General features: G+C 37.7%; 2 protein-coding genes, 1 long non-coding RNA gene and 1 other non-coding gene across 12 annotated transcripts in view; all 4 read left to right on the top strand.

Annotated features, from left to right (window-relative positions):
• The first annotated feature begins 5,703 nt into the window (after positions 1-5,703).
• Positions 5,704-194,737, top strand: MAP4K3 (mitogen-activated protein kinase kinase kinase kinase 3). 9 transcript variants are annotated; one of them, XR_004733656.3, is made up of 34 exons: positions 5,704-6,102; positions 60,809-60,866; positions 88,517-88,607; positions 102,682-102,746; positions 106,394-106,449; positions 107,006-107,053; positions 110,294-110,336; positions 112,200-112,272; positions 118,163-118,294; positions 118,480-118,542; positions 118,630-118,711; positions 118,811-118,921; positions 128,909-128,987; positions 132,405-132,463; positions 133,924-133,986; positions 141,429-141,487; positions 148,239-148,277; positions 148,828-148,881; positions 151,176-151,218; positions 153,212-153,371; positions 154,641-154,750; positions 159,816-159,857; positions 164,301-164,385; positions 166,177-166,256; positions 171,561-171,621; positions 171,703-171,820; positions 177,064-177,122; positions 178,873-178,976; positions 183,354-183,525; positions 185,786-185,854; positions 185,933-186,025; positions 189,655-189,750; positions 192,598-192,653; positions 193,309-194,737. XR_004733656.3 is itself a non-coding variant. In XM_002757828.6 (34 exons), the coding sequence occupies exons 1-34, from the start codon at positions 6,007-6,009 to the stop codon at positions 193,394-193,396; spliced, it is 2,682 nt and encodes an 893-aa protein (XP_002757874.1). In that variant the 5' UTR covers positions 5,704-6,006; the 3' UTR covers positions 193,397-194,737. The 9 variants fall into 9 exon arrangements, 6 of the variants coding, with proteins under 6 accessions (XP_002757874.1, XP_002757875.1, XP_035128616.1 ...); XM_002757828.6 differs by having other exon boundaries at positions 189,680-189,750; XR_013526644.1 differs by lacking the exon at positions 133,924-133,986.
• LOC118147579 (U6 spliceosomal RNA) lies at positions 45,598-45,702 on the top strand. The gene has a single exon (XR_004734023.1). It is a non-coding gene; the product is annotated as a U6 spliceosomal RNA (small nuclear RNA).
• A 7,050-nt stretch (positions 194,738-201,787) lies between the features above and the next one.
• The window catches only part of CDKL4 (cyclin dependent kinase like 4), a 138,314-nt gene continuing 51,743 nt past the window's right edge, over positions 201,788-288,358 (top strand). The window contains 5 exon segments of the mRNA XM_078348371.1: positions 201,788-201,921; positions 215,731-215,957; positions 219,117-219,238; positions 233,171-233,243; positions 240,886-240,976. Coding sequence (XP_078204497.1) covers positions 215,790-215,957; positions 219,117-219,238; positions 233,171-233,243; positions 240,886-240,976 — 454 coding nt within the window. The 5' untranslated portion in view covers positions 201,788-201,921; positions 215,731-215,789.
• On the top strand, positions 280,068-281,621 carry LOC144579316 (uncharacterized). The gene is made up of 2 exons (XR_013526646.1): positions 280,068-280,195; positions 281,493-281,621. It is a non-coding gene; the product is annotated as an uncharacterized LOC144579316 (long non-coding RNA).

The following is a 288,358-nucleotide window of genomic DNA, read 5'->3' on the forward strand; positions in this document are numbered from 1 at the left end:
TGCAGTGAGCTGAAATCCTGCCATTGCACTCCAGTCTGGGTAACAACAGCGAAACTCTGCCTCAAAAAAAAAAAATTTTATAAAGGAGAGAGACTTAATTGACTCACAGTTCTATATGGCTGGGGAGGCCTCAGGAAACTTACAATCATGGCAGAAAGGGAAGCAAACATATCCTTCTGCATATAGCAGCGGGACAGAGAAGAATGAGAGTGGAGTGAAGAAAGAAGCCCCTTATAAAACCATGAGATCTTGTGAGAACTTACTATCATGAGAATAGCATGGGAGAAACTGCCCCCATGATTTAATTGCCTCCTACCAGGTCACTCCCACCACAGGTGAGAATTACAGAAACGATAGTTCAAGATGAGATTTGGGTGGGAGCACAGCCAAACCATATCAATACTCAATAAATTCTTCTGAATTAAAACTCCCCATATTTAAATATTAGCCCTGAGATTGTTTCTAAATTTCAGATCTACATTTTTATCACTAATTTTACATTTCCAGTTGAGCACTTCAAAATTAGCTATAAAACAGACCATCTACTTTAAGCCAGTACAAAAACCCTTCCCCAAATTATACCAGTTCCCTTTATTATGGCAAATGCTATCATGACCCTCCCAATTGTCTAAGCCACAAGCCTGCAAGTCACTAATGTCTCCACCTGCTTCCTTACTTCCCCAAGCCTGTGAATTCTATCTCCCAGTTATCTCCTGAGTTATTTCTCTTTTATCCACTCTCAGCACTCCAGACCCTAATTCAGAGTCTCTTATATATGTTATTGCAATTACTTCCTAAATCATATCTTCACCTCCATCTCCATGGCTGTCATCTTTAGAACTGACATCGTAAGACTGGCATCTTTAGAATGTCTTTAGAACACTCAAAATAATAGTAATTAATATTCTGTGGGGTTACTGTAGTGCCAAGCACTACTTTTCCATGTATTTTCTTTTTGATTAATCAAAATAGCCATAATTTTAAGTACCTTCTCAAGGTTTTTCAGTAAGGGAACAGAGAGAAAAGATTTAAACCTAGGTAGCCTGGTTCAGAGGCTAGGTTGGCTGTATACCTTTTGGAGCTCTCTGCAGCTTAAACACACGATAACCCACCTGAACACCAGCTCTTCACAAGCCAGCTTCTGACTTTTTTAAAAAAGTATAAATTTTTCTTAAGTATGTTTGAATTTTGTAAGTAAATTCTTCCAGGTGATCTGTGGTAATGATTTCAAAACATACCCATGTATCAAAACATTACATTGTACACTGTAAATACATTCAATTTTTGTCAGTTATGCCTCAATAAAGCTGGGGAGAACTGAAATACATAAATAAATATTTTTTTGAGACAGAGTCTCACTGTGTCACTGAGGCTGGAGTGCAGTGGTGCAATCTCAGCTTACTGCAACCTCTGCCTCCCAGGTTCAAGTGATTCTCATGCCTCAGCTTCCCGAATAGTTACAGGCACTCACTATCACTCCTGGCTAATTTCTGCATTTTTTAAGTAGAGGTGGGGTTTCACTATGTTGGCCAGGCTGGTCTCGAACTCCTGATATCAGGTGATCCGCCTGTCTTGGCCTCCCAAAATTCTGGGATTACAGACATGAGCCACCACACCTGGCCATAAATAAAAATTTTTTAATTAAAAAAAAGAAATCTGACTTTTTTGGCCCCATTGCCCCCATCTCCCTCTGTCTTTAGAATTTAGGCACAGTTGTCTGTTGTATGTGCTATATTATTTCACATACATGTCTCTGTGTGATTTTCCTCCATTCTAAGAATCCTCAGTTTTGCTAGAAGTAACACTAATGATATACTTTCCTAGCATCAGAAAGAGCTTCCCTCTTCTACGATTAGAAGCATTCTTAGAAGTCATCTAATCTTCTGGTGGATGTCCTGCTTGTAGTGTTTTTTTGAGCTTAGGCTTGCTCAGTATCTTGTTTCCAGAGCAGCTGATGTACTGAAAATGTGAGTGGTGGTTATGTTAAATAAGGAGTGCTGAGGTTAATCGGCCAAAGAAGGGACTCCAGTGAGTTGTCAGACAAGAAGTCCTGAGGGTGAAATTGGGAGTCTGTGCAGGAAATCAAGAAGTTCCTAAGTCAGAAACCCATGGGGGATGGGCCAACAGAAGGATGGCCTGGATATGCTGGCAGGTGGGGACTGCTGCCCATCGTGGCCTTTTTGTGTTCCTTGCTGTATGACACTTAAATGGGTAGGTGCTTTAAGGCACTGAGTGGTCAGCCTGGTATGTACCACTTTCCATCGTCTGTCTGGCTAACTCCTATGCATTCTTCAAGGTTCAGCTTTAGGGTCACTCCTAAATCTTCCTCTGTCTACCCCCTCTCTGTACTTTTCACACTATTTTATGAGACTGCAAAATCCTTAAGGGCAGGCATTGTGACTTCTTGTCTGCATTCAATACCACCAGAATCTAATAATCATTGCCCTAAATACATTACAGGGAGGCAGATTTTGGCTTACCATCAGTTTTTGTTTGTTTGTTTTTTGAGACAGTCTCGCTCTGGCGCCAGGCGCCAGGCTGGAGTGCAGTGGTGCGATCTTGGCTCCCTGCAACCTCCGCCTCACAGGTTCAAGCAATTCTCCTGACTCAGCCTCCTGAGTAGCTGGGACTACAGGCGCACGCCACCATGCCCAGCTAATTTTTTTTTTTTTAAATAGAGACAGGGTTTCACCATGTTGGCCAGGATGGTCTTGATCTCTAGACCTCATGATCTACCCACCTCAGCCTCCCAAAGTGCTGGGATTACAGGCATGAGCCACCACGCCTGGCCACCATAAGAGAAGTTTTTAAAAAGTATATTGTACATAAGCAGAGTATAGACTAGTGGCTAAGAGTCTGGCCTTGGTGTCATACTGCCTTTGTTCAAATTTGAGCCTTCAGTGTTACCTTGAGCAGCTTAATCTGTCTGTGCCCCATAGAGTGGAGATAATATTACCTGTGCCATCAGGTTGTTGTGTGAATTAAATGAAATATACATGAAAAATACTTGGCTCCATTCCTGGCATATTGTAAGCACTTAGCAATGTTAGAAATTACTACTTTTCTCTTAGTTATTATGATCATTCACTAGCAGTGTATCACAACGAGGTGGGTTGTTTTGGGAAGCAATGAGTCACCTTTTATTGAAAGTATTCAAGCAGCAGTAAATCCAGCAGAGATGCTGTAGAAGCAGTTCCTGAGTTAAAAAGATTAGATGACTTCTAAGAATGCTTCTAATCATAGAAGAGGGAACTCATTCTCTGATTCTAGGAAAGTGCGATCATTAGTGTTACTTCTAGCAAAATTGAGGATTGTTAGTATAGGGGGAAAAGGCACTGGAATTGGCCACATGCCTATATTACAAAGAAGAAAATATTTTCTTTGTGAGCAGTTAATTGCAAAAGCCTTTCTACTTATGTGGTAACCCACGTGGCAGATCAGGCTCTTACATGACGATTCATCTCTTCTCAAAAGAACTAGTGTGGTCCTGCCAAAATGGAACAGACAAAACTTTAAAGACTGTTCCAGACCTACTGAAATGTCTTTTCCTTTTGAAAGAAGTCTATTAGTGATGCAAATGCAAAGTTATTTGCACAGATGATAATCTCAGCAAACAAAACACTGAAACCATTAGAACCTTCTTGTACAGCATTCAGTCCTAAGCATTAAAAAGGCAGAGAGGCCAGGTGCGGTGGCTCATGCCTGTAATCCCAGCGCTTTAGGAGGCCAGGGAGGGCGGACTATCTGAGGTCGGAGGTTCGAGACTCCCTGACCAACATGGAGAAAGCCTGTCTCTACTAAAAATACAAAAATTAGCTGAGCATGGTGGCACAAGCCTGTAATCCCAGGAGGCTGAGGCAGGAGAATCACTTGAACCTGGGAGGCGGAGGTTGTGGTGAGCCAAGATCACACCATTGCACTCCAGTCTGGGTGACAAAAGCAAAACTCCATCTCAAAAAAAAAAAAAAAAAAAAGGCAGAGAAAAAGAGCAGAATTGGTTCCCATTTGGGTCAGCTTGTCAGATCTGCTTATCTGAATCCTATTTGGCCTAAAGATACCAAACACTTCTCCAAATGTGGACAAACAGAAGGAAGGCCTGCAGTCTGGGTCCTGGGCTAGTACCTTAAACAGGCAAAAGCAAGATCCTTAGCTATGGAATACCATTTATAGTCAGGAGTTTCTCAAGATACCAAAGTCTGAAGGTAGATCCATCTAGAAGATATTCAATGATAGGTACTCCTAAGGCAATAATTTAAGTGATATTTTCATATTACTGGCGCTTTATTTAATAATTAAAAATTACAGAACTGAAAGGCTACTTGTATAGTTGAAGAGATAACCATTTTCAAACATCAATTCAGTCAACAGATACTCAAAGTAAACAATTTGAGAATTTAGTAAATACGAAGTTTTGCTATAAGGAAAAGGACTGAAAAGATTTTTTTTTAAGTATAAAGCAGTTAACTCTAAGTAGTTTGCTCTACTATTATTTGATTATACTTATCCTTAACAGGTTTGATGAGACCTAGTTTCTCAGGAGCCACGAGGTATTAGGGAATATTAGTGGTTAGAAGGTGTGGTGCCTAAGGGGATTAGGAAAGCTTTTCTGAAGCAAAAATCCAATGTGGTATTGCCAAAGTGGCCATCCCCTAATTGATTAAAGCTCTAAAAAATGTCTATTGGGAATAGAAAGATAACCTTCCATTACCCTCAATCTTTCTTGGGCAAGTATTAACAATCAGAGCTGGAGTCCAGAGTTTAGAGATAAGACACACAATCTGGGTCTTAAGCAGGGTGGAGCTTTGGGTAGGTAAGGTCACCGTCAAAGAGCTTCCGGATCGTCACGTGTTTATATTTTAGGTGCGGTAATGGATCTAGTCCACCCTTCTCACCCTCCACCCCTTCTTTGCAGGGTTGTTTGACAGCCGGTGCAGTCCCAGCCCATCTTTGATTATCCAACCCTCTTCAAAGAGGGAGGTCAGTCACTGCTTTAGTTCTGTGCTCTGCCTGCCTCCCACGCGGGATGGTGGGCAGCTGTTCCGCGTGTTTTCCCCTAGAGCTTCCACGCGCTGCCTACTACACACGCCTCCCTGGCTGCCCTCCTGGCCTGCCCTCCTTTGCACCCTGGCAGGCCAACTCCAAGGGTCCGAGTGTCGGGGACAGGAGCAAGCACAGCTCACTTCTCCTGGGGGCTTTCCTCACGGTGTGTTTAGTGACCCCCTCCCTGCAACCCCAGAAAAGCTGTAGCACTCGGTGGTATTCTATGTTTTGCTGCTTCCGAAATAATAATAAAGTTCGGGACACTGGCTGTCTCGTAAATGACCACTATGCTATCTGCTTGGAACTGGGACCAGATAGAGCAAGATCCAACTTTGTCGTTAGGGGAATCAGAAAAGAAAAGAAGCCACTTTCTGCCGGTCCCAACCACGGTCCCTGGGCCAGGCAAACCTTCTCAAGAGTCTGGCGGCAGCGGCTGGGCACGGGGCCGCAGGAAAGCCGAGGCTTTTCGTGTCCCAAGCTGCTCCGCCGCCGGCCGGGCCAGGCAGGCGCGCGGAGCCGGAACGCGAACCGCTCGGGTGCGCGCCAGGCCTGGAGCGCTACCTCCGGGATCGCGGCTGCGCAGTCGGGCGGGAGTCGGGAAAAGTGGGAGGAGGTTGGACGAGCCGGAGTAAGGGGAGGGGGAGGGGGAGGAGCGGCGAAAGCGGAAGCCATGTTGGAGTTTCACCCCGAGCGAGGGGCTGCAAGGGTTCTCTTCTCCTTGTGGGTGTGACCGAGTTCGGCGCGGCGGCGGGCAGCGAGGGGCGGGGACGGTTGGACCGTTCGCAGTTGTCCGCAGCGGTGTGAGGAGAGCGGCGGCGGCGGCGGCGGCCGCAGCAGCGTGGAGTCGGGCGATTGTGACCGCCTGGAGAGCCGGGGGCCGGCCGCGGCGCCCTCTCTCCGTGTGGCCCCTGAGTGCGCCCTCCCTCCCCTGCCCGGGAGGGAGGCTGGGGGGACCTGGGGCCCGCCATGAACCCCGGCTTCGATCTGTCCCGCCGGAACCCGCAGGAGGACTTCGAGCTGATTCAGCGCATCGGCAGCGGCACCTACGGCGACGTCTACAAGGTAAAGGCAGGGGCCGCGCACCGCCGAGGCCGTGGGGTCCCGACCCGCCGCCAAGCCTGGACGCCCGAGCCCGCGCCGCCTGTCCTCGGGAGACGCTGGCGCCTGGGAGCAGTGGGGGAGGAGGAGCCGCGGCCGCCGAGGGCTCTGCTGCCTTGGTGAACAAAGGGCCAAATGTGTTACCCCGAGACCTCCCCACCCCTTACCTGAGCCCTCCGGTGGACGTGGTTTTTGCCACCTCCTCTCTTGCGCGCATTTCCAGGGAAGGGCAGAACGAGAGCGGGCCACTCTGCTCATCACAGTGCAGAGAGGGTCTGGGGCGTTTGTTGCATTGGCAGGGTCAGCGCGACGAACCGGACATCGGGGGTCTGGCGTTGTCAAACCTGCCTGCTCCTGGGATTGTCGGCTCTAGGTTGGGAGCTGCTGCTCACCAGGCCTTGGTGGTAGTTATTATACTATGCTGGGCGACCTCCATCTTCCATCGACTGCTCTCAGCCTTTAGCGTCTTATCATCCCCCTATCATTTTCTTCTAATTTTCTAAGTAATGACTTTTTGTGTGTGTAAAAGCTTGCCTTCTTTTCTTTTCTTTCTTTCTTTTTTTTTTTTTTGAAAAAGCAACTTTGTTTAATTCGATGCCATTTAAAGTTGTTTTTTAAAAAAGTGACTGAATACTTAGGTAAGGTACTGATTTGACAAGGTTAGAATTCAAAGTCCATTAGCATTACAGCATTCCTGTTGTAGAGGGACCACTTCTAAATGTGGGAGGATAAATCACTCTTCCCTGGCCAACTCAACTCTTGGCCTCGCAGTTACTGCCAAGAAGAGAGGAGGTTGGTGCCAAATGTGGCAGCAGTCTTGATTTAGTTGTGTATCTTCTTACTGGTAACTGAAGTTGAACTCCTCCTGTTTCACATAACACCTGAGGATGCACAAAGAAACTTAATTTTGCATTGGCAAGTTTAGTCTTAACTTTATTTTGCCCATGTTTAAGCAGTAGGTTTTTACTCTTCAGTGTAATGCCTATGTTAACTTACATATTTAATCCAGTGCAGCTAATGTTCTGCTTTAGTCTTGTTTTGTGGATGATTTGCTTTTCCCTATCATGGATCTCATCACTTTTTCGACTAGGCAGGTATATTGAGCACACCTACAATGTATGAGATACTGGGCAAGTAAGCACTTTGGTTTTAGCAGTAAACGATAGACTTGGTTCCAAATCTTACTAGGGGTTTCTGTTTTTTTGGACAAGGACAGTATTAAACAGCCATTTACATAATTATCTTATTGCAGTTTCATTTTGTGCTACAGAGAAGAGTGTAAGGATCAGAGTTATGAAAGCATGTAATAACCAGGACCTGATTCTGTTTGGGGTGTCAGAGGCTCATCCCTTTTAGCTGAGATCCGAGGTGTACTGGGGAGAGAGAATTATGCCAGATAGGGGAGCATGATATGTGAAGGCTCTGAGGCCTGGTTTGAAAGAAGGCCTGTGTAGTCTGAGTATCCAGAGAGGAAGGATGGCCCTAGATCTTGCAGGCCTGTCAGTTCTCATTAGGAGATTGGACTTCTTTAGGACAGTCGGGTACCACTGCAGGTTTTTAACCAGGGGAGTGAAATTAGATTTAGGTTTTTAAAAGATCTCCCTTCTACAGCCTGAAGAGTGGAATGGAGGGGAAGAGCAGTTGGGAGGCCATTGTGATAGTCAAGGTAAGAATAATGGTGTTAAGGCATATGGTGATGACTGTGAAGCAGAAGTGGCTGGATGCAAGCTGCTTATGGCTGGTTGGGCAAGTTCACTTATATTCTGATGAAAAGTTAACTAAAACTTGATGAATGTATAAGTTTTAGGTGGCAGGGTATACAGTAAATTTTTTGCAGGAATAATTGGCTGTGTACTTACTATATTTTAAAAAAGTAGTTAAGTCACATGATTAAAAAATAAAAAAATTAGGGCCTGTAATTTCCTCCATGATAGAAGTATAGTAAGTTGGTGAATCTTTTCATTCATTTACAATAATGGTAATACTAGCTGTTGTTTATGGAATGCTTATTACTTACCAGGCTCTGTAAGATTTTTCTAAACAGCAAAACTGTGAGATAGGTACTGTTGTTAACTACATTTTGTAGTTGAACAAACTGAGGCACAAGGAGATTAACTTGCCAGAGTTGGTAGGTGGTAAAGCCAAAATTTGAACCAGTTAGAGACTGTATTCTTAACCAATAGACAGTACTGCCTCTCTAAAGACAAGAGATGGGCAGATAATGTATTACATTTTCAGTGGAAAAACTGAGGCACACAGTTTAGCATTTGAGTTGTAGCCACATTTGAGTTAGTGTAGCTCTTTAAGTACTCTAACTCCTGCTGTGCCGCCAGGCCTCACTGCTTTTGTCCATTGTCAAGTGGACATCAGATAAAAAGATGCTTGGGCCCTGCCTGCCATACTCTTCCAATACCAGTGACCAAAGCAGAGAAATTTCATGTAGTTTTTGGCATCAGATCCCCCTTTTATTTGTATTTTTGTCTATGATCAAGTTTATGCTATAAAGTTACATATTTTTATTTGTTTTGCTGTTTTAGAGTTTTCTTATACAAATTAACCGCATTAGAGAAGTACATTGGTTTTCAAAAGCCTATCTATCTATCTATCTATCTATCTATCTATCTATATTCCTTAATTTGTCAGCATTTAGGTGGTAAAAATGGAATGATTGGATTAAATAAATAAGAGACCTGATTACAGTCATTCTTGGAAGGTTGGTGGAGATTTTTATTTTGAAAACGGTTTCCTATTCAGTGTAATGTACTTAAGGTGGCATGGTATAGTTAAAAGGCACTGAATGGGGATGTGGACAATCTGGGATTTATTAGCTCTGTGATCTTGAAGAATCAGCCTCTCAGAGCTGTTTTGTTGTGGAGGTAGTATTACCATCATAGGCCCTTCTGCTTTTGGTCTTGGATAAATGACTCAAATTTTACTCAGTAATTAAGTTATTTTTATTTTTTTCAGGCCAATGCATATATACATCTTATCTGCACTGTCTGAAAAAAGTCATATCTTGTAAGTGTCCTGTAACTGCAGGCTTTATCTGTCATGAAGTGTCTGCAGCTTGGGTTACTTAGGGACCTAGGAGCTGACAACTAGAGCTCTTTGGTTGGGCCTCAGGAGGCCCATAAAGTGCTCTGAAGTTAATAGGCTTAATGTTATATGTATTTGTGTTTTTCTGTGGAGATGGCTTATGGTATTCATTGCATTCTTAAGAACTTCATGATCCAAAAAAAATGAAAAGAAAAAATCCACAGGGTTTGCTGTTTGAAAAAGTTTTCTTGGGGAAATTAGATAGTTCTGTTATAATAGATCACATGATCAACATATAATATGATTTTCACATGCATTGTGCCATCTTTTCTCAGGCAGTTTTCCAACTTAATTTTTATTATTACCCCCCTTTAAGTCTTTATGTCCTTATGTTTATCTAGATACATTGCTAGAAAGATGCAGGAGATAGTAAAGCTGGAGTTAGGATAAGGCAAAAGAGCAATTATTTTGAAGGAATAATTTTTTTTTGTTTTTTTTTTTGAGACAGAGTCTCACTCTGTCACCAGGCTCCAGGCTGGAGTGCAGTGGCACAATCTCGGCTCACTGCAACTTCCACCTCCCGGTTCAAGCAATTCTCTTGCCTCAGCCTCCCCAGTAGCAGGGACTACAGGCGCACACCACCAAGCCCAGCTAATTTTTTTTGTATTTTTAGTAGAGACGGGGTTTCACCACGTTGGCCAGGATGGTCTTGATCTCTTGACCTCATGATCTGCCCGCCTTGGCCTCCCAAATTGCTGGGATTACAGCCTTGAGCCACGGTGCCCTGCCGAAGGAATAGTTTTAATATGTATCTAAGGAAATATCTTATCTGGTCTTAAGGTTTTAGTCTGGTCCCTGTGAACGATTCCTAGCCTGTCCCAACACTACAAACACAAAGACTCTAGGCTTTAAGCCTTAGAGTCATCTTTAGTGACTTCTGGACTGGACTTTTTAGGCATTAGCCAAATTCTGTACACAGGCATTTTTCCAAAGTAGTTGGGGTGCTTCAGGAAAAGCCATACGATGATTAGGTTAAAGACTGAGAAGTCCTATGGTAAAGAAACCTGATAAACTTTGCTTTAATAATAAGAGACCTGATTATAGTCATTCTTGGAAGGTTGGTGGAGATTTTTATTTTGAAAATGGTTTCCTACTCAGCGTAATAACATATTTATTGTACTTAAGGTGGCATGGTGTAGTTAAAAGGCACTGAATGAGGATGTGGACAATCGGATTTATTAGCTCTGTGACCTTGTGGAATCCACCTGTCAGAGCTGTTTTGTTGTGGAGGTGGTATTACCATCATAGGCCCTTGATGAGAAAAACTATGAGATTCTTTTTCTCTTTAATACATATTGCTTGTCCTTAGTCTTAGTGTCTTGAAGAACATGTTTTGAAAGGTTGATACTGATTCGTTTTATCTATGTGTGTTTGGAAGCCATTCACTCTGAAGCACAGGCTGCAGTGTTGCTAAGCTTCCAGGTAGCATTCAAATGATAGTCTATGTAAATAGATTTAAGTGTCTGTGAAGGCTGGCAGGAAAAAAGGTGAGGATTGGGCAGTAAAATCAGGAAACCAATTTGTATGCATTTAGAGAATTATGTGTTAGTTTATTTGTAATTAGGCGTTTTTCAAGGTGTTCTACTTAATATTATCAAAGGCTAATTCTTCCATTATAATCAGCATTTGTGAGAACCTTTCTGAAAAACTCAATTCTTAAACCTGACTGATGAAGACCTTAAGCATTTAGAAAAGAACATTTGAAAGAAGCTCAAACATTGTTATTTGGAGTTACGCTCACTTTTATTTACTTCCATTTAGGATAGAGTCTAGAGAGACCAGAAGAAATGGCCCTAAACTTCAGAAAGATCATTTAAAGTTGATTAAAGTAGAATTTCCTATCATCAGTAGCTGTTTGAGATGAAAAGTGACAATGGAACAGATAGCAGATAATTTTGCTAGAATGTTTGAAAAGCAAACAAACAGGTTATCTGACTTTGATACAGATCTGATTTCTTAAAGGTGGTACTTACCTCCAACCTTTGATCTGTGTATGTATTTATTTGTGAAACATATCTAATGCATCATTTTGTATTGAGAATGAATATTAAGTTCTCTCATGAGAGTACATTGAACAGCCACCATACATTGAGGTGTGTAGTATGAGAGGAAATGTGTTAGGGACTGTGAGTAGAATAGCAGAAATGACAAGACTTGATACTTGATATTTACGGGGAACATAAAATGTGTACCTGCTGTTAGCCATCATAGTTTGAGATCAAAATCTTGTTGGTTTTCTCATTTATATCATAGTAAATCTCTCGATGGCTGAGAGATTTTCTAGATACCCCATAATTGCACAACTGGCCTCTCTGTAGAACAGCATAGTGATTTGAGAACAGGGTTCTGGAGCCAGGCTGCCTAGTTTCACCACCCACTAGTTCTTTGTCCTTGGGCCAATTACTTAATTCCTCTCTGTCTGTCTCAGTTTCCTCAGTTGTAAAATGGAGTTGCTTGGAAAAGTGCTTGGGACAGTACCTGACACATAATAGTGTAGTCATTGTTAATTGCTGTTAGTGCCTAGTAGTATTTGTTATTATATATTTCTTCTGCTGCTGTCCTTCTAACCTACTCTGTACCTCATGCTCTGCCTCGGGGTTTTTAGCTTGCTGTCTCTGCCTAAAATCTACTCTTCCCCGCAAAGTATCTGTTTAGTTTGCTTCTTCCTTTTAAGTCTCAGTTCAAATGCCACCTTATAAGGAGGCTGTTCCTTACCACCCTACAAAAAACAGCACTTTTCCCACCACTTTCAAGGATACAAATCAGGGATGGATCCAGGTTTTATGGGACCTGAAGTTTATGCAGTTTTGAGGACCCTCATTAAAAAAACAAACCAGAATTTTTTTAAAAAGGGTATGAAAGTGAAGCTTTAGAATGAGAAAAGATATCCCAACAAAATACTGTAACCTTAGGCCCCTTTCTTTTGAGATTTCTTTAGGCATTTAATCAGATATGCTCACAAAAAAACGCCTTCTGATAACTACCTGGCTCCCTGGCTCCACCTGGAATACTCTACATGTCCCAGCAACTCTCAGCACTCACAGAGGGCCATGCAAGTGAAGGGGCCTGAACTTTAAGTTTTGTTAGCTTCACAAAAAATTCACTTTGGCTCTTAACTTTTCATTATGGCATGTATCACCATGTGTTTATTTGTTTATTGCCTGTCTCTCCCCACTAGAGTGTACATCCAGGAAACTGGTGATTTGGCTTTGTTCATTGCTGTATCCCCAGTAGCTGACCCATATTAGATTCTTAATGCATGTTTGTGAAATGAATAAATGAACCAACATGAGAGAAACAAACCATAACTGTGTGAATTTAGAGAAAGGAGATGGTTGTTTCTGACTGGGAGAAATCAGAGCAGGCCTTGCAGAGGAGGTGGCATTGGGCTTGACTTAGAGTTCTGGCAATAGTGGATACTGAATGAGTTAAATGTAATGGATTATTATTAGGTCTTAAATCTAAAATCTGTAGGCTTAATGTATCTTTGGCATATTAAGTAATGTTCATAACTTACATGCATGTGAAGATACTCTGTCATTTTGAACTAAAGACCCCTAGTGACTGACTAGTGAATATATCAGAAGGCTATCATATATGACTTTTATTTTGTTTTTGTTTTAATACAAAGCCCTTTTAGGAAGAGGACTTTCTTCACCAATACAAAAAAGGCATTCGATTCAAGAGATGAAATCATGTTTTATTTTTATTTATTTTTTCATACCACCTTTTTATGTACAGAAATTGTGTTTCTTTTCTGCTTTAGTTTTTTTTTTTTTTTTTTTTTTTTTAACAGTCTTTTTATTCTGGAAGATGCCACGTTTCTGAGTTCCAACTGCCTTGACCTGATTATAGGTTTGGTTTCCTGATGTAGTAATGTACTGCCTACCTTAGCCCTTAAACTCTGTAGAAGATTTTTAAATTTGACCATAAATTTAGATATGTTCAAATAAGACATTAATTTTGTTTAAGCTCTTAGAAAGTTGAGATTATAAAAGTTCTTTGTGTATAAATCATCTACCTTCCCTTGCTCAAAGAATCTTCTCTTCTTTTGCCTGTATGCTAACATACACCATGATTGGAAGGCCTCCCCAGCCAGTGGGATTGAGAGTCAATTAAACCTCTTTCCATTATGTTACCCAGTCTTGTGTATGTCTTTATTAGTAGCATGAGAACAGATTAATACATGCTGCTTCCCAGCCAGTCATAAATACCACCCACCCACAATTACTGTTCCCATTTCTGTCACCATGAAAGCTCTATTAGAGCTTTGTATAAATGAATCATGAATGAATTGCCTCAGCACTCTTGATGGAAATCACTTGACAGTACACATGTGAGTATATTCTGGACTCTTGTTCTTTTGAGCTGCATATCTGTACTTTCACCAATACCTCATTGTCTTGTTTACTGTTTCATAAAAAGTCTTGAAATGAGGCAGAGTGAGTCCTTCGATTCTGTTCTACCTTTTCAAAATGGTTTTAGTTATTTTAGGTCCTTTGCTTTTCCATACCAATTTTTGAATCAGCTTTTCAAGTTAAATATAAAAGCCTACTGGGATTTTAAGTTTTGAGATAAGTAATTGTAAATTCATTGCAGAAAGAGTAAAAGAAGTCTCACATACCCAACACCCAGCTTACCCCAATGGTGATATCTTTATATACCTACAGTACATTATCAAAATGGGGAAATTAATTGGCACAATACAATTAACTAAGCCTTAGTCAGATTTCATCAGTTTTTGCATGTATTCATTTTTTTATATCTTTGTATATAATTTTGTGATATATTATCATATACACAGTCTGCTGGGATTATGTGGGATCTGTCACTCAGTGGAGAATTGAGATCTTAAATGCACTGAATCTTCTGATCTATGAAGATGGTATATCTTTGCATTTATTTAGATGATCTTTATTTCATCAATATGTTGCTTTATTTTAATTCATAAATGTTTTCCCTGGCTTTCCCAACTAATATTGTGGTGAAATATAATTATGGAAAACTCCAAGGTTCCATAGTAATTATAAAATTAGCCATATTTTCAGTTTTTATGAAAATTCTCACTAAACTAGTGGTTTCTGACTTCCTTTGGCTTAATCTTATTCATTTTAAATTCTGAGCATATGTCCTTTTATTTATTTAATTTTTTTCCAGTCTTGCACTGTTGCCCAGGCTGGAGTGCAGTGATGCAGTCTTGGCACATTGCAACCTCCACCTCCCAGATACAAGCAATTGTCCTGTCTCAGCCTCCCGAGTAGCTGGGATTTCAGGCATGTGCCACCACACCTGGCTAATTTTTGTATTCTTAGTAGAGACAGGGTTTCACCATTTTGGCCAGGTTGGTCTTGAAGTCTTGAAGTCTTGACCTTGTGATCCACCTGCCTTGGCCACCCAAAGTTCTGGGATTATAGGCATGAGCCACTGTGCCTGGCTGTGGACTACTTTTAATAAAATTTGGCAAAAATGAAAGGAAGACAGTGAAAATGACTATTTAAAAAGACATCCACTTTTTCCGTGTATCCAAAGATTATAACAAAGACCTTATAAACTTGGTTTACTTTTATATGTGAGAGGTATGTATTTATGTGTATTTTGCAAAACTCCTATCTTTTGAACTTATTAAAGGAAAATACTACACTTAAGGTTTACTTCATCCTTAAGTGAAAAATAAACAACACTGCTAGATTGCTTAGGAGATTCTAAAAAAATTATTATCTTGAGGAACTGAAGCTCTGATATAAGGAAACAAAATCTACATGAATAGAACATCTAAGGAACACATCTGAGGCACTATTTTAACAATTAGAAAAAACAGTAAAACTATAAATACTATAGAAATTTTAATTTAAGGGAAAGATGAGTTGACTTCCTAGAAGAGCAAATCTTGACTTGGGACTTGAAGAAAAATTGGATTTGCAGTTGTAGAGAACTGTGAAGTCATTCCAAAAGAGTAGATATGGGTTAAAAATACTGCTGTGGGACCTAAGTGGGCAAAGATATAATAAGACAACTATTCTAAGGAGACAAATTGGGAAATGTGGTGGATAATGTTTCAACTACACAAGATATGGATAAATGAATGCCAATTGAAGAATTTAAAACTCATTTGACCTACAATGTAGTATTTTTCAAATTCATTTCAAATTTCTTTTCTCTCTAACCTGCTTGGGCAGCTATTTAAATGGTATTCAGTAAGATTTATTTCTTCTCTTTCATCTCTATTGATTTAAAAGTTACAGATTTTACTTTTACACTTTTGGTGGTTACTGTTAAAATTTCATGTGTAATTAGTCTAAAGTTAACTGATCTTTATGTGTTCTCTTTCTGGTCAGTGTGTGGATTTTAGAAGGCATAATTTCATTCACCACCTTCCTATTCTGTGTTGTCTCTTTGGTTCTGCTGTCCTTAAATGTCCCAGTTTAGTTTTTATCATTTTATACAGACAGTGCTTTTACCTGGAGGAGTTTTCAACTTCTTTGCTCACTGTTTCTTCTTGGCATTACATTCCTTCATTCTGGGTTCAGTTTTCTTTACTCTTGAAGCAGTATTTGGTAGGATTTTTTTCTTTCTTATTTTTCTTTTTAAGTGAGGAACTGTATAAGGTAAACTCTGTCTTCCTCCCCCCCTTTCCAATTATCTTTATTTTGTCTGTACTTTTAAATTGTAGTGTAGTGGAATATACAACTCTATCTAGGTTGATGGTTGTTTTTTCTCAGCACTTAGAAGATATTTTGTTGTCTTCTGTTTACCTGTTGTGCTGCTGAGAAGTCTGTTGTCAATATAATTATTGTTCCTTGTAGCTAATCTTACTTTTTCCTCCCTATTTAACTTTTAAGACTTTTTTTCTTTGATTCTGATATGTACAGTTTCACAATGTTATGTGTGGATTTTAATAAAAATATTTATTTTGCTTTAATCTGAAGAGTAGCATATTTCCTCAGTCCTGGAAAATTGTGAAGTGCAATATCTTTGATATCTTTTCTTCTGCTATCTCTGTTTCTCTTTAGAGCTCCTATTGTATTCTTTAACTTTGTTATAGTTCTCCATGTCTTCTTATGATTTTTCTCTTTTTAATTATTATTTTTAAAATTTATTTATTTAACTTAAGGTGCATACAATATCTGGTATTTCTCCCCATGTTATCCCTCCCCACCCTCCCCTCCCTCCCCACCCCCCCGCTGTCTCAATTTTTCTTACTCTTTATTGTGTCTTGTATTATGGTTCATATCTTTATTATCTTTAATTGTGTCTGTCTAATCTGCTGTTTGAAACTTCCATTTAAAAAAAAAGTTTACTTTTTAAAAAATAATTGAATTCACACTATAATTGCAAAGAATGAGAGAATAATAAAAATAAAATAACTGTCATACACCCGTTCCAAGATTCATCAGTGGCTAATACTTCACTATATTTATCACTTTTTCTCTCTATATATAATATTTATTTTTCCTGAACCATTTGAGGTAAGTTGCAGACATCAAACTCCTTTACCCTTAAACACTCTCATGTGTATTCTCAAAATCAAAGACATGTATTTAAACTGGAATAAATTATCAAAATCAGGAAATTTTAATATTAATGCAATACTGTTATTTGATCTACAGACTTCATTGAAATTTCAGTGGTCCCAGTAATGTCTATTATAGCATTTTCCAAGAAATTAATCAATCCAGGAGAATCATATGCTGTTTTTAGTTTATAAGACTCTTTCGTCTCTTAATCTAGAAGAGTTTTTCAGCCTTTCTTTGTGTTTTTAGACACCTGCGTTTTTGAGTAGCATACATCATTTATGTTGCAGAATGCCCCCGTTTGGTGTACGTTTGGTGTTTTCCTTTTGCTTAAATTCACGTTACACATTTTTTGGCAGAAATTTATAGTGACGTGTGTCCTCAGTGAATCATATCAGGAAGAACATGATGTTGATTAGTCCCCTTGTTAATGTTGACTTTGATTATTTGGTTAACATGGGTGTGCCAAGTTTCTTCATTATCAGGTTATTATTTCTTCCTTTTAAATTAATAAGTAAATTATGGGGAGATACTTTGAGACTATATAATATTTTCTTCCTCACCATGAATTTTAACATCTGTTATGATTTGTACTTGAATTATTAGTATAAGGGTTGCCAAATAATGATTTCCTTACTCCATTTATTTATTCTACATGTATTGGTTGACATATCTAGTCTGCCACCACCTTGAGAAGATGGATTACATTCTGTTCATCCTCTGTGCCAGCCATGGTACACAGCTCTGGAGGCTAGAAATCTGAGATCAAGGTTGCAGTATATTGAGTTGATTTTTCTGAGGCCTCTCTCTTTGACTTATAGTTGGCTGTTTTCTCCTGGTGTCTATACATGGTCTTCTCTCTGTTTCCAAACACAAAGAGTTTCGAGTTTGGGGTTGTAATTTGGAGTTAGATATTTAGCAGAGAAGTCAGAGAAGTAGGGGAGATAAGGACTGGGAGGAGGCTATTGAGTCTAGTTAGGAGGGTATAATTGCTGTTCAGAAAGAGTAGTTGGCAAAACATCCTAATTACAAATGATTGAGAAGGTAGGAGGAAATGGTGACATTGTCTGTGGTCTGTTGTCAAGGAGTTTGATCATGCTACTTTCTTCCAGTACTATATCATTTCTATCTTTCTGTTAGTGTTTTTCTCAGGAGTATTTATTGAGCACCCATGCTGAGCTGCATACCTTGGCTAGCACAGAGGATGAACAGAATGTAATCTGTCTTAAGGTGGTGGCAGACTAGATAAGGGACAGTACTGAGTAATTATAGCGTTATATACTATGGTGTATTTTGTGATTATTATGTGATTCCCAATAAAAGTTTTAAAAGATCAGAAAAATTGCAGCTCATGGCCAAATAAAGACTTTTTAGAAGAGATAGAGTGAAAGTTTGGGCTGTTTGGGTTTAAATAGATAAAGTGGAAGGGCATTGTAGTTGAGGTGAATATTGAAGAATGAAGACCTGATAGGAGGAGGAGTAAGGAAGAAGAGATCATGCAGGAATTAGGCCAAACTACATCAAATGATTTTTATCGGAGAACAATGGGGAATATTAGATATTAATAACAATAGTTACAGCAGATGCCATTTATAGGGTACATACTATGTATTAGGCCTCATTTTATGTAAGCACTTTATAGGTATTCTCATTTTAATCCTCTTCACAGCCTTACAAGGTAGATATTGTTTTTATTTCCATTTTACAGATACAGGAACTGAGACATAAAAAGAAAGGTCAAGAATAGGCCCAGGTCAGGTGCAGTGGCTCACTCCTGTAATACCAACACTTTGGGTGGCCCAGATGAGTGGATTGCTTGAGCCCAGGAATTCAAGACCAGGGTGGGCTATGTGGCAAAACCCTGTCTCTACACCCCCCAAAAAAGCCCAAGTCAGTAAATCTAGTAAGTAGTGAAACCAGGATTGAATTTAGGCAGTCTTGCCTCTAGATCCCATGCCTTGTAGTCACTGTGTTTTGTTGTAGAAAGGTAGGTGAGACCAGAATATGTCTTGAGAAACTGTCTCCAGGTCATAAATTAAATGCGATAGAAATAAGGGAATCAGTTGAGGTGTTTGATGAACAGAAGAGTAGATAGTGAGCTACTTGACAACAGGGACAACTTCTTAGTCCTGTGAGGGATGGATGTGGTGGAGAGTGTACCGTTAGTCCTTCATTTGATATTTCAGATTATGTGGAAGATGGTATACCAGTTAGCAGTGAATGGTAATGATGTGGATTAGATTAATGACAGGGGAAATTGGGGGCATAGATGACCTGGAGAGATGGGAATGTTGAATGAAGCAAGATGTGGAGTTAGATTTTGGACAGATTGATTGAGGTGTAACGTCTTCAAGAAGGAAGTTGTTTTCTCCTCTTTCTGCTTCCACCCACTTCTGTGGAGTTATAGATTAGCAGATTTGAAAGAACCAGTAAGGAAATAGTATCAAGAAGGTTAGTAGACACCTGAGAATAAGAGTTCTTCAGTGATGGGAGTGTCAAGGAAAGAAACATCTTTTGCCTGAGTTTTCAAAGGAATAATAGCTGTTCTCTAACTTCTTCCTCACTTTTAATATTTGAGAAATTCATGGTGGCCGGTCATGATAGCTCATGCTTGTAATTCCAGCACTTCAGGATGCTGAGGTCCGAGGATTGCTTGAGACCAGGAGTTCAAGACCAGCCTGGGCAACATAGCTAGACTCCCGTCTCTTAAAAAAAAAAAAGAGAGAGAGAGCCGGGCCTGGTGACACATGCTTGTAGTCTCAGCTACATGGGTGGCTGAGGCAGGAGGATTGCTGAGTCCAGGAGTTCAAGGCAAGCTATGATTGCAGCACTGCACTCCAGCTTAGGCAATACAGTGAGACTCTGTCGTTAAACAAACAAACAAAAAAAAAGAATTCATGATTTATGGTTTCAGTTTTTCTTTTGAATAGTTTTATTTGAGCAAATAAATGAGATAAAATATAAAACACCTATGCTGTAAGTGCACATGTATATGGAAATTATGGTCTTTAGTTTTGGTGTTATAAGTTGCTGAATATTTCCCAGTTAAAACTGGCTAAGAATAATGGAGTAGATAAGAGTAGTGAGAGATTGATTACCCATGATTGTTTAGAGTTTCCTTTCAACACCTGTGTATCCTTAAGAGCCCTTTTTGGATTCCTGTATTTTTTTCAGTGCCTCAGAGGTATAAGTGACTTAAAATCTCTCTTTGACCCTAGGCCAGGGGCTTCATACTCCTTTTCCTCCATTTCATTCTCAGGAGGTGACACGGTGGAAAGAAGAAAGCATTGAAAGTGCAAAGTGTTAGGAAACTCAGATGGGATATGTCATTACTAAAACTTTTTCAGCTTTCTCTTTTCCATGCCTGTCCCTGTCCTATGCTCCACTATCTCTCCTGTAAATAAAACCACAAACTCCAAACCTTCAAAAAACATTGAGCAGAGAATATAAAGCCTTTGGCAGAAACAGGCCACACACAGTTACGTTTACTTTTTCAATGCCATTCAGCTTGAACAAGAATAAATTTGTCATTTTTATTTTATAATCATTGTGTTGGGATTTTTCTTTTGGGGTCTCTTATTTCTGGTTAGTGCTGTAATGTTAATTCACTAGTACTACTAGGGTCTGCTAATCATAGAAGATGTTTTGATTTGGAATGTTGAGATTTTATTTCCTCCAGTAAACTGTTCACATGAGGTTTGACAAACTTTATTTTCTTTGAAAAACCAAAATTGAAGGTTTCTGTTAATTACCGGGCAGAGTTGCTATTTTTATAGGAGGTTTGTATTGTTTGTATTGAGATTCTTTAGCTGTTTCTATCATGCTATGATGCAATATATGAATTAAAATGTAGAGAATATTTCTATAATGTAACATTGCTTTTATAGAAAATAATGTAAAATGAAATTTAAATAAACGATTTTATAAGATTTTAGACAATGTATTTTTAAACTAAAATTTAACTTATTTTGGTCTACTTTAGAAGAAAAGTCTGTAACCTAATCTTACTTTATATGGCAGTAAAGGGATCTAGTTTTTTTTTTTTTAACACCATTTTTTGTAGAACGTATTCACTTATTAATACATGATAAGATTAGTTGTTTTGGATGAGAAATACCTTTTTGTTTAAGCTTATCTTTTTAAAGTCATGCTACTTAAAACATCATTTAAAATGTTTGACTTACTATATACTTTTTTTAAAAAATAATCTTTATTTAGAATACTGTTGAATTTATAAAAGTCACAAAGACTCATAACCCAGTTTCCTTTTTTTTTTTTTTTAACATGTTACCATGGTGGATTTGGCACAACTGAGGACCAGTATCAGAACATGTCTGTTAACTAAGCTCCACTGTCTGTTTGGATTTCACTAGTTTTTCTCTAATGCCTCTTTCTGTCTCAGGATTCCATCCAGGATACCATCTTCTATTTAGTCACTATGTCCCCTTAAGCAGAATTTTCTGGTGTATGACAGCTTCTTAGACTTTTGGGTTTTTGATAACTTTGATAGTTTTAAAGACTGCTTGTCAGGTATTTTGTAGAGTGTTTCTAAATTTACGGTTTTTTGATGTTTTTTTCTCATGGTTAAATTGGGCTTATAGATTCTAGAGAGAATGAAGTATGCATGCTGTTGACATGATTGATCACTGGCAATGTTAACTTTGATACCTGGCTGTTGTAGTTGACCAGGTTTCTGCACTGTAAAGCTACTTTTCCCTACGTTTCTCTTTCTGTACTCTTTGGAAGCAAGTCACTAAACACAGCCCCACACTCAAAAGCTAAGAAGTTAAACTTCACCTCATTGAGGAAGTGAGTAGCTTTATAAATTACCTGAAATTTTTCCATAGAGATTTATGTCTTTGCCCTCATGTATTTATTTATTCAGTTATTTTATATTAGTATGGATTTGTGGATATTTATTTTATACTTTTGTTATGATCCAGTACTGCATGATTTATTTTGCTGCCCATATTGCTCCAGCTTAGCCATTGAGAGCTCTTTTAGGCTCTTTTCGGTGTCCCTTTGATACGTCCCCATCATTTTGTTTTTAACACTTACTTTCTGGTACTGCAAGATGCTTTAGGCTCATCTTGTATGTTCTCTGCCCTAGTCATTTTTCCAAGGAACCCTGGTTCCTTTTATTAGAGAATGGTATTAGATACCCAGTTCTGGGTCTGAGTATGTTTGCTGTTGGCATGCCATTGCTTCTAGGATCTCCCTCAGTAGATGAAGCTAGTAAATACATGTATATACTACTAAACCATGTATACATACATATCTATAATTGTTTTAGTGTCTCTCCATCTTTATCCATTTTAAGGTAAACCTGAGTTTATACTGATGTCTCTTTATCTAATCGAGCATCGCATGGTTTGTTCTAGCCTTCCCCCATTGCTTATCTATAGCTTCCTAATCCAGTAGTACGAAATCCAGCTTTCACTGTCTGGTATCCATTTACATCCAAAATTTGCTCAATTTCAGTATATCTGTATAGCTTTTTAGAAATTTTCACAACTCTTGTGTTACAAGTTGACAAGCCAAACTCTTCTTGTATTTTAAAGTTACTCATTAACTCTTTGAAATAATAGTAATTGACTGGCCGCTGTGTTTTACACCTATAATCCCAGCACTTTGGGAGGCCGAGGCAGGTGGATCACCTGAGGTCAGGAGTTCAAGACCAGCCTGATCAACATGGTGAAACCTCTCTCTACTAAATATACAAAAATTAGGTGGGTGTGGCGGCAGGCACTGCAATCTCAGCTACTTGGGAAGCTGAGGCAGGAGAATCCCTTGAACCCAGGAGGGGAAGATTGCAGTGAGCTAAGATCTTGCCATTGCCCTCCAGCCTGGGCAACAGAGAGAAACTCCATCTCAAAATATGCTCCATCTCAAAATGCACATAGCACTTTCTATGTGCTAAGCATTATTCTGTGAACTTTTAAATGTAACAACCAATCTTAGTTCTAATCCATGCTATGATATAGGAACTTTACTTATCTCTATTTTACAAATGAGAAGAGAAGGGCCCAGAGAGCTTATGTGGTTTTTTCCCAAGGGTCTAGCAGTTGAACCCAATCTGCCTCCAGAGTCTGTACGTTCGGCTCTACTGCCAAAAATAGGTGTGTGAAAACATGGTAGTGTTGGTTATCATGTTTAAAAATACTATTTTTTATGCTAAGGAAGGAGAGGGTTCAGTGATCTCAGAAAAATCCCCGAAGTGTACCCCTCTGCATATGAGAGGGGACAGTGGTTAGAAAAGAGTAAATTTCTTTAAAAAGACAAACTTGCAGAAATGGAACTGTATCTTCACTAAAGGAAAAGAATGCTTGCTTTCTTCTGGTTGAAGAGACTGTGCCTATGAGGAAAGTAGTTCATGCTTTTAAAAAATCTTCTGGAATCTTTTTTTTTTCTGCCCTCCTTAAACTATTCCATGAAGATTGCCAGATTAATTTTTCCTTCTGGTAGAAGCATGTGGTTGTCACCCTCTTCACATATGTCTCTTGTACAGAGGGGAAAGGAGTGGGTCAGAATTGCAGTTAGCAAAGGCGTTTTGTTGGCTGCCGATCAAGTCAAGAACCAAATTAGTTGAAGGAATTTCTTTATTAACATGCCAGAAACATCTTATCTATTCTGTTTTACCAGAGCCTGCTTAGCATTTGGTTTCATTGGTAAGCTCATGTAGAAGGTTAGTTTTTCTGAAGTTTTGTTTTCAAACAGGACAGCTCCCCCAACTCCACCCTCCCCAGCATCTGACTTAAATTTTTTGACAGTTTTATTGAGATATAATTGGTATACCATACAATTTACCATATAATTCAATGAGTTACACAGACAGTATGACTCATATTTGAGTATTTGCGTCTATAATCAGAAACAAGATAGTGATAGAGGGAATTTATTCTTCCAAATGTTATTGATTTATAATCCCCCCCCACTCCCTGAGACAGAGTCTCACTGTGTCACCTAGGCTGGAATACAATGGTGTAATCTCAGTACACTGCCATTTCTGCCTCCCATGTTCAAGCAGTTCTCCCTGCCTCAGCCTCCTGAGTAGCTGGGATTATAGGTACATGCCACCATGCCTGGCTAATTGTTTTTTTTTTTTAAATAGAGACAGGGTTTCACCATATTGGCCAGGCTGGTGATCTGCCCACTTCAGCCTCCCAAAGTTCTGGGATTACAGGTGTGTGAGCCACCATGCCTGATCTTTTTTTTTTTTTTTTTGAGACAGAGTCTTGCTCTGTCGCACAGGCCGGAGTGTGATGGCGCAATCTTGGCTCACTGCAACCTCCACCTTCTAGGTTCAATGATTCTCCTTCCTCAGCCTCCCCAGTAGCTGGGATTACGGGTGCCAGCAACCACATCTACCTAGTTTTTGCATTTTTAATAGAGACAGGTTTCATGTTTCTACTTTGACATGAAAAAGCTGGTCTTGAACTCCTGACTTCAGGTGATCCACCTGCCTCGGCTTTCCAAAGTGCTGGAATTACAGACATGAACCACCATGCCTGGCCTATAATTATTTTTATATTAAGTACTATTAATGAGCACCAAAAGTGATTGTTATTGCCTGAGATTAATTTATAAGGATTGGAGAGAGATAAAAACCACAGGAACTTGATAAAGTGGCTTACTTTGATTGATCCTCATTGAAGTAATATGTATGGTTATCTTTTCACCATAATTTCACTTTCCTTTCTTTTAATTGACTGTCTCCTTTTTCCCACTCAAATTTAACGGCATTTAATCCCATAAGTCTGTTTCTAAGTAATAATTAAGTTGAAACTAGATTGTACTTACTTCTTGTTCACCAATGAGTGCAAAAGGATTTTGCATTGAGAATTCTCTTTTTTTTTTTTAGTGAAGAACATGTCAAATTTCTCTTGTTGCTGAAACAAAAACAAAGTCATATCAGTAAGCATAAAAAATCTGAAGGAAATTTTAATGCTCCTGATGCTTGTTCAGTTATAGTACATACTTGTAAAATGAAGCCCATTCACTTGGAGCTGTTTGAGGGCTGTAACATTTAAATAGCATCTAGGAGAAATTTGGGCTTTTATAAGTATAGACTGTCATTTCACAGAAAAGAAAATCCAGTTGTGAACCATACCCAACTTAATGGGGCTTTGTGTCTGGCTCATGGAATTACTTATAACTTCTTGAACTTCTCAATTCTCCAAAAAATTATTGGTGACAGTATTTAAGGTTCTCTATGAAGTTGGGTGGTTTAATTTTGGATAAATGAATTTCCATTTTTTACATAATACTTGGCTTTCACACAAGGTTCAAAGTATTAGATTGGTGCATACTCTTAAGAGAATTGAGGCATAGTAGGCAGACAGAGTAGAAAATAGAGATCTGTAAGCAGGTGGCAGTGGGGGTGGAATGTGGGGGCCATTTGTTAAAAACATTACTGAAGCATTTTCTGAAGAAAATGTATTCTTTTGAAAAATTTGCCTAACATTATTTTGTAAGCTGTTTTGGAATTGCTACTCACCTCTTAATTCCCCCACAGTAGTTTCTGAAAACTATTTAATAGACGATTTTAACGTAAACTCCAAAATTCCACCTACTAACAGGATTTAGTAGTAAGATATAATTTTAAGGTTAAGAGCAGGATTTTTTTCCTGCATCTGGGGTTCAGTGATCTTCAGAGAATTGGTGCCTCTCTTTGCTTCTCATTTTGGCTTTTGATGAAGAGGTTGATGAGTGTTTCTGTTTTCTAGACTTGGCTATTTCTGTAGAGGTTAGGAACATGTTGCTTATTGTAAAGTATTAAGACAGAGAAGAACAAAATCAAGTTTAACTGTGACAGTGCTTTAAAGCTGCCTGAGAATCCTGTTCTCTGGCAGATACTCCTTGAACTACTCTTCTCTTGTGGTCACCTTGGAAGGTTGTAATAGGGATTTGTAAGTAACTGTTTATGTTTTTACTTAAAGATGTAGATATTGATATGAGGAGGAAAGAATAATGTACTTTGGGAAAATATCTGAATCTTGTATATTTTCTGTTAAGAAACAAGAAATTAAAAGCCCCTCTTGAGTAACAAAGTGATCCAAAGTGGAGTTTTACTTAAGAGCTTCTTAGTACCTACAAGATGGAGCTGGGGCATCTTGTATGCCAAGAACTCTGCAGGTAGTTCTGAGAAGACAGTTGTTAGCGGACTCCCTTGTCTGCTGATGCAGGAGCCTACCTCTTCTCTGGTCTTTTTCTTACTACTTCTGATTTTGTTCACTTTCTATTTAGTCGGTATTGCTGGAATCTGTACCTCCACATTGTTACTTTGCATGTACAGTCAATGGATTCTCACAATTAATTCCAGTCATTGTAGTGACCGACCGTGACCCATTTTTGGCTCTTTGGTTTCACATGTTTTGCGATCGTGCTTGTTTTTCTCAGCAATTACCAGTATCTGACCACTGACTCTGTACCCAATCCATTCTCTCTGCTGCACTGGAATTTCCAGATGTCTGCCTTGATTGCCCCCCATTATCATAATGGTGGAGAGACATTAAGGGGAATGTTGGTCTGTTCCTAGCTCCCTCATTAATTAGGTAAATGACTGTGATTCAGTTACTTAACCACTTAGGACTATAGTTTTCTTATACCTTTGCCTAAATCCTTTTCAGTTTCTGTGTTATTAATAGAACTTTGTTACTTATGTGTTTTTCTCTTTCTGATACAAGAAATTTAGCCTGGGTCTTTAACTTTTACTATATGAAAGCTTTGATGAATTTCTTTATACTCTAGGTAAAATGGAACATCCAGATGTACTTTATGCTCTTTTCTAAGAAAAAAAACTTAACATTTTATAAACCTTTGTTGGATCTCGCCTCACTGGTCACTTCAGCTAGACAAGTTAGTTGCATGTAATAGACAATTAGAAAATGCAAGAAATCTTTAAAAATATTAAAATTGCAAATAGATACTATTTGGTCAGATGACTAGGAATTTAAGAATTTAGCCTCTTAATTGTCAGATTGTCAGATTAAAATTTTAGCTGTACTAGTTTTTATGCTTTTTTAATCTTGGACATGTAATTTAACTTCTTTATGCCTCAATTTAACCACTTGTAAGATGAGAATGGATAATGGTGTTTAAATTATGAAGTTTAAATAATAAAGAATTTAAATCTTAGTACATAACCTTCACATAGTAAGGTTCATAAATGTTAACTGTCACCGCAATAGTATTTGCTCCTTTTCTTCATTGTCATGTAAGTTTGGGGCTATTTCCATGATGCTGTTTAGGAAAGCCCTTCTAAGTGTTTCTAGGATTTTATTTATTTGCTTGTTTTTATTTTAATAGCTTAATCATGTTCTGTTATATCATCTAGGTATTTTTGTTTTCCCTCCTGCCTAGCACTAATCAATCTGATATTTTTTTGTGTTTATTTCCCATAACTGGAATGTAAGCTTCGTGGGATCAGGGCCTTCTTTGTCTTATTCCTTGTTGTATCTCCAGCTTCTGGTGTAATACATGGACTGCGGAAGAACTCAGTAAATATTTTGGAGGAAGACATTGCTACCATGAGACCATGAGCTCTTCGGTATATAGCTGAAAAGAGATGATAGTGACTGCAGCTAGGTGTGGCACTATTTCCTTTATGTCCATATTGTGGTCTTTTTCCAGGTCTGACCTGCTAGCTGTCATTGATTTTTGCCTCTGGAAGTATGTTCACTGACTTAATTATTTTGGTCTTGTTTGACGAATCAGTGCAGTTTTCCAAAGTGTGTTTTCTGGAACATTAGATCCTTGAAGTGATCTTTAATTAGATTAAAATATTTTACAGTCAGATGGATTCAGGAAATGCTGCTATTCCCTTTCTCCTTTTGGAGATTCACATTATATATTAGCATATTGAAGAATGAGAAGTCCTGCCATAGACGTACTTTTTAACTTTGACTGATTATTTTCCTAAATTCTTTAATTAAAACCTAAACAAGGGGTCCAAAGTGGCTCCCGCCAGAGGTCATGGCGCTCGCGAAGGCGAGGTCATCAGTTCAAGGCTAACCTGAGCAACCTCATAAGCTCAAACTGATTGGCAAAAAAAAAAAAAAAAACCTAAACAAATTTTTGGGTTTTTTACCTAATGACTGTAATATCCCAATTCCACAGAACACACTTTGGGAAATGCAGAGCTAGTGTACTACTGAAGCCTGGCTTACCCTGGCCCATTTTTTCCTTGTAAAATGGTGATATGGTAAGCAAAGTTAAAGTGGAATAATATATGTGACATACTTTTGTGAACTCTCTAGAGTTCCATAAAGCCTGTTGTAAAGTTAAGTCTTCTTTTATTAGTCACCATGTAGATGTATAGCCAGAGTTGTTTTGTTTAATTCTGATATACTTCTGTACTCATGAAAGTACTTGACAGATACTTGGCATACCTAGAACTGAATGAATGATAAAGCCCTTGCCAGATAAAAGCTCACTGGTAGCTGGGCATGGTGGCTTACGCCTGTAATCCCAGCGCTTTGGGAGGCCAAGATGGCTGGACCACCTGGGGTCAGGAGTTCGAGACCAGCCTGACCAACATGGTGAAACCCTGTCTCTAACAAAAAATAAAAATAGTAATAAATAAATAAGAGCTCACTGATTCCATCCACTTTCTCACCAGTGGTCATCAAGAGAAATCGATTTTCAGAATTGTAACTCCATGGTTCTATCATATAGCAAAGGCATAAGCACAAACCATATCTTTGTGTCCCTGTACGTAGCACTATACCTGGCATGTAATTAGTTCTCAGTAAATATTTAATAACTAAAGTAGACACTGAATCCCTACACTGTTCTTTCCTCATCCTCACATCATGAAATGGAGTGACTGTTTAGAGAGGGAATACAAATCGGTACACTCAATCTGGAATATGCACCACAACTTTATAGTATAATTTAAGTAGGGAAAACTTCTGCCTTCACGTCAGAAGTGAGTTTGTCAAACTTATTGGCTTTCTGTCTGTACTCTGCTTTAAAATTGGATTTTAAATAATAGCTTTAACTAAAAATAGACACCAAGAAGACATTCTCTGATATAGATGTCCATTTCCTTGTCCTCACAGGAAATTCACTTAAATTTAAGGCATAAAATTATATGGAGTACACCTTACTTTTAAAAATTACTGTTGAATTACTGTCCTGTATTTAAAAAGACATTGGATTCTGTTTGTTTATCTCCTGCTTAAGTAAAAAAAAAAAAAAAAAACGGCATAATGATACCAAAATATTTTGTTCTTCTAAACACAGTTTCTTAAAGGTATACTTAATGCTAATGTAGATTATATGGTGTAGATATGTTAATTTGAGTGAAAAGATAACATACAAAAACAATTCTAGGATATTGGTAGCAATGCCTATGACACATGTGCCTTTGATGTCATTAAACCGTGTAGCCTTTTGTGTAGTTAAAATGGCTATTCTATGCATTTTGGTTTAATTGCTATAGTGAGAGTTATAGTGAAAAGCTTTTCTAGCTTTTCAAAACTTAGAAATGTTATCCTTCATGTTATTAAAAGTACTAGTTTTGGTCTTCAACCACTCAAAGACCTTTTTAATAATAATCTTTTAAATATTTTTATGATAAGTAATTTACCGTTTGTCAGTGGAAGAGAAATACTGCTTTTTTTTACACACCTGTGTATGTGTTCCAAAATTGTATAGTAAGATTTTTGGCTGTTAGAATGACATGGGATTATAATGGTTTTCAGTAGAGTTTGTTATTATAATGTATGAGCAAAGAACCAAAATTTATATAGATAGATGGGTTTATAAGAAACGCTAGGATCTTCATAATATTACCAGTTGCTTTGTTACATTGTATTACTCTAATTTTCTAATGGGTGCAGGATGTTGCATGAATACAGGGAACTCCAATTCTCGATTGTGGCTATTCGTGGTATGTCCTGCCAATCTACAAAGGGTTGTAGATGATGTAGTGGCCTGTTCCTGAACTAGAAATCAGCTGTCACTTTAAATGACACTTTAGCAGCTCCCTCCTCCACAATCCCAAACTACCATACCCAGACCTAGCTGTAAGTATAAACTAAAAAGAGTTTTTCTGATGTAGTCAGAAAAACTTAAAGGATGTTGAAAAAGCAAATGTTGGGCATAAGTATATGCAGCATTTTATGTTTCAGTTTGTGGTAAGAAGTTTTTCAAAGCATGTCTTTTTCTTTTGAGATGGAGTCTGGCTCTGTCACTAGGCTGGAGTGCAGTGGCACGTGATCTGGGCTCACTGCAACCTCCGCATCTGCCTCCCAGGTTCAAGCATTTCTTCTGCCTCAGCCTCCTGAGTAGCTGGGATTACAGGTGCACACCACCATGCCCAGCTAATTTTTGTGCTTTTAGTAGAGACAGAGTTTCACTGTGTTGGCCAGGATGGTCTTGATCTCATGACATCGTGAACCACCCACCTCGGCCTCCCAAAATGCTGGGATTACAGGTGTGAGCCACCATGGCTGGCTTTCAAAGTACTTTTTTTTTTTTTTTTTTTTGAGACAGAGTCTTGCACTGTCACCCAGGCTGTAGTGCAGTGGCACGATCTCAGCTCACTGTAATCTCTGCCTCCTGGGTTCAAGCAATTCTCCTGCCTCAGCCTCCCGAGTAGTTGGGACTACAGGCATGCACTGCCATGCCCAGCTAATTCTTTTGTATTTTTAGTAGAGATAGGGTTTCACCATGTTGTCTAGGATGGTCTCGATCTTCTGACCTCTTGATCCGCCCGCCTCAGCCTCCCAAAGCACTGGGATTACAGGCGTAAGCCACCATGCCTGGCCCACAGTACTTTTAACAATGGAAATACCTTTCTGCTTTTTTCATTCCATCATTGGAATTAGCATTTAGAAACTATCCACTGAAGTGCTATTGAGTGTCTTCAGTTATTTCTTCACTTAACCACATTGTCTTTTATCTCAGTGCTTGTGAATTAGACGTCTGTCTTTACATTTATTATAGTACTAGGCAAATAAGGCATTTATACAGACTGAAATATAAACACATACCATGTAGAATATGGATAATAATTTTCAGTCTATTTCTGTTCACACTGTTAAATTACCTTGTTTTTGTTTATTTTCAACTCTGAGTATATCTCAGTATCTACTATGCTTTATTTTTCTTTTCTGATTTCTGTTTTCTGCATACTAAATATTTTCTGGAGAAATTTACAAACTGGCTGAAACACCTAACTTAGCTTTAAGTGGTTTGTTATTGTTTTGTTTTCAAATGTTGCCCAGGCTGGATTCAAACTTTTGGGCTCAAATGATTCTCCCACTTCAGCCTCTCGAGTAGCTGGGACTATAAGGTGGTGCCACTGCAGCCAGCTTCCAGGTGGATCTTTATTGAAGTTCAGCCGTATTAGAGTGGACCCTTGAACAACGGAGAGGTTAGGGGAGCCAGCCCCCCATGTAGTTGAAAATCCATGTTTAACTTTTTACTCCCCCAAAACGTATCTACTAATAGCCTGCTGTTGACCAGAAGTCTTACTGATAATATAAACAGTTGATTAACATATATTTCTTATGTTATATGTATTGTGTATTGTATTCTTGCAATATAGTAAGCTAAAGAAAAGGAAATGTTAAGAAATCATAAGGAAGACAAAATATATTTACTATCCTTAAATAGAAGTGGATCATCATAAGCGTCTTTATCCTTAAGAGGAAGAGGAAGGGTTGGTTTTGCTGTCTCAGGGTGGCAGAAGTGAAAGGCAAGATAGACGAGATAGGCACAGTATAACTTTACAGAAATACATTGTAGTTTCTGTCTGGCTTTTTTTGCTTTTTCACTTCTCTAAAAATGTTTCTATATGGTACCAGTCCTCCCAGTCCTCCCACTGTTAGTTTCAGTGCCTGTATCATGGGAGGATTCATGTCATAAAAGAAGTCAAAGCAGTCTTGGATAATCACACCCTTTTGCCAGATTGCCTAATGCCAGTTTGTTTTCTGGTACTGCTGCTTCTATGTCTTCTTCCTCATGGTCTGGCACTGCTTTGGAAGCACTCATCTCCATCAAGTTGCTTCTGTTAATTTCCTCTATTGTGGTATCTGTAAGCTCTTAAATTTCTCTAAGATCCATATCTTGAAACCCATCACCCACCTTTTTTTTTTCCTTCCATATCTACAATCTCTTTCATGATTTCCTTGACTGACTCTCGTAAATCCTGTGAAGTCATGTGCAACATCTGGGCACAGTTTTCTCTAGCAGGAATTTTTTGTTTCAGGCTGGATGACTTTCAAGGTTTTTTTCTGTAACAGCAGTAATATCTTCAGTGATGAAATCCTTCCAGACATTCATGACATTCTCTCTATTGGTGTTCTCTTCCATTGAGCTGACTGTCCTTTCCCTAGAATATCATGTGTAATAACCTTAAAGGCCCTTGTGACCGCTGATCTAGAATTAGAGAATGTTGTGTTTGGGTCTGAATTAGAGATGTTATGTTTGGGTCAAATAGACCATTTTGACATCTTCAGTGTTGAACTCCTGGGATCTGGGTGGCCAGGGGCATTGTCTAATATCAAAGGAACTTTAAAACGCAGTTCCTTACTGAGAAGGAACTTCCTGACTTCACAGGCAAAGCATGGAAGGAACCAATCCAGAAAAAGAGTTTTTGTTATCTAAGTTGTTTTTCTTTTCTTTTTGTTTTGTACAACCAAAAGACTGGCAGCTGGTGTTTGTTTTTCCCTTTAAGGCTCAAAGATTAACAGCTTTATAGATAAGAGCAGTCTTGATCATAAACTTGACTGCATCTGCACAAAACAGTGGAGTTAGCCTATCCTTTCCTGCCATAAATCCTGGTGCTTGCTTCTCTTCTTTACTAACGTCTTTTGGCATTTTTTTTTCCAAAATAGGGCACTTTGATCTGCATTAAAAAACCCATTCAGGGCAAGACACAGTGGCTCACATCTGTAATCCCAGCACTTTGGAGGCCAAGGTGGGAGGATCACTTGAGCCCAGGAATTTGAGACCAGCCTGGGCAACAGAGTGAGACCCCATCTCTACAAAATATAAAATAATTAACCATATGTGGTAGCATGCGCCTATAGTCTCAGCTCCCATCTCAGCCGTAACAGGAGGCTGAGATGGGATGATCACTTGAGCCCAGGAGGTTGAGGCTACAGTGATCCAAGGTCATGCCACAGCACTTCAGCCTGGGCAACAGAGTGAAATCCTGTCTGTCTCTACATATAAACAAAAACAAAAACAAACCTGTTTAGGCAGATAACCTCTCTCCCAAACAATTTTCTTAATGGTGTCTGGGAACTCACCTGCTGCTCCTTGGTTGGCAGTGGCTGCTGCTTCCATTTTCTTGATGTTTTAAAGTCAAACCACTTTTTTAAATGATCAGACCATTCTTTGCTGGCATTCTTCAACTTTAAATCCTTTGCTTTCCTATCCTTTCTTTTCTCTCTCTCTCTTTTTTTTTTTTTTTTTGCTTTAAGTTGTTAATAGAAGTGATAAGAGCAGACATTTCCCTTGTTCCTGGTCTTAAGAAGATATACTATTTAGGCTGTCACTATTTCCTTTGATGTTAGCTGTGGATCTTTTATATATGCCATTTACTAGATTGGCACAGTTCTCTTTATTTCCTCTTTGCTGAGTTTGTATCAGGAATGGCTTTTAGATTTTATTTATTTACTTTTTTATTCTGTGGAGATGACCAGTTTTTGTTCATTTTTGCTATGTTAGCATGGTGAATTATATGATTATATTATATCTAATACTAAACCTTGTATTCTTAGGATAAATCCCACTTAATCATGATGTATTATCCTAACATATTGTATTTGATTTACTAAAATTTCAAGATTTTTTTTAAGTTCATCAGGTATATTTGTTTATCGTTTTCTTGTTACATCTGTTTCTTGTTATTAGAATAATACTAGCCTCAATTAAGATGTATTCTTTTCTTTTAGTTTTCCTACTTAAGGGTAGTTTATGTAACACAATTAGTGTTGTAATAGTCTGTTTTTCTGTGTACTATTATCAGTGAGTTTTATATCTTCAGATGATTTCTTATTGTTCATTAACATCCTTTTTTTTCCTGATTGAAGTCCTCCCTTTAGCATTTCTTGTATGACAGGTCTGGTGTTAGTGAAATCTCTCAGTTTTTGTTTGTCTGGGAAAGTCTTGGTTTCTACTTCGTGTTTGAGGGATATTTTTGCTGAATATACTATTCTAGGGCAAAAGTTTGTTATTTCTTTCCCCCCTTTGAATGTCATGCCTCTCTCTCCTGGCCTGTAAGGCTCCCACTGAAAAGTCTGCTGTCCAGTGTATTAGATCCCCAGTGTATGCTTTCTCTTGCTGCTTAAAGGGTTGTTTCTTTATCCTTGATCTTTGGGAGTTTGAGTATTTAATGCCTTGAGGTAGTCTTCTTTGGGTTAAATCCGCTTGGTGTTCTGTAACCTTCTTGTACTTGGATATTGATATCTTTCTCTAGGTTTAGGAAGTTCTCTGATTATGCCTTTGAATAAACTTTCTATCCCTGTCTCTTTATCTGCCTCCTCTTTAAGGCCAATAAAGATTTGTACTTTTGAGGCTTTTTCCTAGATCTTACAGATGTGCTTTTTTTTTAATTCTTTTTTTGTCTCCTCTGTTTTCAAATAGCATGTCTTTAAGCTCACTAATTCTTCTGCTTGATCAGTTCTGCTATTAAGAGACTCCTATATGGTCTTCATTATGTCTATTGCATTTTTCAACTGCAGAATTTCTGCTTGATTCTATTTAATTATTCAATGTCTTTGTTAAATTTATCTGTTAAGATTATGAACTCTTTCTCTGAGTTATCTTGAATTTTTTTGAGTTTCCTCAAAACAGCTATTTTGAATTCTCTTTCTAAAAGGTCACATTTCTTGGTTTCTCCAGGATTGCCCCCAGATATATTTTTAATTTAATTTTGTTTTATTTTTTGAGACAAGGTCTCACTCTGTCACCCAGGCTGGAGTGCAGTGGCATGATCTTGGCTCATTGCAACCTCTACCTCCTAGGCTCAAGTGAATCTCCCACCTCAGCCTCCCAAGTAGGTGGGACCACAGGTGCACACGACCGCAGCTGGCTAATTTTTGTAGATATGGGTTTCAACATGTTGCCCAGGCTGGTCTTGAACTCCTGGGCTCAAGTAGTCTGCCTGCCTCCGCCTCCCAAAGTGTTAGGATTACTGTGTGAGCACTGTGCCTGGCCTTGGTGTCTTATTTAGTTTCTTTGGTGAAGTCATGTTTTCTTGAATTTTCTTGATGCTTATGGATGTTTGTTCGTGTCTGGGCATTGAAGAGTTAGATATTTCTTGTAGTCTTTCCAGTCTGGGCTTGTTTGCACCTGTTTTTCTTGGGAAGTTCTTACAGATATTCGAAAGGCCTTAGATTTTGTAATCTAAGCCATAACTGCAGTAAGGGGCAACTCAAGCCTGGTAACACTGTAGTTCTTGCAGACTTGTAGAGGTACCTCCTTAGTGGTCTTCAATAAGATCCAAAAGAATTCCCTGGATTACAGGCAGTCTTTTATTCTCTTCCTTTACTTTTTTCTAAACAAATGGCATTTCTCTCTGTTCTGAGCTTCCTGGAGCTGGGGGTGGGGTAACACAAGGCCCTCTGTGGCCACCATTACCAGGACCATACTGGGTCAGACCACAAGCCAGCACAGCACTGGCTTTTGCCCAAGGCCTGCTGTGACCCCTGCCTGACTACTGCCTATGTTTGCTCAAGACCCTAGGGCTCTGAAATCAGCAGCTGGTGAAGCCAGCCAGGCTTGTGTCCTTTCCTTCAGGTTGAGGAGTTCCTCTAGGCCACAGGTGGGTTCACAGATACCATCTGGGAGCCAGGGACTGGAGTTAGAACCCTTAGAAATCTTCCTGGTGTTTTGTGCTACTGGGGCTGAGCTGATACTCAAATCATGAAACACAGTCCTTCCCACTCTTCCCTTCTCTTTCCACCTATTGAGCACCACCACTACAGGCCCATGAGGAGTCCCGTCAGGCTACCACTATGTTCACTTAAGACCCAAGGATTCTTCAGATAGTGTGTGGTGAATGTTGCCAGACCTGGGACTCACCATTCAGAGCAGTGGGCTCCCTTCTGGCCTAGCACAGGTCCAGAAATCCTGTACAAGAGCCAAGGCCTTGGGACTCCCAAGAGCCCACTTGGTGCTCTACCCCACTGTGGCTGAGCTGGTACCTAAAGTGAAAGACAAAGTCCTCATTACCCTTCCCTCTCCTTTTCTCAAGCAGAAGGAGCCTTTCACTGTAGCTACCTCAACTGGGCATGTACTGGTTTTCAGTTGAAGCTAGCACATGTCAGAGTCTCACCCAGGACCCACAGCATACTACCTGGGTTTTGCTACTGGTTATTCAGGGCCCAAGGGCTCTTTAGTCAGCAGTTATTGGATCCTGCCTGAACTGACTTCTTGCCTTCAAGGTAGCTGGTTCCCTTCTGGCCGAGGGTGTCTAGAAATCTTATGTGGGAGCTAGGGCCTTGAATGGGTGCATCATGATCCTAACTGGTCCCCTATCCTAGTGTGGCTGAGCTGATATCCAAGATGCAAGTCAGAGCCCTCTTTTCCTTCCCCTCTCCTCAAACAGAAGGAAGGAATCTTTTTTTGGAGCTGTTAGAGGGGTGGTGCAAGCCTACCTTAGCTGCCCTGGCTGGTGTTATGATAGGTTGCATGTCCCCCAAGTCCAGTGGCTCCAAGCCCCACTCAGCCCTAGGACTTTGCCTAGGAGTTGCAGTCCTTGTGGCCTAGACTACCTTTCAGGTTTACTGAGGGCTCCAGAGTACTTCAGCCCATGGTGGCAAGGCTTGCCAAAACTCAAGTTCTGACTGTTAGGACAGGCACTTCCCTTCTGACTAGGGCTGATGTAAATGCTCCCTCCATGGGCAAGTGTTGGCTGAGTTCAATGCAAAGTCTCACAGTCACTGTGCTTTCCCTCCGCCAAGAACGCACATTCTCTGTGCCACACTGCAGCTGTGGGTATATGGGGGACGGTTGCCATTGGCAATTCAAGACTGCCTTCCTACCGTCTTCAGTGCCTCTTTCAGTGATACAAAGTTAAAACCAGGTACTTTGAGTGCACACCTGAGTTTTGGTTCTTATAAAGGTGCTTTTATGTGTGTGGATAGTTGCTAAATTTGGTGTTCCTTCTGGATGTTCGGGGATGTGGAATCTTCCGTTCTGCCCTCTTGCTCTGCACCTTTCTTAAGAGGTATTCTTTTCATTTTTCAAAAGAGTTAGTGTAGAAATTGGTATTATTTGCTTCCTTCTGATTTTGGTAGAATTTATCAGTGAAGCCAGCTGGGTCTGGAGGCTTTATTATTGAATATTTTAAACTACACATTGAGTTTCTTTTAGAAATGTAAGGCTATTTAGTTTATTTCTTTAAGGAGTTTCAGTAGTTTGTGTGTTACAAAGAATTTATCCATTTCATCCAAGTTGAAATTTAATGGCATAAAGTTATTTATAATATTTTATCATTAACCTTTTAATAGCTGTACAATCTGTATATCTCCTTCCCAACATTGGTAAATTTGTGTTTTCTTTCTTTTTTCTTTTTGGACTGTCTTTTTTTCCTGATTAGTTTAGCTAGAAGTTTATCTTAGAGATAACAGAGGCTTAATTTTATTGATTCTTCTCAAAGACCCAAAATTTAATGGATTTTTCTTTATTGTTTTTCTGCTCTATTTAATTGATTTACATGCTGATCTGATCTTCTATTTACTTGAGGTTTCACTGGCCATTTGCTTTACTTTAGTTTCTTAAGGTGGAGACTAAAGTCACTGATTTCCTGTTTCCTTTCTTTTTTTTCTTATACAAACATTTGTTGCTCTGTTTCCTTCTAAGTACTATTTTAGCTGCATATCACAAATTTTGCTACGTTCTGATTTAATTTTCACTCATTAAAAATATCTAAAATCCATTCATGGACAATTGAATTTCTAATGTAATTCCCTTGTGGTAAGAAAACACACTTTTTATGGTTTTGAATCTTTTCAGATTTATTGAGACTTGTTTTATGATTGAGAGTATGGCATATATTGGTAAATATTCTCTGTGCCCTGGAAAAGAATGTGTATTCTGCTGTTACTGAGTGAAATGCTCTGTAATTGTCAGGTCAGATTGAGACTATTGAGTCTTCATTATCTTTACAGATTTTATTTCTACTGTCAATTATTAAGAGAGGGTTAGGGTTTCCACACATTAATATTAAGAAAAGGTTAGGGTCTCTGTGAACTTGCCTATTCTTGCTGTTAAGCTAAGTTTTGCTTCATGTTTTTTGAAGCTCTGTTCTTCACTGCATAAATAAATGTTTAGGCTGTTATGCCCTGTAAATGAATTCAAACTTTTATCATTATGAAATGACAGCTTTTGTCCCTAGTTATATTCTTTGTTTTGAATGTAACCACTATAGCTTTCTTTTGATTAGCAAGCATGGTGTATCTTTTTTCCTTCCTTTTATTTTTTGACCTGCTTGTGTCTTTAATATGTGCTTTGTGTAGGCAACGTATAGTTGAAGTTCACTACTTCATTTTCTTTTTCTTTAATTCATTCAGACATTATCTGCCCTTCAAATGGGAGTACTGCTTCCACTAAACGTTATTGATACAGTTGAATCCAATTGTGTCATTTTACTACTTGTTTTCTATTCATTCCATCTGTTCTTTGTTTCCCCCTTTTTCTACCCTTTTTTTAAAAAAATTGGGTGTTCTTTTTTTAGTGTTACTTTATCTCATTTATTAGTTTAATAGCCATACCTCAGTTTTAATACTTGTAGTGGCTGCTTTAGGATTTATAGTAAATGTCTTTAATTTTATCATTGTCAGTCTTTGAGTAATTTTAGGTCATTTCACGTGGCATAAAAACATAACAATTGTATATTTCCATTTACCCTCTTCTGCCCTTTGTGCTGTTATTGCCATACATTTTACTTGGCTATATATTACGTTCCCACAATATACTGTTACTGTTCTTGTTTTAATCAGTTATTTATCTTTTAAAGATATTTGAAAAATAAGAAATGTTTACCATTTCTAATGCTGTTTAGTCTTTGGTGGTGATACATATTTTTGTCACTTACCATTTTACTTCGATTTAAATACTTTCCTTTAGTATTTCTTTGCTTGTTTGTTTTTCTTTTCTTTTTCTTTAATTCATTCTGACATTATCTGCTCCACCCAAGGAGCAGAGTAAACTCATAAACACTGGAAATGTAAATAATAAGAAGGGCAGAAACTTAATGGTGGAAAGAGAGAGAGAGAGAGAGAGAGAGAGAGAGAGAATGGCATTGAGGGGTCTGTAAAACCTAAAGCTCAACATTTGAAGAGATATGTCAAAAAGAAAAACCTGGTAAGAACACCCAAGAAATAAAAGAGAAGGCATAAATATTATTTGTTAATTATTATTGCAAATATAAAAAGAGCATACCTACTAATTTAGCAGTACTTTAAAAGGTAATATTATGAGCAGTTTACGCTAATAAATGTGAAGACTTTCAATGCGTGGATTGTAGAGTCAAGTCTGGAGACTGTAGTATTCCAGAGAAGAGATTATGGTGGCCTGAACTCTAGGGCACTAGTAATAGAAACAGAGAAGTTAAAAACATGCAGCAGACATTTGTAAGTCTTTGACTGGAGGAATGGGGAGGGTTAAGGCATTGGGTTATAGCGTTCTCCCTTGGGAAGTTGCAAGTTGTTGGGTGGTTTCACTACACCTAAGGAATAGCAGGGTTTTTGTGGAGGATTAATTTGAGGTACATGGGTGTCAGTGGCATTGTCTAGTTGGTTATATGGGTTTGAGCTTACTGAAGTTTGGGTAAATTGTCTTATAAACTTACCAGATTGTTTTTCTTTTTGTAAGCATATCTCTACATGTTTCCAGAAATATAAAATACCTTTTTTTTAAAACCACAGTAAACCCTCCCCATATAAATATTATGTACCCAGCTAGACCTTAATTAGATATGAGAACAAAGATCCTACTTACAGCAGTCTCTTGTAATAAACACTAAAATGTATGCTTGTAACAGGAGCCCTTAACTTTTTGGCGTAGTTTCTCTGTTAGTACTCAGATTTCTCTGAGTGATATGCCTGCGACTTAGTTTCTGATTCTCTAAAAGTCATTGCCAGGATTGTCTGACCCTGCTGCTAGGTAGCTAGGCAGGTTTCACTAAAATACAGCCTCAATTCCTTTCATTTAACTACCTAAGTTCCTAAAATACTTGCAAATGAGCTGCACTCATTTGTTACCTGTAGACTTTTGTCTTCCTCTTGGCTTAAACAAAATTCCAAGTCAATTCAAAGATGGAAATGAGATGGTTCCCATGTGTTTTTATTTTATTAAAGAGACAATGTGATGTGTATTGGAAATGGCCTTTCCTCTTATGCTTTCATTCTTTGGATTGGAGGCTGCTGCATACTACCTCAAGCCTGCCAGTTTTAGCATAATCCTAGCCTGACCTGCACTGAACTGGCTATTATTAAAACCTTTCTCTGTGTTGTCTAAAGCATTTACTGCCTGTCACAAGTGGACTCTTCTTGCTGACTTCTTAGTGACATGTAAAATACAATAGCTTGAACAAGGTAAACAACGTGGCTTTTTGTTACATACTACAGCATGAGTTTTCAAAGAGTATTACATTCTTTGGTTTTAATTGATTGGAAATTTAGTATGAGCATGTAGAGAACTGTGATTGCATTTGTGATGTTTATGTTTCACACAATTCTTCTTCTTCCTTTTCTTTTTTTTTTTCAAATGAGACAAGAGCCTTGCTTTGTCTCCCAGGCTGGAGTACAGTGACATGATCTCAGCTCACTGCAACCTCTACCTCCTGGCTTCAAGCTGTGTTCTCCTGCCTCAACCTCCGGAGTAGCTGGGACTATCAGTGTGCATCACTTGGCTAATTTTCGTATTTTTTGGTAGAGACAGGGTTTCGCCATGTTGGCCTCTCTTGACCTCAAGAGATCCATCTGCCTTGGTCTCCCAAAGTGCTGGGATTACAGGCATGAGCTACCATGCCCAGCCAATTATTATTACTATTATAATTTTAATTATTCCTGAAACCATCAAAGGAGAGGCTTACACCATGTTTTAGTAAATTTTTGGGGCGAAATGTTAACTATGGCACCAATTTCTTATCTTTTTATTTCAAATTTAATTTATAATTTTAATAAAGAATGCATTTATTTACATGGTTCAAAATTCAAAGTGCTGTTTTTAAAAAGTATCATCTGGGAAATCTTGCTCCCACCCATCCCCATCTGTCCCTTCTCCTTAGTTCATTATATGTATTATTAACGATATTTTAATTAATTTTTATTAATTTCTGTTTATTCCTTTAGACTTTATGCAAAAGGCTAATTCAAATACACATTCTTGTTTCCAACTTCTTTTACTCAAGGTAACATACTAATATTTTTCACCTTGGTTTCTTTATTTTTATTTATTTATTTATTTATTTAACTGCATTCTATTCATTTCTTGGTATATGCCGTAGGTTATTCAACAAGTTCTTTTGCACTTGAATTTGTTCAGTCTTTTGCTTTTACAGGCAGTTTCATAGTGAATAACATTGTATGTGTATTTTGTATGTATGTAAGTGTCCTGATGGTTTTTTTCCTAGAAAGGTGTTTGCTAGATGAAAGGGTACATGCTTCTGTAATTTTGATTGATATTCTGTTTGTATACATTTTGCATTCCAGCAGCAATATATCAGTGTCCTTGGAATGCATGCCCCCCTTTCCCTACAGCTTGACAAGAGAGTGGTTGGAGTAAATCAGATTTTGCCAACTTGATAAGAAACACTATCTCACTGTATATTTTTTGTTTGTGTTTCCATTTTCAGCTTGTCATATGTTCAAAGGCCATTTGTATTTCTTTTCTTTTTCACATACTTGTCCATTTTTCCTTCGGATTATCTCCTCTAAGAATTCTTTATATGGGTGTATTTCTGGACTTTCTATTTTGTCTTATTGGTCTATTCATTTGTCACTCATACACTTTTAATTCTTGAGGTAATATAAAGTTATACTGTTAGAGCTGTTTTCTCATTGCTCTTCATTTTCAGAGTTTTCCTGGCAATTACTGCTTGTTTATTTTTCAATAAGATCTTTAGAATCTGCTTTTCTAGTTCCTAGAGGGAAAAAGTTGATAACTTTTATTGGGTTTATATAAATTATAATAACTTAAGAAGAATTGATAGTTTTATGATGTTTAGTGTGTCTCAGAGTATAATTATAACATTCTCTTCATTCATTTCTACTTACATTTCTTTAAAGGTTTTTAAAGTTTTCTTCATAAGTTTGCACATTTCTGGTTAAGTGAAAGTATACAAATAGTCGCTACTGGAAGTGAAGTCTTTATATCTTCTGCTGTTATTTGTATAATATGTTGTATATATGAAAACTTGATTTTTGTATATTCTTTTTGTAGGTTACCATCTTACTGAATTCTCTTATATTTGTAGTCACTAATTCTTAATGTTGTTTTAAAGCACATTTCATAGAGTTGGTGAGTACTATGTAGGATTTTTCTTTTTTTAGTACCAAAGTCTTGGTTGAGAAATTTATTACACTGTCCATTTTTACTGGTGTAAATATGTGGCATGATGAACCTCAGCAAGTTGAAAAAGAATCATTTCTTTATTTTGACTTGAAATTTCAAGGTTTTTAATTGATGAAAAGTTGTCATTTTTTGTGGTGAGGGTGATGTGAAATCCAACCATTTATTGGTATGTGTTACAGCTTAGCTAAGTCTAATAATAGTATATACTACTAAGTCATTCAAAAGCAAGTAGTCTTTTAGATCAAGTAATAGCTCTGTTAAATAGAGGTATATTTACCTTAGATAGTAAGAATGACTCTTTGATCTCTTATAGGAAGTGAAGAGAGATGTTGTTTCTGGGCTAATATTTTTGCTAAAATTGTTTTATGAAAAGTACTGTCATATGTTAAAAATTTGGGGCTTGAAGTTAAAGCACATTGTTTTGAGTAAAAAATATTGGCAGAATTTCAGAAATGTAAACTGAATTGTCTTTTATTTTATCTTAGTGGACTGTGGAATATTAAGCTATTGGTTTACAAATACTTGTAGGCTGGGTGTGGTGGCTCACACTCTAAACCCAACACTTTGGGAGGCTCAGGTGGGAGGATCACTTGAGGCCAGGAGTTTGAGACCAGCCTGGGCAACATGGTGAGACCCAATTCTACATTAAAAAAACTTAAACGTTAGCCAGGTATGGTGGTGCATGCCTGTAGTTCCAGCTACTCAGGAGGCTGAGGCAGGAAGATTGTTTGAGCTCAGGAGTTAAGAGGCTGCAGTGAGCTATAATTGTGCCACTACACTCCAGTTGGTGCAACAAAGTAAGATCTTGCATCAAAACAAACAGACAAACAAAACCCCAAACCAAACTTGTATTTTCCTTCCCCTTTTCCTGATATTTTAATATTTAAGTATCATGTATTCTACGTAATGAACACTGTGTCTATCATCCTGAACTTTTTAACAGCTCTAGTCTTTTGTATACTAAAGCTTGCCGGCTTTAAAAAAGGCATATATATCACAAAATATTTTGAAGAGTAATTGAAATCTCAGTCTCCCCCGCCCCCTTTTAACTAAACAGATGGAAAGAATTATTTGGTAGTGTTTTCCAGAGCCCTTTATAATGTAGCATATTTGAGCTTCTGATTCTTTGAATAATGAGTGTGAGAAAATTGAAATTGGAGTATAGTGCGCCACAATAGGTTTTAGTAAACAAAGCTTTGTTATGTCACAGTAAATAATAATGGATAAATAGGATAATAGGAGTGTCTTATATTTGGGAAATTACATTCATCCAAAAGAACAAAGGCAGTAAGCAGGAAGACAAATTAGCCAACCCTGATAGTGAGAAAGGAGCTGATAGTTAGCCTCATCAGGTCAAATTATGTAATTTCTCTATTGTATAAGCGTTTCAGAAGATTCCATTTTTTTTTTTTCAGATGCAAAAAAAATCCAGCATCATCAGATAGTGGAAAAACCTATTAATACTTGCTCTGTAGCCTGAATAAAACCATTATTAGGTAAAAGTACATGTGTGTGCATGTGCATGTAGGTTGTTTGGTAAAATCTACTTTTTATATCTTGTTTAGATTTGTCAGCAGCAAGCTGTGTTGCTTAATTCCTTTGGTAATTTTTATACATTGCAGGTGGGTTTATTGCACATTACAATATTAGTACTTCATTATGAGTTGGTGTTATTTCTTGAATGGAAACAATGGCATCCATCTCTCCCTTTTTTATTCAACTGAATATTAGAATGCTGGAAGTGTATATCTCAACTAGTATTTTATCTGATCTTAACAATAATTGATATCATAGTGGAATCATTCTTTTATTCCATTTCTGTTTCAGATGTTAAGAGTTACATTGTGAGTTTCCTATTTCTGGAAGAATAATTAGAGAGTTTCATAGATTCAAATTCCTTCTGATGCACAGGAAAGCCCCTTTTCAGGCCAGTCTCAAGAAACTTTGGGAGGAGGATATAGCACTGACAATGGGTGATAGAAACTTTGTCCAACTTCCTTACTTCAGCCCTCAAAGATCTGTGTGGGATTAGCATGGAAAAGACAAGCTATCGCACCGGTATGTGGACCTGAAAATAATATTTGTCAGCACCAATGAGATTAAGTCAAGTTATTGTCAAAGCCAGTTGTTGCCAGGCCTTTTTCTGTTTATTCTTATCCTTGGCATCATGACCACATTCTGCCTATCTTATTCCCTGAAGTGGGCCTCTTCCTTTTTCATGATCTGGTCTTACATTTTTTCCCTGTCCATCTGGCCAAGCTGTTTTATAACTTATTTGTGAATATACTGTTTTGATATGTGGCTGGCTGAGCGAGCTCAGGTCTGGCTCTGTGGAGAGGAATGGACTTCCTCCACTATCACCCCTTCATTTGAGGACTGTTCTAGATACCTCTGGATTAAAAGCACAACAGAAAAGATAGCTATTTATTCTTGGAAATAATTACTTAGGCAAAAATAATGTGGCTCTTGTTAATTTTTGTTCTGGAGAACCACAATCTGGAAAACCTGGGATAAAGTAGAATTTTTAACCATTTCTCTTCATTCCCATTAAATGACCTTAGTTCAAGCTGTCTTCATTTCAGGCTTACCCTTGTGCAGTGTATCCTTAGAAGTTGTTCTGCCTTTCCCTGGCTTCTCCATTTTTCTCCCAAGGTTACTATAATGTTACTGAAGTAAAAGTCCAGCAGTAACAGAAGCAAATGAGATGTTGTTGAAGGGTGTTGGGAGCAGAAGAAATGTGAAAATAGTGATATTCATATTGGTCATTCTTTTGTAGGTAAATTTTTAGTGAATGGAGTAATGGTAGAAAAATTTTTATAAAGCGTAACAAAAAAAAGTTTCTAATACTGCTAGGAGTGCTTTGTAAGAGTCATGTTCAAAGCCTTGATGAAGCTTAGTTATAAATATATTTGATTTACTTTGAAATTTTGTGTCATGAAAAAGCATGTGTATGTCTTTCTCATTTCACTTTTAATGAAAGATATACGATTGACCCTTGAACAGCATATCCTTGAACTTGAACTACATGTGTCCGCATACGCGGATTTTTTTCAACCAAACTCAGTATTTGTGTAATGTGAAACCCACATAAATATGGCTGACTTTTTGTATACACAGGTTCTGCAGGGCTTGCTGTGGGATTTGAGCAGGTGTGGATTTTAGTATGCTCAGGGGTCCCAGAACCAGTCTCCTGCATATACCAAAGGACAAGTGCATATCCAGCCCTCAAATAATAGACACAAATTTTAGAAATTGGTTCACTCACCCCAGATTTAAACATAAGTGATCCTAAATTAAAAAATGAAGTTTGATGCTCACTTTGGCAGCACACATACTAAAATTGGAGTGATACAGAGATTAGCATGGCCCCCTGCACAAAAATTATTTTTAAAAATTAAAATTTTAAAAAGTGAAGTTTCTATACATAGCTTTTTTAAAAAAAATGGATAGATTCTAATGACTGCAGGTAAAAATGAGATTCTGAAATGGATAGGTTCTAAGTTTTATGACACATTTGAAAAGTATGTTCTCTTGTAAGATGGACATTATCTTAAAAGGCCTGTAAGGAGACAGATTTTATTGGGTAGAATATGTCGTGTTTCCATAATATACTCAATCTGGACTACCAACAGTTGTGTAAACATTTCATTTATTTTATACATTTGCCACCAGTTTGTACATTTTTTGTTGTTATTCACTATATTCATAGGTGAAGCCCTCAGTGATTTAATGAAAATATTTTCTAACAAGCTCACCTATCAGTTTCTCCAACCCAAAACAAATTGGAGATGGCGATGCTGTAAGCATCACACTGTCAGTTAAAAGTAACCACTGACAGCCTGATGAGAGAGAGGGAGAAAGCCAAAATGCCTCAAATTAAGCAGAACAGTCCAGATTTACTTAAGAGAAGTGATTCTTAACCTTATGGATACCTGTCTTAGTCCATTTTATGCTGTTATAATGGAATACCTGAGACTGAGCAATTTACAAGAACAAAGATTTATTTGGCTCACAGTTTTGGAGGCTGGAAAGTCCAAGAGAATGGCAGTGGCATCTAGTTAGAGCCTTTGTACTGTGTCATCCAATGGCAGGAGGTGGAAGGGTAAGAAAGTGGAAGATCGACCGGGCGCGGTGGGTCGTGCCTATAATCCCAGCACTTTGGGAGGCCAAGGTGGGTGGGTCACGAGGTCAAGAGATCAAGACCATCCTGGTCAACAAGGTGAAACCCTGTCTCAACTAAAAATACAAAAATTAGCTGGGATTGGTGGTGCGCACCTGTAGTCCCAGCTACTCGGGAGGCTGAGGCAGGTTCTGCTTGAACCCAGAAGGCGGAGGTTGCGGTGAGCCGAGATCGTGCCATTGCACTCTAGTCTGGGTAACAAGAGCGAAACTCCGTCTCAAAAAAAAAAAAGAAAAAGTGAAAGGTCGGGAGAGCAAGAGGGACCCTAACTCACTTTTATAAACAACTCAGTCTCAAGATAAACAACCTGCTTCCTCAATCATGACCTCTGGCTTTATGACCTAATCACCCCACCTGCCAGTGCTGTTGCATTGGGGATTAAGTTTCCAACACATGAGCTTTGAGGGACTCATTCAGACCATAGTGACACCTGATGGAGTTTGTAGACATTTTTCTCAGAAAGAAGTGTGAACATTTATCAGTTTGTGTTCAGTGTCAGGGATTCTTGGGCTCAGTGAAGCCCAGCCTTGGGACCCAGCTAGAAACGTGATTTAGTATAGGGGCAAATAGCTTTTATGTATCTTATTTAAGAGTGTCACTTTGAAATGCTTTATAGATAATTGATATAATAGGCAATATTGAGTTAACAGAAAATGTTAAATTTTGTACCACACACTCAATAAGCATACAATGTTTCTTTTTTGAATTAAAAAGTTTGCATTTTTTCACTTAACGTTTATACCATTACCTGGAAAACTTGGTCTTCATTCCCCAGGATACTGGCTAGGGAAGTAAAAATTCGGCATTTGCATTGAATAAGCTTCACTTTAACATTTTAATTGGTGATGTCCAGGAGCCTTTTTTTTATTAATGAGATTATAAGCATCTCTTCCCAACTCCAGGTGCAGAAATGCCAGGTTGGTAGGTTGTGATCTGTCTTGGTGGGAGTGTTTACACCACTAAAACGCTACAAATCAGTGCTCACTCTGTCTTCATTCCCCTAAGCTGTTTTTTTAAACATTTACCAGCATACAACTGATTTTAATTACTCATTCCACATATTTTGAGCATTGGTTGTCTTCCAGGCACTGTTCAAGGTGCCAAGGATATAGCAGTGAATAGACAGTGTTTACTTAAGTGAATGTATTTTTATAAATCCTAAATTTTCTAGCAAGTCGGGGGACTTTTGGGTGTCTTTAGTCAAATAATGGTGGGAGATGAAGAGTCAAACAAAAGTAAATGGTTTTCTTTCCCGCAGAACTTTCAGGATCTTTTAATGTGCACAGTTGATCTCTAGGAGAATATAATATATATTATTTCTAATACTTAACCAAGAACTCTTTTTTTTTTTTACCAGAATATATTTAACACGTTTCAGAAATACTTTTCTGCTACTCCAGGACAGACATATCCTAGATGTTAGAAATTGGTGAATAAGGTCATTACTCAAGAGATGGATGTAGGTCAGAGTATGGGCAGGATTTCTGAAGACAGACTTTCCCATTGTGTTTATAGGGTAACTCATTTTTAGGTTGTGGATTGAATTATTTCATTGATGTTTTTCTAAACTATTCTGTTGTATTTTCACTTCCAGCATTTTTTAAAGGCATTTTATGTAAAGCACTGCTCTACTATATTATTATTAATCTTTAAAAAGTGCTTTTTCTTCTGATCTCCAATTTCTGCTTTGGGCATACTTAATGATAAATGCACGTGAATTTCTGTCACCACCTACTCCCTGTTGCTAGATTTCTTCTCAACCCTGGGCATCCCTTCCTCCAGTGCCTCCTGCTGAAATGGGAGTCTCTTAAACCCCATTCATCTAACATTTCATCCTTATTAGACTACAGTGTTTCTCAAAGTGTGATTGATAGGCTATAATTGATTGAAACAGAGGCACTGGAGTGGTATTAAAACCATAGGTTCCTGGGGCTCACCTCAGATCTGCTGATTAAGAATCTGTGGTGTGGAAGCCAAGACTCTGATTTAAAGCAGATCTGCAAGTGATTTTTATTGAGTTGTTTAATTTCCATGCTGAGTTGTTTAAATTTCATTTTTTGGTAGGTGTATACAGTATTTCTCAATATAGGTGCTATTGTTATTTTTGCCAGGATTGTCATGTGGCACTCTGAAGGCACAGTAGTACTTTTCAAATCATTGGCTCCTACCTACCAAATACTATTATCATCCCCAGTTATTGGGACAACCCCAAATGCCCCTCCACATTTCCAAACACCTCCTTTCCATTTTTATGTGGGTAGTATCCTCAATTAAGAATCGCTGTTATATACTACTTTCATTATTCTAGTTGTTGCTATTAATAATTTAATAAACATAGTGAACCTGAGACCCCAAATTACTAACTCTGTCCACTTTCCAAATGGTTTGAAGTCTTCAGAGCAATTTAATTGTACTTCCATCTTCCCATTTCCATGATATTTTGCTCCATATTTGAGTTCTAGCTTTTAAAAAATTGCATAGACATTATTATTGTTGTTTTTACAGTCCTCAAACATTATCTCTACCAAAGATTGCTAGTTTACTTGATACTCCTTGCATTTTAAACTTTCCATCTGAGTCTCTTTTGATCCTAAAATACATCCTTTAGAAGAATGTGTTATTGGACATCTTTTGGCAGTGAATCCTTGGTGTTTGTTAGAAAATGTCTTTATTTTGCCCTATTTATTGAATGATGTTTTACTTGAGAATATAATTCTAGGTTGACTTAATTTTTTTAGCACAATATTATTCTGCAGTCTTTCTGGCTTTTTTTTTCTCTGAAAAGTCTAATTGTTGTTCCTTTGTAGATAAATAGTCTGACTCCTTATCTGTGAGTGCTTTTAAAGATCATTTATTTGTCTTTAGTGTTTTGCAGTTTCATGTAATGTGTCTAGATGTGGATTTCTTGGTTTTTTTTTATTTTTTATTTTTTATTTATTTATTTTTCTTAAGCCTAAGGCTCCCGGTAATCCAGAGTACTAACCAGGCCCGACCCTGCTTTGCTTCCAGACCTGACGAGATCTGGCGTGTTCAGGGTGGTATGGCCGTAGATGGATTTCTTGCTTATTTACTCTCCTTGTGACTGTGTCTCCTGAATCTGAGGTTTTATGTCTTCTACCCATTCTGGAAAAATTTCAGCCACTATCTGTTTAAATACTGGTTCTTTCTTCCTTCCTTGTTTAATTAGATAATTTCTTATTCTATTCTTCATCACCCTTCCTTGTTTAATTAGATATATATCTTATTCTATGCCTCATGTCGCTCTTATTTTCTGTCTCTTGCTCTCTTTGCTGCTTCAGAGCTGCCATTTTGTTTACTAATTTTATGTCTTTGTATACCAGTTAGGTTTTTAATTTCATTTTTTATTTCCAGAAATTCTGTTTTGTTCTTTTTATCCTATCTGCCAATTCATTTTTGTTAGCCTCTTGTTTCTGACCCATGTGTTTATTTATTTCTAGGGTTAACTTTAAAAAAAATCTGACCAGTATATTTAATACCTTCTTTTATTTCTGTAAACTTTTAAAGCATACTTGATTGTAATGTTATGTATCTGTTAATTCCTAAAATTTAACTTCTGTGCATTTAATTTGGTTTTTCCTAGCTTTTACTGCTCTGGGGGTTTGTTTCCTTTTATGCCTGATAATTTTGTTCTAAGCTCATATCTGCCTAATAATATTATGTAGTAATTTCCTGGATTATGGGTTGAAGATGTGTTTATCTACAGAGAATTTGCTGCTTCTCCGTCTGCCAGGTACCTTGTGTTACCACCAACGCAGAAACAAATTCATTTCTTAACTTGAGGCTCCTGGCCCTCAAAATTAGTGTAAATATTAACCCTGTACCCAGCTGGGGACAGGCTTATGATTCTGGATTTCCAGGGAAGATACTTCTCCCATTCTAGTTGAAGGCCTGATTTGAACAAGTTGCGTTTTGTGGACAGAGCCCTTTTCCCTGACCTACCTATGGAGTGTGACTCTTAAAGGGCATTGCTGGTTTTATGCAGTGGTTCCAATTTCAGCTTTTACCATGTCTCATAAAAATCAAAACTGAAGTCCCTAGATTCCAAGTTTAAGCTGAGGTCATGTGAGCTTTTGTTTACAGCTCTGATTTTATTCAGTAAAACAGATTTTTTTAAAGCTATTTATACTATATCTCTTTGTGCCACCTGTGAATTTCTTTGCTTGTGAGTTCAGCAGTGCATGTAAAAGAGTGTTTGTTGTATCTTGTCTACTATTTCTAGGTATTTGTAATGGAAGCATATTTTATATCAAATCTAACATATTTTCAAAAGTGAAATCTTGGAAGATATTTATGCACATTGGGGTCTGAGCACCACTGGGCTAGAGATGCTGCTGGTATTGCTTCTATAGTGTAAAGTTAGAATTTGGTTACCTGATTTCTTATCCTTTCCTAAACTCAGTGCTACTGTTATTATTAGTGTGGTCTGCCAGTTACCATTTAAAAGTGTTATTGATGTGGGTGGAACAGGTCCATTTTTGAATTCTAAAGTTCAGAATTAAACTTTGAAATACAAATTACTGGTATGTTGGAACTGTCTGTACTCTTTTATCATTCACAGATTATTTTCCATGTCTGTATCAAATTATTATCTGCTAAATGCATGTTTTAAAAGTTAATGATAGCCTCAATCCTTTTTTTTTCTTTTTTGAAATTAGGACTATGTAGTCCTAGAAATGTAGATCTTTAATTATCTGGTTTTAAGAAACAAAGAGCCATTCAGGTTAAGAAAAGAGAGGCTATTGTAAAGATACGTGATATATGGAACTGGAAAGTTGTCAGGCACTCAAGGCAGCTTGGAGACCTGTTCTTTTCTCAAGGTCTCTTTTCTCTGTCCATCTGTTGTGTTCTTTGCTCTTTATTCATTTTTCTCTTCATTGCATCTTTTCTCTTTCTTCAAAACTTCACTTCATGCCCAAAGTCCTGCATGCTATGACACTGGCTTTTAGCATGGTTTCGCAGTGAGTTACATTGTATGGTGGTGCTATTTCTCAGTATTTCCAGTTTCAAATATTTTAGAGTTGTGCTGTTTAATACAGTTATCACTAGCCACATGTGGCTTTTAAAATCAAAATTAAAATTATGTATAGACTCTGTATGTTCATAACTACAAAGCATTGAGGAAAGATATCAAAATCTAAATAAACAGAGACACTTGCCAATGGTGTTCATGGATTGGAAGACTCCATATAGTAAATACGTCAGTTCTCTCGAAATTCGTCTATAGAGTTAATGTGCTTTCAAATAAAAGTCCCAACGGCAGATTTTTTTTTAGACAAGTTGACTCATATGGAAAGGCAAAGGACCTTGTTGCCAAAGAACTTTGAAGAAGAAAAAGTTCAAGGAATCACAAAATTATTGTGATTATAAATATAAAATTTACTATAGAACTGTAGCAATCAGCTGGACGTGGTGGCTTACACCTGTAATCCCAGCACTTTGGGAGGCCAAGGTGGGTGGATCACCTGAGGTCAGGAGTTGGAGACCACCCTGGCCAACATGAAGAAACCCTGTCTCTACTAAAAATAAAAAAATTAGCTAGGCATGGTGGTGCATGCCTGTAGTCCCAGCTACTCAAGAGGCTGAAGCAGGAGAATCACTTGCACCCGGAAGACACAGGTTGCAGTGAAGCAAGATCACACCATTGCACTCCAGCCTGGGCGATGGAATGAGACTCCATCTCAGAAAAACAACAATAATAAATTATACTAATCAAGACTGTATAGTGTAGGTAAGAGATAAACACAAGTCAGTATGGGTCAACATGGGGTCCAGAAATAGATCCACACAAATATAGCCAATTGATTTTTGACAAAAGTGAAAATCAATTCAGTAGAAGGAAGATTGACTTTTCAACAAATGATAAGAAAGAGTTGGACATATACATGCAAAAAAAATGTACCTCAACCTAAACTCTACACCTTACGCAAAAATTATCTCAAAATGTATCCTAAAACTAAATGTAAAACCATATAACTTTTAGGAGAAAATATTTGTAACCTGAAGTTAAGTGAAAAGATCTTGGGTGGCTTCAGCAGTAGAAATTTGTTTTCTCATAGTTCTGGAGGCTGGAAGTCCAAGGTTAAGGTGCCAGCAGGGTTGGTTTCTCCTGAAGCTTCTCTCCTTGGCTTGCAGATGGCTCCCTTCTTAGTGTGTCTTCACACGGCCTTTTCACTGTATGTGTGTGTATATCTCTGGTATTTCTTCCTTTTCTTAAAGGTACATCAGTCTTGTTGGATTAGGACCCACCCATACAACTTATTTAACCTTAATTACCTCTTCAAATGCCCTTCCTTTGAATACAGTCACATTCTAAGGTACTGGGGGTAAGGACTTCAATATATGAATTTGGTAGGGAGCACAGTTCAGTCCATAAATTCTGCAACAAAAGACACTGTTAACAAAAAGAAAGAGTAAGTTACAGACTGGAAGAAAATATTTAGCTGGATGTGGTGGCTCACACCTGTAATCTCAGCACTTTGGGAGGCTGAGGCAGGTGGATCACCTGAGGTTGGGAGTTTGAGACCAGCCTGACCAACATGGTGAAACCCTATCTCTACTAGAAATACAAAAAAATTGGCTGGATGTGGTGGCAGGTGCCTGTAATCCTAGCTACTTGGGAGGCTGAGGCCAGAGAATCACCTGAACCCAGGAAGCAGAGATTTCAGTAAGCCAAGAGCATGCCATTGCAATATTGGCAAAGCATATATCTGACAAGGGACTTGTGTGTGTGTGTGTGTGTGTGTGTGTGTGTGTGTGTGTGTATGTGTAGAACTCTCATAATTCATCAGTAAGAAAATAAATATCCCAATTAAAGCATGGACAAAAGACAGGAAAGCACTTTATCAAAGGAAGACAGGTAATCACATGAATAGACTAAACATCATTGGTCATCAGGGAAATGCAAACTAAAACCATCATGAAATAGCATTTACACACCTGTTAGGGTGGTGGAAATAAAAAATACAATGGCAGGCTGGGCGCAGTGGCTCAAACCTGTAATCCCAGCACTTTGGGAGGCTGAGGTGGGTGGATCATGAGGTCAAGAGATCGAGACCATCCTGGTCAAGATGGTGAAACCCCATCTCTACTAAAAATACAAAAAATTAGCTGGGCATGGTGGCGTGTACCTGTAATCCCAGCTACTCAGGAGGCTGAGGCAGGAGAATTGCCTGAACCCAGGAGGTGGAGGTTGCAGTGAGCCGAGATCATGCCATTGCACTCCAGCTGGGGTAACAAGAGCGAAACTCTGTCTCCAAAAAAAAAAAAAAAAAAAAATACAATGCCAACTCTTGGCAAGGATGTGAAGCAACTGGAACCACATCATGCATTGCTTCTGGGAATTAAAAATGGTACAGTCACTCTAGAAAGTTGGACAGTTTCTTATAAAATTGAACGTATACCTACAATATGATATGACCTAGTCCCACTCCTGGATATTTATGTAACCTGTATACAAATGTTTATAGCAGCTCTTTCCATATTTGCCAAAAACTAAAAACAACCCAGATATCCTTCAACTGGTATATGGATGAACTGTGGTAAATCCATACAGTGGAATACTACTCAGCAATAAAAAGGAATAAAATAATGATACATGCAGCATCTTGGTGAAAGAAGAGTCTCAAGACGTTATATAACGAATGAATTTATATGGCATTCTAAGAAAGAAAAACTGTAATCATAGAGAGAATGATAGTATATCCAGGGCTTAGGGAGGATTATGACTCCCAGTAGAGTTTTTGCAGTGATGGAACTTTTCTATTTCCTCATGGTGGTGGTTACACAATCTAATATATGTGTTAAAATTACTAGAACTATATCTTTAAAAATCCGTTTTATTGTCTGGTAGTTAAAAACATTAAAAACTCCAAATTTTAAATATTTCATTGTGTACACATGTATAATTAAAAAAAATTTAGTTTTTCACTTGCACTGGCCACATTTTAAGTCATCAGTGGGTACGTATGGTATGGGGTTAATGTATTGGATAGTGCAGATACAGAGCATTTCCATCAATGCAGAAAGTTCTACTGGACGGTGCTGTTTTAAACCAAGGATCAGCAAACTTTGTTGATAAAGCATCAGATAGTAATACTTCAGGCTTTGTGAGCCATATGGCCTCTGTCTCGGCTACTCAACTCTACCACTGAATTTTTTTTTCTTTTTCTTTTTTTGAGACTGGTCTCACTTTGTTGCCCAGACTTGAGTACAATGGTGTGATCATAGCTCACTGCAGCCTTGATCTCAATTGGGCTCAATGGATCCTTCTCCCACCTCAGCCTTCCAGGTAGCTGGGACTACAGGCACATGCCACCAAGACCAAGCCCAGCTAATTTTTGTATTTTTTTGTAGACACAGGGTTTTACCATGTTACCCAGGCTGGTCTCGAACTCCTGGGCTCAAGCAGTCTGCCCACTTTGGCCTTCCAAAGTGCTGACTGGCTGTGTACCAGTAAAACTTTATTTATAAAAATAGACATGTTTGCTGACCCTTATTTTAGAGAATTTGCCCTGTTTTCTTTTTCATGTTAGTTCAGGGTTTATTGGTAGAGTAATCTTTAGTTTACCATCCAAATTTAATAAAGCTTTTTTTTGAGATGTTGTTTTGCTTTTGTCACCCAGGTTGGAGTGCAGTGGCACAATCTCGGCTCACTGCAATCTCTGCCTCCTAGGTTCAAGCAATTCTCCTGCCTCAGCCTGCTGAGTAGCTGGGATTACAGACACACGCCACCATACCCGGCTAATTTTTAATCTTAAAAATAGAGACAGGGTTTCTCCATGTTGGTCAGGCTGCTCTTGAACTCCTGACTTCAGGTGATCCACCTCATCCTCACAACTGCTGAGATTACAGGTGTGAACCATGGAGCCTGGCCAAATTTAATAATTTTTTAATTGTTTAAGACTATACATAGACACCATTAGTAATTCTACTGGTGCAGTAGGCATAGGAGTACCCTGGGCAAAGCAGGGATGTATGTCACTTTTTCAGTTTTCCTATGAATTGGTTGCCCTTGTAGTGGGCACATACCTAGTAACATGGTTTGGCTGTTTACCTACCCAAATTTCATCTTGAATTGTAAGTTCCCGTAATCCCCACATTGTAGAGGGGACCTGGTGAAAAGTAATTGAATCATGGTGGTGATTGCCCTCATGCTATTCTTAAGACACTGAGTTCTCATGAGATCTGATGGTTTTATAAGGTGCTTTCCCCGCTTTTGCTCGACACTTGTCCTTCCTACTGCCATGTGAAGAAGGATGTGTTTGCTTCCCCTTTTGCCATGCCTGTAATTTTCCTGAGGCCTCCCAACCCTGTGGAACTGTGAGTCAATTAAACCTTTTTCCTTTATAAATTACCCAGTCTCAGTCAGTTCCTTATAGCAACATGAGAACTAATACACCTAGTCTAATCAACTATGGAAAAGCAAACATGAAGCCATCCCTTCAGCAGTGAGTATGGGTTATCCATTTTCTTCTGAAAGGGAGTGGTTATATGGGAGGTACCCTGAGGTTTGGCTGGCCTGGTACACTCAAAATAGTCTGTGTTTTCTGTCCCCAAGCCTTTGCTCATGCTTTTCTATCTACGCCCTTTTCCCTTCCCTTTTCTGTTTTTTGTATTTCAGGCCATCTTTTCAAACCGCTGCACAAATGGAATCACCTGCATGCAGTCATTCCTGTAACTCCTTTTCAGACTTACAAGTTGGTAGTTTAATTTTATAAAAGTCAGTAACACAGTGCTTTAAACTGGATCCCCAAACCCGGCTGTGTATCAGCAGTACTTCAGTAGCTTAAAATACAGACCCCTGGGTCCCATTCTTAATCACTTGACCTAGAATTCTAAATTTGTAGCAATATTTTGTTATTGTTTCATATTTAAACTCTTTATGTGCTTTTTATATAACCATCCAGCTGGTTCAGTATTTGGAATCTGTTGATTTACACTGAAATTATTTGATATAAACATTGACTTTTAGAATTAGAAGGAACCTTAGAAATAGAATATGTTTGCTTTCATGTTTTTAATTTGTGGGCAGAGGGATTAGGAAGAAGACACACAAGGAATTACTTGCTCGGATCTCATTGCTGGTTACTGGCAGAGCCAGGACTAAACGTCGCATTTGTTTCCTATCATTCAGAACTTTCATTCATATTCACATTGAACATCCCCTTCTATATAGTGAGGTTTGAATACTCCAAGGGGCTTAATACATAGTAGATGATGGTCAGATGTTTTACTGATAATGACTGTTTCTAACCCACTTTATATAGTACCTAGCACATTTTTCGACTCTTAATGGTTGCTGCTTGAATATGTTGTTAACCCTCAGTTCACACTCAAAGAATGCCTTTCTGATAGTTGGAGATTACTTTAGCGATCAGCATGAAATCCTCTCAGAAAAGTTCTTTCCAAAACTAGTTCCAATCTGAATGGTCTCTAAATGATTTAACTGAACCAAACTGAATTCTGGTATGGCTTTGAAAGTTACTTTCCAAGAGCCCCTCTAAGCCAAGATCAATTTAGGCCTGTAGGGTTTTCCTCAGTAGTCCACTTCCATTTGAGAAAGGTTACCCAGAATCTACGAGATTGTGTGGTCGGGGAGGCGTATACCTAAATAAGGTGTGGGACCAGGGTCAGGAAAAGGCTTGTGGGAAGTTATGGTAGCCTAAGCTGAGCTTCAAAGGATGTTGTAGGCCAGGGGAGGGAGTTGGAACAAAAGCATGGATAGCTTTGAGGAATGGCAAGTTTAGTTTGGCCAGAGGATAAATTACAAGTTAGGGAGTGACTAGAAATGTAAATGGGGGCCAGGTTAAAATGCAGTATTTCACAATTTCATATCCACATGCAAAAGAATGAAACTGAAGCCCTATCCGACACATAAAATTCACTCAAAAGTAGATTATAGGCTTAAATTTAAGAAAACTATAGAACTCTTAGGAAAAAAAAAATCACAGGAATGAAATACTTGTGACCTTGGATTAGGCAAACAGTTTCTTAGCTGTAATGCTTAAAATACAAGAAACAAAAATCAGTTAAGTTGGACATCATCAAAATGAAAAAATTTTGTGTTTCAAAGGATACCCATAAGAAAATGAAAAGACAGCCCGCAAAATGGGAGAAAATATTTGCAAATCATGTGACTGGTAAGGGATTTATATCCAAAATATATATAAATATAAACAATTTAAAATAAACAGAGAATTAGATAATTCTCCAAAGAAGATATTCAAATGGAAAATTGAAAACAGGTCCACACAAAAATGTGTACACTGATGTTTATAGCACCATTATTCATAATAGCCATGAAGTGGAAACAACCCAAATATAGTGTTCCATAGAATGGAGTACTATTTGGCAGTAACACGTAAGTGAGTTTGAGACATAGATGAATCTGAAAACATTGCACCAAGTCAAAGAAACCAGTCAGAAAGGACCATGTATTATTTGATACCATTTACATGAAATGTCTGCAATAGTCAAATCCGTAGAGATAGAAAGTAGATTAGTAGGTTGCCAGGGATTGAGAAGCAGAGGAATAGGGAGTGACTGCTAATGGGTCTGGGGTTTCTTTTTGAGGTGATGAAAATGTTTTAAAATTAGATGGTATAGTTACATAACTCTGAATATACTAAACACCACCGAATCATACACCATGAAAGGGTGAACTTCATGGTATGTGGATTCTATTCCAATAAAGCTGTTATGAAAAGTGCTGTGTTTAGTGAAAACTTTAAATACTCTGACAGGGAATTTGGATTTTTGTCTTTAAAGCAATGGTGTGTACTCCTGTAATCTCGACTCTTGTAAGTCAAGAACAGCATGATGAGAACATCACTGTGGGAGCATTTAAAGAATGGTGGTCAGATCAGTGATGCAGCAGACTAGATGTAGCTGCTTAGAATATTTTATCCTGTTTTCTGCCCTTAACAAGTATGAACATTTTATGTTACGAATTCTGAATTCAAAATTTTTAACTTTACACATGCTAATATTTTATCATTTCTATCTTGCTCTCATTTTTTAAAAATGAACTGCTCAAGGTGATTGAAAAAAGAATAGCAGTTACAGAATGATATAATACTGATTTTTAAATTTACCTTTGTGTGTAACGTTGACTACTGTCAGTTTAGAGATAGCAAAATATGACTTACTTTAGCCGGAAGACCAAGATTCTTGGTGAATCATAATGCTTTAAAGACTATTTATTAATAAACATGGATTTGGGTAAGGAAAGCCTTAGAAGTGAAGTTTCTTAAGGGCTTTTAATTACCTCTTTCCCCTCCTTTTTGTGAAATATCTAAAAACTGCCAAATAAATTACATATTTGAAGATATTTCTAACGTCATATAAGGCAGAGAACAGTAATCATTTTAGCTCTATGTTTAATTAACCCTAAAGAACTGTAATTTAAAAACTCTTAGCCTTTAGGAAATTGTAGACTGATTACCTTTTGAAATAATTGTATTCATAGGTCAACCCTGTAGTAAATATTGACTTTGGTAAACTACTTATCAGTAGTTAGTGTCATATTTTTTCTGTTAAATATATGCTGGTGTTAACTATTAGTAAATCTATTTTTAGAAGAGTACATTGTGTACAGCAACCATTTTGGACAGATACTGTGACTTGTAAATAGAGAGTGTGCCCTCCTGTGGTCATTAGGAACAAAATCTCAGCTATAATCAACCTAGCTTTCTGAGTTTAACATTGTCTGCCCTTCTGTAGTAGAATCACCCATACTCTGAATTTCTTCTCGATAAGTAAAAAACCATAGCATGGTGGCAGTTGTCTTATTTGGTGGAGATGCTAAAAAATAAAAGGACAGTGGGTAAAGGAAAAGCCTACTAGAGAAAAGATATCAGTGTGAGGAGAGGCAAGTAGTTGTTATAGTGCTTGAGAAGCTTTATGAGACTAATACCTGAATATTGTTCAGGTACACCCTGCCTCTTTTACAGAATGCTCCCAGAATGATATTCTGGTTTTTTTTCTATTTGATCATTTATGTATCTTTTCATCCTAGAGAAAGGAACAAGTATCCAGCACTACTTGGATAAATGGAAACATCTATCCCATTTTATGGAAATTAAGTTTTAATTTGAAATAAGTGTTCAAATGTTTTGTACTGCCTTGAGTGTTTATTAGTTATGGGGATTTTGTTTGAAGGAACAATTTTTAAATGAATTTTCCCTGCAAATTTTATTTTATTTTGTTAATTTATATGAGATCTTTTAATATCTTTGTTAGAGTTAAATGGTTAAATTTTATGTTTTCAGCAGTGGCTGTGTCTCATATATTAAGATCCTTGGCTGGCATTTTTAGTGCCCTAGTATTCTTAGAAGAATTCCACTATTAACGATGTTATCACCTCTTGCCAGGTCTTCACCAGCCCATTAATAAGGGAGTGTTGCAACTAGGAATAATCCTGGTCATATGAATGGATCTTTCTGTGATCAGGGAATGGCATGTATTGTTTTTCATTGGTAATATGAAATTTAATTTATTGTTTCAGTTAACAGTTTAAAATACCAAGTTGAAAGTTCTGATCCGTTTATAAAGCATTTTGAATTGACAAACAGTTGCTGCCATTTTAATATAGTTTCTGTCTGTTTAGATACATAATTACACAGTTGTAAATGCCAGGAACCCAATATTATGATTTGATTTTTTTAAGTGATTTTTAATATATGGCTTACAAAAATAGATTTGTTTTGCATTTAACTACATGTATTTGACTGTATCATCAGGTGTGTTTAAAAGGATGCAGGGGGCCTGTTTTTATAATTATATACATAATCTTGTTAGCCTTTCATATCCTAGAGCTTTTAAATGAAAACTTTAAGGCTAATTAGCTCAATTAGTCTTTGAATGAATAGCAATACAGTGTAATGCTTAAGGCTCAGACTATGGAGTTAGACTGAATCCCAGCACTTTCAGCTTACTGGCATAGACCTTGTTAAGTTCTTTTGAGTTCTGTGTCATTTAGTTTCTTCACTTGCAAAATGAGAATAATATCAGTACCTACTTTATAAGATTGTTGTGAGGATTAAGTGAATTAATATTAAAATATTTAGAGCAGTGCCTGTCATATCCATACTAAGATCTATGTGTATATTAGCTATTAATATTATCATTGCCAATATTAAATTTATACATTAAAGTTGAAATTTATTATGAAGGATAAACTATTTGTTTTGTAAAAATAAATTATATTTGCATTTCTTTAAAAATATTTTTATATAACTGAAAACAGCTAAAATGCAGTTTTATTTGCTTTTTGTGAAAGCTTTCTTCACAATAATCCTTTTTTCCTTTTTTTTCCTTTTAGGCACGGAATGTTAACACTGGTGAATTAGCAGCAATTAAAGTAATAAAATTGGAACCAGGTAAATGATTTGAAATTTGTATTTTCTTATTGCTAGAAAGCCATTGGATAACCTAAGGCTTATTTTAATGATGTTTTGTCAACATTCTCTTGTTTTCCTCAACATCTTCTGGGATAAATAGAACTGGTTGTGTACTCTTTTCTCCACTTCTTCAAGTTCTGCATACACCTTGCTCAGTTCTTCCCTGAAAAATAACTTATAACTGAGAGAGAAGGGGAACTCCTGAAAAGACTGTGTTCTTTCTGAACTCAGTTGAGCTAACTTGTGACAGGCTGATAGTGGTTTATTTCCAGGCTAACTTCTTGTGGTGTCACTGTGATATAGTGGAAAAAACAGAACTGAATTTGGGTAGTTGTAGTTCAGTTTGTCTCCCACTCTCTTGCTCTGTGAACTTGGACAAATAGCTTCATGTCTGAGTCTCAGTTTTCTTGGTATATCTAGCTTCCACATTCTGTATTTTATTTATATATCAACAGTTACCTACCAAATTGAGCAGCTTAAAGCCCCTTAAAACTACGTATTTTTTGTCTGCTTCAACTATGTTCTTTGAATTCCCCCTGCTTCTCTCAAAACCCGCATTTTTAAAAGCTAACTACTCACTCTTGTTTATTCTCTCTTAGAAACCTCTTCCTAGACTTTCTTCTTCTCACCATAAGCAAGTCTATAATTGTGCTAGTGTGTAAACTGAGTTCCATAACAATTAATTAGTGCCTTTCTGATGACTTCTTACTTTACAAGCTGATAATAAGAGTTTATTGGTAAAACATGATTTAGCTCCAGTATGAACAGAAATCCATTCAGAGACTTTTCAAGAGTGGAAAAACTTCTTCTGTTTGAAAAAAAAAAAGAAAAGGCTAAATAGCCAATACTTTAGTCTTTGAAGGCCGTGTATGGTCTCTATATACAGTTCTCCCTATTTCCCTATGGTTTGCTCACTCCTTATTTAGGGCATCAATAAACTTTTTAGAAGTGCTATTAAAACGAAAATTAAGGATGTACTGACTGTGATCCAACCACACAGAAATATAATGAATTTTAAAAAATTTCCAGCTGTACACATTTGCAGATTTTATATAGTTATTATATTCTAAACATCACAAGAAAAGATGTTTTTCTTTTTTCTGAATCTCCTATTCAGTTTATAAGAAATTTAAGAAGGATATTTGAAGTTGTTGAAATGTTAACTACAAAAGGAGAGATTTGGCATTTAAAGCAGGGCCTTCATTTTTAATCTTTAAGAAGTGACTCTGTTACTTAATGAATTGGTTCTAATGAGAAATATTTTGTATATATACATAATTCCCTCAAATCACCGAATTACTTTCTCTTTCAGGAAGCCTTCCCTGACCCCGGGTCTGATTAAGATGACTCCTGACTGTATAGCTCTGCTGTAGCACTGACCATAGCTGTATTGTCATTCTGGACTTGCCTTTCTTTCTAAGTTTTAATCAAATTTGTGACCCCAGTACTGAGCTTAGGGCCTGGCACATAGAACTAATCCTGTACATCTTAAAATTTCCTTAGAAAATTAACAATTTGAAAAAGCTTACTGTTCAAGTCAATTGTTTTCTGTTCAAGAAATGTTCAAGTTGTTACACTGTTAGTCTTGAACACTGCCATGAATATATTGATCAATGTATTAAAAGTAAAATATACACCTGTACAAAAGGAAGAAAATAAAAATCGTTTGTATTCTACCACCCAGAGAAAACAAGGGTTTTCACCATAAATATGTTTCATCTGTTATGGCTACCCATTTCCTCCCCTGCCCCACCACCAGTTATTTTAATCCCTCAATCATATAATTTCAGCCCATAGTACTTCTGTATATATGCCTGAAGTATAAGTATGCGAAATATAATCACAAACAGGAACCCTAATGCACAGGTGGTGAAAATGTAAAGTGGTGCAACCACTTTGGAAAACAGTTTCTCACTTCCTTAAAATGTTAAACATAAATTTGCCATAATGACCCACAAATTCTACTCTTATGTATCCACTGACACAATGATTTCCATGCACAAATATTTATTGTAGCATTATTCACAATATGTCTCAAAATTGGAAACAACCCAACTGCCCATTTACTGGTGAATGAGTATGTTGTATCAATACAATTGAATACTATTGAACAATAAAAACAAGTTGCTGATATATGCTATAGCATAGGTGACCAAAACGTGCTAAGTGAAGGGAGCTAGACACAAGAAACTTAATACTGCATGATTCTGTTTATGTGAAAGTTTCAGAAAAGGCAAATCTGTGGTGTCAGAAAGTTAATCTGGTGAGCTGGGGACAGAGGGGTGGACTAACAATTATTGGATGTGAAGGTTCTTATGGGAATAATCTAGTGATGGTTCTACAACTTGGTAAACTTACTAAAAACACCATTGAATTATACACTTGAAATTGTTGAACTATCTGATTTTAAAGTATGCCTTAATAAAATTATTAAAGATTCATAACTAAAACGATTAACAACATTACAGTTTCTTATTAATAAGACCTACACTTAGGAAGTAGTTGCTGTGTTATATCTATAGATTCCTCCTTAATTTCTTTTTATCTTTTTTCCTTGTAACTTTCTGTTGAAGTAACTTGATCATTTATCGTATAAAGTTCCTCTCAGTCCAAATTTTGCTGATTGCCTTCCTGTAGCATCATGTTATATATTCTTTGGTGATGTGGTAGATAGCTCTAGAGCACTGAGTAGACTGCTTTTATTTGGAGTATGGAGGAGGGAACTACTTCATGAATGGTGTTATGCTCACATGTTTCGAAGTTAGAGGGTGTGTGTGTGTATGTATAAGAGACACAGTCCACTGTAGCCCAGGCTGGAGTTTCGAAGTTAGAGGGTGTGTATGTGTGTGTGTGTGTGTGTGTGTGTGTGTGTGTGTGTGTGTGTATGTGTGTATGTATGTTTAAGAGACACAGTCTCACTGTAGCCCAGGCTGGAGTGCAGTGGTACAATTATGGCTCACTGCAGCCTTGAACTCCTGGGTTCATGCTATTCTTCCACCTCAGCCTCCTGAGTAGCTAGGACTGCAGGTGTGTGCCACCACACCCAGCCAACTTTTATTTCTTGTAGAAACGGGGTCTCACTGTGTTGCCCAGGCTGCTCTTGAATACCTCGTTTCAAGCGATCTCTCACCTTAGCCTTCTAAACTGCTAGGATTACAAATATGAGCTACTGTGCCTAGCCTAAATTAGAGTTTTGATGGCCAGTCTTCTACTTTTTGTAAACAAAAATTAAGTCTGAAATTGTCTAGTGCAACATGTTGGATTTTAAGAATTTCTGTCTTGAGTTTGTTACTTTTTCTTTCTTTTCTTTTTTTTATACAACTGATAATCAGTTTGAACATGAAGCAAAATAAAACCTTATTTAGATATTTTGCCCAAATTGTTTAAATGTTAAGTTATCCCAAGGTGTCTGACCATTGCTTCTTATCTTATTCATGTAGATTGATTGATTCATTGATTGATTGAGATGGAGCCTTGCCCTGTTGCCCAGGCTGGAGTGCAGTGGCATGATCTCAGCTCACTGCAGCCTCCACTTTCCGGGTTCGAGTAATTCTCCTGCCTCAGCCTCTTGAGTAGCTGGGATTACAGGGGCATGCCACCATGCCTGGGTAATTTTGGTATCTTTAGTAGAGATGGAGTTTCTCCATGTTGGCCAGGCTGGTCTCGAATTCCTGACCTCAGGTGATCCACCTGCTTCTGCCTCCCAAAGTGTTGGAATTACAAGCCACCGCACCTGGCCTAATTTAATTTTATTTTTTAAATTTTTTATTCTTTTGAGACAGAGTTTTGCTCTGTCACCGAGGCAGGAGTACAGTGGCATGATCTTGGCTCACTATAATCTCCACTTCCCAGGTTCAGGTGATTTTCATGAATAGCTGGGACTACAGGCATGCACCACCACTCCTGGCTACTTTTTATAGTTTTAGTAAAGACAGAGTTTCATCATGTTGGCCAGGATGGCCTTGAACTCCTGGCATCAAGTGATCCATCTGCCTGGGCCTCTGAAAGTGCCGGGATTACAGATGTGAGCCACTGACCTGGCTGTTTTTTATTTTTGTGGGTACATAGTAGGTGTATATATTTCTGGGTTACAGGAGATATTTTGATGCAGGCATGCAATGCATGATAATCACATCAGGATAGATGGGATATCCATCACCTCAAGTATTTATCCTTTGTGTTTCAAACAGACCAATTGTACTCTTCTATTTCTTTTTAAATATATGATTTGATTTTTTTTTAAAAACTATAGTCACCCTGATGTGCTAGCAAATACTAGGGCTTATTCATTCTTTCTAATTTTTTGTACCAATTAGCCATCTCCACATCCCTCCCACCCCTCAGCCCTGTAAACTTCTCAGCCTATGGTAACCATCCTCTACTCTCTATCTCCGTAATTACTTCTACTCTCTATCTCCGTAAAAACAATTCAGTTATTTTGAGTTTTAGCTCCTGCAGATAAATGAGAACATGTGATGTTTGTCTTTCTATGCCTGGCTTATTTCATTTAACATAATAACTTCCAGTTCCATCCATATTGTTGCAAATGACAGGATCTCATTCCTTTTTATGGCTGAATAGTACTCCATTGTGTATATGTATCACATTGCTTTATTCATTCATCTGTTGATGGACACTTAGGTTGCTTCCAAACCTTGGTTATTGTGAATAGTGCTGCAGTAAACATGGGAATGTATATACCCAAAAGAAAGGAAATGAGTACATCTCTGATAAACTCATTTGAAGTATATGAGTGGAATTACAGGATTGTATGTTAGTTCTATTTTTAATTTTTGGAAGAATTTTTAAACTGTTTAAACTGTTCTCCATATTAGTTATACTAATTTACATTTCTACTAACGGCATATGAGGGTTCCCTTTTTTCCACATTCTTACCAGCATTTATTGCCTGTCTTTTGGATAAAAGGCATTTTGAATAAGGTGAGATAATATCTCATGGTATAGTTTTGATTTGTAGGGTTTTTTCCCCTAAATTTCTGCCATTCTTGGGGTTGTCTCTTCTCTTTGTTGATTGTTTTGCTATGCAGAAGCTTTTTAATTTGATGTGATCCCATTTGTCCATTTTTGCTTGGCTGCCAGTGCTTGTAGGGTATTGCTGAAGAAATCTTTGCCCACACCAGTGTCATGGAGATTTTCCCCAATGTTTTCTTGTAATAGTTTCAGGTCTTAAATTTACGACTTTATTTTAATTTGATGTTTGTATATGGTAAGAGTTAGGGGGTCTAGTTTCAGTCTTCTGCATACAGATATCCATTTTTCTCAGCACCATCTATTGAAGAGACTGTTCTTTCCCCGGTGTATGTTCTTCTTGTACCTTTGTTGAAAATTCATTCACTGTACATGTCTGGATTTATTTCTGGGTTCTCCATTCTAGTCACTGATCTATGTATCTGTTTTTTCCAGTAGCATGCTGTTTTGACTACTATAGCTCTGTAGTATAATTTGAAGTCAGGTAATGTGATTCCTACAGTTTCATTTTTTTTCCTTAGGATACCTTTGGCTATTTTGGTTCTTTTGTGGTTCTACAAAAACTTTAGGATAGTTTTTTTTTTTCTGTGTGTGTGAAGAATGTCATTTGTATTTTGATAGGAATTGCATTAAATCTTTAGATTGCTTTGGATAGTATGGACATTTTAACAATACTGATTCTCCCAGTCTATGAACATTGAATATCTTTCCATTTTTTGGTATGACTTCTTCAATTTCTTACATTAATGCTTTATGTTTTCATTGTAGAGATCTTTTATTTCTTTGGTTAATTCCTAGGTATTTTATTTTATTTGTAGCTATTGTAAATGGAATTTCTTTCTTGATTTCTTTTTTAGATTGTTCACTTTCAGCATACAAACATGCTACTAATTTTTATATATTTATTTTGTATCCTGCAGCTTTACTGAAGTTATCAGTTCTAATAGTTTTTTGGTGACGTCTTTAGATTTTTCCAGATATAAGAACATATAATCTACAAACAAGGACAATTTGACTGCTTCCTTTCTAATTCAGGTGCTTCTTTATTTCTTTTTCTTGTCTGAATGCCCTACAAATATTTAATATATAAATATATGTAATATATATTATATTATAAAGGGGTCAGTTCAGCAAGCAGATATATACAGATTTTGTGTGTGTGTGTGTGTGTGTGTGTGTAGGGTATGCATATATATGGAGAGAGAGGATATTTATATAGGTATATAGTGACCTTCTTAGCTCTTCTTACAGTTTTTGTTTTGAAATCTATTTTTTTCTGATATAAATATAGCTATTCCTGTTTTTTTTTTTTTTTGTTTCAATTGGCATGGAATATTTTTTTCCATCCCTTTATTTTCAGTCTGTGAATTGTTATAGGTTAAGTGTGTTTCCTGTAGGCAACAGATTATTGGGCCATATTTTCTTCTCCATTCAGCCACTCTGTTTTTTGATTGCGGAATTTAGTTCATTTGCATTCAGTGTTACTATTGATAAGTAAGGACTTATTCCTGCCATTTTGTTATTTGTCTTGTGGTCTCCTCTTCTTTCTTTCTTCCTATCTTCCCTTTAGTGAAGGTGATTTTCTCTTGTGGTATGATTTAATCTCTTGCCTTTTATTTCTTGTGTATCCATTGTAGGTTTTTTTGGTTTGGGATTGCCAGGAGGCTTGCAAATACTATTTTACAACCCATTATTTTAAGTTGGTAACAGCTTAACACTATTTGCATAAACAAGGACAAAGAAAATCTAATTAAAACTCTATACTCTAACTCAGTTCCCTTGCTTTTTTTTTGGAGACAGAGTCTTGCTCCGTTGTCAGGCACCAGGCTGGAGTGCAGTGGCACAACCTTGGCTCACTGTAGCCTCCGCCTCCTGGGTTCAGGTAATTCTTCTGCCTCAGCCTCCCGAGTAGCTGGGATTACAGGCATGCGCCACCACACCCAGCTAATTTTTGTATTTTTAGTTTAGACGAGGTTTCACTATGTTGGCCAGGATGGTCTCAATCTCTTGACCTCGTGATCCCTGCCTCGGCCTCCCAAAGTGCTGGGATTACAGGCGTGAGCCACCGTGCCCAGCCTAGTTCCCCTGCTTTTTAACGTGGATATCCAGTTAAAACACCGCATACAGAAATTAATTCAAAATTGACTGTACTACATGTGGGAACTAAAACTATAAAACTCTTAGAAATAAACATAGGACTAAATCTTTGCAAGCTTGGGTTGGGCAGTGGTTTTTTTTTTTTTTTTTTTAGATATTGCTCCAAAAGCATCTTGACTTAAAAAAATGAGAAAAGTAGAATTACATCAAAATTAAGAACTTTTGCCCTGGAAAATGACACTACCAAAAATGTGAAAAAATGGTACAGAATGGGAGAAAATATTTGTAAATTATGTATCTGTTAAGAAACTGCATCCAGAATATATAAAGAACTCTTTAAATTGAATTAAGAAAAGAGAGAGACAAATAACCCAGTTTTAAAATGGGCAACGGATTTGAATAGAGACTCCTTGAAACAATACAAATGGCCAATAAGCACATGAAAAGATGTGCAACATCATTACTTATTAAAGAAATGCATATCAAAATCACAGATGCCAATTTATACCTGCTAGGATGGCTATAGTAAATACAGACAGTAACAAGTGTTGATATGATCATGAAGTAATTAGGACCCTTATTGCTGGAGGTAAAGTGATACAGCCACTTTGTGTTGTGTTGTGTTGTGTTGTGTTGTGTTTTGAGACAGAGTCTTGCCCTGTCACCCAGGCTGGAGAGCAGTGCTGTGATCTTGGCTCATTGCAACCTCTGCCTCCCATGTTCAAGCACTTTATGTGCCTCAGCCTCCCAAGTAGCTGGGATTACATGCACCACCACACCTGACTAATTTGTATATTTTTAGTAGAGACGAGGATTCACCATGTTGGCCAGGATGATCTCGAACTCCTGTCCTCAAGCAAGCACCCCCACCTCAGCCTCCCAAAGTGCTGGGATTATAGGTGTGAGCCACTGCTCCCGGCCCACTTTGGAAAATAGTTTGACAGTTCCCCCAAATTGTTAACCAGTGAGTTGCCACTTGACTCAGAATTGTCACTGAAGAATAATGAAAGTATATATTTACACAAACACTCAATTCATGAATGTTCATAGCAGCATTACTCATTATAACCAAAAAGTAAGAACAACCAACATATCCACAAATTGATGAATGGATTAATAAATTGTGGTTTGTCCATGCAATGGAATATTATTGAACATTAAAAAGGAATAAATATGTGTATAACATGGATGAACCTTGAGCTAGATGAAAGAAGCTGGTCATTAAGGACCACAAATGGTATGATTTTATTTATATGTGAAATGTGCAGAATAGGCAAATCTGTAGATACAAAATGTAGATTAGTTGTTGTCTGGGGCTTGGAGGGGGAGTGGTAGGAGTAGTGAGTGACTGCTAATAAGGTTGAAAATGTTTTAAAATTGATTGTGGCAATGGTTGTACAATCCTGTGAATATTTTAGAAACCACTGAAAAATATGCTTAAGTTGGGTGAATTATGTCTTATTAAATTTTCAAAAGACAATTCTTACTGCAGTATTAATGCTTAAGACAAATTTTAAACAACTAAAAGTGTGTACTCCCACTGCATCATTTGACTAGCCTTAAAAAAAAAAAAACAAAAAACTAAAAGTAGAGTTGAGCTCTCACTGATTATAGGTTTGTAACTATTACCAACGTTAGGACTCCTAGGAAAACGAATTCTTTTACTTAGCAGAAAGAAAGGAACAAGAATTTTCTTCATGGTAACTAGGAAAAGGTTGAAGAAAATGCAAGAGTGAAAAGGGGATTAAATATGATGTTTGGAACTGAGGAGAAAGACATTTCCTTAAGGAGTTGTGAATGACAAAATATAGGTGAAGGGTGGAGCAGTGTATGAGTTGAGAGCAAGGGAAGGGTGAGGAAAAAAAGTAATTAAAAGTGCTATCCTTTGGGAAATCTCCTGAACCTGAATCTCATAACCAATTTGGAGACCAAACAGAGAAGCTGAGGATGGATTTCAGAAGTGGGATTGGTATTGGGCAACTGGCCTTGTGGATGTTCTTTGTAGTTTGTATGTGCAGAACTTGTGAAGTTATGAAATTTTGGTTATTTGTTGTGTGATTACATGTTGTTATATTTACCTTATTTTTGAACACCATTACCTGTAAATTGGTGACTGACTTTATCTGATTTTGCACAGAATTTAGTACTGAAAGTGCCACATCCCAGGAAATACTTAATTACTGGGCAAACAGAGAAGGTTGGTCACCGTAGTTGTAAATTATGCTGTTGGTTTAATACTAGTGTTTTTGCTCTGTGTGTGTGTGTGGGTAGAGGCAAGCAGGGAGAAATATACATTAAATGTATCAGTAGTAAAGTTCAATGTGGAATAATATAAAATGCTGAACCAAGAATTAGGAGCATTTCACAGATACTTATTGAGTATTAATTATGTTGTTAAGAACCCTCCTAGTTAAGCATTAGAGCTAGCAGCAGCAAAACATGATCCTTGTTCCAAAAGAGATCACTGTCTATTAATAGTGATTTTTTTTTTGAGATGGAGTCTCATTCTGTCACCAGGCTAGAGTGCAGTGGTGCGATCTCGGCTCACTGCAATCTCTGCCTCCCAGTTCAAGCGATTCTCCTGCCTCAGCTTCTCAAGTAGCTGGGACTACAAGCGCATGCCACCACCCCTGACTAATTTTTGTATTTTTAGTAGAGACTGGGTTTCACTGTGTTGGACAGGATGATCTCGATCTCTTGACCTCATGATCTGCCTGCCTCTGCCTTCCAAAGTGTTGGGATTACAGGCGTGAGCCACTGCACCCGGTCAATAATGATTTTTTGAGAAGCTTGGCTTCTTTTCTTCATAACATAGGCATGTTTTTAGCATTAGAAAAAAATGGAAATAATTGTTAGTAAGAATGTGATGGTACTAAAGTCTTCATTAGACTGTCATTTCTTTGAGGATAAACTTTATATCCATTTTTTTTTACCATAAGATTCCTAGTGCCGTCTCTACTGTCTGGCACCCAGTAGACACTCAGTATTTACTGGATTAATCAAACTAATGGGGAATCTAGGGAGACTAAGATAGAAAATTTAGCTTAGCTGAGTACAGTGGCTCACGCCTGTAATCCCAGCACTTTGGGAGGCTGAGGTAGATGAATCATCTGAGGTCAGGAGTTCTAGACCAGCCTGGCCAACATAGCAAAACCTCATCTCTACTAAAAATACAAAAATTAGCCAGGCGTGGTGGCGCATACCTGTATTCCCAGCTACTCAGGAGGCGGAGGTTGCAGTGAGCCAAGATCATACCAGTATACTCCAGCCTGGGTGACAGACTGACTCTGTCTCAAAAAAAAAAGAGAAAGAAAAGACAGCTTAAAATGGGTTAGTTTAAACCATGACATTGCTAATAAATAGCTAACATTTATTCAAACTTAATTTATAGCAAGCACTGTTCTAAGTGCTTTACATGTGTTGACTTATTTTATCCTTATGTTATTATCCCTATTTTTTGCAGATAAACTGAATTACTGAAAGTTTGAGTACTTTGCCCTAATTTGCCCTAGTTAGGAGCTGGGATTTAAACTGTCAGTCTGACTCTAGAGCCTATGCTCTTCCACCAGGGATGGTGGTAATGTGGAAACTATTAGGTTCAGTGTGGTGGGACGGCTTTCATTCAGTTGTGTGTGTTTGTGTGTGTTTCTGCTAAGTGATTTTTATGCACATTAAATGAGTAAATGAAGTTGATTGGGGCTGAGATATAAATATTTCTTCAAAACTGGTGTATATGCCTGAATTGGACATCTTGGGAGAAATTGGTGTGTAATAAACCAAAAGATAAACCAGCAAATAAACTCCTTTCTGAAGATTAGAATGAATCAGTATATGTTCTTCACACTCTGATACAAAATGTAAAAGGAATCTTAAGTTACAGTAATCTCAAGTGACTAGCTGAAAAAGTCAAAATATGCCTGGCCATTTATCAGATTGGAATAACAGATACAGATAAAGCCCCACACTTAGAAGAAAACTATTTCTCCCAAGAATGATGCATCTGTAAAGTGTTGTAGCAAATCCTATCTTTCAGTGACTACAGCCTGCTTACTTAAAAACCATATTCTTGAAAATCATAGACTATTAGAAAGTTGTATAATTATACAGGTTCAGTATATCTTACCTGAAATGCTTGGGATCAGAAGTATTTTGGATTTTGGATTTTTTTTTTCAGATTTTAGAATTATACTGACTTATTGGTATACCAGTCAATATAATGCAAAATTGGACATTAGATACTAAATGTACAGTTTTGCATCATGCTGACTAGTTATGCATCTCTAATCTCAAAATCTGAAATCTGAAAAGCTCCAGTGAGCATTTCCTTTGAGCATGATGTCAGTGCTCAAAAAATTTTGGATTTTGGAGCATTGTGTATATCAGATTTTTGAATTAGGAAAATTCAACCTGTATCAGCAAGAGTAAAACATTCCACTCTTTCCTGGAGAATCTAAGTCACTTTGACATAGAGAAACATTCTTGATATACACCCCAGATAGCAGAGCTTCAGCTAAGAGACATAGTGTTGACATCCATTATAACTTTGTTGCTTATAAGGAAAAAGAACCTTGGGTTTGCTTTGCAATCCAATACTGAAGTCTGCCCCTTTACATACAGCTCTCCTTTGCTCTAAGCCTACCAAAACACCACTGTGTTTAAATCTCACCTCAATTCCATTTTATTCAAAATACTGCAAAAGCTGTCTTTTCTTTTGGTGAGTTGCCCCAAGATTTATCTGGTGTGTGATTTTTCTCATTGCAGTGGGTCAGTAATCCTAAATTTGTCAGATTACAGGTTTGTTCCTGTGGCCTGTGGCTGATCAGGCTAGAACACTGCCAACTCTTGAGATGTTACTTGGGGCAAAAAATTAAAAATGGATAAAGATGAGCACTGCGGCAGAGCTTGCTAATAGAATAGAACTTATACTTTGGGGCTTTATTTTTAAGTTCTGATAAGGTGTTATAAATATGTTATAGTTCTGTAATCTTTTTTATTTTTGTGATTTAAAGTCAAAATTCAAAAGTTAAACTCATTTGTGATATTATTTGCAGCACTAGTTATTACAGTATGACAAATGCAGATAGATAACAGTGATTCATTAGGTAGCAACTCATAGGAAAAACTATTCTAAATGGGGAACTCATTCCTTTTCCAGCACAATGAAAACTACTGAGATTATAAATAGAGAAACTTGTAGTGAGAAAATAGGGTAATATGCTTTGTTTCCGTGAGAGCAACATACATTAAATAGTATAGCCAAATTTAAAAAGTGCGAAAAAGTACCAGTAAGACCTTATTCCACTATTTTTTCTTGAACTTCCAAAGTTAAATGTTATGGAATCTCCTCTTCTGTCAGCCTTTGCTTTGTTCTTTCTTTCCTGAGAGGGAGTAGAGATGCTTTCTGCCTCCTTTTCTTTCATCATAGAGTGGCGAAACATAGGGGATATTGTGTATCTGGTACCTTTTCCCATCTCCCTTGAGTGCTTTTGTGGATCCTTTGCCACTGTGTGCTTATCCAATACTGCCTTGTGTTTATTGCCATCACGAACAGAGCAGTTGTTACATCATTCATGATAATATTCTTCAAAGGTTAATCATGGATTGCTTAGCTGCTCTTAAATATGTTAGAATCATATTATGACTTGAGGCTGACTGGGCAGATTGGATATTTACATGTTGAAAGGTAATAGTGCTCCAAAATAAAAAAGCAACTGACAAAGGACTTTTTATTCTGTTTATCTGCAATGTATTTCTTATTCTCAGCCCTCTGTATATGACCAGTGATTTGGCTTGAAGGATGTTTATTTAGCACTTAATTTAGTTAGATGGAAGATACAGAGATATGGTTCCTGTCTTCAAGGAACTTGTTATCCAGTACGAAAACTGGAGTGTTTATGTAAGTAGCAGTCTAACTACGGAGAATCACCCATTGAGCAGAGTGTGTGTGCATATGTGGGTGGTTGTGCTGGTAATAAGGTGATGGCTATGACTAGAAAGACTTAATTCATGGGTCACTTTGACTGTTTACCCTGAAATACTCTGGGCTGGTAATATCTAAGTAGGATGCTATGTGAAAGGACACAAACAGTGTAGAGTGGCTGATATATCCTAACTTACTTGGTGGGTTCCATAGAAGCTGTGAGTTCGATTTCACTTGGGATGGTTAAGGAAGTAAAACTTCAGATGAGCCTTTAAGACTGGCTAGGATTTTGCTAGTAGAATAAGAGAATGGAGGGTATTCCACATGTGGATACTATAAAAGCAAAGGTAGCATCAAAGTACTAGTCCTGTTTGGGAAATCGTAGTTCCATTTGTCTAGAGCAAGCAGTATGCTCTTTGTGGGCACAGTGGGAAATAAGAAGTGATAAACTCATGATAGTTTATGGAAAGCCTGAAATACTAGCCCAAAGCAACCGGACAAAGCGGCCTGTAATCCCAGCACTTTGGGAGGTGAGGCAGGCAGATCAGCTGAGGTCAGGAGTTCAAGACCAGCCTAGCCAACATGGTGAAATCTCATCTCTACTAAAAAATACAAAAAATAGATTAGCTGGACATGGTGGCATGGGCCTGTATTCTCAGCTACTTGAGAGACTGAGGCAGGAGAATCACTTTAACATGGGAGACAGAGGTTGCAGTGAGCCAAGATCACACTGCTGCACTCCAGGCTGGGCAACAGAGTGAAACTCCATCTCAAGAATATATATATAGCCCAAAGGTTTAGAATTTACCCCATAGAGAGTAGGATTTTGTTGTTTTTGTTAGTTTGTTTTTACAGGTTAGTAGCATGGTCTAACTATAGGAAGATTCACTATACACAGGCAGATGGGAGAGAGACCCTACTGGTAAGAAGACCTATTACTGTTGTGACAGCCATATTTGAGCTACATGCAAAGGGAAGGAATGGCTGACTACATGAGGTTTTAGGTGGAGGATAGGACTTAAAACATGATTGATAGGTTACAAGGGATAAGGGAGAGGTATAATATATGTCAAAATTGAATTTACCTTAAGAATGGTTTTTGTCATACTGTTTTGATTTTAGGGACTCATTTTCATGAGTTTTTTACAGCTACAGTTTATGCCTATGTAACCTCAAGAATAGATCAGGAGCTACTAAAACATTTTATCTTTAAATCAGATCTGATGAGAGAACAGAAAGTTGAGAGAGCTAAAAGGGTCTCAAATTAGAACTATTTTATTTAACTTTTTTTCTTTTTTGGGGTTTTTATTTTTTTATTTTTCTTTTAGAGACAGGATCTCTCACTCTGTTGCCCAGGCTGGGAGTGTAGTGATGCGATCATAGCTCACGGTAGCCCCAACTCCTGGGCTCAAGTGATACTCCTGCCTCAGCCAGACTAGCTGGGATTAACAGGTATGCACCACCACAACCAGCTAATTTTTCAGTTTTTTTTTGTTTGTTTGTTTTTTTTTTGTATAGACTGGGTCTCACTATGTTGCCCAGGCTGGTCGCAAACTCCTGGCCTCAAGTGATCATCATTCCTTGGCCTCCCAAAGTGCTAGGATTACAAATACTAACCACAGTGCCCAGCTAGAACTATTTTAAACAATATGTCATTGTTCTTGTTGGAGGACATGATAAAAACAGAAAGAAAAGTGCCCATTGTATTCTTTACTTTCCTTAAAATCTACACCATGCTCTATTTTTCCTAGTTCTGTCCTTACTCCAGAAACATTTTTCGAGTCAACTATAATACTTACTTTACATATAGGAACTGAAGGGATGCTGCCATAATTTTTAGTAGAGTGAGGGGATATACTCCAAAGAATTTTCACTAGAAATTCACTCCTCGGTTATAGATACCTTCCTTGTTTTGGGTCTTCCATCAGAACCACTTGCGTAAACCTGCCTCTCAAAAGAGCTGGATCCAGTTAAGCAAAGGAGACCCAGCAGGTTTATAGGTCAGCAAGCTCAAGTTAAGCCCTTCTTCCCTAACTACCTGGACACAATCCATTTGCACTAGAGAATGTTTTTCAAATATTCCTTTAAAATAAGAAAGGACTAGTTCTTTGGGATGAAAATAATCTAAATTCTTTTTATATATAAAGCACAGATATATATGTATATATGCATAATGCATAAACATATGCAGAATATCTATGGTATTAAAATTTCATGGAGAGAGGGATTAGGAAAACAAGGTTGGGAGACACAGCATTAGGTCGGAAGTTTTTTCTTTTTGTCTTAAAGAAGAAGTCTCACTGTTGCCCAGGTTGGATCAAACTCTCACCTCAGTCTCCCAAATAGCTGGGACTACAGGCTTCTAACACCATTCCCAGCTCTAGAGTAGGACTTTTTTTAGGCAGTCAGGGCCATGGTTTCTTTCTCTCTCTCTCTCTTTTTTTTTTTTAAGACAGAGTCTCATTCTGTCACCCAGGCTGGAGTGCAGTGGCACAGCCACAGCTCACTGCAGCCTCAACTGCCCAGGCTCAGTCAGCCCTCCAATTTAAGGCTCCCAAGTAGCTGGAATTACAGGCTCACACCACCATACTTGACTTATTTTTAAATATTTTCTACAGATGAGGTCTCACTGTGTTGCCCAGGCTAGTCTGAAACTCCTGGGCTGAAGCAGCCCACCTGCCTCAGCCTCCCAAAGTGTTGAAACTACAGGTGTAAGCCACTGTGCCTGGCCTCTTTTTTTGTTTAGACAGTTTGAGCAACGAAATGTCTTCTTGACTTTGTGGAACCCAAATTCAAAGTTCATTCAGTAACAGTGTATGTAAATGTAAGTAGTATTTATCTTAAGCATTAGTCAAGAACACTTACTAAAACATAGCCAAACAACTAAGTAGGCTGTAAGTTATTTTTATCAGAATTTGAAGGGTTGTTTTCTTCATTCTTACTTCTGAAAACAATATGAATATTGCTATTATAATCATGTTTTTATTTCTATATTCCTATATTCAGTATTCCTAGATATTGAAATATCTAGGAATCAATGTGTGCGACCCCCTTGTAGACCCCTGCCCGGTACCCGACCCCAAATAACAGCTCGAGAGTTGGAAGCCGAGTTCAGGTTTATTGGGACCAGCGGGCAGGCCAGGAAAGGAAGGAGATCAGGGCTGGCTGCGACTGCGCAGCTGGGGTAGGAGGGTTTTATAGGGGGGGTGGACGGGGCGTGGACACAGGGCTGGCGGAGTGTCGTAGGAGCTTAAGATAGGCTGTCTGTCTCTGGGCAGACTGCTGAGGTGGCTCAGAGGGTTACGTGTCGGTTCAGGATAGGCCGAGGCTTGGCGGGCTTTCCTGCTGCGATGATTGGCTGCTTGTTGTTGCTGGGCAGAACAGAGCAGGCTTGGCGGGCTTTTCTCAGGGCAGCAGGAAGCCTGGGGGGAGGGTGGGGGCAAGAAACCTGGGGGAAAGATGGCGGGACTTTCTACCAAACACAATGCACTTATTAGATACTTTGTATTTCTGTGTTATTGATCAGGGCTTTCATATTTCTCCAAAAATTCAAAGTTGGGTGCTGCTTCTGTGGTTTTAGGAAAGTTTTTTCTAATTTTATATTGTAATTACGTAAACCAATTTCTTACCTTTTTAAAGATTACGCAGTGGGTTTCATGATACCCTGATAGTTTAATGTAGTATTTCAGAGTATTTCCTGGTACTCCAGTAGTTTGAGACAATAATTGGCAACTTACAAAAAGCCATAATTACTGTATAAATCAAAAAGTAAAGTTCCAAGGCCTCCTAGCCATCTGAGTGAACCCCTCCACAGGGCCAAAGTCATTCCAAAGTTACCCTGAAAAACTCCCGTTATTGAAGTGGAGGTCGAACATGCCTCATTATATCCTCTTCCCATTTGAAATTCAGGGAAAGCTGACTGGTATTAACATCAATGCAGATCTTAAGCCGGATAAGAAACATTTACAACCTATTCTTTCTGAAGCCAGCTACCTGGAGGCTTCATCTGCATAATAAAACCTTGGTCTCCTCACCCCCTTATCAGAACCCAGACATTCCTTTCTATTGATAATAACTCTTTAAACCAATTGCCAATCAGAAAATTTAAAAACTCTACCTCTGACCTGGAAGCCACCCCCCAACACCCACCTCACTACCCTGCTTCCAGCTTTCTCACCCTTCTAGATCAAACTTAAATGTATTTTATTGATGCCTTAGGTCTCTCTAAAAAATGTATAAAACTAGGCTGTACCCAACCACCTTGTGGCCAACAAACATGTGCCCAACCACCTTGGACACATGTTCTCAGGTGGACTGTGTCATGGGCCATTGGTCACTCATATTTGGCTCAGAATAAATATCTTCAGCTATTTTATAGAGTTTGACTCCTTTCATGAAAAACTGAAGTACCATTGACTTCATTTATTTTTTCCACACTATAAAATAGAGTTTAGAAATTATGAATTTTGAATGATACTACACATGAAATTAAAAGTTAATTTGAAATTGACTTTAAAATACTTTTATGTGTAACGTAAATGTATGTTTTAAGTAGAATGGAAATGGGAATGGCATGAGAAATCTTGTTTATTTTTCAGTCTAAGCTTAAATTTTTCTCTTGGCTATAAAACATTTTAAAAATTATTATGGTGTGACCCAAAAATAAAATTCTGAGCTCCCCAACCGTTGGACCCATCCCTCAGCCAAGGGAATTCCAAAGTTAACATGAAAAACTAGTTCAGGCCATGCTGTTCCCATCTTCATGAGGCTTCGACATGCCTCATTATACCTTCCTCCTCTTCTAATTCAGGCTCAGCTGACCAGCATTAACATTAAAACAGAGATCTTAAGACAGATGAGCAGACTTTTAATAGCAATAAGACACCAAGTCCAGGCACAGTGGCTCACACCTGTAATCCCTACACTTTGGGAGGCTGAAGCGGACAGATCACAAGGACAGGATTTGGAGACCAGCCTGAACAATATGGTGAAACCCCATCTCTACTAAAAATAGAAAAATTAGCCAGGTGTGGTGTACGCACCTGTAGTCCCAGCTATTCAGGAGGCAGAGGTAGGAGAATCACTTGAACTGGGGAGGTGGAGGTTGCAGCGAGCTGAGATTGCACCACCACACCCGAGCCTGGGTGACGGAGTGAGACTATCTCAAAAAAAAAAAAAAAAAAGAAAGGCTCCAAATTCCAGCCTGACTCTAGTGTAACATCGCTTGACAGATAACAGGCCCTAGAAGAAATTGAAGTATGTCTTTCCATTTATTTTCTAATTGAATGTTTTGTCATTTTCGGAGTACAAGTCTTTCTCCTCCTTGGTTACGTTTATTACTAGGTATTCTTTTTGATGCTGTAGTAATTGGGATTATTTTCATAATTTTGTTTGCAGATTTCTGTTAGTATTTATAATGCAGTTGATTTTTGTATCCTGTAACTTTGCTGAATGTATTAGTTCTAACAGGTTTTTTGATGGAATCTTTAGAACTATCTATATGGAATATAATGTAATCTTCCAACAAATATAATTTTACTTCTTCCTTTTCAATTTGGATGTCTCTTATCTATTTTTCTTATTTCTAGCCATATGGCATTTATCATCATGATCCAGGATAAAGAATCAAAAAGATGAGAATTAATTCCAGACGTATAAATTCTAACTAAGACCTACTTATTTCAAAGTAATATCTGTTAGAAAACTGTTCCTTCATGTTTATTTTTTCAGATGAATTTATAATTTTTTCTTGTCAAAAAAGAATTCAATTGGCATTTTGATTGGAATTGCATTAAATCAGGCATTAACTGATAAGGCCCTTACCATATACAGAAGGGAAATATCTTTTATTTCAAGTCTTTTAGCTCTTGGAATACTTTCTTATTTTTTTTCAGTCTTCTTTATTTCTCTCTTCTACATGTTTAACATCTTTGTGACTCTAAAAAGTTAACTGGTTTTCCAGAAGCATCTTGACAAATGTCATTATAATGAAATAATTCTTTGCAGTATCAAACAGCTATTTAATATGAAAACTAAAAACCAAATAGATTCTATTTAAAATGATGATTTAATAATATTAAGTTAAATATTTAATATTTAAATAAAATATAGTTTAAGTAATGTTGAAATAATTTAATGATTATTATTTTTAAAGATCTAAAAAGCAGGTTTAAACTTTATATATGGAGCCTATGCATTTTAAAGCTTATTCTTAGGTACACAGTTTAACTTGACATATTATTAAAGGATTAAAAAATTGTTTCTGCCTGTTTTTCAGGTGTTTGTTTTCTAGGAGCACAGTCATATATAGTAAATAATGAAAATTATGTATTTCTACTGTTTATACCACCTTTTTTTTCTGGGTTTCAATTGATTTTTACCTTTAGAATAATTCATTAATTCATTTATATTGAAAGACTCTAATGTGCTAGGGAGACACACATAAGTAATGGGGAAAAATAGAGTAAGGGGACATAGAATTTTGACTATGGATAATTGCTATAATATATATATACAATCACATTATAACATAAAACATGATATAATTGCTTTAATATAGAGACGAAAGGGTGTGTATGGGGGGAGGGAGAGAGAGAGAGAGAGAGAGAGAGAAACAGAAGAGAAACAGGAGACGGAGACAGACAAATTTGCCTGAGATGATACAACTAGTAAGTTGTGAAGCCAAGTTTCACAGTTAGGTTTTCTGATTTCAAAGTGCCTATCCTTAACCGTGACACTGTGCTAGATATGTAGACAAGGCCAGCAGCAAAGTATGAACTTAATGTGACAGAAATAAGGGACCTATTCAGGGTTCATCTTTAAGCTATTCTTGTTTTGATTGTTGATATAGTTTAGCTGTGTTCCCACCCAAATCTCATCTTGAATTGTTACCATAATCCCCACGTGTCATGGGAGGGACCTCCTAGGAGGTAACTGAATCATGGGGAAAATTACCCCTGCTGCTATTTTTATGATAATGAGTTCTCATGAGATCCGATGGTTTTTTGTGGCTTTTCCCCCATTTGCTCATACCTTTCCTTTCTGCCACCAAGTGAAGAAGGATGTGTTTGCTTTCCCTTCTGCCATGATTATAAGTTTCCTGAGGCCTCCCCAGCCATGCCAAACTGTGAGTCAGTTAAACCCTTTTCCTTTATAAATTACCCATTCTTGAGTATGTCTTTATTAGCAGCGTGAGAATGGACTAATGCAGTAAATTGGTACCTGGACTGGGGTGCTGCTGTAAAGATACCCAAAAATGTAGAAGCAACTTTAGAACTGGGTAACAGGCAGAGGCTGGAACAGTTTGCAGGATTCAGAAGACAAGAAAATGTAGGAAAGTTTGGAAGTTCCTAGAGACTTGGAGGGCTCAGAAGACTCAGATATGGGAACATTTGGAACTTTCTAGAGACTTGCTCAATGGCTTTGGCCAAAAAGTTGATAGTGATATGGACAATAAAATCCAGGCTCAGGTGGTCTCAGATAGAGATGAAGAACCTGTTGGAAACTAGAGCAGAGGTGACTCTCGTTAGGCTTTAGCAAAGAGAGTGGCGGTATTTTGCTCCTGCTCTAGAGATCTGTGGAACTTTGGAACTTGAGAGAGATGATTTAAGGTATCTGGTGGAAGAAATTTCTAAGCAGCAAAGTGTTGAAGAGGAAACATAGCATAAAAGTTTGGAAAATTTGCAGGCTGACAATGTGATAGAAAAGAAATACATATTTCCTCAGGAGAAATTCAAAGCTGCTACAGAAATTTATCTAAGTAACAAGGAGCCAAATGTTAATCAGCAAGACAATGGGAAAAATGTCTTCAGGGCATTTCAGAGACTTTTGCAGCAGCCCTTCCCATCACAGGCCTGGAGGCCTAGGAGGAATAAATGGTATTGTGGGCTGGGCCCAGGGCTCCCCCTACTTTGTGTAGCTTAGGGGTGTGGTGCTCTGCATCCTAGCCATTCCAGCTCTGGCTAAAAGGGTCCAATGTACAGCTGAGGCCATTGCTTCAGAGGCTGCAAGCACCAAGTCTTGGCAGTTTCCACATGGTATTGAGCCTACAGGTGCACAGAAGCCAAGAATAGAGGTTTGAGAACCTCTGGTAGATTTCAGAGGATGTATGGAAATGCCTGGATATCCAGACAGAAGTTTGCTGCAAGGAGCCCTCATGGTTCTGCTGGGGCAGTGCAGAAGGGAAACATGGCCTAGTGGGGCTGTGAGAAGATGGCCACTGTCCTTCAGACCTCAGAATGATAGATCCACTGACAGCTTGCACTGTGCACCTGGAAAAGCTGCAGACGCTCAATACCATCCTGTGAAAGCAGCCAGGAAGGGAGCTGTACCCTACAAAGCTACAGGGGTGGAGCTGCTCAGGATCATGGGAGCCCACCTCTTGTTATCAGCATGACTTGGATGTGAGACATGGAGTCATAGGAGATCATTTTGGGACTTTAAGAATTAATGACAACCCTATTGGTTTTCAGACTTGCATGGGGCCTGTAACCCCTTTGTTTTGGCCTGTTTCTCTCTTTGGAACAGCTGCATTTACTCAATGCCTGTACCCGCACTGTATCTAGAGAGTAACTAATTTGCTTCCGATTTTACAAGCTTATAGGTAGAAGGGTCTTGCCTTGTCTCAGATAAGACTTTGGACTTGGACTTTTGGGTTAATGCTGGAATGAGCTAAGACTTTGGGGGGGCTATTAGAAAGGCATGGTTGTGTTTTGAAATGTGAGGACATGAGATTTCAGAGGGGCCAGGAGTGGAATGATGTCGTTTGGCTGTGTCCCCACCCATATATCATCTTGAATTGTAGTTCTCATAGTCCCCATGTATTGTGGGGGGACCCAGTGGGACGTAATTGAATCATGGGGGTGATAACCCCCTGCTGCTGGTCTTGTGATAGTGAGTTCTCATGAGATCTGATGTTTATAAGTGGCTTTTGCTCATACTTCTTCCTTCCATGTGAAGAAGGACGAATTTGCTCCTGCTTATGCCCTGATTGTAAGTTTCCTGAGGCCTCCCTAGCCATATTGAACTATGAGTCAATTACATCTCTTTCCTTTATAAATTAAAACTAATACAGTTGTATACATTTTATGTTCCTTGCACATTTTTTAAAGTCCTGTTCATTTCTGACACTCATAGTTCCTAGTATCTAATTCTCTTACATCATAATTAGATGCTCAGTGTATGATGGTTGTCAAATGTTTTCTCAAGAGAGAATATTTTAAGAATAACTGTTATCTTTATCCAAATTAAAGCATTAGATGTTTTACAAATCAATACAAGTGTACACTCACATATCTATCTACAAAGTTATAACCTACAAGATGAATTCGATCCATTGGTAGTGGCCATGTTAAATAGCTGTTTTATATTGCAAAGAATTATTTCATTGTAATGACATTTGTCAAGATACTTCTGGAAAACCACATCAGCTTATTAAGGGTATGAAGACATTAAACATGTAGAAGAGAGAAATAAAGATCACTAAAGAAAATAAGAGTGGATAATGAAAGGTGACTTGTAGTTCAAGTTTACTTCATAGGGGACAGATGTAACAGAACACATAGTTTACAAATAGGCCAAGACTTGGTTCCCTGTAGAGATGGATATACTGGTCTGTTAGTTCACATCCCAGTACAGATATTCTTGCTTTCCGTGTTTGATTTTTATATAACCCCTACTTCTATTCAGTGTGATACATGTCAACTACCTTCATGCAATGAGTTGAAATTAGATGCATAAGCTATGTTAAATACACAAAAATGGCAGTGCCACCTCCCCACCAATAGTTTGATGTTAGCAGCTTTACCATCTCTGTCTTCACAACAGTAGTTTTGTAATAATTTTCTTACTTTCATTTTTGGCTTACTGTTTTATAAAAAATTACTGGCTAGTTTATTCAAAATATATATGCTAATAAGAGTAGGTCTTACAAACTTAATACAGTGGACACCAGTGTAAATGATTAGGCATACCAAAAAGGGTCAATTTTAACTTTAGTAGCCATTTAGTGTAATATTATGTATTACTTTGTCAAGGAAAGAATGAGGAAAAAGTAAAGAATTGTATGAAATCTTGGAAATACTTTGATTTCTCAATTTGTTTCTAGGGCCGGGCGTGGTGGCTCAAGCCTGTAATCCCAGCACTTTGGGAGGCTGAGGCGGGTGGATCACGAGGTCAAGAGATCGAGACCATACTGGTCAACATGGTGAAACCCCATCTCTACTAAAAATGGAAAAAAAAATTAGCTGGGCATGGTGGTGCATGCCTGTAATCTCAGCTACTCAGGAGGCTGAGGCAGGAGAATTGCCTGAACCCAGGAGGCGGAGGTTGCGGTGAGCCGAGATCGCGCCGTTGCACTCCAGACTGGGTAACGAGCGAAACTCCGTCTAAAAAAAAAAAATGTATATAAAAGGCGAAAAGACATTAGGGGTTCTGCATTCTATTTTTGTTTTCAGGGGAAAACCTACCTTCATAACATTCATGTCTCCTCTTCTACTTTCATACATTTGACATAATACACCTGTTTATAGGAAAGTATTGTGTACTGAATAGAGAAAAGTGCCTATAATCTTGTTCATTTTGTCTATTCTGTTAGTAATCCATGTAAACATTTGTGAAGCACCTACTACATTTTGGACAATCTTTTCCATAAATGGATGGTAATAATTCTATCACCTTAGGATAATGTTAACTATTGTAATAACTGAACTGAACATATCTGTGGCTTAACATAATAAAATTTTATTTATTTGTTTACTTGTTTATTTTTGAGACATGGTCTCGCTGTCTCTCCTGGGCTGGAGTGCAGTGGCATGATGACTCACTGCAGGCTTAACCTCCTCGGCTCAAGCCTCTCGAGTAGCTGGACTACAGGTGTGCCCAGCCATGCCCAGCTAATTTTTTCATTTTTTGTAGATACAGGGTCTCACTATGTTGCCCAAGCTAGTGTCAAACTTCTGGGCTCAAGCAATCCTCCCACCTTGGCCTCCTGAAGTGTTGGGATTACCGGGATAAGCCATGGCACTCAGCCTTAATTTAAGTTTATATAATAGTTCAGTGCAAGTGTTCAAGGTTTAGGATAACTTACTTTCTTTTAGTGACTCAGGGACCCCGACTTCTTCCATTTCCTGAGGACTTGGTGTCATATAGACTGCTAATGGAGGTAAAAATAATGGGAAAAGGAAACATTAATTTGTTCATGTTCTATTGGCAAAAACTAGTCTTTTGGGCACATCAGTATGTACGTTGATTGGGAAATGTTGTCTTTGAGTGAGCGAGTAACTGTCATCCACTAATAACTATGTCATTTGTGGATGGCTAGTCAGCTCTACCACAATAATAATAATGTTGATTATAATGACATATTTGTATCCTATGACCACTGTAACAGATTATCACAAACTTGGTGATTTGAAACAACACAGATTTAGTCTCTTAAAGTTCTGGAGTTCAGAAGTTTAAAATGAGTTTCACTGGGTCACAATCAATGTGTCAGTAGGGCCATACTCCCTGGGTAGGCGCTAAGGGAGAATCTGTTTTCCTGCCTTTTCCAGTTTCTAGAGCTGCCCTTCATAACTCTTGGCCCCTTCCTCCATCTTCAGAGTCCACAGTTTAGCATCTTGCTTCAGTTATCACATTGCCTTCTCTTTGTCGAGCCTTGCTCAGCATCCCTCTTAGAAACACACTTGTGACCACATTTAAGGTCCACCTAGATAATTCAAGTTAACCACCCCCTAATTTAATCTTATCTATAGCTTTCTTTTGCCATATAAAATTAACATACATCATTCACAGGTATCAGGGATTAGGGCCTCTCTACTTTTGGGGGCCACTATTCAGCCTACTACAAATAGTTAACATTTATTGAACACATTATATGTGCCATGTACTGAGAACTTCAGATGTATTAGTTTGTGTTTTTCTGCTTTTATTCATTATGTGTTCTATTTATGGGCTTACCTGTTTTTTTCAGGTTTTTTTTTTTTTTTTTTTGGCGGGGAGCAGTACATCTTCTGGAAGAGTAATTCTTCACTTTAATTTAGTCTAAAACTTTTATAAAAAATTTTAGACTTAGAATTGTAAATAATTTTTAGATATTATCTAGTCTAACCTCCTGCTTGATGGTGTCTTAAGTACAGTAGAATATTTTTCTTGGGTCTATTAATATAGGCCCATCTTTATAATGTATTTCTCATGAGCCTTGCACAAAGTTCGTTAACTCAACAGTTCAGCTCCTTTAAATTATTAATAAGGTAAACTCTACCTTTTTTTTTTTTTTTACCCAAATCTACATTTTTAAATTTATCTTTAAAAATTGAGCATGTGGAATTTTTCTTTGGATTTTTTCCCACAAAAATGTTTAATTTAATTTGACCATTCTCACAATCACATTAGAGTTGACTTAATGTTACAAAATGATACACTTTGGATTAATAGTATTTCATGGGAAAGCTACAGTTGAAAACCTAAAGCCACTAATAGGTTTTATTAGAAATAAAAGGAATAGTATATAGGCAATTAATTATATAAAACATGCTAACTATTGGATGAAATTAAAACAAAAACTGTTAACTCTGGATTTACAGTCATCATAGAAAGGAATTACGAAGTGGTGTAGATTCATTCAGTCCACAGTTCTTTATTGATCACATCTTAGGTACTAAGAGTACAAAGGTGATGAAGACATAATCTATCCTAGATGACTTTATATTCTAATGAGGGCATAGACATGCCAATGTCAATGTAGTATAAGTAAAGGCGCTCCATACAAAGATCACTGTAGAAGTTGTGATGCTTACAGTTATCAGTAACAGAAACCCCAGCTGAAGTAGCTTAAACAATACACAGAGTTTTTAGTCATATACAGGTATCTCTGAGAATTACAAAGGCAGGTGAGCCTTGCTATAATAGCTCAACATGCTTCCTTTTACCTGTTTCTCTTCAGTGCTTTCTACAAATTAACTTTATCCTAAGGGTGACTGCCTTTGAGGTTGTATCACAACTTCTGAAAACTCACAGGGATACCCCCCAGAAAGAGCTTTTGTCCTCTGACCTAGAAGCTAAAGTTCTAGGTTCACACTGACTAGATCAACTTTCATTGTATGCGACTCTTTCACTAGATTGAAGAAAAGTATATTTTTAGGTTGGGTGAGAAACTAAAAATCCAGAACTTACAAAGTACATAGTGTATCTATAAAAATTGGTGTTAGTCCTATTTTGGCTTTATTATTTCTAACTTTGATTTCTTCTAATATACGAAAAATCAGGAATCCTTAATAGTGGGAAGTAAAGTGATAAGAAGATCATAGTTCAGTAAACTTCTAAATTTTTGAAAGCCTAAAAAATTATGTCTTTGGAGATCTGTAATTTTGTGCTCACATCAATGTAGAACTTAACCTGACATAAAAACCATCTCTTCTCCATTATTTCTTTCCTTGTAACTGGGACAATAAGGTGGATTTTGATATTGGGTTCAGATGATTCATGGTTGGGCTGTTTGAAGTCTCAATTACATTTGCAGTAGAAAAATGCCAAGGCCAGAAATGTTAGGGCTTACCACAATGACCTCATACTTACGATTTGAGCAGGAACTGGGAAGGCCTTGTTTTTTACTTTGCTACTAACTTACATTTAATCGGGCTATTTATAGTATGTAATACTTTAAAAACTAAATTAGTAATACAAAGCTACTTTTATTTAAGAGTAAGCACTTCCATTTGTTCTCTTTCTGCATAGTCTCTGGTTCACCACATTTGCATTCACTGCAGTTCTTTTTCTCTCCATGACAAGTGTTCATTCAGGAGCCACAGCATGTGACACTGCTATAGAATTGCCAGATCTTATTTTAGAGAATTTGGACAGGGAGGGAGTAGGAGAGAGGTTATTTGCTAATAGTCTGACCAGGCTAAAATACAGTCCCATGCTGCATCCTAACACAGTTGGAACAAGGCACTCAAATACAGGATAAGCCTGTGAATGTGGGCCATCTGGTAATCCAGTACTGCTCCAGTGTAGGCCTCTCAGCTCTACAAATAGCCTGTGGAGACAAATTTGACACACTTGGTGTATAATGGTTCCTGCCCTAACTTAAAGAATTACTTCTTTGTGCTAAAATTATATTAAATGTTATTTAGAAATAAAGGGAAAAAATTACATTTCCTGTTGATGGATTATACCGATGATTATGTTCAAGACATAATAATAATAATAATAATGATAATAGTAACAGTAAATACTTACATAAAGCATACTCTATGCCAGGCACCGTTCTAAGCATTTTACATGTATTGGTTCATTTAACCCTCACAACATCCCTATGAGATACGCTATTATTATTTTACTGAGAATGGAATTGGCACAGAGAAGTCGAATAATTTACCCAAGCTCACACAGCCTAGTAAGGAACAGAGTTAGGATTTTATTCCAGAAAGTCTGGGACCAGAGTTTATACATTTAATCACTGTTCTATATTTTCTCTCAAGTCAGGACTGAAATTGGCTGTGTTTTATTTATAACTCGTTAATTATGTTATACTTATTAATAGGTATAATTATTTTATTGTGTTTTGAAATAAATGAGCATTTTGAAACTTACCTCTATTCAACATGCTTGTTTTTTATTCTAGGAGAAGACTTTGCAGTTGTGCAGCAAGAAATTATTATGATGAAAGACTGTAAACACCCAAATATTGTTGCTTATTTTGGAAGCTATCTCAGGTACATTGTTTCCCTTTTGAAAAACAATAATGATTTCATCACCTAATACATTAAACAAAATAAAGTTAGTTTTAATACCATGTTTTATAGGTTTTCTTCATGATTTGAAGATAGGATATTTTCATATGAATGGAATTTTTACTTAGGACCTATGTTAATTCTTTAATATTGCAGTCATATGACTTGGAAATTCTAGATGTGCTTTTAGTGAAGATGCTGGCAAGTAAAAACTGAGTTTTATGGTTAGTCTTCCAGTGGGGGACTAGTGATCTAAATATGCTATTCTCCTGCCCCCTTCTTTTAGACTTAGGTGAATTTAGAGTCAGGAGCATCTCTTCTAGTTATATTTTTATCAGAAACTCTTTTGTTTATTTTGTGCTTCTGGTCTAAGAGTACTGTATTACCTTATCTCTTTCTTTCATTTTGTCCAAAGAACTAGGAACTGTAATCATCTCTGTAACTTATTTTTTCAGATCCGAAAGTGAACTTAGGACTGTGAAGTTTCTTCTACTTACTTTGTTTTGGTAGCCAGAACCAAGCCAGGTTCCTAAGTTATATTCCATAGGGGATTACCTTTGGGTTAAATCTTGTTTTCCATTCACTTCTATATGCAGCTGTGAGCTGATCAGTGGTGACCTGGTTGTTTTTAAGCTTTCTCCAAAGGGAAGATTAGAGAATATTTTACTATTTTTTTTTCTTTTCTTCTTTTTGTTTTGGAGACAGGGTTTCACTCTGTCACCCAGGCTGGAGTGCTATGGTGTGATCATGGCTCACTGCAGCCTTGAACTCCATAGGCTCAGGTGATCTTCCAACCTTAGCCCCATGAATAGCTGGGACCAAGGTATGTACCACCATGCCCAGCTAATTTTTATATTTTTTATAGAGATGGGGGTCTCACTATGTTGGCCAGACTGGTGTCGAATTCCTGGGCTCAATGAATCCATCTTCCTTCCTCAGCCTCCCAAAGTGCTGAAATTACAGGTGTGAGCCACCCCACTTGGCATTCCCTATGTATTAAAAAAACTCGTCAGTTTTTCTTCAGTATACTTTAGTAGCATCCGTAATACTGTAACTTATTACAGGTTCCCATTTTCATATGATCCAGGTACAAAACACTTTTCTTTTTTTGGGCACAACAGATAGAAAAGACTGGTCATCTTTCCAGCTTTTGAAAAGCCACCTGGACCTGCTCTTCATGGTTGTAACCACTCTTGTACAGCTTTGATTGCCCTACCCTGAGTAAGGTGGAGGTGTGGGTTTTAGGGAGACTTAAGGGAATTAACTAACCCTTTTCACATAGGGATAGGTACTACCCCCAGGTCAGTGACTGTTACACATTTTAAATGGGTTCTTTAACAGCCAATTTATAACCACTTATATGGTGAGTGATTCAAACAGCAACCTAACACAGACAGTTTCTCCATCAATTTGTATGTTAGGAAGCCCACTGAGCATAGGCAGTTTACTGTATAGGTTCAAAGAAATACTCTCTTAAAACCATTGAAATTCATGATACAAATAATTTATTCCTACTAATAGAGTTAAAAGCACCACTTCAAAACCATTTCTTTTACTGCTATAGGTCCTAACAAAATGACCTACCCACTAGGCTCAACTAGAAGTATTACAACGTTTTTTTTTCCCCCGTCAAGGGCAAGCTGGTCTTTAAAAGAGCATTTTTTCACCAGGAACACTGATCTCAGAGTATCTCTCAAACATGGTCTGAATCTTCCAGAACTATGGAACCATCCAAAAGCTAACCTCTTATTCCAGGATAACACCACCCATTTATATGGCACCCTTGGTATGGTGAAATGAGCACAGTCTTTTTGCCAGAGAGAAATTGCATCTTTGGTAGTTAAGAGGTTAAGTTCTGGAGACAGATTGTCTGGGTTGAGACCTGGTTCCATCACTTATTAAACAATTATTTAATCAGTTTGTACCACTGTTTCCTCATCTATAAAATGGAGATAATAATAATATCAGCATGACAGGATAACTATGAGTACTTCCTGGGTAAGTACATGTGAAATACTAAGAAGAGTGCTTAGAATATAATAAATTCTCAATAAATATTTGCTGCTACTACTACTACTACTGCTACTATTCCTGCTGCTTCTACTACTACTATTTCTTAACTTTTAAAAAGTATTATTATTGTAGTGCCTCATTTGATGTTTCAGCAACCTGGATAGCAGTATAACTCTGTGGTAGATGTTATTTCCATTTTACAAATGAGATTATTGAGAGAATTTAACATCTGGGTTTTTTATTTTACGATTTTGCTTTATTGCAAATATAAAGAATACAAAGAGCAGAATTACCCAGAAACCAAAGTAAAACAGACAAAAATAGGATTTTTTTCACTAAAACTGTTCTTTTAGTGTTCTATAATCTAATATTAAGAAACACTGATTTAAATATTTTATTCTATAACTGGTATAGCTAATCAAAGTGTTATGAAGGTAAATAGTAGTATAACATAGAACAGCAATTAATCCTATTTCTGTCTTGCTGTTTTCTTCTCTAGAGATCCTTCCCATATTCCCTAATGGAAGTTGAGGCTCAGCCAAGTTTGGAGTAGGGAATCCTAATGATTAGACTTGTAGGATATTAGAACTGTAAGGGACTAAGAGATGTTGTCATACAGTCCACTCCCGTTTATAGAAAAATGGAGTGGTGGATAAATGACTTATTTAGGTTATCCAACTAATCATTAGTGGCACTGGGATTTAAACCTGGCTTTGCAGGTCGCTATTGCTTAACCCGGAAAGGCCAGATTTAGTCTCAGAGAAAACATGATTTCTTGAATTCTCTGTCATTACCGAATGACTTTACAAAGGGGGATCTTATTTAAACTGTTCATTGCAATGTTCTTCCTTCTATGTTGTTGCTATACAACCAGTATAACAAATTTAGACAAAAAGTTGAGGAAACTGAGAAGATGTGGTTTGACCATTGATAAATATCCCCCTCGGAGAATCAGACTTATCCTACTAATTTTCTTAGTAGATGACTAGCATGTAATTAAGTTTCAAAAGCCCATTTTATATCAGGGTAGCTGTGCTCACTTCTGAAGAGTTACTGAAACTGAGCTCCTTTAAAGCAGAATACCTGGCGTTCTTAACAAGGCCTTTTCTACTCCACTGTTCCATATCATTAATACACTATACAACAAGAAGTAGATGGACAAAGCTTTAACATTTAAAAAATTTAAATAGTCTTGGTTTGGTATGTATTTATATCTGAATATTTATGTTTGTGTGTTTATAAAACAATTGAGTTAAATCATCATAGACTTCTTCTTTACAATTCTTTTAAAGCTAACTATTACTTCTTTTAAGCTAAAGATGAGTTTACATTAATTTCAGGTTGCTTATAAGCATTCCTTAGCCAAGCATATCATTTAAGAATAGGTTAAGAAAATGGAGGCATTGCTCTCAAACGTGAACTCAGTAAAGCTTGGGGAAAAATAACAAATGCTCCTTAAATAATAAGCAAATAGAAGATTTGATCCATACAGCAAAAACTATTTAGAGTAGATATTTTAAACCTTTGGGCCGGATATGGTGGCTCATGCCTGTAATCCCAGTGCTTTCAGGGGCCAAGGCAGATTTATCATCTGGGGTCAGGAGTTCGAGACCAGCCTGGCCAACAAGGCAAAACCCTGTCTCTACTAAAAATACAAAAAATTAGCCAGGCATGGTGGCACATGCCCGTAGCCCCAGCTATACTCGGGAAGCTGAAGCAGGAGAATTGCTTGAACCCAGGAGGTAGAGATTGCAGTGAGCCAAGAATGCTCCACTGCACGCTAGCCTGGGTGACAGAGCAAGACTCTGTCTAAAAAAATAAAGTAATAAAATAAAATAAACCTTTGAAGTACAGAGTACTAGTTTAGATGAGCATACTCTACCTCATAATAACAAATATGTAAATCACCATGATTTACAAAGTGTTTTTACATTATTTCTTAGCGTGTACAGTACAGTATTGATTTCCACAGATATAAAGGTATCTAAAACCTAATCCTTGACTTTAAGGAGCTTATAATCTAATAGGAGAAGTAGACATGAGAAATAATCATAACATAATATGCCAGATACAGTAATAATATAGAAGTAAGACACAGAAGTGCTAAGGATGACAGAATGTCTGATTTTTGTCAAAGTGGGGGAATCAGAGAAAGTCATATATATATGAATGATGTAATTCCCAAATATTGGTTGTTAAAAGATTGGTAGACAATTGTATGTATAGAAAATTGGAATTTTTGGCAAAGGGAACACATGCATGAAAAATCATGAAGGATTCAGGAGATAGCTACTGGTCTCACATTAGAGCCTGGGAGGGAAAAGGGGATACATACTTATTTCTCAGTATGTGTAAGGATTGGTTTCAGGACCCCAGAGGATACCAGAACCCATGAATGCGCAAGTCCCTTATATCAAGTGGCATAGTATTTGCATATAACCTATGTACATCCTCCAAAATTATCTCTAGGTGACATATGATGTCTAACAGTGTAAATGCTATGTAAATAGTTATAACACTTTATTAATTTATGTTTTTTTAATTGTTGTATTATTTTTATTTTTTCCCCTCTGAAAATTTTCAGTCACTGGTTAGTTGAACCTCACAGGTGCTGGACCTGTGGCCTCCAGAGGGCTAAGTGTAATTGGAGTACATGAGATTGTGGAGATTCAGGCAAAAAGGAATCTTTTGTGCTTTAATTAGGACTTATACAGGGACTGAGCATACTTGCTGAAAGATTTTAACAGAGTTAGTATATTCTGTGGAGGATGGACCTAGGGTGGAGGGGATTAAGACAGACAATTTAGTTAAAGTAATTGCAGTGGAGCGATTCAAGATGGCTGATCGCTAACATCTCGGGATTGCAGCTCCCTGTGAAAGCACAGAGAAGGAGAGGATGCCACACTTTCAGACAAATTTTGGTCGCTCTCGGAGCAGAAGATCCCAAGTGGAGGAGCCTCACGGGTCGCCAGCGCGACTCTTGTGGCCGGCGCAGTGGTTTTGCCAGCATCTCGGCGCGGCAGCTCTTGGTGCAGAGTAAACAGGACTGGTTCCCCTTCTGACCGAGGTTTGGAGGAGCCGCACGGGTCGCCAGTGCGACTCTTGTGGCTGGCGCAGCAGCTTTGCCGGCACATCAGCGCGGCAGCTCTTGGTGCAGAGTAAACGGGACTGGTTCCCCTTCTGACCGAGGTTTGGAGCTCCAGGAAGGCAGAGTCGCCTATTATGGACTCAAGAAGGAAGCCAGACTGGAGATTCCCGGGCAGAAAAGCACCATCAGTCTTAATGCCACTGTTTTGGCCGGCGCAGTGGGTTGCTCATATTTCGGCCCTGGGAATTAACAACTTGGACGTCCACCCAGAGACCTATTCTGAAAGTTGGTAATTACAAAGATGACAGGTGGATAAATTTACAATGATGGGAAGAAACCAGCGTAAAAAGGCTGAGAATACTCAAAATCAGAATGCCTCTCCCTCTAAAGAGGATCACCGTTCCTCATCAACAAGGGAACAAGGCTTGATGGAGAACGAGCGCATCCCATTAACAGAATCAGGCTTCAGAAGATGGATAATAAGAGACTTCTGTGAGTTAAAAGAACATGTTGTAGCCCAATGTAAAGAAACTAAGAACTTTGAAAAAAGGTTTGACGAAATCCTAATGAGAATAGACAACTTAGAGAGGAATATAAGTGAATAAATAGAACTGAAGAATACAATACAGGAACTCCGAGAAGTATGCACAGGTTTAAACACTCGAATTGTTCAAGCAGAAGAAAGGATATCAGAGGTCGAAGTCCAACTTAATGAAATAAAACGAGAAGACAAGATTAGAGAAAAAAGGATAAAAAGGAATGAGCAAAGTCTACAAGAAATGTGGGACTATGTGAAAAGACCAACTTTACATTTGATAGGTGTACCTGAATGCGATGGAGAGAATGAATCCAAGCTGGAAAATATTCTTCAGGATATTATTCAGGAAAATTTTCCTAACCTAGCAAAGCAGGTCAATATTCAACCCCAGGTAATACAGAGAACACCACAAAGATATTCCTCAAGAAGAGCAACTCCAAGGCACATAATCGTTAGATTCACCAGGGTTGAAACGAAGGAGAAAATACTAAGGGCAGCCAGAGAGAAAGGTCAGATTACCCACAAAGGGAAACCTATCAGACTTACAGCAGATATCTCAGCAGAAACTCTACAAGCCAGAAGAGAGTGGGGGCCAATATTCAACATCCTTAAAGAACAGAACTTTCAGCCCAGAATTTCATATCCAGCCAAATTAAGCTTCACAACTGAAGGAAAAATAAAATCTTCTATGAACAAGCAAGTACTCAGAGAGTTTGTCACCATCAGACCTGCTTTACAAGAGCTTCTGTAAGAAGCACTACACACAGAAAGAAACAACCAGTATTAGCCTTTCTAAAAATATACCAAAAAGTAAAGAGCATCAACATAAAGAAGAATTTACATCAACGAATGGATAAAACAGCCAGTTAACATCAAATGGCAGTAATCCTAAATTTAAATCAACTGAATCCCCCAATCAAAAGAAATAGCCAAAACCCAACGGTATGCTGCATCCAGACCCATTTCACATGCAAGGATACACAAAGACTCAAAACAAAGGGATGGAGAAAGATTGACCAACCAAATGGAGAGCAAAAATAAATAAATAAAAAGCAGGAGTTGCAATTCTCGTATTGGATAAAATAGATTTTAAAGCAACAAAGATATAGTGGTAAAAGGATCAATGCAACAAGAGCAAACGACCCTAACACCCAGATACATAGAGACTTAGACTCAATGAGACAGAAAATTAATAAGGATATTAAGGACTCGAACTCAGATACGGAACAAGTAAACTAAATAAATATTTATAGAGCTCTCCACTTTAAATACACAAAATATACATTCTTGTCAATACCACATCACACCTACTCATAGGTTTAAATGAAATGTTGATTGGCCATTATTAATACCTATTTTTTTTTTAGAATAAAGCAACATTTCTGTTCTCTCTCCCTCTTCTTCTTCCTCTTTCGTCCTCTCCTTCACTCCTTTTTTTTCTTTCCTTCTCTCAAAAAAAGAAGAAAAGAAATCAACTTGTATACCTCTAGATCCAGGTCGGCAATGTTTCTCTCAGTGCCTGATTTCCTTCCTTCTCTTCTCTCCCTCTTTTCCTCCCTCCCTCCATTCCTCCCTTCCTGCCTTCCTCCCTTCCTTCCTTCCTACAAAAAAAAAAAAAAAAAAAAAGTAATTGCGGTGTATTCATTACAGTAATCTGGGAAAGAGATGTTGGTCTGTTGAGTTATATAAAACTGGGGGAAAAAATTTCTAGAGCCAGAGACAGTGCTAGGAAGGGAAACAATAGGATCTTAATTCGAAATATGAAATATATTTATGAATGTCTTTTTGAATACTTAGAATATGAGAATAAAGATTACAGTTAAGTCACCTTATATCCAGCTACTCTTGCTTTTAAAAAGGGGAACTTTCTAATTGGGAATATTTTACATTTACAAGAATTTGCAGAATGGTACAGAGTTCTCTGTATTTTCTTCACTCAGCTTTCTCTGATGTTTACATTTTACACAACCATGGCACTTTTTCACAACTATGATATTAACATTGATGCGATACTATTAGCTAAACTGAGACACCTTATTCGGATTTTATCAGTTTTCTGTTAATGTCCTTTTCTGTTTTTGAGAGGAATTAGGACTGTATCTTAAAGTTGATGTTACTTTGTTGTTTGTTTAAGCCAGGGTTTCTCACCTTCGGCACTATCAGCGCTTGAGGCCAGATACTTTTTTGTTGTGAGGAGTTGTCCTGTGCATTGTGGGATAGTTATTAATATTAGTACTCTGTCCTCTGTTAGTTGCCAGCTCTTGGTATGCCAGCTTCTAGCACCCCCTTCCCAAGTTGTGACAACCAAAAATGTATCCGGGCTTTGCCAAATATTCCTTGGGGGACATAATCACTCCCAGTTAAGAACCACTGCTCTAAGCAAAAAAACTTTGGTGGAGTTACAGATACCTTCCTCTACTAGTTCCAATTTTAGTATATGTGCTGCCGAAGCGAGCACTCCTTCCTCTACTAGTATTGCTAGGATGTTTTCTACAAATCATTAGTTCTGAGGGGTGCAAATATGTGTTTTGTTAAAAAAAAATGGGTAAATTGAAAAAATAATTTGGGTAAATAGTGAACTAAACAGAATCAGAAGTTTTATTTTTTTTTTCTTTCTCCTCCATTTCTTCCCCTTCTCAGCTTTCCCCGTCCCCCTCTGCTCTTTCTTCCTGTCCTCCTCCTCTTCCCACTTCACATACCCTTCCTCCTTCCATTTTGTTACCCCTCCCTTCTCTTCTGTTCTCCCTCCTCTCTCTCACCAACCTCCTACTCGCTACAGGAATTCTCAGAGCCTTTAATATACCAATGACCTTGCTAATTTCCAGGAAAAGGCTATGTGATATTTCTAAAAACTGATTTAACTATACAGTGGTTTCTCTCTGGAGCATATTTCACTTATGATTGTTGTTCAGTGACCCACACTTTGGAAATACTATGCTGAACTGTGAGGTTCTCTATAATTAAGTATAATTATAGAGAAATAGATCACCTTGTGTCCCCTAGGTATACCTTCCTTACCCCTCATTATTAAAAGGAAAGCAGATGGTATAGGTTACCTGTAAATTTGGAATGCAGTAATTTTTGCTTATTAGTAATTTTTTAATGAACCAAAAGAGTTTAAGTTTTGTTCACATTAAATAAGTTATTCTATACTAAATCATCTAGTGGTTACTAAACTTTCTATTTTCACATTGTTGATTAAGGTTGAATTATTTTGCTGAGGATAGCGGAATAGCCATTGCTTTGGTTAGTAAGACAACAGCTCACATTACAGTACAGGAATCGGGACAGCAGCGTGGAGGATAGATAACCCATCCTGTCCCAGGGAGGATGACTTGGTATGCCAGCTTCTAGCAGACATTAGAGAGTTGCTGATTCTCAGTGGCCTTGGTCACATTTTATTTTACTTTTTAAATTATGCTATATTTGAAAAAAATATATAAATATACTTAGTTTGGTTGATCACTTTTAAGTCTGTGATGTGTTACAAAATGTGGAAAGATGAAAAAGTGTGTTTTAGGAATTACAAGATTTTCAGAACCATAAAATAGCTGTTAGAATTTTGGTCCCTTTATGCTCTGGTAGACATCAAAATAGTTAACTTTTTTCCCTCTACTTATTTTTCTATTTCTTGTAAGATAAATAATTTACAAAATGAGAAAAAAGAATTCTAAGGATTTGTTGAGTCAGGACATTAATACTGATACATTGAACATTGACCTCAGTGGTTAATTTTATTTCAATTCAGACACCTAGGGACAAAGATTTTATAATTGGCCTGCATAAAATTGGCTGATTGACTCAAGACCTTTTCTATTAGGCATATGGCTTGGTGACTAACCAAAAGCAAATACAGATTTATCATTGTAAGAGAGAGATTCATGCAACAGATGAAAGTCATCTCTATTAGTCTATGACTACTCAAGCTCTTTTGATAATACCAGACTTTAAATAGAATATTATAAAAGTACAGTGTTTTAGACATCTTAAAAAGTAAAGTATTAATATATACAGTCCTGATTTTCACCTATAAGCTGGATAGTCATTTTACATAGGATGAATAGAAAATTATATGTTTAAGCAGAGGGAGAAAAGAGAATAGACCAACTTCAAGTAGAAGGTAGTGTCATACTGAAATATGTAAAAAGCGAGAACTCATTTCCTGCAAGGAAAATTGTTTTCAAACTGGAAGGGGTAGGAAAAACAATATTAAGATGGAATTGAAACACAAGATGATGAGTAGATAATTATAGAGCAGCTAGATACCTTAAATTTTTAGACATTCTTAGATTTATATAAAGTATATGTCATATTGAAAATTTAGCAAATGTGATGGTAGTCCATTATCAGGAAGTATCTTGACAAACAGAAGAGGTGTCAGAGATTAGGAATCATCAATGACCAGTTTATAAATGAACAGAAAAGGTGGTTTCTAGAAAATAAAGACTATTAAAGTTGGTATCACTCATCAGTCACTAGCAAAGCTGTGGGAGAAATTATTAATCAGGTAATTAGTGACCACTTAAAGAAGTTGTGAGTAACATGACTTTAGTAAGAAGTCATGCCAGATCAATCTTCTCTCTTAATTTTTTTCCTTAAAAAGAGAAAAAAATGTATGTGTTTATACTTTCACCAAGTTCCAGGAGCAATTTAAGATGACTTAAGTAAGTACACTACAAGATAAATTATAACAAAAGGAGTAGAAAACAGCTTACATTTATTGTGCTATATTCCAGGTCTTTTTTACTAAGCAGTTTACATATTACTCTATTAATCCTAAGCAGACCCCAAAACAGTCATTCAACCTGTTTTTGTAAGCCATGTGACATCCCAGTTGCCTGCAACTTAAGCACTCTGGGCTGGCATTTAGCATGAAAGATTCACTTGTGGCAGATGCGAAGGTATTTTAGAGCTGTGGTTCTCAAACGTTTTGGGCATAGAACCCCTGACTACCTCCAGAGAGCTTTTGTTTCATATGAATTTTATCTATTGCTATTTACCATACTAGAAATGAAAGCTGAGACATTTTTAAAACTCAGGAATACAACTGGTAGCTGTCAGGGATGACAACGTTATCACACTTCACGTAGTCTCTGGGAAACTCTACTGTACTTTCATGAGAGAAAGAGAATGTAAAGATCAAATAATTACTTTGTGTTATAAAAATGGTTTTGACCTTGCTGGTCCCCTGAAAATGTCTCAGGCCCTCTCAAGGTACCCCCAGACCACACTTTGAGAACCACTGTTCTGGAGGAAGGATTCAAGTAACCTGGAGAGATCAGGCTATGGAATCCTGCGTTCTAGATATATCCAAATTGGAGCCTAATTATCTTTCAAAATATTGTTGACTAATGGACTTTCCAGACTCTTTGGACCTCAGGCAGAGGTAGAGAAATGCCAAATGATAATTCTAAGTAATCTACATAGAGTGCCATTCATGTTTTAAAATATTTATAATATTACTTAAGCTCATTAGTAAACCCACTAGTACAGATTAAAGTAGTTTATAAGCCAAGTTGCTACCTCTGGAGGGTAGGGTCCTGATTTAGGTTCTTTCAGATGCTAACCAGCTGTTTCTGGAGTGGGAGTTGGGAGCAGGAGTGGAAAGGTGTATTTCCAATTAGGATACTTAAAGATGTTAGCTCCCTGCTCCAAAGATGCAAATGTGTGTTATGCTTTCTTTGCTGAATCATTTTAAAGTGATATGCTGGGAAAGCTAATAAGACACCTGTCAGAAATAAAGGGATGTGAATCAAAACTCCTTTTTTTTTTTAAGTATAAGATTTAACAAATAAGAAAAAAGTTTAATGCTTAGTTTCGACAAGCCAGATAGACAAATCTGAAGCTGGAGAGAGAACTGGTCTGCCTTCTGTTTTAAAAAGATCCAGAGGTTTTTGTTAACTACAAACTGTAAACTAGCAGTTTAATATAGTTGCTGAGAAGTTAAAGATAGCTTTCAGCTAAGTTAATAGAAATACGGTGATCAAATAAAGGAGAAAATTGTTAAGAGTTTCTGGGGGATTTATGCTTCTCCCTATGTAGCAAGGACTAGTCATAAGTACCTTCCTTGTTTTTAATAAGACCATACATCTATCAGTCCTACATGTCCATTCTGAAAGTTCTTTACACCAGGCCACTGGGCAGCTGGCATATATTTATGTAAGTTGTATCTATTGGTATTTGCCATATTAGAAATTAAAATAAATTTTTATATTAGCTGTATCCTTCAATTTTATTTATATGTGGACCCCCTGTGAATTGTAGATCCTGGGTGGCTTCAGATTTATTTGGGTCTTTACTCTCTTTAGCATTACCTTCTAGAACCATGATGCCTTGCTACTTCATATGCTTAAGTTGATTGACCTTTGCACTCTGATAGCTTATGCTCTCTTTTTGTATGTTGCATTGTCCATTGCAGCCAAGCTCACCTCTTTGGTCTAGCAAATCCCACTACCACCAACAATATGTGACCTATGACTCATAAAAGCATCTGTACTTTTTTTTTTTAAGAGTCAGGATCTCGCTCTGTCGCCCAGGCTAGAATGCAGTGGCACTATCATAGCTCACTATAACCTTGAACTCCTGGGCTCAAGTAATACTCCCCCCACCCCAGCCTTGGCCTCCTGAGTAGGAAGGACTACAGGTATGCACCACTTCTCCTGGCTAAGTTTTTCTGTTTTTTAAGAGATGAGAGTCACTAAGTTGCCCAGGCTGATCTCAAACTGTTGGCCCCAAGCAATCCTTTTGCCTCAGCCTCCCGAGTCACTGGGATTAGAGGTGTGAGCCACTGGGCCCGGCTCGGCATCTCCACTTTTTAATGTATTGTTCATATAACACTAAGAATAGTACTTGATTTTGGATACCACATTTTAAGAAAGACAAGGACCATCCAGAGATTATCTACAGAAAGGTCGCTAAACTGAGGAGTCTGTAAACAAAGGATTGTTTCAGTGTGACCCCAGCCTATTCTAGGTTTATTTCCTGCTACTGTCTCTTCGGGAGTCTTTCTTCAACTCACATTAAATCACCCACAGACTCCCACATGTGCATTTCTTTCAAGTCTCCATTCTTTTGCACAGGTTGCTTTCCTGTCTCTGGTAAATTTCTACTTTAATTTCAAGACTCAATTCAAATGTTTTCTCCTCCCTAAAGTTTTCCATTCATTTTCCTAGGTATTTTCATCTCCGGGTTCTCAGAGTACTTTATATATGCCTAGACTATGCATTAATCAAATTATGATCTAACCCAAGTCAGCAAACTTTTTCTATAAAGGGATATATAGTAAATATTTTAGGCTTTGTGGGCTACATGGTCTCTGTAATAACTACTCAGCTATTCTGTTCTAGCACAAAAGCAGCTGTAGACAGTATAGAAATAAATGAGTATGACTGTTCATATAAAACTTTATCAGCACTAAAATTTGAATTTCATATGTCATGTGTCAAATATTATTGTTTGTATTATTTTCTCAATCGTTTTATTAATTTTAGTTACAAGTGACAGAACCATTCCCAACCATTTTAAAATAGGAAAATGATTCATAGTTGCAGAGGTGTGCAAAATCAGGCAGCAGGCTAGGTTTGTCCTGCTGGCCATATTTTCCTGACCTCAGTCTAATTTGATGTATTTATTATTTTAGTCATTCATGTATTTATTCATTTATGGAACAAGTATTTATTTGCTGGCTATTCTTCTAGACATTGAGAAGGCAGTGGTAAGAGAGACTGACATATATTAAGGTAGAATCTTTATTCTGTATTAGACGGAGCTCGCTGAGTTCAGAGATTTTCTGTCCCATCTTTGTACCAAGAATAGTACATTTCCTGGTACATTTTAAGAGATTAAATGTTCCTTTGACTGAACAAAGGAATAAGCTATATAATCACTGCTGATTATTTCTCCTATGACTGTATGATTACAACAGCTTATAATTTGAGTGTCAGAGAAGTGCTATCTAAAAAGAAGTGAGTGATAAATTTTAACAGTATTTTTGGAAAATCATTGTCGAATCTAGATATGAAGCTAACATTTACATTTTGCCTGTTTTGTTAATGAGAGTGCTATCAAAGTAGTATGCTTTGAGATTTATTGCCATTTGTCTGTGAAGAATCTGGATAGATGTATAAACTGTTGGGGAGGGGAAGTTTTTAACTAAAGGAAAATATTTTCATTATCTGGATGTGCCTGATGACAGCTTTATATCCAACAAATGGTGTATTATAAGTTTAAAACCTCAAGTTGGGTTGTAGTAACACATATTAAGTAACTCATTTACTCATAAAGATTAATTATTTTAAAGATAACACATTGCATTTGTTGTTTTTCAGTGTTATAGCATCCACCCTTAAAATATTTGTTACCTCACATAGACAGTTTTAAACATGAAAATATGATACATGCTTGTTTTCTCTTTATAGACGAGATAAGCTTTGGATTTGCATGGAGTTTTGTGGAGGTGGTTCTTTACAGGATATTTATCACGGTAAGACCAAAGTTATATTTTTATAGGGATTAGGTTGAATTTCTTAAAATACAGCTATTTACTATATTAAAATATCAACATCATCTTAAGGAAAGCAGACTATGTTTTATCATTATATTGTTTGGATATATAAAGGTATTTCAGATATATATGGAAGAAAGGAAGAGTCTTTGCTTTGTAAGTTGGAAAATTAAATGCAGTTGAATGATTCGCTAATTCTGAAGAGGCATATTGTAGTTAGTTCAAAAATTTAAGCCCAGATCTGTAAAAATGCAAGGGCTTTGCGGGCTAAAGCTAAGCTGGTACAATATCCAGTGGATGCATGAGTAGTGATAATACAAAGATAATTGATTTTGCTCTCATGTATTCAATAAACATCAATTAAATGTTTATTCTCTTAGATATTGCCGGATTCTGAGGAATTCAAAAATGATTACAACATTTTTTACTGGTATTTCAAGGAGTGTGTAAGAGAGATTTGTAAGGTTAAACAGCCTTTGTCTTTTCTGTTTCTATTAGTGGATTATTGTCACAAACTGCAGAGTAGCCTTTTGATTAGTGTAAAATAAAATAATGTCTATTTAATGTATACTTTCTGAGAAAATATTTTGGACCTTTTTTCTCATTTTCTCATAGAATTTGAGCTCCTATTTTCTAGTGTGGGGCCACTTAGATAATTTGAGAGGCAAATTACACTAAAGCAGAGGCATAAGACTGTTTGGACCAGAATTTTATTGTTTCTATTTTACTTCATTTCACTTTATCTTCTTGGCATAGGTTTTACTTAACGTAAAGATTGACATAATAGTATTTTGCTGGGCTACTAACTACAGTTGAAATAGGAAAAATGATGGATTTTTCTAGAATTATTTTAGAAAGCTTAATAAGGAAAATGAGCTTTACATTGATCTTTAAAAGATAGGTAAACTGGGTAGAAAAAAGACAAAGAAGGGCTGGGCACGGTGGCTCATGCCTGTAATCCCAGCACTTTGGGAGGCCGAGGCGGGTGGATCACATGAGGTCAGAAGTTCGAGACCAACCTGGCCAACATGGTGAAATTCCATCTCTACAAAAATAAAAAAATTAGCCAGGCATGATGGCGTGTGCCTGTAATCCCAGCTATTGGGAGGCTGAGGTGGGAGAATCACTTGAACCTGGGAGGCGGAGGAGACATTTTTCCTCCATCCCTATGATAGCCAAAATCCCTAGTTATCTTCTATGCTTGTCCACACCTTTAATGAGGATGTATTCCTTTGAGGATTCTAGTTTCGTTTAAGTGTTTGTTTTAGCTCTTCTGCAGACCTAGGGCCTTGTCCTGTACCCATGTAGAGGACAATACTAAAATCCTAGCTTACCAAGATGGACCTTCCTGTAAGAGATAGTTAGAATATTCTTTCACAGTTTTACTTTCTGTTTTTCATTTCAGTTTTTGCTTTTGTCTCCTGGGAAAGTATCTTACTGTTTGCAAACTTAGTAATTTAAAAGGTTATTTCTAAAAAAATGTTTATCTTTCACTTCTAGGTGTTATTTTCAGCATTTTCAGATTATCTTATTTATCATATTATAAAAACAAATCTCAAGGAGGTGTATCTTACTGAATGTATGTGGGCTTGGAAGCCACAGAAATAAGTTATATACGGTTTATCCACAGACATTTAAACCCAACGCTGCCCCTAAAATAATCTAAGTGGAATAGATTTCTCTCTTTCATAATTGTAAAATGCCACAAGTACTCAAAACCAAACATGATTACAAATCCGTTAAGTTTATGTAAGTGTGAGTTTACTATCTAGCCAAGGTTTCCATCTTTGGAATTTAATTCAATTTCTAGAACAGTCTCTTTCACTTTCTTTATTCTAAAGTGATTTAATAGTGAAAAAGAAAACTACTTTATAGTGTACAGATGCTCTGTTTGTGCTGCCATAACAAAATTCCTGAGACTGAATAATTTATAAACAACACTTTTCTCACAGTTCTGGAGGCTGGGAAGTACAGGATCAAGGTGCCAATAGGTTTGGTGTCTGGCAAAGACCAATTTCTCATAGAGTACAGACAGTATCCTCACATAGCAGAAGAGATGGAAGGGTAAAAAAGAGTGGACACTGCTTAAAGTCTCTTTTATTAAGAGTCTTAATCTCATTCACAAGAGAGGAGTACTCATGACCTACTCTTCTCCTCAAAGCCCCTGCTTTGAGATTAAGTTTCAACATGAGTTCCAGAGGGAATTAGCAGATGCACACAGAGGAAAATATTATTCATAAGAGTAAGACCTATGTATTGCTGTGGAAAAATGTTCATCATAAGTGAAAAGAGTAGGTTTCAGAATTGTCTGCTATAGTATGATTCCCTTATGTGTTTCTGGGATACATATAGTATATAAAATGTTTGTATAAATCATCTGGCAGGTTATAGACCAAATTATTGGTATTGCTTACTATTAAGTAATATTTTGGATAAAGAAGAGACCTTTACTTTCCAAACTTTTCTATAGATTGAAATTTTTTAGATTGAACATATATTAATTTTATAGCAATATAGCTAATATTTTTATAATAAGTATTGAATCAAAACTAGTCACAGTACATGTTCCACATCAATTAAAAAGCTTTAATAAAAACTAGGTAGGCCAGACATGGTGGCTCATGCCTGTAATCCCAGCACTTTGGGAGGCCGAGGTGGGCAGATCACGAGGTCAGGAGACAGAGACCAGCCTGGCCAGCGTGGTATAACCCTGTCTCTACTAAAAATACAAAAGTTAGCTGGGCATGGTGGCGGGTGCCTGTAATCCCAGCTACTTAGGAGGCTGAGGCAGGAGAATCGCTTAAACCTGGGAAGCGGAGGTTGCAATAAGCCAAGATTGTGCCACTGCGCTCCACCCTGGCAAAAGAGCAAGACTCTGTCTAAAAAATAATTAATTAATTAAAAAATAAAAACTAGCTAAACCTCTTGGACATCCTTTCTTTCAATGTTTAAGAGATGATGCTGATGAATGAGATATAAAAATGAGAACATAATTTCAGTGGCTACTATAGACATTCTTTCATTCCATAAATATTTATCAGGCTGCTTTTCTGTGTCAGGCACTGTTCTGTACACTGGAGATACAAAGATGGGCAAATCAGATTTTCAAAAAGCAACAACTTGGCTGGGCCTGTAATTGGCTGGAATTACAGTGGCTGACGCCTGTAATTCCAACACCTCAGGAGGCTGAGGCGGGAAGATTGCTTGAGCCCAGAAATTCAAGACCAGCCTGGGCAAGATAGTGAGACCCCATCTCTATAAATATAAAATAAAAAATTAGCCAGGTATGTGGTGCACGCCTTTGCCCCCAGCCAACTCAGAAGGCTGAGGTGGAAGGATCACTTCAGCCCAGGAGGTTGAGGCTGCAGGGAGCTGTGATCGTACCACTACACTCCAGCCCGGTGAAATAATGAGACCCTGTTTCAAAAAAAATAGTGAAAAACTGGAGCCAGGCACAGTAGCACAGTAATTCATGCCTGTAGTCCTAGCTTACATTTAAGTAGAATTGTTTAAGTTCAGCAGAATTGTTAAGTATATTAAGTCTGTTGCTTAAACTTGCAAAACTTTATTATATATTAAAAAACGCATTGACTAATTTTATGAGTGTTAATTTTCTTCTTTTACAGTAACTGGACCTCTGTCAGAGCTGCAGATTGCATATGTTAGCAGAGAAACACTGCAGGTAAATCAAGTGCTAATTTAAAAATAACATTTTTCATTAAACTAAATGTTTACTTATTGTGCATTACCTGTTCAGCAAAGTAAGAATTAAATATTTTGGTTTGGTAAACCCTTAAAATTAGTTTTAATGCTTTTGAAAATTGTGTAATAAACTCAAATTATGCTTAAAAATAAACACTTTAAAGCCTAAATGTGATGATATAACCTAAAATGTAAGCGCTATGGATCTGTTATTGTATGTTTTCTCTTAATACCAAAGAAAGCCTTCAAAGTTAAGCACTGTCTTGGGAATTCAAACACTCTGATACTAATTAGGTATATACTTTTTAAAAGTTATTTCAAACTATTTGTAGAATTTACTGAAAATTTTCTTAGAAACATTACTCATTTTCTTGATTTTTTAAAGGGATATCTCATTAAAATGTGTTAAAGATACTACTAGATCTTCTATAAAGATTACATAAAATACACAGAATACTACTCATTTGATCATATAAAATCCCAAAGTGTGCTCTGTGATAAAATCTTGTTTATTTGTCTGTTTTTTGAAACTCTAGGGATTATATTATCTTCACAGTAAAGGAAAAATGCACAGAGACATAAAGGTATACACTATATTTTTAACATAATAACCCTCTCTTTATTTTTAACTACTGTGATCAAATTGTTGAGCAAAGTTGTTTTATTTGATAAATGTATCTAAAATATGTTACCATAATAAAAATGAGTGATACTTTTAATTAAGATTTTTATAGCAGCTTTATTGCAGTACAATTCACATACCATAAAATTCACCCTTTTAAAATGTATCATTCGGTAGATTAATGTTTTAATAACTCATTTTAGCTTCTTTGTAGTTATTAGTAAAATGCAGAGTAAGTTTATAGCTTTCATCAAGTTATTTAGTTTTTAGTAAGTTTTATGCTTTGACTATTTCAGTAAGCTTTGGCAGTCTTAAGTCTAAGTCTTAGTAATGCATCAAAATGGATAAACTGAGCCTTGACATTTCTCATAGTCTTTTCTTTTTGTGAGTTGGAGTCTTGCTCTGTCACCCAAGCTGGAGTACAGTGTTGCGATCTCACTGCAACCTCCACCTCCTGGGTTCAAGTGATTCTCCTGTCTCAGCCTCCTCAGTAGCTGGGATTACAGGCACCTGCCACCATGCTTGGCTAATTTTTGTATTTTTAGTAGAGATGGGATTTCACCATGTTGGCCAGGCTGGTCTTGATTTCCTGACCTCAGGCGATCCTCCCACCTCAGCCTCCTAAAGTGCTGGGATTACAGGCATGAGCCACCATGTCCTGCCTTTTCAGTCTTTTATTTATTTAGCTGGCAGAGGAGAGCAGGTGTTCTAGATGTGCTGGTGTTAGCTCAGTGGCACAGCAGGTGCTAAGGTAGGACTCCTAAGCATATTTCTAAAGATACTGCCATCTCCCCAGTTTTAGATTTTTTTTTTCTTTCACCTATTTTTCTTGTGGCTTCCTTGTTCATCTTTCCTCCTATTTCTCTCTTCCCCTTTTATTTTTTCACATTTTCTCTAACATAAAGATTCTTAACCTTTTTTGAGGATTGGGACTGGGGCAAACCTTATTGTTCTCTGGATCTCTGATGATAAATCATGAACTCTCTGCTGAGAAAATGCCCTTAAGCGCATGTCTTCAAATTTTCCATGAAATTTCAGTGGACTCACTCACAGATGATCTGCTGAGATCCCTTGTTTCAAGGTATTCTTTGTAAGCCACTTAAAAGACATTAAAAGAGCTTTTGGAGTTCAAAGGTAGAAGAGATCATAGGAAGATGAGTAGCTCAAAAAAGGTTCTGTGTCATTGGCATGTAGATGATCTGGGAGGATTGATAGATTTTTGTCAGAAATGGAAGTTGGAATACATTTCAAGCAGAGAAAACAGTGTGAGCAGATACAGAGGTTAGAAAGTGTGAGGCCATTTTAGAGAACATAGGAACTGTACCATATTATTGAAGAGAAGAAATGTATGAGACTAATGAGAGATGGGGCTGGTTGGGTAGTTTGGTGTTCCATTATCCAAGGACTTGTGTGCTAGACTTCAGAGTCTGGGCCTAATTGGGCAGATTTGGGCCATCACCACCATTTCTACTCCTGTCTAAGTCACCAGAATATTATATCATGTGGTCTTTTGTAATAGCCTTCTAAGAGGTCTCACTGCTCCCATTCTTAGTGGTTCTGTAGTCACTTTACTTGGTGACCAAAGGGACTTTTTTCAATCAGATCTTATCACCTTCCTGCTTATAAACCACCGTTGGTTTCCCATCATACTCAGTATAAAATCCAGCTGCCTTTACCATGACCGACAAGGTTATACGTGATCTGACCCATGCATTTTTCTGTGACCTCATCTTACATTCCACTTCTCTCTGTTTTACTCATTCTTTTCCAGCCACACTAAACTTGCTGATCTTGGAATATGTTGAGCTTATTCTGGCCCCAGGTCTTCAAATTTCCTCCTACTTTCCTGAAATAGTCTTCTCCCAGATTTTGATGTGGCTGTGTACCCTTACTTCACCCAGATCTCTGCTCATATATTACTGCCTTCAGAGAGGCCTTCTCTGCCCTGTCTTTAGAGTAATTATCGCTGTCTGACTGAATCCTCTGTGGGTTCCTTCATTCATAGATAGATGATAAATATATTTATTTTTAGTTTTTTGCTCCTACTTGGATGTAAACTTGATGAGAATTGGAACTTATTCATTACTGTAACCCCAGAGCTTAAAATAGCACCTGACTACTAGTGGTCTCTCAGAGGGGAAAGGAAGGAAAGTAGGGAAGGGAGGGAGGAGAGGAAGGCCAATGATGTACAAGTGAAGTGATGTAAACTCTAACAGGAAACTTAGTCTAAGCTAGTGAGTAGATCTGCCGAACTGAAGCCTCTGGCAGAAGTCTTAGATAGCTAGGGAGTAGATCAAGTTAAAATCCCTGCTCCTAGTCTCTTTCCTTTTTCTCCTCCCCTCACCATTCCATAGAGCTACAGTAGTATCAGTGGGTGGTTGCAGCTCAGCTTCACTGGTGGCATTTGGAGTTTGGGAACTTTTTTCTTTCTCTTCCACCCCCTTATCCCCTGCGCCAGTCTTTAACTGTTTGTTCCTCATGTTGGTTGAGAGTAGGCGCATTCCTAGTATTTTTTCCACCCTACACCTTAAACTAAAGAGAGCCCACAATACCTTTGGGATATAGTATTTCTGCCTCTTCCAGAAGCTTTGAGCTTGTTGAAGATGAAGTCATCATTATCTTCTTTGAGCTTAGGTCAAGAAGCAAAGTGGCTAAAATGTAACCAGATCATGCAGACGGGTGATATTTTAATTGTGTGGGCCTGTGACTAGTTTATTATATACTGGATGGGCCTAAGCACTTGGCAAGGCACAATAGGATAGTCTCACCTACCAACACTGGTTCAGTTGATGGTGAGTTCCTAGAAAGCAAGGTTCTTAAAAAAAAAAGGAAATACCAAGTTTAAAGTATAATATAAACAGTTGAAAATGCATTGTAAGATTACATTTTAATGTAGTAATTGTGTTTGATCAAGGAAGAAATAACATTTTGATGAAAACTAATATGTCATTTTTATATTAACATTCATACTATGTTAGTAGCAGCTTTTTTGCAAGGCAGAACATTTTATAAGGATAGTCAAGTTGCCTAAAATGTAGACAGTAGATTTTCCTGTGACTATAATGATATAACATTTTAATTAAGCACATTTTAAGTATTTCTAGGTCTAAGGCTGTGATTATTTTAAATATGTTTATTATATATGTGCTGTCTGATAAAATATCTATTTCCTACTTTAACTTTAAATATTGTTACTTTGAAGGGAGCTAACATTCTATTAACGGATAATGGTCATGTGAAATTGGGTAAGTAAGTTGGAATTTGTCACATGCACAAGTCTATTCTAAAATATAGTAAAAGTTTATGTTTTCCTTTGTAAGACCAGGTTTCCCTCTCCTTAGACGGCATCTATGTATTTTTAGATGGAAATCTCACTGCCGTGCATATGTCACCTCTTTGTATCTACTTCTCTTAAACAGGAATAAATGTCTGTCCTTCACATAAGACAGCTTTGTTGTAAAGATACTATGAAAGAATATCCTTTCTGAATTCTTTCACCTCTAAACCCAGGAATATGATTTCTATAATAGAAATCTGTACAGAATTACTTGTAACAACAACAACAAAAAAAGACAAATATCAAAAAATCAGTAACTCCAAAAACCCTTTATTCTTTGCATAAAGCTTTTAAAATAAAATTCGGCATTACTTATTTAAGAATGTAATTTAGATGATGAATGTTGCTTTATTTCAAACATTAACATATTTCATTTTGTAACTTTAGGTTGTTAAATTTGCAATTAAAATAGAGTTCAAAACCTAAATAATGACTTAATTTGCAAGTTTAAGACAGAACAAATGTTCATTATAGTTTTATTAATAAAGTCATATTTGTTAGTATTAAATGAAGTAGTTAATAACAAATATCAGTTATTTTAAACTATATTAGATAAACCCAAATTAAAAATATGTATTTTATAAAAATATAGATATAACTATTTTAAACTATAACCTGCTGTAAGATTAGTCAGATTTAAGAATATGTATCTAGAAATAACATGTAATAAAATTTCCCTGTGTGACTTCTAAATATGGGAAAAGCAGAAAATGTATGTCCTGTTCTTTTTAGTTATCTGTTGATTGCTTGATGAACAGTTTTTATCAGCTGTTTAGTTTAATATTTTGTGCCAGTGTTATGTACCTCACTCAAAGACATATTATTTATATCTTACTTGAGAAGGATTTAGAAGTCATCATTAGTAAACTAGAAAATATTAGATCTCCAAATACTTAAAGAGTAATAAGAAATTATATATAAAAACAATTTCCGGCCGGGCGCAGTGGCTCATGCCTGTAATCCCAGCACTTTGGGAGGCCGAGGCGGGTGGATCACAAGGTCAAGAGATCGAGACCATCCTGGTCAACATGGTGAAACCCTGTCTCTACTAAAAATACAAAAAATTAGCTGGGCACGGTGGCGCGTGCCTGTAATCCCAGCTACTCGGGAGGCTGAGGCAGGAGAATTGCCTGAACCCAGGAAGCGGAGGTTGCGGTGAGCCGAGATCGCGCCATTGCACTCCAGCCTGGGTAACAAGAGTGAAACTTCGTCTCAAAAAGAAAAAAAAGCAATTTCCTGATAGCGACTGATGTTGGTACTAAATATATTGTTAAGTTTGGGAATATTTTGATTGGATGTCTTTTTAAGCTACAAGTAGACTTACTGGTTTATCTGATGTCAGCCACGGGCATGGAGAAAGTGAATGGAATATCCTATCTCTTAAAGATCCCTTCCAGTGATATTCCTTGGATTTCTGGTCCTGAGAATTAGAAATTACAATATTAATAAGTCTAGCAATTTCTCAGCTATCACTTTCTGATAAAAATTGTTTGAACTTGACCTTTGTTGTTATTTGATTTATATGGGGATATATGGGAATCGATTTGGCTGATTTAATTTGTATGGGGATATATGGGAATCTGTTGTAATCTAAAGTAGATTAAAATCTATTTTAATGCTAGTCCATTAAAGTTAAAATTTGTAATATGATGTTTGAGAATATCTGGTATTGCTGTGTAATTAGTAAAAATAATTTTTAAAAGCTTCTTACGTTACCTTAAACAGTTTTACTTTCTCTTAGTTTTCTAAATGTTTCTTATTTTTTTAATAGCTGATTTTGGAGTATCTGCACAGATAACAGCTACAATTGCCAAACGGAAGTCTTTCATTGGCACACCATATTGGTAATTGTATTTTAATTGATATTTAATATTTTGTTCTATCATTATTGGATATAGCATTCCTAAAAAATAGACTGGTCAAAATTTTTCAGACTAAGACAGATTAAGAAAAAAGTCATCAACAGGTAAAGTAATTTAGGCATGTACACCTAACGGGTGGAATACATGGCCAGAAAATTTTCTACCATGTTATTTTTCATAAGCAGAAAAGGCTTTAATTATTGATATGGTTTTCAGGAACCTTAATATTAGTTCTGGCCTTACTGGAAAATCCTGGCTCTTTTTCCTATACATTTCTCATGTATTTTCACATGTGTTTTTTATCTTTCTTCACCCACCCCCATTTCCAGTTCTTATTGTGATTAATGTTTCATCATTATATTATTCACAGTACCTCTTTGCTGAAAACTTTTTGGCATGTCTTGGTTGCCTGTAGGAGCAAATGCAGATTTCTTGATATTTGAGTCTTCTGTGGCCTGGCCTCTGTCTGCTTCATTAGCCTTGGCTTCTACTAGTCTTCTCCATCGACCTTCCTTTCTAGCCATGTTTCTGTTAGATACTCACTGATCATAATATAAAAACTATATCCTACTCATGTATTTACTTACAGAATAATTTTTGGCCACTTACTGTGTGCTAGATGTGATATTAAGCAATGTAATTATAATGGTGGATTCGTATAGAGCTTTTTTTGTTCGTACCATTACCTTGTTCATACCATTACTTTGAAGTAACAGCACCTGGAAGTTCTTGCCATGCTTTCAGCTTATGTGCTAACACTCCTCTGATGCCTTCTTCATCTGACTCATCAGCAGTCATGTAGTACTAATTGCCACTACTCATTTTTTTTATTTAGAATATGATGTATATACCATTTTCATGTCAACTTATCTTTTCATCAATATGTATTTTAAGTCAGATAATGCTAAAAAGGCATATGAGAAAAACTCTTAGTTGTAACTTCCACCATCTCTAGCATTATTCATTTACAGATACTGTGTTATGATAGGTGATGATATTATCTCTTCATCTTCCAGTCATCTTATCTTTCCAGTGTACTTTGCTGAATTAGTTGACAATACTTTCCTGAAAAAAGTTGTTTTTTTTTTGAGACGGAGTTTCTCTCTTGTTACTACCCAGGCTGGAGTGCAATGGCGTGATCTCGGCTCACCGCAACCTCCGCCTTCTGGGTTCAGGCAATTCTCCTGCCTCAGCCTCCTGAGTAGCTGGGATTACAGGCACGCACCACCGTGCCCAGCTAATTTTTTGTATGTTTAGTAGAGACGGGGTTTCACCATGTTGACCAGGATGGTCTCGATCTCTTGACCTCGTGATTCACCCACCTCGGCCTCCCAAAGTGCTGGGATTACAGGCGTGAGCCACTGCACCTGGCCGAAAAAAGTTTTTCCTGATTTTAATAATTTCGTTTTTAATTTGCTTAGTTTCTTGTTTTTCTTTTTAAATCCCTGGTCAACACTTTGCATACCTTTCCACATTTTACAGTTTTGTAAGATGCCTCTGTATAATTTTTTATACCATGAAGTCTGTAGCATATCTGATTTTGTCTGGTTGGTGTTGCTTTGTTTTGTTTTGTTTTGTTTTCCTAGAATAATCCTTCCTGGAGTCATCTTCCTTCCTGTTCCAGTCTGGACTGTTTAATTCTCTAGATTTTTTGCCTAGCTCTGCTCTGGCAGTTTTTCATCTTCAGCTTAGCATTCCATTCTTGGTTTCTAGGTCTTCTTTCATGATTTACTCTTTCCTTTTTTTGTGTGTGGAAAGGGTGTATGGGGAGTAACATTTTTGAGATTTTGCATGTCTATCCTTGAACATGATTCATAATTTTGGTAGGTAATTCCAGGGTGGAATTTTTGAGGCATTGCGCTAGTGTCTTCTTGGGTGCCCATGAGAAGTGTGATACCATTATGATACATGATTTTTTTAATGTAATTTCTCCCCCTAGAATCATTCCTAGTGTTTTGATACTTCATAATTATATACCTCAAAATATACTTTTTTTTATTGTTTTTACTTTTATTCATTGTACTTGGCATTTGTGCTTTATAATCTAGAAACTTACATCTTTTCAGTTTAGGGAAGTACTCTTGTATTACTTCTTTGATAATTTCCTTGTATCCTTTTTCCTGCTCTCTATGGAACTCATTGGCAATATATTGGACCACTTAAATTAATCCATTAATTTTCTTATATTTTTCTCTCATTTAAAAATCTTTTTTGTTCTACTTGTAAAAGTTCCTCAACTCTTTACACTCATATTTTCATAATGGAGGCTTCCCTCAAATGTCTGCTAATCCTTATGTTTTAGTTCACTTTGAAGAGCACGGCTCTAAAAACTGGTTCATAATTGCGTGTATGGGAAGTTGGGTGTAAAGCTGCTTGTTAGTGTTCTAGAACTGGTCAAGAGAAGGAAGTAAAGGTATTTATTCTGTATACATACTTCTACTTAATCACGTCCTCTCCCTTTAACCTCTTCATTCCTTGGTTCCTGGTATCTGTTAAGTCTGCAGTGTCTCTTCATCTTGGTTCTTATCCAGTGGGAATGGAGAAGGAATAGTTGCTGGGACTTAATGGATAAGAGTAGGAACATGAGGGACTAACTGTTAACACTTTCTGAACTTCTGTTTCACCCCAACCTCAGCCCTACTATTGCTACTTTTTAGCCCTGACTTGTCAACATTTCCAGGATGTTGGAGGCTTGTTGGCTGCTAGTTGTTTTTTTCCTTGGCACCTGCTTAGGTTTGCCCTGCCTCCTGTTTGCTGTATCATTTACTGTTCTATTTTTAGTCTCTGTGTTGTGGGTTTAGGTAAAATATGTCTGCTGGACTTTTTCAAAGATGGTATGTGTATATATTAATCTTTGTTCTTCTCTTTATTGTTTTGGGTTGATTTCTGAGCAGAGTGAGGGCTTGAATTGCTGTCATTTCTAAGTACACTGTCTTTACAGTTTTATTGTAAACATCTCTCATTAAATCTTCAGGATCTGACTTGATTCTATACAGTATTCATTCACTAAATGTGAATGTTGACGTTTCAAACTCCAGTTTCAGAGGTTAAAAATTTATGTCATTACTCTTAACAATAATGTGGGAAATATCTTGGGAACATGTGAGATTGTGAATCATGTAAAGTTAAATTTGGAAACACTCCCCTGTATTTGTCTTTCTGGTATTGTATCTTTCTTACCTACAATCTAAGAATTTAGAATCTCTCTCTTCCAAAGTGATTAGGTTGGCACTTATTCAGTTGTTTGAAAAAGTCTGCTTGAAATTACAGTTCTCAAAATTAATACATATGTACCTTAAACAACTTATTTCAGTTTAAGACATATATGTATATTTATTCAACAAGCTTTCAATATAGAATCAAGGCCTTTTCTTTGAGTAGACACTTACTAGAGTTCCATTTTAGTAATGCAAACCACACACATCCCAATGCATCAACTACATTTCTTAGTCAGGTTTATTGAAGTGGAAATTTAACCTTATTAGGTGTACAGTTGTACAAATTCATACAGTTGTATGAATGTTGAGAAATTTGTATGCCGTGGTGGTAAGAAACCACCAGAATACATTGACAGCATCCAAAAAATTTTTTCTTTTGCCCCTTTTTAGTAAATGCTCTCCTTCCATCCGTAGCATCTGGTTTCTGTCTCCATTTGTGCCTTTTCCTTGAGTGGGATACAAATGAAATCATATAATCTGTAGCCGTCCCAGTTTTCTTTCATTGTTATGTTCTTATCTAATGTACCAGGTTTTTTGGCTCATCTTTAGAAATTTGCCTTTCTAAAACCAAAGTCTTTCTAAAACATTCACTTTTTTTTCCTTTTTTTTGAGATGGGGTCTCACTCTGTTACCTAGGCTGGAGTGCAGTGGTGTGATCTTGGCTCACTGCAACCTCTGCCTTCCTGGCTCAAGTGATCCTTCCACCTCAGCCTCCTAAGTAGCTGGGAACACAGGCATACACCATCATGCCCAGCTAATGGCATTTTTTGTAGAGACACGATTTCGCCATGTTGCCCAGGCTGGTCTCAAACTCCTGAACTCAAGTGATCCTCCTGCTTCAGCCTCACAAAATGCTAGGATTACAGCATGAGCCACTCCTCCCAGCCAGCATTCACTAATTTTTAAACCTTTATTATAAATTAGTTTTCATAATACTTAACTGTGTGTTTACAATAGCAAATGTAACTGGAATAAACAGTTTCAGAGATGAACCCAGTTGACTGATAAGCACACAACTTAGCTGGTAGGAGTAGACATGTACTAAGTAGAACATTTCCCTTGTATTTTCTTAGAGGAAGGAAGAGCATCAGCTAATGTGGTAAACTAGGAAGGGGAGGCAAGTTCAGAGAATGTCACTTGTGTGCATTTCCCACTCCACTAGGGGATTTCTACCAGTTAGTTGGAATCTATCCATCATAAAAGTAATAACTGACACTTTGAAATTCACTTTTCTTGTAATAATTCAATTTTCATAAGATCTGTTTTGAGATTTAAAAGATTTTGAAACTAGGGGTTTTGAAAGTTAGTGGGTTTTTTGTTTTTAACTTTACTGACCTACTTGACCTCCCTGAAATCGTACCAGGAATATAAATGAATATTTGTAAGACTATCTAGACTATTCCTGAGTATGGAAGAGTTGAGATGTTTATCTCAATTCATTGTTTTTAAAACTTGTTTAGGATTTCAAAATTTTTGTATTTGAAAATTAATTTATACTAGTCAAATTCAAGTTTATGGAGGTATAATTAGAATAAGATTGTAGCAAAGTTAAGAGAAACCAAAAAAATTACTGAATTTGGGTAACTTTCCTCCGAATAAATACATTTTTTAAAAGTAGACATTCATTTTTATAACTAATAAAACTGGAAAAAATTCCAAATAAGTTTTTAATAAATGTGAATTAAATACTAAATATGAAGATTATTGGTGCCCAAAAGAATAGTTCTGATGAAGTAAAAACAGAGGCTGCCAGATTGCAGTTTTTTGATAAAAGGAAGTAGAGCTATATATTGTTTATTACAAATATTACTTACTGAATTTTACATGTACAGAGAGATTGGGCGAATGAATGAATTTTGGGCATGTTGCTCTATTAGAATTGTACGTTTTTATAAACCTTTTTAGTAACTAGTATAAGGAAGTAACAAAGGAATCACCAATAGGGGACTGCAGTGAAGGGTCTTTTTTAAAAAAAAAATTTATTAACAAAGGTTTAATTTGACTCACAGTTTTGCTGCATGGCTGGGGAGACCTCATAAAACTTACAGTCATGGAGTAAGGCAAAGGGGAAGCAGGCACCTGCTTCACAAGGTGGCCGGAGGGATCACGCAGGGGAAACTGCCCCTTTTAAAACCATCAGATCTTGTGAGAACCCTCTCACTACCATGAGAAAAGCATAGGGAAAACTGACCCAGTAATCCAATCACCTCCTACCAGGTCCCTTTCTCGACACATGGGATTACAGTTTGAGAAGAGATTTGGGTGGGGAGCCAAACCATATCATTCTGTCCCTTCCCCCTCCCAAATCTTATGTCCTTTTTACATTCTAAAACCAGTCATGTCTTCTCATCGGTATCCCAAAGTCTTAACTCATTCCAGCATTAACCCAAAAGTCCAAGTCCAAAGTCTCATCTCAGGCAAGACAAGTCGCTTCCACCTATGATCCTGTGAAATCGAAAGCAAGTTACTTATGAAGTGGAGGGTCTTATGAGATGTCAAGATCTTTGAAAAGATAGACCTTTTAAGTACATATTTATTTTTCAAAAATCAAGACCTATTTAGGGCAAATAGTGATAATTCTTTGTGCCTTTGGGTGGGAGTATAAAGGAAGAGATATAACAGAAGGTTTTTCTTGTCTGGAATGTTTATTTCAGGATGGCTCCAGAAGTCGCAGCTGTTGAGAGGAAGGGGGGTTACAATCAACTCTGTGATCTCTGGGCAGTGGGAATCACTGCCATAGAACTTGCAGAGCTTCAGCCTCCTATGTTTGACTTACACCCAATGAGGTCAGTGCATCATCATTGAAGAATCCTGTGCTTAAGGCTTTTTCCTCTTAGTATGATGTCATGAACGACTAATTTTCTTAGTCTTGTTTTGCCTTATTTGGGGAATAAATAGTAATAGAATTTGTGTTACACGTTAAAATGTGAAATATTAAAATGCTGTGTAATGATTTGTTGATTTTTTTCAGAGCATTATTTCTAATGACAAAAAGCAATTTTCAACCTCCTAAACTAAAGGATAAAATGAAGTGGTAAGTATTTTTATGTTACTTACTTTTATGGTAAGATGAGTAAAAAATGAATTGGAATATAAAAATCTAATTTTCTAAATTTCTTAGGTCAAATAGTTTTCATCATTTTGTGAAAATGGCACTTACCAAAAATCCAAAAAAAAGACCTACTGCAGAAAAATTATTACAGGTATTTTTTTTACCCAGAAATATATATATTTTTCAAAAGACAAAATGTCATTCCATCAGATTTCTAGTAAGTGTTCTGCATTGTATTTAATTTTTATAGCATCCTTTTGTAACACAACATTTGACACGGTCTTTGGCAATCGAGCTGTTGGATAAAGTAAATAATCCAGATCATTCCACTTACCATGATTTCGATGATGATGATCCTGAGGTAGGAATTGTTTTTACCAACTGGCATATATAACATATATGTGTATATGTATATGTGTATGTCTGTTTGTACGTCTCAAAATCAGTTTGTTTGTTTTTTTTAATTTTGGTGTCTAGTTTAAGTAAAAAGCTCTTGAGGGAACAAGTAATTCTTTGCCTTTCATGGGAAATCAAATGCTATGTTTTTCTGCTGACTGCTTACAGGTGACTACAGTGTGAAAATGGCAAAGGCAAATCATTTGATCCACTGTTGAAATCACTCTAGTTATTTCAAAATAGTCATTTTCGATGAAGTTGCAAATAAATAATCCACTGTAAAAGAGAAGGCAAATGGGAAATGCCTAAACAAGATGCTAGAATATTCAAAATGTTCCCTCAATTTGCTTCTCAAAAAGAATCCTCAGTTTGGCATGGTGGCTCAAGTCTGTAACCACATCATTTTGGCAGGCTGAAGGAAAAGGATTACTTGAGGCCAGGAGTTTGAAACCAGCCTGGGCAATGTACCAAGACCCTGTTTCTATCTTTTTTTTTTTTTTGAGACGGAGTTTCGCTCTTGTTACCCAGGCTGGAGTGCAATGGCGCAATCTCGGCTCACCTCAACCTCCGCTTCCTGGGTTCAGGCAATTCTGCCTCAGCCTCCCGAGTAGCTGGGATTACAGGCACGCACCACCGTGCCCAGCTAATTTTTTGTATTTTTAGTAGAGACGGGGTTTCACCATGTTGACCAGGATGGTCTCAATCTCTTGACCTCGTGATCCACCCACCTCGGCCTCCCAAAGTGCTAGGATTACAGACTTGAGCCACCGCGCCCGGCCATTCTATCTTTAAAAGAAAAATTCTTACGCAATACTTAATGAATTATTAGAGGTTAGTAGGAAGTATAGGACTGACTTTGCTGTGACTAAAACTCAGTTATTCACTATGGAAATGTTTTAAAAAGAGCTAGTATACTTGTTAATAAAATAATTCTAACTTGACAGAAGCATTCATATTAATGGAAGCTTGACTTCTGTTTGTATATGTAACATTTCTAGCACTGCTAATAGTTGTGGCAACCAAGATAAATTCAGTATATGTGACATGGCAGAATTCTATTATTGGGTGTGTAAAAGAAGTGGATAGCCTTTAACTGCTGGATTTCTGGGAGGCCCCTAAAAAATGTAAATTTTATTGTTGACTGAAGATGTTTTCAGAAAGATGGTGAAAGATTGTCTTAAGTCAGAGAGAACCTTTCTATCAGTTCAGCATTGTTCCAACTTGCCATCCTTATATAACTCTGATAGATTAAGCTATTTTTCCTTTTGTTGAAAGATCCGGAAAGGAGTTTGAAGCATAAAAACTTAAGAAATATAAAATATAATTAACCTTATAATTATACTATAAAGAGATTGTTTGTTTGTTTGTTTTGAGACAGAGTCTCACTCTATTGCCCAGGCTGGAGTGCAACGACATGCTCTTGGCTCACTATAGCCTCTGCCTTCTGAGTTAAAGCGATTCTCCTGCCTCAGCCTCCTGAGTCGCTGGGATTGCAGATGTGCACCACCTAGCTAAGTTTGTATTTTTAGTAAAGATGTTGGTTTCACCATGTTGGCCAGGCTGGTCTTGAACTCCTGACCTCGTGATCCGCCCACCTTGGCCTCCCAAAGTGCTGAGATTACAGGTGTGAGCCACCTCACCCAGCCTAAAGAAGTTTTTTTGTGTTGCTTTGCTTGATTTTATTTTGAAGACAGTTGAGTTTTATAAACTCTTCTAGTCTTATCTAACATACAGGTAGTCCTTGATGTGTATGGTAATGTGGGACTATAAAAATGACTGCATAAGCTAAAATTCTGCAAAGTAATCCTAATAATCAGTGGGGAAAATTACAATTGTTTCATGACCTTTAAAATTTTTTGTTAAAGCATAAACTCTGTTACTGTCAGTTATAAATATAGGAATATGAAAAAAATAGTAAAACCATTATTTACAGTATACTATAAATATTAGAATCATTGATTCTATTATAGTATAAAATGTGCATGAAAATAGAAGTTTATTAACTTTTATTAATGTTTCATTTCTTTGTTAACAAACTTTTCAGGCACATTTTTTACTTACCTAGTAGTCTGCTTATTGAGTAGGCTGCCTTTTCATGATGTTTCTGTGACACAGAGCAAGTGTCTTTTCTATGCCTTGGGAAATTGTCATATTCTTTTCTAATTTTCCTTCTAATCATGATCATGATGTGCATCTGTTATTTACATAATAATTTGTGAACTGAAAGGTTATCAATGAAGTTTATGCAATTACAATTAACAAACAGTGGTAACTGTTATTTGAACCATGTTGTAGGGAACTAGTATATTTAACTAAATTATGGTAACTGAAATTGGTGTATAACAAAACTGTGTATGCCCTTTTCAGTGCACTAAATGCTACATGATTGTCTCTTAACTCAGTCTGTGTACCTGTCATGCTGAATTACAGTGTGTTTTAAAAAATGTACTCAAAGAACAGAAATAATAAACCAAATAGAGAAACAATCTATGGAATGAAGATTCTTCTGAAACTTTCTCATATAGCAGGGGAAGAAATTCATCTTTCTTATCCAGACATTGTTTTGGTATTATAATTATAAATTGTTATAAATCTTTATGGTAAGTAGGTAAAATAAAGAAATTTAATTATTCCAGGGGTAGAATGAGAAGCTGGTACATTCCTTCTCACAGTAGCTTAGGATAATGTTTTCCTTAAGAGAAATTCCTAACTTTTTATTCCAAATGATTCGTAATTGTAATTGCTAAGTATAGTGTTGTCACTCAAAATGTGAATGTATCTGAGTATTTCAGCACTTGCTGTAATACTGAAACTATTGTATTCATACTCTTAAAAATAAAAATAGGTGAGGTGGCTCACGCCTGTAATCCCAGCGCTCTGGGAGACTGAGGCAGGCAGATCACCTGAGGTCAGGAGTTTGGGACCAGCCTGGCCAACGTGGTGAAACCCTGTATCTACTAAAAAAAATTAGCCGAGCATGGTGGCTCATGCCTGTAATTCCAGCCACTCGGGTGGCTGTGGCAGGAGAATTTCTTGAACCTAGGAGGCAGAGGTTGCAATGAGCCAAGGTCATGCTATTGCACTCCAGCCTGGGCAACAGAGCGAAACTCTGTCTTGAAAAAGTATATGTGTATATGTATATATGTGTATCTATCTACATCTACATATATATATATATATATATATATATATGTACACATACATATCACATCTACTAAGTCTAGTTTTTTTATAGGTTATGCACTATGAAAGAAGTTTGACTTTTTAATGTTGTGTTCCCATGTAGTTTCTGTTTTAGAAGTAATTATACACTGGTGTAATTATAATTCTGATTTTTTATCATTTTTCTTCTCCTATATGTTAACCCACTTACTATGTACAACATTAAAAGATTTAATGATTTTATTAAATTAATCTATTATGCTAATAAATTAATAATTTATTATGCTGGTTAAACTGGGAAGGTAAAACTCTTCTTAGAAATAATCATGGGTTTCATCCATGTGCATTGATAACAATCTGTGGGAGTAATATGCATGTTACCTGTTTTTGTTTGGTTTTGCTACTTTATATTATATCAAAAATCTAGGGGTTTTCCTAGCTCTATGGCTAACTAGCTGAATGCCCTGCCACTTAATTTTAAGTCTCAGTGTCCTCATCTATGCAATGAAGAATAATGCTTGTTTCAGGAGTTTAAGGATATAATGCTAAGGTGCATCAAAACACTTTGTAAACTACAAAGCATGTTGCACATGTAAAATTTGAATACCTAATTTTTAAAATGACTGTTGCTACTGTTCACCATCACAAGTATTTAATATTTCAGTCTTTTAGATTTGTATGTTTTTTTCCCTGAGATGTACCTACACTGTGAATAGTTAATTGAGTCTTGTTCTTGATTTGCCTTATTGAATCTAAGACTTAGAACTTAATGTTTGTGAATTGTGTTTTCCACAAAGATAGATCTAAGAATGTATCTCCTCAAAGATAATACAATAGCTTTAAAGGTAGCATTTCACACACAGAAGAAGCTGTTGGGTATCACAATAACTACATGAAATAATGCTGGCTGAGAGACCTTAATTTTAGGATGGAACTGCAGAAGTTTTTCGAATAAGACCTGTTTTACTTCCAAAGGTTAGAGTAATGTCCACAAATTAACAGTAAGTAGAACTCATCTCCATTCTGCCCACCTTCAGATATTCCTGTATGAAGTTGGCAGTGCACATAGAATGGTTTTAATAAAGTAAAAGGAAAGAAAATAGAGGACTTCTGCTAGAAAAAACATAAAGGGCCAAAAAAAGTTGTGTTTACCAAGAAAAAGTACCATAAGTCATTAACACACTAATGTGTAGTGTTCCATTATTGGAACTAGGTTTGTGGGAGTTATTTATATCCTAATGCTCAAGATCATCGTCAGGATCTGATTTTTCACACACAAAAATTTGCAACCTCAGGTATAAATGGGTTAAAGCCTTTAGCATTATTTCATTGCATTTATCTCTTATCCTTTTGATATAAAAAGTTGAGGCAGATTTTTGCAATTTTGCAGTTTTCTCCTCTGCAACAGGGAAAGCTACTTGCAACTTGTAAACAGCTATTGAATTATTGAAATACTTAGTTTTTGACTGTTATATTCAACTCGATGAACATTCACTGGGGACCTGCTGTGGATAAAACATATTTCTTAATCTTGAGAAGCTCACCATTTCAGGAGTGAGAAGAAAAACCAGCCAGCCTTTGTTATGGAAGTCAGAGACAATGTCACAAAGGAAGTGACATTGCTAGAAAGGAGTTTGTCAATAGGAAGATGCCAGAAAGACCAAAGTTTAAAAAATAAAAATAATGGTCAAAGAATTAGGGACTTTTAAACTCATCAGGACACTTAAAAAATGATAGCCATCTCCCGTATGTAAAGGTTTGAATACACTTACTTTCATAAATTTTAGAAATATTAAAATATGGTCTTTACCCTTAAATAAGATTCATGTGAAAACAAATGCAATTAAGGTTACGTATGGATTAAGAGCACATCAGGTGTCTGGGTGCAGTGGTTCACACCTGTAATCCCAACACTTTGGGAGCCCCGGCAGGCAGATCATAAGGTCAAGAGATTGAGACCATCCTGGACAACATGGTGAAACCCAGTCTCTAATAAAAATACAAGAATTAGCTGGGTGTGGTGACTTGTGCCTGTAGTCCCAGCTGCTCAGGAGGCTAAGACAGGAGAATCTCTTGGATCCAGGAGGCAGAGGTTGCAATAAGCCAAGATCACCCCACTGCACTCCAGCCTGGGCAACAGAGCGAGACTCCATCTCAAAAAAAAAAAAAAAAAAAGAGCACATCAGATATATGAATGTTTGTTATTTCATTTGTTTAGGTTCTTTTCTACTAAATAGCAGATTAGTGAATTCTTCTTACATTAAATAATAGCTTGCCATATGATATTTATAGTAGAAATATTTAGACTTTTGATTTGGAATTTTAAGAGATGTTTGAAGAGATAAATTTTACTTGAATTTTTTTTAATCATTGACAGTTACCTTTCTTTAAAAACATTGAAAATGCAGTTTTCCCTTGATACACAAAAGGGATTGCTTCCAGGACCCTCAAGTATACCAAAATCCTTGCATACCCAACTTCTGCAGTCAGCCCTGCAGGACCCACATATATGAAAAATTGGTCCTCCATATACATAGGTTTTGTGTCCCCAAGTAATCTGCATAGGAGTGGACTTCTGAAGTTTTTCAAGAGTAAACTGTATGTGGAATGAAGAAACAATAAGGTTTTACTTTCCATATTTTCTAAAATTCCTGGCAGTTTTAAGGAAAGAAATGGGATAGGGAGGTTCTCTGTAGTTTTGGCTAAAAAAAAAAAAAGAAGAAAGTATGTGACAGAGTGTATATACTTGAAAAAAATGAGGACCTAAAAGTAAATTTGGCAACAGTAAACATGTTTACCTGTAGGCATTTACTTGTAGGATTTCTCTGTCTGAGCACTGTTGACATTTTGGGCCAGACAGTCCTTTATTTGGGGGTGGGGGGGGGGTAGGGGGATTGCCCTGTGCATTCTAGAATGTTTAGCAGCATTTCTGGTCTCTTCCCATTAGTTGCCAGTTAATACCCTTTAATCCCCAGTTGTAACATCAAAAAATGTCCCTAGATATTACCAAATGTCTCCTCAGGGACAAAATTGACCCTGGTCAAAAAGCACTGGCTTATGTTAACTAAGATTTATCATATTGTCTTTGTCTTTCCTTCATTTCCTACAGACTTTACATTCTCATCTAGGTCCCATTGCAAAGGCCCTCGTTACTTGTATTTATATTATTTGATGATACAATAATCATAGAACTTTAAGATTATAAAAGTTGAATAAACATGAATAGTTTATAAGGGCAGGGTTTTTTTCAAGAAGTAATAAAAATAATTTTAATCACATGGCATGTAAAGCATTGTTTAAAAAAATAGACACCATGCATCATTGTGAATGGCTTGTTTCTTTAAATGCCATTTATTAGAATGATTATTTTCATCATCGTTTCTCTAAATATCATGTATTAGTTTTTAAAAGCCTGTTGTCACAGGTGTCTGACTAGTATGTATTACATTTATAGAGAAAAATGAGAGTGTTTGTATTTAGAAATTAAAGGCTAAATTTTGATTTTAAAAATCTTAACCATTTTTATTAGCGATCTTGAAAAAATTCATTGAGTTTCTTTTTCTCTTAACTTTTAGTTTTGAGGTACATGTGCAGGTTGGTTCTGTAGATAAATGGTGTATCACAGGGGATTGATGTGCATACTGTTTTGTCACCCAGGTAATGAGCCTAGTACTCAGTAGGTAGTTTTTTATACTTAACCTTCTCCCAAACTCAGGTAGGCCCCTGTGTCTATTATTCTCTTCTTTGTATCCATGTGTACTCAATGTTTAGTTCCCACTTTTCAGTGAGAACATGTGGAATTTGGTTTTCTGTTCCTGTGTTAGTTCACTTAGGATAATGGCCTCCAGCTCCATCCTTGTTGCTGCAAAGGACATTATCTCATTCTTTTTTATAACTGTCTATCTGTACCACATTTTCTTTATTCAGTCTACCGTTGTTGGGCATTTAGTTTGATTCAATATCTTTGCTATCGTATTTTGCTATTGTGAATAGTACTGCAATGAACATAACATGTGCATGTGTCTATGGTAGAACGATTTATATTCCTTTGGGGATATACCCAGTAATGGCATTGCTTGGTTGAATGGTAGTTCTAAGTTCTTTGAGAAATCCGCAAACTGCTTTCCAGAGTAGCTGAACTAGTTTACATTATCAGCTGCAGTATGTAAGCATTCCCTTTTCCTTGCTAAAATCTGTTATTTTTTGACTTTTTAATAATAACCATTCTGGCTGGTGTGAGATGGTATCTCATTATGGTTTTGATTTGCGTTTCTCCAATGATTAGTGATGTTCAAGCATTTTTTTCATATTCTTGATGGCTGCATATATGTCTTTTTTTGAAAAACATCTGTCGTGTCCGTTGTCCACTTTTTAATGTAGTTGTTTGGTTTTTCCTTGTTAATTTATTTAAGATTCATACAGATTCAGCATATTAGATCTCGGTGATGCATAGTTGGCAAAAATTTTCTCCTGTTCTGTGGGTTGTCTGTTTACTCTGTTGATAGTTTGTTTTGCTGTGCCGAAGCCATTATTTTAATTAGGTCCCATTTGTCAATTTTTGGTTTTGTTGCAGTTGCTTTTGGCATCTTCGTCATGAAATCTTTGCTCGTGGCTGTCTGGAATGGTATTTCCTAGGTTTTCTTCAAGGGTTTTTATAGTTTTAGATTTTACATTTAAGCCTGTAATCCATCTTGAGTTGATTTTCGTATATTGTGTAAGGAAGGAGTCCAGTTTCAATCTTCTGTATATGACTAACCAGTTATCCTAGCACCATTTATTGAATGCGGAGTTCTTTCCCCATTGCTTCTTGTTGTCAGGTTTGTCAAAGATCAGATAGTTGTAGGTGTGTGGCTTTATTTCTAGGCTCTCTGTTGTGTTTCATTGGTCTATGTATCTATTTTTATACTAGTACTATTCTCTCTTGGTTCTGTAGCCTTGTAGTATAGCTTGAAATCAGGTAATGTGATGCCTCTAGTGTTGTTCTATTTGTTTAGGTTTGCTTTGGTTATTGGGGCTCTTTGGTTCCATGTTAATTTTAGAATAGATTTTTCTATAATTTTTAATTTTTGAGAATGTATCTACATGGCCTTTGTCTAATGATGCTAAAGGATATCCTTTTAGAAGTCCAACTTTTTAAGTTCAGATGAGCTATTTTAGAATTGATTCTGCTTACTTAAATTCTAGTAAATATAATACCATTTTAGAGTTAAGTGTAATCCTTCATTGTTAGAAAACAAATTATTTAGCATTTCAGAAGATTGTACCTAACATTCTGTTGCCTCCTTTAATTTCAGGGTGGGTATCTTTCGTTCCCTGGCCTCATTTAACAAAATCTTGTGGCAGTCCCTTGCTCCTTTTATACATGAAATATTTCATTGTCAAAAGAAATTTTAGGAAAATAATACTATTTTCTTATCCAACCGTCTGAATTGGTACATGGGAAGAGAAAATAATCAGTCAAGTCTCCAGTTCACCTGTGTTCTAAAGAGTGAAATATGGCTTTTGTATAACTTTCTTACAATCATTTGATTTCTTGAATTAGTTATCAGTTTGTTCCTGACATGTTAGTAGTTCAGTTTTCAGAGAGTTTCTCTAAATCATATTTTTCAGCTTTTTCTTTTTCTAATGTTGGAGGTCTTTGACACATCTCATATTGGACATTCAGAGTATAAGTTTTCCAGTACTCCTTTGTGATCACATTTAATTAGGCTCTATAAATAATTTCAAGGTGTGAAACTTCTTTGTAAATTAAAGGTAAATAATTGAATACTGGTATATGTCCTACTTTTGGAAATTATAATGGTATGTCTGTCATCAAGAGAAACTGAGATGGAGTGAAGAGCATTTTTTTTTAATGAAGAAAAAAAAGCTTCTGAAAACCATAAAATACTGTATGTTCACATAAACATAAGTAATTTTGGGGAATCTTAATTAAATCAGTTATGATTCAAATTATGCTGAAAGTGAAACACAGTATCATCTATAAATGTGTGTGGCTTTTGAATGTTATTTCAAAAAACTGTAAATTGAAAAATAAACCTTAACTTCTAAGCTCAGCCATCATTGAATGATAGACACAACGGGTAATGTTTACCCTGTTGTGTTTCCTTTCCCTTCACAATTTCTTGATATCAGAATAGATCCAGAATACTGAAGTGAACTTGATTCATCTTTGTAGAATGGATCTAGACAAGTCTGATGTTGCACATACAAATAAGCAGAATACGTTACTATTGTGTTTTGCCTAGATACTATTTGCCCCTTCTAGGACAAATAATAATTTATGTTGTGGATAATAAAAATATTTTTTCACCTTCATAGTTTGAGCTGCTGTTGTGATTTGCTCATTGTTAAAAAGAATTTGCGGGTCAGTCACGGTGGCTCACGCCTGTAATCCCAGCACTTTGGGAGGCCGAGGCGGGTGGATCACGAGGTCAAGAGATCGAGACCATCCTGGTCAACATGGTGAAACTCCGTCTCTACTAAAAATACAAAAAGTTAGCTGGGCATGGTGGCGTGCGCCTGTAATCCCAGCTACTCGGGAGGCTGAAGCAGGAGAATTGCCTGAACCCAGGAGGCGGAAGTTGCGGTGAGCTGAGATCACGCCACTGCACTCCAGCCTGGGTAATGAGCAAAACTCCTTCTCAAAAAAAAAAAAGAATTTGCAAAGTTGTATTTTTCTTTCATTTTTACTTAAAATGAAGCATTTTTTTCTATTTGGATAATTTTGCGGGCCAAACTATGACTTGATTACCAAATGCTGCATATCATTGTTTTTGTTCTTTTCTAGCCTCTTGTTGCTGTACCACATAGAATTCCCTCAACAAGTAGAAATGTGAGAGAAGAGAAAACACGCTCAGAGATAAACTGTAAGTATATACTATACACAGTTTATGATTTAATGATAGAAAATAAGATTTTAACTTATAATTTAGTTACAGTTATTTTTATTTTCTTCTGAATAATTTTTCCTTCTAAACACTGTTAAAGGTAAAGTTTAATTAGAGCAATAAGAATTTCATTTTCCTTATTCTTGTGGAATTTTTGGTGGCAGAATGGGATATATTTATGTTTTTGCTCTTTGGGAGCAGAAGTTAATTCCTGGAATAAGCAGGATAGAAGTAATTAAGGCAGTGCCGTTAAACTCCTATGTGTACCTAGAGAGCTTGTTAAATGCAATTTCAGATTCAGTAGACCTGGGATGGATCTGAGGTTCTACTAACAAGCTCCCATGTTATTCATACGCTCATGATCCAAGGGTAACAGAGAAATAGAGGTTTGCAAACTGCCCTAGCATCTGAGTAACCTGGCAGCTTTAAAAATGTAGTCAGAGGCCGAGTGTGGTGGCTCACGCCTGTAATCCAAGCACTTTGGTGGCCAAGGTGGGTGGATCACCTGAGGTCGGGAGTTCAAGACCAACCTGACCGACATGGTCAAACCCCATCTTTAAGAAATATATATATATATGTATTCGGGCCCCACTTTTCCACAGTCCAAATTCAATAGGTCTTGGATTGGCCCAGAAATCTTTTAAAATAGGCCTCTGGTTAATTCTTACGGACCGTCAAGTTATGGGCCTACTGTGACAAGCCATTCATCAGACAAGCCATTCATTCACAGGAGATCCAATACTATCAACTCATCCGTGATAAACTGCCAACAGGAATCCCTCCAACAATAGCGCTCAACTTTTTTTTCCTTAGAAGCATTTATTCTCTAAGTTTTGTGCTAGTGATACCTGGAAAGCATGGTGGATTATATAAAAAGCTCAGGAGTAGGATTCGGTACTTTGTTTGCCAACGGTTAGTTGTGTGACCATATAAAACTATCTTTAAAGCTACTGCTGAAGTCACATATTTTAGACTTGCTAATTTCACCAGAAAACTATTTTTCCAAAAATGACATCCTTAGCATGTAAGAGCATTTCTCATCTTTTTCATATACATAAAGTAATTAGGAAATATCTTTATCATTTCTTTAATATACAAAAAGTAACTAGAGGCCAGGTACAGTAGCTCACGCCTGTAATCCCAGCACTCTGGGAGGCTGAGGCGGGTGGATCACTTGAGTCCAGGAGTTCAAGACCAGCATGGCCAGCATGGTGATGTGCACCTGTAATCCCAGCTACTTGGGTGGCTGAGGCAGGAGAATCACTTGAGCCTGGGAGACAGAGGTTGCAGTGAGCCGAGATCATGCCACTACACTCCAGCCTGGGCAAAGAGCAAAATTCTGCCTCCAAAAAAAAAAAAGTAATTAGAGATGTCTTGCCGTTGATTTAGAAAACTTTACGTATTCAGTACTGTTGAAAATGTAAAGTACTCTCTATCTTGTTATCTGATTTTATTTAAAAATTACATTGTCCGTTTCTTTATGTTATAGTGTAGTTGTTTCTGAATCACTCTGTGGTAAGGTATCAGTGATTCTCAGCTTTTAAGTGCATATGCAAGTGTATGCTATTTCAAACTAGATGTCTAGGCTGGGCACAGTGGCTCATGCCTATAATCCCAGCACTTTGGGAGGCTGAGGCGGGTGGATCACTTGAGGTCAGGAGTTGAAGACCAGCCTGACCAACATGGTGAAACCCTGTCTCTACTAAAAATAGAAAAATTAGCCAGGCCTGATTGTATGTGCCTGAAGTCTCAGCTGCTCAGAGGCTGAGGCAGGAGAATTGCTTGAACCTGGGAGGCAGAGGCTGCAATGAGCTGAGATCCTGCCACTGCCCTCCAGCCTGGGCAACAGAGTGAGACTCTGTCTCAATTAAAAAAAATGGGGGTGCATCATATGAACACATATATGCATGAACACAAAGGGGAACAGCAGATACTGGGGCCTACTTGAGGGTGAAGGGTAGGAAGAAGGAGATCAGAAAAAATAACTATTGAGTACTAGGTGTAGTACCTGGGTGACAAAATAATCTGAGTGACTTCTAGAAAATGCAAATCAAAAAAGAAAAACCCCAATGAGATATTGTTTCACCCCGGTTTAAATGGCTATTGTTAAAAAGCCAAAAAATAACAGTTGCTGGTGAAAATTCAGAGAAAAGGGAACTCTTATATACTATTGGTGGGAATGCAAATTAGTACAATCACTGTGGTAAACAGTATGGAGGTTCCTCAAAAAACTAAAAATAGAACTACTGTATGATCCAGAACTACTGGATTGTGCATCTAAGAGAAAGGATGTCAGTATATCTAAGAGATATCTGCACTCCCAAGTTTATTGCAGCATCATCACAATACCCAGGATAGGCCTGGTACAGTGGCTCATGCTTGTAATCCCAGCACTTTGAGAAGCTGAGGCGGGCAGATCACCTGAGGTCAGGAGTTCAAGACCAGCCTGGCCAACATGGTGAAACTCCATCTCTACTAAGCACTAAAGAAAAAAAAAATTAGCTAGGTGTGGTGGCATGCGCCTGTAGTCCCAGCTACTTGGGAGGCTGAAGCAGGAAAATCACTTTAACCCAGGAAGTGGAGGTTGCAGTGAGCCAAGAGCATGCCATTGTACTCTAGCTTGGGCAACAGAATGAGACTCCGTGTCAAAAACACACCCACACAAAAAAAAACACGCAAAAAAAAAAACCCAATACCCAGGATAAAGAATCAACCTATATGTCCATCAACAGATGAATAAGTAAAGGAAATGTAGTATATATACGTATCAGAATATTATTCAGTTATTAAAAAAAAACAGTGAAATCCTGTCATTTGCAACAACGTGGAGGGAACTGGAGGACATTAATGTTAAGTGACCAGGTGTGGAAAGACAAATATCTCATGTTCTCTCTCATAGGTGGGAGCTAAAATAGTTGATCTCATGGAGGTAGAAGTAGGATGATGGTTACCAGAGGCAGGGAAGGGTAGGATAGGTGGATGGAGAGAGGTTGTTTCATGGGTACAAAAATAAAGTTAAATAGAAGGAATACATTCTACTCTTCAGTAGCAGAGTAGGGAAGTTATAATTAACGATTATTTATTGTATATTTGAAAATAGTTCAATTTGTAATGTTCCCAACACAAAGAAATGATAAATGTTTGATGTGATGGATATCTTGTTTACCGTGCTTTGATCATTACACACTATATGCATGCATCAAAATATCACATGTACCACCATGAATATTTACAATTACCAGTATCAGTTTTGAAAACTGAAAACAAAAATCTCTGGAGGTCAGTGTATGGTTGATGGTAACATTAAATGTCTTTTACTGTGGAATAACTTTTTAAATTATTATATCATTAAGAATATAAAAACAGATCCTGGTTTTACGTTTTTTTCTTTTTTAGTTGGCCAAGTGAAATTTGATCCACCCTTAAGAAAGGAGACAGAACCACATCATGAACTTGTAAGTAGTGTAGTCTTAGAATGTTAACACTGAAATAAATGTTTTAATTTATCTCTGTGTGATAGATTAGTACCGACTAAAAAAGCTAGTTGTTAATATTTCAAAAACATTTGAGGTCCCAGCTTGGTCAACATAGTAAGACCCTGTCTCTACAAAAAGATTTTTAAACTTAGCTGAGCACAGCGGTGTATATTTGTAGTCCTAGCTACTGGGGAGGCTAGGGCAGGAGGATCCCTTGAGCCCAGGAATTCAAGGTTAGAGTGAGCTATGATAAAAGCCACTGTACTCCAGCCTGGGCAAAAGTGTGAGACCTTGTTTCTAAAAACATAAAATAATTTTTTTTTTTAATTGTGGGAAACAAAAAGGTAAGTAATTCTCAAATACATAATAAATAAATCTGTGTTGCTGAATATTTTCAAAATTATTTTAGGAGAAACTTTCTAGTTTTAACATTCTCTGATTAAATGTTTTTAATGCTGGCTTTTAAATTATTTTTTTATTTTTTATTTTATCTGTTTTTGAGAAGCTTTTTAAAATATGTATCTTTAGGATAAATGCCATGGTTTCCAAACATTAGAGTCATATCTGTTTAAAGTACTGAAACTCAGGAAGATGAGGCATACATAATAAATGAAGTTTGTCGTTCATTTAAGACTTGCTACAACTTTAGGAATATACTTGGCATGATTCTTTTGTTTTACAATTCTTTTGTTGTTTATATGCTTTTTTCCAGATAAATGATAATGTATTAGATTCAGTTGTAAAAGCAAGATACTTTGCAGCTATTTGAGATGTTAATGTTCTCTAGAACAATAAAGAGACATCAGAAAATACAAAATTAATTCTAAAGAAATTATTTTGCCAGAGTTTGATATGATGTCTGTTTCATTTTTTATTTGCTATTTAATAACAAGAAGAAAGTACCTGTTAATAAGTACTAAGGATTGAAGTAGGAGCTTTCTTCTTAAATTTAATGCTTATTTTAGCTCACTTGACTGAAGCATACAAAGGGTGTCATTAGCCTTTATCTTATTGTTCCTCTAATTCAATGTTCCAATGTGGAGGAATAGAAGGTTAAAGAAAAAGTCTTAAAGTGATCATACTGTAATACCAAAACCTGAGATTTATGAAGAGGCATGGAAAAAATTAAGAAAAAGTAGTCATGGTATTTATAAATGCTAATTGTGTTTTGTTAAGGCAGTTTGAGTTTATTTTTTGTTTCTCTTTGTAAGTTGGCATTGCCTGTATTTAAATTCTGTACTAATTTAATAACTGCATTTTAGAGCAAAGTTGTTGCAATGTTGCTTCTTTATAAGCTGCCTAATACAGTTTGACTTTGCATTTGCCTTAATAAAATTATATTAGCAGGACTTACTTCCTTTGTCAAAGTTTCCCTTTGTGAATTTGTGGCTTTTAGTCTAAGCATAAATAACTTGGGTTTCTTGGTCTCTGCTAAACAGCCCGACAGTGATGGTTTTTTGGACAGTGCAGAAGAAATATACTACACTGCAAGATCTAATCTGGTATTTCTCATCTTCTGATTTTCTTTGTCAGCATTGTTTTAGTTTAGTTTTTTTTTTTTTTAAGATCAAACATTTTGTCCAATTTAAGCATTGTTTTATAAATTGCTATCATTTGGCAAACTTACACATATTAAGAATTGTAGCCATTTTTTGCCATAACAAGTTACATAAATATGTCTACTCAAATATAATGCTGTAATTACAAATAAATATGTTTGTCTTTTTCTGAAAAATGTTAATTTTTAATTTTATTACTCAAAGATTAGTTGTTTTTTTTTTTTAAGAAATGACATTTCCCTTTAAAAATGTCCGGTTTAATGATGTAACTTGTTTAAATGAACTAGAAGCCACCCATCCACGTATATATGTAAACTATTCATATGTTATATGGTACACATATTCATATATAATACATATATAATGTTCCTATATCATATGGTACACACATACAATCATATAATATATGGTACAGGTATAATTTTTAAGATAATTTGTTCCTGAATTAACAATGAAATCATTCTCAGATGAAGTTTTAATTTTTCAGCATTACTATCATTTCTAGTTTCATTCGGACAAAATTTAGATTATAAAGTATTCCTGAAGTTATAAATACTAGCTTAAAATTACATAAGAAAAAATGAGAAATTGTTGCTATTCAATGTTAAATAATACTTTTAATAGTTTTTATTAAGTAAATGGTTGTTTTTGCTACTGTGGTTGGTGAGAGCCCCAAGTTACCCCCATATTTACTCTATGAGATTATGCTGTTCTGCCTTTTAAATGGATTTTTCCTTCTCTTTCCTTACTCTTTACCTTGGTAGCATATATCTTTCAATTTTGGTTGGCTTAAATTATTCTTCCTGTAAATTTTTTTAATCCAGGACCTCTGACATTTGTAAAATGTAAAAGAGATTTTAGACATAATTTCCCTTCTTCAGGGAGGTTGCGGTCCTATTGGACAGAATATACTTACACATCTCAACTCTTACCCATGCAACAAAATATATAATTTACCAAAATTTTGCCAGGTGGCAAGCGTTGATGAGGGGAAGCTAACATACAGTAGGTACTATAGAGATGACAGAAGGAGAAGAGCTTTGGGGCTCATGTGGCCTGTCTGGCTTCTAGGAGGAACTAAGACTAAAAGTCAGTATTACGTAGGAGCACGGTAGATTTTTCTGGAAGAGAAAGAACAGAATGCTGGCTGTGTTTCATGGGAATTGCAAATAATTGCCGACACAGACCACACGTTTGAGAGATGTCAGGCAAAGGGCTGGGATTTTGAAAGCATTATACTAATCTGAGATTCATTTTAAAAAAGTAGATTTAAATCATCAAAGAGGAAGTGATAAAATGAAGTCATGAAATTGCGTGTGTTCCCCATTGTTAGTTGAAGAAAGAGTGAAAAAAAAAGTGGATGATGCCTTGTTTAACAGTCAGGTGGAACCAACATTGGAGATAGGGAAGAAGCAGTTGAGAAGCTAGGAGAGCCAGTGTAGGCAGTGTCTCAAAAGAAAGAGGGATGGCCTAAAGAGACAGAACGTGTGAGGATTGAGAATTAACCCATAGGGGCCAAGTGAGATAACATGTCTGAAGAAAATATAATTGGTGATTTCTGGATTGAAAATGTTTTCAGAATTAGACATATAGGCTAGGATGACTATTAGTGAAATTTATTACAGAACTAAAGACAATGCAATCAAAATTTTTAATTGACTCTAGTGTTTATTAATATCCTCCATGTAGAAAAGATAACAAGTCTGGAAACATAATACTTTAAAATTACAAATACTCTTTTCTGTGCTACTTGTGAAACTAGCCTAGTAACTTGAATAAATTACCATATCATGGCTTTGTTGCCTGGAACTGCTCCCACCTTCATCCCGCTCCCTGCCCTATAATCAGGAGTTTCTTGTGGTACAGGAGAGCAGTTGACAGGGGGTCTTGTGACAATGGAGGGATTTAGGGACTGTTAGGATAGTTCTGGTAGAAGAGGGATGAATGAAATATTTGTCAGAGTGTACAATCTATAAAACCAACCTCAAAGCTCACTCCTAATGGTAACAAAAGCCAACATTTATCTAGAGGTTTTTATATACCGGGCATTCTTCTAAGCACTTTAATTATATTAACTTATTTTTGTTTTACAAATGAGGTGATTTAAAGTGCAAAGAAACTGGAATTCGTTATTCCTTAGCTAAGAATAGCAGAGCTGGGATTTCTAAGCAGCCTGGCTCAGGAATTCAAACCTGAACCACTGTGCTATATTGCCTCTACCCAATATCATCAGTATATATTTTTAAAGTAATACTGGGCTCCCTTCCACATTTTAAAATAAATATCTATGTTGATAGTTATGTTTTTTGTTTGTTTTTTACTGTGGTAAAATACACATTACCAAATTTATCATTTTAACGTTTTTTACGTCTACAGTCCAGTGGCATTAAGTACATTCACATTGCTATGGAACTGTCACCACTATCTGTCTTCAGAATGATTTCATCTTCCCAGACTAAAACTCTATACCCATTAAACAATAACTCCCCATTCCATCTTCCCTCCAGCCCCTGGCAATGAACATTCTGTTTTCTGACTATGAATTTGACTCTAGGTATCTTGTATAAGGGGAATCATAGCATATTTGTTCTTTTGTGACTGGCTCACTTTACTTAGGGTAATTTCATAATATCTTCAGGGTTCCTCATGTTGCATCATGTGTCAGAATTTCCTTTTTAAGGCTGAATAATACTCCATTGCATGTAAATACACATCTTGTTTATACATTCATCCATTGACAGACAGTAAGTTGCTTATACCTTTTGGCTACTGTGACTAATGCTGTTATGAACATGGATATACAAATACCTGTTTGAGTTCCTGCTTTCTGTTCTTTTGATATGTAACTAGAAGTGGACTTGCTGTTAATTCTGTCTTTAATTTTTTGAGAAACTGTCATACTATTTTTCACAGCAGCTGCAACATTTTATATTCCCACCAGTGAGGCACATGAGTTCTGCTTTCTCCACATCCTCATCAGCACTTGTTACTATTCTCTGTTTTGTTTTGTTTTTTACTTTTGATAATAGCTATCCTAATGGGTATGAAGTAGCCATCATTATTTCTGTGGTCTAATTTTATCAATTCTAAAATATTGGCGCTGTGAACAAGATTTTGTCTCTAACAAATGCTTATGGCTGACCACTTAAAGCCTGAGGAATCCAAAATATTTAGTGCTCATCTTATCTGGCAGTTGGCACCAAGGTAAAAACCCTAAATCCCTTTGGGACCAGAAAAAAACATTTACCCCTTTAAAGACTTTGCTGCATAAACATGCCATATAATCCATGATTTCTGGTTGATTTAAATGCCATCTATATTTGTTTATGATTTTGTAAGTGAATTTAGAATGTTGTCTTTCAACTTTTATTGCTATCCAAAAGTGCTCTCTTAAAAAAAAAAAGGAAGAAAGAAAAAGAAAAATCAGGTAATTATATATGAAGCCAGAAGACTAGGGCTTGATTTTTTAGAATTGGCGGTTGGTATGAGAATTTTTGAAAGATATCTGAGTTTAAAACAAAAACTCACTTTTGATAATTAAAAGAGTTTGCCCAAAATCATAAAAATTGGTTTCTCTGATCTGCAAAATGCTTTCTTCAGGTTAAAAGATTGTGTTACATATCCATCTTAACCGATGCTGTTTTTTTCTAATTTGCATAGTTTTACTGACTATTTAAGCCCATATACCAATTCAAAAAAATTGAAAGTTAATTCTGTATAAAACACTATGTTGGCCAGGCGAAGTGGCTCACACCTGTAATCCCAGCACTTTTGGATGCCAAGGCGGGCGGATCACTTGAGGTCAGGAGTTCGAGATCAGCCTGGCCAGCATGGCAAAACCTCGTCTCTATTAAAAATACAAAAATTAGCTGGGCTTGGTGGTTTACGTCTGTAATGTCAGCTACTTGGGAGGCTGAGGCGGGAGAACCACTTGAACCTGGAAGTCAGAGGTTGCAGTGAGCCCAGATCACACCACTGCACTCCAACCTTGGCAACAGAGCAAGACTTCTCCTCAAAAACAAACACTCTATGTTAATGGCCATGGAGGGGCATAAATAAATAGTAACATAATCATTGCTCTAAAGAATTGTATAGTATACCTCACCTGCCCATACTCATTTCCGAGCCTGCTGTACAAAAGTCACATTCTTCAATTTTTAGGCTCCTCAATCTGTTTTTATTAGTCAGAATCCTGCTTGATCTGTTAATATTCTGACTCTACTTGTTTTTCTGACTTTTTAAGAAATAAAAAAATACTTGAATTATCCTGGATTCAACCCCTCTTCTATTTCTGTAAATCAGCTACTGCATTAAAAGGTATCTCACTAACAACCTTATTTGTGCCATAATTTTCTCATTTTTGATGGGAAAAAATTTCTCCTGTTCTCTCTTTTTCTTGGTTAAGATATATTGCTCAAGTATTTTTTTTCTTTTGTGTTTTTTTAGCCAACTGTATCAATTCTATTGACTTCCTGCTGCTTTCTCATCAGGTATAGACTTAAATCTCCCAAGGGGATTTTTTTTTTAACTACAATAAGATGTTCTTGATCATATGCTTTCTTTCTCCAGGGTTCCATGTTACATCCTTTGTTCATTTTCAGTTCTTTCTCACACATCGTGTTCTTAGAAATTCCATCTGAAATTTAGAAATGGTCTCCCATTTATTAAAATGAAACACTGAAATTAGGACTTTGCAACCCAAAAATATATTTTAATTGAGCCAGGATAACGATCCTGAACTTTTAATTTGTACTAGATTAGTGCATGTTTTCAGCTCATGTTACTTATTTGACTCTACTGTATAAACACTGTTATTCATTAACAAGTTGATGCCTGATCGACACTACTAACTTTTTTTATGCTGGCATACTCAAGTGTTTCTTGTTTAGCCTATGAAGAATGGCCATAGGATACCATCATCTTGGGTTATTTTGAGTGCTTTTCCAAGCATTATTTTAGTAGCATTTTTCGGATATGGAGTAACTTCCAAATCCTTCTTGAAAAGCATTTTAGATGAGTCTTTCTTAGACTGCCCCAAAAACATGTAAATAGCTACTAACTTTGCTTTGGTTTCACTTTTGTTCTTTTTTTATTTCTTCTCATATTCCTTATCCGATTTTCTGTCTGAATTCCTGTCAGATAATAGGTGCTTGGTAAACATTGGTTGTATTAAATGAGATTAGGCACTTTTTAGAAGGATTTAAATTAATATTTTACTTATAGTATTCCTAGTACATTGTTTTTGTTCCGTAGTTGCTGTAACATAGTTTAGGGAGAAGAAGTTGTTAAAGAATGAGCCCCTTTGAATTTCAGCTTTCCTGATAAAACTCGGGACATGACACATTTACTCATCGGACTCGGATCTATCTACAACTTCTCTCCTGGCCTGAATGTTACTCTGTATATGAGCCTATGCTCAATTTTCAATTACTATATTACTTTAGTTATTTTAGATACTTTTCTTACCTTTCTAAATATACTGTTGGTCTCAGTTTATTTTCTTTATTTTTAATCATTATTGTCAGTCTTTTACTTGCCATGTATCAGATGAGCTGAAAATTCTTATGACACGTCTATGTTTATATAACAGAAGCTATGGCCACTCTACACTAATGTGTGCTTTTGGAAGCTGTCGTTTGATTAAAGGCTTAAGAGATCATATTGGCTAAAAATGTAGCCGGTCTGGCAGAGGGCCCAGTGTCTATAACTAAAGAAAACAAATTTTGTATTTATTTAATTTAGTACTTCTCTTTACTGAGTACTGCAGTTTAAGGATTCAGTAGTAAAATCATAAACACTTAAATTGTGCAGTTTTGTGATAACAGTGATTTTATCCTGTTAAGATATATCATTATAAATTAAAAAGTATAAATACCCTTTTTCATTAGAATTTCATGTGATACCAGTGTGACAGTCAGCTACTCTTTTTTGTTTATGATGTGATATCTTTTCTGACACTGGTGAGAGCGCTTAGTATGCACGGAAGAACTCAAATATTAAAGAAGACAAAATTTGAGTCTTGTCGAAACCAGGATTTTGATTTTAATTTTCATCAGATTTTTTTTTGACAGGTCTTGGAATATTTAAATTTTAAAGTGCTTTTTTCTTAAATGTAATGTGTTGCTTAAAATCCTTATATTCTTAGGCTGAGTATTTTTTGTGATTTAGGATTAGCTTTATGTATCTCAAAGAGGCTGAAGTTTATCGGAAAATAAACAGTTGACATTTGAATAAACATTTATTTATGGTGCAGTCAGTGTGTGCCAGGGACCATGCTAGACCACAGGCTGTAAGGAAAGAAGATAGATTTGATCATTTCCAATTGTTTGAGGAGCTTAGTTTTTCAAACGTGTAAATAGATTAAAATACAGTATAAGTGCTACAGGAGGTCTGTGTGTTAAATGCTGTGGAGACTTGGAGAAGGCTGCAGATAATCTTCCCTGGCAGTCTTGGAAGGCTGCTGCTCCAAGGTGACTTTTGTGTTAAGCCCTGATCATGAATCTCAGAATACCTTGTAAAAATAAAAAGCACTTTAAATATGTTATATTCTAATGTAAATAAGATTCATTTTCAAAATGTCAGATATTCCCCCTTTATGGTTAAAACAGTGCATAGATGACAGTGGCTCTTTAACAGGGGAACAAAAGTCAACTTTAAACTTTTCATGGTTGTTGGAAAGCACATTTCTTCCTCTCAAGAAGGCATTTGAGTTGAGCATGTATACTGTTCATCCTTTTAAATGTTAATTCTTAACACTCTATAACCCACAGCATTAAGTCAGAAAGTGTTTAAATAGTTGAGGAACTACCTTAATACTTGTTTGAAGTTTTGCTTTTGCATTCTAAAAAAATTATTAAAAGTCATTCAATACAAATTATAATATTATACAAGTTCATATATATAATTTATTTTTTAAATAGCACCCAATTTTGTATGTTTAAAAAATTATTACCTACATGAAACAGCAGTAGAAATATGTGAATGTGTATATATACATAATTATTTTAGATACTATATACAAAGTAAACCAAGATTTTTGTTGCTTATTCTCTTTGAACATTTTTGCTTCATTATTACTTAAGAATAAATACCTTATTTGAGCTTTTTTCTTTCTAAAAACTGATTTCTACAAAAGTTAATTAAAGTAACAGTAACCAAAAATGAAACTTGCATATATTAGTCGGAAAAATTCCGAGAAAAACACTCAAATAATAAAATACTTAAATCAGGACTATGAACTCATGAAATCCTTCTTTTTAAGAACGTAGAGCAATACAGATTTATTTGGGGGTGTGGCGCTTGTCTTTTAAAAATAAGATATATTAATATATCATGGTGTGTGATGTACTACTAGTGTACTAAATATTTTTTTTTTGTACTATTAGGATCTACAACTGGAATATGGACAGGGACATCAAGGTAGTTACTTTTTAGGTGCAAACAAGTAAGTAAAGTTCTCTTAAAACTTAATGTAAATTCAAGAATGATTAAGTTGCCTTTAATATTATATTCTAATATTTAAGGTAGTAAATTGTATTAGTTTGGTAGATATATTTTACAATATCCATTTAACCTTTTTCCATTGCTTCCTTGCTCATTATTTAGTTAATAATTGTCATAATGAGAAGCATCAACATAGTTATTTATATCAGGTTACTTTGCTGATCTTAGAGAAAACCAAGTGTATTCTTGCTGAACACAGATACATGTTTTAGCAATTAATTTATTTCTAAAGTTGATCTGTTTATTCCTTATAAAACTTGCTTTGGTACATCTCTAAGATGGGTTGGTCACTAACAGCAGCTGGAATTATTCATATAACTTAGAAATCTTAAATTTTTGGCTATAAGGTTTTTTTAAAGTAGGTAGTAGTTAAAATGTGTCTGCATTCTTAAAAGTTACCAATCTATGCAGTAAATAAATTCAACAGTTATTTAACGCCTCTTCTACACCGGGCACTTAATCTAGTTGATAGGGGCACAGTGGTTAAAAAGGCAGCTTACAAACATTAACAATTTAAGTTGTTCATTTGCCAGGTATGATAGGAGACAGAACTTCACTATTCCCCTTAGAGTCTCATTTTCTAAGTTTGTGGATAAATTATCATCAGAAAAAACTAATTTATAAGGGAGTATAATTTAAATTACCAAAATCTTCCAGTAGGGTATATATTTTAATAATCAGAACAACTTAAAATTTCTTTTTTATTTTTTTGAGGCAGAGTCTCACTCTGTTGCCCAGGCTGGAGTGCAGTGGCGCAGTCTCCACTCACTGCAACCTCCGCTTCTTGGGTTCAAGTGATTGTCCTGCCTCAGCCTCCTTAGTAGCTGGGATTACAGGTTCACCATCACATCCAGCTAATTTTTGTATTTTTAGTAGAGATGGGGGTTTCACCATGTTGGTCAGGTAGTCTCAAACTCCTGACCTCGTGATCCACCTGCATTGACCTCCCAGAAGGTGCTAAGATGACAGGTGTGAGCCACCACACCTGGCAAAATTTCAAAATATTATTTCAATTGCATTAGAGAGTTGAGACATACATATTCCCATGTTTTAAGTTAAGCAACTGAGAAATAGTGACTAAAGACAGATAGCTCAAGTTTGAAGGATAATGGTGCAAAATCTTGCCTCTCTCTTTTTTTCAATAAACTAAATATCAAATGTTTAATTTTTTTGCTTAAATATAGTATTCTTTCATAACACAGAGAAAAGGCATTAATGACAACCTAGAGGTATACATTAGTTTTGATTTAGGGTGAACTTCAGATAAATACTATTGTAGTTTAAAAAATATTTTTAGCTTTGATACTACTATTAAGTAGTTATTATTATTATTAGCATTTATGTTTTTTTAAATGGAAAATAAGTGTAAAATTTTCCTGGTAGAAAAATGAAATTTTACCTAAATAGTCACTATTTGTGATTTATAGATCGTCTTTGTTGGTGGGCATCAAAGGAAAGTTTATCTCATATTGGATTAGCAAATTTAAAAAGTGTTTTTATGTTATTTTCTCTAAATGTGAGGTCACTAATTTTAAGAATTTTATTAGCAAATTTTAATGTATTTTAAGAGACTGAAAAATTTGGGGAAAATTTTTTTTTTTACCTTTTTTTGATTTATTTAAAATATATTTTAAAAATTTGTACATGCAAAGTACAAAACATAATGTGGCCCCTCACTAAATGCTTTTCCAGATTCCTTAGTCACCATTGTCTGATTTCTGATTGTTAGACATTTTTATAGTGTGCAATTATTTTAACTAGGTAAAATGTTAATCATTTGCCCAACCTTCATTTTTTGATTAATTGGATCCCTGCTTAAGGAACTGTATTCTATATAACAAACCCTTGACGAGGTAGGTTGGCCAAAAGTTTGATCTTTGGCTATGTTTCATATGAAGGTATATACATACATCATGTGACATGAGCATGAATGTAGCACTTCTCTTGCTGTATTGATATGTCTGCTTTATTCTTGTGATTAGGCAGTGTTTTAAAAAACTTACAGGATTTCCTGCTTTCTCCATAGGTGATCAGGCAGGCAGATTTCCATTGATGGGTTTCTACCTATTCCAGACCATGCAGGAACTATCTAATTAGAATTGTTACATAGGAGTTCTCTTTTTCTAACAGGAAGGATATGTATTTTGACTTATACTTGGTTGTCTCCTTTTCTTTGGAATTCTAATCTCGCTAGGGTCAGCTTTTTCTGATAATTTATTTAAAACCAACAAAGTATTATTTTTGAAAGAAGACACTAGGCTGGGTGCGGTAGCTCATGGCTGTAATCCCAGCACTTTGGGAGGCCGAGGTAGGTAGATCATCTGAGGTCAGGAGTTCAAGACCAACCTGGACATAGTGAAACCCATCTCTACTAAAAGTACAAAAATTAGCTGGGCATGGTGGCAGGCACCTGTAGTCCCAGCTACTCAGGAGGCTGACGCAGGGGATTCACTTGAACCCAGGAGACAGAGGTTGCAGTGAGCCGAGATTGTGCCATTGCACTCCAGCCTGGGCAACAAGAGCAAAACTCCATCTCAAAAAAAAAAAAAGATGGGGGACACTAAATTACTTATGTTTGGTTTTAATTTAGGGCAAAAAATATTAAAGGTAAATTCTTTTCTAATAAGTAATAGTGAAAAGAGTAAATTGAATTACACAATGCATGCCACAATTGAGTATAGTAATAGTAAATGCCAGATGGCTTTTCCTATAAACCACATGACATTGAGAAAATGTACCTCTATTATTGCTAGTAAAATGGAGAATATAATAGCACCTGCCTCATAGGATGCTAAGGATGAAATGGAATAATCCCTGTAAAGCAGTTAGCACATTTAGGATTTAGTAAATACTTATTAGTTGCCCTTATTTATGGTAGTTATTCAGTAAATAATTGTTGATTATATGAGCAAGTAGATAATATGAGTGAATAAAACTGCTCTTTAATTTTAGGGTAATAGGGCATTTTTTTTTATATGTAATCAGGGTAGTACTTACAGATTGGGGGCAGTTAGACAATTTTGAAAGATGTAACCCGTAGCACTGATTCCTTAGCTAAGGCAAATATGCTGAATATTTTGGTAGTCGTTTTCAATCTCTCCCTTGTGTTTGTACGTTGTTTTATTTTTAACCTTTTCATCAAAATTTCTTACTCATTTTAGATTGACTTAAAATTCATTATCTGAAAACATTATTTTTGTTTTGTTTCGTTCTTTACTTTCTAAAAGTTCTATAATAGAAGAATTCAAGTGGACTAGTGAATAGTGACATTGTTTATTGTATAACACTCAATCTTGGTGAATAAATCAGTTATCACATTTTCTCCAGTGTTCTCAAGATGTTATATTTACTGTAAACAGACCTTTTAGCAAATTTAGCTGTATTTCATTTTCTCTTTTATAAAGCCTCAAAAGTAAATCATACATTCTACTTTTCATTAAGACCACATGAATTCTGCAATTTTATTAATAAAGTATCTTAACATATAATAGAGATTTATAGGTAAATGAATTAAAATGTACATATGAGGCTGGGCGTGGTGGCTCACGCCTGTAATTCCAGCACTTTGGGAGGCCAAGGCGGGCGGATCACGAGGTCAGGAGTTAGAGACCAGCCTGGCCAACCTGGTGAAACCCATTTCTACTAAAAATACAAAAATTAGTGGCATGGTGGTAGATGCCTGTATTCCCAGCTACTGGCAGAGGCAGGAGAATTACTTGAACCCGGGAAGCAGAGGTTACAGTGAGCTGAGACCATGCCATTGCACTGCAGCCTGGATGACAGAGCAAGACTCTGTCTAAAAAAAAAAAAAAACAGAAAACAAAATGTACATATGAATCCCTGGGCCATGGGCTATCTGCTTTTTAATGTTCACTTACTCAACCGTTCTCTTATTGTTAGAGAACTCCCAGGAAGATTCTTTTCTTAAAAAGTAGAGTGCCAGCTGGGCATGGTAGCTCACAGTTTACACCCATTATAATTCCAACACTTTGGGAAGCTGAGGTGGGTGGATCGCTTAAGGCCAAGAGAGTTCAAGACCAGCCTGGGCAATATAGTGAGATTCTGTCTCTATTGAAAAATACAAAAATTTAGCTGGGTGTGGTGGCATGTTCCTGTAATCCCAGCTACTCGGGAGGCTAAGGCATGAGAATTGCTTGAACCTGGGAGGTGGAGGTTGCAGTGAGCCAAGATTGTGCCACTGCACTCCAGCCTGGACAACAAAGCAAGACTACATCTCAAAAAAAAAAGGAGTATGCAGTATAAATTCAATTAAATGGTACCTGAAAGTAAAACTATTAATACATTTTAAATTATCTTCCTGTTTTCAAATCCTAATATTTTCTATTGGAAAAAGAAATATATCAAAAGAGATTGCCATGTGCTTAAGAAAAAAGTATTTTTTTCACATCTAAAATTATGTTCAGAGACACTGTTTAATTTGATAAAATAGTTTAAAGCAGCACTTCTCAAATTTTCAAATTTTTGGTCTCAGAAGTTTTTTTACAATGTTTAAAACTATTGAAGATTTCAAAGAGCTTTTGTTTATAAGAGTTATAACTATCAATATTTTATAGTATTAGAAATTAAACTTAAAACTTTTCAAAAAATATTTTTTAAAATAATATTATCATTTTTTATTATAAATAACAATACTATTCATGTGTGTTTAAAAAAAATTCTCAATTCTTAAGGACCAGTTCAAATGCCACCTTTTTATAGTGCTTTCTTATATATATATATATAATACACTGATTTCTCTTGTGAGACTCAGAGGCAAAAATAATTGCCATAAAAGGTTTTATTATATATGTCAGTGCACTACAGCACATTTTTTGTTGAGGTCCATTAATAAAATTTTTTGAAAAACATAGCTTTTTTTTCTGAGACAAAATAAAATTAGTAAGAAAAGTAGCATTGTTTTACTTTTTTTTCCCTCAAATCTTTTTAACACTGTCTTAATAGAAGGCAGCTAAATTCTCATGTCTGCTACTGCATTTAATGTGTTGTGGTATCACACATCTTTTAGTCTCTGGAAAACTCCATTGTATACTCGTGAGAAAATAAGAGCAACAAAGGTATTACATATTGTGAAAAATAGTTTTGACTTTGCATACTGCCTGCAGTAGACTAAGAGACCCCAGGATTTTTATACCACAATTTGAGAACTGCTAGTTTAAGGACATTTTAGTCAATAATAATAAAGAAAATTCTAATCAACTCCCAACTCTGTCCTAAATTACTCTTCTAAGCATTTTACTTACATTAATTCAGTAGATCTTCAGGCAGCCACTTTGAAATAAGTACTGAGGTGATTTCCACTTCACATAGGTGGAAATGGAAGCATAGGAAAATCAAAGTCATCCATTGCCATATCCTGTGATAGTGAATGCAGGATTCATGTTCAGGCAGTGTTGGGTTTAAAGCCTGTCTGCATTTTGCTCTGCTGCCTCTAGACAGAAGCTCCTGCTTTCTTAGAGTTGGCCCTTGAGAGCTTTGTGAATAAGATAATATTTGACTATGGTACCTGACTTTTGTATCTCCAAAATAGGACTTGCAGTTAGTTTATGGTTTTCCTATAGGATTTATCACTCTGGAGTCATAAGTCTATCATTTTTTAAAATTTAAATTGTTACTAATCTAGGCTAATTAAAATATTGGATGCCTAAAAACTATTCTATTAATTGGTTACAGAAGATAACCATACCTTTCAGTTTCTCTAGTTTAATGTTTTGTAATTCTAAGGGCAGTTTTTCCTCATGTGTATTAGAAGGGAAAATTATTAAAAGGTGTTACCTTTTAACTTTCAGGGAGAGTAAAATTTTTGCTGAATCACTTTTATCCCAGTTATTCATTAGTAACTATATTTCTTTTCCCTGTTAGCTTTGAGAAGTCTATTGAGTTTTTATGCTTGAAGAGTGTGATTTAGGAGGTGTGCTACATGAACTTGCAGTGAAAAAAAGTAAGGGAACTTCAGGAATGCCATAAGTTCTCTCTTACATTCCTGAAAATTAAACTTTTGTATACTGCTCCTAATGGTAAAATCCTCGACCTGGTCTGATACAGGCTTAGTCTCCCAAAAGTGTAAATGTGTTTGCCCGTGCGCCACTGGAGAACAAATCCTTCAGGTAAGTGAGTGTCTTCTGTGAAAGCAAAGTGCTACTACATTCATGTATTCACATCACATGCATGCATGCTTCCGCAGAGAGAGCCAACATGGTGAGTTTCATTTTGTAGGATTGCCTGAGAGCATGATGTTATTTCAAAGCGTGTCACCTTCCTTATTTTAAGAAAAAGGAAGTATATATAGAATTTTAGGTGTCAGGTGTAACATTCCAGGTAAAATTTGAATCCTGGAAACTCCTGACTGTGACCCTGCAATTATTGTTTTGTCAGTACTGTTGTGACATTCCATGGTGAGTTGTCTTCTATTTGAACTGATATTTTTCAATAAATATTAGGATTTATTTTGTTCATTTAAAATACATATATTAAGACATTAGCAACAGGAAAATAGAGGTATCTCATTAAATATAACTTGATGTGTTATGGTTGCAGAGGTGATCACTATAGCAAATTTTCAGCAAATGGTAAAAAAGTAATTATTCAAAAAATGTATTAAGTGATAAAAACATACTTGATAGCCCTTTGATAATTTGTTCACATTATTTTTTGTTTTTGTTTTTAATTTAAAGGAGTCTTCTCAAGTCTGTTGAAGAAGAATTGCATCAGCGGTAATTTTAATTTTTAATCTTAAAGTACTTTATGTCACAGACAAGTAAAGTCAATTTGCTCTGTTCTCTGTTATATAGCCTATTCGTTTTAGTTCTTTCTCTTTTTTTTTTTTTTTTTTCTTTAATAGAGACAGGGTCTCACTCTATTGCCCAATGGATTGCAGTGGTGTGATCTTAACTCACTGCCTTAAACTCTTGGGCTGATGTGATCTTTCACCAAAGCCTTCCAAGTAGCTGAGAATACAGATGTTTACCACCATGCCTGGCTACTTTTTTGAATTTTATTCTTAGAGATGGATTCTTGCCATGTTGCCCAGGCTGATCTCAAACTCCTGGTCTCAAGCACTCCTCCAACCTCAGCCTCCCAAGTAACTGGCATCACAATCTACCACTCTCAGCTCCTTGTTTTAATTCTGAATCTATCCCATCGTATAAAGATGTAGAAATAAAATTTTATCTTACAGGAGCTTTTCCTGCGTTTTTTAAAATGTCTTTTTAGGCTGTTTTGGTAAAATCTATTTAATAATCTATTATCCCTATTTTTATTTAGAGGACACGTGGCACATTTAGAAGATGATGAAGGGGATGATGATGACTCTAAACAGTAAGTTCTGTCTGTTTTTGGTAAGAGGAAAACGTGTCATTTGACCTGATTTTATCAATCTGGCAGCTTAATATTCATGGAAATTTTAATATCATTAGTAACGTAGTATTATGGGTTGTACTTTGGTTTCTTTCCTTTTTTCTATTCTAGTTGTATTAGCTTGGGCTGACATAACAAAATACCATAGACTTAGACAATAGAAATTTATTTCTCACAGTTCTGGAAGTGGGAAGTTCAAGATCAAGGTACCAGCCAACTTGGTTAGGGCTTCATTCTTGGCTTGTAGACAGCCGTCTTCTGGCTGTGTCTTACCACAGCCTTTCCTCAGTGTATGCACGTGGTGGGGTCAGAGGCAAGAGTGATATCTCTCTCTCTCTCTCTCTCTCTCTCTCTCTCTTCTTATAAGATCACCAATCCTGTGAGATTAGGACCCCACTGTTACAACCTCATTTAACCTTAATTCCTGAAATCCCATCTCCAAATATAGTCACATTGTGGGTTAGGACTTAAACGTGTGAGCTTTATAGCAACACATTTAGTTCATTTTTTCCAAAGAACTTATTATAGACTAGCAGTTGAGGGCATAGGTTTTCCTTTTTACCTCACTACTTTGTGATCTTGGATAAAGTTACATAACCTTCCTAAGGCCTTGAAATCCTCATCTGAGAAATTTGTGCTTCATCATCTTACAATTTTTTTTCTTTCGAGACAGTGTTAGAAACAAAGTTTCGGTGCTCCAAAAGAAATAGCACTCGAACATAAATTTTCTCAGTAAGGCAAATTTACTTCTATAGATGGGCAAGTCTCTCAGATGGAGCAGTGGCAAGAGCACCACAAACAAAGGGAAGCAGGTGTTTTTAATTCCTAAAGCAATTGGCCTTAGTTGCTGTGTGTTCACAGTCTAAGCTAAATGTGATTAGCTAATTTGAAGAGCACAGGGAAGAACAGTTTTGGGAGGGGGTGATTTCTTCTTGGTGGGCATGCCTGAGCACAGCAGGGTGGGAGGGGCTGATAAATTGGCTGGCAAGATTACTTTAGACAAAGAACAGGGAAATAAGACTTCAGGGCAGACAGTACAAGGAAGACAAGACCTCTTGGAGAAGAACACCTTATCTGTAACAAAGTGAAACTCTGAAGAGGAACTGTCTAAACTACTTGTTTTTAACAGGAAAAAGTCTTGCTTTATGGCCCACTTAGAGTGCAGTGTTGTGATCTTGGCTCAGTGCAGCCTCAACCTCCTATCTCAAGCAGTCCTCCCACCTCAGCCTCCTGAGTAGCTGGGACTGTGCCTCCATGCTTGCTAGTTTTTTATTTTTTTGTAGAGATGTTTTTCCGTCTTGTTGCCGAGGCTGGGCTCGAACTCCTGAGCTCAAACAATCTGCCCTTCTCAGCCTCTTAGAGTGCTGGGATTACAGGGATGAGCCACTGTGACCCTCCTCTTTCTATTTCTAAAACTGATCCTGAGTTATAATGAATCTTCAGTTCAGTCACATTCTGCCTGTAATTTCATAAAGCATATATATAGTTTTTGATGAGCTTCATCTAAGATGTTCCATATCTAACAGTAGCACAAGTGAAGTTTACAATGTGATACATTTTACACCACATTGTTCTCAGTTATTTACCTTTCAGTTGATATAAACTGGAATTATGATTATCTTTTCCACTTTTAATTACAATATAGTACTTGGAACCAGAAAAGTGTATTACTCAATTACTTGTTTTTAAATTAAATTTAATTCTTTTAACAAAATGTACATAGTGACATTTTGATAGATGTAATGTGATCTGATCAGGATAATTAATGTATCCATCATCTCAAACATTTATCATTTCTTTGTGTTGCGAACATTCACTATTCTCCTTCTAGCTGTTTGAAACTAAATAATGCATTATTGTTAACTATGGTCATCCTACAGTGGTATAAGACAACAGTACTTATTATTTTTCTTATATGACTGTAATTTTGTGTCTTAAATCTCTCCCTTTCCTCTCCTTTTCCCTGCCCTTCCCAGTTCCTAGTAAGCTCTGTTCTGCTTTTTACTTCTATGAGATCTATTTTTTTTTAGCTTCCACATGAGTAAGAACATGTGGTATTTTATTTTCTATTTTTGCTTATTTTACTTAACATAATGCCCTCCATTTCCCAGTTATTTCAGAATAATACCTCAATCAACGTTTCACAAAGTATTTTGGAAAAAACTAATAATCTTAGAAAATGATTCTTGTCTTGCAGTTTTTTTCTGTATCTTTGTAAAATGAATAGTTCTGATTCTAAACTTTTCTGTTTTTAGTTCAACTCTGAAAGCAAAAGTTCCACCTCCTTTACCACCAAAGGTAGACAGATTTATTTTTCAATTTGATTTAAGTGTATGTGTTATTGTTCTGCCAATTTAATACTTTGTTGAGAGTTTTTCTAGCTTTTCATTTGTGATCCACAAAGAAAAATCATGAAGTCGATATAAGTAAATGATATTTTTTTTTTTTTTGAGACGGAGTTTCGCTCTTGTTACCCAGGCTGGAGTGCAATGGCACGATCTCGGTTTACCGCAACCTCTGCCTCCTGGGTTCAGGCAATTCTCCTTCCTCAGCCTCCTAGTAAATGATTTTTTATTATATATGTATATATTTTTTTAATGCTCAACTTATATTTAGTGTTCATTCTTTTTTTTCCTCTTTCTCTCTTTTAAGACAGAGTCTCACTCTGTTGCTCACGCTGGAGTACAGTGGCATGATCTCAGTTCACCACAGCCTCCTCCTCTTGGGTTCAAGCAATTCTCCTGCCTCAGTGCCCTGTAGCTGAGATTCCAGGCACACACTAACCATGCCCAGCTAAATTTTTAGATTTTTATATTTTTTATTATTTATTTTAATTTTTATATTTTTTAGTAAAGACTGGGTTTTGGTATGTTGGCCAGGCTGGTCTCAAAATCATGACCTCAGGTGATCCCCCCCACCCTGGCTTCCCAAAGTGCTGGAATTACAGGCATGAGCCACTGTGTGCCTGGCCTTATTTAATGTTCATCTTAAGTAACAAGTTCTAGGAATTTACACTGGAAATGATTATATTAATGGATTAGTGTTATTTGACTTGGGTTAGAAAACTCTCATTTCTTTTAAGATTGTTTTTCTCAAAATCCGCAGTCTATTATTGACTTTTAAGAACAAATGAAGGGTGGTAATTTATCATAGATATTTAATTTTCAGAAGATAATTTTATATTAAAAATATAAAATAGTACAACAATTTTTAAGTACTTTTTAACAACAAAATTATTTTTCCAAACTAAATTATCCTAAAATAGTAATTTCAACTGATAGGGTGTTTCAGAAGATAGTTTTATATTAAAAATATAAAATAGTACAACAATTTTTAAATACTTATTAACAACAAAATTATTTTTCCAAACAAAATTATCCTAAAATAGTAATTTCAACTGATAGGGTGTTTTTTTTAAAGGTAAAATGAGCCAATATATATTTTATTTTATAAGTTCATATGTATAGCAAATTTTAATTATAAAATGAGCTGCTTTAAAGTTTAAAATCAGAATGTTACAAATGAGAGTTGGAGTCTTACCAGTCTTGTCATTCAGTTTACTACTATTTATTTTCATTTTATACAATTGAGACAATCCTGATTCATATAAGTAAATAATACTATATTTGCTTGTTTAGTTTTATCATAGCAGAACTATAGAGATCTGAATTTCAAAGAAATTAGTGCTGAGCAATAATAAGAGACACGTTCTTAAGAATTTATAAATTCTCCAAACCTTCAGCCAGTTGTAGGTTTTGACATTGTGTGTACAAAAAGTGTCTCAGGCATCCCATTTGCTGTGTTGGTATTCTCCAACATGATAACATTTTAATTTGTATCCTCTCATGCCCCTGGTCTGAAAGATTAAGCATTAGCATAAAGACATCAAGTCATCTAAGAGACAGCTTAGATTAGCCTTGAACTTTGACTAGCTTGAATGTTTAAAATAAAAAGAGATTCATTTAAATTGGAGGAGATAAGAAAGACTAGAGTATTTTTATTTGGCTAGTCTAAGTGGGAAGACTTGTGAGGAATTAATAAAAAGACTTAGAGGCCCTTTTATTTGCACGGCAGCAAAACCTGAGATGTACACATTTTAGTATATATTTTTGGAATATATTTAAAACAATAAGATAATCTGAATTGGAAGGCTGAGTAACCTTTAAACTCATCTGGTAAACCTCTAATGTATGATAGAAATAGTTTGAAAGCTTCTAACGTATAAATAGCACTTATGTCAGGAAAATAATTTGATGTTTCATTGTTGGTCCCTTTTTCTGTATCATTTCAGCCTAAGTCTGTCTTCATACCACAGGAAACGCTTTCCGCTGAGGATGATAATCAAGGAACAATCAAGAGATGTCCCTTGTCAGGGAGCCCAGCAAAGCCATCCCAAGTTCCACCTAGACCACCACCTCCCAGATTACCCCCACAAAAACCTGTTGCCTTAGGTAATGGTGGAGGGTGACAGCAAATGTGTTACCAGGTTTTCATACTATTTGGGGGGAAAAAAACTTTTAAGAGATTATTCGAAATTCCTTTGGTGAAGGAGAGAAGGAAAGCAATGGCTGTGGAGATGTCTGCTTTTTGCCTACTGGTTTAAGGTGTTTTTATGACAGGATTCCCTCTGACACAGTCTGAGATATTTTGTCCTCATTTCTCATCTCATATTTAGCTTTCTCTTTGCTGGAGATTGGTTCCCCCATTCATTTAGCTACAGTGTAGAAACAATGCAAATTAAACTGAGCAAACATGGAAAGTGTGTTTTGCTTCTAGGCTACTTCTGCTTTAGAAGAGAGTACCTTGACTAACTCCTTATTTCATTTAATCATTTCTTTAAAAAAATAATTGATATTATTTGCTAGTTATTTGCCTCCAAATTAATACTAGAAGATGCCATTTTAACACTGTAAAGACTCCTCTGTGTTTATCCAGAAGAAGCAATTTTAAAAAAGAGCAACTAGGCTGGGCACGGTGTCTCATGCCTGTAATCCCAGCACTTTGGGAGGCTAAGGCAGGTCGATCACCTGGGGTCAGGAGCTCAAGACCAGTCTAACCAACATGGTGAAACCTAGTCTCTACTTAAAAAAAGAAAATACAAAATTAGATGAGCGTGGTGGTGCACGCCCTGTAATCCCTGTAATCCCTGTAATCCCAGCTACTTGGGGAGCGAAGGCAGGAGAATCACTTGAACCCAGGAGGCAGAGTTTGCAGTGAGCCAAGATCACGCCATTGCAATCCAGCCTGGGCAACAAGAATAAAACTCCTTCTCAAAAGAAAAAAAAGAAAAGCAACTAAAGTTTATTAGATGACATAATATAAATCACCCCTTTTCTAAAAGTCGTTATAAATTCAGTATTTGGTTTTTTAATGCTAACAAATACATGTGCTTAGATACAAACTGAATTTAAATTTGCCTAATATGCCACAAATAAAGATATAAATAGAAGAACATATAGAACATAAATATATGTTCTCTCTATATATAAGGTATAAATAGAACATATATATGTTTATATATAATTATATATAATATGTATACATATAATATATATTATGTATATATATAAATGACTTCTTTCATTGTAAATCTGATTGGGTGATTCCAAATGAATAGTGATACTATCTCAGAGTTGATATTTTTATTTCCTACTTGACAACTTTCTGAATAAAAATTTTCATGAAGAGTAATCATTTTCAATAAATATATCTCACTGAAGGAAATGGAGTGAGCTCCTTCCAGTTAAATGGTGAACGAGATGGCTCATTACATCAACAGAATGAACATAGAGGCACGAACCTTTCAAGAAAAGAAAAGAAAGATGTACCAGTAGGTATTGATATTTATAAGTTCTACTTGTATTTGTTTCCTTTTTCACTGTTAAATTAGTTTCGTGCTTACAGTTAGTGAAACCATAGCAATAGTATGTTTTACAATTACTATATTGATATTTTAGTATATTATAATGGTGAATAGATTATTTAAATCTTGAAAAAAGTAACTGCTATGGTAAACTTGAATGATGGCTTTTTATTATTTACATTATTTACACCAATTTGTTATGTAGTACATTATAAAACATCTTTATACAGGTAAATGCTTAATATTCTTGTGATTGTTCACAAAATATTATTATTCTCATTGAGGATAATTGATTCTTAATAGTTTCTCTTACAGTCTTGTGAAGTTATGGAAAGAAGGACATAGATAAAGAAAGCTGTAGCTTCTACTTCAGGACAAAATTCTAACTATAGATCAGGGGTCCCCAGCCCCAGAGCCACAGACCGGTAATGGTCAGTGGCCTGTTAGAAACCAAGCCACACAGCAGGAGGTGAGTAGTGGGCTAGTGAGCATTACTGCCTGAGCCCCACCTTCTGTCAGGTCAGCTGCAGCATTAGATTCTCATAGGAGTGCAAACTCGATTTGAACTGTGCATGTAAGGGATCCAGGTTGCATACTCCTTGTAAGAATGTAACTAAATGCCTGATTATCTGAGGTGGAACAGTTTTATCCCCAAACCATCCCTCCCCTGACCATCCTTCTGTGGAAAAATTGTCTTTCACAAAACCGGTCCCTGGTGCCAAAAAGGTTAGGGACCACTGTTAGAGATTACATAAGTAGTGACATTGCTGCTCTTACCCTTCAGGAAAGGTGAAATTAGCCTTAGCAGCTACTCCTGTCACAAATGTTAGCTAAAACGTCATAACTATTAAAACATAAATGTTATTCATCAGGAATCATTAAAGATAAAAAATGTTAAACATTTGTAAAGAACTGACTTAAAATCACTGGAAGACATTCATCCGTCATCATAGAATTTTAAACAGTAGGAAATCCTCAAAATCCCCAATATCTCAACAGATGTCAATGAGGTGAATGAGATTGTTTTTTGTAGTTTTTGTATATACTATTGTTTGTTATTTTTATAGAAATTTGGAGTATATTCAGTATGTTTGTACACATGCATGCTATGGTTTCTGCAGTAAGCACATCACTAGAGGCTTTGTGCTATATCTAACTTTTTAAAAATATTTCACTGTAGAATATGACATACTATTCTTAAACTTGAGTTAAAGCATTTGGTGTTATTCATTGTAATTTGTGAAATTCAGGTTATTTTTAACAAATGTATAAACTGTCCTTCAGGAATGGGTCTTATGAAGTTCTATCCAACTGAGCAGTGCCTTTTTGCTTTCAACAATTTAAATTTTAACAGACCTGCTAACATAATAGAACAGAAATACAGCTGAGTGACTATAATACAGTAGAGAATAAATAGGCTCTGGGAGTTGTAAACTTTTTTTTTGAAATGGAGTTTCACTCTTGTTGCCCAGGCTGGAGTGCAAGGGCACAATCTCGGCTCACTATAACCTCCGCCTCCTGGGTTCAAGTGATTCTCCTGCCTCAGCCTCCCAAGTAGCTGGGATTATAGGTGCCTACCACCACACCCAGCTAATTTTGTATTTTTTTAGTAGAGATGGGGTTTCCCCATGTTGATCAGGCTGGTCTCGATCTTCTAACCTCACATGATCCACACTTTAGCCTCCCAAAGTGCTAGGATTACAGGCATGAGCCACCACGCCTGGCCAATGTTTACTTTCCTATGGTACTAAGTAAACATTTTTTATGTATGCATTTTAATTCACTTTTGTGTTACCTTAATTCATTAAGATAAGGTAATTCTGAAATAAATACGTCCATGGCTCTTATCACAGGATAAACAGTATCAGTGATAAATTCAAGCATGCTTACAGTTTATGCTGTAATTCTCGAAATTATTTACAATCCTCATACCTATAACCCCAGTACTTTCAGTGGCCAGGACAGGGGGATCACTGGAGACCAGAAGTTAAAGACCAGCCCAGGCAATATAGCTAGACATGATGGCACATAGCCATAGTCCTAGCTACTCGGGAGGCTGAGACAGGAAAATCACTTGAGCCCAGGAGGTCAAGGTTACAGTGAGCTATGCTTGCCTGCCACTGCACTCCTGCCTGGGTGGCAGAGCAAGATCTTGTCACTTAAAAAATTTAAATAATGACAAATAATAAATTTAAGTAGTCTTTTTAAATTTTATTTTATTGTTTTGTTTTATTTTAAGATGGAGTCTCACTCTGTCACCCAGGCTGGAGTGCGGTGGCGCGATTTCAGCTCACTGCAACCTCCCCCTCCCTCTCCTGCCTCAGCCTCCTGAGTAGCTGGAATTACAGGTGTGCACCACCACGCCCAGCCAATTTGTGTATTTTTAGTAGAGATGGGGTTTGACCATGTTGGTCAAGCTAATCTTGAACTCCTGAGCTCGTGATCAACCCGCCTCAGCCTCCCAAAGTGCTGGGATTACAAATATGAGCCACCATGCCTGGCCTTATTTATTTTAAATAATATTTACAGCCATTTCTATTACTCCTTTTCTTTTTTTTTTTTTTGAGACGGAGTTTCGCTCTTGTTACCCAGGCTGGAGTGCAATGGCGCGATCTCGGCTCACCGCAACCTCCGCCTCCTGGGTTCAGGCAATTCTCCTGCCTCAGCCTCCTGAGTAGCTGGGATTACAGGCATGCGCCACGATGCCCAGCTAATTTTTTGTATTTTTAGTAGAGACGGGGTTTCGCCATGTTTACCAGGATGGTCTCAATCTCTTGACCTCGTGATCCACCCGCCTCAGCCTCCCAAAATGCTGGGATTACAGGCATGAGCCACCGCGCCTGGCCTCTGTTACTCCTTATGTTAAATCTGAGAGTTATAACTTTCAGAACTCCCTAATTTAAGGGTGTTTCAGAGGCTAAGACGGGTGGATCACATGAGGCCAGGAATTCGAAACCAATTTGACCAACATGATGAAACCTCATCTCTATTAAAAATACAAAAATAGCCGGGCGCCTGTAATCCCAGCGCTTTGGGAGGCCGAGACGGGTGAATCACGAGGTCGAGAGATCAAGACCATCCTGGTCAACATGGTGAAACCCCGTCTCTACTAAAAATACAAAAATTAGCTGGGCATGGTGGCGCGTGCCTGTAATTCCCGCTACTCAGGAGGGCTGAGGCAGGAGAATTGCCTGAACCCAGGAGGCGGAGATCGCGTCGTTGCACTCCAGCCTGGGTAACAAGAGCGAGACTCCGTCTCAAAAAATAAAATAAAATAAATAAAAATACAAAAATAGCCAGGCGTGGGTGGTGGTAGGCGCCTGTAATCTCAGCTACTCAGAAGGCTGATGCACGAGAATCGCTTGAACCTGGGAGGCAGAGGTTGCAATGAGCAGAGATTGCACTACTGCACTCCAGCCTGGGCAACAGAGCAAGACCCTGTCTCAAAAAAAAACAAAAGACAACAACAAAAAATGATGTTTGCTAAAATAGATGACATCAGATAATTTAAGAACATCAGTATAAGAAAAAAATATATAACTTATTTGCAAAATGGAATAAAAAGTTATCAGAAATTGTTGGTAATAATAAGCTGTTTGCATCCTCAAAAATATATCTACAAAGTAAAATATATCTTAATTTCAGAAATGTTATATTTTTGTATCATTTATGAGAAATCAATTAACAGTAGCTTTTTTATTGTTTTCATCTCCTTGTGTAAGTGACTCTGATGTATGGCAGCTCTAGGGAAAAATTATGTTATTCCTTAAAATGATGAGATTAACCTTGAAAGAAATCTAGACTATCATAAAATTCCTGTTTAAAGTATACCAGGGGCTTCCTCTCAGGGGATAGTTCATATACTCAAGAATGTGGCCCCTTAGAGAAATATCTGGCATTTTTCAGGATAGTGTGGGTGAGCAAATATGTTACATTTCTTCTCTTTATAATTGCTTGTTTACTCTAACCAATGATTAATACATTTGAATTCATCAAAATTTAGAATTTTAATTCATAAAACACATTGTAAACATGGTGAAGATTAGGAGAAACTGTTACATATATAACAGATAAAATACTGAAATCTAGAATATATTTTTGAAAGCTCCAACAAATAAATATAAAAAAAGATAACTCAGTTAAAAAATGGGAAAAGAATTCACAAAAGAGGAAATACAGATAGCAAATGAACACTGTTTTTAAAAAGATTCTTAATCTTCTTAGCAGTCAGAGGCATGCAAATTAATGAGGAACACATGAGAAAAGGTTTTTTACTAATCAGTTTGGTGATATTGCTGTGAGTCTGGAAAGAACCAGGAACTCTCATACATTGCTGGTGGGTGTGATGTGATATGATATGTACACTCTGAAAAGCAGTTTGACAGTCAGTATCCACTAAAATGTAAAAGATACAGACCCTGTGTACCAATAGTTTCTCAGTATAACCATACTGTGGTATACTTCTCACAGTATACCCATTAAAAAATGCACTCATACAGTGTGTAATTAGGTATATGCAGGAATGTTTATTTCAACATTTGTGTTATAGTAAAATATTGACATAATCTAAATACCCAACAATGTTTAAGGAATAGCTAAATCAAGTATGCTGTGCTGCAGTTAAAACAAATGAACTAATCTATATGACCTGTATGGATTACTGTCCAGTTTTAAGGCTAAGAATAAGCAAATAGTATGTGACTATTTTAAACACACACAAAAACATTATTTTCTATGGGAACATGTATTTATACATATACCAAAAAAGTCTGGAAAGCCATATGATTACTTAAGTTTATCTCATTCCCTAGAGAAAGATTTGGAAGGTTTTACACCAAACTAGTTTTTCTGGGGCGAGTGCTAGAAATATGTGCATTGTAAAAGAATTAGGGAACTTCAGCCTTAACTGTAACATTTTGTTTTACAAAGAATGTATTCATGTATTTTATTTGGATAAATATGTTTGAATTACAGTATTGTTATGCCAAACAGCAGCCAAAAAAGTGTAATCATACATGTGTTCTTTTTCTAGAAGCCTATTAGTAATGGTCTTCCTCCAACACCTAAAGTGCATGTAAGTACTAAATATGAAATAAACTGTTTCAAGATAAGTACAATGACAGTCACTTGTATGTGTTACCTTTGCTTAGGTTTTTTGTTTGTTTGAAAAACCGTTATTATTACTGAAAAAAAATCTCTAAGATTGCTAATTTAAATATTACTTGATTACATCTAAAAAGTAGCTTTTCAGAATAAAATTATAATAAATTATACATTTTAAAGCTCTTGTTTCCAAAATGTATCTGTATCTTATCTGCAGCTATTTTTGAAGAAATGGGGAAAAGGACCTTGGTCATACTAGAAGTACAAAATGTAGATAGGACATTTTTTCAATTATGAAAAAGAATTTTTCTCTTTTTTTTTTGAGACATGGTCTTGCTCTTTCACTAGACTGGAATGCAGTGGCACTATCATGGCTCACTGAAACCTCGACTTCCAAGGCTCAAGCAACCCTCTCACTTCAGCCTCCTTAGTACCTGGGACCACAGCCATGTGCCACCATGCCTGGCTAACTTTTGTATTTTTCAAAGAGATGGGGTTTTGCCATGTTTCCCAGGCTGATCTCAAACTCCTGGGCTCAAATGATCCACCCACCTCGGCCTCCCAAAGTGCTAGGATTACAGGAGTGAGCCACCTCACCCAGCCAATTATCAAGAACACAGAATTTTTAAATGAAAAGGAGCAATGAAGGAACATCTGGCCCAAGCCTCTTGTTTTGTCCAGGAGTAAAACTGAGACCCAAGGAACATAGTCACCGAGATCATAAAACTCCACTCAACTCTAGCCGCAATTTAGATGTCCTGTCTTATAATCTGGCTTGTTCTAGAGTTTTGTTGTTAAATTAGACCCTGCTGTCTGTCTGTCTGTCTTTTCTTTCTTTCTTTCTTTCTTTCTTTCTTTCTTTCTTTCTTTCTTTCTTTCTTTCTTTCTTTCTTTCTCTCTCTCTCTCTTTCTTTCTTTTCTTTCTTCTTTCTTTCTTTCTTCGTATTTTTTTAATTGACCAGTAAAAATTATACATATTTTTGGTATACAACATGATTTTGTGATGTATGAATATGTTATAGATTGGCTGAATCAAGCTATTTAATATATACATTAACTCACTTTTTTTTTTATGTGGCAAAAGACTTAAAATCTACTGTTAGTAATTTTCAAATATGTGATATATTGTGACTTACTATAGTCACCATGATGTACAGTGTATCTCTTGAACTTACTCTTCTTAACTGAAGTTTTATGTCTTTTGACCAACATCTCCTCAATCCCTCATCCCCCAGCTTCTGGCAACCACCATTTTACTCTGTATGGTGGTTTCTATGAGTTCAACTTTTTAAGATACATATAAATGAGATTTTATATATACATATGTGTGTGTGTGTGTGTGTGTGTGTGTGTGTGTGTGTGTGTATATATATATGTATATATAAAATGTATCATTTGTCTTTCTGTGCCTGATTTATTTCACATAGCAAGATATCCTCAGCTGTCAAAAAATGATAGGATTTTCTTCTTTTTTAAGGCTGAATAGTATTCCATAGTGAATATATACAGTTGTTCCTCAGCACCCATGGGGAATTGGTTCCAGCACCCCTCTGGGGATACCAGGAATGCTCAAGTCCCTCATATAAAATGGCATAGTATTTGTATATAACCTACATGCATCCTCCTATACCCTTTAAATCATCTCTGAATTACTTATGATGCCTAATACAATGTAAATAATTGTTATTCTGTATCATTTAGGGAATAGTGACAAGAAAAAAAAGTCTGTACATGTTCAGTACAGACATAAGCATCCTTCCCCACCTCCCCCTCAAATATTTTCAGTTTGGTTAAATCTATGTGCAGATCCACAGATAACAGACGGCTGACTCTATCCCATTTTTTTTTAATCCATTCATCGAGTAATAGACACTTAGGTCAAGTTCATATCTTGGCTTTTGCAAATAATGCTGCAACAAATATGGTAGTGCAGATATCTTTTTGACATACTAATTTCATTTTTTTTTTTTTTTTTTTTAGATGAAGTCTCACCCTGTTGCACAGGCTGGCTTTACAGGCATGTGTCACCATGCCCAGCTAATATTTTTTGTAATTTTAGTGGAGACAGGGTTTCACCATGTTGGACAGGCTGGTCCTAAACTCCTGACCTCAGGTGATCTGCCCACCTTGGCCTCCCAAGGTGCTGGGATTACAGGTGGGAGCTACCATGCCCAGCTTCATTTCTTTTTGATATAGACCCAGTAATGGTATTTCTGGATCATATAGTCATATTGCTGTTTTTCTTAGGCTTAAAATTGTATTAAGTTAATGTAATTTTAGTTTATAGATAGGACTGCGTTTCCTTTGCTACAAGTCTATCGTCTAAAAGCTTAAGTGGCACTAGTTTAGAATATGTCTATAGTTTTTTTAGTTTTTTACCTGCCAGCTCTACTTTTTAGCCTTGTTTTCCTTTTTTTTTTTTTTAAGAGCTCATTGCAACCTCTGTTTCCCAGGTTCAAATGATTGTCCTGCCTCAGCCTCCCAAGCAGCTGGGATTACAGGCATGCACTACCATGCCTGGCTAATTTTTGTACTTTTAGTAGAGATGGAGTTTTACCATGTTGGCCAGACTGGTCTGGCCTTTTTTTTTTTTCTTTGAGACAGAATCTTGTTCAGTCACCCAGCCTGGAGTGCAGTGATGCCATCTCAGGTCACTGTAGCCTCCGCCTCCCAGGCTCAAATGATTCTCCTACCTCAGCCCTCTGAGTAGCTGGGACCACAGGTGCCCGCCACCATGCCTGGCTAATTTTTTTGTGTTTTTATAGAAACAGGTTTTACAGTATTGGCCAGGTTGGTCTTGAACTCCTGACTTCAGGTAGTATACCCACCTCAGCCTCCCAAACTGCTGGGATTACAGGTGTGAGCCACCACACCCAGCCCTTTTTTACCTTTAAATTCTACATTTTGATTCTGACAGAGTATACTTTATAATCTATGTGTTATAAAGTATTTATACTTTATATTTGTAATTTATATCATATTTAAATATTTTTAAATTTTTCATATTAATTTATACTGTCTATAGCTTATATATTATAGCAGATAAATATATATACAATAGGGCAAAATTTCCCACTTGACTATAAAACAAAACACTTACCTCAGGTTTGCAGCTTGACAGGGAAAGGCTATCTATGAATACCAGGTAGACTCCAACTATACAAATCCACTTAATATTGGGAACTGGTTTGATTGTTTTGTTCTTCATTTTGTCATTTAAGTTTCTAGGGTTTAGCAGTACCTCAACATACAAATTTCCATAGCTATCTTAAAAGGTCGGTATTAACATTAGTTAAATGATACAGTTTCTGCCCTACATCATCAAAGCATGTTTCTGTTGGTCTACTACTACTTGATGGTATCGCCAAGCTAAATTGTTATTTTATGGTACTAAAATCTTTAAAAATATATTTGTTGGTAGATTTCTATCATTAAAAGGGAAATTTTAAGGTCCATGTTTTAATTATGTTAATATTTTTAATCCATTTTTGTCAACTAGTGATGTGATCTCTCAGCACATTACCTCCTTGTTTGTGAGGAAGATATTCCTTCTGTAAAATGATGCACAAATGCTGTTCTTTTAATTTAGGCCAACATGACAAATACTGAAATTTTCTCTGACCAAAAATATTTTTGTACTGTTTTTCCCTCAAGTTGTCAGTAGTAAAAGTGATTACATGAGTCAACGTTTTTGTACCTTGAGTATTTAAAAAGATAATTTCAGAATTAATATTTTACTCTTTGACAACATAATATGAAGTTCAAATGAGTGATATATTTCTTTTTTTTTTTTTTTTTTTTTTGAGACGGAGTTTCGCTCTTGTTACCCAGGCTGGAGTGCAATGGCACGATCTCGGCTCACCGCAACCTCCGCCTCCTGGGTTCAGGCAATTCTTCTGCCTCAGCCTCCCTAGTAGCTGGGATTACAGGCACGCGCCACCATGCACAGCTAACTTTTTGTATTTTTAGTGGAGACGGGGTTTCACCATGTTGACCAGGATGGTCTCTATCTCTTGACCTCGTGATCCACCCGCCTCAGCCTCCCAAAGTGCTGGGAGATTACAGGCTTGAGCCACCGTGCCCGGCCAGGATATATTTCATTATGATATATTTATTATCCGAAAAGTTTGTAAATGGACTTGATAAGTAATATTATCATCAAAGAGTTAAGCTTTTTAATGAATCTTACCCGGGAAAATAATCAGATTGCTCAATTGAAAAAAATAAAAAATAAAGTCTATATGTTTTGAGGTTGAAGCACATATATGAATTTCAAGTCAGCCATACCTGTTTCACTTTGTAATGTGAAATTCAATTTCTGTCAATAGTCTCTCACATTTAAATCATAATTACACTTTATATATTAAAGACTTACTTGTCACTGTTTCATATTGGTTATTCTTTGTTTCCCTAGATGGGTGCATGTTTTTCAAAAGTTTTTAATGGGTGTCCCTTGAAAATTCACTGTGCATCATCGTGGATAAACCCAGATACAAGAGGTAGTACTGTATGTTTTTATCTGTTATCTTCCTAATTTTTTTAAACTGGGGCCGTGAAAGCATTTGTGATTTTATTTATTTTCTGAGTATCTTTCTGGGGAAAAAAAAGTCTCGTTATAATTTTTTTTTTAATTTTAAGATAAATAAGTTTCTCTGTGCTGTTATCAGTGTTTGAGGTGACACATAACACTAAAATTTCACTATATAATTACCATATCAATATAGTGAAGCCAAGTATTCTATGCCACCCTAGTTTCCTCCAGAAGTGTTCTGCTCCTGCTGCACATAGTCTGATATCTTTTTTTATTTTTAGAGAAAGGGTCTTGCTCTGCCACCCAGGCTAGAGTGCAGTGGCATGATCATGGCTCACTATAACCTCAAACTTCTGGCCTCAGGCAATCCTTCTGCCTCAGCTTCCCAAGTAGCTAGGACTACAGGCACACACCACCATTCCTGGCCAGTTTTGGTGTTGTTTTTTAATTTTTCATAGAGATGGGATCTCTCTGCATTACCCAGGCTGGTCTCAAACTCCTGGGCTCAAGCAATTGTCCTGCCTCAGCCTCCCAAAGTACTGAGATTACAGAAATGAGCCACTGGCTGATAGCTTCATTTTTGTCAAAACAGCCGTTATTGAAGGAATTTAGCTACTGAGGATCCAGGGTTTAATGATCCAGGGTTTAACCACCACTTTAGAGGATCTCTGACCTTAAAAGGGGCCATAATTAGAATAGTTGTCTTTAGGCACCAACTAAGAACTGTCTGTGTCCTCTCACTGTATATACGAATCTTCATAGCTGTCTGTCTATATAAGATACACATAGAACATTTAAACATGAACATTTTTATATACACACACGAAGTCTTATTAAATCTTCTGAGTACTTTTATGTCATAGACAAGGAAACTGGCACTCAGAGAGGTTCATTGTTTATAGCCATTTGGTGGTAGAAAGGGTTAGTTTAAATCCAGTACTGTCTGACCACAAATCTTATGCCATGTACAAATCTGCCAGTACAAATATTAAATGCTGGGCACTTTAGGAATGCTGTTAGCATTCTATACTGTTCTCAACATACTTCAGTTTAATCTAGAAAAGTTCTTGACCCGTTACTCTGTATTATCGCAAAAACAGATCGGGCACTTGTTCTTCAGGTTGCCTGCTTGGATCTCTTTGAAGCGTTCTTTGCTTTCTTTCCTGTTCTGAAGCCTTTTTAATAATTTCCACTTCTGCTTTTGCTCTGGGGGAAAAAAAAGATTGGACTGGACCATGGCTCTGCTTCTCGTATCTTTTAGAAGATATTGAGTAACCTAGCAGGTATCCAAGTCTGAGTTAACTTTTTAATAGACAATGGTCAGATTCTGGGATATTTTTATAGTGCTTGTAGTGTAGCTCTAAAAAAAATATTCTGTAGAAATAATTAGAATCTGTATCAGCTACTCTCAGTTTATATTCTGTATGTCAGTTGCACATGATCCTCTCTTAAGGGGGTTTTAGAAAAAGGAACTGCAGATTCTTTGCCAGTTCTTAGCACTCTCGCATGAGTGAAGAATTTACCATGCCACTCTTCAGAACCTCCCTTACATAAAAATTCTCTTCACTGCTTTGAGGCTTATGTTTACATATAATTCAGTTTATGGATCTAAAGTGTCTAACCTCTTCTTTATATTCACTGCTTAAAATCATGGTAATTCTTATATGTTAATACATATTTATGGAAGTTTAGATTATAGAAATCCTATTTTAAAATATTTTATTTACCAAAATCAGTCAGTGAATTACTTTTATTTCAGATCAGTACTTGATCTTTGGTGCAGAGGAAGGGATTTATACCCTGAATCTTAATGAACTTCATGAAACATCAATGGAACAGGTATGTTATTTTGTATATTCTCTTTTTTATTATTTTCAAGCTACTGTAAGTACACATTAGACCAGAAATAAGATTCAGTTTTGTGATTTGCTGCTGCTTTTATTCTTTTTTTTTCTTTTGAGACCGAGTCTTACTCTGTTGCCCAGGCTGGAGTGCAGTGGTATGATGATCTCAGCTCACTGCAACCTCTGCCTCCAGGTTCAAGCAATTTTTGTGTCTCAGCCTCCCAAGTAGCTTGGATTACAGGTATGCACCACCACCACACTTGGCTAATTTTTGTGTTTTTAGTAGAGACGTGGTTTCACCATGTTTCCCAGGCCGGTCTAGAACTCCTGATCTCAGGTGATCCGCCTTGGCCCCCCATAGTGATGGGATTACAGACATGAGCCACCATGCCTGGCTAATTTTTGTGTTTTTAGTAGAGACAGGGTTTCACCATGTTGCTTAGGCTGATCTCAAACTCTTGTCCTCAAGTGCTGGGATACAGGTATGAGCCACCCTACCCTCTTTTATTCTTAAAAACCTTCATCAGGTTGGGCGCAGTGGCTCATGCCAGTAATCCCAACACTTTGGAAGGCCAAGGCAGACATATCACCTGAGGTCAGGAGTTTGAGACCAGCCTGGCCAACATGGTGAAACCCTGTCTCTACTAAAAATACAAAAATTAGCTAGGCGTTCACCTGTAGTCCCAGCTGCTCAGAAGGCTTATACGGGAGAATCACTTGAATCCAGGAGAAGGTTACAGTGAGCCAAGATCATGCCATTGCACCCTAGCACAGGCAATAAGAGTCTGTCTCAAAAAAAAAGAAAGAAAGAAAGAAAGAAAAAACAAAACCTTCATGAAGGATGTTCTAATTACCAGATATTGAAGACATATTCACAGGCCTAATTCATACCCTTGAGAAGCTCATGATCTAATAGGGAAAACAGACATATAAACCAGTAACTACAACACTCGGGATTAGATGTCATATTAAGGAATTGAGTATAAGACATTGGCAACAGAGATGGATGTCACCAGCACCTCCTGTGAGGATATGAGAAAGAGGGGCATTTGAGATGGACCTTAAATGATGGATAGAAGTTTGCCACACAGACAGGATAAGCATGATGGCATTGAGATGTGAAATAGCATGGCAAGTATAGGAACCATGAACAGTTTTATTGAGATATAATTCACATATCATACAATTCACCCATTTAAAGTATACAATCGAGTGGTTTTTATAAGTTCACAGGGTTGTGCATCTATTGCCACTATGAATTTTAGGACATTTTCATCATCTCCAAAAGAACCTTCATAATCATTAATGGTCATCCCCCATATCTCTCCTCTTCTCCCACAGTATGGGGATGTTTTTGAGTGTCACAATGAGTGGGGGAAGCTTTTGCATTTAGTAACCAGGAGTCACGATCATGAAACAACCTGAAAACTGATAATGATGATGATATTAATAGCTAGTATACTTACCTAAAGCTTACTGTGTGTCAGGCACTGTTTTTAAATGCTTAACCTATATTATTTAGTCTTCATGAAACCTCTCAGAGGTAGACAATATTGTTATTCTCATTTTGCAGTTGAGAAAACTAAAGCCCAGAAGGGATTAGTAACTTGCCAAAGATTCCACAGCTGGACTGTGGATATGAACCTAGACAAGCTAGCTCCAGATTCCATGCCCTTCACTACTTCACCATATTCTCTCTCCCAGTTGTATTGTTCCTGTAGAGAAATGCTGGACCTAGAGAAAGATCAAAGATCTAGAATTGGCCTAATTGAATGACCAATTCAACATGGAGGTTGAGGAGAGGTCTAAGTTAACTTCCAGTTTTCCACTTGAGTGACTGGGTGCATGACAGTAACAGAACGATAGAGTATAGTATACTGAAGGATATGTTGATTTGAAGAGAATGGTAAATACATTCACTTCGGTCATGCTGAGTTTGGAATGCCTTCAGGATGTGTGACTAATTCTCTTTTATCAATATAAATTGATTACAAGGCCAGGTGTGGTGGCTCATGCCTGTAATCCTAGCACTTTGGGAGGCTGAGGCGGGTGAGTCACCTAAGGTCAGGAGTTCAGCCTCACCTGAGGTCAGCCAGGTCAATAAGTGAAACCTCATCTCTACTAAAAATACAAAAATTAGCTGGGCATAGCTGTGTGCACCTGAAGTCCTCGCTACTTGGGAGGCTGAGACAGGAGTATCGCTTGAACTCAGAAGGCAGAGGTCACAGTGAGCTAGAGTGTGCCACTGCCCTCCAGCCTGGGTGGCGGAGCAAGACTCCATCTCAAAATAAATAAATAAAAATTGATAACAAATAAAATGGAAAGAAAAATCTGTAAGTAACGATTTATTCATGACTAAACATTTCATCTTCATATTTTTAAATCAGATTTTCTAACAAGATCCTAGACTGCGTGATGCATTGTGAATCTTTTAATCTGGAAATAGTATACAGTCAAATGGCTGAAAAGTACCTATGAACAGGGAAAGGGAGGAAAAGGATCTTGTAATTATAATAATTAGTAAATAATTAATTCAAAGGTAGTAATATTTTTCTTGGGTATAATGAGATATCCAAAAATAATATTGGTGACAATATTAATTGTAAGGCTTAAGACCAACTTTATGCATAGGTGAAGTAAGCATTTATCAACCTAATTTGAAGAAGAAATTTGAAGAATTTGTTGTTGTTTTTGAGACAGAGTTTTATTCTGTCACCCAGGATGGAGGGCAGTGGCGTGAACACAGTCCACTGCAGCCTTGACCTTCTGGGCTCAAGTGACTTTCCCACCTCAGCATCCTCAGTAGCTGGGACCACAGGCATGTCCACAATGCCCAGCTAATTTTTTGGTATTTTGTAGAGACTGGAATTTCACTTTGTTACCCAGGCTGGTCTCGAACTCCAGGACTCAAGCAGTCCTTCTGCCTTAGCCACCCAAGTGCTGGGATTACAGGTGTTAGCCACCAGGCCTGGCCAGTACTCTTAAGAGAAGGCACCCATCAACCATACGTTGCTTTAGCATTTGAAATTACATTACTAGAGTAATTTTTTTTTGAAGCATTGCCCTTTAAAGGAAGTATTTTTTCTATAAGAGTAAAGAATTAGTATATGTGGAGCCTGACGTTTTCATCTTACTATGAAATTGATGATTAGGTTGATTTTCTCTAAAGTTTTGGGGAAAGAAACAGTGGCATGTGCCTAGTAGACAGGGGAAGATTCTGAAAGGTAAGAAGATGACACAAAGCAGGGTCCTGATTTAAAATTTTTATATGCCTTTGTTTTTTATAACTAACATTTATTCAGTACTCTGTGTGTGTTAGACTCTCTTCTAAGTGCTTTACAAGGAATATCTTGTTTAATTACCGTACAGCCCTGTGAGATACAGATATTCTGTTTTATAGATAAGAACACTTGAGACAGAGATTCAGTAAATGACCCAAGACCACACAGAGTCATTGATAAAACAGATATTTGAGTCAAGGCAGAATATAGAAGCTACCCTTTTTAACTGTCATATTCTTTTTTATTAAACTGATTATGTCACTTACAACCTAACTTGCTAAAGGAAGAAATCATTGAAAATCTTGTAAAGCTTTAAAGTTTTAGAAATTGTTAAAAATGAAAATTCAAAATGAAATCCAGCACTTTTCAAAATAAAACTATACATAAATACCTCTTCATTGTCCCTATGTTGAAAATAGGAAAAGAATCTGTGTCTTGTCCTGCTACTGTACATATGTTTATATTAAATAAGCAAACCCACTTACATTTGCAAATATGTAATTTCATAATAAGCCATAGATGTGGTATTGATAAATACTTTTTCAGTGGATATTTGTATGAAAAGTAACCCAGTTCAACACTTGAATTAAATAAAAATCTGTTTTTGTTAACATGTACTGATATGCAGCCTGGAATAAGTCATTGCCCCTTCTCTGCCTGATTTTTTCAGTATAGCCAATGAAGTCCCAATTTTGTTGTGAATTTTTGTGAAAAGCAGAAAGTAGGAAATGGATGTTGATATCTTCTCTATCTGAGGCACAGGTATAGGCATATTTTACAAATTAAAAACTATTGGCAATGCCACATTTTGCTTGTTTGGAGAAATTGGGTATTTTATGTAAGTACATTTTCCCAGTAAATGAAATAAAATTTTTATTAAGATGTAACATCTCCTCCCTTTTCTTATTACTGGTTCTCTTTTAGTTATTCAGTCCGATTATTATTACTGTGTTTCCATAATGTCCTTAGAGGCCTTGATATGTTTCTTCATTCATCCCTACATTCTCTGTATTCCCTTCTCTCTTCTCAGTTGATTTGGGAGTAATTAGTTGTAGGAATTGGCAGAGCAAACCCAGCAACAAAGGTTGTTAAATTGGGATGCTTAATAATGTACATTAGTGGCTTTCAAACTTCAGTCTGCCTCAGAATTACTTGGCAGTCTGGTTAAACCATAGATTCCTGGGTGCTCCTTCAGAACTTCTTGCTTCAGTAGGTCTGGGGTGAGGTCCAAGAATTTACATTTCTACCATGTGCCCAGGTGTTGCTAATGTTGCTGATGTCCTTGGACCACTTTAAAAAAACCACTGATACGCATAACGGAATGTCTTAATGAGAGTATTTTTTTTTCTTTAGTATTTAGATTGTGTTCCATGAAATTCCCTTTTCTTTGCCATAAATTGTGACCACTTTCAGGCTTCCAGAGGTGCCTCTCACTTCTTATGATACTAAATTTTAGTAATGAATTTCATATATATATATATATATGTATCCTTTATGTTTATGAGTTTTCATCATATTCTGTGTCAGCCTTTTTTTCCTCCATACCTAGTGTTTCTGTATCCTGTGTTCCACTATACCATGATCCTTTTGTTCTGTATCATATACTCTAGAAGCCATGCATTGCATATTATGCCTAGATAGGTATGTTTTGGGACAAGTAGACAGGAGAGTCTTAATTATTCAACCCCAGAACCAAAATAAAAGAATAGATGTTATTTGAAAATGTTCTTATTCCCTGCGTAGTTTGGGGTTACATAGCTCTTAATCATAAGGGAGACTTGAGCTGATCATACCATGTTTAGGCTCAAATTACATTGCTAATTCATTTTTTCTGTCACATAAACATGTATGTATGTATATCATCTTGTTTGAATCCTTGATAAAGTTAATTCTGTTGAAAATAACTTACTTTTTAAAGAACTGACCTATAGATATGACAGCTTACATGATTACTGTGTACAGATTTACATTGCTATTATGTATTATTCTTTGTAAATTTTGTGCCTTTTTTTAATCAGCTATTCCCTCGAAGGTGTACGTGGTTGTATGTAATGAACAATTGCTTGCTATCAATATCTGGTAAGTATTTTAGTTTTTAAATACCTTACAATTGTTACTATTCGTTATTAGCTTTTATGTCATATCTGTTTTTCTTTACAGGTAAAGCTTCTCAGCTTTATTCCCATAATTTACCAGGGCTTTTTGATTATGCAAGACAAATGCAAAAGTTACCTGTTGCTATTCCAGCACACAAACTCCCTGACAGAATACTGCCAAGGTAAGGGTATATCCTTAGAGGCAATATGATGTTAACAGTTCATTCTCATAAATACTGTGCTACAGAAAGTGAAAGAGCACTCAGTTTGGGTTAATAGAAATCATGTGTGATGAAAAAATAATGTGTAATATATTTTAACAAGTGCGTATTGATAACTCTTGTTCTAAAATTTTTCTGCTTTATACTTTGAAATTAACATCAGACATTTTCGCGGAATTTTTAATTCTTAAAACTAGTTTTTTTCTTGTACTTTGCTGTAATTTTACATTGCATATAGTGCCTTTGCTTTTGATATATGTATCTGTGTTAACTTTATAAAATTTTTCTCAAAGTAAAGTTTCTGTACCTAGAAAATAAAAATGATTTATTGAAAAATGTTTTTGCAACCTGGCATGGTGGCTCACAGCTATAATCCCCATACTTTGAGCGTCTGAGGCAAGAAGATGGCTTGAGGGTAGGAGTTCGAGACCACACTGAGCAACATAGCGAGACCTCATCTCTACAAAAAATATTTTTTAAAAATTAGCCAGGCATGGTGCTCGAGCCTGTGGTTCCAGCTACTCAGGAGGCTGAAGTGGGAGGATCACTTGAGCCCTGAAGGTCAAGGCTTCAGTGAGCTGTGATCATGCCACTACACTTCAGCCTGGGCAACAAAGCAAGACCACGTCTCAGTGTTTTTCATTAGAAGATAATTGGTTTGAAGTTGAGGGGTTTTGCTTTTCTACATAGAATAATTTTTTTATTATGCTCTGTTCTTTCGTTGCTTATTATAGTATTGGACCTCTTTATTGACTGAAAGACTTTTTAACTCTGGTATATATTGTATTTTATAAAGGCTTTATAATATGGCCATTCTTTTTTATAATATTTGTTGTAAAGCAGCTAACATAAAACCTTTATTTTAAAGTACCTTGACAATCTGCTGTTCTCTGTTGCTGAGTTTACAGTGTAGCTAAAATTTGCTCCTGTGTATACATAATCTTTTTAAAAATTAGCCTTTTTGGTGAAAATTATATAAAAATATATAGGATGTTCTCTTTTCTTAAAACAGAATATACCAATTTCTTTTTTTGGAGACAGTCTCTCTCTGTGGCCCAGGCTGGAGTGCAGTGGCATGATCTCAGTTCACTGAAACCTCCACGTCCTGGGTTCAAGCAGTTCTCCTGCCTCAGCCTCCTGAGGCCTCAGCACCTCCTAATCTGGGATTACAGGTGCATACCATCACACCCAGCTAATTTTTTTTTTTTTTTTTTTTTTTTTTTTTTTTTTTCTGAATTTTTAGTAGAGACGGGGTTTCACCATGTTGGTCAGGCTGGAGGGTGTACGAATTTCATTGAGATCATTTCATGATTACTCAAAGTTGGACTTGATTTATTATATTTTACTATAATATACACATAAAGTGCCCTCAAGGACTATATGACACATTGACTTGGATGCATTTACGTTTTGATATCTTTTATTAGAATAGAGGCCTTTTTAGCATATTTGCTTTTAGCTTTGTTCAGTTCTTTCAGATTTTACTGAATACACCAAATGTGTATGAAATGTCCCATGTATAGATGAGACAAAATTGAGTAAGATATAGTTTATTCCTTTAAGGAGTTTCTATATGGTATGATTTTGCCTATGCTGAAGATAGGTATTCATTGTACCATATTATAATTCATTTTTAGGAAAGCATAAGCTTTGGAATTCAAGTAAAGTTGAATTTAAATCCTGGATCATTCACTTACTAGATATGGGACCTGGGATAAATTATACAACCTCTCCCCATATATTCAGCTGTAGGGATATTTCACCTCCAGGTTATTATTTCAGGGATTTTATTATGGTCAATCTTTAGTGTTTTTAGTAGTAACAGCCACAAAAACGTCCTTCCCACTTTCTTCAGTTTCATTATCTAGTAATTAATTACTGTAAAATCTCTTAATTCTCTCACTTAATTGGCAGGAAACGTAAAACCCTTTTAGCATGATAATATTTTATATATGTGTATTTATACCATTTCTTCTGCCATACAGTTAGCACAGCTTGAGCTTCTACTGAGCATCTTGTTAATCTGACAATAAGGAGCCTCATGGTTCTCATTCTGAATATAGGTACTCACTGTACCATATTATAATCCATTTTTAGTAAAGCATAAGCTTTGGAATTTAAATACAGTTGAATTTAAATCCTGGAACATTCACCTACTATATGGGATTTTGGATAAAATATACAACCTCTCCACATATATTCAGCTGTAAACGGAACCAGTGTACTGGTTTGAAAATGATAAATTGTATATATAAAGTACCTACCACAGCACCTAGTAAGCACTCAGAAAATAGACCTATTGACATCATTATCGGGCATGATAAATTAACTATGCCTTGTAGTATATACCCTAAAATATCCTATCTTAACTACATTCAGACTATTAGTTAATTTAGAATTCCAGTTAATTGGGTGCTGGTAAAATAAGTTATATTGCCTTTCATAAAATCATGACTAAAATAAAGGCAAGTCTGTAGATTACTATAGAACATTAACTAAATTTTTGGACATTTCAGTGTACTGCCCACAACTCTATTTTGAAAAGTTTTTGACATCCTTAATTCTCAGGATGATTGAGAATTAATAGTTGATTTTTGTTTGTGTAGCAGTCATCCCTATGGTCTTTCAGAACTTGCAGTTAATCTTCCTGGGCTTTGACCAGTTCAGTGTTTTAACTCATACGTTAGCTTTGGGAGCCAGGAGACAAGTTCACAAGCGTGGACAGGAACATTAAACTTTTTGCCAGCTGAAATCTATCAGGAACTTGGTTCAGACTTTTTTAAACTCTAAAAAGCACTTTGGTTCAAAGCAGATTTGTTAAGAGTGTGGGGCGTTTTTTGTTTTGTTTTGTTTTATTTTAAGCTGCATTAAACTCCACTGTATATGAAAGGGGCATTTTTATAATTATAAATTATAATGTGACATTTTTCCTAATATAAAGTTAGTCAACATATAATGAGGTGTTTTAACCAGAAATTTGAAATCAGAATATTCTAGATTGCTGTTGTAGTTCAAAATTTGAATAAATTCTATATCATTGTTTAGGTGTCACAGTATGAAGAACATTTGATTCACAAAGACAAGTACTTAAATATAGTTAACAGTTTTTAACAGCTTACCTTGCAAACTCCGAGTAATGTTCACTTAATTGATACAGCATGTAGTTCCAGCAACTGGGGAGGCAGGAGAATCACTTGAACCCTAGAGGCGGAGATTGCAGTGACTCAAGATTGCACCACTGCACTCCAGCCAGGGCGACAGAGTGATACCATCTCTCTCAAAAAAAAAAAAAACCTGAGCAAAAATCTAGCCTCAGATTTCTAGGCTGTAACCTACCTTGTTGTTGGAGGGACTAAATGACACAGATGTGTAAAATGCATGGCACATAGTAAGAACTCAGTAAATGAAGCTACAATCATGGCTTTTCATAAATCTTCAATATATAAAATGTATTAAAGGTTAAAATTAGAGTACTACAATACTATATTTAATATATGCTTGGCTATCACTCAGTTGCCAATTGCATGGTTGTAAGAACATCCATCAGGAAAATTCTTCTGAGCTTGTTTGGAATTGCATTGAACATCAGACATGTGCTGTACAATTTTATATAAACGTGTACAACTCTAATTTAAAAGAAGACTTACACAGAGCACTGGCATCTATCTAATCTTCGGCAAGTTTACACATTTAAGTTTAAGTGGCTTATGCCTGTAATCCCAGCACTTGGGGAGGCTGCACTTTGGGCAGATTACTTGAGCTGCAGGAATTAGAGGCCAGCCTGGGCACCATGGTGAAATCCTGTCTCTTTCTTATAAAAATTATTTAAAAAAAAAAAAAAAAAAAAAGAGTTTAAATGTGTGTACAGGTCAGGCACAGTTGCTCACACCTATAATCCCAGGACTTTGGGAGGCCAAGGCAGGCAGATCACTTGAGTCAGGGGTTCGAGACCAGCCTGGCCAACATGGAGAAACCTTGTCTCTACTGAAAATACAAAGATTAGCTGTGCATGGTGGCTGGTGCCTGTAATACAACTATTTGAGAAGCTGAGGCAGGAGAATCACTTGAACCTGGGAGGCAGAGTTTGCAGTGAGCTGAGGTCGTGCCACTGCATTCCACCCTAGGCTACAGAGCAAGACTGTCTCAAAAAATAAATAAGTAAAAATCTTTGGCCGGCTGCAGTGGCTCACACCTGTAATCCCAGCACTTTGGGAGGCTGAGGCAAACAGATCACCTGAGTTCAGGAGTCCAAGACCAGCCTGGGCAACATGGCGCAACCCCATCTCTACTAAAAATACAAAAATTAGGCAGGTATGATGGTAGGCACCTATAGTCCCTGCTATTTGGAGTTCTGAGACAGCAGAATTGCTTGAGCCGAGGAGGCAGAGGTTACAGTGAGCCAAGATCACACCTTGTCCAAAAAATAAAATAAATGTAGTTAAAAAAGAAAAGTGTGTACAGAAATGGCTTTAACTTGAGGTTTTTACAGTTTGATGCACCAGCAGTATTTATTATGTTAATGTACATTTTAAAAGACATTTGCGTGTATGTGTAGTTTTTAAATTGTAGTTTTAAAAAATAATTCAGAATTGATTTTTATCTATTAAATTCAAGTTAGATGTTTGCAAAACCTCTATAGCACCTTTGCAGAAAATCCATATCCCACTTTTCCTTAATAGAGAAATATAGATTTCTAAATAAAAGAAGTTCTTGACAAATACTTATAGTAAGACAACTTTCTACATAACTTAAATTTATTACATGTACTAAAAATCTCTTTCCCCAGTTTTTGGCTTATCTTTTCACTTTCTCAGTGGTATCTTTTAGTAAACTAAAGTTACTAATTCAATAATTGACTGCCACCTGTAGTTTGAGGTGCTAGGGATGAATCAGTGGGGGGAAAAGTCAATTAAAATGTAACAGCGTTTTCTTGTGTGATTTATTCTTTTTGTATTTTCTTAAATCCCTAGGTCATATATTTCTATAGGCTTTTATGGTTCGTTTTCATATTTAAACCCTTAATCCATTTGGAACTGACTGGGGGCCATGAGAAAAGGATCCAGTTTATTCTTATTTTTAATAGATGGCCTAGTAGGTCCGCACTAGTTTTGAACTCATCCTTTCTCCACTGATCTGTAACAGTAGCTTTCGCATATACTAAGTTTGCCTACATGTATTATATACTCACTTTTATTTACATTTAGGAAATTTTCTGTATCAACAAAAATCCCTGAAACCAAGTCGTGTCAGAAGTGTTGTGTTGGTAAGTAAACTGTCCAATAGCATATAGCTCTCTTGCTTCACAGAGCAGTAAGAAAACCCGTGAGACTCATTGTAAAGTCTGACATAAAAATAGTACTACCTCAGGGCATTCTGCCAGTAACTTTATTTTTCCCCCTTAAGTAAAACAAATTTCTTGGTCATTTCATCTCTGTATAGACTAAGCCTAATATGTGGTACCTTGCAAATAAGTTATTTGTCAATAAATTGTTTAACAAACAAATTATTTGTTTAGCAAATAATTTATTGCCTAGGTAAATGGAGAAAGTAGTATGACTTTTTTTTTTAAGCCATATTTTATCATACTCTGTTTTTCAAGGGTCCTGTTACTTACCGTTCACCATTCTGCTTAGTAATGGCTTGTGAGATTACATTTATTCCTTCAGCATGTGTTTTTATGTTCACCTTCCCCTCACCTAATTTCCTCCCCCACCACCTCCCTTTAACAATTAGTTGTTATATTTGCATGTAGCCAAAGCAAAAAAAAAAAATGATTTCTTTTCCTTAAGTTATTGTTATTATAAAAGGGAAAATAAACACGAGTCATTATACCACAAAGTATAGTGTGGAAAGAACTCTAAACATAGGCTCACTGAAGAAGGTGGCATTTGGGCTAGGCTTCAAAAGAAGGCAGATTCAAATTTTAACTGTGACTAGATGGAGAGGCCATTTCAAAAAGAAGAAATGATACAACATGTGGAGCAGTAGCAGTGCAGATAGCAAGGAAGGAGTGTCTGGGTGTGAAGGGAAAAGATGTCAGAGGTGACTGAGGCCTCAAACCCAAAAGACTGATGGAAGGGCAGAGTGTTGTTAACAGGAAGCAAGAACAGCTGGTTTAGAGCAAAAGAGGATGACAGGGTTGGGGTTAGACATGGTGGTTTCAATCACTGTTAGAACTTCCAGCAAGTTGAAAGTCTGACTTGACTCTACCTGGGGACAAAGGGGCAGGTTTTTAGGAAAAGTTAGTTATAGGAAATAATTTCCTATATAGACTTTTCTGTTTTATTTGGCTGGACAGTTTTGCTCTTCACCTCCTCTCTGCCATTTAAATCTTTCAAATCGATGTGAAGTTCATGAATTTTACTGCTGTTCCCTTTTCACAGTTTAATTTTTTAATCTTCATTCCAAACATATTTACTTCACATATATTTACTTTACTTTTTCTGGTTTATAAACAGGAGAAGATTTCAAAATCTGAGGCAATTCCATTTTCTTGTTTGTAAATCAGTATTTTAAGTTTTGATTAATGTCTGTGATGTTTTCTAGTGACCATAAGAATGTAATAGAAAGGGGAAAGATGGACAAGTGTTTTATTTTCAGAAACAAAACATTATTGCCTCTGAATATTACAACCAGAAGCACCTAAATGTGTTGTATCTTATGAGTTTAACAGCTTCTTCCCCAATTTGCTTTGACCCTTTTATCAGAATGTTGCCACCTCAGGTAATTTTTCTGCCATCTTAAGACCAAAAGTCCTTCCTCCTACCCCACAGCCCCATTAAAACCAGCAGTTTCATTCGTGCATACAAATAAAAATCCTGCAAGGTAAGAGGATATTTCCTGCTATTACCTGAAACAGTATTTTTTTCACCTAGCCCTCTAATTAAGAAATTGAACTGGCACCCCACTTTTGATTTTGGTGTACGTTTAGTTTTGGTTTTTTGAGCATGCATTTATTGTCATAAGGACTTTGTATTGTAAGAGAACTTATATTTATTTTTTTGCTTTGACAGTAAGAAATCCTTATACAGGCCATAAATACCTATGTGGAGCACTTCAGACTAGCATTGTTCTACTGGAATGGGTTGAACCAATGCAGAAATTTATGTTAATTAAGGTAAGCATTAAAGTCAGACTATCTTATTCTTAATATAAAAGCTCGTCAACCTTACTGTTCTTTAAAGAAACATTTTTTTCAGTTAATTTTTAAGTTAATTTAATGGTTTTGGACAATATAGCAGGGTTGTGAAAATCTGCCCAAATGTAAGGAACTCAATTGGCCTAGTAAAAGTTCTGTAAGAGACTAGAGAAATAGTTCAAGGGTATGGCAGGAGGGAGCTGGAAATAGTGTCTCACATACACAACCCGATGGCAGAAACAAGTACTAAAAGATCAGTGAAATATTTCCAAGATACTCTGGTTGACCTCCATCACAGCTAAAAACAACATACAGGTTACAGTTTGGACTAGGAAAACTAGGGATAACCATAATGACGGGGAACAAGCTGTTTTTAGTTGTATACCTACTTAGTAATTTGCCCAGGCCTTTCCACAGTTTTTTTTGTTTTGTTTTTGCTTAAGTTTTTCTAGAATCATTTAATTAATGAATAATTTTAAAAATACTATTATGTATCTATAGCTGACATTTAAAATGTGTGAAGTACAGATTGTTAGTTACATCAAGGAAATACCAAATTAGTTTTTAGAGTTCTTTCCTTTGTAAGTGATCTTATTTCATGTGCATTTGATCTCAGTAGAAATTAGAGTCAGAATATAGCTGGAGTGGGGTTCTTCCTAAATTTTATAGTGTTAAGATGTTTAAAGGTATTCACTCCTGTTGTTTTAAATCCTATATGTGACAAAGAAATCTAGTTTTCATTTTTATATCAGTTTTAACCTCAAGAAGAAAATATCGTTTGAAGAATTTGAAACCTATTGAACTATTAATTCTACAGGTAAATGCACTGAAACAAAAATTATTTAAACTGAAAGCTCAGGAGAAAATAGCCATATAAGTTGTCTAAAGCAGAACTACTGAATACAGCCGGTTTATGGCAAAAATTGTTTTGTTCTTAGCTCCTCTTTGTTCTTGTTTATTGGACAAAAGGATGCTGTATCAAAGATGTAATGGTTTTTTAATTTTTCAGCAACCCCTTCCTTTCCTAGTTTTTTCCTTTCTTTCTTCTTGAATCTATTTTAAATATGTTCTTCCTATTCCTTTTATTCCTAACCTCTATCAGAATGAAAAAGTTTATCAGTTATTCTTGTATACTGATAGACTGATTAATCTGGTATGAATGAATTTTATATGTTAAGCCATTTATCCTAATATATAATGAAAGACGCTTTTCTCTATTAAGGGAATTGCAGGTATCAAGAGCATGCAGGAGGGAATATATAGTTTGAAGACATGGGAAGCTTAAAAATTATCCATCCAAGTCTTCTCTTTTCCCAGTAGATGGCACCAGGGAGACTGGCATGGCTCTAAAGAGGCCTGTTACCAGCATTCTCATAGTGAATTTGTAGTACAATTCTACTTGCAGGTCTCCATCAAGATTTTAATCACTCTTCACCCTTTCCTTAAACTTTCTGAGCTGTAATGTTTATCTACTTTCCTTAATCTTAACCCAGCTTTCCTTTTGTCTCTGTATTTAACATTATTTCAATTAGTATTTATATTTCTGCACTAGAACTCTTCATCAGATGTATTCAAAAACATTTTTATGCTTTCTATATTATTCTTTCCTCTTAATGACATTTCTGACATCATTAGACTGCATTTTCTTTCTTTCTCTTTTTTTTTTTTTTGAGATGGAGTCTCACTCCGTCACCCAGGCTGCAGTACAGTGGCACAATCTCAGCTCACAGCAACCTCCACCTCCCAGGTTCAAGCAGTTCTCTGCCTCAGCCTTCTGAGAAACTGGGATTACAGGCACTCAACACCATGCCTAGCTAACTTTTGTATTTTTACTAAAGACAGCGTTTCACCATCTTGGCCAGGCTGGTCTCGAGCTCCTCACCTCGTGGTCCACCTGCCTTGGCCTCCCAAAGTGCTGGGATTACAGTCCTGAGTCACTATGCCGGGCCTAGACTACATTTTCATCATAAATAAAAGTTAAAAATTAAACATCTCCCCAGCAAACATAATGTACTTATTGCAGACAAGGTACCATGTCATTTACTAGAGAGACAGAAATATATGATATAATTGCTGCCCTCAAGGACAATCACCAATAGCAACTGGATTTAAAACTATTAGACATGAATCCCCTTCCGTTAATGATGTACACAAATTGCTTAGATATTATTGGAAACTATATAGAAGTAGTAAAAATCTGTTGGTTTTTCTTTTAAAAAAAGGATTGTTTCTGTGTTTCGACTGTAAAAGTTTAAAAATGCATCTTTAAGCCTGGCGCGGTGGCTCATGCCTATAATCCCAGCACTTTAGGAGGCTGAGGCAGGTGGATCACGAGGTCAGGAGATCGAGATCATCCTGGTCAACATGGTGAAACCCTGTCTCTACTATGAATACAAAAAATTAGCTGGGCATGGTGGCATGTGCCTGTGGTCCCAGCTACTCGGGTGGCTGAGGCAGGAGAATTGCCTGAACCCAGGAGGCAGAGGTTGCGATGAGCCGAGATCGCACCATTGCACTCCAGCCTGGGTAACAAGAGCGAAACTCCATCTCAAAAAAAAAAAAAATATGCATCTTTAAACAGAAGCACTGTTTTTTTTCCTGCTTCATTGCTATTTATTTCAAAAAGAATTACTTAAATTGCTGTACCTTATTTAAAATGGCAGATTTTATCAAAAGCACGTGCCCCAAGGTAATGGGAAAGCTCCTAGAGAAGAGGTTTGGAGAATATATAGTTGAAGTGTCTGTGCCTGTGGGATGGAGACCTCACTTAGCAGCCACAGGGAAGGAAGGAATGTGGGAACAGCAGGTGAACACAGAGCTTCATGTTCCAGCCACAAGTACCATTTTGTATCTTCCAACACTTTAAAACTACTAGTTACGATATCACCCGTTGCACCTTTTACTTACCTATAGAATTTATGATTTGCTGGATTAAAAAGAAAACAAATCCAGTAGCTTCGTTAAATACTACCAATAACTATTTGGGAAATACAGTGAAAACGGCTGATTTATAAAAGCAACAAAAATATATAAGAATGAACTAAATAAAATGTGCATGAGAGTATTTTTTTAAAAAACTTTTTTGTGAAGAAAAATTTTAGAATTCCCCTCGTCATCCTCCCTTTTAGTCAGCTCCCTGCCCCCTTTTTTAAAAAGGAAACCTAGAAAGTTCTTACTTTTCTTTCTCTTTTTACTATCTATGCCCATATCCCTAAACATTAGAATTAATTATATTTAATTTTTCAACAGTATTTAAGTGGAATTATAAAGTATATGCTCATTCATGTCTGGGTGTTTTGTTCAACATTGTATATGTGTATACAGCTATAGTTTGACACAGCTATAGTTTATTCATTTTTCAGTTCTCTTTATATAATTTTGTATTTTGTGAATATGCCATAATTTTATCAATTTTACTATTAAGATGCATTTGGATTATTTCTAGTTGTTTGTTCTGAACGATGCTGCCTTGAATGTTTTTGCATTTGTTTCTTATATGTGTGTACTCATGTTCTCTAGAATGTATGCCTAGAATTATCGCAAGTTCATAAGGAAAGTGTGTCTCCAGCATTAATAGAAAATGCAGTTAACCAGTGTGGCTATGCCCCTCTGTCTCCCACCACCAGTGTTGTATGAGCATTTGCTTACTCCTCTCGGATGCTTATTAATTGTCAGTCTTTTTAATTTTAGCCATTCTGGTGGGTATAGTATTTATCTCATTGTGGTTTTTATTTCTTGATTACTAATGAAGTTAGTGTTTTCCATTCTTTTTTTTAGTCCTTCAGAATGTGAATTTATTCTTTGTGGCAATAAAAAAGAAATTTTAAACATATAAAATTAAAATGGGTTTATTGATAAAATATATGAAGAAGCTGACTTTTTTTAATTTATGACTTTTTATGTTTGCATCTTACAAGAGGAGTGACTCTTGCTAATTAGCATTTCAGTTCTCAACTTAGCACTTGCTCAGTTGATTAAGAAGGCAGAGGAGTACAACTGAAGAAGCATGATATTGGGAGACAGAAGACTCTACCACAAAGGCCAGGCGACCACGGGCCAGTCACCCAGTTCTTGGGCCCCAGTGTCCAGCTCTGAAAAGAGAGGGTTGGACACGTGACTTACAAGTTCTCTTCCAGCCTTAATGTCCTAAAATCATGTAATTATAACTTTAAAATATTTTACTGTGGTAAACCTAAAATCTTTATAAAGATACTTCATAATTTAGATTTTTCTGCATTACCTGAATTTCTGTGAAAAGATGCAGTCTTTATAGTAGAAAGCTGTTTTATAGTATTCTCAGAGAATTATTTGGCTTTTATTTTCCTTGGTTTAATGTATTTTTGTTTCTTTCTCTAGCACATAGATTTTCCTATACCATGTCCACTTAGAATGTTTGAAATGCTGGTAGTTCCTGAACAGGAGTACCCTTTAGTTTGCGTTGGTGTCGGTAGAGGTAGAGACTTCAACCAGGTGGTTCGATTCGAGACGGTCAATCCAAATTCTACCTCTTCATGGTTTACAGAATCAGGTTTGTAATTTTTATGGAATTATTAAGGGTAATACATGTACTGGTTTTATAAGTAGTGAGTTTACTATATCTCTTATTAAGCAAAAAGTGCATACACTGCCAGTCTTAAATAATTATTATTAAAATGGAAGAACCAAAGATTACTCTCTTTAAAATAGTTAATTCATATGACACATTTAAAACTTCGGTAGGCAGGGCATGGTGGGTCACACCTGTAATCCCAGTATTTTGGAAGGCCAAGGTGAGAGGATTGCTTGAGTTCAGGAGTTCCACAACAGCCTGGGCAATGTAGCAAGACCCTGTCACTACAAAAAATTCTATAAAAGTTAGCTGGGCATGGTGGTGCATGCCTATAGTCCTACCTACCAGGGAGGCCAAGATGGGAGGATCACTTGAGCCCAGGAGGTCAAGGGTGCAGTGAGCTATGTTCACGCCGCTGCACTCCAGCCTGGGCGACAGAATGAGGTCCTGTCTCTAACTAACTAACCAACCAACCAACTAAATCAAATGAACATTGGCAAAACATGTATACTGAGAGCATATATCCCAGTTTTTTTATTAAGAAATGAATATGATAAGGATCTGATCCTCAAAGTCCTGTATATATTATTGGTATATATATTTGGTATATATTAATAAACAATTGTGCATGAATATACCTCTTGCTATAAAATGAGCTGTATACCTGGGTTATTTGATTTTTGTGACATGCATTCTAAATAACAATGTCTCTCTAAGGTCACTATGTATAGGTAACTTGTAAAGTCATATTTGCATTAATCTTTCTTGGAAATAATTAATATTACAAATTGAATACCAACTAAGGTACTTTTTTCCTTCAAACAAATAAAAGGGAAATAACAATTTATATAGACTCAAATTTTTTTTTTTGAGACGGAGTTTCGCTCTTGTTACCCAGGCTGGAGTGCAATGGCACGATCTCGGCTCACCGCAACCTCCACCTCCTGGTTTCAAGCAATTCTCCTGCCTCAGCCTCCCGAGTAGCTGGAACTACAGGCGCGCGCTACCATGCCCAGCTAATTTTTGTATTTTTAGTAGAGACAGGGTTTCACCTTGTTGACCAAGATGGTCTCGAGACTCAAATATTTTTAATATTTTGATAACACTTTTTATTTTATGTGTTTTACATTTCATTTTTAGAGAACCATGCATCAGATTGTTTTGATTATGTTCATTAATATGAAAATGAATATGAAATGCATATGAACATAGGAAACATTTAAAACAAAACTTGGGTACTTAACATTTTCATAACTCTCAGAATTTTCAAGTATTTTATATACTTTTAAATGGTATATACCTGAAAATTTGCATTTTACATAACTCCAGTTGCCCTGCCTCCCTGAGGTGATGTTACCTTTTTAATCACGTTCCATCACTTTTACAAGGAGTATTGGTAAGAGTGGTCATTGAGTATGTAGTATATAGGAGCAATTACCAGACTTGAGCATGCATCAGAATCACTGGGAGACTTGTAACACTGCTGGGCCCCACCCGCAGAGCTTTTCATTTATGGTCTAGATCTGACCTTAGAATTTTCATTTCTGTGTATACCCAGGTGATGCTGATGATGTTGAGACAAAGACCATAGTTTGAGGCATATATAAACAAATCTCAGCCTCAGCAATATAACCAGACCCCATCTCTAAAAAAAATTTTTTTTAATTAGCCAGGCATGGTGGCGTGCACCTGTTGTCTGAGCTCCTCAGAAGGCTAAGTCAGGAGTGTCACTTGAGGCCAGGAGTTCAAGGCTGCAGAGAGCCGTTATTACACCACAGCATTACAGCCTGAGCAGCAGGCTAAAAATAAAAAGAATTTTCATTTCTGTCAATTCCCATGTGATGCCGATGGTGTTGATACAGGAACCATAGTCTGAGAACTACATGTATTTATACAAATCTCCGACTAATAGAAAAATTGGTTTTTAAACAAAGAAAAGTTACATTATAAGATATTTTAAGTCTAGTTTGTTTCCTAGTGCAGCCAGCTTTCTATATCCATGTGTTCCACATTGCCAGTAGTAGTGACCACAGCCAACATATGCTCTGTTGAGCACTTAAATTGTTTAGCTTACATCAACGTTTAAACCTAAATAGCTTGGCTCAGTCACTACACCTATATTACAAAAGACTTATATACATTTCAAGTACTGTTACTCTCAGAATTCTTCTTCTTAAATATCTCCTTGCTTTAAGTATTACAGTTTTCTCTAGCTTACCAAGATTTGTTTGTGTTGTAGATACCCCACAGACAAATGTTACTCATGTAACCCAGCTGGAGAGAGATACCATTCTTGTATGCTTGGACTGTAAGTTTTTATTTATAAATGTCTTACTTTAATAAGACTTCTTTTATCTTAGTTTCTGAGTGACTCTTTTTCCTCTAGGTTGTATAAAAATAGTAAATCTCCAAGGAAGATTAAAATCTAGCAGAAAATTATCATCAGAACTCACCTTTGATTTCCAGATTGAATCAATAGGTAAGTCAGAGTTATATAATTCTTTGCATTATGAGCTTCGTAAAATAAATTACCTGCTAATTATCCAAAATTAAAGATTGATATTATTAAGGACTCACTTTTTAAAAATAGAGAATATGGCTGGACATGGTGGCTCATGCCTGTAATCCCAACACTTTGGGAGGCCAAGTCTGGTGGATCACTTGAGGCCAGGAGTTCAAGACCAGCCTGGCCAACATGGGGAAACCCTGTGTCTACTAAAAATACAAAAATTAGCTAGGCATGCTGGCACATGCCTGTAGTCCCACCTACTTGGGAAGCTGAGGCATGAAAATCACTTGAACCTGGGAAGGGGAGGTTTCAGTGAGTTGAGATCACGCCATTGCACTCCAGCCTGGGTGACAGAGCAAGACTCTTGTCTCAAAAAACAAAATAAAAATAGAGGGTATAATGAATATGAGGTTACTGTCAGCCTTCATTCTTACATATTCTCTAAACTTGTTTAATAACTGTAGTGTAGATAATGTTATCTTCCCTAGAAGAAATAGTATCATTTCTCATAACATAGTTATGAATTCCCATTTCCTCCAGATGCCTATAAGGTTTTTCTATAAGTACTTTAAAATTTAGAACTTAGTATACCAGATTATGTTTTGGCTGTTGTATCTGCTGATCAGAGATTTGTAAATATGTGGAAGTTTCTTCTTGTCATTCTCACATTTTGCTTAATAGGAGTTTTTTTCTGGAAGAGGATTTCTGACAGTCAATATTTTTAAATGATTACATTCAGGAAAAATAAGGTGAAAATTAACTTATATAGGATGGTGCTGGGAAAATGAATGGGATTAATATTTAACTAGGCACATTTTCTGGTGGTCTTAAGTAAAATAAAGATATTTCCAAGTATGTATATTGGCAGAGGGTAAGGCTAAAGGTAGTTAGTTCATTGTCTGATAAGTCAGTTTCAAGGAACACCTGATCAAGATGTTAAAATGGAATCTGTGCTTTCAAAGACATAGCCAGGGCCAAAAAGCAAGGTCAACAACAGAATCTCAAAGCAGTGTACAGGTCTGAAGCTAACAGGCCTGCTGGTCTCAGTTATAAAAGTATCCCACAGGAGATGGAGAACCACAGCCAGGTTCATTGCTTGAGATGCCTGATATCAAGCATGATGGTTTTTTAGGTGATTTTTATCTACCTGCCCCCGTCAAGGAGAAGATAATCCCTATCCTGTATAAACTTTCAGACTGTAGACAGGAAATTCTGAATAAATCAATGTTTAACACTGATGCTAAAATCAAACAAGATTAGAACAGAAAACACAAATTATAATCCACTCTTAAAAAATTGATTTTTTAGAAATCTAAATACATTACTAGCAAATAGAATTATACATTATCAAATAGTAGACTGTCCCAAGAAAGCAAGGATGGTTCAGCATCAGAAAATGTATTTATGTAATATACAGCACCAAATATTAAAAGAGAAAATCAAGTAACTCTAATAAATGACCAAAAAGCATTCAGTAAAATCTGTCATTGATTTTTTTTAAAAAATAATACGTCTTAGCAAATTGGGAATAGAAAGGGATGTCCTTCACCTAGCAAAGCCTGTTAAAAATATGTTTAATGGTCAAATTAATTCCTATTAAAGTGGAGAACTAAATAAGGCTATTTGCTATGATCACATTTCAATATTGTCTATTAGATGAGAAAGGGAAAGTATGAGGATTAGAAAGAAAAAGATAGATCCTTTTTTGCTGATAGTATGATTATGTAAAGAGAATATAAATCTCTATTAATAAATTACTAGAGCAAATAAGAGAATTGAGTTGATTAGAGTCAGTAGATATGAGTAACACTAAAGAATAGCTTTCCTAAATAATCAGTGAAAAATTTAATAGGAAAAAAAGATTCCTTTCACAATGGCAATAAAGTAACACATGTAAGAATAAATGAAATCCAAACGTTTTAAAGATATTATCTAGGAAACTCCAAATTTTTTCTTAAAGACATAAAAGATTTAACAAATCAAGAACTACATCATGTCTGTGGGTAGAAAGACTAAAACAAGAACGGTGCTAGTTCTTCAGTTAATCCACAGATTCACTGCATCAGCAGTAAGAACCCCAACATGATATTTTGTGCCACTTGATGAGCTCATCTTAAAATTTATATGGAATGGCCAGGCACAGTGCCTCACACCTGTAATCACAACACCGTAGGAGGCTGAGGCAGGAGAATTGCTTGAGTCAGGGTTTCAAGACCAACCTGGGCAACATAGGGAGACCCCCATCTCTACAAATAATTTTTTAAAATAAAAATAAATGTATATGGAAGAGACAAAGACCAAGAGTGATAAATGTTGACAAATCCTTTTCCAGCCAATATTGAAACTTACTTTGAAGCCATAGTGATTAAGGTAGTGTGCTAGCAACAGAGAAATAAATAGGTAGAAGAGTGGGACAGAAGAAAGGGACCAGAAATAGACCCACATGTAAATGGAAATTCATGGCAATATGTATTAGTGGGGAAGAAATGGGCCATTCAACAAATGATGCTGGTACAATTGGTTACCTGTAGAAAACAAAATTAAGATTTCTTCCTCCCTGAATGTATGCAAAAATATGTATTAAAGATGTAAATATAAAAAACAAAACTAGAACTTGCTCTATTTATGCCCTGTGCTTCGGTAATTCTATTTATAGGTGTCTATCCTCAAGAAAGATTTGTACATACATTCAAGATGTATAAAATATTTATTGCAAAATTGTTTGTAATAGTGAAAAACTAGAAATAACCTAAATGTTCATCATAGCAAATGTATAAAGGTTAGAAATATTCAATATAAAATTTATTGATAGTATAAACTTACAGCATAGTAATAGTAAAAGCATGCATGAGAATGATCAATACCAAATTTACAATAGTGGTTATCTCAGGGAGGATAAGGATTTGGGAACTGGGAATAAGGGAGGGCATGTAGGGGATGCCAGCTGTATTTGTTTTTATTTAAAGCAAATACGGCAGAATGTTAGGATTTGATTGGGTAGCGGATACACATGTATTTTTATGCTATTCTCTGTATTTTTCTATGTGATTGAAGTATTTTATTTTTGAAATTTATCAAAATAGGCAAAATGCAGTGGCTCACAGCTTTAATCCCAGCACTTTGGGAGGCCGAGGCAGGCAGATGACTTGAAGCCAGGAGTTAGAAACCAGCCTGGCCAAGGCAGTGAAACTCCATCTCTACTAAAAATACAAAAAAAATTAGCTGAGCATAGTGGTATACACCAGCATTCCCAACTAGTTGGGTAGCTAAGGCACAAGAACCACTGGAACCTGGGAGGCAGAGACTGCTGTGAGCTGAGATTGCCCCACTGCACTTTAGCCTGGGCAACAGAGCAAGAGTCTTGTCTCAAAAAAATAATTTATCAAATCAAACATTTCTGTAACAAAAATATTTTTAGTGACTTTTTTTCCTACCAAAAAGATGTATATGCTCTTGTATAGTATATTTTTAAGCTTTTCAAATGTAAAGATGCCACATAAATAATGAAAGCGCTGACATAAATTGTGAATTGAAATATTGCTGTATGAGATGGAGGGATGAAATGATGCTTATCAGTTGAACTTTTGTACTATTAACAGTAATTGAGCTGTTCTTGCCTGCTAGTTTGCCTACAAGACAGTGTGCTAGCTTTCTGGAAACACGGAATGCAAGGTAGAAGTTTTAGATCTAATGAGGTAAGTAAATTATGTCCATTTAGTAGTCACAAGACATTATCAAATTCCACTTCAAACAATTCTCTAACTTAAGAAGATTCCCAGATGATACAAGTAACACTCTATTGGCTAACTTTATTAATACTTAATGTATTTAGTCTATTGATAAAGTCAGTAGCCCATACCTATAGCCACCTGTCTCTCTCCATTACTCAAACAATGTTAGTGCATATTTACTGTGCTTCCAGATAATCACTCTGAAATTTAGAACAAGAACTTGCTAATCTGCTAAAATTGAGCCAACTATGATTTTCTTTCAACTTTCCCAGAGGAAGGCCTGGAGCAAGAGTGCTAGTGCTGGTTCTCTCTGGCCTTAAGCACCTTTTCTACCTTGTACTTCAGAAATAACGACCAGTGGCTGGGCGCAGTGGCTCATGCCTGTAATCCCAGCGCTTTGGGAGGCCAGGGCAGGTGGATCACTGGAGGTCAGGAGTTCAAGCCCAGCCTGACCAACATGGAGAAACCCCATCTCTACTAAAAATACAAAATTAGCTAGGCATGCTAGTGCATGCCTGTAATCCCAGCTACTCGGGCTGAGGCAGGAGAATCGCTTGAAAACCTGGGAGGCAGAGGTTGCGATGAGCCGAGATTGTGCCATTGCACTCCAGCCTGGGCAACAAGAGCAAAACTCCATCTCAAAAAAAAAGAAATAATGACCAGTGCAGACTCTAAGTAAAGAGTTCTACCTTTCTCTGAAAGCCCACTTGCCTCTGATTTTCATCATGCTTATGCATTTGACATGTATATAATTCTTTGCCCCCTTTTCCTTCCCGTTTTATTAACCTTTAGCTATGCATCTCATGAGGCCTTCCTACCTTACACAAATAATTTAACTCCAAACTGTGTGACATATTTAAGTCAGTTCAACATTTACGCCACAAAATTCTGAGGTTCTAAGAATGAACAAGATGTGGCACTTGCCCCCCAGAATGTTATAAGCACGTAAAATCGTCCAAAATTCTTCCAGTAACCTTCAAGCCAATCTCAGTTGTATAACTTGGAAGGAAGCTTATTTGTTTCTTAAACTGTCATTCATTAAGCTCAGAACGTTTTTTCTGACAAAGTAAGCAATATATCACAGTGTTCATGAACCTGGGTTCCAGTGTTGAGACACTCAACTTCGTCTCAAGTTCTGCTAGTTAGTAGCTTGGTGACCTTGGCATGTCACCTAACTTCTTTCTACCTGTCTTTTTCCATCTGTGAATTAAGTTGTGATTAAATCAAACTAAGCATGTAATGTGCTTGGCCTGGTTCCTCGCCACTGGTAAGTGTTTAAAAGGTGGCTGCTACTATGTTTCTAAAAGTAATTCCTACAAGTAGACTCACACTTTCACCTGAGGATGTAGAGCAGGGAGATAAGAACAGTCAACAGCTAATAAACGCTAGTTAGAGTAAGAAAAGCTTTATAGATAGAACAGAGAGTTGTTTAAGAACAAAAAGGAAGGCCGGGCGCGGTGGCTCAAGCCTGTAATCCAGCACTTTGGGAGGCCGAGGCGGGTGGATCACAAGGTCAGATTGAGACCATCCTGGTCAACATGGTGAAACCCCGTCTCTACTAAAAGTACAAAATTAGCTGGGCATGGTGGCGCGTGCCTGTAGTCCCAGCTACTCGGGAGCCTGAGGCAGGAGAATTGCCTGAACCCAGGAGGCGGAGGTTGCGGTGAGCCAAGATCACGCCATTGCACTCCAGCCTGGGTAACAAGAGCGAAACTCTGTCTCAAAAAAAAAAAAAAAAGAACAAAAAGGAAAAACCCCAAAAAGTCACCTGAGAACTATACAGGCAACCCATCAATACACACCTCCAAAAATGTTACATTCTCCTAGTAGGCAAACCCCAAAATATATTGGAAATCACAGTCATGCCCAGCCACTGGCGTTGAAGTGAGTGTGCTAAGCGTGTTGTTTCCTTTAGGTGTGCTGGGTTACAACAGAAGCTAAGAGTCATGGGCGTTTCCAGAAAATCTACTTCTGGGGTATTGATCGAATAAATTTAATTTCAAATCCATTTTTTTCTTCAGCCTACCCAATTTTGGGGAGATGCCACTGCTGTTACAATTCATAATATGTTGTGTTGAGTGAGCTGTGAACAGTTGGTTTCTCTTTTTTCTGTATATTTCTTAATTCCCCAACTGGTAATTGGTCACACTGAGGACTTCTTGAAGGTTATATGGTCATTAGAAAATATTATTTCAAGACAATAGGGAAGAAATGGGAAAGATAATTATTATGTATTGAGTACTTCCTTAGCTAGGCATTGTACCCACTAATCCTTTTAAGAACACTGCAGGGCACTACTGCATGGTAGATCTTTTCTATCCCATTTTACATAAGGCATAACCATTTCTGGCAGATTATAAATACATTGCCCAGTAAGTGGGAGAACTGAGATTCAAACTCAAGGCATGTCTGGCTTTTAAATATTTCCTGTTATACTACATGGCAGCCTTTTAAATAAAAGAATCAGGTCTAAGTGGCATACTGCTGCCAGTAACCTTGCCATTAGCATTGATATAAATGATGACAGTTTTTAAAAAATAAAATGGATTTAGTGCTTTGCTTTTAAGTTTTTCCCTTGAAGTCTTATGATTTAACAAGGAAGTCATTTTCCTTTGCCTGTATTTTATGATCAACTCAAAATTAACCACATTTCCCCTAGACTTGTTAGTGCAAGTTGTACAATTGATGTACCTACATGCTGACTTAACAAATAGTCATGAGGGATATTTTTTCATTTTAGAAATTATGTTTCTTTTCTGTTAAAAATTTTGTCTTAATTTTAGAAATTAAATTTATGTTTTAATTGAACAGGTAACACAAGAAATTTCAGACAGCACAAGAATTTTCAGGCTGCTTGGATCTGACAGGTAGGAAAACGGGCTGTGTTAAATATATAGTACTGAACATGTTTCATAGATCTAACATGAAACAGATTTCTTTTTCAAGAGAATTGAAATGTCTGGAATATGCTCAACATTGAATTTTTCACACTATAAGAATTCACAAGTCGGAAAGTTAGAACACGTTTGAAAATGTACCTGATCTTCCAAATAGCAGGAATGTATGGATCTGTCAGTACTCGTTTGCATCAAACATACTAATGTCTGATTTGCAGCAGCAGAAGGAGGAAATGCCTTATGTTAATGGCCAGAACTTTTTTTGTTAATGCCAAATAGGATTTTGGAGACCTGTTCTGATTTACCTTCAGATTCTTGAACTGCAAATCGTTTATAAAACTTGTAATAAGAATTAGGTTCCCCCAAATGATTTCTAATATAGGTTTCTCCCCACCTCTGACTGTTAGAACACTGGTCTAGAGGTGGAGGTAGTGGACAGCAAAATTACTTCCCGGAGCTAGAACTGGCCCTCTAATCACAGTGATAGCAAATGATTTCTGCCCACCATCAAATGAGCAGCATTTATCGAGGCATATAATGGAGAAGCAAGGGAAAATTTGGGGGCTAACATTAGTTTTCAAGAATAACTTTGTTCTGTTATATGTTCTTTGTTTATTACTTTTAGGGTCGTGGTTTTGGAAAGTAGGCCAACTGATAACCCCACAGCAAATAGCAATTTATACATCCTGGCGGGTCATGAAAACAGTTACTGAGAATTGTGCTTTGACAGTTAACTCTAGAAAGAAAGAACACTACCGCTGCAACATTAATGGATGCTTGAAGCTGTACAAAAGCTGCAGTAACCTGTCTTCAGTTACTTTGTAATTTATTGTGGCATGAGACAAGAGGGGGAAAATTTTGTTTTAAGTGGTATGGATATATTTAGCATATTGAACCACACAAGTGCTTAATTCATTGTTATGTAATCTTTGTACATATAGGCAGTATTTTTTCTGTGCAACTTCATATTGCTGAAGACATACACTAAGAATTGATGTAGATAATGTACTTTTATGAGATGTACAAGTAAGTGTCTTATCTGTACAGATGTAAATGTTGATGAAAATGCAATTGGGGTTAATATTTTAAGAATTCTTTAGTATATTCTTGGGTGTGGCTATATTACAAAATGGGATGCTGGCAGTGAAACAATACATTTAACACTATTGTATTTTTATTATATGTAATTTAGTAATATGAATATAAATCTTGTAACTTTTAAAATTGTAATGGAGGCTGTAATCATTTTATAATCTTGTTTTTAATTTTAATGCAAGTACACTGGTGTTTATATTTGCACAAAGTATTGATATGTGATGTATGAAGTCACAAAAGTAAGCTGTGACACTGTCTATAAGCATTTGGCTCCACAAATGTATTTGGATTGTTTTCTATGTGAAGCAAACCAATTACAATTAACCACCTGTTGTAGTAACTGGTCTTTTTATATTTAAGCAGAATCCTATAATAATGCTTGTCTTTGCTTAAAAACAATACCTTTGAACAGTTTTGAATCACAGAATAGCGGTACCGTGATATAATACTGCAATTGTGGTCTGAATTACAGTATGCACAAAGAATCAATTAGCATTATTAAAGAGTCCTCACTAAACATTTCTTATAATCACATTGAAGAACTGTAACATTCCATAGAGTGAAGTGGTTCAAATTTCTCGTGGAATTTTTACTTTTGTTGGCCTTATTTTATGATCCTTTTCATATTTCTTTTGATTGAGAGTATTAAAACATGGCCAAAATGATTTAGTTACTACCTCATACAAACAATATAATGGTCACTACACATCACAGGAACTTAGTTTTGGTTTAAGTCATTTTTGATTGCTTTTCTCCAATGGAATATGTATATACCAAGTTTTAGCAAAATGCACACTTTTGGCTCTTTTTGGTATATGTTCTTTATATTTTAATGTGAGTATATACATTAAGAACAAACTAAATTGTGATTTATGGTCTTCATTTATTTTAATTGATAATGGTTTTAAAATATGTTCCTGATTGTACATATTGTAAAATAAACATGTTTTTTAACATGCTGTTGTATAGTAGCTTGTCATGTGGCATAATCTGTATATAGTAACACTAAAATACATTAAGAGGGGGAAACTTTATTTGTTTTGTAGTTAAATTCTTAAGTACTCAATTTTGGTCCCTCAAATCATGATTTTTATTTGATCTGTGATTTCAATTTCATGAAGCATTAATATTTCCACACAGGAGAATAGGGCATCTTTTGTAGAATCTTCAACTTCCTGATAAGAAAAGTCAAACATTAATAAGTTTTCTGGTTAGAGACAGGGGTCCGCAAGCTACAGTCCTCAGACCACTCCAGCCCATTGTCTGCTTTTGTAAATAAAGTTTTAATGGAGCACAACACCATGTATTCTTTTACACGTCGTCTGTGCTGCTTTTGTGCTGCAATATTAGAGATGAGTGGCTTCTGAAAAACTATGTTGTCTGAAAAGCTTAAAATTCTTACTTTGCTGACCCTTTACAGAAAAAAATTGCTAAGGCCCAGGTTAGAGAAAGGAAGGGAGTGTTAGGAAATGCAGTTCTGTAGGTAAGGAAGGGGAAGATTAAGAGGGAAGAACTGGATTGGGGATCAAGAGGCACCATTTCCACTATTGCTTATGCCACTACCCGTCACAATGGCCTTGAATAATTTACTGTAAGTTTCTGTGTCTAAAATCGTACAGATGCTAATAACCATAACAACTGTTCATTTATCACTTTTCCCAAACACCTTGTGATAATCCTAGCGTTAATGACTGATGACTGTGTTTTAAAACACATCTTTGTCAGTATTACATTATCAGTTTGCTGAAAAACAGAGACTGTTGGAAAAGATTTTTAAGAGATCAAGATTCTGTTTTTGGCTCTTATTGACAAGATTGTTGACCCTTTTTCGAACCACTTTTTCAGTTTTTAAGACTTCTAAGTTATATTAACAGTCATATCTCGAAAAATGTTAGTCATCACATTTAACTGTTAAGCACTTAGATGCATTTTCAAAAAATAAAATATACAACTGTTTTTTTATTACCCAGGAGCTTTCTAAAGATATATCTTGAGTCATAATCTTGAGGGCTGAGGCTCAGTAACCTATATTTTTATAAAGTTGTACGAATGATTCTGATTTGCATCCCAAGCATGAAAATCACTGGTGGGCACTAAATTTAAATCAGTGCTTCTGAGTGTGTCCAGGTGTGCCTCAGAATCATCTTTGGTAATAGCTAAAGTGAAATTTCTAGATTCCACCCATCAATTTTTGATTATGAATCTTTATATACCCAAAAAGGAAGAGAGCCTCTCAAATGTTGGACACAATCTATTTCATCTTTATTGAATTTCAAGCAGTCTTATTAGCTAATTGCATGGACATTGGTTTTGAGAAGAATGAGATCAACTGGTTATGGGCCTAATGGCATCATTCAGCTTGCACATGTGACTCTGATTTCAGTAGAGATCAGGAAACAAAGGACAGGTTCTATCAGTTTTCACCATTACTGGTGGAGAGGTGAAAGTATGTGCTGTACAAAATAATGAGTAAACACTAAGAGGGCATATAATAATAAGTTCCCAGTGCAAGTATCTGTGTGCCAGGTACTCACCTATGTGCTTTATATAATCCCACATAAGCCTAGAACACCCCTTGAGGTATTAACTCTTTTACACATGAAGAAACTGAGGCACAGAAAGTTTAAGTAGCTTGCCCAGGACTATAGCTAAGAAATAACAAAGCTAAAATTTGAACCTAGGCACTTAGTTCAAATTGTATACTCAACCACTATGCGAGGCTGTTACATAAAATACATGCAGTATATTCACTGCCCACTAAAATAGATTCTCTCATTCTTTCTTCTAATAATAGGTATTTTTTTCTCTGGGTGTTTGATTTCAGATTTTGATTTTCATTGTTTCTGCAACAAGAGAGAGTAATTTCTGCCTTAAATTTTTGCTTTGCCAAAAGGCTTTTTTTTAAATTGCATTTTAGGTTTTGGGGTACAAGAATTGCAATTCTTGAAGAATATGCAAGATTGTTGCATGGGTACACACATGGCAGTGTGATTTGCTGCCTTCCTCCCCATCACCTATATCTGGCATTTCTCCCCATGCTATCTCTCCCCAACTCCCCACCCCCCACTGTCCCTCCCGTTTCCCCCCCACAGACCCCAGTGTGTGATGTTCCCCTCCCTGTGTCCATGTGTTCTCATTGTTCAACACCCACCTATGAGTGAGAACATGTGGTGTTTGATTTTCTGTTCTTGTGTCAGTTTTCTGAGAATAATGGTTTCCAGGTTCATCCATGTCCCTACAAAGGACACGAACTCATCGTTTTTAATAGCTGCATAATATTCCATGGTGTATATGTGCCACATTTTCCCTGTCCAGCCTATCATCGATGGGCATTTGGGTTGGTTCCAGGTCTTTGCTATTGTAAACAGTGCTGCAATGAACATTCGTGTGCATGTGTCCTTATAGTAGAACGATTTATAATCCTTTGGATAAATACCCAGTAATGGGATTGCTGGGTCAAATGGAATTTCTCTTTCTAGGTCCTTGAAGAATCGCCACACTGTCTTCCACAATGGTTGAACTAATTTACACTCCCACCAACAATGTAAAAGTGTTCCTTTTTCTCCACGTCCTCTCCAGCATCTGTCTCCAGATTTTTTAATGATCGCCACTCTAACTGGTGTGAGATGGTGTCTCAATGTAGTTTTGATTTGCATTTCTCTAATGACCAGTTATGATGAGCATTTTTTCATATGTTTGTTGGCCTCTTGTATGTCTTCTTTTGTAAAGTGTCTGTTCATATCCTTTGCCCACTTTTGAATGGGCTTGTTTTTTTTCTTATAAATCTGTTTTAGTTCTTTGTAGATTCTGGATATCAGCCCTTTGTCAGATGGGTAAACTGCAAACATTTTTTCCCATTCTGTTGGTTGCTGATTCACTCTAATGACTGTTTCTTTTGCTGTGCAGAAGCTGTGGAGTTTGATTAGGTCCCATTTGTCTATTTTGGCTTTTGCTGCCAATGCTTTTGGTGTTTTGGTCATGAAGTCCTTGCCTACTATGTCCTGAATGGTTTTGCCTAGATTTTCTTCTAGGGTTTTTATGGTGTTACGTCTTATGCTTAAGTCTTTAATCCATCTGGAGTTAACTTTAGTGTAAGGTGTCAGGAAGGGATCCAGTTTCTGCTTTCTGCACATGGCTAGCCAGTTTTCCCAATACCATTTATTAAACAGGGAATCCTTTTCCCATTGCCTGTTTTTGTCAGGTTTGTCAAAGATTGGATGGTTGTAGATGTGTTGTGTTGCCTCCAAGGCCTCTGTTCTGTTCCATGAGTCTATATTCTCTGTTTTGGTACCAGTACCATGCTGTTTTGATTACTGTAGCCTTGTAGTATAGTTTGAAGTCCAGTAGCTTGATGCCTCCCACTTTGTTCTTTTTGCTTAGAATTGACTTGGCTATGCAGGCTCTCTTTTGGTTCCATATGAAGTTTAAGGTGGTTTTTTCCATTTCTGTGAAGAAGATCATTGGTAGCTTGATGGGGATAGCATTGAATCTGTAAATTACTTTGGGCAGTATGGCCATTTTCACAATATTGATTCTTCCTAACCATGAACATGGAATGTTTCTCCATCTGTTTGTGTCCTCTTTTATTTCGTTGAGCAGTGGTTTGTAGTTCTCCTTGAAGAGGTCCTTTACGTTCTTTGTTAGTTGTATTCCTAGGTACTTTATTCTCTTTGTAGCAATTGTGAATGGCAGTTTGTTTTTGATTTGGCTCTCTTTAAGTCTGTTTTTGGTGTAGACGAATGCTTGTGATTTTTGCACATTGATTTTATATCCTGAGACTTTGCTGAAATTGCTTTTCAGTTCCAGGAGATTTTGGGCTGAGACAATAGGGTCTTCTAGATATACTATCATGTCTTCTGCAAATAGAGACAATTTGGCTTCCTCCTTTCCTAATTGAATATCCTTTTTTTCTTTTTCTTGCCTGATTGCTCTGGCTAGAATTTCCAGTACTATATTGAAGAGGAGTGGTGAGAGAGGGCATCCTTGTCTAGTGCCAGATTTCAAAGGGAATGCTTCCAGTTTTTGCCCATTCAGTATGATATTGGCTGTTGGTTTGTCATAAATACCTTTTATTATTTTGAGATACATTCCATCAATACCTAGTTTATTGAGGGTTTTTTGCATAAACGGCTGTTCAATTTTGTCAAAGGCCTTCTCTGCATCAATTGAGATAATCATGTGGTTCAACATAAATGCAAATCTATAAACATAATTCACCACATAAACAGAACCAAAGCCAAAAGACATTTTTCTTACCCAAATTTGGTACAAAGAAAAAAGGATTTACATAAAATTTACAGTTAAAGTATATAAAGTAAGTAGTCAAAAGTCATAACAAATATTTCCTTTCTTTAACTTCTGTGAGATAATTATTTATACAACATACAGTGATTATTTGCAGTGTGGCCAAGGCACTTTACTAGCACTGGAGAAGAGATGGGAAAGATTTAATTCCCAACCAGTATTCATCCAAGGAGCACACTTGAATGAATAGAGGCAAACGGAAGTAAGTATTAAAACAAGGTTCAGGCCTAGTGCAGTGGCTCAAATCTATACTCCCAACATTTTGGGAGGCTGAGCTGGGAGAATCACATGAGCCCAGGAGTTCAAGACCAGTCTGGGTTACTTAGCGAGATTCCATTTCTACAAAAAATAGAATTAGCCAGATATAATGGCACATGCGTATAGTCCCAGCTACTGCAGAGGGAGGCTGAGGTGAGAGCACCTTGAGCCCATGAGTTTGAGGCTGCAGTGAGATATGATTGTGTCACTGCACTTTAGCCTGGGTGACAGAGTGAGCCTCTGTCTCCAAAAAAAAAAAAGTACAAGAGATTGTGCCTAATTCTGATTTGTGTAGAAACATTTGTTGATAGATGAAGAGGAGTTTATCCTATGCAGGAAGAAAGCAAGGTAGGAACCTATAGCTTAGAGCAAGGCATGTGTGTTCAAGAACAGCGACATTGAATTGAATGAACCAGAGTTTAGGGTGCCTGGAGCAGAGTAATAGGGCAGGAAGCTGTAAAAAGGTAGGCCTGGTTGTGAAAAGCCTCCTCATGAGAGAAGCAGCTAGGAATCAACAGTTTCAGAAACTGGAGAGCAAGTATCATGAAGATATAAATAAGTTGGTGGCTTTGTACATAAGATGATACTTGTACACTTAATGAGAAATTTTTCTATAGCATAATAGTGCAAATTACATAGAAATTGGGTAGATGTGAGTTGTATGAGTATATTTGAGTTTAGTGGAAGTGTGTTTGGTCTCCAAAGAGGAAGGAGATAAAGGTTTTTGGTTTGATTTTTTTTTTTTTTTTTTTTTTTTTTTGAGACCGAGTTTCGCTCTTGTTACCCAGGCTGGAGTGCAATGGCGCGATCTCGGCTCACCGCAACCTCCGCCTCCTGGGTGTGATATAGCTGGCCTAGAATTAGAACCAGTACAATGCCATTTTAAAATGGGAAAACTGTTTCCATTCTCCTCACAATGACTGCTAGCCATGGCTTCTGTAAAGTACTAAGATTACCTTGCAAAATGTAAAGAGAGGACAAGCTGCATACCTTCTCTTATCTGTAACTGCCAGAATTGCTGGCCTTTGTTTACCAAAGTAAGCACCCCCAGATAATTCCATCCTGGCGCCAAGTAACCTAAAATTATATGGACCCCACACCTGTCCAAATAATGTATAAATTAATATTTACCTTGACCTCTGTAAACCACTTAAGTGGCAATCGGAATGACAAAAGTCCCCTGGCCCTTGGAATATCCGGAGCCCCCTCACCCTCCTCTCAGCCTAGAAGGTGATTGACAGCTTTCATTCTCATCTCCGTTCCTCACCCCCACTCCCAAGGTGGTTTTGTGGGTATAAAAAGGTCTTGTCACTCTTCTTTCTCTGCCACGGGTTGGAGAGACGTGAGTCCTCCGTGTTCACCGGCAATAAGCCCTGCAATTTGGCATACTTTTGTTCTGGTGTTGACTTTCTGTGCTGAGTGCAATATAACATGGGTTCAGGCAATTCTCCTGCCTCAGCCTCCTGAGTAGCTGGGATTACAGGCACGCGCCACCATGCCCAGCTAATTTTTTGTATTTTTAGTAGAGACGGGGTTTCACCATGTCGACCAGGATGGTCTCGATCTCTTGACCTCGTGATCCACCCGCCTCGGCCTCCCAAAGTGCTGGGATTACAGGCGTGAGCCACCGCGCCCGGCCTGGTTTGATTTTAAGATAGGAGATTTGAGCATGTATCTAAAGAACTGAAAGAAACGGAAAAGAAATTAGATGGATGAAAACAGGAGAGGAGTCACCTGTGAGGGAAGGATGGACGTGTTAAACCTGGCCATGATCATGGGGAGCATTTTGCTGATGCTGAAACAAAGTAGTGTGTGCTTATCAACACACAGCATTTCTAAGTTAGTCCTGGGAACAAACTGGGTAAGCTCTGGCAAAAATTCTCCGTCCCAAGTAATACATTATCTCCACACAGCATTCATTACATTGTTTTATTAACTTTCTTCCCCAGTGGGTATCAAACCTGTGTCTGATTCTAAGTAAAGCCCCAGATACAAATACAATGCTAAGTAATTTAGGAAAATGGCCTCTGATCCATAGCTGCTTTTCACCCAAAAACCTACAGAAGTTTGCTGAAACGGTATTTGGATAATTAAGCAAGACTAAAAAGTAATGACTAATGACAGAAGATCTTGCAAACTGAAGGTCTCTGCAGGGAAACGAACTAATATTCAAGCGTTACGTGTGCTTAATTTTAGTGCTCTCGATGCCTTTGGAAAGAAGGGGACTTGGTGTAATCACAATATTAAGGGGAAAGTGGTTGAAATGTTTCCTGAGCGCCCTCATGCATCTTTTGTTCCGTCCACACACAGACATTACAGGCTCCGCCCCGAGGTTACCCACCGAGAGAGGAAGGACAGCGGCTGGGGGCTGCAGCCGCCAGGGGAACCCACTCCGGAAGCCGCCCTGCCCGGCGCGGGCTGAGCGTCCTGGTTGCCCGGGAGACGCCGCTGCTGTTCCGCTGGCTCCAAAGTCGCTGGGTCCGCGGCCGCCTCCCCCTCGCGACCCGCGCGGGGGCTGTGGCTGGGTTTGGGGCTGCTCCGCGCTGCTCAAGGCTGCGTCACCTTCGGCCTGTATGTGCCCGTAAGTGCGGATTCTGGCGGCGGCGATGGAACCAAGGGCGGCGTGCGGGGTTGATGGGGGAGGCTCGGGGTCTGGACTGCGGCTCCAGATGCGGGAACGAAGAAAAGTTCCCCGAAAGAAAAGCGGGCCCGCCTTCTGCTTCGGTGGCCCCTGGAAGAGAAGGGGCAGGTTAGAGGTGGCAGCGCCGACCTGGTGCTGGTCCCTCGGGGTCGAAGCGGCTCAGCCCGAGGAGGGGTGGGGGGGGGGGGCCCAAGAGTGCGGGAGGCGGAGGCCCACGTGTGGCGGAGAATAGTAACTGTTGTCATTAAATGAAGAAGGCTCAAGACCAGAGGCCTGGAAATAAAGTGGATTTATGCCAGACCTGCAGATCCGTTATGTGCACACACGAAGTGTGTTATATTTAAACAAAATTATTTTATTGGATTATGTGTAATTATGTGATCTTCTGGTTTTCTGGGGATGCTTTTCATTAGTCTGATTGTATTGCCAACTGGACAAGTTTATAATTAGGTGTGTGTACTTTTGAAATTCAATAATTAACGATTTAATGGCCCATTTTACTAATCAGGCTTATTAAATATAAATTCATATTTGGTTTGGTTGAAAATTATAACAACATAACAGGTTGTGACTTTAACAGCCTGTGGATTCCGTAACTGGTCTGGCCTGGTCTTCAAAATCTCTTTTCCCTCGTCATTCATTTTTGTTTTGTTTTGTTTTTGAGACAGGGTCTCACTTTGTCCCCCAGGCTTGAGTGCAGTGGCACGATCCTGGCACGATCCTGGCTCGCTGCAGCCTTGCAGGACACCACACCTAGCCATTTTATTTTATTTTTATTTTTCACCATGTTGGCCAGACTGCTCTCAAACTCCTGGCCTCAAGTGATCCACCCTCCTCAACCTCCCAAATTGCTGGGATTACAGGTATTACAGGCCCGGCCATCCTCGTCATTCCTAATGCTACTGTTTACACAAATTTCCTAAAGCTCCTAGATTAGAAAACGTGTTTTTTCGCTCTTCTTTATTTTGACCTCTCCCTTTCTTGTTTTTGTTTTCCTTCTTTCAGTGTATTCCTTGAGGTCCTCAGGACTTGACTTGTGATACAATCATGGAAAATAACCCACCTCCAAGCCTATTCTGTTTCTGCATACATCATTTTGCAAATCCTTAAGACTAAGGAAATTAAATAGAAATTTTCAGAGAATTTAGTGAGCCACGCAGGCATCTACCTCTTTCCATAATCATCAGTGGGCCAATTCTATACCTATCTGCCTTTGTACACAGAACTTGATTAACTTGAGAGTGAAATATTTAGTAAACTCTGAAGTCAGGAAGCCCTGTAGCCAAAAGATACAAAGCTTGCTTCAATTTGAAGGTCACTGATGACTATGAAAAATAATTTCACCAGGTATGGGCGGCTCATGCCTGTAATTGCAGCCCTTTGGGAGGCCAAGATGAGAGGATCACTTGACCCCAGGAATTCAAGATCAGCCTAGGCAACATAGTGAGAACCCACCTTTATGAAAAATACAAAAATTAGCTGGGCGTGGTGGCACATGCCTGTAATCTCAGCTACTCAAGAGGCTGAGGCAAGAGGATTTCTCAAGCCCAACAGGTACAGGCTGTAGTGAGCCCTGATCATGCCACTGCACTCCAGTCTGAGGGAGACCCTGTCTCAGTAAAAAAGGAAAGAGAAAAAGAAAAATATTTTCAACCAATTGAATCTATTTTCTGCCAATAGCTATATCACTGTTTAATCTTGATTTCTTGTCCAAGTACTGTATTAATAATCAAAATGTACTTAATTGCCTTTACGTTAAAAAGTAAGTCATTTTACATATTTATTAGAAAGGTTAGAAAATAAAATTATGGTAGTACTGCAACAGAGATTCACCCCAGACAATGGGCAAACAATGGAAGTCCAGTGTGATACTGTTTTTTTGTTTTTTTTTAATTTGGGCTTTGGAAAATAAAGCGTTTTTGAGGTCAAGAACAGAATAGTGAGTTGTGGAAGGGAATATGGAAGATAGGAGAGTACAGGGATTTGGTACAACCAGGTAGATGGGAAGTACAATCTGATTGATGAGGCAGAGGTCTTGGATTAGTCTGTAGAATTTGCCTGGGTTTTGGACAGGTAGGGAAGGGGAGTTGTAAGGAGAATTTGTAGGCTTTAAAAGGCCATGTTGTATTAGGTGGGTGATAACAGGCTTTAATCCCTTTAATGCCTGTTGTGGGATGGGGTTCTGACGTTGAGCAGGGAAAGGGTGATTAGGTTTTTTTTTTTAGGGAGGGAAGGAGGAAGGGAAGGAGGAAGGGAGGGAGGAAGGAAGGGATGAAGGAAGGAAGGGAGGCAGCGGGGAAAGGGAGGGAAGGGAAGGAAGGAATTCAAGCAATGAGAGAGACATTGCCAACCTGGATCTAGAGGTTTACAAGTTGATTTCTTTTTTTGAAAGAAGGAAAGAAAAAAAAAAAAGTAAAGGAGAGGAAGAAAGAGGAAGAGAAAGAGGGAGAGTAAACGGAAATATTGCTTTATTCTGAAAAAAATTGGGTATTAATAATGGCCAATCAATGTTTCATTTAAACTTATGAGTAGGTATGATGTGGTATTGACAAGAATGTATATTTTGTGTATTTGAAGTGGAGAGCTCTATAAATATTTATTAAGTTTACTTGTTCCGGATCTGAGTTCGAGTCCTTGATATCCTTATTAATTTTCTGTCTCATTGAGTCTAAGTCTCTATGTATCTGGGTGTTAGGATCGTTAGCTCTTGTTGTTGCATTGATCCTTTTACCACTGTATCTTTGTTGCTTTAAAATAGTTTATCCGATACGAGATTTGCAACTCCTGCTTTTTATTTATTTATTATTTATTTTTGTTCTCCATTTGGTTGGTAAATCTTTCTCCATCCCTTTGTTTTGAGTCTTTGTGTATCCTTGCATGTGAAACAGGTCTGGATGTAACATGCCGTTGGGTTTTGGCTGTGTCTTTTGATTGGGGGATTTAGTCGATTTAAATTTAGGGTTACTGCCATTTGATGTTAACTGGCTGTTTTATCCATTCGTTGATGAAAATTATTCTTTATGTTGGTGCTCTTTACTTTTTGGTATATTTTTAGTAAGGCTAATGCTGGTTGTTTCTTTCTGTGTGTAATGCCTCTTTCAGAAGCTCTTGTAAAGCAGGCCTGGTGGTAATAAAATCTCTGAGTACTTGCTTGTTCATAAAAGATTTTATTTTTCCTTCAGTTGTGAAGCTTAGTTTGGCTGGATATGAAATTCTGGGCTGAAGGTTCTGTTCTTTGAGGATGTTGAATATTGGCCCCCACTCTCTTCTGGCTTGTAGAGTTTCTGCTGAGAGATCTGCTGTAAGTCTGATGGGCTTGCCTTTGTGGGTAACCTGACCTTTCTCTCTGGCTGCCCTTAGTATTTTCTCCTTTGTTTCAACCCTGGTGAATCTAACGATTATGTGGCTTGGCGTTGGTCTTCTTGAGGAATATCTTTGTGGTGTTCTCTGTATTACCTGGGGTTGAATATTGACCTGCTTTGCTAGTTCAGGAAAATTTTCCTGAATAATATCCTGAAGGGTATTTTCCAGCTTGGATTCATTCTCTCCATTGCATTCAGGTACACCTATCAAACGTAAATTTGGTCTTTTCACATAGTCCCACATTTCTTGGAGACTTTGCTCATTCCTTTTTATCCTTTTATCTCTAATCTTGTCTTCTTGTTTTCTTTCATTAAGTTGGACTTTGACCTCTGATATCCTTTCTTCTGCTTCAACAATTCGAGTGTTTAAACCTGTGCATACTTCTCGGAGTTCCTGTATTGTATTCTTCAGTTCCATTAATTCACTTATATTCCTCTCTAAGTTGTCTATTCTCAATAGGATTTCGTCAAACCTTTTTTCAAAGTTCCTAGTTTCTTTACATTGGGCCACAACATGTTCTTTTAACTCACAGAAGTTTCTTATTATCCATTCCTTGAAGAGTGATTCTGTCATTGTGATGGGCTCCTTCTCCGTCAAGCCTTGTTCCATTGTTGATGTGGAACTGTCATCATCTTTAGAGGGAGAGGCGTTCTGATTTTGAGTATTCTCAGCCTTTTTACGCTGGCTTCTTCCCGTCATTGTAAATTTATCCTCCTGTCGTCTTTGAAATTACCAGCTTTCAGATTAGGTCTCTTGAGTGGACATCCAAGTTGTTAGTTCCCAGGTCCAGAACAGCGACATTAAGACTGATGGTGCTTTTCTGCCCAGGATTCTCCTGTCTGGCTTCCTTCTTGTGTCCGTAATGGGCGACTCTGCCTTCCCCGGGCTCCAAACCTTGGAGAAGGGGAACCAGTCTCGTTTACTCTGCGCCGAGAGCTGCCGCGCTGAGGTGCCGTCACAGCCGCTGCTCCGGCCTCAGGAGTCGTGCTGGGGACCCGTGTGGGTCCTCCAGACCTCGGTCAGAAGGGGAGCCGGCACTGTTTACTCTGCTCCGAGAGCTGCCGCACCGAGGTGCCGGCGAAACAGCTGCGCCGGCCACAAGAGTGGTGCTGGCGACCCCTGTGGTTCCTCCGCTGGGGATCTTCTGCTCCGTGAGTGACCAGAATTTGTCTGAGAGTGTGGCGTCCTCTAGTTCTCTGCGCTTTGACTGAGAGCCGCAATCCCAAGCTGTTATTGATCGGCCATCTTGGATCATCTCTCCATACTGTTTTTGAAAGGGTAAAAGGAAGTCGTTAACATTGCATTCGAGCAGAGAAAAAGAGCCTGCCTTGGGGTATTGGGAAAAGCTAATCAGAAAGACGTTTGACTTGAACATGAAAAAGATGAAGACTTAAGGGTCAGACATTCCAGGCCGTGGTATCAACTGAGGCTTAGAAACCTGAAAGTGTTTGGGGAAGAATCTGAGAAGTGATGCTGGAAAGGTACATTGGGGCCACAGTGTAGAGAACTGTAAATATACTACAGTTTGAACTTTATTCTGTGGTTTTTGAGGCCATAAGACTTTTTCGAGAGGGGATGATACCTGATCCTGGTGATGTTTGAAAAAGATGTCTTTGGTGTAATTAAAGTAAATATAAAGAAGTGAGATAAGACACTTTAAAACAGCTCTATTTTGGTATAATAATTTTAAGCCGGCAATAAGAGTATGATGAGCTCATATATCTGGACTCGTTGTTTATATTTTGCTCAATTTTTACATCGTTTCATCGTTTTCTTTCTCTGTGTGTGTATAACACATGCATATTAATTTCTTGGTACCATTTGAGAGTAAGTTGCAGACATCAGATCCCTTCATCCTTAAATACTTCAGTGTATTCCCAAGAACTAGGACATTTTCTTATATAATCACAGTACAAATTACCAAAGTCAGGAAACTGATTTCTAAAAGATGAAAGCGCTGCTCCAGACCGAAGACCAAAGAGATGTCAAACAAAATGCAATGTGTGATCCTGAACTGGATCCTGGACTGCGGGAAAACGTGACTGTACAGGATACTGCTAAGATAATTGGTGAAATCTAATCTGTTGTTTTTCTGATGAAGAGTCAGCCATTAAGCATATTGTTGTTGCCTTGTATATGAACGGTTCTCTGTTTTCAAGATGTTGTCTTTAGTTTTCATCAGTTTGGCTATGATGTGTCAAGGTATGGATTTCTTTGTGTTATTCTATTTGGAATTAATTGAACTTCGAAGATCTATGTATTAGGGTTTTCCATTAAATTTGGAAGGTTTGGGCCATTATTTCATAAAATATAGTCTTTTGCCATTTCCTCTTGTTCCTCTTTCTGAGAATATCATTACATGTATGTTGATAATATTGATTTTTGCCTCCATAGGTCCCTGAGGCTCTGTTCATTTTGTTTTTCTTCTTTCTTTCATTTTGACTGTTTTTTACTGATATATTTTACTGATTCTTTCTTCTGTCATCTCAGATATGCTGTTTGTCACATCTACTGGATTTTTCATTTCTGTTCTATTTTTTACTCTAAAATTTCCATTTGGTCCTACTTTTATTTTCCAATTGAGAGTCCCTGTTTATTGAGTCATTGTCATCATATTTTTCTTTAATTCTTTAAATTATAATTTGCCTTAATTATTTGAACATATTTATAACAGCTACTTTGAAGTCTTCGTCAGCTAAATCTAACATCTGAGTCTACTCAGAGTCCATTTTTACTGGCTTTATTTTTTTCTGAGTGTCAGTCACAATTTCCTTTTTCTTAGCATGTCTCCTAATTTTTTTCTTTCTTCTTTTCTACTTCCTCCTTTAATCCAGTTTTATCTCCTATTTTTTTTGTTGTTGTTGTTGTTGTTGAAAACTGAACATTCTAGATAATATTATGGCAATTCTGGAGTGTTTGTTGTTGGTGGTGGTGGTTCAATACAAGGTCTCACTCTGTCAACAAGCTGGAGTGTAATGGCATGATCATAGCTTTATTGTACTGTAACCTTGAACTCCTAGGCTCAAACCATCCTTCTGCCTCAGCTTCCTGAGTACCTAGGACTACTGGCATGTACTACCACATCCAGAGAGTTTAAAATCTTTTTGTAAGGCCGGGTGTGGTGGCTCACGCCTATAATCCCAGCACTTTGGGCGGCTGAGGTGGACGGATCACGAGGTCAAAAGATCGAGACCATCCTGGTCAACAAGGTGAAACCCCGTCTCTGCTAAAAATACAAAAATTAGCTGGGCATGGTGGTCCACGCCTGTAGTCCCAGCTACTTGGGAGGCTGAGGCAGGAGAATTGCTGAACCCAAGAGGTGGAGGTTGCAGTGAGCCAAGATCGTGCCATTGCACTCCAGCCTGGGTAACAAGAGCGAAACTCCGTCTCAAAAAATAATAATAAAATAAAATCTTTTTGTAGAGACAAGGTCATGCTGTGTTGCCCAGGCTGGTCTTGAACTCCTGAACTCAATCAATCCTCAGGCCTCAGGCCTCAGCCTCCTAAGTAGATTAATGGTATTTTTTACTGCTATCTGTTGCCTATTCAATTATCGGTAAGCTTGTTCATCTTTCTTTCCTTCTTCATTCTTTTAACATAGTTTATATTACTTTCTACTTTGTCAGAATTTATAACATTTATTTCTTATTCTTCCACTCTTGTTTCTACCTTTACTTTGATATTTAAATATATTAAATGCTCACCATAAATCCTTTTGCTGAAAATTTCCCAGTCAACTCTTGGTTGGATGAAGGTCTTTCACTAAAAAATTCAAGAGGACTATGGGTACAGTATTCCTTGAGTTCTTACATGGTTTGTTTGTTTGTTTGTTTGTTTGTTTGTTTGTTTTTTTGAGACGGAGTCTTGCTCTCTTGCCAGGCTGGAGTGCAGCGGGGCAATCTTGGCTCACTGCAACCTCTGCCTCCTGGGTTCAAGTGATTCTTCCGGCTCAGCCTCCCGAGTAGCTGGGACCACAGTCACGTGCCACCACGCCTGGCTATGTTTTGTATTTTTAGTAGAGACAGGGTTTCACCATGTTGGCCAGGATGGTCTCGATCTCTTGACCCCATAATCTGCCTGCCTTGGCCTCCCAAAGTGCTAGGATTACAAGCGTGAGCCACTGTGCCCAGCCCTTGCATGTTTTAAAATATTTATCAGTTGGGTGAGGAGGTTCATGCTTATAATCCCAACATTTTGGGAGGACAGGTGGGAAGATTGATTTAGTCCAGGAGTTTGAGACCAGGCTGGGCAGCAAACCAAGACATTATCTTTACAAAAATAAATAAATGAAATCAGTCAGGTGTGGTCCCAGCTACTTGGGAGGCTACGGTGAGAGGATTGCTTGAGCTTGTGAAGTCAAGACTGCAGTAAGTCATGACTGCACCACTGCACTTCAGCCTGAGCAACAGAGCAAGACCCTGCCTCTCAAAAAACAATTTAAAAATTTGTTTAATGTTTAGCTATATCTTTGATACTTGAAGGACACAGCTTCACTGAATATAAAATCCTTGGTTTTCACTTTTTTCCCTTGAGTTTCTTTAAGATGTTGCTGCACTGTTACTTTGTAGTATATATTGCTCTTAATAAGTCTGATGTCAGTCTAATTCTCTTACAGTTATTTAATCTTTTGTCTGGAGGTTTGGAGAATATTTTCTTTATCTTTGATTGTTTTATTCAAATAGTCTCAGAGTTAGTTGTTCTGGGTCAGTTTTCCCAACTACCTAGTGGGCCTTTTCAATATATATGTAATTAGATTTTATTTTATTTCCAGAAAATTTTCTTGGATTATTATTTCAATTATTGATTCTGTTTCATTGTTTTTTCTTCTTTAGGGACTCCAGTTATACATATGTTGGGTCTTATTTGCCTATCTCCATTTCGACTTTCTGTCTAATCTTTTACCTTTTATTCTTCATTTTAATTCTCATAATTACTGTTCTGCCTTTCTTTAATTCCCCAATCAAATTTTCACTGGAATCTATTCTCCTATCAGCATCTCATAATTGTCATTTCTTAGATGATTTTGTCTTTTTCTGATGATTTTTTTACTGGGTTCAATCAACTATTATTTTATATATTTTTATCCTAGTCTACTCACCAGTAGCCAAAAGGAAAAAGTAAAAATAAATTTATATATATGTGTGTGTGTGTATATATATATATATGTATACATACATATATCTCTTTTTTTTTTTTTTGAGATGGAGTTTTGCTGTTGTTACCCAGGCTGGAGTGCAATAGTGCGATCTCTGCTCAGCACGATCTCGGCTCACCGCAACCTCCGCCTCCTGGGTTCAAGCAATTCTCCTGCCTCAGCCTCCCGAGTAGCTGGGACTACAGGGATGCTCCACCATGCCCAGCTAATTTTTTTGTATTTTTAGTAGAGACGGGGTTTCACCATGTTGACCAGTATGGTCTCGATCTCCTGACATCATGATCCACCCGCCTCGGCCTCCCAAAGTGCTAGGATTATAGGCATGAACCACCATGCCCGGCCAGATATATCTTCTTAAACAATTTTTGTCTACTTGTGATTTTACTATTTGAATTTCTGATTCAGAGTGGCTTTTCATATCTCCAAATTGTGAGAGGATATTTAAATCAGTTTGGAGAGTTCGTTGTCAGTTTTTTGTTTTTTGTTTTTTTGCTTTCTGGTTAGATTTTGTTTTTTTTTTTTGTAAATGATTTTCATTAACTGAAATTTTTAGATTTTCATTGGTTTTTTTTCTTCCAGTGATATTTAGTATGGGGACTGTTTTCCACTGTTTCATTTCTCAGGCAGGTTTTGGCTGTTAGTAACTGACTGTCATTCTAGGCCAAGAGAGTCTTTTCTGCCACCATAGCAAAATGCAGTTTCTTTCATTAATGACACTTTTCCCCCATCTTCCTGATGACAGGAAGATTCACATGTCCTTCAATTCAAAATTCTCTTTTGTTTTGCAAGATGCCAAGTTTATCCCTCTTACTTCTTTTTTCCTTTACTGTCCAGTCTCTAGCAGGTGCCTTTCTCTTCTCTCTTATCTTTCTATTCCCCAAAAACAGTGCCATACTGACTACTGCCACCTTGATACCCATATACTTTTAAACCCCTTCCTTGTAGTGAATGCTCTGATCTACCAGGACACTCTTAGAGTATTTTTACACTTGTGATGTGTTTTCTCTTTGGGAAGGAGGTGATCTTAAGTCTTTCTTAGGCCCTTCTTTTCCTCTTCTGTCTTTCTTACAGTTTTTGTAGATCTCAGCCCACTCATATCTTTGCCTTCTGCCAAGGTTTCTAGTGGGAGCTCAAGAGATATCCCGTCCAGAATTTTGCTTTGCTTTTCTACCTAAGTTTTTAGAGCCCTCTGTCTTCTTGTTATATTGAAGTCTTTGGATTTGTGCGGTTTTATTTGTCGTGGTTGATTTGTATTGCTTTGTGGAAGATGTATGAAGAGATTAGGTTTAGGCAGCTGTCAGTGTCCTTGGCTACCTCAAAGTTCCCCACCACACGTATCTTGACAACCCATTTAGGCATAACGTGGAGCATGTTTGTGAACTTTGGGTGTGGACAGAGGATAAGAAAGAAGAGAAGGCAGCCGGGCGCAGTGGCTCATGCCTATAATCCCAGCACTTTGGGAGGCCAAGGTGGGTGGATCACGGGGTCAAGAGATCAAGACCATCCTGGTCAACAAGGTGAAACCCCATCTCTACTAAAAATACAAAAATTAGCTGGGCATGGTGGTGCATGCCTGTAGTCCCAACTACTCGGGAGGCTAAGGCAGGAGAATTGCCTGAACCCAGGAGGCGGAGATTGCGGTGAGCCGAGATCGCGCCATTGCACTCCAGCCCGGGTAACAACAGTGAAATCCCATCTGAAAAAAAAAAAAGAAAGAAGAGAAGGCATTTGGTTTAGAATGTTCCCATTTTTAGATGATTCTGTCCATCCGTGTAGAGATGTTCATCAAGCAGTTGGATAGTTGAATCTCAGATAAGAGATTAGGAATTAGAACCTCCAGAAATTCTGTTAGAGTCCTAGTAAGCCAGAATTAGAGCTGCAAATTCCTTTGTGGAATTTCTGCCTTGGTCTAATTCCTGTTTGCGTACTCAAACCCATTTTCCGTGAATGTATAGTAGGGCTTTTGAAAACAGAAATATTGAGAGGTTACCAGCTGAAGTACTGTTTTCTGGAGCTTTATTTTATTGCATTTAGCAGTTCGGTCAATGTGATTGCCAGATCTAAATATTAGTCTGAGGAATCAGTCATTACTGAATCTGCTGAGAAAAAAGAAAAAACATAAATCAATAGATCAAATCAACTACCTACAGGGAAATAAGAAAATAGGCCAGGCACGGTGGCTCACACCTGTAATCTCAGCACTTTGGGAGGCCAAGACAGGTGGGTCACAAGGTCAGGAGAGCGAGACCATCTTGGCCAACGTGGTGAAACCCTGACTCTACTAAAAATACAAAAATTAGCTGGGCATGGTTGCACATAACTATAATCCCAGCTCAGGAGGTTGAGGCAGGAGAATCGTTTGAACCAGGGAGTTGGAGGTTGCGGTGAGCCGAGATCCCGCCACTGCACTCCAACCTAGTAACAGAATGAGATGCTGTCTCAAAAAAAAAGAAAAGAATGCATAAATTAAAACTTCATAATTAAGATTTTGGTCATATTTATAGTTTCCCCCTGTGACTATAGTACTTATCAAGTAGGTTAAATCAACAAATATATAAAGTTTTATACCAATAACTTCATCTTGTTTTATTTTAGAGACAGGGTCTCACTCTGTCACCCAGGAAGTAGTGTAGTGGCACAATCATAGCTCGCTGTAACCTAAACTCCTAGGCTCAAGTGATCCTCCCACCTTGGCCTCCAAAAGTGTTGGGATTACAGGCATGAGCCAATTCTCCCAGCCAGATGCCAATAACTTTTTTTTTTTTTTGAGACAGAGTCTTACTCTGTCACCAGGCGCCAGGCTGAAGTGCAGTGGCATGACGGCTCACTGCAACCTCCACCTCCCAGGCTCAAGCAATTCTCCTGCCTCAGCTTCCCAAGTAGCTGGGACTATATGCGCACGCCACCATGCCCAGCTAATTTTTTTGTATTTTTAGTAGAGACGAGGTTTCACCATGATGGCCAGGATGTTCTCGATCTCTTGACCTCGTGATCTGCCCGCCTCAGCCTCCCAAAGTGCTGGGATTACAGGATGCCAATAACTTTGGCAAATTCCCAGTTTCTCCTACTCTCTTTCCAGCCATCTATTACTATGCAAATGTATGCATACTCTCATCTAAATATCTTTAAAATAATAATACATAGGTAAAAATACAGTATAACTAACAGGGTTTTCAGAACAAAATCTGTGATGGATTTTTTATGTGTTACTTGAGTGTGTATTCTTGAATTTTCTTTCTTTAATAAGAGAAGAAGTCTAATTTATACCAAAAAAAGCAACACTGTAAACAATAGTATGTCAATTGTCATTTTATCCAGGTAAACATTTTTCTCCATTGTATACTTTTATGGTGGCAAGTGGAAGTAGTCAATTTCTTTCACCATTGAGATCATCTGTAGATGGAAAAGACAATATTAGAGAAGTTTAAAAAAAATATGTACTCATTCAAAACAAGAGAAATTTTACAAGTAGTCAACTCTTTAACCTGGCGTTTTGTTTTACCAAGGTCTGGATAAAGTGGTTCTTCGAGTTATGCATTTTGTTTGTTTGTTTTTGTTTTTATTTTGGGGATGGAGTCTTGCTCTCTCACCCAGGTTGGAGTGCAATGGGGCAATCTCAACTCACCACAACCTCCACTTCCCAAGTTCAAGCAATTCTCCTGACTCAGCCTCCCAAGTAACTGGGATTACAGGCCTGTGCCACCACTCCCAGCTAATCTTTTGGTATTTTTAGTAGAGACAGGGTTTCACCATATTGGCCACGCTGGTCTCAAACTTCTGACTTCAGGTCACCTGCCTCAGCCTTCCAAAGTGCTGGGATTACAAGCATGAGCCAACTCGCCTGGCTGAATTATGCATTCTTTTGAACTTAACTGAGAGGCTGTGTAGTGTAGTGATTAAAATTGTGTTCTTTGAAATCTCACTGCCTGGGCTCTAATTCTATATTACCTTCACTGTGTCTTAATTTTCTAATATGTATAATTGAATAAAAATAACACCTACTTCACAGAATATTTGTGCAGATTATATGTAATTTGCATAGAACAGTGTTAAGTGCCATTATTATTATAATCATTATTAGGTTACATTAACAAGATTCTGCTGGATAAAGTGAGGTAGGATTTTTGAGACAAATTATAATTTTTTTACTTTTAATTCTTAGACTGATTTATTTAAGTATGTTGGCCTTATTCATCATTTAACATTTAATTTGATCACCAAAAAATTCAAGAATGAATGACACAAAATAGAAAAACCCAGTAATTCCATAGAAACCACTATAGATGTGAAAGCAGTCATGGAGAATGAATGGATTTTGTGTGTGCTTATCATTATTGTCTTTTGGGGCTAAGAACTTAAGAATCTGTTCTTCCATGCAAATAAAAACTAAGGGCAAAACACATTCTAAAAGGATTCTGTTATTTATTTATTATTTATTTATTTATTTTGAGATGGAATTTTGTTCTTGTTGCTCAGGCTGGAGTGCAATGGCACGATCTCAGCTCACCGCAACCTCCACCTCCCAGGTTCAAGGGATTCTCCTGCCTCAGCCTCCCAAGTAGCTGAGATTACAGGCACGCGCCACCACGCCCAGCTAATTATGTATTTTTAGTAGGGATGGGGTTTCTCATGTTGGTCAGGCAGGTCTTGAACTCCCAACCTCAGGTGACTTGCCCACCTCAGCGTCCCAAAGTGCTGAGTGAGCCAGGGCACCTGGCCTGTTACTGTTTTTAAAGACTGCTTTGTTTAACCACCCACATTTTCTTTTTCTTCTCTCCACCAGGTGGGAGTATAGCACTTTTTGTACCATGTCTTCTTACACAACTCCTCCTAGTCATTGTGCATGCACTTGGGTTAGAAGGGAAAAGATAAACAGCATATTCCAGAGTATGAAATGTTCTTTCAGCTGGATTTTACATCATCATATTTCAGTTATTTACTTGAGGATAATGAAAACAATAGATAGGATAAGTTTCCTTTCCATAAATTCTTTTAATTCGACAGAAGTAAACATAGACCCATTGTCATAAATAGCATATGAAATCCTTTGATAGCTGGAAGAACTGCAGAGAACTAAACTAAATGGACAAAATAATATCCAGATATTTTAAGTGGATTTCCAATTAATTGATGAAAATAAACCTTTGGCATCTAGGCAAATTGGTTGTATGTAAACTGTGAGAACATTGTCTTTTATAGCTTGATTAAGGTAAGTCTATCTTATTTTCCAGGTGCAACACTGTGCTGCAAGTCAATCAATACAATAATAATTTAAATCACTTCAGCTGTAATGGAAAAGTATGAAAAATTAGCTAAGATTGGAGAAGGGTCTTATGGAGTTGTATTCAAATGCAGAAACAAAACCTCTGGACAAGTAGTAGCTATTAAAAAATTTGTAGAATCTGAAGATGATCCTGTCGTTAAGAAAATAGCACTAAGAGAAATACGTATGTTGAAGGTAGGTTAACTTTATGTATATACATATATGAAGTATCATGGTATTGAGTGAACTATGCATGCTAAAATTACAGAGAATTTTAAAGTTATTTTTCTCCACTGGACTTAAATTCTGTTGCATCAGCACCTTTGGGTAATAAGTTGATCATCACTTTGGACTTTGACCATTCTAATTTTTTCTGATAGGTATGAATACAGCTATAGATCATATTGCAAAGAACTTTCATTCTGGTTAATAAATATCGTAAGTTCATTCACCCCGGTGTCTAACTCACCCCCAATCCTGGCCCTCCTCTGGATATCCCTCCAAATACTTCCCCTACCAACCAGCAGCTAAAAAAGCACCTCCTGGCACAGAGTCAGTCAGTCAGTCCCACAGGACCGTCCCAGTGCAGTTGATGTTAAGGCATCAACATTGGTTCCTGCCTGCTCTGCACCCAGGTTCTTAGACATATTGAATATCACCCCCAGTGACTTACACGTTTTTTACATTAAGGTTTTTGTTATAATTGTTTTCACTGTGATAAGATTTGACACGTAAGATTCTTAAGTTCTCAATGTAAAGTTTTTCTTACTCTAAAAATCTTACACTTTTAGAACTATAAGCAACCTTAGAGATGCTTCTTATCCAACACCCTTATTTTCTGCAGAGAAAACGGAGGTCTAGGACAGCACTTCTCAAATGTGTATATGCAGTGGAATCCCCGGGACCTTGTTGAAATGCAGATTCTGAGTCGGGAGGTCTGGGGTGGGCCTGAGAGTGCAGAAGCTGCTGGTATGTAGGCTACACATTATGTAACAAGACCTCTGATTTCAAGGACACACAGGCGACCTTCATTTTTGACACATCATCTGGTTTTAGAAAATCCCCAGAAATTCAGTTTGTAAGGGGGGATAAATTTGTCACTAATAATTATCAAATTATCTCTCATTTTCAAACATTATTTCCAGCAGGTTTCCTCAACTAATACACACAAGGGTTCTGTTTAAAACGTAGTGATACGTAGAGTCTTCAGGAACACATCCATCATGATAAAAACCAGTTCACTATTACCTCTTAGCCAGAAGAGGGCGCCGGTCAGCTGGCCACCTCTGGTACCCCCACTGAGCTAAGCTGCAGGGTGGGTCTGAACCAAGCTGTGTGGCTTTCTTTTTTTTTTTGATACGGAGTCTCTATCACTCAGGCTGAAGTGCAGTGGCGCCATCTCGGCTCACTGCAACCTCTGCCGCCTGGGTTCGAGCAATTCTCCTTCCTCAGCCTCCCGAGTAGCTGGGACTACAGGCACCTGCCACCACACCCAGCTAATTTTTGTATTTTTAGTAGAGACAGAGTTTCACTGTACTGGCCAGGCTGGTCTCGAACTCCTGACCCCGTGATCCACCTGCCTCAGCCTCCCAAAGTGCTGCGATTACAAGCCTGAGCCACTACACCCAGCCAGCATCTGTAAATCTTTTACTCCCCTAATAGAGACCCTGCTTTGCTTCCATAGTGTGGTTTTGCGGCAGCACAAAGCCGCTGGCTTCCTGGATGACCTAGTCTCCTCCACTCTGCCTGTCTGCTCTTTTAGGCAGTGGAGCACATGGAAAGCTAATTGGTTTGGTACCTTGGGCTTTTCTCTTTTTTTTTCCCTAGAGAAATGGGGTCTCAGTATGTTGCTTAGGTGGATCTCAAACTCCTAGGTTCACGCAATCCTCCTGCCTCAGCCTGGGCATATTTTAATGTGTAATGGATTGTCTTTTCCCAAGCTGTTGAGCAGCAGGCACACAGTTGTAGGTGACATTTGTTTTGGTCAAGCCATGCTTACGTGAATAGGTACTGAGGTAGAGGCATGCATTGTTAGTCTCTGTACCTAACACTTTCTACTGGGCCTGCTGTTTGTTGAGCTTCTACTATATGAAAATGCTGACCGGAGCCCTCTTTACCTATATATCTTTCTGGGTAAATGGTAGACAGTTTGGATAGTTGATTTGTCTACTATGCTGGGAAAACAACAGGAAAGGGAAGATGGGTTAGGAATAGAGCGATCATGTATCCTGATTTGCCCAAGACAGTTCTGCCTTATAGTTTTGGTCCCAGTGTCCTGCCTGGTTCACATCCCCTTTCAAAAGTGTCCTGGTGTGGCCGGATGTGGTGGCTCACGCCTGTAATCCCAGCACTTTGGGAAGCCAAGGCAGGTGGATCACTTGAGGTCAGGAGTTTGAGACCAGCCTGTCCAATGTGGTGAGACTCCATCCCTACTAAAAATACAAAAATTAGCCAGGCATGATAGCACACACTGTAGTCCCAGCTACTGGGAAGGCTGAGGCACAGAATTGCTTGGACCCAGGAGGCGGAGGTTGCAGTGAGCCAAGATGACACCATTGCACTTCAGCCTAGGTGACAGAGCAAGAAAAAAAAAGTGTCCTGGTGTGTATGCTAAATTATATGGTTACCCTAGTTATAGGCAGAGTGACCATATGTGCTGATTTGCCTAGGATAGTCCTGGCTTCTACCCATTACCCTAGTTTGGAGGATAAAATTATATAATCGCTGTAGTGATGGACTATCCTACCTAATCAGCATTTTTCCTTGGATTTTCCTCTTGGTTTCCAAGAGGCTATCTTGTGAAATGCTTCAGTTTGGGAACAGAATTTAACACACAAAAATATCTATGCACAAGAGAGAGCGATAGAATCAAAGAAAAATGCTGAAAATATAATAAATGTAAAACACAGACTAACTGTGGGGACTTCTAGAATAGACAGTTTAATCCAATTTTAAAGTTGGGATCTAGTATTAGTGGGAGCCAACACTAGAATCCAGACTGAGTTTAAATCCATGTGACATTTACGTAAAATCCATAGTAATATGTAAGCTGAGTGGGTATTGATGATTTTATAGTCTTTACTCAATAATTCCATTTCCTCAATTTTCTACTCAGGTTATTCTGTGACTTGAATATATAGAATTTCCATAAAATACATAAAGTGTTTTTTGTTTTAGTACAGTATTTTAAGTTACATGCTTTACTTGCTATTACACCAGAGAGATTCAGGTCCTCTTGTTACCACTTATTATAGGACCATTAGATGAATCTTAAATTTCTCCCTCCTCAGGGGTCTGAGGAGAAGCTCTTACTAGTAATGGATCACTAAACTTTGCTTTTCAATTCTTTCACAGCAATTAAAACATCCAAATCTTGTGAACCTCATTGAGGTGTTCAGGAGAAAAAGGAAAATGCATTTAGTGTTTGAATACTGTGATCATACACTTTTAAACGAGCTGGAAAGAAACCCACATGGGTAAGTAATCTGGAAACTGATTACTGTCTCAAAAAAATAAAATAAAAAAACTCTAGTGGAGAAGGATCCCATTCAAATATTGACAACAAAAGTGTAGGAATAAAGATAAAGGGTTGTTCTGACACTACGTGAAGACAGCTACAAAACTGGGATACATAAGGATTTTATTTAAATGAACATGTTTCTAGATGGAAATATTCGTGATTATAAAAATATTGCCTCCACAATTTATCTATTTATTAAACAAAATTCGAATCAGAATACCAATAGGTTTTTTTTCAAACTTGAAAAAGACTAAAACGGGACTTTTAAGTGTTGAATATCAAATCGCAGTCGTTTGAGAGATTCCCTTTGACAAAAAAGTACCATAAACAAAACTAAAAAAGAAATGAGATATTAAACTATTTGCCAGAATTAATAACTTTTATATCTATCTATGAAGAATTTACAATAACATTTTTTTAAAAAGTTAACGTCCAGGCCAGGCGCGGTGGCTCAGGCCTGTAATCCCAGCACTTCAGGAGGCCGAGGCGGGTGGATCACTAGGTCAAGAGATCGAGACCATCCTGGTCAACATGGTGAAACCCTGTCTCTACTAAAAATACAAAAAATTAGCTGGGCATGGTGGCACATGCCTGTAATCCCGGCTACTCAGGAGGCTGAGGCAGGAGAATTGCCTGAACCCAGGAGGCGGAGGTTGCGGTGAGCCGAGATCGCACCATTGCAGTCCAGCCTGGGTAACAAGAGCGAAACTCCATCTCAAAAAAAAAAAAAAAAGTTAACATCCAATTAGTAAATATATTCATTCAAAAAAACTTTCATAAATCCAGACTGTGGACCCCGCCATTGCTAAAACTACAGCATTGGACAAAGCACACACACAAAAGGAGCCTCACCTTACATTCCAGTGAACATGGAAAGCAAATCATTAAAAAAGAGAAGGAGGCTGAGTGCGGTGGCTTATGCCTGTAATCCCAGCCCTTTGGGAGGTGGAGGCGGGCAGATCACTTGAGCTCGGGAGTTGAAGACCAGCCTGGCCAACATGGCGAAACCCCGTCTCTACAAAAACTACAAAAATTAACCTAGCCTGTCATCCCAGCTAGTCAGAAGGCTGAGGTGGGAGGATCACTTGAGCCCAGGAGGTGGAGGCTGCAGTGAGCAGAGATCATGCTGCTGCACTCCAACCTGTGTAACAGAGTGATACCCCATCTCCCTCTCTCTCTTTTTTTTTTTTTTGAAGGCAGGAGGAGAAGGAAATGACCAATACACCTAAGAAAACATGCTTATCCTTCCCTATTCATCAAGGAAATCTAAAACTTTTTAGTGAGGTACCATTTCTCATCTATTAAATTTAGCAAAGATTTTTCAAAAATTGTTATACTCAGTCTTATTAATAGTCAGGGAATCAGACCTTCTCATTCATAGCTGGCAAGAGTGCCAGTGGGAGGGCAATTTGTCAATATATATGAAAAAAAGTACCTTTTTATTCTTTGATTAAGAGATTCCATTTAGAGAAATTTATAGTAAGATAATCAGATCAGGGCAAAAAGTTATACATATGAATGTTCAGTATGTCATTATTTATAACAAAAATATTGTACTCATCTAATTTTCCAACAGTAAAGAATTGGTTACAGGCATTTTGGTATATCCATACAATAGTGCAATATGCAGCCAGCCCATTAGAGATTGTGCTTTAGAACAGTAGTTGATGTCCTGGGGAAATGTTCCTGGGATGATATATTAAAAAATGAGATAACATAATAGAATGTTACATGTAATTGAAAATTTCAGTTTTCTCAATATTCTACGAAGGCACATATATTGCTTTTTAAATAAAAATTAATATAAAAACAATTAAAATGGTATATTAATTTATAGTTCAACTTTATTCTGAGCTAAATAGGGTGTTGTATGTTGACTTAGAACACAGATATGTTCAGGCATTCTATAAATTAATATACATTATCATGACGTTAGGCATTTATGCTCACTTCACGTATTGTTCAAGGCCCCAAAACTATTATAAAATGTTCATTGCATATACCAGTTTTGACTGAACATCTTTCTCTTCCCTACTTGTATCCTAAGCTTTCCTGTCTATAGACTTAGCTCGTGTTCTTCTTATTTTAATCTAGAAGGTTCTAGTTTTTTTTCACTTTCACTGTTTCTATCATAATCTTTGTTTATTTATTTATTTATTTTTTGAGACAGAGTTTCACTCTGTCACCCAGGCTGGAGCGCAGTGGGGCAATCTCAGCTCACTGCAGCTTCTGCCTCCTGGGCTCAAGCAATCCTCCCACCTCAGCCTCCCAAGTAGCTGAGACTATAGGCATCTGCCCCCATGCCCAGCGAATTTTTGTATTTTTAGTAGATATGGGGTTTTATCATGTTGGCCAGGCTAGTCTCGAACTCCTGACCTGAGGTGATCCACCTGCCTTGGCCTCCCAAAGTGCTGCGATTACAGGTATGAGCCCCCGCACCTGGCCCATCATAATCTTTCAAATGTGACATCCTAGATATTTGTAATATCTCTAAGTGTCCTTCAGCTGGATGGAATTGCTTCCTTCCTTTGACCCCAAAGAATTTTATTTTCATCCCTGTTATGATACTTGGTACATACTACCGTATATATTTTCATATGCATACTCTCTCTCACTAGAGTATAAGTTTTTTGAGGGCATACTTCATGTCTTGTTGATCTTATGGCTTCCTCATGCCTCGCATTCTTTCACTCAAATAATATTTCATGGAGCATTTTACACTGGTGCAGAGGATACAGTTATAATGGCACAATCCTGCCCTCAAGAAGCTTAAAATGTAATAAAGAAACAGATATTCAAAGTAACAACTACAAATGGTTACGTTGATTTGTTTAATGCTGATGCACAGGAGAAGCAACTCCAACATCTGTTGGCCCCAGGAAGTGAGGGACATCTGCAGAGAAGGCAGCACTTGGGCTTTGAAAAGGAAGAGGGGTTGGCCAGATGGACACTCCTGGAGGAATGCACAGACACAAGAAAGAGCAAGGCATGTTCCAGCAACTCCTGCATTCAATATATATTTAGCAACACCAAGGACTACTGAACCATCCCACTTGGCACTCTTAAGTTTTACAAGTGTGCTTAGCACTGCTAGTGTTCAGTACTGCTTTGGGTCAGCCCTGAGACCTCAATCTATTATACATGGAGTAATGCAAATAGGAACAATCTAGAATATGCCACTCTTTTCATGGAATGTTGGGTACCTCTAGATAATAATGATTAATTTAAAGCTTTCATCTGCTTGTACTCCCTTCCTAAAATCTACTTAAATAACATGCAAAAGAGGATTTTTAAAGCCCTAAGTCCAGTGAATAGCAAACAGAGATAAACAACCAGCTAGTATACATACCAAGCCTTTTGGACTATTGTTTATTAAGGGAAACATGTAGGAGAAATAACTGGTGTACAGGCATAAGATCATCAATTCAGTGAATGTGGGGTGAACCATGGGATGGTGAGATAATGAAGGGACCCACAGACTAAATTACAGCATAAAGAAAAGTTGGGCTGGGCACGATGGCTCACGCCTGTAATGGGATTATACATGGACACTTTGGGAGGCCAGCTGGGCAGATCACTTGAAGTCAGGACCAGCCTGGCCAATATGGTAAAACCCTGACTCTACTAAAATTATCAAAAATGAGCCGGGTTTGGTGATATGCCTTTATAGCCCCCATAGTCCCAGCCTACTCAGGAGGCTGAGGCAGGAGAATTGCTTTGATCTGGGAGGCAGAGGTTGCAGTGAACCAAGATTATGACACTGCAATCCAGCCTAGGCAACAGAGCGAGACTCCGTCTCAAAAAAACAGAAGAATTTATGTCACAGTGAAGATGGTGAAAGTGTACTGCTTCTTCTGCCATATGAAAGCTTCTCTACTTACTGGATAGAGATAAAAGCATTTGTTAGATCAATAGATGCATCCAAAGTAGTGAGGCTGTGTTAAATTTTCTCCAGTAGAGAAACTGCATGTATAAGAGCAGCTACAATTGGCATCATCTGATTAACATTAAAATAATCTATTCTCATTCTCTAAGATTCATTATTTTTTCCTGTAAAGTCTGATATAAGTTAAATGGGATAGTGATAGGAAGTATCATCCCTGTCAACAGGGAGGATTTCCCCAAGCTGCCATTTCACTACACATGATAGAGTAATCCTTCCATCAAGAAGTTTAAAATCTGGATAGTGTGGTGGCTCACGTCTGTAATCCCAGCATTTTGGGAGTCTGAAGCGGTGGATCACCTGAGGTCAGGAGTTCTAAACCAGCCTGGCCAACATGGCGAAACTTCATCTATACTAAAAATACAAAAAAAAAAAAATAGCCAGGTGTGGTGGTAGATGCTTGTAATCCCAGCTACTTGGGAGGCTGAGGCAGGAGAATTGCTTGAACCCAGGAGACAGAGGTTGCAGAGCCAAGATCATGCCATTGCACTCTAGCCTGGGCAACAAGAGCAAAAGTCCATCAGAAAAAAAAAAGTTTAAAATCTAATGAAAAGTCAGATTACATGAGAACAATTAAAGATTATGATAGTGTTATAAAACTGCTACTTGGGTTTATAAAACTGCATCTGTCCACATCTGACCTCAACACATGAGGTACATTGGTAAATTAAACTTGAATTTCTTCATCAGTTAATTGAGCATAGAAATTTACCATGAGGTTGTGGGTGTGGCTTGGTGGAAGAATAACAGTGAATCAAGAGTATTAAGAAACATATTACTGAGGAGAACGATCCAAGATGGCCGATCACTAACATCCCGGGATTGCAGCTCTCAGGGAAGGAGCGGAGAACTAGAGGACACTACACTTTCAGACAAATTCTGGTCGCTCATGGAGCAGAAGATCCCCCAGTGGAGGAAACACACGGGTGGCCAGCACGACTCTCGTGGCCGGCGCAGCGGTTCCGCCGGCACCTTGGCGCAGCAGCTCTCGGAGCAGAGTAAACAGGTTCGGAGGACCCACAAGGGCTCCCAGCACGACACCAGAGCCCGGCTCAGCGGCTGTGACGGCACCTCCGTGCGGCAGCGCTCAGCTCAGAGTAAACGGGACCGGTTCCCCTTCTGACCGAGGTTTGGAGCCCCGGGAAGGCAGAGTCGCCTACTATGGACACAAGAAGGAAGCCAGACAGGAGAATCCTGGGCAGAAAAGCACCATCAGTTTTAATGCTGCTGCTCTGGCCCTGGGAACTAACAACCTGGACGCCCACTCAAGAGACCTAATCTGAAAGTTGGTAAATTCAAAGACAGCAGGAGGATAAATTAACAATGATGAGAAGAAACCAGTGTAAAAAAGCTGAGAATACTCAAAGTCCGAATGCCTCTCCCTCTAAAGATGATCACAGTTCCACATCAACAATGGAACAAGGCTCGATGGAGAATGAGCGCATCCTGATGACAGAATCACTCTTCAAGGAATGGATAATAACAAACTTCGGTGAGTTAAAAGAACACATTGTACCCCAATGTAAAGAAACTAGGAACTTTGAAAAAAGGTTTGATGAAATCCTAATGAGAATAGACAACTTAGAGAGGAGTATGAGTGAATTAACGGAACTGAAGAATACAATACAGGAACTCCGAGAAGTATGCACAGGTTTAAACACTCGAATTGTTCAAGCAGAAGAAAGGATGTCAGAGGTCAAATTCCAACTCAATGAAATAAAACGTGAAGAAAAGATTAGAGAAAAAAGGATAAAAAGGAATGAGCAAAGTCTCCAAGAAATGTGGGACTATGTGAAAAGACCAAATTTACGTTTGATAGGTGTACCTGAATGTGACGGAGAGAATGAATCCAAGCTGGAAAATACCCTTCAGGATATTATTCAGGAAAATTTTCCTAAACTAGCAAAGCAGGTCAACATTCAACCCCAGGTAATACAGAGAACACCACAAAGATATTCCTCAAGAAGAGCAACCCAAGGCACATAATCGTTAGATTCACCAGGGTTGAAACGAAGGAGAAAATACTAAGGGCAGCCAGAGAGAAAGGTCAGGTTACCCACAAAGGCAAGCCCATCAGACTTACAGCAGATCTCTCAGCAGAAACTCTACAAGCCAGAAGAGAGTGGAGGCCAATATTCAACATCCTCAAAGAACAGAACCTTCAGCCCAGAATTTCATATCCAGCCAAACTAAGCTTCACAACTGAAGGAAAAATAAAATCTTTTATGAACAAGCAAGAACTCAGAGATTTTATTACCACCAGGCCTGCTTTACAAGAGCTTCTGAAAGAGGTATTACACACAGAAAGAAACAACCAGTATTAGCCTTTCTAAAAATACACCAAAAAGTAAAGAGCACCAATATAAAGAAGAATTTATACCAACGAATGGATCAAACAGCCAGTTAACATCAAATGGCAGTAACCCTAAATTTAAATTGACTAAATCCCCCAATCAAAAGACACAGCCAAAACCCAATGGCATGTTACATCCAGACCTGTTTCACATGCAAGGATACACAAAGACTCAAAACAAAGGGATGGAGAAAGATTTACCAACCAAATAGAGAGCAAAAATAAATAATAAATAAATAAAAAGCAGGAGTTGCAAATCTCGTAGCGGATAAAATAGATTTTAAAGCAACAAAGATACAGTGGTAAAAGGATCAATGCAACAACAAGAGCTAACGATCCTAACACCCAGATACATAGAGACTTAGACTCAATGAGACAGAAAATTAATAAGGATATCAAGGACTCGAACTCAGATCCAGAACAAGTAAACTTAATAAATATTTATAGAGCTCTCCACTTCAAATACACAAAATATACATTCTTGTCAATACCACATCACACCTACCCATAAGTTTAAATGAAACATTGATTGGCCATTATTAATACCCAATTTTTTTCAAAATAAAGCAATATTTCCATTTACTCTCCCTCTTTCTCTTCCTCCTTCTTCCTCTCCTTTACTTATTTTTTTTTCTTTCCTTCTCTCTAAAAAAAAAGAAATCAACTTGTAAACCTCTAGATCCAGGTCGGCAATGTCTCTCTCATTGCTTGATTTCCTTCCTTCCCTTCCCTCCCTCCCTCCCTGCTTCCTCCCTTCCTTCCTTCCTTCATCTCTTCCTTCCTCCCTACCGTCCTTCTTCCCTCCCTTCCTGCCTTCCTCCCCCGCCCAAAAAAAGGAAACATATTACTGCCCAGGTGTGGCGGCTCATGCCTGTAATCCCAGCACTTTGGGAGGCTGAGGTGGGTGGATCATCAGAGGTCAGGAGTTTGAGACCAGCCTGACCAACATGGTGAAACCCCATCTCTATTAAAATACAAAAATTAGCCGGGCATGGTGGTGGGCCCCTGTGGTCCCAGCTACTCAGGAGGCTAAGACAGGAAAATTGTTTGAACCCGGGAGGTGGATTGCAGTGAGCCGAGATTGTACCACTGCATTCCAGTGGGCAACAGAGTGAGACTTTATTTATTCCAGATGACCACAGGTGATTATTTAAATTCCCTTTTCAGGCCGGGTGCCGTGGCTCATACCTGTTATCCCAGCCCTCTGGGAGGCTAAGGCAGGCCGATTGCTTGTGATCAGGAGTTCGAGACCACTCTGGGCAACATGGTGAAACCCCGTCTCTACTAAAATACAAAACATTAGCCCGACATGGTGGTGGGCACCTGTAGTCCCAGCTACTCGGGAAACTGAGGCAGGAGAATTGCTTGAAGCCAGGATGCAGAGGTTGCAGTAAGCCAAGATCACTCCATTGCACTCCAGTCTGAGTTATAGAGTAAGACTCTGTCTCCAAAAAATACAAATACAAATAAATAAATACCTGTTTCATCACTGGGTGGCCATCTGCCAGTATCCCAGCCATTAATGGCAATTAGATGCTGCCCTTCAGACCCCATTACATCAGATACCCAGTCCTAGATTCTCACAGCCTTGGGATTGTTTCCCATATTCACTTCTGGTACCATGTCCTGAATTGGTCAGGATTCAACAACAGAATTCACTCTAGCTAGTTTAAAGAAAAAGAGACTTGCCACAGGGTGTTAGTTTATAAAATTTGTGGGAGTACCAGAGAAACAAGCTTAATGAAGCACCTATTATGTTCTAGGTCTTGTTCTAGGTGCTGGGGCTACAACAGTGGACAAGGGAAAGTTTTTGCCCTTGTGGAATTTACACTCTGATGTAGTCCAACAATAAAGAAGAGTTATGAGTCTTGGAAGAAAAATAAAGCACAGCGTGAAGTTAGAGAATACCCAGGGAGGTGTATTAGTCAGGGTTCTTCAGAGAAACAAAACCAATGGGATACACAGAGGTACTGATAACAGGAGATTTATTATGGGTATTGACTTGTGTGATTAAAGAGGGAGAGAAGTTTCACAATGTGCCATCTGCAAGCCAGAGAACCAGGAAAGCCGGCGGTCTCATTCAGGCCAAGTCCTAAGGCCCAAGATCTAGGGGACAGAGAGTTTCAAAGTTCAAAGGCCTGAGAGCCAGGAGCTTCCACGTCCAAGGGCAGGAGAAGATGGATGTCCCAGCTCAAGGAAAGAGAGAGAAGCAGCCCTTCCTCTGCCTTTTTGTTATATCCAGGCCCTCAACAAGTGTGATGATGCCTGCCTGCCCTCACCATTGTGGTGGGTCTTCTTTACTCAGTCTACTGATTCGAATGTGAATCCCTTCCAGAAACACCCTTACAGACACACCTACAAATGATGTTTAGGGTTTTTTCTTTTTTTTTATTTTGAAAGAGAGGGTCTCATTCATTCATCTCACTCTCTGCAGTGGCCTGAACTTGGCTCACTGCAGCCTCAAACTCCTGGACTCAAGTAATCCTCCTGCCTGAGCCTCCTGAGCAGCTGGGACACTCACCGTTATGTCTGGGTAATTTTTAAACTTTGAGTTGAGATGGGGTCTTGCCATGTTGCCCAAGCTGGTCTCAAACTCCTGGGCTCAAGCAATCCTCCTGCCTCAGCCTCCCAAAGTGCTGGGATTGCAGGCATGAGCCACCACATCTGGCAGAAATAATGTTTTACCAGCTGTCTGGGCATCCCTTAACCTAGTCAAGTGAACACAGAAAATTACTCATCATGAAAAGGGAGTAGAAGGAACAATAAGCACAAAGATTGAAGGTGTAAATAAGCCTGGTATGTTCAGAGAATAGCAGAAACTAATGGGCTGGGATGGAATAAGCCTGGCCTGTTCAGAGAATAGCAGAAACTAATGGGCTGGGATGGAGTGACTTTGGGATGTGATAAGAGATAAAGTTGGGAAGGGAAATCGAAGCAAAATGTTATCAACAGCCTGGTAGGCCATAGAAACAAGGCTGGATTTTATTCTAGGGTAGGAAAGATTTACTGAGAAAGACTGAGTTCATCTTGGGTAATAATAATGAAATCAAGCTTCCCCTGTTCAGTTTTTATAACAAACTTACAGGCAATGACTTAGGACGTCAGCATCATGTCTTCCCGAGTGCCTCAAAGAGCATATTCTGGGCAGTTCAGTCTGAATTCCCCCATCATGTTACCGTTTCTTGGTAACCCATTCAGACTTGAACTGGGATGTCTCATGTTTGCTTTCAGGACTTTGTTATGACTTTTAGTATTACTTTCAGTGGCAGAAACCTCCACTACTTTTGCACCAACTGAATATTTGGTTTTGTACTTGCCCAAAATATAATATTTAAACATTGAGCATCAGTTGATTTCACCAAAGGTTGATTTGGCTCCAAGATGCTTTGAAAAATGCTGCCTGTGGCTGAGCAGTGCTGTGGCGCTCTATCTTTCTGGCCTGAGCACCACGTAGATGTGTATTCTCTTTGATGCCTGTCTTCTGTCTGCACAGTCAGTGGTGTTGGTTTGCAGTTCTTTTTGATGGCCAACTTCTCTTTGCACGATCAGTGGTGTTGTTTTGCCCCAATGGAATCTGCCTCCTTGGAACCTAGCTGAACCAAATGGGCACTTCCTGTGAGATGCCTTTAAATAGCTCAGGACTTCCCTATGAAATTATTTCATTCTCGAGTCTATCTTATTAAAGCTAATAATTGGGGCATTGCAGTTTCTGAATCCTAGCCCCTACCTTGTTTCCCAATTCCAGTACTTACTCTCCTGCACCTGTAGTCTTAGATCCTGACCAGACCAGTGTTCCATTCTCGCATCAGTAGAAGCATGTGTTCCACCCTCACTAGACCCTCCCAAGGACTGAAATCCATTTCCCTTCCTCTCACTGCTACCACCATAATCTAAGTATCCAAATCTCACTTGGGTTATTGAATTAGCCTCCTGATTTCTCTCTCTGTATGTATGCTGCCCCCCAGAAATCCATTCGTCATATTTTGTCACTTCCTTGCTTGATTTCTTTCAATGGTTTTGAATTTAGCATAAAGTCCAAATTTCTTATCGAGATCTAGATCTCTGAGGCCCTCCATGGACTGGTCTGTGCCAGCCTTCCCAGCTTCTTCACTCATGCGTCAGCCACACTTCCCCACACTCTCAGTTCTTTCTCTCCTCAGGGCCTCTGCTATTCTTCTGCACCTCTTCCGTCTTTTTGCAGGGGTCTCAGTCCCATCAACTGGCCTTATCCAGTCTCAGACCTGTATCTCCAGAACCCAGGTGGGTGTTAAAACCAGACATTGAGGGAATAGATTTCTCAATAAACTTATGAGATATTATTCTATGATTACACATGAGGAAAACTGAAGGCACAAAGAGCTTAGATAACATGTTCAAGATTATAAAAGTAGGAAGCAGCATGTCTGGGATTTGAACTCAAGCAACCTGTCTCACAGTGCACAAAATGGCTGTACTATCCTTTCTGCCTTGTATTTTTTCTTTTCTTTCCTTTTTTTGAGTTTATTTATTTATTTATTTAAAGATGGGGTTTCACCATGTTGGTCAGGCTGGTCTTGTACTCCCAACCTCAGGTGATCTGCCCTCCTTGGCCTCCAAAGTGCTTGGATTACAGGCGTGAGCCACCGCACCCGGCCTCTGCCTCGTATTTTTAAAATGTAAACAATGTTGTTTCAGGTTTGGCCCTAAGTTAAGTGGGGAGAAGAATAAAGTTATATCAGAATTCAATGCTGGAAATAGACATTTCAAGTGGAAAGGGATTTAATCATGAGAATTAGGTCCATTCATAATATTAATAATTAGGAGAACTAGAGTCAAAGGGTTGTCACTGGGCCACTGATGTCAGGGATGTGCCACAGTAATTGTGGTACAAGATGAGGAAACTGCTCTGAAGTAAATAGCTGTGTACGTTGCTTGCTGTTTCTCTGCATATACTTCAGCCTCACATGGTGATATCTTGTAGCTAGTGTCATAACTGAGTCATGCATAGGCCTTCCCACTGTTCTGTAAAGTCAGGTACATCTGTGCATGTTTGCTTTTTTATTTTTATTTATTTATTTATTTTTAAAAGCCAGTCAAATTTAGCAGTGGGGGGTTGTATACCAACTTAGTGACACTAATGTTAATAAGTTCTGATAACCCACTCCCATCAGACCAGCCGCATGTTCATTTTTTAAAAAGTGATCTAAATATACTTCTTAAATATCCAAATATGACAAAATATTAAATCTGAGTGATGGATATGTTTGGGGTATTACATAATTTAATTTTTTTAATTAACAAAATTCTTACAGTGGACATTTAGTGAAAGAAACCCTTACGTTTCAGATTTTTGAAAAACATGCAAACAACAGCCACACCTCTGTCAACAGGGCTGAAAGACAAACAACACTGAGAAAAATATTTGCAGCGTGTATAACAGACTCTGATGTACCTTGAGTCTTTCTAAATCAGTAAGAAAACAGTAAACAGACCAATTTAAAAAGCAATAAAGGCCATGAAATGGAATTGCACAAAAGAAGAAATGTAGGATCCAATAAGGGTGTGAAAAATAATAATCACTAAAACTTAGTGAAATACAAATAAAAACCACAATGAAACATCTTTTTATTTTAACCACAGATTGGCAAACATAACATTGGCAAAACCAAATGTTGGCAAGACAATGAGGAGACAGGGACTTTCAAGCACAGATGTTTGGTGGGAGTGAAAATGGGTATAACCTTCCTCAGAAAGGGTAGTTTGGCAGTATGTAAATGTGAAGGCATCATCATGGGACAGTGATGTGAGTGATGGAAAGCTACCAACAGAAAAGTTACAGAGAATGTAATTGCTATAATTTTTAGAGATGGTTACATAAAGTAGAATACTCCCGGACAGAATAAGTTGCCCAGATTCCCAATCCCCAGTGTAAAATACAGCTGCCCATGATACTTCTCAATATTTTCTACACAGAGGGATGAGTCTGCCAGGAACAAGAAGCTCACACCCTCTCATTCTTATGGGATCTTGATTCTCCCTGGCCTCCTTTTGGTCTATAAACCTACCTGCTTACCAGGGACAAGTAACTATTACAAAATAACTTGAGCATCTACTGCCAACATGAGTTGGAGGAATTGAAGAGCTGTCTTCCAAGTATACTTTTTTTCCCTGCAAAACTAAGTCTCAGGTCTACCTGAATTTTATCCTTGCAGGATCAAAATGTGATGCATGCCTATCATTGGTCTCAGATATCCCACTTCTAGAGCTTATCTTAAGAAGATAATTGCATAAATATCATAACATGGATGATTACATATATTCATTGAAGATTTTCTAGAAATGAAAATTGGCTGAACTGAACTGCTCATCAATGGAGACTAAGTAAATTTTTATACATCCATATGATGGTCTCCTCTGGAACCACTAAAATATATGTGTACATGTTGGTATTTGTACCTCTGTGCATAAAATGTTTCTCAAAGTGGTCAGGGGCGAAATTAAAGAAAATAAATGGGTGGCTAGGTAGATGTCAGAGAGACTTCATATATATATGTTTATACATTTAAAATTTGACCATACGAATATATTAATTTTTAAATTTAAGTTAAAAAGTAGATACTGGCCAAGAGTAGTGGCTCACACCTGTAATCCCAGCACTTTGGGAGGCCGAGGCAGGCAGATCATCTGAGGTCGGGAATTCAAGACCAGCCTGGCCAACATGGGGAAACCCCGGCTCTACTAAAAATACAAAAATTAGCCAAATATGGTGGCACATGCTTGTAATCCCAGATACTCGGGAAGCTGAGACAGGAGAACTGAATCACTTGAACCCAGAAGGAGGAAGTTGCAGTGAGCTGAGATCGTGCCACCACACTCCAGCCTGGGTGACAGAGCCAGACCCAGTCTCAAAAAAAAAAAAAAAAGGGGGGGGGAGATAGAGAGAGACCAGGAGAGAGAGGAACAGAGATGCCTGAAGAGAGAGCCACTAGAAGTTATAGCAGTTATTTTGGGGTAGGAAGATTTGACCCAACATGTTTTACTCCTTTAGTTTTCCATATATATATATATTTTTTTTTTTTTTTTTTTTTTTGAGACAGAGTTTCACTCTTGTTACCCAGGCTGGAGTGCAATGGCACGATCTCAGTTCACCGCAACCTCTGCCTCCTGAGTTCAAGCAATTCTCCTACCTCAGCCTCCCGAGTAGCTGGGACTACAGGCGCGCACCACCATGCCCAGCTAATTTTTGTTTTTTTAGTAGAGACGGGGTTTAATCTTGTTGACCAGGATGGTCTCGATCTTTTGACCTCGTGATCCACCCGCCTCAGCCTCCCAAAGTGCTAGGATTACAGGCATGAGCCACTGCACCCGGCAGTTTTCCATATTTTTTAATCTTCAGAAGCATCTATCATTTTACATATGTAAAAAACTAAAATTACAAAAAGAAATTATATAACTATAATAAAAGATAGTAAAGCCCAATTTTCATTAAAATCTTTCATTAGGGCCTGTCTGCACTGTGTTCCATCGCTCACCACGCCACTTCTCTTCCCAGCCCTTGCTTCTGGAACTCTATCCTAGGAGTTTTCATTTGCTTTTTAATTTTTCTCCCTCAGAGTTGCTGATGGAGTGATCAAAAGTGTATTATGGCAAACAGTTCAAGCTCTTAATTTCTGTCATAAACATAACGTAAGTAACATTTTCTAATGTATTTGTTAATTTCTTCATGATGACTTTTTTCTTCTAAATAGCTCAGGGTTTTGTTCAGAGAGTTGAAGACAAGGGAAAGTAAGAGCCAAAGAAGTGAAACAAAAGGAAGTTGAGCCTGTGATCCCAGCACTTTGGGAGGCTGAGGTGGGAGGATCACGTGAGTCCCAGAGTTTGAGACCAGCCTGGACAATATAGCAAGACCCTGTCTCTGTGAAAAAGAAGAAAAGGAAATAACAAAAGAAAGTCAAAATATGATTTTTTTAAAGTGATGCATTATTCATGGCCCTTTTCCAGTTTCTGTAAGAATCAAGTTGCTCATTCCTTATGAATTAAAAATTTGAATAAAGGTAATGATCCTTTTGCCATAGTGCTAGTGACTCCTGTGAATATTTTTAAATTGAGCTAACATAATTTTTAAGGGCCGGTGTGGTGGCTCACACCTGTAATTTCTTCACTTTGGCAGGCCAATGTGGGGAGATAGCTTTGAGCTCAGGAGTTCAAGACCAGCCTGGCCAAGATGGTGAAACCCCATCTCTACTAAAAATACAAAAAAAGTAGTCGGGCATGGTGGGTGGGCGCCTGTAATCCCAGCTACTCAGGAGGCTGATGCAGAGGATTGCTTGAACCTGGGATGTGGCAGTTTCAGTGAGCCAGGATCACGTCTCTGCACTCCAGCATGGGCAACAGAGCAAGACTCCATCTCAAAAAAAAAAAAATTAGCCAGCCATGGTGGCACGTACCCATAATCCTAGCTACTTGGGAGGCTGGAGCTGGAGAATCACTTGAACCCAGGAGGCAGAGATTGCAGTGAGCTGAGATCACAACACTGCTCACCAGCCTGGGAAACAGAGAACCTGTTTCCAAAAATAATAATAATAATAATTTTTCAGGATACTGGTGGTGTAATCCCACATGATACTTGTTTTTTTCATTTTTTACATGTCTTAAGTCCTTTACTCTATAGCAATCTAAGTCCCCCTTCCCTTTCCTTTTTAAAAATCATTTCCATTAATTTTGTATAGTCATAGTTATCAAGCTTGAGCATGCATCAAAATCACACGGAGGGCTTGTTAAAGCACAGCTTCCTGGGCCCCGCCCCCAGAGTTTCTGAATCAGTAGGTCTGCAGTAGGGCCCCAAGCATGTTCATTTCTCATATTTTCCCACATGCTACTGAAGCTGCTGGTTCAAGAACCACACTTTGAATACAGCTATGTTAGAGAAGTAATTCTGGCCAACTGTTTTCTGTATGTAACTTAACTTGTTCTTTCACTTGTAGTTCCTGTAAATTGGAGTTTACATCTAGAGTTTACATCATATTCAGGTTCAGCCTTTTTTAGATAAGAATACCTCCTGTGTGGTGCTGTATACCTCCTATTGCCTCCGCATCATGAGGCGTTTGGCATCTGGTTGTCCCACTTTCACCAAAGTTGAAATTGATTACTGAGCTCAGGAAGTATGCGTTTGGTCCCTTCCGTTATCATTTTCCCTGTCAACCTTGTTTCCATGATGGTTTCAGCATCCAGTGATGATTATTGCCTGTATCTAGTATTTCATGACAGTAACTTTCTAATTCTACTATTCCTTCTGCATTTATTAATTGGAATTGTATGGAAAAGAACTCACCCTCATGGACTCTGGCTACTTTTATTTATCAACACTCAGAGTGATGAGTTGGTATCTTAGCAACAATGACAAGTTTTGGGGAGAGATGGCTGGAGCACCATTATAAACACAAGTTTTATGTTGTGTTTTCAATCCTTTCTGTTATTGGTCTCTCTGATGCTCAGATTTTCCCATCTTAGGCCAATGAGAGCTTCTTTTAAGTTGGCTGCTTGTATCTTTGCTATATATCATTATATTTTTGAGGCAGTCTTGCTCTGTTGCCCAGGCTGGAGTGCAGTGGTGTGATCATAGCACACTTCAGCCTCAAATTCCTGGGCTCAAGTGATTCTCCCACTTCAGCCTCCCTCAGTAGCTGTGACTACAGGCATGTGCCAGTTTTTTTTTTTTTTTTTTTTTTTTTTTTTTTTGTAGAGACGGGGGTCTCACTGTCTTACCCAGGCTGGCCTCAAACTCCTGTGTTGGCTGCCCAAAGTGCCAGGATTACAGGGTGAACCACTGCACTCAGCCAATGATAGCTTTTGAAAAATATCTCTAGACCTTTTAAGTTGGTGCCTAGACAGAGACAGTGCTGAGGCAAAGACACAGAGTACCATACGGTCAGTTTTGTTGCCAGCAGAATGTCTATCATAGCAGTCTAGGATTGCCGAAAAAGAAAGTATAAGATCATGGAAATACATTTCAGTACGGAGGGGAAGCTTTCTTTAGTTTTAGGAAAGTCAGTGAAGTTTTTATTAGGTTAAATCAAAAGCTTTTCTTTTCTTCTTTTTTTCTTTTTTTGAGACAGAGTCTTGCTCTGTCTCCCAGGCTAGAGTGCAGTGGCATAATCTCGGCTCACTGCACCATCCACCTCCCAGGTTCAAGCGATTCTCCTGCCTCAGCCTCTTGAGTAACTGGGATTACAGGCACCTCCCACCACGCCCAGCTAATTTTTGTATTTTTAGTAGAGATGGGGTTTCACCTTCTTGGCCATGCTGGTTTCAAACTGCTGACCTTGTGATTTACCCACCTCACCCTCCCAAAGTGCTGGGATTACAGGCGTGAACCACTGTGCCCGGCCAAACGCTTTTATTTTCTATTAATGTAGAGGGACATTTTTTACAAACCAGTAAACCTGTTTTTCATGATGCAAATTGTGCTTTCTAATACTTAATGAAGATGATGCCAAATTGAGTCCCTATCTCTGTTGCTTCCCACCATGCTATAGGAGGTATCAAAGTTGCTGCAGGAGTTTTGCAGATAGTTAAAATGATCTCTAAAAATATCACTTACCACAAGTGTTTATACTTTATCCCTTTATTACCAAACAGTTTCCTGGGTACTTGGTGCTTGAATGCAATGTCTGTGGCTGCTTTATCTTTGTATCTCTCTAATACCTAACTTGGATATTTTTCTATAAAGGGTGCTCAATAAATATTTATTAAATAATTGGACGGATGGATGGATGGATGGATGGATGGATGGATGGATGGATAGATAGATGAGTCAGTCAGCTCATCAGTCAATTGCCTGACTGACTTACTATTTCCAGTGGCCCCAAACGTTAGTGTAGATCAATACAACTGCCATCATTTCTCTGCTTGGAACAACACATTCTATAGCTTAAGCTCTAAAACACAGAAAACTTCTGATTGATAATCTATGGCCTCTATTTAAAATAGATAATTTTTCAGGCCAGGCATGGAGATAATCCTAACGAGGACACTGAAGGGTAAAGTAGCAAGGGATTCAGGCCTTGCTACTCCAAGCATGGATCATAGAGATCACCTGGGAGCTTGTTAGAACTGCTGAATCTGACGTCCACTCCAGACCTGCTGAATCAGAGTCTGCATTTTAACAAGAGCTCCAGGTGACTCATGTGCACATTAAATTTGGAGAAGCACAGGACTTAAGAAAATACCTACTCATTTTGCTCTGTTTTATACTACAATATCACTAGAGTGAGATAACCAAAGTGATCCATTTAACGCCATAATGAACCCATGGATTTTTATATATTTGATGTATTGATTAGAGAAAAGGGGCTTCATCTCAAAATGGCAAAAATGACTTCTATTTTCCTTTTCTTTTGTTTTCTGAGACAGAGTCTTGCTCTTTTGCCCAGGCTAGAATGCAGTGGCACCTTCACAGCTCACTGCAACCTCAGCCTCCCATGTTCAAGCAATCCTTCCACCTCAGCCTCCCAAGGAACTGGCACTACAGGCATATGCTACCATGCATGGCCAATTTAAAAAAATAATTCTTCTTTGTAGAGATAGTCTCATTGTGTTGCCCACGGTGGTTTCAAACCCCAGACCTCAAGCGATCCTCCCACCTTGGCCTCCTAAAGAGTTAGGATTACAGCATGAGTCATCATGTCCAGTTGGCAAAAATGACTTCTGTGATAGGAGTGGGTCAGGCTGCAACATCCTTCAGCATCTTGTTGGTATCTATGTTTTGGTTGTCAAGGAGGGGGTCCTTTTTCTCTGTCCTTGCTGTGTGAGCATCCATGCCTAAGCCTCAAACAGAATAAATTTATCAGTTAATAAAAAACGATTTATTGTTATCAGGCTATTTAAGAAGCAATTTCTGATGTGCAAGTTTGCAGAGATGATTTTAAAGTTAAAAGTCAGTTTTAAAATATCATGGATCTCTCTTTTGGCTGGCTTGTGAGACAAAAAAAAATTGCCCATCAGCCACAACAACCCAACCTGAGCAATGTTTGCTAAAATCTGTGTATAAAACTCAGTTTATTAAAATTATTTTATTAAGAGACCTGCATGTTTTTTGTTCTTTGAGGGAAAATAAGCTGATTGAAAGTGGCATTGCAGAGACTTTGCACGGAATGTGGCTTTGCAGTGGAGTAGGTGAATGTTGTATGTCTGAGCATCTTCATCCCCCCACATCCTGTTTCTTATGGTTCTAATTTTTTATTTTATTTGTGTATTTTTTAATATTTATTTATTTATCTATTCTGAAACGGAGTCTGGCTCTGTAGCCCAGGCTAGAGTGCAGGGCTCGACCTTGGCTCATGGCAGCCTCCACTTCCTGGGTTCAAGTGATTCTCCTGCATCAGCCCCCGAGTAGCTGGGATGACAGGCACCCACCACCACTCCTGGCTAATTTTTGTATGTTTAGTAGAGACAGGGTTTCATCATGTTGGCCAGGCTGGTCTCGAACTCCTGACCTCAGGTGACCCGCCTGCCTCGGCCTCCCAAAGTGGCGGGATTGCAGGCATGAGCCACCATGCCAACTAGGTTCCAATTATTTTTACTCACTTTTTAATTTCTTCAATATCCTCTCACTCTTTGTCAGTAACTTCTCTTACCTGCTCCTATACCAATGCATGTTCCTGTTTCTTTGGGATATGTCAACACTTCATTTCCCTTTGTATATTTGGTCAAAAAATAAGTGCTATAAATTTCACATGGATTAGATCCAGAAAACAGATGTATAGGCCAATGGACAGATATCAATGTAAATCCATTTACTTGGTAATGCTACACATAGTCTAGAAAATTCTAGAATTTGATGCAAACTCATTTAAGGAACATAACCTGTTCAAATGTAATCACCAACTGTGTTACTGACGCAGAGTGTTAGTCTGTTTCATAAGTGTGTTGCTTAAAAGGATATCAAAACTATGTTCATTTATATTCTAACAATTTTTTTTGAGACAGGGTCTCACGCTGTCACCCAGGCTAGAGTTCAGTAGTGCCATCTTGGCTCACTGCAACCTCTACCTCCTGGGGAACAAGCCGTCCTCCCATCTCAGCCTCCTATGTAGCTGGGACTAAAGGTACATGCCACTACAACTGGCTGCTTTTTGTATTTTTTGTAGAGATGGAGTTTCATTATTGGACTCAGGCTGGTCTCAAACTCCTGAGCTCAAGCAATCTTCCCACCTTGGCCTTCCAAAGTGCTGGGATTACAGTCATCAGCCACCATGCCGAGCCTATGTATTTTTTTAAATTAGTGTCTATGGCCTTAGTACTTTTAAGAGACCTAAAAAAGTTTCTTCTAAATTCTCTTCATACAGATTGTGAAGCAGTTGACAGTAATTGAGACTAAGTAGGAACAAGCTCCTGTTACCAGTGTCATTTCTGGAAACTAAAATGAATTTAGGGCTCAGCTTTTTTTCTTTCTAGATAGCTATTAGAGAAGCAAAGAAAATCGTTTCAGAATTGTCAATTTGACGGAAATACTTAAAGGGCTTGATAGCATAGCAGAGAAGGAGGCTGGAGTTGATGATTGCGACACTTAATTCGTGGATGCTCTCAGTGACCACTTGCAATCACAGGATTGTTGCAAGGATGAATAATCCATGCTTTGAATGGAAAGTGCTTTGAAAAGTATAGAGTTCCCTGTGAGGGCCCAGTTGTGGAGATCGATATTATTTTCATCCATTTTCTTTTTTTGGGAGTGTGGATAAACTGGAAAGTTCTGAAGAGTAAGGCTGCAACATGGAAACCCATTTCTGGAATGCCCATGTTTAGCCTGCCCTCACCCAGGCCTATAGCCGGGCGGCTCCTGTCCAGCAAGGAGCCTCTGCTTCATTCAGGGTCATTATGATGAGGCAGCAAATTGTAAGGCTGCTGCATATGAAAGAATAGCGGGGGCCAGGCACAGTGGCTCACACCTGTAATCTCAAAACTCTGGGAGGCCGAGGCAGGAGGATCACTTGAGCTCAGTATTTCGAGACCAGCCTGGCCAACGTGGTGAAACCCGTCTCTTCTAAAAATACAAAATTAGCCGGCATGGTGACAAGCGCCTGTAATCCTAGCTACTTGGGACACACCCGTAGTCTCAGCTACTCGAGAGACTGAGGCAGGAGACTCACTTGAACCCGGGAGGCAGAGGCTGCAGTGAGCCGAGATCGCACCATTGCACTTCAGCCTGGGTGACACAGTGAGACCCCCATCTCAAAAAACAAAGACAAAAAACAAAGCTTCTTTGAGGTCAGAGTGCCTCGTAGTGGGGTCCCACTTTCTCAGTAGGGATTCTGACTCAGAAGTGTTGCTGTTTGTTCCAGGCTAGCTCCGTGGTGAGGAGATGGAAGTGATCCCCATCCCCTGACACAGAATGCCTTGGAATCTCTGCTAAGTAGGAGACTGTGCGCCCAAGCTGGCCCAGGGCAGTCTTGGCTTGTGCCTGTTGTCCTGTGATTTTTAATAGGCCCATCTTTCAACACTTGGAAGTGTCCTGATTTGAATGATAAAGAATATGGACATTCTAATTAGAAGTGAATTTTGCTTTTTGTTATCACTTAAATGTTTTTCTAATTTCTCAAACCTGCAATAGTTTTTCAACCTGAATTGTGACTCTTGAGTGACAGCAGTTATTAGAGGTACTCTGAGTCTAATCTTGTTTAGGGTTTTACATCTTATAGGATAAATAGGGCCTAGCAAAATGTGAAAGAAATAATTGTATGATACTGTCTTCTTGAATTTTTTTTATATATAGGGTGTAGCTCAGTTGCTCAGGCTGCAGTGCAGTGTGATTATAGCTCACTGCAGCCTCAACCTTCCAGGTGCAAGTGATCCTTCTGCCTCAGCCTCCTACATAGCTAGGACCAAAAGTGCATGCCCCCATGCCTGGCTAATTTTTAAGCTTTTTTTGTAGGGAGAGGGTCTCACTGCATTGCCCAGACTGGTCTCAAACTCCTGACCTTAAGTTATCCTCCCACCTGGGCTTCTTAAAGTGCTGAGATTATAGACATGAGCCACCACACCCAGCCTGATACTTCCTTCTTTAAAAAAAAAAAAAAAAGACACAGTTTTCTTATACAATTATAATTTTAATTTTTTCAATAATAAAACAATATTTTAATAATTTTTAAAACTTTGGCATAACAAGATTTACAAGTGAAAATTTGCCAATTTAAGTTCTTTTAGAAAAATTAAAGAAACCCATATTTGTTTTTATCTCATAAGTTGTGTATCTGTTGTTTAAACTGGTAGTTAATGTTTATTCTTTGTCATTTTGATGGTTCAGAAAAATAATCAAATAATGATTTTACAGTGTATTCACAGAGATGTAAAACCTGAAAATATTCTAATAACTAAGCAAGGAATAATCAAGATTTGTGACTTTGGGTTTGCACGAATTCTGAGTAAGTAGCAACATTTTTTACTGATATTTAATTCAGATGATAACAAAATGACATGGTTTAATGCTTTGGATTTTGAATGTACTCCAAATGTGGTATTGTTGTTATTCAAAAAGGAAAATCTCACTTTCGCCTGTTTGCTCTTCAACTCTGCTCCATTCAGCTAATTTATTGTATGTCACCTTTCTGTGCTTTGCTCCATAGGAGAGGAAAAGAATTCTAAGAGCATTTCTGCTCTTCATGCACTTATAATCTACAGTAAAAGAAACAAAGAATAATACAAGATGATTAGCAATAAAGTACTAAAGTGAAGGTGCAGACGGTTCCCTGGAGGGAGATATTAATGTGGGCGAGAGTGGTTGAAAAACTTCATGGAACTGTTGAGACTAGAAAGAGTAAACTGAAAATTAAAGAGACAGGATTCAGAGACAGTGCTAAGAAAAAGGAAATCATTTCGGGCAAGGAGGAACTGAAGGGAAAGGGGGACAAATAACTGTTTCTCCCTCAATCTAGAACTTTACAGCAGACAAATATATGTATTAGCAGCATACACCTTGCAGTCTGGGTGTGGACATAATCAGTATTCTGATGGGGCCCAAACACAAGTGACTTGGCAATGCATTTGGAAGGGCTGAGCAAAAACAAAAACTAATCAAGGCTCTCTGAGGTTGCTGTGCTTTGTGGTATAAGATAATAGGATCCTAATGATAAGTGGTCCCTGTGCCATGGGGCTGAAAAGAGAAATATACAAACACTGGAAGACTATGGAGCTGTGAACGCTGCACATAGTACCATGTGCATCAGTATCATGAAATGCTAGGCTGCCATTAGCAGGGATGTTTGCAGTTTCAGTGACATCAGCAAATGTTTAAGACACAGTAAGGGAAAAAGGAAAGTGAAAACATATGTACACAGTATGATCTCAGCTGTATAGGAAATACATTAAAAATACTGAAATATATATGACCCTCAATTTAGGAAATGAAGTGAATAATAGTCATCCAGGCTGGGTGTGGTCACTCACGCCTGTAATCCCAGCATTTTTGGAGGTGAAGGCAGGCGGATCACAAGGTCAGGAGATTGAGACCATCTTGGCTAACACGGTGAAACCCTATCTCTACTAAAACCCTATCTCTACAAAAAAATAGCCAGGTGTGGTGGCACGCGCTTGTAGTCCCAGCTACTGGGGAGGCTGAGGCAGGAGACTCGCTTGAACCCAGGAGGTAGAAGTTGCAGTGAGATGAGATCGCGCCACTGCCCTCCAGCCTGGTGACAAAGGGAGACTCCATCTCAAAAAAAAAAAAATCATCCAATGTATGGTATAGATGTGGTGTCATGGATTTGGGGATTTTTCCTGGAAATCCATTATTCTCAGCTTGGTTGCTGCTGGTGTATAGCAGGGCTACTGATTTGTGTACCTTAATTTTGTTATCCTGAAATTTTGCTGAATTCATTTACCAGTTCCAGGAGCTTTTTGAATGAGTCTTTAGGGTTTTCAAGGCAAACGATCATGTCATCAGCAAACAGCAAAAGTTTGACTTCATCTTTACCAATTTAGATGCTGTTTATTTCTTTCTTTTGTCTAATTGCTCTGTCTAGGACTTCCAATACTATGTTGAATAGTAGTGGTGAAAGTAGCCATCCTTGTCTTGTTCCAGTTCTCGGGGGAAATGCTTTCAACTTTTCCCCATTCAGTATCATGTTGACTGTGAGTTTGTCATAAATGGCTTTTATTACCTTAAGGTATGTCCCTTCTATGATTATCCTGAGGGTTTTAAGCATAAAGCGATGCTGAATTTTGTCAAATGCTTTTTCTGCATCTATTGAGATGACCTTGTGATTTTTAAAAAATTCTATTTATGTGGTATATCACGTTTATTGACTTGCAGATGTTAAACCATCCCTGCATCCCTGGTATGAAACCCATTTGATCATGGTGGATTATCTTTTGGATATGCTGTTGGATTTGGTTAGCTAGTATTTTGTTGAGGATTTTTGCATTTATGTTCGTCAGGGATATTGTTCTTTAGTTTTTTTTTTTGTTATGTCCTTTCCTGGTTTTGGTATTAGGGTGATAATAGAATGATTTAGGGAGGATTCCCTCTTTCTCTGTCTTTTGAAAGAGTGTCAGTAGTATTGGTACCAATTTTTCTTTGAATGTCTGATAAAATTTAGCTGTGAATCTCTCTGATCTTGGACTTCTTTCACTGGTAACTTTTAAATTATCATTTCAATCTCCTCACTACTTGTTATTGGTCGTTCAGAGGTTCTATTTCTTCCTGGTTTAATCTAGGAGGGTTGTATATTTCCAGGAATTTATCCATGTCCTCTAGGTTTTCTAGTTTATGCACATAAAGGTGTTCATAGAAGCCTTGAGTGATCTTTTGTATTTCAGTGGTATCAGTTGTAATATCTCCTGTTTCATTTCTTTTTTTTTTTTTTTAATTTTTTATTGGATTTTAGGTTTTGGGGTACATGAGCAGAGCATGCAAGACAGTTGCGTAGGTACACACATGGCAGTGTGCTTTGCTTTCCTTCTCCCCTTCACCCACATTTGGCATTTCTCCCCAGGCTATCCCTCCCCACCTCCCCCTCCCACTGGCCCTCCCCTTTTCCCCCCAATAGACCCCAGTGTTTAGTACTCCCCTTTCTGTGTCCATGTGTTCTCATTTTTCATCACCCGCCTATGAGTGAGAATATGCGGTGTTTCATTTTCTGTTCTTGTGTGAGTTTGCTGAGGATGACGTTCTCCAGATTCATCCATGTCCCTACAAACGACACGAACTCATCATTTCTGATTGCTGCATAATATTCCATGGTGTATATGTGCCACATTTTTCCAATCCAGTCTATCATCAATGGGCATTTGGGTTGATTCCAGGTCTTTGCTATTGTAAACAGTGCTGCAATGAACATTCGTGTACATGTGTCCTTATAGTAGAACGATTTATAGTCTTTTGGATATGTACCCAGTAATGGGATTGCTGGGTCAAATGGAATTTCTATTTCTAAGGCCTTGAGGAATCGCCACACTGTCTTCCACAATGGTTGAACTAATTTACACTCCCACCAACAGTGTAAAAGTGTTCCTTTTTCTCCACATCCTCTCCAGCATCTGTTGTCACCAGATTTTTTAATGATCACCATTCTAACTGGCGTGAGATGGTATCTTAATGTGGTTTTGATTTGCATCTCTCTGATGACCAGTGACGATGAGCATTTTTTCATATGATTTTTGGCCTCATATATGTCTTCTTTTGTAAAGTGTCTGTTCATATCTTTTGCCCACTTTTGAATGGGCTTGTTTTTCTTCTGTAAATCTGTTTGTGTTCTTTGTAAATTCTGGATATCAGCCCTTTGTCAGATGGGTAAACTGTAAAAATTTTTTCCCATTCTGTTGGTTGCCGATCCACTCTAGTGACTGTTTCTTTTGCCGTGCAGAAGCTGTGGAATTTAATTAGGTCCCATTTGTCTATTTTGGCTTTTGTTGCCAATGCTTTTGGTGTTTTGTTCATGAAGTCCTTGCCTACTCCTATGTCCTGGATAGTTTTGCCTAGATTTCCTTCTAGGGTTTTTATGGTGCCAGGTCTTATGTTTAAGTCTTTAATCCATCTGGAGTTAATTTTAGTGTATGGTGTCAGGAAGGGGTCCAGTTTCTGCTTTCTGCACATGGCTAGCCAGTTTTCCCAACACCATTTGTTGAACAGGGAATCCTTTCCCCCTTGCTTGTTTTTGTCAGGTTTATCAAAGATTGTATAGTTGTAGATATGTTGTGTTGCCTCCGGTGCCTCTGTTTTGTTCCATTGGTCTATATCTCTGTTTTGGTACCAGTACCATGCTGTTTTGATTACTGTAGCCTTGTAGTATAGTTTGAAATCCAGTAGTGTGATGCCCCCCGCTGTGTTCTTTTTGCTTAGAATTGACTTGGCTATGCGGGCTCTCTTTTGGTTCCATATGAAGTTCATGGTGGTTCTTTCCAGTTCTGTGAAGAAAGTCAATGGTAGCTTGATGGGGATAGCATTGATTCTGTAAATTACTTTGGGCAGTATAGTCATTTTCACGATATTAATTCTTCCTAACCATGAACATGGAATGTTTCTCCATCTGTTTGTGTCCTCTCTGATTTCGTTGAGCAGTGGTTTGTACTTCTCCTTGAAGAGGTCCCTTACATTCCTTGTGAGTTGTATTCCAAGGTATTTTATTCTTTTTGTAGCAATTGCGAATGGCAGTTCGTTCTTGATTTGGCTTTCTTTAAGTCTGGTATTGGTGTAGACGAATGCTTGTGATTTTTGCACATTGATTTTATATCCTGAGACTTTGCTGAAGTTGCTTATCAGTTTCAGGAGTTTTTGGGCTGAGGCGATGGGGCCCTCTAGGTATATTATCATGTCGTCTGCAAATAGAGACAATTTGGCTTCCACCTTTCCTATTTGAATACCCTTTATTTCTTTTTCTTGCCTGATTGCTCTGGCTAGAACTTCCAGAACTATATTGAATAGGAGTGGTGAAAGAGGGCATCCTTGTCTAGTGCCAGATTTCAAAGGGAATGCTTCCAGTTTTTGCCCATTCAGTATGATATTGGCTGTTGGTTTGTCATAAATAGCTTTTATTACTTTGAGATACGTTCCATCGATACCGAGTTTATTGAGGGTTTTTAGCATAAAGGGCTGTTGAATTTTGTCAAATGCCTTCTCTGCGTCAATTGAGATAATCATGTGGTTTTTGTTTTTGGTTCTGTTTATGTGGTGAATTACGTTGATAGACTTGCGTATGTTGAACCAGCCTTGCATCCCCGGGATGAATCCTACTTGATCATGATGAATAAGTTTTTTGATTTGCTGTTGCAATCGGCTTGCCAATATTTTATTGAAGATTTTTGCATCTATGTTCATCATGGATATTGGCCGGAAGTTTTCTTTTCTTGTTGGGTCTCTGCCGGGTTTTGGTATCAGAATGATGTTGGTCTCATAAAATGATTTGGGAAGGATTCCCTCTTTTTGGATTGTTTGAAATAGTTTTAGAAACAATGGTACCAGCTCCTCTTTGTGTGTCTGGTAGAATTCGGCTGTGAACCCGTCTGGACCTGGGCTTTTCTTGAGTGGTAGGCTCTTAATTGCTGCCTCGACTTCTGACCTTGTTATTGGTCTATTCATAGTTTCAGCTTCCTCCTGGTTTAGGCTTGGGAGGACACAGGAGTCCAGGAATTCATCCATTTCTTCCAGGTTTACTAGTTTATGTGCATAGAGTTATTTGTAATATTCTCTGATGATGGTTTGAATTTCTGTGGAATCTGTGGTGATTTCCCCTTTATCATTTTTTATTGCATCTATGGTTGTTCTCTCTTTTCTTTTTAATCAGTCTGGCTAGTGGTCTGTCTATTTTGTTGATCTTTTCAAAAAACCACCTCTTGGATTTATTGATTTTTTGAAGGGTTTTTCGTGTCTCAATCTCCTTCAGTTCAGCTCTGATCTTAGTTATTTCCTGTCTTCTGCTGGGTTTTGAGTTTTTTTGATCTTGCTCCTCTAGCTCTTTCAATTTTGATCATAGGGTGTCGATTTTGGATCTCTCCATTCTCCTCATATGAGCACTTATTGCTATATATTTTCCTCTAGAGACTGCTTTAAATGTGTCCCAGAGGTTCTGGCATGTTGTGTCTTTGTTCTCATTGGTTTTGAAGAGCTTCTTTATTTCTGTCTTCATTTCGTTGTTTACCCAGTCAACATTCAAGAGCCAGTTGTTCAGTTTCCATGAAGCTGTATGGTTCTTGGTTGGTTTCTGTATTCTGAGTTCTAACTTGATTGCACTATGGTCTGAGAGGCTGTTTGTTATGATTTCAGTTGTTTTGCATTTGTTGAGCAGTGCTTTACTTCCAATTATGTGGTCAATTTTAGAGTAGGTGTGATGTGGTGCTGAGAAGAATGTATATTCTGTGGATTTGGGGTGGAGAGTTCTGTAAATGTCCACCAGGTTTGCTTGCTCCAGGTCTGAGTTCAAGCCCTGGATGTCCTTGTTGATTTTCTGTCTGGTTGATCTGTCTAATAATGACAGTGGAGTGTTAAAGTCTCCCACTATTATTGTGTGGGAGTCTAAGTCTCTTTGTACGACATTAAGAACTTGCCTTATGTATCTGGGTGCTCCTGTATTGGGTCCATATATGTTTAGGATCGTTAGCTCTTCTTGTTGTATCGATCCTTTTACCATTATGTAATGGCCTTCTTTGTCTCTTTTGATCTTTGTTGCTTTAAAGTCTATTTTATCAGAGATGAGAATTGCAACTCCTGCTTTTTTTTTGCTCTCCATTTGCTTGGTAAATCTTCCTCCATCCCTTTATTTTGAGCCTTTGTGTATCCTTGCATGTGAGATGGGTTTCCTGGATACAGCACACTGAAGGGTTTTGGACTTTTATCCAATTTGCCAGTCTGTGTCTTTTGATTGGTGCATTTAGTCCATTTACATTTAGGGTTAATATTGTTATGAGTGAATTTGATACTGCCATTTTGATGCTAAGTGGCTGTTTTGCCTGTTAGTTGTTGTAGATTCTTCATTATGTTGAAGCTCTTTAGCATTCAGTGTGATTTTGGAATGGCTGGTACTGATTGATCCTTTCTATGTGTAGTGCCTCTTTTAGGAGCTCTTGTAAAGCAGGCCTGGTGGTGACAAAATCTCTGAGTACTTGCTTGTTCACAAAGGATTTTATTCTTCCTTCACTTCTGAAGCTCAGTTTGGCTGGATATGTAATTCTGGATTGAAAGTTCTTTTCTTTAAGAATGTTGAATATTGGCCCCCACTCTCTTCTGGCTTGTAGTGTTTCTGCTGAGAGATCTGCTGTGAGTCTGATGGGCTTCCCTTTGTGGGTGACCCGACCTTTCTCTCTGGCTGCCCTTAGTATTTTCTCCTTTATTTCAACCTTGTTGAATCTGACGATTATGTGCCTTGGGGTTGCTCTTCTTGCAGAATATCTTTGTGGTGTTCTCTGTATTTCCTGCATTTGAGTTTTGGCCTGTCTTGCTAGGTGGGGGAAATTTTCCTGGATGATGTCCTGAAGAGTATTTTCCAGCTTGGATTCATTCTCTTCATCCCCTTCTGGTACACCTATCAAACGTAGGTTAGGTCTTTTCACATAGTCCCACATTTCTTGGAGACTTTGTTCATTCCTTTTTGCGCTTTTTTCTCTAATCTTGGTTTCTCGTTTTATTTCATTGAGCTGGTCTTCGACTTCAGATATTCTTTCTTCTGCTTGGTCAATTCGGCTATTGAAACTTGTTCATGCTTCGCGAAGTTCTCATATTGCGTTTTTCAGCTCCTTTAATTCATTCATATTCCTCTCTAAGTTATCCATTCTTGTTATCATTTCCTCATATCTTTTTTCAAGTTCCTTAGTTTCTTTGCATTGATTTAATACATGTTCTTTTAGCTCACAAAAGTTTCTCATTATCCACCTTCTGAAGTCTAATTCCGTCATTTCATCACAGTCATTCTCCGTCCAGCTTTGTTCCCTTGCTGGTGAGGAGTTTTGGTCCTTTCTAGGAGGCGAGGTGTTCTGGTTTCGGGTGTTTTCCTCCTTTTTTCACTGGTTTCTTCCCATCTTTGTGGATTTATTCGCTTGTCGTCTGCGTAGTTGCTGGCTTTTCGATTGGGTCTCTGAGTGGACACCCAGATTGTTATGATGAAGTATTTCTGTTACTTGGTTTTCCTTCTACCAGTCTAGCCCCTTTGCTGTACGACTGCTGAGGTCTACTCCAGGCCCTGCTTGTTTGGGGTGCACCTCTAGCAGCTGTGGCACAGTGAGGGATGCTACCAGTTTCTTTTTCTTCTATCTTTGTCCCAGGATGATGCCTGCCAAATGTCAGTCTTTTGGATATAGAGAGGTCAGGGAGCTGCTTGAGGAGACAGTCTGTACTTTATAGGAGCTCAATTGCTCAGCTGTGATCTCTGTTGTTCATTCAGGGCTGTTAGGCTGCTATGTTTGATTCTGCTGCAACAGAGCTCATTAAAAAAACCCTTTTTTTCTCAAATGCTCTGTGTTGGGGGGTTCGGGCTTAATTTTTGGATGTTTGTTGAGGTGTCCTGCCCAGCTAGGAGGCAGACTAGCCACTGTTTGCCTGCTGAGGCTCCGCCCTGCTGTTGTGAGGCTCGCCCTGTTGGGGCAGGCTCTGCTGTTCTGCTGTGGTCTCCGCCACACCCTGAGGTGGAGTCTCTTTGTTGTAGCAGGTTGCCTCAGCAACGGCAGGCTGCATCAGCAGTGGGCGTGTATCTCAGTAGGGACGGGTTGCCTCGGCAATGGCTGGCTGCGTCAGCAGTGGGCGTGTATCTCAGTCGGGGCGGCTTGCCTCGGTAATGGTGGACGCCCCTCCCCCACAGAGCATCTCGGACCGACTGCATGGGGATCGTTTGAAATCGTGGTTTTTGTTCGTCCCACTGGGCTAGCCCAAACGCTCTGTCCCTGCAATCCCCTGGGCTGGCCCACTGTCCAAGTCTCGTTCAGTCTCAAGTCCAGCCCTCTCAAGTCTCAGGTTGCCGGTTCAACAGGGCACCCGGAAAAGCACGCCCTGTGGGAAGCGATGGGTAGGGCCGGCCGCCACCACCCCAGCTGCCGGCTTTGCCAGGCAGTGGTACTGCCAGGTGTCCCACGTCTCCTTTATACTTGGGAATTTCCCCGTTCTGTGGGCAACAAAGATCAGTCTGGAAATGCAGCTCTGACTCACCTCTCCGCGGATTCAAGGAGAGCTCCAATCCTGGGTTGTTCTCACAGCGCCATCTTGAGTCCTCCCCCTCTCCTGTTTCATTTCTAATTGAGCTTATTTTGATCTTCTCTCTTCTTTTCTTGGTTAATCTTGCTAATGGCCTATCAATTTCATTTATCTTTTCAAAGAACGAGATTTTTGTTTCATTTATCTTTTGTGTTTTTTTTGTTTGTTTCAGTTTCATTTACTTCTGCTCTGATCTCAGTTTTCTTCTCCTGTGTTTGGGTTTGGTTTGTTCTTTTTTCTCTAGCTCCTTGAGGTGTGACCTTAGATTGTCCATTTGTGCTCTTTCAGATTTTTTGATGTAGGCATTTAATGCAAGGAACTTTCCTCTTAGCATTGCCTTTGCTGTATCCCAGAGGTTTTGATAGGTTGTGTCACTATTATTATTCAGTCCAAAGAATTTTTAAATTTCCATCTTGATTTCACTGTTGACCCAACAATCATTCAGGAGCAGATTATTTAATTTCCATGTATTTGCATGGGTTTGAGGATTCCTTTTGGATTTGATTTTCAATTCTATTCCATTGTGGTGTGAGAGAGTTCTTGCTATAATTTCAATTTTCTCTTAACTTTTTTTTTTGTTTTATGGCTTATTATAGGGTCTATCATGGTGAATGTTCCATGTGTTGATGAAGAGAATGTATATTTTGAAGTTGTTGGGGAGAATGTTCTGTAAATATCTGTTAACGCTATTTGTTGTAGGGTATAGTTTAAGTCCATTGTTTGTTTACTTCCTGTCTTTATGACCTGTCTAGTGTTGTCAGTGGAGTATAGAAGTCCCCCACTATTATTGTGTTGCTGTCTATTTCTTAGGTCTAGTAGTACTTGTTTCATAAATTTGAGAGCTCCAGTGTTAGGTGCATATATATTTAGGATTGTGATATTTACCTGTTGGACTAGTTTTTTAAAATTATCATTATATAGTGTCCCTCCTTGTTTTTTTAACTGCTGTTGCTTTAAGTCTGTTTTGTCTGATATAAGAATCACTACTCCTGCTCACTTTTGGTATCCATTTTCATGGAATTCCTTCTTCCACGCCTTTACCTCCAGTTTATGGGAGTCCTTATATGTCAGGTGAGTCTCTCGAAGACAGCAGATACTTGGTTGATGAATTCCTATTCACTCTGCCATTCTGTATCTTTTAAGTGGACCATTTAGGCCATTTACATTCAACATCAGTATTGGGATGTGAGGTACTACTCTATTCATCATGCTATTTGTTGCCTGAATACCCTGAGTTTTTTCATTGTGTTGTTGTTTTATAGGTCCTTTGAGATTAATGCTTTAAGGAGATTATTTTGGTGTACTTCAAATATTTGTTTGAAGACTTAGAGCATGTTTTAGCAGTTTCTGCAGTGCTGGCTTGGTAGTGGTGAATTGTCTCAGCATTTGTTTGTCTGAAAAAGACTGTATCTTTCATTCACTTATGAAGCTTAGCTTCACTAGATACAGAATTCTTGGCTGATAATTGTTTTGCTTAAGGAGGCTAAAGATACAACCTCAATCCCTTCTAGCTTGTAGGGTTTCTACTGAGAAATCTGCTGTTAATCTGATAGGTTTTCCCTTATAGTACCTGATGCTTTTGTCTCATAGCTCTTAATATTCTTTCCTTCATCTTGACTTTAGATAACCTGATGCCGGGGTGCCTAGGTGATGATCTTTTTGTGATGAATTTCCCAGGTGTTTTTTGAGTTTCTTGTATTTGGACATCTAGGTCTCTAGTGAGGCCAGGGAAGTTTTCCTCAATTATTTCCTCAAATGTGTTTTCCAAACTTTTAGATTTCTCTTCTTCCTTGGGAACACCAATTTTTCTTAGGTTTGGTCATTAAACATAATCCTAAATTTCTTGGAGGCTTTGTTCATTTTTTTAAATTCTTTTTTTCTTTGTCTATGTCAGATTGGGTTAATTTGAAAGCCTTGTCTTCGAGCTCTGAAGTTCTTTCTTGTACTTGTACAATTCTATTGCTGAGACTTTCCAGTGCATTTTGCATTACTCTAAGTGTGTCCTTGATTTCCAGAAGTTGTGATTTTTTTTTAAATTTATGCTCTCTATTTCACAGATTTTTTCATTCATATCCTGTATCATTTTTTTTTGTTTGTTTCTTTTGGTTGGATTTCATTTTTCTCTGGTGCCTCCTTGATTGGCTTAATAGTTGAACTTCTAAATTCTTTTTCTGTCAATTCAGAGATTTTCTCTTGGTTTGGATCCATTGCTGGCAAGCTAGTATAATCTTTTGGGAGTGTTAAAGACTTGTTTTGGGCCAGACACAGTGGTTAACACCTGTAATCCCAACACTTTGGGAGACCAAGGCAGGCAGATACCTGAGGTCAGGAGTTTGAGACCAGCCTGGCCAATATGGTGAAACCTCATCTGTACTAAAAGTTCAAAAATTAGCTGGGTGTGACAGCACATACCTGTAGTCCCAGCTACTTGGAAGGCTGAGGCCGAAGAATCACTTATACTCAGGAAGCAGAGGTTGCAGTGAGCCACTACACTCCAGCCTAGGTGCCAGAGTCTTGTTAAGAAAAAAAAAAAGAACCTTGTTTTGTGGTCATATTACTGGAATTGTTTTTCTGGTTTCTTCTCATTTGGGTAGACTATGTCAGAGGGAAGGTCTGGGACTCGAGGGCTGCTCTTTAGGTTCTTTTGTTACATGGGGTACTCCCTTGATGTGGTCCCTTTTCCCCTAGGGATGGGGCTTCCTGAGAGCCAAACTGCATTGATTGTTATTTTTCTTCTGAATCTAGCCACCCAGAGAAGCTACCAGGCTCTGGGCTGGTACTAGAAAGTGTCTGCAAAAAGTTCTGTGATGTGGTCCATTATCAGGTCTTTCAGCCATGGATACCAGCACCTGCTCTGGTAGAGGTAGCAGGGGAGTGAAGTGGACTCTGTGAGAATCCTTAGTTGTATTTTTGTTAAGTGCATGGTTTTATGTTGATTGACCTCCAGCCAAGAGGTGGTGCTCTCAAGAGCACATCAGCTGCAGTAGCATAAGGTGGATCAGGCAGTGGTGGGGCCATAGAGCTCCCAGAAGAATATAACCTTTGTTTTGGGAGTTCCTTGACTGTCCCACAGAGCCTGCAGCAGTAATCCACCTTCTTCAAAGGGTCTGTGAATTCTCTTGGCTTTCCTGGTAAACATTTCTTTAAAGAAGATATACAAGGCTGGACACAGTGGCTCATACCTGTAATCCCAGCTATTCAAGAGTCTGAAGCATGAGAATCACTTGAACTCAGGAGGTGGAGGTTGCAGTGAGTGAGCCAAGATCGTACCACTACACTCCAGCCCGGGCGACAGAGTGAGACCCTGTCTCAAAAAAAATTAAAAATTCAAAAAACAAAAAAGATACACAAATGGCCAATAAGCACATGAAAAGATGCTTAAGGGAAATGCAAATCAAAACCACGATGAGATACCACTTCACACCCATTAGGATGACTATTATTTTTAAAAAACACACAGAACAAAATAACAAGTGTTGGTAAGGATATGAAGAAATTGGAGCCCTCATGCATTGCCAGTGGGAATGTTAAATGGTGCAGCTGCTGTGGAAAGCAGTATGGCAGTCCTTCAAAAAATTAAACATAAAATTACTGTATGATCCAGCAATTCCACTTCTAGGTACACACCCAAAAGAACTGGCAGCAGGGACTTGAAGGTATTTGCATGCCAATGCTTATAAGTAGGATTATTTACAATGACAAAAGGTGGAAACAATCCACATGTCCATCAAGGATGAGTGGATAAACAAAATGTGGAACATACATATAATGAAATCTTAATCTTAAAAAGAAAGGAAATTCTGATATATGCTACAACATGGATACACCTTGAAAACATTAAGCTAAATGAAATCAGAAATACAGAAAAGGACAAATACACTATTCTATTGACATGATCTACCTAGAATAGTCAAATTCATGGAAACAGAAAAAAGAATAGGGCTGGGGGGAAGGGAGAATGGAAAGTTCTTGTTTAAAGGATAAAGAGTTTCAGGCTGGAATGATGGAAGAAATTCTGGAGGTACCTGGTGGTGATGGTTGCACAACGCTGAATGCACTTCATGCCACTGAATTGTACAATTTTAAATGGTTACGTGGTAAATTTTATAAAATGTATATTTTACCACAAAACAAATTTAAGCTCCTCCTATATATAGATGTATAGATATACACAGAAAAATAAAAATTTTGAAGTAAATAAACAAAGGAAAGAGTATTTCACAATTGGTAATAGGTTGATAGATAAGAGCCTATATAAATTCGTTTAAGAAAACCCACAAAAGCACTGAGTAGAAAAATTAGCAAGATATTGACAGTTCACAAATGAAAGAAAAGGCTAAAAACATGAAATAATCTTTCTCTTCACTGATATCAAATAAATGCACCTTAAAATACTACTCTTCATCAATGAAGCTGGCAGAGTATTTTCCTTTTTTTTTTTTTTTGAGACAGAGTCTTGCTCTGTCACCCAGGCTGGAGTGCAGTGGTGCAATCTTGCCTTGTTGCAACCTCCACCTCCAGGGCTCAAGCAATCCTCCCACCTCAGCCTCCCAAGTAGCTGGGACTACAGATATGTACCACCACATGGGGCTAAATTTTATATTTTTGGCAGAGACCAGCTTTCACCATGGGGCCCAGGCTCATTTTGAACTTCTGGCCTCAAGTAATCCTCCCATCTCAGCCTCCCAAAGGGCTGGGATTACAGGCGTGAGCCACCATGCTGGGCCAGATTTTTCAAAGAATACTCAGAGCTCACAAGGCTGTTTTTAGTGGGAACACAGTATTGAACAAATCTTTGAGAAAGCAGTAAGTACCCTTTGTATCTTTAATTCCACTTTTAGGAATCTCTCATAGCCAAAATACTATCCCCTGCAAAATAATACAACATAATGTTTATTATAGAACCATTTATTACTGAGAAAAAATTCAGAGGAACACAGTCATTGAGAAATAAAGAAATGGCTAAGGAATTTATCTGACTTAATACTGTAAAAAAAATATTTTTAAAGGATTTTAATGACATGAGAAATGTTTCAGTTTACAACATGGGGCTAAGTAAAAAAGAACACATAGCTGCATGTAGACTGGTCCCAATTCTATTCCAAAAGCTTGACTTGATTTCTGTCTGGGTGGTAGGTGATGTTTTATTTTCTTCTTTATGCTTTTTTTGTATTTTCCAAGTTTTCTACAAAGAACATCAATTTCTTTAATCATTTTATAAATGATGTTTATACCTCTCAATCTAGTAATTCTACTCATAGAAAATCATTCGAAAGGAATAATAATTTTTAGAGAGATGAGGTTTCACCATGTTGCCCAGGCTGGTCTGGAATACCTGGGATTAAGTCATCCACCGCCTTCAGCCTTTCAAAGTGCTGGGATTATTAGCGTGAGCCACCAAGCTCAGCTTCTTCTTCTTTTTTTTTTTTTTTTTTTTTTTTTTTGAGAGATGGAGTCTCTGTAGCCCAGGCTGGAGGACAATGGTATGATCATAGCTCACTGCAGCACAACCTCCTGGGCTCAAGCTATCCTCCTGCCTCAGCCACCCATTTAGCTGGGACCACAGGTACATGCTACCATGCCTGGCTGATTTTTTTCATTTTTTGTAGAGACAAGATTTTACTGTGTTGCCATGCTGGCTCAAACTCCTGGGCTCACTCGATTTGCCTGCCTTGGCCTCCCAAAGTGCTGGGATTATAGACATGACCTACTGTGCCTGGCCTTGAAATAATTCTAAATACAGAAAAAGCTTTGTTCATAGATTATTGAAAAATAATCTGGTGTTAATTATAGTGACAAAATATTGGAAAATTTGGGGAAGGTAAAGTAAATCTTGGCATACACACTTGATAAGCTATTACACAGCCATTAAACTCAAGTTTAGGAAGAGTTTATAATAACATGATAAATGCATAGAATTGAATGAAAAAATCAGGACACAAAATTTTATATGTAGTATGATCAAAAGTACATGTACGAGCCTGAGCAACAAATTTTTTTTTTAATTAGCCAGGCATGGCTGCCTGCCCCTATAGTCTCAGCTACTCAGGAGGCTGAGGCAGGAGGATTGCATGAGCCCAGGAGTTCAAAGCTGCAGGTCGTGCCACTGCATTTTAGCCTGGCAAACAGAATAACGGTACTCAAACGCTCCAAAAAACCGTACTCAAAACCATGCCGAAAATAAGAAAAAGACTCAAACAAAATACAGCAAAAGATTAACACAAGGTACCTTTTGGTGGTAAAACTTGGGTTTATTTACCTTCTGTTTATTATATATTTTTTCATGTTCTCTGCAGTGAGCATATATGACTTTTAAGTAGAAAAATGTTTTAAACAAGCAAAAAAAGCTGACTTAGCTGTGAATAGTGAAAATTGTTAGTGGTTGTTACTTTCCTTCTTATTGTCCATTTCCCAAATTTCTTACATGGGATTTATTTATTTTTATCACTTAAAAGTTTATATAAAAGAGCAATGAGCAAGTAAAGATGATTTCCTCTTCCCACACCTTTGAGGACTGTTCTTTCACCAGAGCCGCAGCCACTATTTTCTGAGCTGCCTTTTGTGGCAGAGTCTTTGGGGCTACCTGATGCATTTACCAAGGAGAGTTGCTCATTACCTCATCTCTGCAAGCCGGGCTGCCTTCCAATTGTGCCTTCTCTGTAATGTATTTGTAGTGCTCCTGATCTTTCAGAGTCAGGTGATGATTCTGGGATTAGCTTCCACCCACTTGGAGGCAGGTGCCTTGGGTCCAGGCAGTGCACACCTGTGGCATAGGGCAGGGCTGGGCAGTGAAGGTGCACCCAAGTCTCTGTCATCTACCTATCACATATCACACATGACTCATCCATAGTACAAGCAGTCAAATTGAGGTTCTTGTTACAATGGGTTCTAACACATTTGGCTAGAAAAATTAATTTACGCAATCGTCTAGTGCTGCATTTGTTTCCTGGGGCTGCCATGATACATTACCACAATTTGAGTGGCTGAAAACAACAGAAATCTATTCTTTCACAGTTCTGGAGGCCAGACGTCTGCCATCGAGGTTTCAGCAGGGCCACATTTCCTCTGAAGGCTCTAGGAGAGGCTTCCATGACTCTCCCAGCTTCTTTGTGTGTGCGTGTATGTGAGTCAGAGTCTCTGTCACCCAAGCTAGAGTTCAGTGATGCTATCACGGCTCACTGCAACTTCCAAGGGTTCAAGTGATTCTCCTGCCTCAACCTCCCAATAGCTGGGACTACAAGTCCGCACCACCATGCCTGGCTAATTTTTATATTTTTAGTAGAGACAGGGTTTTGCCATGTTGCCCAGGCTGGTCTTGAACTCCTGACCTCAAGTAATCTGCCCACCTCGGCCTCCCAAAGTGCTGGGATTACAGGTGTGAGCCGCCATGCCCGGCCTCTATCCCAGTTTCTGGTGGATGTGGAAAAACTTGGCATTCCTGTGCTGGCAGCTGCATCATTCCCATCTCTGCCTCCAGCATCACGTGGCATTCTCTGTGGGTGTCTCTGTGTCCCTGTAAGGATACAAGTCACTGGATTTGGAGTGTACCCTAATCTGGTATGACCTCATTTTAACTAATTAATTACATCGCAAAAACCCTATTTACAAATAAGGTCACATTCATAGGTACCAAGAATTAGGACTTCAACCTATCCAGGGGGACACAGTTCAACACACAACCACCACCATGCTGATAATAAAGTGGAAACCAACAATGTGGTTTAGACTTAAAGTTGCACTCCAGAAATTCTCATTCCGCCGATCTCTATCACACCACCAGCTGCCCCAGTTTGGAGTAATAATAGTTGTTTTCCGGCTAGGCGCAGTGGCTCATGCCTGTAATCCCAGCACTTTGGGAGGCCGAGGCGGGCGGATCAGGAGGTCAAGAGAGCGAGACCATCCTGGCCAACATGGTGAAATCCTGTCTCTACTAAAAATGCAAAAAAAAAATTAGCTGGGTGTGGTGACATGTACCTTTGTAGTCCCAGCTACTTGGGAGGCTGAGGCAAGAGAATTGCTTGAACCCAGGAGGTGGAGGTTGCAGTGAGCCAAGATGGTGCCACTGCACTCCAGCCTGGCACCTGGTAATGAAGTGAGACTGTCTCAAAAAAAAAAAAAAAATAGCTGTTTTGTATAGAAACAGGCATTAGGCCAGATTTGGCCTGCAGGTCATAATTTGGCAGACCTCTGCCCTAGAGCTTAAGAGTCTGATTTTACTTCCTGATTAAGTGGCTGCTGGAGTTTAGAATAATGTTAAATGTTAACACATCTTCTTTGTACAGTACATAAGAATTTACAAATTACTTTCATATGCATCATCTTTTTCAGTCTTAAAAACCTGTTAAGGAAGTTACATTTTTAATTGTGCCTATGTTATAAATGAGGAAACAGAGGCTTAGGGAGCTTCTGTGATTGGTCTGATGTCATATAGCCAGTTAAGTGCAGAATAGGAATATGGGACTCGAAGGGTTTCTTTTGTGAGCTTTCATTATGTGTCAGCATAACCCAAAAAGTGAGCCACAGCTTCATGCCAACAGCATGGATGCAAAGAAAGTGACACCTCTACACACAAGATAAGCAGTTGTTAATTACCTCCCATAGGCTTTCCTGGCAGCATGGCTGCTGGACAGTTCCCTGTTCAGTTCCAACACATTCTGGAAAATTCTGCAGCGTGAAAAATGTGGGGTAGTGTAGCACTACATGCCACACTTTGTCTGATTGATTCCCTAAAAAGATTCTGGAAATTTACATTACAAACCTGAGTTTAAATCCTGGGTCTGTCAGTTACTGTGTGATGTTGGACAAGTTATTAAATTTCTCTGAGCCTCATTTTTGTCACTGGTACAATGGGGATTTAAAACAGCAACTACTCCAGCCTGGGCAACATAGGCAGACCCCGTCCCTACAAAAAAATTTTTTTAATTAGCTGGATTTGGTAGCACATGCCTGAAGCCCCAGCTACTTGGGAGGCTGAGGTGGAAGGATGGCTTGAGCCTGGGAGATCAAGGCTGAAATGAGCCATGAGTGTGCCACTGCACTGTACAGACTGTTACTATTTGATATCTTTATTGTGATATGTCAATAAATGTACACATTATGAGTACATTCTGAGATATTACTCTTAACACATTAAATAGAAATTACTTCAGTTACCAAAGCTGGTGTACACGCATGTGTGTACATAGTTTATACATGTGCATGCTGTTCATATTATGGACTCGTGTACAGAAAGTACATATCTACATTATATGTAAGTATGTGTATATAGTGTACATATGTCCACTCGGTGCACACATATCAACACCTGCATATATTGCACATTTGTACCTAATTGGTACATGATGTACCTGTGTACATATCGTAATATCACAATAAATGTAAATGTACATAGTGTGTGCAATATGTACATTTGTATTATGTATTACCTGTGCATTGTGGTTTCATAAGCTGTTGTGATTATATCGTTGTGGTGTTAGAATAAGTGTACATATTGTACACATTTTGAACATATCTATTGTGTACACTTTGTATGCATAATTGTCCATCATTTATAGATTATGTAAATTTATTGTACATATGTGTTGTGTACACATATGCCCATCACAGTCAGTTTACACGTGGTACATATTCAATTAGTTGCTTGTAATATACCAGTAAGTGCACACATCATGAGTAGATTCTGAGATATGATTTTTAGTATATTAGATAAAAATTGCTTCCAATATCAAAGTGGGTATACACATATGTGTGTCCATTTTGTGATATTATCCATCATATCCTAAATAGGTATTACTCTTTTTGTGAGAGCAGGTGTACCCTCTGCGATGGTTCCAATATCACAGGCAAAGGAAAACGCTTCTGTGATGTTGTGAATCATGTCCGAAAGGCAAAGGATTACCATACCCTGAATATCGAATGCAGTATACACCACCACTGTAGTATCGTTGCTAATATTCAAAAACTTAAAAGATATTACTCCAAATATCTGAGAGAGCGCACAAGCCCCCCGTGATATTGTTCCTAATAACTAGAGGATTATAGAGGACATTACTCACGATGTGACTGGGGTTGTAGGCCGGTCCTGAAATATTGTTCCTAACATCCAGAGGAGGAGAGACAGTGGTTGCGGCTTACAGGGAAGTAAGCTGAATATGGCAAGAGGTGTACAGCATGCTCTGATAGGGTCACTAATGTAAACAAGAAAACAATTATATTGAATTAAACATTGCAAGGGGTGAAACTCCCCTATGCTTTAAATTCTAAAGTCAAGGGATGTGAGGATGGCATTTTTGTCAATATAGAAGAGGTGTAACTATAACTACTGCCTAATATATAGCAAAAGAGAATAACATTATCATTTCTGTATGATATGGTCGCCAGTATTATATTAAACCACATTTTCTAAATAGCTTGGCTTCAGCAGCGGTGGGCATAGCCACCAAGTGAGGGGGTCTCAAAGCAACGAGGGTGTGCCTTGGGCCTTCTATGGGCTCGTTGGTGGGGACTGTGGGCACAGTGCTCTATCCAAGGATTCCCTAAGCAGCCATTCTGGGGTACTGGGTTCCTACGGGCACGCAGGCGGAGCCTGTAAGGACAGCCACATAGCCAGGGTGTTCCTAAGCAGCCATGGTGCACCTGGGATTTACTTCGGGCCCTCTGGTGGGGGCTCTGAGCATAGTCACCTAGTTATTGTGTCCCTAAGCTACAGGGTTGGCCTGGGGTCTGCACATGCTCTCTGGCAGTGTATCAGACAACGCCCTTAAACCAGGGTGTCCCTAAGTTGCCAGAGTGGGCTGTCGGGCTGCTGCAGGCCCTCTGGTGGGGATGTAAGCACAGCTTTCTAGCCAGGGCATCCGTAGGTAGCCAGGGTGAGCCTCGGTGCTGTTACAGGCCCTCTGGTGGCGGCTGTGGGCACAGCCTCAGAGTCCAGCTGTTTATAAGCAGCAAGAGGGCATGTGGAGGATGCTACGATGTGGGCTGTGGTAATAGCATGCCTGTGCATATGTACAGAGTTTGCATCTATATCTTCATGTGTACATAGTTTAAATAGTGAGCACATATTTGTACGTGTACTTATGTTAACATGATAAATCTGTATGCACATAATATGTGTAAAACACATACGTATCTAACGCATACATAATGTGTGCAATATGTACTATTTGGTGATACACGACATGTATATATTACTGTGATTATATACCTTATTGTGATTATATATATTTTATCACTGATATTTCAAGGAATGTTGCTAGTGCACAAATTATGTACCTAATGCATGGTGTACACATTGTAGAAATATGCAGGTACATATTTGACAGAATATGTACATTTTGGTACATGTGCATTGTATACACATATGTACAGCAGAGTAAAGGTACAGACTATTTATTTGATACATTTATTGTGATATGTCAATAAATGTACACATTATGAATACATTCTGGGATATTACTTCTAGCACATAAAAGAGAAATGACTTTAGCTACCAAAGCTGGTGTACACGCATTTGTGTACATAGTTTATACATGTGCATGCTGTTCATATTATGGACTCGTGTACAGAAGGTATATATCTACATTATATGTACGTATGTGTGTATAGTGTGCATATGTCCATTCTGTGCACAAATATCTGCACCTGCATATATTGCACATTCGTAACTAATTGGTACATGATGTACCTGTGTACATATCGTAATATCACAATAAATGTAAATGCACATAGTGTGTGCAATATGTACATTTGTATTATATATTACCTGTGCATTGTGGTTTTATCTGCTGTTATATGATATCGTTGTGGTGTTAGAATAAGTGTACATATTGTACACATTTTGAACATATCTATTGTGTACACTTTGTATGCATATAATTGTCCATCATTTATAGATTATGTAAATTTATTGTACATCTGTGTTGTGTACACATATGCCCATCACAGTCAGTTTACATGTGGTACATATTCAGTTAGTTGCTTGTAATATACCAATAAGGGTACACATTATGAGTATATTCTGAGATATGATTTTTTCATATATTAGATAAAAATAACTTCAATATCAAAGTGGGTATACACATATGTGTGTCCATTTTGTGATATTATCCATCATATCCTAGGTAGGTATTGCTCTCCTTGTGAGAGCAAGTGTACCCTCTGCGATGGTTCCAATATCACAGGCAAAAGAAAATGCTTCTGTGATGTAGTGAATCATGTCTGAAAGACAAAAGATTTCAATACCCTGAATATTAAATGCAGTATACACCACCACTGTAGTATCGTTTCTAATATTCAAAAACTTCAAAGATATTACTCCAAATATCTGAGAGAGCACACAAGCCCCTCGTGATATTGTTCCTAATAACTAGAGGATTATAGAGGACATTACTCACGATGTGACTGGGGTTGTAGGCTGGTCCTGGGATATTGTTCCTAAAATTAAGAGGAGGAGAGGAAAATGTTACGGCTTATAGGGAAGTACTCTGTATATGTCAAGAGGTTTGCAGCATGCTCTGATAGGGTCACTAATTTAAACAAGAAAACAATTATATTGAATTAAACATTACAAGGGGTGAAACTCCCCTATGCTTTAAATTCTAATGTCAAGGGATGTGAGGATGGCATTTTTGTCAATATAGCAGAGGTGTAACTATAACTACTGCCTAATATATAGCAAAAGAGAATAACATTATCATTTCTGTATGATATGGTCACCAGTATCATATTAAACCACATTTTCAAAATAGCTTGGCCCCAGCAGCGGTGGGCATAGCCACAATGTGAGGGGGCCCCAAAGCAATGAGGGTGTGCCTTGGGCCTGCTACGGGCTTGTTGGTGGGGACTGTGGGCCCAGTGCTTTATCCAGGGTTTCCCTAAGCAGCCATTCTGGGCTACTGGGCTGCTACGGGCACGCTGGTGGAGTCTGTAAGGACAGCCACATAGCCAGGGTGTTCCTAAGCAGCCATGGTGCACCTGGGATTTACTTCGGGCCCTCTGGTGGGGGCTCTGGGCACAGTCACCTAGTTAGTGTGTCCCTAAGCTGCAGGGTTGGCCTGGGGTCTGCTACATGCTTTCTGACAGTGTATCGAACAAGGCCCTTAAGCCAGGGTGTTCCTACATTGCCAGAGTGGGCTGGCAGGCTGCTACAGGACCTCTGGTGGGGATGTGGGCACAGCTTTCTAGCCAGGGCATCCGTAGGTAGCCAGGGTGGGCCTGGGTGCTCCTACAGGCCCTCTGATGGTGGCTGTGGGCACAGCCTCAGAGCCCGGGTGTCTATAAACAGCCAGAGGGCCTGTGGGGGATGCTACGATGTGGGCTGTGGTAATAGCATGCCTGTGCATAGGTACAGAGTTTTCATCTATATCTTCATGTGTACATAGTTTAAATAGTGAACACATATTTGTACACGTGTACTTATGTTAACATAAATCTGTATGTACATAATATGTGTAAAACACATACGCACATAATGCATACCTAATGTGTACAATATGTACTATTTGGTGATACTACACGACATGTATATATTACTGTGATTATGTATCTTACTGTGATTATATATATTTTATCACTGATATTTCAAGGAATGTTCCTAGTGCACAAATTATGTACCTAATGCATGGTGTACAAATTGTAGAAATCTGCAGGTACATATTTGACAGAATATGTACATTTTGGTACATGTGCGTTGTGTACACATGTACAACAGAGTAAATGTACAGACTGTACCTATTGGATACATTTAGTCTGATATGTCAATAAATGTACATATTATGAGTACATTCTGGGATATTACTTATAGCACATTAAATAGAAATCACTTCAGTTACCAAAGCTGGTGTACACGCATGTGTTTAGTTTATACATGTGCATGTTGTTCATATTATGGACTCCTGTACAGAAAGTACATATCTACATTATATGTACATATGTGTATTTACTGTACATATGTCCATACTGTGCACACATATCTACACCTGCATATATTGCACATTTGTACCTAATTGGTCCATGATGTACCTGTGTACATATCGTAATATCACAATAAATGTAAATGTACATAGTGTGTGCAATATGTACATTTGTATTATGCATTACCTGTGCATTGTGGTTTTATAAACTGTTGTGATTATATGATATCATTGTGGTGTTAAAATAAGCGTACATATTATACACATTTTGAACATATCGATTGTGTACACTTTGTATGCATATAATTGTCTATACTTTATAGATTATGTAAAATTCTTGTACATCTGTGTTGTGTACACATATGCCAATAACTGTAAGTTTACATGTGGTACATATTCAGTTAGTTGCTTGTAATATACCAATAAGTGTACACATCATGGGTATATTCTGAGATATGATTTTTAGTATATCAAATAAAAATGACTTCCAATATCAAAGTGGGTATACAGATATGTGTGTCCATTTCCTGATATTATCCATCATATCCTAAGTAGGTATTACTCTCCATGTGAGAGCAAGTGTACCCTCTGCGATGGTTCCAATATCACAGGCAAAGTAAATCGCCTCTGTGATGTAGTGAGTCATGTCCGAAAGACAAAGGATTACCATACCCTGAATATCGAATGCAGTATACACCACCACTGTAGTATCATTTCTAATATTCAAAAACTTAATAAGATATTACTCCAGATATCTGAGAGAGCGCACAAGCCCCCCGTGATATTGTTCCCAATAACTAGAGGATTATAGAGAACATTACTCACAATGTGACTGGGGTTGTAGGCTGGTCCTGGGATATTGTTCCTAACATCCAGAGGAGGAGAGGAAAATGTTGCGACTTATAGGGAAGTACTCTGAATATGGCAAGAGGTGTACAGCATGCTCTGATAGGGTCACTAATGTAAACAAGAAAACAATTATATTGAATTAAACATTGCAAGGGGAGGATCTCCCAAATGCTTTAAATTCTAATGTCAAGGGATGTGAGGATGGCATTTTTGTCAATATAGCAGAGGTGTAACTATAACTACTGCCTAATATATAGCAAAAGAGAATAACATTATCATTTCTGTATGATATGGTCTCCAGTATCATATTAAACCACATTTTCTAAATAGCTTGGTGCCAGCAGCGGTGGGCATAGCCACCAACCGAGGGAGTCCCAAAGCAACATGGGTTTGCCTTGGGCCTGCTACGGGCTCGTTGGTGGGGACTGTGGGCACAGTGCTCTATCCAGGGTTTCCCTAAGCAGCCATTCTGGGCTACTGGGCTGCTATGGGCACGATGGCAGAGCCTATAAGGACAGCCACATAGCCAGGGTGTTCGTAAGCAGCCATGGTGCACCTGGGATTTACTTCGGGCCCTCTGTTAAGGTCTATGGGCACAGTCACTTAGTTAGTGCATCCCTAAGCTTCACGGTTGGCCTGGGGTCTGATACATGTTCTCTGGCAGTGTATCGAACAACGCGCTTAAGCCTGGGTGTCCCTACGTTGCCAGAGTGTGCTGGCGGCTGCTACAGGACCTCTGTTGGGGATGTGGGCATAGCTTTCTAGCCAGGGCATTCTTAAGTAGCCAAGGTGGGCCTGGGTGCTTTTACGGGCACTCCGGTGGCGGCTGTGGGCACAGCCTCAGAGCCCGGGTGTCTACAAGCAGGCAGGGGGTGTGTGGGGGATGCTAGGGTGTGGGCTGTGGTAATAGCATGCCTGTACATAGGTACAGAGTTTGCATCTATATCTTCATGTGTACATAGTTTAAATAGTGAGCATATATTTGTACACGTGTACTTATGTTAACATGATAAATCTGTATGTACATAATATGTGTAAAACACATACGTACTTAACGCATATTTAATGTGTGCAATATGTACTAATTGGTGATACTACACGACATATATATTACTGTGATTATATATATTTATTACTGATATTTCAAGGAATGTTCATAGTGCACAAATTATGTACCTAATGCATGGTGTACACATTGTAGAAATATGCAGGTAGATATTTGACAGAATATGTACATTTTGGTACATGTGCGTTGTGTACACGTATGTACAGCAGAGCAAATGTACAGACTGTACCTATTTGATATCTTTATTGTGATATGTCAATAAATGTACACATTATGAGTACATTCTGAGATATTACTCTTAGCACATTAAATAGAAATTACTTCCGTTACCAAAGCTGGTGTACACGCATGTGTGTACATAGTTTATACATGTGCATGCTGTTCATATTATGGACTCGTGTACAGAAAGTACATATCTACATTATATGTACGTATGTGTATATAGTGTACATATGTCCATTCGGTGCACACATATCAACACCTGCATATATTGCACATTCGTACCTAATTGGTACATGATGTACCTGTGTACATATCGTAATATCACAATAAATGTAAATGTATATAGTGTGTGCAATATGTACATTTGTATTATGTATTACCTGTGCATTGTGGTTTCATAAGCTGTTGTGGTTATATGATATCGTTGTGGTGTTAGAATAAGTGTACATATTGTACACATTTTGAACATATCTATTGTGTACTCTTTGTATGCATATAATTGTCCCTCATTGATAGATTATGTAAATTTATTGTACATCTTTGTTGTGTACACATATGCCCATCACAGTCAGTTTACATGTGGTACATATTCAGTTAGTTGCTTGTAATATACCAGTAAGTGTACACATCATGAGTATATTCTAAGATATGATTTCTAGTATGTTAGATAAAAATTACTTCCAATATCAAAGTGGGTATACACATATGTGTGTCCATTTCGTGATATTATCCATCATATCCTAAATAGGTATTACTCTTTTTGTGAGAGCAAGTTTACCCTCCGCTATGGTACCAATATCACAGGCAAAGTAAAACGCTTCTGTGATGTAGTGAAACATGTCCGAAAGACAAAGGATTACCATACCCTGAATATCGAATACAGTATACACCACCACTGTAGTATCGTTGCTAATATTCAAAAACTTAAAAGATATTACTCCAGATATCTGAGAGAGCGCACAAGCCCCCCGTGATATTGTTCCTAATAACTAGAGGATTATAAAGGACATTACTCACGATGTGACTGGGGTTGTAGGCCGGTCCTGGGATATTGTTCCTAACAGCCAGAGGAGGAGAGACAGTGGTTGCAGCTTATAGGGAAGTACCCTGAATATGGCAAGAGGTGTACAGCATGCTCTGATAGGGTCACTAATGTAAACAAGAACACAATTATATTGAATTAAACATTGCAAGGGGTGAAACTCCCCTATGCTTTAAATTCTAATGTCAAGGGATGTGAGGATGGCATTTTTGTCTATATAGCAGAGGTGTAACTATAACTACTGCCTAATATATAGCAAAAGAGAATAACATTAACATTTCTGTATGATATGGTCGCCAGTATCATACTAAAGCACATTTTCAAAATAGCTTGGCCCCAGCAGCAGTGGGCATAGCCACCAAGCGAGGGGGTCTCAAAGCAACGAGGGTGTGCCTTGGGCCTTCTATGGGCTCGTTGGGGGGGACTGTGGGCACAGTGCTCTATTCAGGGTTTTCCTAAGAAGCCATTCTAAGCTACTAGGCTGCAACGGGCACGCTGGTGGAGTCTGTAAGGACAGCCACATAGCCAGGGTGTTCCTAAGCAGCCATGGTGCACCTGGGATTTACTTCGGGCCCTCTGGTTGGGGCTCTGGGCACAGTCACCTAGTTAGTGTCTCCCTAAGCTGCAGGGTTGGCCTGGGGTCTGCTACATGCTTTCCTGCAGTGTATCGGACAACGCCCTTAAGCCAGGGTGTCCCTACGTTGCCAGAGTGGGCTGGCGGGCTGCTACAGGGCCTGATGTGGAGATGTGGGCACAGCTTTCTAGCCAGGGCATCCGTAGGTAGCCAGGGCGGGCCTGGGTGCTCTTAGAGGCCCTCTGGTGGCGGCTGTGGGCACAGCCTCAAAGCCCGGGTGTCTATAAACAGCCAGAGGGCGTGTGGGGGATGCTACGATGTGGGCTGTGGTAATAGCATGCCTGTGCATAGGTACAGAGTTTTCATCTATATCTTCATGTGTACATAGTTTAAATAGTGAGCACATATTTGTACACGTGTACTTATGTTAACATGATAAATCTGTATGTACATATGTGCAAAACACATATGTACCTAACGCATACCTAATGTGTGCAATATGTATTATTTGGTGATACTACACGACATGTATATATTACTGTGATTATGTATCTTATTGTGATTATATATATTTTATTACTGATATTTCAAGGAATGTTCCTAGTGCACAAATTATATACCTAATGCATGGTGTACACATTGTAGAAATATGCAGGTACGTATTCGACAGAATATGTACATTTTGGTACATGTGCGTTGTGTACACATATGTACAGAAGAGTAAATGTACACACTGTACCTATTTGATACATTTATTGTGATATGTCAATAAATGTACACATTATGAGTACATTCTGGGATATTACTTATAGCACATTAAATAGAAATTACTTCAGTTACCAAAGCTGGTGTACATGCATGTGTGTACATAGTTTATACATGTGCATGCTGTTCATATTATGGACTCGTTTACAGAAGTTACATATATACATTTTATGTACGTATGTGTATATAGTGTACATATGTCCATTCTGTGCACACATATCTACACCTGCATATATTGCACATTTGTACCTAATTGGTACATGATGTACCTGTGTACATATCGTAATATCACAATAAATGTAAATGTACATAGTGTGTGCAATATGTTCATTTATATTATGTATTACCTGTGCATTGTTGTTTTATAAGCTGTTGTGATTATATGATATCGTTGTGGTGTTAGAATAAGTGTACATATTGTACACATTTTGAACATATCTATTGTGTACACTTTGTATGCATATAATTGTCTATATTGTATAGATTATGTAAGTTTATTGTACATCTGTGTTGTGTAGAAATATGCCATCAGTCATTTACATGTGGTACATATTCAGTTAGTTGCTTGTAATAAACCAATAAGTGTACACATCATGAGTATATTCTGAGATATGATTTTTAGTATATTAGGTAATACTTCCAATATCAAAGTGGGTATACATATATGTGTGTCCATTTCGTGATATTATCCATCATATCCAAAGAAGGTATTACTCTCCTTGTGAAGGCAAGTGTACCCTCTGTGATGGCTCCGATATCACAGGCAAAGGAAAACGCTTCTGTGATGTAGTGAATCATGTCCGAAAGAGACAAAGAATTACCATTTCCTGAATATAGAATGCAGTATACATCACCACTGTAGTATCGTTTCTAATATTCAAAAACTTAAAAGATATTACTCCAAATATCTGAGAGAGCGCACAAGCCCCCCGTGATATTGTTCCTAATAACTAGTGGATTATAGAGGACATTACTCACAATGTGACTGGGGTTGTAGGCTGGTCCTGGGATATTGTTCCTAACATCCAGAGGAGGAGAGGAAAATGTTGTGGCTTATAGGGAAATACTCTGAATATGGCAAGAGGTGTACAGCATGCTCTGATAGGCTCACTAATGTAAACAAGAAAACAATTATATTGAATTAAACATGGTAAGGGGTGAAACTCCACTATGCTTTAAATTCTAATGTCAAGGGATGTGAGGATGGCATTTTTGTCTATATAGCAGAGGTGTAACTATAACTACTGCCTAATATATAGCAAAAGAGAATAACATTAACATTTCTGTATGATATGGTCGCCAGTATCATACTAAAGCACATTTTCAAAATAGCTTGGCCCCAGCAGCAGTGGGCATAGCCACCAAGCGAGGGGGTACCAAAGCAACGACGGTGTACCTTAGGCCTGCTACGGGCTCGTTGGTGGGTACCGGTGGAACAGTGCTCTATCCAGAGTGTCCCTTAGCAGCCATTCTGTGCCACTGGGTTCCTACGGGCACGCTGGCAGAGCCTGTAAAAACAGCCACATAGCCAGGTTGTTCCTAAGCAGCCATGGTGCACCTGGGATTTACATCGGGCCCTCTGGTGGGGGCTCTGGGCACAGTCACCTGGTTACTGTGTTTCTAAGCTGCAGGGTTTGCCTGGGGTCTGCTACATGCTCTCTGGCAGTGTATCGGACAACGCCCTTAAGCCAGAGTGTCCCAACGTTGCCAGAGTGGGCTAGCGGGCTGCTACAGGACCACTGGTGGGGAAGTGGGCACAGCATTTTAGCCAGGGCATCCGTAGGTAACCAGGGTGGGCCTGGGTGCTCTTACAGGCCCTCTGGTGGCGGCTGTGGGCACAGCCCTGGGTCCATAAGAAGCCAGAGGGCCTGTGAGGGATGCTACGATGTGGGCTGTGGTAATAGCATGCCTGTGCATAGGTACAGAGTTTACGTCTATATCTTCATGTGTACATAGTTTAAATAGTGAGCACATATTTGTACACGTGTACTTATGTTAACATGATAAATCTGTATGTACATAACATGTGCAAAACACATACGTACCTAACACATACCTAATGTGTGCAATATGTACTATTTGGTGATACTACACGACATGTATATATTACTGTGATTATATATCTTATAGTGATTATATATATTTTATCACTGATATTTCAAGGAATGTTCATAGTGTACAACTTATGTACCTAATGCATGGTGTACACATTGTAGAAATATGCAGGTACATATTTGACCAAATATGTACATTCTAATACATGTGCATTGTGTAAACATATGTACAGCAGAGTAAATGTACAGAATGTACCTATTTGATACATTTATTGTGATATGTCAATAAATGTACACATTATGAGTACATTCTGGGGTATTACTGTTAGCACATTAAATAGAAATCACTTCAGTTAAAGCTGGTGCACACGCATGTGTGTACATAGTTTATGCATGTGTATTCTGTTCATATTATGGACTCGTGTAGAGAAGGTACATATCTACATTATATATACGTATGTGTATATAGTGTACATATGTCCATTCTGTGCACACATATCTACACCTGCATATATTGCACATTTGTACCTAATTGATACATAATATACCTGTGTACATATAGTAATATCCCAATAAATGTAAATGTACATAGTGTGTGCAATATGTACATTTGTATTATGTATTACCTGTGCATTGTGGTTTTATAAGCTGTTGTGATTATATGATATCGTTGTGGTGTTAGAATAAGTGTACATATTGTACACATTTTAAACATATCTATTGTGTACACTTTGTATGCATATAATTGTCCATCATTTATAGATTATGTAAATTTATTGTACATCTGTGTTGTGTACACATATGCCCATCACAGTCAGTTTACATGTGGTACATATTCAGTTAGTTGCTTGTAATATACCAATAAGTGTACACATCATGAGTATATTCTGAGATATGATTTTTAGTATATTAGATAAAAATTACTTCCAATATAAAAGTCGGTATACACATATGTGTGTCCATTTCGTGATATTATCCATCATATCCTAAGTAGGTATTACTCTCCTGGTAAGAGCATGTGTACCCTCTGCGATGGTTCCAATATCACAGGCAAAGTAAAACGCTTCTGTGACGTAGTGAATCATGTCCAAAAGACAAAGGATTACCATACCCTGAATATCGAATGCAGTATACACCACCACTGTAGTATTATTTCTAATATTCAAAAACTTAAAAGATATTACTCCAAATATCTGAGAGACCACACAAGCCTTTCGTGATATTGTTCCTAATAACTAGAGGATTATAGAGGACATTACTCACGATGTGACTGGGGTTGTAGGCCGGTTTTTGGATATTGTTTCTAACATCCAGAGGAGGAGAGAAAAATGTTGTGGCTTATATGAAAGTACTCTGTATATGGCAAAAGGTGTACAACATGCTCTGATAGGGTCACTAATGTAAACAAGAAAACAATTATATTGAATTAAATATTGCAAGTGGTGAAACTCCCCTATGCTTTAAATTCTAATGTCAAGGGATGTGAGGATGGCATTTTTGTCAATATAGCAGAGGTGTAACTATAACTACTGCCTAATATATAGCAAAAGAGAATAACATTATCATTTCTGTATGATATGGTCATTAGTATCATATTAAACCACATTTTCAAAATAGCTTGGCCCCAGCAGCGGTGGGTAGAGCCACCAAATGAGGGGGTCCCAAAGCAACCAGGGTGTGCTTTGGGCCTGCTATGGGCTCGTTGTTGAGGACTGTGGGCACAGTGCTGTATCCAGGGTGTTTCTACGCAGACATTCTGGGCCACTGGGCGGCTACGGGCACGCTGGTGGAGCCTGTAAGGACAGCCACATAGCCAGGGTGTTCCTAAGCAGCCATGGTGAACCTGGGATTTACTTCGGGCCCTCTGGTTGGGGCTCTGGGCCCAGTCACTTAGTGTGTTCCTTAGCTGCAGGGTTGGCCTGGGGTCTGCTACATGCTCTCTGGCAGTGTATCGGACAATGCCCTTACGCCAGGGTGTCCCTACATTGCCAGAGTGGGCTGGCGGGCTGCTACAGGACCTCTAGTGCGGTTGTGGGCACAGCTTTCTAGCCAGGGCATTCGTAGGTATCCAGGGTGGGCCTGGGTTCTCTTACAGGCCCTCTGGTGGCGGCTGTGGGTACAGCCTCATAGGGTGTCTATAAGCAGCCAGAGGGCGTGTGGTTGATGCTACGATGTGGGCTGTGGTAATAGCATGCCTGTGCATAGGTACAGAGTTTGCATCTATATCTTCATGTGTACATAGTTTAAATAGTGAGCACGTATTTGTACACATGTACTTATGTTAACATGATAAATCTGTATGTACATATGTGCAAAACACATACGTACCTAACGCATATCTAATTGTGTAATATGTACTCTTTTGTAATACTACACGACATGTATATATTACTGTGATTATGTATCTTATTGTGATTATATATTTTATCACTGATATTTCAAGGAATGTTCCTAGTGCACAAATTATGTACCTATGCATGGTGCACACATTGTAGAAATATGCAGGTACGTATTTGACAGAATATGTACATTTTGGTCCATGTGCATTTTGTACACATATGTACACTTGTGTAAATGTACAGACCTCACCTATTTATTTATTGTGATATGTCAATAAATGTACACATTATGAGTACATTCTGGGATATAAATTTTTGCATATTGGATAGAAATCACACTGGTGATTAAAGTGGGTCTACACCCAGGTGTGCACATAATTTATACAAGTACATGTTGTGCATATTATGTACTCATGTACAGAATGTACATGTCTACATTTTATATACATATGTGTACATTGCACACATATGTACATACTATGCCCGGATATGTACACGTTCATATATTGTACATCTGTACATAATTGGTACATGATGTACATGTGTACACATATTATAATAAATGTAAATGTACATGTTTGCAATATGTACGTTTATATTATGTATTACATTGTGATTATGCTGTTGTGGTATGATATCATTGTGATATTTCAAATGTACATTTTGTACACATTATGTACCTATGCATTGTGTACACATTATAGAAATATAAAGGAACATATTTTACAGATTATGTACATTTTTTCTACTTGTGTATTGGGTACACATGTACAGCAGAATAAATGTACAGGTTGTACCTATTTTATGCATTTATTGTGATATGCCAATAAATGTACTCATTATGCATACATTCTGTGATATTACCTCTCGAATATAAGATAGAAATTACTCTGGTTACCAAAGTGGGTGTAAACTTATGTGTGTACATTGTTTGTACATGTACATACTCTGCATATTAAGTACTTGTGTACAGAAGGTAAATCTCTACATTATATGTACGTATGTGTACATAGCGTACATATGTACATACTATGCACATATATCCACACTTGCATTTATTGTACATCCGTACATAATGGGCGCATGCTGTACATGTAAACACATCATACCACAGTAAATGTAAATGTACATAATGTGTGAAATACGTGCATTTATATTCTGTATTACATGTGTATTGTGATTGTATATGCTGTTGTGATATCATTGTGATATTCCAAATGTACATATTGTACACAATATGTACATACCTATTGTTTACATATTATGTACATATAAATGTACATATTGTACAGATGTTTATTGTACATCTCTATGGTGTACACATATGTACATCACAGTCAACGTACATATGGTACATATTCTTTGCATTGTTTGTAATATTTTAATGAGTACACATTATAAGTATATTCTGGGATATGATTTTTAGTATATTAGATAAAAATTACTTTCAATATCAAAGTGGGTATACACTTATGTGTGTCCATTTCGTGATATTACCCATCATATGCTGAGTAGGTATTACTCTCATTGTAAAAGCAGGTTTACACTCTCGGATTGCTCCAATATCAAGGCAAACTAAAACTGGTCTGTGATGTAGTTAATAATATCCTGAGGACAAAGGATGACCATACCCTGAATATCACAGCAAATGTACACCACCACTGTAGTATTGTTTCTAATGTTCAAAAATGGAAAGGTTATTACTCCAAATATCTCAGAAAGCACACAAGCCCCTTGTGATATTGTTTCTAATAACTAGAGGATTACAGATGACATTACCCACGACATGACTGGGGCTGTACTCCGGTCCTGATATATTGTTTCTAATATCCAGAGAAGGAGAGGAAAATGTTGCTGCCCATAGAGAAATACTCTGAATACGGCAAGAGGTGTACACCATGCTTTGATATGGTCACTTATGTAAACAAGAAAACAATTATATTGAATTAAAATTTGCAAGAAATGAAACTCCCCTATGATTTTAATTCTAATGTCAATGGGGGTGAGGATGACATTTTTGTCAATATGGCAGAGGTGTAACTGGAGCTATTGCCTAATATACAAAAAACCAGAATAAGATTATCATTTTTATATGATATGGTTGCCAGTATCATATTACACCAGATTTGCAAAATAGCTGGGCCTCAGCAGCTGTGGGCAGAGCCCATAAGCGAGGGGACCCCTAAGCAGCCAGGGTGGGCCTGGGGGCTGCTCCAGGCTTTTTGGCGGGGTCTGTGAGCACACCGACTTAGCCAGAGGTCCCTGAGCAGCCATGGTTGGCCTGGGGGTTGCTACGGGCACTCTGGCATGGGCTGTGGGCACAGACACCTAGTCAGGAAGTCCCTAAGCAGCCAGGGTGGGCATGGGGGCTGCTACGGGCATTCAAGCAGTGTTTGTGGGCACAGCCCAATTGCCAGGGGGTCTTGAAGCAGCCAGGCTGCGCCTGGGGGCTGCTACAAGGGGGGCTTTGCTAATAGCGTGCTGTGCATAGGTACATAGTTTGCACCTATTTCTACATGTGTAAATAGTTTAAATATCGGGCATATATATGTACATGTGTACATATGGTGTTATCATGATAAATTTATGTACATAATATGTGCAAAATACATATGTACCTAATGCATACCTAATGTGTACAATATGTACTTTTTTGTAATATTAGACAATATATGTATATTACTGTGATTATATATCTTATTGTGATTAAATATATTTTATCACTAATATTTTAAGGAATGTGCATAGTGTACCCATTATATACCTATGTATTGTGTACACATTATAGAAATATATAGGTACATATTTTACAGATTATGTACATTTTTTCTACATGTGTATTGTGTACACCTATGCACAGCAGAGTAAATGTACAGACTGTACCTATTTTATACATTTCTTCTGATATGCCAATAAATGTACACATTATGAGTACATTCTAAAATATAATTTTTACCATATTAGATAGAAATTACTCCGTTGACCAAAGTGGGTGTACACTCAGATGTCTACGTAGTTTATACGTGTACATACTGTGCATATTATGTACTCATGTACAGAATGTACATGTCAACATTATATGTATTTATGTGTACATAGTGTACAAATGTACATATTGTGCACATATGTACATATGCATATTTTGTACATATGTACATGTGTACACACCGTGATACCACAATAAATGTAAATGTACATGATGTGTGCAATATGTACATTTATATTATGTATTTGTGTATTTTGATTTTATATGCTGTTGTGATTATATATCATTGTAATATTACAATAAATGTACATATTGCACACATTATGTACATACCTATTGTGTACACATTATGTACATGTAATTGCACATATTGTACAGATTATGTACATTTTTGGTACATCTGTATTGTGTACACATATGTATATAACACTGTGTACATATGGTACATATTCTGCACATTGATTGTAATATCTCAATAAGTGTACACATTATGAGTATATTGTGATATATGATTTTTAGTATATTAGATAAAAATTACTCCCTATATCAAAGTGCGTATACACCCATGTGTGTCCATTTTTTGATATTATCCATCATATTTTAAGTAGGTATTACTCTCATTTTGAAAGAAAGTGTTCACTCTGTGATTGTTCCAATATCACAGGCAAAGTACAAGGCTTCTTTAATGTACTACCTAATATCCTGGGGACAAAAGATGATTATACCCTGAATATCACAGGAAGTGTACACCACCACTGTAGTATTGTGTCTAATATCCAAAAACGGAAAAGATATTACTCCAAGTATCTGATAAAGCGCCCAAGACCCCCGTGATAATTTTTCTAATAACTAGGGGATTACAGATGACATTACTCATGATATGACTGGGGCTATCCGCCGGTCCTGTGATATTGTTCCTAATATCCAGAGAATGAGAGGATAATGTTGCTGCCCATAGGCAAATACTCTGAATACAGCAAGAGGAGTACACTGTGCTCAGATATGGTCACTAATGTAAACAAGAAAACAATTATACTGAATTAAACATTGCAAGGGGTGAAACCCCCTTATGATTTCAATTCTAATGTCAAGGGGTGTGAGGATGACATTTTTTGTCAATATGGCAGAGGTGTAACTAGAACTATTGCCTAGTATCCAAAAAAACAGAATAACATCATTTCCATATGATATGGTCGCCAGTATCATATTACACCACATTTTCAAAATAGCCGGGCACAGCGCCCTAGCCAGGGGGTCCCTAAGCAGCCAGCGTCAGCCTGGGAGCTGTTACGGTCCCTCTGGCGGGGAATGTGGTTACAGCCCCCTAGCCAGGGGGTCTTTAAGCAGCCAGGGTGGGCCTTGGGGCTGCTACGAGGGGGGCTGTGGTAATAGCCTGTTCTGCACAGGTACATAGTTTTAATAATGAACACATATTTGTATAAGTGTACACATGGTGTTATCATGATAAATATATGTGTATATAATATGTGCACAATACATATGGACCTAATGCGTACCTAATGTGTACAATATGTACTTTTTGTGATATTACATGATATATATATATTACTGTGATTATATGCGTTATTTTTATTATATACATTTTATCACTGATATTTTAAGGAATGTGCATAGTGTACACATTATGTCTCTATACATTGTTTACACATTATAGAAATATGTAGGTACATATTTTACAGAGTATGTACACTTTTTGTACATGTGCATTGTGTACACATATGTACAGCAGTGTAAATGTACAGATTGTACCTATTTTATACATTTATTGCAATATGCCAATAAATGTACACACTATTACTACATTCTGAATTATTATATTTTGTATATTAGAAATTTCTCCGGTTACCAAAGTGGTTGTACACCCAGGTGTGTACATAGTTTATAAGTGTACATATTGTGCATATTATGTACTCTGGTACAGAAGGTACATATCTACATTATATGTACACATGTGTAGTGTACATATGTACATACTGTACCCACATATGTACACTTGCACATATTGTGCCTCTGTACATAATGGGTACATGATGTACATGTTTACATATTATATCACAATAAATGTAAATGTACATAATGTTTGCAATATGTACATTTATATTGATATTACATATTACATGTGTATTGTGATTTTATATGCAGTTGTGATTATATAACATTGTGATATTACAATAAATGTACATATTGTACACATTATGTACATACCTATTGTGTGCACATTTTGTACATATATTCGTACAAATTGTACATTTTATGTACATTTATTGTACATCTGTATTGTGTACATGTATGTACCTCACAGTCAATGTACATATGTTACATATTGTGTACATTGAGTGTAATATTCCAATAAGTGTACACATTATGAGTTTTTTCTGGGTTATGACTTTGAGTATATTAGATAAAAAGACTTCCAATATCACAGTAGGTATATACCCATGTGTGTCCATTTTGTGATATTATCCATCATGTTCTAAGTAGGTATTTTTCTCATCGTGAAAGAAGGTGTACACTCTGTAATTATTCCAATATTACAGGCTAAGTGCAACGCTTCTGTGATGTATTTTCTAATATCCTAGGGAAAAAAGATGAGTATACCCTTAATATCGCAGGAAGTGTACACCACCACTGTAGTATTGTTTCTAATATCCAGAAACTAAAAGGATATTACTCCAAATATCTCCGAAAGCACACAAGCCCCCCCGTTACATTGCTCTTAATAACTAGGGGATTACAGATGACATTGCTCACGATGTGACTGGCTCTGTAAGCCGGTCCTGTGATATTCTTCCTAATATCCAGATAAGGAGAGAAAAATGTTGCTGCCCATAGGGAAATACTCTGAATACTGCAAGAGGTGTACACCATGCTCTGATATGGTCACTAATGTAAACAAGAAAACAATTATTTTGAATTAAACATTGCAAGGGGTGAAACCCTCCTATGCTTTCAATTTTAATGTCAGTGGGGTGAGGATGACATTTTTGTCAATATGCCAAATGTGTAATTAGAACTATTGCCTAATATGTAAAGAACCACAATAGCATTAACATTTCTGTGTGATATGGTTGCCAGTATCATATTACACCACATTTCCAAAATTGCTGGGCCCCAGCAGCTGTGGGCACAGCGCCCTAGGCAGGGGGTCCCTAAGCAGCCAGCGTGGGCCTGGTAGCTGTTATGGGCCCTCTGGCGGGGGCTGTGAGTACAGCCCCTTAACCAGGGGGTCTTTAAGCAGCCAGGGTGGGCATTGAGGCTGCTACAAGCGGAACTGTAGTAATAGCCTGCTGTGCATAGGTATGTAGTTTGCACCTATTTCTGCATGTGTACATAGTTTAAATAGTAGGCACATATTTGTATACATGTACATATGGTGTTATCATGATACATACATATTTGCATAATATGTGCACTATACATATGTACCTAATACATACCTAATGTGTACAATACGTAGTTTTTTGTGATATTACACGATATATATGTATTAGTGTGATTATATATCTTACCATGATTATATACATTTTATAACTGACATTTTGAGGAATGTGCATAGTGCACACATTATGTACCTATGCATTGTGTACACATTATAGAAATATATAGGTACATATTTTACAGATTATGTACTTTTTTGTACATGTGCATTGTGTACACATATGCACAGCAGAGTACATGTACAGATTGTGCCTATTTAATACATTTATCACAATATGACAATAAATGTACACACTGACTACATTCTGGGATATTATATTTAGTATATTAGATAGAAATCTCTCCGGTTACCAAAGCGGGAATACACCCATATTTGTACCTAGTATATACGTGTACATATTGTGCATATTGTTTACTCGTGTACAGAAGGTACATGTCTACATTATATGAACATGTGGTGTACATATGTACATACTGTGCACACTTATGTTCACGTGTATATACTGCACATCTGCACGTGTGCATGTACATGTGTACATATTGTAATATCACAATAAATGTAAATGTATATAATGTGTGCAATATGTACATTTATATTGATATTATGTATTATATGTGTATTGTGATTATATATGCTGTTGTGATTATGAGATCATTGTGATATTACTATATATTTACATATTGTACACATTATGTACATACCTATTGTGTACAGATTATGTACATATAAATGTACATATTGTACAGATTATGTACATTTTTTGTACATCTGTATTGTGTACACATACATACATCACAGTCAATGTACATATGGTACATATTTTGTATGTTGATTGTAATATCCCAATAAGTGTACACATTATGAGTATATTCTGGGATATGACTTTTAGTATATAAGATAAAAATTACTTCCAATATCAGTGGGGGTATACTCGCATGTGTTTCCACTTTGCTGTACCTTCTATTAATCTTGCCATTGAACATGATAGTGAGAGGTGGTTCCTTTCTCTCCCAAGGTTTTCTGTTAATATGACTCAACTCTACTACCTTGTGGCCTCTGTATCTTTATTGTAAATCGTAATTACCTATAAAAGAATATTTTGACATCACGTATCTACCTCTTGGATCCATCAGCCAGAGGCCTAAAATAAAGACATTCACCCCACGAATGGTTATATAGTGATTGACAAGCCCACTTTTTTCTAGGTAAATAATATCCTTTCTTTAACAGTAGCTACTTACAAGATTTGTGCATAAAGAATGTGAATTTTTTCATCAGTATCTAGTTTATTCTCACATAAATTTCTAAAATACTGAGAGAATATTCTGATCATTGGTTATGTACTATTTTAATTTAATTTTTTCTTCTCAAATTTTATCTTAACTGCATACTCTACCCTGTTTATAAGACTGCCCTATGGTTAAATTTAGTTGGTAGTAAATTATCCTGAGCACACAGAATGGTTCTTTTTGTAATCAACTCTGAAACATCATTGAAAGAGCAAGGATATGGGAATTAGATTTATGTGGCTTTTATTTCTTGTACTTACTTGCTCTCTGACCTTGGGCAACTTATGAATTGCTCTGAGTCTCATCTTCTTCATCTGTAAAATGATCACCGTAATACCTAATTCATATGCAGCTTGGAAATGTGTAATTCAGTGATTTATATAAAGTTCCTGATACAATTTCTGACAAAATAATAGACACCCCACGAGAGATAACCATATCAGAGTTTATCTTCACATGAACTGAAATAAAATTGATCAGAAAATACAGCATGGAAAGGCAGCCAAAAATTCACAAGCGTATATTTCGCTTGCCCTTTTATACAGAGCTGGAAAATTTCTCATCATTATCTCATCCATTGCCTGCAGCACGATCCTTCCAAAACTCCTCCTAAGACCGTCTGCCAAGGTGGAACACACTGAACCGCATGTGACTCTGCCTTTTCTGACTATTTTTGCAAGATTTTTCCCATAGAGTATTATTAACAGAAAATGGGGCTGTTATCAAGGGGACTAGGAATGGTGCATTCTCAGTTCAGGCTCTGATGGAATGTCTACTTGATCTGGTGCAACTCCAGCTGTGCTCTTGGCTTTCCTCACTTTTGTGGTTCTGAGAATGCAAATATTCTCCCATGTCTTCCTTATTTTGTCTTTCTCCATGAGGTCTCATTCAAGTATAAACATTCCCTTCAATTTTCTCAACTCATTTTATTTTGTCTGAATAACCTTGATAATTTTCCCTTTTCTAAAGCTATAGACCTTCTTTTTTTTGTGTAAGAACAGATCACACACAAATGTTTACTGTCCACTAAACATTTATGTGTAATCTGTTCTTAATTCTACACACAAAATATCATCTCTACCAACATTTTACAACTATAGTCTTTCTATAGACAACTATGAAAGGAACTTGCTCTAAAAAAGAAACTTCCAGAGCTAAGCCAAGGGTCTGACAATTTTTAACAATATGTTATTCAGTAAAAATATTTTTTCAGTTAACAGAGAAGAATGGCACGGACAAAATGGCAAAACAGAACTTTTCAGCACTTATTTCTTCATAGAAACATCAATTTGAACAGCCATCCGTGCATCAAAATGTCTTCAAAAGAGACAAGGAATCCAGGTGAGAGGTTATAGCACGTTTGTGGAGTTGAAAAGTAAGAAAAACTGCATAAAATAGAGTATAAAAGACAGTTTTCTATTATCTGCATTACCCCGCCCCTAAACCTGGGTAGTGCAGCATGGAAAGAGATACTATGTATGTGCAGAGAGGAGAGTAAATGTAACACCTGATTTCAACATCAACTCCAATGCCAGGCACAATTCAGTGAACTCAACACCAGGCAGGTTCCTATAGCCACAGGCTATGGGACAGACCCTGTGAACCCAAGCTCCAGGCTGGCCCCTATGGCTCTAAGATCCAATGCCTCCAACTTCCATGGCTCCTATCAACATAGGCTCCAGGCCTTTGCCACCACCAGACCATTTATGGCTTCCCGAGGCTCCACACTGGTCACTATAGACTTGCAAGTGCCTGGATAAACAAACCTGCACATCTACACGGTGGAATATTATTCAGCAATAAAAGCAATAAGCTTTGACTGTGGCTTTTGTTGCAGGAAAAAAAAGCGCTTGAGCTATGAAGCCATTTAAAGGCATAGAGGAAACCCAAATACATACTACTAAGTGAAAGAAACCAATCCCAAATGACCACTTACTCTATGAATCCAACTATATGACATTCTGGAAAAGGCAAAACTGTAGAGACATCAAAACGTTCAGTGATTGCTGGGGGTTGAAAAGTGGGGAAGGATGAATGGGCAGAGCATAGAGGATGTTTAGGGCAATGAAACTACTCTGTGTGTTACTATAATGGTAGACACATGCCATTACACCCTTGTCAAAACTCACTGAATATACAACAGCAAGAATGGTCCCTAATGTAAATTATAAACTATGCATGACTGTGATAAGTCAATGTTGGTTCATCCATTGTAACAAATGTACCTCTCTAGTGAGGAAGGCTGATAGTGGAGGAGGCTGTGCATTTGGGGAGGTGGGAATGTAGGAACTCTCTGTACTTTCCACTATGCCTCACTGTTAACTTTAAACTGCTCTAAAAATAAAGCATATTTTAAAAAAGATTGAGCTGTTGATATAAACCCAATGTCTACTTTGACGTCCAGAATTTTTCTTTTAAAACCCATATTGAATAACCTGTGTCACCAGTGGCGATCTCTTCACTGGAAAGGCTAATACACCACTTCCTGGGAGAAAATATTTGTTAACAAATTCTTTTCCAGAACAATTATTTTTGTGGGTGTTCCTGTGACAACTATACATAAAAATCAGAATATGCAGCAACATCTTGATACTCTAAAAACACAATACCAAAAACTTTAAGAAAATCATTTCTAAATTTGATCTAAGCCAAAATGTGGAGAAGCAATAGGGAAGAAAATTATTTCTGTATAATGAGATAATAGGTTGTTTATCCGAACTCCTCGACAGTTTTCAGTATTTTCCAACTTCTATCATGGAGATATATAGATATATAAGTAGATATGTAGATATATAGTCATTAGATATATATTTATATATAATAACTAAACAGATACCATTTTATTTATTTATTTATTGAGACGGAGTTTCGCTCGTTTCCCAGGCTATAGTGCAATGGCGCGATCTCGGCTCACCGCAACCTCCACCTCCTGGGTTCAGGCAATTCTCCTGCCTCAGCCCCCTGAGTAGCTGGGATTACAGGCACGCACCACCATGCCCAGCTAATTTTTTGTATTTTTAGTAGAGACGGGGTTTCACCATGTTGATCAGAATGGTCTCGATCCCTTGACCTCGTGATCCACCCGCCTCGGCCTCCCAAAGTGCTGGGATTACAGGCTTGAGCCACTGTGCCTGGCCTACAGATACCACTTTTAAAAGATTTATTTATGTATTTCATATATTTATATAATATATACATGTTCATATATACATCATGTTATCACCATTATGGATATAAAGAAGGACAGTAAAAATAGAAAAAGATTAAGATAAAATATACCAAAATGAAAACAGTAATTTAACCCTGTCTAGCTTTATGTGATTAAACAAGATATTTTTCAAATCTATTTTTCTTTGCTTTCTAGAGGTTTGAAAATAAATCTATATTTTTATATTTAAAAGCCTAATTTTTATTAAACAAATAAATATTCAGCAACACTGTCTTTAGAACTTTTTTTTTAAATAAACGAGCATGAAGAAAATGTTATGACTATGGTCGTGAGCATTTTGAAAGATTAGCAGAAGCAGAGATAATGTGACATTTAGCTAATCTTTCAAGGGAAGCTAGACAAATGACACTTTTCGAAAAGAAAATAGTAACTAGTGTTGAAATATGGAATTTCTAGCATGATTAAGAAGGAAAGTGTCAATTTCTTCTGTGGAAAATTCTAACATTACCAAACGTAAGAAGGCACATACTTCAACAACAGAAATGAAAAATATCTTGATTCATTTATTTAACACTGTTTTAGAGTTTAATCCCAAAAAGTCCATTTTGAAGAAAAGAAAAATCTCACTCTTGTATATTACCCTTTGCAGTGAACTGGCCAAATAAGTCTATCCAAGGTACGTTGAATACCGAGCATGCTGGAAACATTTTTATTTACATCATCTCTAATCCCTACAACAATAGTGCAAGGAAAGGTTTAACATCTTCTTTTTGCAGAGAGGAAAACTGAACCTCAATGAGGTATAGTATCTCATTTAACATCACACATCTAATGCGTGGTGGAGGTGGGACCTATACTTACATCTGTCAGACCTTAAAGTCTGTGTTCTTCTTTCTACCTCTCTGCCTCAGTCCAACAATTGGGATCTGTGCCATGATGCCTCACGAGTTCACGAGGCACTTTTCAGGAAGTTTTTGACTCAGACTTTATCACTCAGCAAGATACCTTAACTAATTTACAAAATGTGACTTGAAAAGCAGGTTGTAATTCCAAAAGCAAAAATCCAACCACAAAAGAGCAAGTCTTAATCAGTAGAGCTTTACAGAAGGAAGTAATGTAGGTAGTAAGGGCACTTTCGGAAATGTCTGGAATCAGAGGAGTCGATGTATCACCTGTTAGAAATTGTATTCGCTTGGTAGCAAAATTTTCCTTGTGTTCACTTAAAATAATAGTCTTGTTGTTTTAAAACCAACACACAGTCAGAGGGTGACTTGGATGTTTATTTTTTATTCTCTTTGCCTTCTTGTTTTAAGAACGGATTTTTCCTAAATTCTTATTACTATTGTAACTTACATAAGTGTAGCCGATTTTGCTTTTAAGGATAAAACTACATTCAAGTAGCTTTGTCTGGATTATCAAAACCAGGCCCTGAAGAAGTGAGTTCCTAAAGGGCAGGAACTTTGCTTATGTCTATATCTCAGTTGTGTTAAACAGAGTAACTGGTGCAAATTAGCAAATGATGCACTGAGGAATCATAGAACAAAAGACTTTATGAAGAACTAAGTTTCAGATTCAGGGTGACCCTAAGGAGCTAGTGTACCAGAGGATGGCATGCCTTCTGCAATCACAAAAGCAGCATTCAGTCTGATCTGGGCTCTAAGAAGTGCTCCTTGAGACCTGAAATTTTATCCTAACACTGCCACTAACAGGTTAAGTCAGAAAGAGTTCACTTCCCAGAGCTTTCGTTTTCTGGTTTCCAAATCAGCACAATGAAAAACTGAAGAGAAGGGAAGAGAAAAAAAGAGAGGGTCGGAGATCCCTTCTGCTTGTACAATGCCATGATTTGGACACAGGGTTTGGGCAACCATGGCCCATCCACCACTTCCTGCCTGTTGTCTCTTGTCATACAGCTCATGAGCCACGAATGTGAAAGAATTCAAAAAAGTAACAATATTTTGGGACATGTCAAAAATCATATAAAATGCAATTTTCAGTTCTCATAAAAGTACTTTGAAACTCAGCCCCACTCCTTTATTACCCATTTCTATGGCTGCTTTCACACCACAACCACAGAGATGAGTAGCTGTGACAGAGACCATATGGGCTGCCAAGCCTAAAATATTTACTACCTAGACCTTTCCAGAAAAAAAAAAAAAGGATTGCTGATCTTTTACACAGACAAGCAAGCGATCACCTGAGAACATTAAAATCTGTGTCTAGGACAAATGGGGCCTATATAAACTAGGGAATAATCTTCCCCACTACTTATGCAAGAACATTCACCCTTGAGAGAGCAGGCTACATGGGTTGGCAGCACTGCTGCCACCAGTCCAGACTTCCCTTCACCTGTGCCCTATAAGTGACCAGCATTTCTAGGCATCCGTGGAGCAGCGGGGTGCATTCTCATGGCTGGCCCCACACCTTCCCTTCCTCTTGCTTCTTCACATTCTATTTTCTGAGTGGTTGTCAAAGGAACGCTGAATTCTGCTGGCACTTTTTCAGACCCCAAAAGCCACTTATGACAGTCTTGGTACCAGGAAGCATTCCGAGCTCCTATCTCATCACCACAACTGCCTGCTTCTCGCTTAGTCCTGACGAGCTTGCCACAGTGCACTTGCTTTTTAATCGTTCTCTCTCTTCTTGCCTTCATCTCCTCTCCTTCCCTCTCTCCCTGGCTCTTTCTGTCACACGGGTGTGTGCACATACACAAGTTCCGATTAGATAAAAGAAGAAACACTTTTTAAGTTTCTTTCTAGGCCCAATAGAAAATTTATTTTTTTACAGAAACAGAGCTGTTTTTTTGTATTGCAAAAGTGTGTGTGTCCTTCCTTTTGGAGAGTAACAATCATTTTCTACATGGCCTTCTAACACATTGTATGTTGTACATATGTGTGTGTGCACATGTGCATGTGTGTCTGTGAATATGAGTGTTAGAGTATGTGTGTGTAGCAGGGAGGAAGGAGATGAAGGAGTGTGTATGTGCATGTTGGTTCATATGAGTGTGAGTGTGTGTATGCACGTGCCTGTGTGTTTGTGCACATGTGTATGGGCATGTGTGTATTTGCATATGAGAATGTGCATGTGAGAGAGAAAGAAAGAGAGTGTGTGTGTATGTATATGTGTGTGTATAGCAGGGAAAAGGGGGATGAAAGAGAGTATGCTAAAAAGAGAACATCTCAGAACAGTCAAATAAAAGATACCATATCAACATCCTATCTTGTTAAAATACAGGATTCCCAAGTCAGTCACCTGCCAGCTGGAAGCCTGGAGTGTTAAAAAAGTGGGTGTTCTTTTCTGAAAACTTATTGTCTAAGACAATTTTATGATCAAAAATATATTAGAATAAAAGTACCTTAAAAAGTACATAAAGAGAATATAGCAAAATGTTAACAATGGTTTTCTTTGGGTGAGAGGATGAAGAGGCAGGTTGTGGTTGATCTGTTTCTTTTAGTTCAACTATCCTGCATTCCTCACTTTTAAATTTTGGATATTAAGCTGGAGAGAAAGAACATGAATATAAAGATGAATTCGCTGAATGTAGCAACGAATGCTGAGTTAGCCAAAAATGTATGGCTACCTTCTATATCTAATTATCTGAGGGCAAATCAGAAAACACCACTTTCAGAAAATGTTTTTATTTTTTAGAAATAAAGTTTCACTCTTGTTGCCCAAGCTGGAGTGCAATGGCACAATCTCGGCTCATCGCAGCCTCCGCCTTTTGGGTTCAGGCAATTCTCCTGCCTCAGCCTCCTGAGTAGCTGGGATTACAGGCACTCGCCACCATGCCCAGCTATTTTTTTGTATTTTTAGCAGAGACGGGGTTTCACCATGTTGACCAGGATGGTCTCGATCTCTTGATCTTGTGATCCACCCACCTCGGCCTCCCAAAGTGCTGGGATTACAGGCTTGAGCCACCGCGCCCAGCCAGAAATTTTTTAAAATGTGTTTTACATTATTTTCCCTTTCAGCCTAAGGACTAAAAATTGAACACAACTGGATCTGCGCCATTGCCTCAAAGATTCTTAGCCTGGTTCAAGATCCACTTTCTGGACACTCCTGCTTTTTAGACAGAAAACAGGGCTAAATTCCTATTGACTTCCAAATACACAGACCCACAGATTTGTCACAGTAGCCTCTCTCTCTCACCCTGTCTCTGTCCGTCTGAGTCTCTCTTTCTTTCTCTCTCTCTTCCCTCACATCATCCCCAAATCAGAATGCATATATAAAAATGTGATTAACTGAAACATAGAATGATTAAGATTTTACGATAAGAGAAATACACAAACTTCAGCTAAGATGTTTGGTTGAATACCTGCATATGCCTTCACTCCATCATTAAACCACATTAACATGGGATGATTAAAAATAAATAAACCAACAAAGATAAGAAGGAAGTAAAGACAATCCCTTCAGCATATAGGAAACTGGCAAGCAGAAGCTGTCAGTGGCACCTGACAGTAGACCCAGGGATGCTAAATCCCAAGCCAGTGGCAGGAAGGCAACCAGGATCCCCAAGAGTTCAAGAGTTGGCAGCATAATTTACCTAGGGAATTTATGTTTCAGTGGTAGGTAGATCCCAGATCCTCTCCATTGACTGGGTGACTGCATCCCACGGTGGTGGCAGGGTGAATGTTTCCTCTCTACAGGGTAAAATTTGGTGTCTCTAGGCAGGAGCTCTCTAGACACAAGTGCTTAAATGTACACACTGAACACTGAGATCCTCCAGGTTTTCCTACCACTTAGTTCCAATGAGGGTGGCAGATACTTGGTCAGAAGTTAAGATGATTTTTCTCTAGAGAGAATCTCTCTTGCCCAAGAAGAAAAGGTCTGACCCAGCAAGACCACCGCCCACAAAATGTTACAATCACAGAACTTCCATCAGCTTTTAGCTTTTCCGTGCTCCATTTTTT

Source organism: Callithrix jacchus, chromosome 14 (assembly GCF_049354715.1).
Source record: "Callithrix jacchus isolate 240 chromosome 14, calJac240_pri, whole genome shotgun sequence".
Taxonomy (NCBI): Eukaryota; Metazoa; Chordata; class Mammalia; order Primates; family Cebidae; genus Callithrix; species Callithrix jacchus.

Bases quoted from the DNA above. Each gene is read 5' to 3' on its own strand.
- MAP4K3 (XM_002757828.6), top strand. From the start codon at position 6,007: ATGAACCCCGGCTTCGATCTGTCCCGCCGGAACCCGCAGGAGGACTTC. The intron at 110,337-112,199 runs GTAAGTAAGTTG...TTTTTTTAATAG, and splicing joins TAATGGTCATGTGAAATTGG to CTGATTTTGGAGTATCTGCA. The intron at 166,257-171,560 runs GTATGTTATTTT...TTTTTTAATCAG, and splicing joins ATGAAACATCAATGGAACAG to CTATTCCCTCGAAGGTGTAC.